The 208119-nt window shown below is 43.2% G+C and overlaps 1 protein-coding gene across 3 annotated transcripts; it reads right to left on the reverse strand.

The window, feature by feature from the left end:
- Positions 1–7874: 7874 nt before the first annotated feature.
- Positions 7875–187976, reverse strand: LOXL3 (lysyl oxidase like 3). 3 transcript variants are annotated; one of them, XM_029595915.1, is made up of 16 exons: positions 187433–187976; positions 127078–127394; positions 125525–125688; positions 120585–120796; positions 88641–88697; positions 81022–81081; positions 67841–68060; positions 61247–61427; positions 51498–51652; positions 38997–39152; positions 34723–34885; positions 33150–33393; positions 13822–13937; positions 11828–11964; positions 11406–11517; positions 7875–9916 (listed from the first exon to the last, which is right to left on the reverse strand). In XM_029595915.1, the coding sequence occupies exons 2-16, from the start codon at positions 127376–127378 to the stop codon at positions 9843–9845; spliced, it is 2352 nt and encodes a 783-aa protein (XP_029451775.1). In that variant the 5' UTR covers positions 127379–127394; positions 187433–187976; the 3' UTR covers positions 7875–9842. The 3 variants fall into 3 exon arrangements, with proteins under 3 accessions (XP_029451775.1, XP_029451766.1, XP_029451784.1); XM_029595906.1 differs by lacking the exon at positions 38997–39152 and adding an exon at positions 40212–40385; XM_029595924.1 differs by lacking the exons at positions 38997–39152; positions 81022–81081; positions 88641–88697 and adding an exon at positions 40212–40385.
- Between the last annotated feature and the right edge of the window lie 20143 nt (positions 187977–208119).

The following is a 208119-nucleotide window of genomic DNA, read 5'->3' on the forward strand; positions in this document are numbered from 1 at the left end:
GCCCCCGGAACGCCCATTTTTTTCAAACCCCGGGACTTACGCGCGTTCCGGGGCTTGCGCGCGCCACTGAGCCTATACAAGATAGGCTTGGCATGCGCAGGGGGAGGTTTTCGGGGGTTGTGCACGTATCCTACCTGCGCAACCCTTTGAAAATCTACCCCTAAGTGTACTGAGTAAGAAAGCTGGCCTTTGGTATGTTCAGGCAATATGAAAAGTCTTATCCTCTAAGCTCATTCAATAGCATCATGTGCATTAAAGGGTCTAATATTAATGCGTGCTCTTCATGGAAGATTTGCACCCTTAAGTGAGTGGTGCACTGAAGCAGTGCAATAGTACACATTAATCGCACGTGATAATGTATGCTTTTAGTGAAAAAAAAAAATACATTTCTAGAGGTATAGTTAAAGTTTTGTGTTAATGGCTACATTAATGCAGATGTGTGTGTTAACACAAGCCTTATTTTTAAAGGAGTTGCTTTTCATGATTTTAGAAACATGTAAAATGTTTAGTTAATGCACATCCATGGGAATTTGTTAATGCCTCTTTAATTTGCATTAAACAGGCATACATACATTAATCCATGTTAAATGCCTACATTACTTTGCATGCACTTTAGTAAATAGGCCTTCTGGGAGTCAATACTCATTTATCATTTCCCATGGGTCATGCACTGCAGCCCTATAGTGCAACATCTTAAAGCCCTTAAAAGTGCATCTCCTGTAGTGACACACTGAATAGACCATGGGGTGTCTTCTGTGGTGCAACATCTCACATGTGAAACACTGCACTTCCTGCAGGTCAAGCACAGGATTAACCCGTAGAAAAAGGTGATCATGCTTCTGTACAGTCACTGATGAGGTCTCCCCTAGAGTGTTGTGTCCAATGAAATAATATAGACGAGCTGGAGGTGGACCAGAGCAAGGCTATCAATGCCCTATGAGATGAGGCACAGGGACCTAAAGATGGATAATCCAGAGGAGAGATGAAAGGGGGGTGGGATATGACAGCAACATTAAATATATAGAAATGACAGCAGAAAAGGATTGATGGTCCTTCTAGTCTGCCCAGTAAGCTTCCCATGGTTGTAACTGCCGTGCCGTGCAGGTTACCCCCATGTATCGGTCAGTTTTGCTTGAAGTGCTTTGCTTATGGACTTGGCCGTAGAATGGTCCTCTGTTTTTTTTCTTAATGTTGGAGAATCAGTACCCCCAGATTGTAAAAGTTATGGCTCGTGTTGCTTGTCCTTGAATCCAAATTTCTTTCCTTTCAACCCCCCTCCTTCGAAGCAAAGAGCATATTGCAGTTGCACCAAAAGCATCAAGGCTTATGGGTTAAGCGTAGTAATCCCACACTTCTATTAAGGGTAGTAACCACTGCTATGTGCTGGTTACCCCCATGCTCATCAGTTCCGCAGACCGTAAAAGTCGGGGCCCTTAACGGTTGCTGTCTAAATCCAATTCCTCTTTTCCCCTGAAGCAGAGAGCAATGTTGGAGTTGCATCAAAAGTATTGAGGTTTATTTGGTTAATGGTAGTAGCTGCTGCACCAACAAGTTACCCCATGCACATTTTCTTCATTTCCTTTAGGTTTTGGTCATAGAAGCAGTCCTGGAAGCCAAATTTATTCTCTTAGGTAGAAAGCTGAAATCCAGAACCTCCATGCTAGCATTCTCTGAAATGCTCCCTGTTCCATGCGCAGGTCACCAGAGGCAGGCAGAGCTCCGGAGTCTCAATGCGTGGATGAGACGATGGTGCAAGGAAGAGGGAGTCAGTTTTGTAAGGAACTGGGGAACCTTTTGGGGAAGGGGGAGACTTTTCCGAAAGTCTGAGTGGAACCAGGCTGCTGGCACTAATTTTCAAAAAGGAGATAGAGCAGCTTTTAAACTAGAACAAGGGGGAAAGGGGAAAAGGGGAAAGGAGGAATTGCAGCTTTCACTGTGTTCAGCTTTACTTGCTTGTACAGGAATAATTACACAAGAAAATGGTTAAAAATGCAACTTGATATTCTATTTTTTGTCAGGAAACTCTGCTATTAAAACGTTGGTGTATTCTTGTCTCTCTGTGCCTGGTAGTGTGTCTTCCCCAGTGGCTTACAACCTGGTTACTTGGTTAACCCTAAAGCTCCTGAATGGCAGAGGTCTGCCTAGCAGCAGAGATGCAAGTATTGGTAACTGCAGGATGACACTGTTTTACTTTTAAAAATCATGCAGCTGTAGAAATAACTCAACTTTTAAAAATTCTCATTATTTTGCCTTTCCAAAATATAAAAATATTTCCTTACATTGATATAGGGAATTTTGTGTATTCTTGAAAGTTTGACGTTACTTGTTATCACCAAGACATACTGCAGTTAACATACAGCACATCTTGTAGAGTCTGATAATCATAATTTTATTGTCCTCAGGTGGTGTGTTGGCCCTCTTAGTACATTTGAATAGACACAGAGGGGTAGATTTTATAAAACTACGCCCGCGTGTAATTTTGTTCGCACACCAGGCGCAAACAAAAGTACGCCGGATTTTATAAGATACGCATGTAGCCGCGCGTATCTTATAAAATCCGGGGTCGGTGCGCAAGGGGGTGCACATTTGTGCACCCCCTTGCGCGCGCCGCCCATTCCCTCCGAGGCCACTCTGAAATCGGAGCGGCCTCAGAGGGAACTTTCCTTCGGCCTCCCCCCACCTTCTGCTCCCTAACCCACCCCCCCAGCCCTATCTACACCCCCCCTACCTTTATCGCAAAAGTTATGCCTGCCCTGGCCGGCCACCACCGCACGATTCCCCGGCCTGCGAGCAATTTCGGAAGCCTCGGCTACGCCCCCGGGCCGGAACCGCGGCCACGCCCCAGAACGCCCCTGAATGATGCGCCGCCGCAACACGCCCTCCCCCAGGAAAGCCCCGGGACTTATGTGTGTCCTGGGGCTTGCATGCGCCGCCGAGCCTATGCAAAATAGGCTCGGCGCGCGCAGCGGGGTTTTGAAAGGGTTACGCACATAACTTAGGCGCATAACCCTTTTAAAATCTATCCCAGAGGGTGCTGAGCTGGTGTTGGGTTGAGCATGAAAATTTATAGGCACATCTACCCACAGTGGAAGAACTGCCACTGAGTAGACTGGATAGCCCAATTTGGTCTTTTTCTGGTGTCATTTACTATGTTATGGTGAAAGCATTGCAATAAAGTTCAATAAACTAATATCAGGTGGCAACCTTTCATTAGGCTAACTGAATACATTTCTATGAAAGCTCGTCAAGAAATATATAAAGTCAGCCCAATAAAAGGGTGTCAACTTGTATACTTTGTTTCTGTTTATTTGTTTCTGCACTGTTTTCAGGGAAACTTTCCAGACTTCCGCTGTTGCAGTTCAAGCTATTTAAATTTCGTAAAGTATAATGTACCCTATTTTGCTCTTTAAGGCTCTTGTAGTAGAATTCTCTGTTTTCTTAAAAATAATAATAATAAAAAAAAATACATCTGCCTGTAACCCTGAGACATTTAAACCCATAAATGCAGGGTATCCAGTCTGAAAGCATCTGATTATAAACATGTACAACACTTCATTTTACATTTTCAGGCATCCACATCTGCACGTACTGTGGCTAAGGAAAACAAAATAATAACAAAACCCAGTTTTCCAAGAAAATTTTTTAAACAAGTGAATGGATTCCACCTTTTTATTTTTGCAGGGTTTAGAAAGTGAAACAAAAATCCAGCTGGAGTTTAACTGAAAGTTTGAGAATGTGAAAGAATGAGCTCACAATCTTTTTTATTTTATATAATTAAGGACGCATCCGAACTTAATTTTTCTTACTGTTTCCTACATTTTTTGTTTCTCTTTTTTGATCATTTCCTAAAACGTGCTCACCTTCTCGTCAGGAAGATCTTCTGATTTCTTTAAGGATATAGAAAAGCATGGAGAGGGGTCTCGAGTACAAATTAAAAATATTCATTCCAAGTCCCGACAGCAGTATAGGGAACAATTACCTTCAATAATCACAACATTTTTGAAACATTGCTATTTGCTTTTTTGGCAGTCATTTGCAGTTAATTTCCAGCACTCCACATTTTACAATGTCAGTTGTTGAACCAAACCCTTTGAACCAATTTACAGGTTGCAAAAAAAGTCTCAGAAAACTTTTTGTGCACATTTCAGCACCTGCAATTACTTGTCAAAATGTTTTTTTTTCCTTGTGCCAAATTTATGCTCTGGGCCACCAGTAGTTCCATTTCTTAATGCAGAGGTATTTTAAGGCACAGATATGTGATCTGGTGCAATTTTTCTGCATAGCTTAAAAGATCCCCAGGTGGACAGCCTGTTAAAGATATTACGGAGTTGGCTAGTACAGGGGAAAATGGGACATTGTTCCGAACAATTTTTAAGTGCCTGTCAATAATGTGTAAAGAAAAGAAAAGAAAACAAAAAACCCTAAATTAAAAAATTTAGTCAAACAAAGCCACAATGTGCAAAATAGCTGGAAGAATTAGTATTGCAGTTTTTTGCAGAGAAAACAAATGAGATAAATGCAACGTTAACAGATATGCGACTGCCCCGTCACTGACAATTCTGTGAGTGCGTGGAAACCTGTTTTCTTTTCAAATACTTTTGATTTATTTATTTGACTAGAGTGTTTGAATGTATTTTTTTTTCTCATCATATTCTTTCTTTTTATATTATTGATGTAGTATTTTTCAGAGCTATGATTTAAATTTCTTGATTCTTCTCCAGCTAAAGTAGGACCGTGTAGACAATTAAGGGATATTGTTCTGAAAGATTCCCAGTTTTTACCTTTACTAGCCACCTCTAGTATCTGTTACTGTTTAGCACAGACTGCCTAACTTGGACTCATTTTAAATACTGGAATTTTTATTTTCCCAGTGGTTGATTTTGCTCTGTTTGGAGTTTGTTTTGAACATTTTTTTCTGGAGCAAACAGTTAGATGAAATTTTAGCTTTCGACAGATAACTGGTGAACTTGAATTTTGCCCCCTTTTTGCACTTTTTAAAAGATGGTTCTACTTGACACCATTGAGAATTCAATGAATTGTTCAATTGTTACATATATTTTCCCTATGAAAACATCTAAGTAGAATAATTTCAAAATTTCAGGGTTCATTGAAAGGAGCCACACACGTGATATTGGGGAGGTTCAGAGGGAGCGCATGATGGTGGTGAATGACGGGAGGGCCCTTCCCCCACAGAGGATGGGCTGGAGATGGTATAAAAGTGGTTTCCACGAGGCACTGGGAGGAGCTTTGAGAGAGGGCTTATGGTTCTGGAGCCTGGAGCCAGACTGGTTCTATGCTGGTTTGCGTATGTGGTGCCCCAGAAGGAAAAGCTGGGAGCTGTGGCTTAGGCTGGCATTTTCCAGTTTGGTTTTTTTGACTGGTGGAAGAGGAAGAACTTCTCTGCAGTGTGGTAAAGGTTTTCCTGGGAACTTCTGGCCACCCAGAGCAAATGGGAAGATCTGTCTTGGGCCAGCCTATGAGTACGTTGAGGAATTTCAAGAAGGCCTCTATATTTTTTCTAAACCAGAGGTGAGCAAACTGGAGGGCAGCTTGAACAATTGTGAAGGGTTGGGGGGGGGGGGGGGGACGGGGACGGGGGACACACTGGTTGCCCAATCAGGGAAGAAAAGTAATGGCTAAGCTGTCAAGTCTTGATGGCGTGGAGGCAATGCAAGCTTAGAAGGGAGGGTGATGCCAGAAGACAGTGACATCTTTGTAAACATGCCACGGCTTAGCCACGAGTCTCTCTCGGTGGACCAGGGAGAGCAGCTGCTTCTGCTGTGGTGGGCCCAACATGGGGGAGCTGCTTACTCTGCATGGACATGGGAACAGGCAGCTACTGCGGTATTCAGCAACCCAGGAAGACTTGCTATCATCACATTTCAGCCCTGGAGGAGTTCCTGCAGCTGCTGAGACCCCTAACCCAGGGAGAGAGATCACAGCTTTTGCTAGCTGGGGGGGGAAACATAAGTGGTGAGACTGGAGAGGGGGAATGGGCAAAGAGGACAGAGAGAGAACGAAGAAGTGGAGGCATTGGGGAAGGGAGAATAAAGATGAAAAGTGTAAAAAGAAATATTAAATAAGCAAACCAAAACATGAGAAAATAAAAAAGATGATTAAGAAAAATATAAAAATACAGAGAAAAATAGGAAAAAATTAGTGAAAATATTTATAAAGCAAAAAAAAATAAAGGTGGACAGAGTGGGATGCTCATAAAATATTTTGGCTGGTACCTAAGTTTTTAAAAAAAAAAACATTTCCAGCCCTTACCATTGTGGTGTGTGGCCTATGTGTCTGGGTATGCAGTGTGTGTGTGGTCTATGTTCCCGAGTGTGATGTGGTCTGTCTGCTGGTGCCCCTCTGTGTGTCTGGGTGTGGTATGTCTCTGCCTCTGCTTGCCTGTCTGTGTGTGTTGTGTCTATGCTTCTCTCTGTGTTTGTCTGTAGTGTGCTTCTCTTCTGCAAGTAGTGTGTCTTTCTCTGTTTTTCTGTCTTTGACTGTCTGCGTATGGGGGTCTTTGTGTTTGCTGGGTATTTGCTTTGCTTTCTGGTCGGTCTAGGTGAGATGTGTCTGTCTGGGAATGGGATATCTGCTTTTTTATGTCTGCACGCAAGGTGTCTTCCTCTCTGTTCCCATGTATGGGTGTATGTGCGAGATTACTCCTTTTAGCAACTTGAAGAGAAACAAAAAAGGGACTTTGAGCCATTGGTTGGCAGTGTGGCTGCCTGGTGAATACCCTTCATGAATGCATGTGTGTGAGTGTATCTATCTATACACACGCATGCACACACACACACATATATATATTAGGGATGTGAATCGTTTTAGGACGATTAAAATTATCGTCCGATAATTTTAATATCGTCTTAAACCGTTATGGAACACAATACAATAGAGATTCTAACGATTTATCGTTATAAATCGTTAGAATCGTGAGCCGGCACACTAAAACCCCCTAAAACCCACCCCCGACCCTTTAAATTAAATCCCCCACCCTCCCGAACCCCCCCCCCCAATGACTTAAATAACCTGCGGGTCCAGCGGCGGTCCGGAACGGCAGCGGTCCGGAACGGGCTCCTGCTACTGAATCTTGTTGTCTTCAGCCGGCGCCATTTTCCAAAATGGCGCCGAAAAATGGCGGCGGCCATAGACGAACACGATTGGACGGCAGGAGGTCCTTCCGGACCCCCACTGGACTTTTGGCAAGTCTTGTGGGGGTCAGGAGGCCCCCCCCAAGCTGGCCAAAAGTTCCTGGAGGTCCAGCGGGGGTCAGGGAGCGATTTCCCGCCGCGAATCGTTTTCGTACGGAAAATGGCGCCGGCAGGAGATCGACTGCAGGAGGTCGTTCAGCGAGGGTTCCGGCGCCTCGCTGAACGACCTCCTGCAGTCGATCTCCTGCCGGCGCCATTTTCCGTACGAAAACGATTCGCGGCGGGAAATCGCTCCCTGACCCCCGCTGGACCTCCAGGAACTTTTGGCCAGCTTGGGGGGGGCCTCCTGACCCCCACAAGACTTGCCAAAAGTCCAGCGGGGGTCCGGAAGGTCCTCCTGCCGTCCAATCGTGTTCGTCTATGGCCGCCGCCATTTTTCGGCGCCATTTTGGAAAATGGCGCCGGCTGAAGACAACAAGATTCAGTAGCAGGAGCCCGTTCCGGACCGCTGCCGTTCCGGACCGCCGCTGGACCCGCAGGTTATTTAAGTCATTTGGGGGGGGGTTCGGGAGGGTGGGGGATTTAATTTAAAGGGTCGGGGGTGGGTTTTAGGGGGTTTTAATGTGCCGGTTTTGCGATTTTACGTTTTTTTGATTTTTCACGATTTTTCACGATTTTTCACGATATTTTACCCCCCCAAACGGCAACAATACGATTCCCTCCCCCTCCCAGCCGAAATCGATCGTTAAGACGATCGAGGACACGATTCACATCCCTAATATATATATATATATATATATATATTTACGTACATATATACATGTATAGTAATTCATTCTGGCATGAATGGAAGATGGGCTGCAGCTCAAAACGTTTGCTCACCCCTGGCTAAACAACAGCAATCCTATAGGAGAAAGTGTATTGCTTTCAGTGACTTAAGCAGAATAAGAACTATATTTGCACAATTTGAAATTCTTTGAAAGAACTGTAAACTATGGTTTTCTCTGATTGTTGTATTTTTGGGACTTTTTGTATCTTGAAATTTTGCCTTTTTTTTCAGTAAACTTTTCTTGGGTTTGGAATGCATTGCTTAGAGAGAAGTGTTTTATTTTCTTTTGCTTTTATGCACTGTGAAACCTCTCAGGGGCCCTGCAGCAGTTTTCCTACCCCTGTCTCACAGGAGCTGAGTCTTTTCCTGGCCTTGTGTGACTAGTTTAGCGCTCTCCAGGGTTGGAAAGATGGTCTCCTCCCCCGAAGAGGGTGGTTACACAATTTAGCAAATTTTTAGAACTTTCTATTTTTAAATAAAAAGCGTGGAACATCCTACTGATGGGCCTAGCAATTTAGGAGGAACACTGAAATGTGAGATATTTCTATAATCTTTCAGCATGTCCATGTGATCTCATGTCAGAAAGCTGGAGGATTTATTCCAGGAGTTGGGACCTGATGTACTCATAAGTGCTTCCATAATTTCGATGGGACTTCTGCTGGTAAAATAGTGTTTTACACACAGAGATGGGCAAACTTATGTGTGGCTGGCATGTGCATGTGTGAGTTTACCTAGGTTGACTGGACTGGAGGTATTCCTGTGGGGACAGGGTTGGGCAGGGGTTTGGACTTACGTGCCTACTTTTGGATTTTAAAAAATATGCATATACATTTTCCTGAAACATTTGTGCAGATGATTTAGCAGGTGTAACCGCTGCAGGTATATTTGGCAGGATAAAGCAGACTTTTAGTACAAAAGCCCACTTTGAAAACTGGTGTATCATATGCATACATTTGTGATGCTACAAAATTACTCCCTTTGGGCCTATGGAAGCAATAATTGGTACACTTGGCTCCTGAAATATGGATAAACTCGGTAGGACTTTCAACTCACAAATGAAGGTCACAGCGAAATCTTGGCCTGAAATGTCTGTACCTTCCTGGAATTACTCTGAGATGGTCAATGTCTTCCTGTGCAGTTTCATTGCAAATTCTCTGGGCCCATTCGTGTTCCCTCTTAGGCTGTGCTCTGCACTTTAGGAGTTGCAGTCTCTGGATAGTTCTTTGCCAGTCTTTTTTGGATGGCTCTGTATTGAGCTCAGATGCCTAAATAATATTTATAAACATCAGTCCTTGGGGTATCAGAATATGTGAGAAGATGAGGAGATGCTCTGTGTGGTGACATTATAGGAAGAAATTCATAACACACATTAAGCAGTCTGCAGCCAGTCCACCACCAGATTGGACAGGACAGAATGTACTTGTGCCTGGAAAACACTAACAAAAGCCACTGCTTTTAAAATTTCAGCTGCTGTCCCATGGTGTGTGTAATACTAAATGGAATGAGCCTTGGTGCTTCCTCAAGTGAACGGAGGGCTCAGTCACTGGGTATTAGAAAGCTTGAGCTCGGCATAGCCTGGAGCTGGAGCTCAAATTCTCATTTCTTTTAATCACTTCTCTTGTTCATCCTTCTGGCATAATTATGCTATGGGGAGGGATTACATTTGCCTCAAGAGAAAAAGACACAACGTTTTCCATTCTAAGTGATAGTGGCGTGTGGGCGGGGCCCTTGGTTGAGGGGAGCTGCAGCGAGATATATTAGCCACCAGGGTCTGGTGGAGAGATGTTTGGAGGGGTTGAAAAGAGGAAATTAATTGGTAATTGGTTAGAATAGGGAAGGGATGATTCTACCGTTATTATATATTATACTATTTGGTTGTTGAGCTGTCCTGGGTATTGTTCAAATCGCTTATTTTCTTCTTCACTGAAGGCATCACCTGAGTAAAGAGAATAGGAAAATAAGGTTTGAGACTCATACTTTCACTTCATTAGTGTATATCTATATTACAATTGCTGTTTGTTTAAATTAAATGAATATAAATACTTCCATATTATGTAGTTTATAATACTGAGAGAAACTGAGTTGGTTCTAGGAAGCCTTTTCTTACTCCCAACTACAGGTCTGCCAATTCACTTCTGTCTTGACCTGAGCATCCATTTTGATTCCTGCACTGGAACCCCAGCTCTGTCAGTTCATCTCAGTGCTGATCTACAGCGCCCTTCTCCCCTATACCAGTACTTTCTTCTTCCTTGGGGGAGATAGGCATATTGTGTCAAACTATATATATTTTGTGATGTAGACAATTGTGAAGGGGTGTATAGACTAGAACCCTAGAGCAACTTAAAGGACCAGGGCTAGCTATCTGGTTCAGTCAAATATACAGAGTGGGAATTAAGGTCACAGGGCATTTTCCTGTGGAGGGGAATGAAAACCTAGACTCGGGAAGGAGCAGATGGGCTTAGAAGGTGAGAAGGAAGCTCCAGAAATTATAGCAGAACTTTGCATTTTTGAATACTTGGCTTCTGCTGTAACACTGCTGAGGTAAGCAGACCTTTTGCTGTCTTTCTGTTTATGTGAAGAATAAAAGTGCTTTTCTGGTGAAGGCCAGAATGCAGCTGGTTTTCTGTTCTCTGGCATGCTTCCCTAAAGGCAAAGACCATTCCATACTGTCACATATGGTAGTAACAGTGGGATTTACTGGTCCAAGCCCAGCACAGACCAGGGTCTCACACTATCAATTTGTTTTTGTTGTCTTTCTATTTATGTGAAGAATAAAAGTGCTTTTCTGGTGAAATCTGGAGTCTAGCTGGTTTTCTGTCCTCCAGCACACCTCCCTAAAGCCAAAGACCACTCTACAGTGTCACTATCACAACAAGTAGCTCCTGAAACCTCAAGAGAAACCATAAAACTTATTTAGCACAGGGAGTCAGGGCTCTGTTGTTTATGATACAGAATACAGGAAAGAATATGTGACGTACATCCATGTGTATAAATCTCATCTGACAATGAAATAGACTGAGGTTTGCAACATATGGCCTCCCTTTTTTATACAAGAACCATCGCCTGCAATGGAAATCTGGCATTTCAATAGTCAAATCTGTCTGAAGTGGAGGAGTCTCTACGGCATTTCAATAAGCAATTACACTGCTGAGACTGAGGCAGTGATGTGAATTCCGTCCAAATAGCCCCTGCAGTACAGGAGTCCCAGGGAAGTCAGGGGCCCACTGATAGCTCATCTCAGATCTTCTGAAGTAGACCCCTCTTTCTCTCACTCTGGGAACCCTAAATTTGAATTTTTGCTACTGCTGAGAGACCTTCCTGCCTCATTCCCACGATTCTGTCCCCTTCCTGCAACCCTTACCTTTTTCCTCTGCCACTCCACCCCCAGCCTTCAGCCCCATGGTACACCTTGAAGAAAAAGATACCTATATGGCAATTGTGCACCCAGATGCGATGGCCATCATATTTACAGTTACACTTCATGGCGTTGTTGGTGAAATCACTCTCTGCCACTTCGTAATTTGGGTTGATTACAACCTATAGATGAGAGAGAAAGAACAAGCGAGTTCCGAATAAGGAGGCAGTTTTTAAAGGGAGTCATCTGCATTTATCACAGTGCAATAGATAAGAACTGTCAGAAAAAATGGAAGCTGAGTACATCTGGAATTGCCCAGAGTCTACTCCTACGCTGGTGTGCTAAAGGTTCACAGATTCAGAAGGAGAGTGGATTTTGTGATGAAACATGGGCTCTGGGATTTCTAGCATTGCTAGTTTTCCTTCTCACCTGCAGGATTTCAATTTCTGGGACTGCTGTTTTGGGCATTGGTAATGCTTTGCCTTTCCTTACCTGCAGGATGTAGTTGCCTGGTTTTACGTCAGTGATGTCTATCCACTGGCAGTCAATGTCATGTCGGTAGAGATCCCAACAGTCAACGGTGATGCCCTGTTCTCCAAAGTTGGCACACTCGTACCGCTTTTGAACTCCTGGAAAATGCAGGGGAGGCAGGAAAATTCAGTGGTGTCACGCTCATCCTTCTCTGTTCCACTGTTCTAATTAGTCGTACAATGGGAGTGTTATATTAAGGAGCCGTTCTAACAAGGGACATTGTAAGCACAATAAAATATTTACTGCAATGTTGAGAATCCTTTCAGATTTTCTTCTGACATTTTCATATTTTCTTGACTAGCTTTACTTTTTGCAGCTGGGCCAGCTGTGCTAAGCATTTTTGAGGCGATTTTCATACTATCCACAAAGCTGTAAAATCACGAGTACTTTTTATCTACTGCCTTTGCATCACTTTTCAATGAACTTTACTTTGAAAACTGGCCAAGGAAAAAGGACCTGTGGAGACTTGCACCTGCTTTTTCTGTGGATACGTTTTCTGATCAAAACTATGCATGTAGTTTTCAGCATGCAAAACTATCGGCGTAGACTTCTCCCATGGCTTAACCCACTCCGGGAACACCCCCCCCATTATAATGGCGATCAGAGTATGTGCGTTGTGGCATGACTACATGCCTTCTTTCCCTGTACACACACAATGGAGAAAAACCCTTTAGTATATCTGGTCCTTTGTTATTTTATGGGTGTAAACTTTGAACAGTTGTGTTGGTGCAGAAGAAAGTTGGAATCCTTGTAGGTTGTGGTACCTTCTAAAACTTGCCCAGTGAAGACCCCAGTCAAGGATTTTTGCTGGGATGATATGGCTTAGTGAGTTGGGAAGGAATATAACCTCAGAGGGCTGAGGAATACCCAGGTAGTTGTGAATGAAGACTTATGGCACCATAGTCCAATGGAAGCCTGTTCCAATGTAGCTGGAAGCCCAAAGGAGCAGGATGAAACTGCCAGACACCTCCCCCCAAAAAAAGTTAAATTATATTCATGATATTGCACAGACTGTCTCACTAGACAGAATACTTTAGAACCTGATCACCAGATTTATTTTAGGGTTCAATACATTTAATTGGAGCAGCATAAGCACTATCCAAAAATGCTGTACATAAGCTTGCAAGACCATATTAAGAAACACAGAATATGATGCCAGATAAGGACCACAGGGATATCTAGTCTGCTAATTTTCCTTTCCCGTGGCAGTACTGTAGATCCTACTTTATCTCTGTCTTTACCCCTACTTCCTTGCAAGCAGGGATCCTCTGCATTTATTGCAAGCTTTCTTGAAAGTCTGAAGTTGGAACCTCTGTCATCCTGAAAGTACATGTACAACGATTTTAGATAATTCTTATGTTTGACCTGCAAAGATTCCAGTTTTCTCCAGGGCCAATACAGCTACTGATACTCTGCACTCTAGAACCTGTTTACCTGACATCAAAATAGCTGTAACCTCAAATTCACATTTTGCAATTTTTTAAAGCTACTTCTTATCTTTTCCTTAAATACTGCCTGTAAACACTGCCTAAATAGCTCAGATATTTACTTTTTGAATATTTATGAAAAGTAACCAAATCGCTTCTTAGTCTTCCTCACTCCAAAGTAAATGTTTCCAGCTGCTTCAATCTTTCTTCAAATGGTAAATATTTAATTTCCTAATTCACTCAGTTTCTTTTTGTTGGCCTTTGTCCAGGAAGAAGACTAAACTGTGCCTGATATTCCAGTTGTGGTCTTGCTCTAACAGCAGCAAAGAACAATTCCCAACTAAGGGCCCGATTCATCTAGGTCTTTTCCCATAGATGAAGATAGGAGACAAGCCTTAGTGAATGACACTGTAAATGCACATTTTTATTACTGAGTTTTGATGCTGCTACAGAATGCTATAGAATCCCTCAGCATTGAGTCAACCATTATTCTCCTTATAAGGGCATGTGACGCATATTATCACTTACCTTCATGGCATTCAGTGTCTTCCAGACAGAAGCTGGCTTTGTGGCCCTCGGCTACTTTAGTACCATTTGGAGTCAAGATGTCATACAGGGTGAAGATGTCCATGCTGTGATAATGCCTGAGGCGATACATGAACACACATACAAACATACAAAGCAAACTGAAATCCTGCTGGCACACTGTGCAATATTGAGCATTTTAGGTCTTGCCATCTTCACCTTTGATTCTTTCAAGACCACTATCTAGGTTGTCTTCTATATCTTACTACAAAAATAGGATACACCTTTTTTATATCATATCAAATTGTTTAAAGAACTTTAAGTAGTTGGGCAGGCTAACCAAAGTTTTAAGGTGAAAACCTTTTGCATCACCAAAACACTTTAGGCCTGAAAATTCTGAAAGCTTGTATCCCAAAATGCTTAAAGACCTTATCAAGATACTATCTCTTCCCCACTGTTAATGGCTCTCTTTTATCAAATGTTGTATTTGGTGGGCTTACACAATACTCCCTTTCTACTTTTAATAGTATGTAGTGAATTTATAACTCTTTTCTGTGGATGTTTTTGATACGCTGTAAAAAAACAAAAGGGTGGAGGGAAGGCGGACTTGATGTTGTGACAGGTCAATTGCTATGTTTGTTTCGGGATGTATTTTTTTCTGGATAAAACTAGCATGCCAAGGTAAATTAAGACATTTTAATTTGTTATGGTCATATTTTCCCACCCTATTTTATTTTATAACTTGTCTTACATATTTATTGTATTTTTATGATTTGTTTCTTACATGATTTTATGTTAATTGTTATGCTCCGTTGTGAGGATTTCATTGGAGATGATGGCATATAATATAAATTAATAAATAATAAACAAAAGACAAAATTAATAAATAATAAACAAAATCCTTCCAGATTTACACGTGCAGGGCCCTCGCGCGCCTATTTTGCATAGGCCGCCGGTGCGCGTAAAGCCCCGGGACGCGCGTAAGTCCCGGGGCTTTCGAAAAGGGGCGAGAGGGGGCATGTCCGGGGCGTTCCCGAAATGATGTGGCGTTTCGGGGGCGTGCTGCGGCGTTTTGGGGGTGGGCCTGGGGGCGTGGCGCCGGCCCGGGGGCGTGGTCGAGGCCTCTGGACCAGCCCCCAGGACCGGAGGTCGGAGCGGGGCTGCTGGCCGGCACGCACAAAGTTACGCCTGCTAAAAGCAGGCGTAAGTTTGCCGACAAAGGTAGGGGGGGTTTAGATAGGGCCAGGGGGGTGGGTTAGGTAGGGGAAGGGAGGGGAAGGAGGGGGGAGGGCGAAGGAAAGTTCCCTCCGAGGCCGCTCCGAAATTGGAGCGGCCTCGGAGGGAACAGGCAGCGCGTGCTGGGCTCGGCGCGCGCAGGTTGCACAAATGTGCACCCCCTTACGTGCGCCAACCCCGGATTTTATAAGATACGCGCGTATCTTATAAAATCCAGCGTACTTTTGTTCGCGCCTTGTGCGCGAACAAAAGTACGCGATCGCGTATTTTTTAAAGATCTACCCCTAAGTCTTTAACTATTTAACCATTTAAAAAAACCAAAAAACAAAGTTAATCTAAAATGAGAAATACTAAAGTAACTTTTCTGCAAGCCAACAGAATTATTGCTTCTACATTGTGAACTGAATGTTCACAATGTAGAAGCAATGTTTTGGCCCAGCAGTTTCCTTCTGTTCATTTTTTTGGGCTTTCAGCTCAATCATAATTGGGGCTGTGATCTGGCACTCCTCCTATTTCATATCGTCTCCCAACTCATTTAGCCCAGTCATTACAGCAACAGTTGTAATCACGGGGGCCTTGCACCAATGTTCCCTCAGCCCTGCAGTCATTGCCCTAAATCCAGCCACTAGATGCCATTGTTGCACGCATCCCCAAATCCCAGCTAATCCAGGGAACAGAAGATCTAAGCCAGGAAGCAAACCCAGGTTCCTCTTCATGAACCACCAGGCTGGTTCCCAAAGAAGCAAGATACCTGGCCATCATATACAGGTCATATGTCAATTTCTCTCATAAAATTATATGATTTAACATTCTTGGAGACCTATTTATTTGGTGCCTGATCTGTCTTCTAGGAGAACATCTTCTGAAATAATTAACTTAGTGACTGAGATTATAAAGAGAATGTGCACAGAATGTTGTATTTTGCAAGGTGTGGGTATAACCCATGGAATAAATAAAGGACATGTCATGGCTTGTGGTGAGAAAAACCTGAACATCCCAAAAGCAAAGAAGCAAGCGATCTGAAGTGTACAAGCTGGAAGACATTTTAGCAACAAATAGATCCCAAGCAACGACATAGCAATCTGGAGATTCCAAGCAAAAAAGACATAGTGCAGTAACCTGGTCATTCCAGGCAAGTAGACAGTACAAAAACTGGTAGATCTCAACCAACGAGATACAACACATACAGTTGGTGTTCCTAAACCAGGAGATATTACACAGAAATATGCAGCTTCCAAACTCCACAGAGGTTATTATTGTTAAATCACATTATAGATATGTTACGGATGATTGTTTACCTTTAGATGTAAATTCTATTATAGTTGCACTTGGATCCTGTCAAAATTAGGATTAGGTGTTATCATAGTTAGACCTTCATAGATTTTAAACCTATCAAGGTCAAGGCGTATGCCTTCTCATTGCTAGATTCAGACCCCCATCATTTCATGATCTACCATGGTTAGTTTCAGAATGAACCCTGGACAGGTTTAGGCCCACCTCATCATTAGGTTTAGACTCTGCTATAGATGAATTTAAGTTGTAGCATCAAAAAAGTTTAAAACTGTTTACAAACAGAGAAGAATGTAACAAAAGTAAACAAAAATAACTCTCAAAAAGATTGTCTACAAAGTGTTAATGCATTCATGTTGATATTGGAAAGGGCTTGTCCAGGTAACTTTTAAGTTTCCTGGACAAACCCAGAGATTTAAATTCCCCCCACCCCCCCAGATACATTTTAGTCAGATAAAAAAGAGGCAGGGTAGGAGCATATCAGGGGTGTGCCCTAAATGTAATTGGGTGGTGCCAAAATTCAGCACTATCCAGATATATTTAGGGAATAAGTCTGGTCAGGGAAATCACAGTCCTCGAGTTACCCAGGTAACTTTAGGTGGGTATATTCAGTTGTAGATATACCTGGTTAGAGTTACCCAAATAAAGTTTCCTGCACCACTCAGTATGGATCTCATTGATTGTACAGGGATAGAAAAACAGATATCATAATCCTGTAAAACAATTAAAATGGGTCGAAGAACAAACTTTTTTTTTAATCATTCAAAGCTTATTGTATCAACACGTTAGGTACAAAACTAGAGCTCCAAAGCCTATGGATATGGATTTATACACAAATCCATAAAATTCCCAACCCCCACCCCCATACACACACCCATATTGGTACATCTACATGCTGCAATACACAATAAAACAAAACAAAACTACAATAAAGCAATAAACAAAGGTCTGGATAAATACTTGCATAGATATCATGAAACAACATATAGTCTAGTTATAATATCCTCCCGAAGAATAAAGCTGGAAAACACCAATCAGGCTCCATTAATTCACCAGGTTCTCCTGTAATGCTTTCCATGTCAAACATAAGAACAGAAGAATTGCCATACTGGGTCAGAACAAGGTTTCATTAAGCCCAGTATCCTGTTTCCAACAGTGGCCAATCCAAGCCACAAGTACCTGGCAAGTACCCAAACATTAAATAAATCTCAAGCTACTATTGCTTATTAATAGCAGTTTATGGATTTTTCCTCTAGGAACTTACCCAAACCTTTTTTAAACCCAGTTACACTAACTGCTATAACCACATCCTCTGACAATGAATTCCAGAGCTTAACTATGCGCTGAGTAAAAAATACCATCTTAGAAGAACAGTCCATATTTATTCCTTGCATTACGAAAGGTGAAAGGAAGGTCAAACGATTGCCAGCATGGCTAAAAAGTGAGGTGAAAGAGGCTATTTTAGCCAAAAGATCTTCATTCAATAATTGGAAGACGGATCCATCAGAAGAAAATAGGATTAAGCATAAGCATTGGCAAGTTAAATGTAAGACATTGATAAGACAAGCTAAGAGAGAATTTGAAAAGAAATTGGCCATAGAGACAAAAACGCACAATAAAAGCTTTAAAAAATATATCCAAGGCACAAAATTTGCAAGGGAGTAGGTTGGACCGTTAGATGATTAAGAGGTTAAAGGAGCACTTAGGGAAGATAAGGCCATCGCAGAAAGATTAAACGATTTCTTTGCTTTGGTGTTTACTGAAGAGGATGTTGGGGAAATACCCGTTCTGGAGACGGTTTTCAAGGGTGATGATTCAGATTAACTGAACCAAATCACGGTGAACCTGGAAGATGTGGTAGGTAGATTGACAAACTGAAGAGTAGTACATCATCTGGGCTGGATGGCATACATGCCAGGGATCTGAAAGAACTAAAAAATTAAATTTCAGATCTATTTCAGTTAATTTGTAACCTATCATTAAAATCATCCGTTGTAACTGAAGATTGGAAGATGGCAATGTAATCCAAATATTTAAAAAGGGCTCCAGGGATGATCTGGGAAACTATAGACCAATGAGTCTGACTTCAGTGCTGGGAAAAATCATGGAAACAGTTATAAAGAACAAAATCACAAAACATTTAGATAGACATGGTTTAATGGGACACAGCCAGCATGGATTTACCCAAAGGAAATCTTTCCTCACAAATCTCCTACATTTTTTGAAAGGGTGAATAAACATGTGGACAAAGGTGAACCGGTAGATGTGATGTATTTGGATTTTCAGAAGGCGTTTGATTGGTTATTTACTTTCTCAGATAATAGAAGGACTAAGGGGCACTTTATGAAGTTAACAAGTAGCTCATTTAAATCAAATTGAAGAAATTATTTTTCACTCAGTGCATAGTTAACAAAGTCCCACACGAGAGGCTTCTAAGAAAACTAAAAAGTCATGGGATAGGAGGCGATGTCCTTTTGTGGATTACAAGCTGGTTAAATGTCAGGAAACAGAGAGTAGGATTAAATGGTCTGTTTTCACGGTGGAAAAAGGTAAACAGTGGAGTGCCTCAGGGATCTGTACTTGGACTGGTGCTTTTTAATATAGTTATAAATGATCTGGAAAGGGGTATGATGAGTGAAGTGATCAAATTTGCAGATGACACAAAATTATGCAGATTAGCACAATCTAAAGCGGATTGTGATAAATTGCAGGAGCACCTTGCAAGACTGGAAGATTGGGCTTCCAAATGGCAGATTAAATTTAATGTGGACAAGTGCAAAGTTATGTATATAGGGAAAAATAACCCTTGCTGTAGTTACACGATGTTAGATTCCATCTTAGGAGTTACCACCCTGGAAATAGATCTAGGCATCATAATGGATAATACATTGAAATCATTGGCTCAGTGTGCTGTGACGATCAAAAAGCAAACAATGTTAGGAATTATTAAGAAGGGAATGGCAAATAAAATGATGGATATCATAATGCCTCTGTATCGCTCCATGGTGAGACCACATCTTGAAAAAACATAGGGACCAAACCCCATAACAATTTATATTATGATATATCTCCCATGTAGATCTCCATAACATGTCTTAATGTCAAAAATAAAATCTATCTCTTAGAGAATGGAGTGAAGATAGGATGCATAGTGGATCTCATCATATATTCATATCTGCCTTTTAAATGTGTCTCTTGAATCAACACTATGGTTGCCCTTGATGAATCTAATTCTCTATAAAATAATTGACGTTTATGATAAGAATTCAAGCCATTCACATTTAAAGAAAAAAATCTTAGACATGATTAAGATAAAAAAAAAACAAACATAGTCCCAGCAAAAGCACTACTCTCCCACCTTATCCCTCCTCATGATTCACTCCACGAATGCTTCATGCCATTGTTCTTCACAATCCCATAACTCCCATCCAGGTCATCCACGCATGCACCACTTTCCTCCAACCAACCCTGCTTCCCCCATCTCATAACAAAATTCTGACTCACCCCCTTCCCCTTCCCATAGTGATCTGCAGCTCCCACAATGCAGATCCTCTCCAACAATGGGAGGTGTGAACATCATCAATACAGTGAGCCCTGTCTCTGCACGAACTGCTATTTGTTAGTGGATTAAAAGCAAACAAAGTTAAGAGGCCATTAGAAGATTCCAAAAGTCATACAAAATTAGTGATCTCGGGGAAGACCCAAGAACCGATTGCCAAAAACATATTTAACAATCAAAACGCTAATAATTCTAATCCCTTTGCTGAGCGAATATATATGCTCCCTGGTGACAATCATACACATTCCCACATGACCCACACTCCTTCAATTAGGGTCCTTAGATGAAGCAGAGCCTCCTGAGTGCCTTCTCAACTGCTTGCCTCCTTTGCCCACATGCTGCCATCATGGGAAATCCTCTTTAGATGAGATGTCTGCGGCCTCAGCCTGTTACTGATTGTCAAGCCTGACTGCTGAAGCACAGTACCCGCCTTGCCCACAGACTTCACTCTGACTGTCACACCACTCAGTGTAAATTGAAGACCGAAAGGATGTAGCCAGTGAGTCTTTAACATTTTCCTTCCAAAAGAGGGAGGTCACATCTCTCAATGCTTGACGCTTTCACAGCGTAGTCTAGGAAATGCCTGCAAATATAGCGATCTCATGACCTTCCCAAAGCCCTGTTTGCACGCTGCACCAAAAATCTGCTCCTTCAAAGAGTAGCTGTGAAAACAGGCTATTATATCTCTAAGCTTATTATTTATACGCTGATCCGTAGCCTGATGCGCTTGCTCAAGAATAATAGTGGGTTCTGACTCATTTTCAGCGCCTCCATGAGTCTTTAAAATGGCTTTACAAATTCCCACCACTGTTGATTCTCTGTCCCCCTGAAGTGTAGGTTGCAGTGATGCAAGCAATTCTTGAGGTAGACAATTTTTTCCTGCAGTGACAATTATGCTTCCCACAGCTCTTTACATTGTTCCGGCAGCTGCTCAATAGTTTCAGCTTGAGCATCTCTAGGCCATTATAATTTTTTTCCACCCTCTATCCTAGGTCTGACATCTCCTGAATTTCTGCCATCATGTCCAGTATTTCAGTTTAGTTATTTTTTATCTCACAAAAACATTCTCGGAATTTGGCGCGAGAGGATGTATTGTTCTCTACTGCGGGATCTGCGTCACTAAGGCCTACTTCCTGCCTTTCCCGGCCTGCCACCTTGGACCCACTGACATTATATAACTAGTCTCTCTCCCTGTTTTGGTGTATGAAAACTGCTGGAAATCCACTGCTTTCTTTTTCGTGGCCATCACACACACTTGGCATACCTCAAACTGATCTCTGAAAGATATATGTAGATTGCAGATCGTAGCAACATGCAAAATATTTGCCCAGTGAGGATCAGAGCTCTAAGTGAAGCTGCCATCTACACTGATGATATCATTTCCTCCTGAAGAAAGAACTTTAATCATATGTACTTTATTTTGTGTTGATTTTGTATATTTTTCACTCTAAAATAAAATTGTGCCCAAGTGCTACAAAATCGTATACATTCTATTAACATTTTCTTACCCTTGTGATGGACATAGTTCCATCTTTTGAGTAAATAATTTTGAATCTGAATCCTATACATAAGTAAAAAGGTATTTCACTATCTTTAAATCCTCAAAGAATGTGCTTTGTTTAAAAATGGTTCCAAGCTTTTACAGCAGTTCCAAGCCAACAATAGCCTTTGTTTTGACATAGGTCTGCCTTGAGGGCCTAGAACTTCACTGCTATAAAGCAATAATAACCCAACACAGAAGAGTTATCAAAAGCACACTTTTCTCAAAACACTCTCATCTCCATTTTCCACATAAATCACCTGTCTCACAACAGTCGCCTGGATAGCAATGAGTTTTGATGCATCTGACGACGTGGACTCTTATCCTGGAAAGCTCATGTCTTAATAAATTGGTCAGTCTATAAGGTGCAGCCCGCCTCTTGCCATTTTTACCAGTGAGGGAAATGTTCTTTGATGTCTCCATTGTCTTTTTAATTGACATCATGGAATCAGCCATTCAGTGTGTACATTGCATAAAAGGCTTACCCTAGTTCAGAGCTCACAGCTCTCCAGGCATTTAATAAAGATGTTACTGTGAAGTAGTCAGATGGCGTTGCCAATTCAGTGGATTTGTCACTTCATTCATTTGCTGACTTTCTGAACCCAATGAAGATTTTATAAATGTGACTGTGAGAGAATGTTAATTTAGCTAATTTTAGAAAATATATTGCAAATCTAGCAATTTTGTCACATTTATAAAAACTGAATTGGGTTCCTCAACTGCACCACATCTGGGCCCAAACCCACCAGTAATGACAATCAATCTGCTAACCTTTATTTGACACTGGAAAACTGGGCTCAGCTCTTCCAGATGTCATTAATGCCTTCCTGTTTGCTGGGGGCTTACTTCTTCTCACCCTATAATCTCCTATTACTGCTAGAACTCAGGGGATTCCTCCTGGCCTCTTTCTGCCACTGCAGACAAGCAAATAAAAGGGTATAATAATAAAATTGTTTCTACAAGCATTTTAGTTTAGTTATTTTACAAAATCAATACCCATTTTTAATCATATACAATCAATGTCTTTAAAACATTCTATATGCAATCTTTTTGAGAGATTTTTCTGTTCACTTGTGTTCAAGTTGTAACACCGTAACATACTGATCTAAAAATCAGTAATTAGCTATCAATTTCTCATCAAGGGCATCTTGTTAGCTATGTACTACATGCCTTGTTTTGGATAAGATAATTTAATAAGAGACTTCAGGAAACACCCAGGACTCCAGAAGCCTTCTCCAGCACATCACTGGGAGAGAGAGAAAGATCTTACGATTCATAATAAATGTTTACTATCCAGACATACCTTTAGATAGAAATAAGTGGAGATAACTGGAAATATTATAGAGTGTTGAAATATAGTAACTTAGTACACGAGAGAAGAAAAAGGACCTACTGGTTCATCCAGTTTGCCTACTTATTCCTGTTCATACTGCCAAGGATCTATCTCTCTCTCAGCTGCTAGCCACAAAAGTGTGTGACTGCTTGTAGGATTTCGCTTCTTATCCAAGACAGTTTTTGTCATCTTCCTCCATTGTACTCCACACTCTCCTGAGTAGCTAAGCATGCAAGATCCCATTTTAAGTTTATACTCTGCTCCCCTCCCATCTCCAACCACAAATTCCCAGGTAACTGCCACCAACAAGGGTGCAGGTGTTACCCAACCGTCCATCCTCCTAGATCCCCATGACCTTTCTGGATGGATCCCCGCCATCATCAAACCACATTGCCTGTCAGATAGCCCCAGCTAGGTGAGAACCTGCATGTCCGCTAGGACTTCTAGAGGTCCATATTCAGAATGGTTTGCCTGGCTAAGTTGGGACTTAGCCAGACGAACCGGTGGGATTTGAATCTTCTGCTGTGCTGTCCACCGCTGATTTATCTGGGTAAGATCTTAGCCAGATAAAACTTACCCAGATAAATCAGAGGCATTTGGGGGTGGGGCTAACTTACTCAGTTAATTCTGATATTCAGTGTTATCCAGCTAAGTCATCCAGGTAAGTCTGCTCATGCCAGAGAGCAGTCCTAAAGTTATTGGGATAACTTGAACTTCAACCGTGTATATTCAGCGGAACACATAACCAGCTACATTCTGCTGAATATACGAGTAAAGTTATCCAGGTAACTTTACTTGTAGAGCCAGCTGCTAATTAATTCTTCCACTATCTTCCATTTCTCGTGATTAAGGATCCTTTGTGTTTATCTCATGCCTCCTGCTAGTGGTCGGCCGCCAGCATCCACTTTAGAAGGTCCTTCCGGGAATCTATTAGCCTTTCCATTGAAAAAAATAACATTACTCTTGAGTCTACTTCTTCAGGGCCCCATGCCATGACTCACTGTTCTAGAATTTCCTTCCACTGAAAAAGGTTTGCTTTTTCTGCACTATTAGCATATTGTAGGTATTTGAATGTCTCTTTCATAACTCCTCTAAATGATTTCCAATTGCTTGAGCCTATGGCAATATACTGCATAGAACAATCTTGGTGATTAAATAGATATGTCTGTCTCGTCTGAAAGTCAAGCATATACCAGATTTACACACAAAGTAGATATAGATAGATATATAGGCACATGGATAGGCAAATTCCTATGCATATAAATACATATGACCCTCATATGCAGATAGAGGAGTATATACATAGTACATAAAGACATAGGTAGATGGGTTCAAAAGTGTACCAGACATATACACACTAGCAGTAGAAAGACATGCAAGTACATGCAAACAACAGAAATATAAATTCCCATGCACGTAGACTAGAGATGCACAACCCTGATTCTCGAGGGCTGCAAAGAGACTTGGTTTTCAGGATGTATATGATGAAAAAATTAACCAGGCATATTTGCATATGTTTATTCTAAGCAGGTTAATTTGCATAGCATGAGTGCTCAGAAAACCAGGCTAGCTTACAGCCCTGGTGGACCGGGGTCATGTGCCTCTGATATAGACAAACTAAAACATACAGCAATAAGCAAACACTTAGATATAAGTGCTGCAGGCAGAAGAATACTGGAGATACGGTTAAACTGGATCCTCCAACTTCTTTAGTTTCATTTCGTTAAGATCTACATTTTGTAGGCTCGTACAAGGGTGTCCTTACACTGTATACTTCCTGTGGGCATGTTTCTTATTTGGTTACGTATAAGCTTATTTTCATGTAAGCTTTTTTTCCTCGTATACTAGCTCAGCCTTTATAGGGATGTTAGCCTACAGCATTTTCTGATGAAAGACTTTTAATCACTCTTTATGACTTAAACGTATGAGAGTGTGACTGGATTAGAAATGGTTGCTTCCATCCCATAGAAGCCTGTCTTTAAAAGGTTTTAAAATATAGCCTTGAAGGTTACTGAGGGCAGCTTAGGAGTCTGAGCCTCGTTGCCCTCTAGTTTCTCTAGGGAAGGGATGTGGTGATTTACTGTTGATACTCAGGATAACCCATGACAGGTATTTCTGAAATAATAGGAATGGAGCTCTGCAGTTTTGATTCCCAGAGCTGCTTCCTACCCGAGAGAGATGGAATGAGTCCCCTCATAGTCCATGGAGTCTCTAGAGATTCTCTTCAGTAGCACGTTTGGAGCCAGTGCTCTCTGAACTGTAGTGACCCAAAGGAGGACTGACAAAAATGGGAGTCTACCCCCTAAATACATTTGGAAGATCCAGCCAAGGCCACGTGTAGAATGAAGAAGGCACATTCAAGGACTGGGCCCCTTTGCTGGATTAATGCTATCGATTCACATTGATGAAAAAGAATCTGTTAAGCGTGTAAAAGTGTGCTAAAATCCTTGTATGTCAATTTTTGGGCAGAAGACTAAAGGAAAATGTTGGACTGGACTACTTAATTTATTGCTTTCACCTGCATGCTGACCACCAGGGAGTGAATTAGTTCAGAGACTTAAGGAAGTCAATTTTACCTGCTCTGAAGCAGGCTTGTTTTAGAAGTGTATCCTGTCTGGCCTGCCATCCTAGTCACATAAGCATGTTTCCTGATGTAACAGGGTGCCAAATTCTACCCCCTGTAGCTGTGTTTGCCCTTTGGTAGAATGGCAATTGTGGCCTCAAAGGTCATTCTGCCAGCAGTGTGAGGTAGAGGTCTCTATCTAGAAACCTATGTATGTTATTTTTTGAACCACCCAGAACAGGTGTCTAGTACCGGGTGAGTTAAAAATTACTATAATATATAAATTAATACATAAATAAATAGACCCTTCCCCTATGTGTGAGGTCAGTGTACTTGGAGGTTTGTTAATGTCATGTTCCGCGCCCCACAGGGAAGTGAGAGAGATCTAACACAACTCCTGTGCCCATGTGACATGGGGGAGTTGAGAATCAGCCATAGGTCAGGGCTGAGGGAGCAGGGGTCTCTCCTTGCGGAGGGCCCTTGAGGGGCCTTCTCCCTCCGCAGGGAAGGTCTGGAGCTGAGTTAGGAGAGGATTCTAAGCACTGGCGTCCTGTTGGCGTGGAGAAGGATTTGAGGAGAGGAGTTTCTGCAACTCCTGAAGTTGATAAAGTGGGGTCTGGAAACTGGGGACAAGTTTTCTAGGTGTGAAGAGGAAGGACAGCCTGCCTGGGAAATTCACAAGAGTGAAGCAAGAGCCCTAAGGAGAAGAGGAGCTCCCTGGAGAGTGTGTGGAGCAGTGTACTGGGAGGTGCCAAAGGGCGGGCAGTCTGCCTGGGAAAGCTCACCAGAGTTTAAGACTGTTTCAGCTACAATAATACTGAGAAACTAGAGAGAGGGGTACAAAAAGAGAAAAGGACCTCGGAGGAAACGCTTACAGCTACTAAACCGGTACCGGGAAGGCACAGGATGGAAGAGCTGACCTGTTTGGAACTGTGTGTAAAGAAGAAGTGGAAGAGATCGAGATTTGTGTGTTTGTATTTTTGGACTTTGTGTATAGAGTGGTGTACCCTCTAGTGTACTACTGGACCTTGTTTAATCTGCAGTAAAGACTTTTTATTTTGAACTACAGCCTGGGAGTGCAGAGTAGGTTTTGGTGTGCAGCACAGAGCACAAAACCCTAAGGGCCTTGAAGAGATTGCACTTTCCCCCCTGGTGCAGGAACCCTGGAAGGTCATGGGACCTTGTATGGTCTGTGGTCCTCTCCATGTGCCCCTGTTCCCAAGAGCTGACCAGGATGGAGGTTGTACTTGTAAGCAAGGATTTTGTAGGCATAATTTTCTTTGGTGCTCTTCTTCCTAAGAATAGCTTTCATTAGCCTCTTTCTCCAGGTTGTCTGTTTCTTTCTATAAATACCGGTATTTCCCTCTGTGTTTCTTATCAGTGGGTTTTCTAATTTATTTAGTCCAATAAAAAGGTCTCACCTACAACTTGTTTGTGGACCCTTAAATCCGCATATTCAAGTGGACTAACAACGCAACCAACTATTCTTTTCTGATAAAGAAATTGGTGCAAAAATATTCTTATACTGTAGCTATTATTTTTGTTTGTGATATGAACAAAATGTGAGTTTCTGGTAAGTTAGAAACTGTCACGAAACGACACTGCTGGTCATTTTGAGGGCAATTTTCAAAAAGCTAATGGGGGCCATATTCAAACTGCCACCCTAATCCTGCAAAGTGACCTGAGAGACAGCTGAAGATGACTGTTGGGAGTTGAGAGATGTTGATCGAAGAGCCTGGGGACTGGAAGGGTAACCTTACAAAAGATGGCAACCAGGGGGACTCCAGGGGACTGGGATGGGAGCTGAGGATAGCTGGGAAGGTGTAAGGATGGCAGGGAATAGAGGTGCTATGAAAATGGGATGAGAACTAAGAATATCTGGTGGAGGTGATGGAAGCTGGGGAGAGGAATGAGAGGGGTTGAGCTGCGGTGAGGAACTAAGAGTTGGATGAAGTAGGGAAGAGAAGAGAGCTAGAGGTGGAAGTAAACTGAGAAGGGGGAGAGTTTTTGCTGAGTGTGTGTGAATGTTTGTACAGGGCCGGTGCGAGGGTATTAGGTGCACTAGGCGATCCTTCTGCTTGCACCGGCCCCCCCTGTTGCACCGCCTCCCCCCCTTCCCCGGTCGCGCCCGACTCCTACCTCATTCGTGCCACTGACTGTGTGCTTCTCAGGGCTGCGAGCAGGTTGGGCGCTACTCGCAGCCCGATGAATCTCTATTGCTCTTTGTTGTGGGCGGGATAGGCTCCGTTCGTGGCACCACATGGCTGCTAACTTTGGAGGCATATTCAACAGTACAGACACACTATTGAATACAGTCAGCTATCTTAATTAGTTACCTGGCTAACTACAGCAGGCTAATTTTTGAACAACTGTTTTACTCAACCAGACTTAGCTGGTTAAGTCATCTGGCTAACTAAGTTCCTCCCAGTTATGCCCCGGACCGCCCCTAACTTATCTGGTTAAATTCTAGATGGATAATTATTATGTTATCCATCTAAATGGCTTTTGAATATGGACCTCACAATTTTCAAGGTGCTGGTGGGTACCTGGGGACAGGAAATGATGTCATCCAAGTTGGCTGTTGTTGTATTGGGGCCAGGGAATGACATCCTGGCTGCACAAGTGCAGTAAAACCAAAACAAACCCAAGTTTTACCTGTGATGCTATTGACCCATGTGGAGGCAGCCATCTTGAATGATGTCATAGGCCATGACATAATCCCGAGCAAGCTCAGTCAGCAACTATGTTTATTTACGGAGATGGCACATGGGAGGCAGCCATCTTTTAAGGACTGACATCACTCCTACTCATTAATCACTGTGGTTTAAAATATGCCCAAAGCTTTATTAAAAAAAAAAAAAAAAAAAAGGGAATTTTTTAGAAAAGCTATTCTTAGACTGTAAAAAATTCCTTCATTTCCTAAGCATCTGTGTGTTGTTTTCTTCAATCCAACCCTTCCCTGTACTCTGTGTGTTATGCCTGTCGGTCGCAGATGGCTGCTACCAGGAGTACTCACTGCTTGCACCGCACTCCTGCCCTCCCCGGGTCTGCTCGCTGTGCGGGCCTGCCTTCACCTCTGCGCTCCTCAGATTCCTAACAGCAGCGCTCAATTAAGGGGGCAAATTCAGGAGTAATCTTAGGAAATATTTCTTTATAGAGAGGATGGTTAGATACATGGAACAGTCTCCCAATGGAGGTGGTAGAGGCAAAAACATTATCTGAATTCAAGAAAGCATGGGATAAATACAGGGGATCTCTAAGGAAGTGATAAGAATTATAAAGTTAAATTAATAGGACATATGGACAGAATGGTTGGGCCATATGGTCTTTTTCTGCTGTCCTGTTTCTAAAATAACAAAACACATTTAGGGAATAGATTAAGAGATACGCGGGTGCACACATGGACACGTGATTTTGTAACATGCGCGTGCATGTTATAAAATCGGGGGTCGGCGCGCACAAGGGGGTGCACAGTTGTGCACCTTGCATGCGCCGAGCCCGCTGCCTTCCCCCGTTCCCTCCCAGGCCGCTCCAAAATCAGAGCGGCCTCAGAGGGAACTTCCCTACCCTCCACCTCAGGTTCCCTTCCCTTACCTCCCCGCCTTTTCCCCCCTACCTTTTTCTTATTTTTTTATCTTGCACAGCAGCCGTGCGGAGGCCTCTGGCCATGCCCCCGCCCCAACCCTTTAGTAAAGCCCTGGGACTTACACGCGTCCTGGTGCTTTACGCGCATCGCTGGGCCTTTCTAAACTAGGCCCGGTGCGTGTAGGCCTTTGAAAATCTGGCCTAGCGTGCGTAGGCCTTTGAAAATCCGGCCCTTATTGTTTTTCAGATAAGTTACACATATTTTATAAAGAAATTCACAGCATATAGGGAAGGGGCAGGCTGCAAAAACAACATGGAGATGCTAAGGAAATGAAGGAATGTTTTACAGTCTAAGAACAGATATTTAACAAAATCACCTGTTCTTTTATTTTATTTTTTTAAATACAGCTCTGGGTGGTTACAGAGCATGCTCAGGAATGTTGTCAGCCCTTAAAACATGGCTGCTTCCCATGCTCTATCTCCATAAACAAATATAATTGCTGACTGAGCACGCTTGGGGCGATGTCATGAATTTATTTATTTAAAATCTTTTATAGCCCACTTATGACCATCCAGTCAACCTAAGCAGATTACAATACAATATCAATCAACATACAATGGCCTGTGATTCAGTTGGCTGCCTTCACATAGGTCAGTAGCAACACAGGTAAAACATGGTTTGTTTTGGTTTTATTGCACATATGTGGCTGAGATGTCATTTCCTAGCCCCCAATAAAACAGCTGCCATCAGGATTACATCATTTCCTGTTCCCAGGTACTTGACACCATCTTGAAAATCAGATTTCCGGTTCTGCTCTACATCATCAAAAAGGGACAAAAAGGGGAGCGTCTGGGGAAGGGCTATGATGGATTCAACAAAGGGGTAGGGCAAAGGTGGGGATTGGGGCAGGGATTAGACCAGAAGTGAATGCTGATTGGCTGACAGGAGGGTCAGTGGGTTGGGCTTAACCTGGAAGTGAAATTGATTAGCTAAGCCTCCTCTCAATCACCTGCCAAAACAAGTTTGACAAGAGCTGTAACCTAACTACTCCCCATCATAAGGACTGGCCCCCTCTTCCCTAGATTGTTTTCTCCTATCCCCAGGCTCACTCTTCTCCCCCCCCCCCCTCAGAGAAATAAAGGTGCCAATTTTTGTGGGTACTTTTTCTGAGGCAATTTTCAAAGGAAAAGTACATGCTAGGAATGTGCATTAGTATTGCTGATGTTACTTTGTACCTTGACAAGAGTGTCTTGGTACAAATAGACACATGACAAATATGATTAAATTTTAAATAAATTTGTTAAGGAAATCGGAAATTTTAATAAAATTTTAATGAAATTTCCTATTTCGTTTCATTTTGTTTTGAAAACAAGACAAAAGTAAAACCAATGAACTTGATTTGTTTTTGTTTGCTTCATTTAAAAAAGAAGAGGCCACCACTGCCAGAAAAAAAAGTCACTCCTGGCTCTCCCCCCAGGCCGCCTCCAATTTCCCCCCTGGACCTTCTTTTCCTTTTTGTAATTGACATTTTTTCACGAGGCCGGAGCGATTCCTGGTTTGCTTCTGCCTCACTGGTTAGTCAATTGAAAATGGTGCCAGAAGACTGAGGCCAGCACCATGGTTTATTTCTTCCATACAAGGAAGTGACGCTGACCTCTCAAGCACGACTTGAACAAATTCCTTTTGAAAATCCAGATCCACTCTTATCTAATGATTTGCCCGTATCGCTGTGCTTATTGATACTTTCAGCTATCATGAGAACTGGCTCCAGTTTCACGCGCTGCATTCCCAACCAGCCTCGCACTACCACACAGTGATATTCATTGTTCTTGTGACAAGGAGGTTCAGAGAGGGGACAAGGAGGCAAAGCCATGTCACACAGAGCCCTCCTTTCTCCCTCTATGACCAGTTTCGTACTAGAGCCAAACTAATGTTGCTCTCAAGCCAGCTAGCAGGCATTCCTATCTGTATGCAAGTTTCCGATCCCACTGCAAGGGGCAGCATAGGCATTTCTGAATGCATCATGGTCATGTTGTATTATAACCTTCTTTACTGTGCAAATGAACCCACGAGTAAAATAAAAATTTATATCAGTGTTCGACTAAAGAAGGAACATATACAATATGTTTGGGTAATACTATATGACCGTCAGAAGTACGGCACTAGACTGCATTAATCTCTTGACTGACTCATGTCCAGCGTGAGAGAAATGAGTATAATCATTGGTCATACTTGGAAAGAGTGTCCTTGTCATAGAACATATGTTATTGCTGTCTTTCAACTTGAACTAAGAAAAGAAATTTAAAAAATATTGTTCATATGCAAGTAAAAATCGCAAGGATGAATTTTAAAAGTCAGGCACGCACCAAAACCGGGAGATATGTGAGTACGCCTGTCTGGCTAGCGCATGCTGAGCGGATTTTAAAAGCCGCCCACTTTCATGTGTATCTCCTGGAATGAGCAAAAATAAAAGGTTGCAAAAAAACAGGGGTGTGATCTGGGTGGAACATGGGCATTGCGGGACTTTAACATAAAATATGCGCGTAAGTATTTTCTGCCACATAACTTTACTACCGCTATAGATGGCATGGAAGTAATTAAATAAAAAAAATCTAGGCTAGTCAGCAGGGCTTTAAAGGCTGGTGCTAACAGGGTAAAAGGGAAGCTATTTAACTAGGGGGGTTAGGAAGTCCTATCCCTTATTTGGGCGAACTGGGAACGAACTGGGGAAACTGGTAATTGCATTGGTGCACGTGTTGACTAAAATCGTCCACTTACGCGGTAGAGGCAGCATTACACATGCGTTCACACATCCATATGAAATTGTGCGCACATGTGCACGCATACAGCCTATTTTATACCATGTGCGCATGATATAAAATGGCCACGTTCTTTGGTGCGAGCTGGCATGTGTGTGTACATGTGTGCACCAGTATCAAAGTTACCGTCCCTGTGTTGACTTTAGTGCCAGACAAAAACTTAAGCACCTCTCTGAAAAGGCTCCTGGCCTAGGAAGATGAAATTCATAGAGGACTTATTGGTACGATGGAAAATGCTGTGTACAAACCGTGCAGGTTAGCTGCAGGTTAGCAATGATATAATGCTGCAACATTTCGAGAGCATTCTCTCTGTCTCTCTGCTTCAGGGATCAGAAAATATTCAAAGATTATCCTTCATCGTACATACTCCATAACTGGGCAGTGTTTCAGATCGAGCACTGATACATATCAACTTATCTGAAAGGCCGAGCGAGCGAAACCGCTCTGACACTCAGCTGGCTTGTATATATAATGAAGGACAATCTTTGATTATTTTCTGATCCCTGAAGCAGAGACGCAGAGAGAACGTTCTTGAAACGTTGCAGCGTCGGATCATCGCTAACCTGCAACCAACATCAACCTGCACGGTTTAGACACAGCATGTTCCTTCGTACCAATAAGTCCTCTATGAATTTCATCTTCCTTCACAAAGATTTTTTTTTTTTTAGAAAAGGGCTTAAGTTTATTTTCCAGCACTAAAGTCAACGCTAAGATTTTTACTTGCATATTAACAATTTTTAAAAAATTCCTTTTCTTGTCACAAGTTGAAAGACAGCAACGGCATATGTTCTATGACAAGGACACTCTTCAATTATGACAGATGATTATACTCATTTTGCTTACACTGGACATGAGTCATTCAAGAGATTCATTCAATCTAGTGCCGTACTTATGGCAGTCATGTAATCTTACCCAAATATATTGTATTTGTTCCTTCTTCAGTCGAACGCCCTGTGTGCAGCATTCTGAGTAAAGGTTTTCTTTGCTGGTTTTATAACCTTCAGCAGATGCTGTCATGCACTTACATCCATTACGGTTACTGAGTCCCACTTCACATGCTAGTGTGTTTTTTTTTCTTTAATCCAGCTATTTTTCCAATCAGAGCTAGCCAGATAATTAGCGCTGAATTTCAGGCCATGCCCCCAGAATGACTTCTCTCCCCCTGTCCTGGCTTCTTTTTTATCTGGTTAATTTCTAGCCAATGTAATGACTTACCCATTTAAAATATACCCATTCAGTGGGGGCAGGTTATTTAAAATTCAGGGATTCTCCAGCTAAGTCCCAAACCTAACTGGATAAAGCCTTTTGAACATTGAGCTCTATGCCTATAATTGCTACCAGTCTCCCTTAGTCTTGAGATGTAAAAGCTGTCCCCACCACAATCCATGACAAGTCCTCCATTTACCTATGGCATTCATGCCACACCCAGGAATGGCGGCCAGCTTTGGGTCGGAAGTCAGCTCTGCCATTGTTGTGGATCTGGGAGGAGAAACGGAGGAGGCGACGGTGCCCGTAAGGCCAGTTGGCATGGCGGGCTGAACTGGAAAGACAGTTTTCCTCAGCGGCACAGTACAGCATGTGCAGGGGCCTATCTTCTATGTATGCTGACTCCTGAACCAGTGAGGCATGCAAGAGCAGGTCAGAAGCAGCTGGGAAAAGAGAGAGAGAGAGAAAAAAAAAACACTAAATAAAGGATTCTGACAGGAGTTGATATTCAGATCACATTTTGATCATCAACAGGAGATAAGGGTAGGAGTATTACATAGGCTTGGTGGCATCACTGCACTCAAGGATCTACAGGGAGAAAATCTCTCTGTCTGAGTTGGCTCATGGATCTATTGTTTTCCTCTTATTGGCTGATATATACATTCATGACCATTAATGAGTTCAGCCTCAGAAGAATATTAGACTAACACTCTCAGCATCAATTCATTTGCACCAAACATCTTTTGGAAAGTAACTGCTTCTAGCAACTACTTATTTGGGCTGGATTAGACTTAGATGCCTTGAAGTGTGAAAAGCTCTATAAGGCTGAACCTGTACTCTGTCGGCATTAGTGGTCAAAGGGTTTTTTGTTGTGTCTTGTTTGTTTTTTTTTACTCTGAGGTCCATATTCAGCTGCTGAGAAGCTGGTAAAGTTAGCCAGTTAAACTTATCCAGCTAAGTTAGGGGGTCATTTTCTATCACTTATTGCATGCGATAGCTTGCCGGGGGAGGAGTTGGGGTGGTGAGGAGGCGGACCCTGCAATGTCTTCACTGGCGGCGATAAGGTAAACACAGTTATCATCGCCAGTAGCGCGCCCAATAGCACCACCTTTCACGGTGGTGCTATTGGATGCGAAAGCCGGTAGCGATAACACCGCGGTGGTGCAATGGCTGCTGGATTTCGAAGGCCCGCCCCCCGTTTTCACTGGATTCACCATTCTGCATTAGAATGGTGAATCCAGGCCTTAGCTGGAATATTCAGCGGTGCAGGCGAACTGCTGAATATATTCGGCTACCTTAAAGTTATAAGTTTATCCAGCTCACTCTAGTAGTGCTCTTCAGCTATCTTAAAGTTAGCCAACTACATTAGCAGATAACACTTAAAATCCGGTGTTATCCAGCTAATTTAGGACTAGGTTGATTAAGGCTTTTCTCCTATTTTGTGTCTATGAGAGAAACTGTTAGTGAATCAAACAGGATAATGCTGTTCCATCTAGGAGCACCTCTGACATAGCTAGATAGGTCTTTAGCTGGCCCAAAAAAGTATCCAGCGGTACATAGTAGCACATGTATGTACCATCACACATGGTTCACAGGTAGGCATGTAATTTCTTAACATCAGAGTGCAAGGCACTGGCAGAGATTACATTCCTAATCTCAGAACAAGATGATCCCCAGCAAAGAAGCAGATGAGTTCTTATTCTGAGAGAGGATAACTCTCAGGCAAGCAACTCTCAGAGCTGACAATGGGAGGAAAGCATGACGACTCTTACTCTCTGAGCAGATGACGCCGGCCGAAAAGCGGGAGCCCGTTTTCTTGCAGTTCACATTGTTGCCGTGGTGCTGACAATGCTGGATGGACATCTCACTTCCTGTGCACTTCACCCCACTCATGATCATTCCCGTCACATTGCTGACATCCCAGTACCACGTTTCCTTGGAAACACAAGCAGGAGGTGATAGCTTACAAGGTCAAATCACAAAAAACATCCAAATGATGCAATATATTTTAGCATTAACCTTAGTTATCTGACCTGTTTTTTTTTCATGGCTAGTGCCTGGGGTGCACTGTAGTTTAGTATTTTCCCTGCTAGACCTAGGAGCGTTTTAGTAGATTTTCTTGATGTTTTGTCCTTGTGGTGTTTATATTGAGGTCAATATTCTGATTCATCCGGTTAAGTAAGTTTGCCGAATAAGAGTTATCAGGATAACTTAGCTGGGATATTCAGAAGCTGTGTTGCTGAATATACCCAGATGGGGGTCCATATTCACAACTAAACATTTAAATGGAAAACTTGGAGTAAGATGTATAACCTGGAGTTAGATGGATAACTTGCCATTTAGATGGATAACAAGTGAATTATCCATCTAAATAGCTCTGAATAATGACCTCTTTGTGTTTATTCCATGCTGTCTTTGATTAACATACTGTCCTTGTTTCCACTAGCTCCACGGGGAGACTGCACCATATATCCACTACCCTCTCTGTAAAGAAATATTTCCTTAGATTATTCCTGCGCCTGCTCCCTTTTACCCTCATCTCATGACCCTCTAGTTCTAGAGCCTCCTTTCCTTCTAAAGAAATATCTCTATCATTACTCCCCTTTCCCTCCTTTCACTCTAGGGTATGCATGTTTAAATCTTTAAGTCTAACCTCCATAACTTTAGAATGAAGACCGCTGATCATTTTAATAGCCACCCTATGGACCAACTAGTTTATAACCTTTTGAAATGCTATCGCCATAATTGTACTAAGTATTTTAAATATAGTCTCACCAGGCAAGGACATATACAGGGGCAATATCACCTCCTTATTTCTGCTGACCATTCCCCTTCCTATGCAGTCAAGCATCTTTCTGGCTTTGACCATCACTTTATCTACCCGTTCGTTTGGCTGCCTTAAGATCATCAAACATGATCACCCCAGATCCCATTCTTCTTTCATGCTTAGAATAATTTCACCCTCTATACTGTACCTCTCCCTTGGGTTTTTGCAGCCTAAATGCATTACTCTACAATTTTTAACATTAAACCTTAGCTGCCAAATCCTAGACCATTCCTCAAGCTTTGCTAGATTTCCCCTTATGTTATCCATAGCTTCCTGGCTGTCTACCCTGTTTCAGACTTTGGAGTCATTCACATAAAGACAAACCTTTCCTAATAATCCTTCTACAATGTCACTCACAAAAATGTTGAAAAAAATTGCTCTCAGGACTGATCCCTGAGGCACACCACTAGTACTGCCCCCCTCCTCAGAGTAAATTCCATTTACCTTTGTCTCTTCCCAATCAATCAGTTCTTGAGCCAGTCAGTCACTTTAGGGTCTTTACCAAGGGCGATCAATTTATTTATGCCACCTATGCAGAACCTTGTCAAAAGCCTTACTGAAAGCCAAGAACACTACATTTATCACTCTCCCTGATCCAAATCTCTGGGCACTCGGTGAATCACCTTCTGGAATTCCCTGATCAGTCCTTACTTCCTCACAATGCCACAACAAAGCTCTCACCACCTTAAATAACAGTCTATTAGCATTATCAGTGGATAAAACTTTTTAGAAAAAACTTATATTTTTCCCCAATCATTTGCTATCTTCCTCCAACTAATACAATCACAGGGAAGCCAAGTTTTTTTCTAGAGGTGTTCCAAGAACCATATCTCTTGTCTCATAATCCAAAGTTTATCAATAAGCCATATAACGGATTATTTATATTTTGGAAATCACTTCAGTGGGGCCATCTCATCTAAAACTAATCCATTGTAAACATTGCATTGTTCCACTAATACATCCAGCCCAGCTTCATCACCCAACTAAACATTCATTTAAAAGATCAGAATCTATCTTACCTCTACCCCAAAAACCCGGTTTCCACAAATTATCTGCCAATTTTCTTAATCTCTCACTAAACCTAAATTTAACAACTATGAGGTCCATATTCAAAAGTATTTAGCTGGGTAATTCAGAGATTATTCGTCTAAATGAAGATTTGCATGCTTATCTGGCTAAATTCTAGTTAGCTAATAAGTTAGCCACCCAAGAAGGTAATTTCTCAAATCACATTATAGCCTTATTGCAAGCGATAAATAATGCATTGTGAGATACATATGCAAATTTTAAAAATGTAGTCAAATGGGAGGAGTTTATTAAAACGAGGGGCGCTTGCACAACATGGGATTTAATGCCGGAAATAACTACACCTTTTTTCCTGATGCCTGAAACGGGATTTGTGATAAATATGGCAAATCATGTTTCGAGCACAGAGAGAGAGAGGTACACCTATTAGGCAACTTTTTATGCCACTTTAAGAGGGGCCATTCTGAACTCAGAGTGAGGTTTTAGTGGTGGCCTAGGTTTTGGGGGGCAGTTTTACATGCACAGTAGACATCAGTGAAGATTTTATGTGATTTGGAGTAATGAAAGGCATAAAAAGAAGAGATTTGTACAATGAACTCTTGACCTCATGTCGCTGACGTTAATATGTGCACATTTAGTAAAATATGCAAAATTCTACCATGCAACATACGCATGTATATAACCGCACAATGCATTGAAGCCCCGTATATCAGTGGATTGAATGTGTACACTTTACCCAACTATTTTAAATATATATGTACGTATATTTCATGTGTGGAAGAAAACCAGGATTTACTTGCGTAACTGCTAATCTACATGCATGAGTTGGCCAATTTTAAAACAGTTGTGCATTGGAGAAATTAAGCAGTTTTACCAATTAGTCCACCAATTCACTCAGTCTTCTCCAGGTCATGAAGACCCTCCTGGTTCTTTAGCCTGAACTCCCTTCAGTTCACCCAGACTTCTCACCCAGTCAGTACCACAAAATAAACATGTTTAATATCACTTAAGCCAGATAATTAGCAAGTATAAAATGACGTAAGCTGGAAAATGTGCATAACTGTCTTTTAAAATAGCAACTTATGCATGGAACTGTTGACTCCGCCTGGGAAAGCCCCTTTATTACAATAATGTCTGTGACATCAAAATTGTCAGGGGATAAACAAAAAAGACAGTCTTCTGTAAATTCAAACAGGTTTTGCTGGGTTTTTACCCCTTTACTCTTAGAATAATATTTTGTTAATTTTAGAGGATAATTTTCAAAGTCATTTTCATATTGATAGACTTTTACAAAATTGCCCCTCCGATATGTGTGTAGGACCTGTATTAGAGTATTTTTGTCTGCGTGTGAAGAGGCTTTCTTGTAGGTGGGTTTGGGGAGGGGTTTCCACTTATATGCTTACTTTTGAATTTTCGAAAGTACAGGCATAATTTTCCCCTGAAAAGATCTATGCACAAATTAACAGGGGTAAATGCATGCGGCTGGTTTTGGAGGGATAATTTTCAAAGGGAAAGTATGTTCATGCTTTTCCTTTGAATACTGGTGGAAATTCAGTAGGTAAAAAGTACCTTCAGATTTTACATCGATGAGGACAGTAACAAATTAACCCCTTAGCAAATAAGTAAATTTGCTTAGCAAATAAGTAGCAAATAAGTAAATAAACTTATTTGCTACTTATTTGCTTACCTTAGCAAATAAGTAAATAAACCCCTTAGCAAATAAATAAATTTTTTAAGAGAATGTTTACAAATTTATCATGAGGTATTCTACCTGCACCTTCGCATACCCCAATGTATATCTTAATCTCTCGTCCCCCTCTTATTTTTCCTCCTCCAAGTTATACATCCTTGTTATAATGTAACTTTACTCTCCTTCAAATTGTATTTACTGTTTGGTTGGTTATAGTTCCTAATTGTTTGATGTAAACCGAGCTGATTTGATTTGTATCAAGAAATTCGGTATAGAAAAGCCTTTAATAAATAAATAAAATAAATAAGACATACAATACAGAATATGTTGTTCAGTTCTAACAGAAAGTTTATGAAACCAAAGAATTCAAATAACGAGACTACCACCCTATTCAATAACAAGACTATACTTAGGCCTTTTGACATAAATCCCCTCTCCCCCTTCCCCTGGCATTTTGCTTGTTCTGCCTTTTCTCTACTAGCTTGGTCCGTCTCGTCACCTACCGTCACAGCATGCAGAGAGTAGCCCAGGCCTAGCTGGCGGCACACAACCATCGCCTCTTTGGTCGTCCAACCATCACTGCAGACTGTTCCCCATTTATTGCCTCGCTTAACCTCCACACGACCCTCATATGTAGTTCGTCCTCCTACTATCCGGATCTGTGAAAAAGGCCTGGGTGATGTCAGCATGCATGTTCCTACCTTGTCTCGGTTAATTCCGCTTGCTCAAACCTTTTCATTTATTTTTACCCAATGAAGTTAGGCTATTGCTTTCATCTCAGATACTGACCACGGCTGAGAGTGGCCAGATTATGATTTCACCCAGCTCACCAGCAGTAATGAATAAATCAGTTTATCAGGAAACTGTAGCATGGTGCCTATCACTAACCTATGCCAACCAATGCATTAAACAGATTTTATTTAAAACGGTTTTTATTATTTTGTCAAAAAAGGCAATTTCCAAACACGAGAGAGAAACGTGACACTTCGTCTCCCTCCCCGCTAATGTTACAATTGGGGACCTATCTGGCTTCCATGCATGTTGCGTGGGAGCTTGGACTGCTCTAATTTCTAGACTCCAAGGGGCATTTGGGGGGGGGGGAAGGGGAGGATGGGGGGTTGGGTGTCTATGGGTCTTGCAGATAGTTGGGGCATTAAACAGATTTTTAACTAGTCATGTACCATTGTAATAAGGACCCCCAGGGCCCATGTATTGTCCTGTAATGACATGCCTCAGCTGTGTGGAACCAAGAATTGAATGTCTTCAGCTACTCAAGAATTATAAATATAGAACAACGGTGCACATCCTAAAGTTTTTCATTGCTACTATATAATGGATTTGTGCTCATTTATTTATTAAGAATGCTTTTTTTATTTCATTTTCAAAAGCCTGAGTCCAATGTGCAACTATTAAGCTTTTGTGATGCCATCCCCGTGTAAATGCGGTAAGTGTTTGGTTGCCCAATTATAAAATCACATTTGTATAATTAGAATTTCAGTATGTGATTCAGAGCTGGTCAGTTCTCCGATTTAAACAGCTTATACTGAGGTGACCCAGAAGGTTCCCAGGCGCTCATGGATTCAGTCGTGCCAAAGTTTATATGGACCTGCAGGCACTGTCTTACAGCAATAAAAAAAAAAGGTTTGATGAGTAAAACCAATTGCTCGTTTGTTAGGGTCTCTGGAGGGTCCTGTTCCCTCTCCAGCAGGAATACCTACTTGCAGGCCGTGACTGGCGAATCCCAGGCCCAGCTGGCGACACACTACCATGGCCTCCTTGGTGCCCCAACCTTCTCCACAGATCAGCCCCCATGTCTGGGTGCCATTGCTTTTACTTCCCACCTGTACTTCCACCCGGCCCTCAGAGCGGGTTCTCCCTCCACTCAGGCGAATCTGCGTGTTAGTGAAGAGAAGGTTAAAGGCTGCTATTAGCTTCTCAGCTAAAGGGGGGTTTGCTAATCATGCATTCATGAGCATCAGATATGGATGTTGAACAGGGCTTGACATGAAGAGGTGAAGGACTAGAATGATTAGAATCAATATGGATGGCTAACACCATGCAAGCAGTAAGACTTTATTTCAGATTTAGTCAGAATAAGGTGTTTGTTTGAATGAAGCAAATCATAATTAATTTTGGCATTATCTTAGTCAGTCATATTTGGTATAAATATCTCTCTAGGCAATTCTGTTGCTGTCAGTTAATAATCTGTTGTCTTGGGCTTTGAATCACTCTGGATATATAATTATAATGCAGATGGTGGGGGTAGCCCAGGACCCAGATGGGATTTCCTTATTGGTCAACAGAGAAAGTTTTATCTTTTGTTTATCTGTAGTAAGAATACCAATGCTTGCCCTCTTATTGAGGGGGTCCATTTTCTTCAATAATAAGGGACTTTTTATTTTTATTTTTTTTAAAAGAGTACTGTTGCTTTTTTTTTTCAGGCTACTGAAGGAACTCAGGGGCCTATTTACTAAAGCATGCTTTTTATACCATGGGCTTTACCAAACTGAGTACCGCAGTTCAGTGAATCCCATAGTAGTTTTTCACACGTTTCCACGACTAGGTAGTTTGCATATTTCCAGCTGTGGCAACATGCTATGGTAGTGCCCTCATCCCAGGCCCACCCACGTTATAAAGGGGCCACATGGAATGTTTAAGAAATCCCTGAGGGTCTAGTGGTACCCCACTCTCTCAACCCACTTCCTGCACCTCAGACTGTAGAAAGAATAAAAAGAAGTCTGAAGCCCCCTTAGATCCCAACCCCCATTTAAGAAGTTCTGCTCCTACATAAAATGCCCCCTGGATCCTCCCAAAGTTTGCTTGAAATCCTGGTGGTCTAGTAGGGACAGGAACGACCCACACTTGTTCTTGCCCTGCAGGTGCCATTTTTCAAAAGAGTTGGTGGAGAGAGGAGTTAGGAGAGAGGAGCATATATAGATTGTCGTTTTGTTCTTTCCTCTATGTTTACCTTCCCCATTGTCTGGTATATTTTCCTGTGTTTGCAAAAAGTGTGCAAGTGTTTGTTGTGTCAGTCTTGTTTGCCTATCTGTCCTTTCTAATTTAGAGGATGGAAGGGTAGGGTGTGTGTGTGTGTGATTGGAGTGAGGATGGCAAATGACAGGGACGTGAGAGGCAGGCAGGTGAGGATAGGGAACAAAGAAGTAAGGAGGGTTAGGTGAGGAGGGAGGAATGAAGAGGAGGACCAGAGCACTATGAGGGACAGAGGTGGTGGTAGTGAGGAGCAGCAGAGGAGCAGAGTAAGGGAGGTAGGAAGAGGTAGTGGGAGGAGGGAGGTGGAAGGGAGAAGGCAGGAGAGAGATGGGAGGAGAAAGGCAGGTGGGATCTAGTCAGCCAAAACAGAGGGAGGGCCAGCAGACAGAGGAGGTGCAGGTGGATGCGGAGGAAGGGCTGGGAGCTGGGAGTGGGAATGAAAGTCGGGAGGGACCTGATCCCTCAGGAGTGACAACTGAGACTGGAGGCAGCCAATCAAAGGGCAGGCAGTGGCTGCATGCCCGCAAGTTCTCGCAGGAGGAGAATGACCTTCTGATTGAAGGCATGCTGGAAAATTTCTCTGTTCTCTTCGGGAGGCTGGCAACCAAGACCTCCAAAGCTACAAAGATCTTGATCTGGCAGAGGATAAGTGAGAGGATCAGCAGCCAAGTGTGGCCGAGCCACAGCAGTGACCAAGTGATGCAACACTATCAAGATCTGAAGGTGTGTCTGAAGGAGAAGGTGATGAGCAGGCCACTGACGAAGGAGCACTGGGCTCTATTCTCCCTGGCCACCATGTAGGAGAGTTTAATCCAGGAGGTATTTGAAGGCCTGCCACACACTCTTGATATTGCAACAGAGATGGCAGGTATACATTGGACAATGCTATTGGGTGATGACAGGGATCTGTATTGTCACGTATTTCATAAACTTTTGCCTCTGTATCGCTCCATGGAGTGACCTCATCTTGAGTATTGTGCATAGTTCTGTTCACCACATCTCAAAAAAGTTATAGCAGAATTAGAAAAGGTACAGAGAAGGGTGACCAAAATGATAAAGGGAATGGAAAAATTCCCTTATGAAGAAAGACTAAACAGGTCAGAGAAGAGACAGCTGAGGGGAGATATGATTGAGGTCTATAAAATAGAGTGGAATGGTAAACATTAATCAGTCGTTTACTCTTTCGAAAAGTTAAAAGACCAGGGGACACACAATGAAGTTACTAGCTAATAATTTAAAACTAATAAGAGAAAATATTTTTTTTTACTCAACACATAATTAAGCTCTGGAATTCATTGCTAGAGGATGTGGTGAAAGCAATTACTGTAGCTGTGTTTAAAAGAGATTTGGACAAGTTTCTGGGGGAAAAGACCATTAACCATTATTAAGACAGAGTTGCAGAAATCAACTGCTTATTCTTGGGATAAGCAACTTGGAATCTCTCTACCCCTTAGGATCCTGCCAGGTACTTGTGACCTGGCTTGGCCACTTGGAAACAGGATAGTGGGCTTGATGAACCTTTGGTCTAATCCAGTATGTCAATTTCTTATGTTCTTAAGACATAAGTAATTTAGAGGGTATAAAGCTTATGAAATATGTATACCTCTCAAGGGTTAATGCTGTAAATGACATGCTCAACTGTTTATTTTCACTGGCCCTAGTACCAAGGACCCAGCAACCAGGGGACAGCCATCATTAGCGAAGAATCAAGAGCCAGCTATCACCACCCAAGAGACAGAAACACAGGCTGGCCCAGGAGAAGAACATGAGCTAGAGCAGGAGGAGGAGGAAATAGAAACAATGGACATAGCCAATGTGTCCTTCACTCAAATGCTGCTCCTGAGTTCCCCACTGTGGCATATGGATAGTTCCCCCCCACCCTGTGGTAGGACTCATCCCTCTGACAGGGTAGGATAAGGCCTACATGGATGCAGTCAATGACCCTCAGAACATGAGGAAACTGAGCCATGGCAAAGAAATCCCTGTTTATGGCCTGCGGTTCCTGCTTCTGAGTGGAGAAGCTGATGTATGCACAAACTCTGCTGCTGCATGCAGCTCACAGCACGTGATGCAATCTCCTGGAAAACGTGTGGGGTGGAAGAAGCTAATGCTATGAAACAGAGGGAGCTCAGCCGTTTCACAAGGCCTGGTATGGCACGGGATCCCTCTGTGACCAGGTCGAGGTATATGTTCAACTCCCCCACAGAAAGCCATAATGGCCTCGGTGCTCAAGCTGTATCTCATGGTCAGCTCTTCCTCTGGAAGATCCAGTAATGTAGTGTTGGGATGAAAGATATGCTTCTGGCGGGTCCTGCATTGCCCCCTAGTCTCTGCTGCCACAGCTGCGTCTGTTGCTGGTCTGCCTCCAATGCTGGGTCTGGCGTAGGTGGCAGCTGTTTTACTTCCCTCTTGGTGCCGCAGTTAGCAACAGAAACCATCCAGAGTGCCAAAACCACTGTATACTGGCCTAGCAAAACTGTGGCTCTAAGAGAAGCCTGGCTTGGTTGGAAAGATTTATTAATATTGGTTCAGAGATAGATGTGTCTGGAGGAGAAAAAAAATGAAATTGGCCAACTTCACAGAATATTTTGTTCAAAAAACAAATAGCTACAACTTAAAAGGTGTAGATATTTTTTCCTTGTTTTTGCAATATTAGCTGAAAAACATGCGTTATTTTAATGTGAGAAACTGAAGGGCCCTAATTTGCATGAAATTTGCCTATTTGCATGCATATTTGTGATAAATACAAAATAATGCACAATATTTACTGCCATTGTGTAGTAACATCAGTTACTGTGCAGCATAAGCCTAATACCACGCGCTGACATCCTAACGCACTGTTGTAAACGATCCCCTAAGTTTGTTCCTGGGGCAATGGAGGGAGAAGCGACTTGCCCGAGGTCACAAGGATCAGTAGTGGGATTTGAAGCCTGGCTTCAGCTTGCTGCTCTAACATGAGACCCCCAGGAATTTTTTGAACACTCCAGCAGTGGGATTTTCTGGGACCACGTGGCCCCTTTAAATTCTGACCCCTGGTGCATCAGAATGCAAGCCCTCAGGGGAAATTTACGTACGCCTCTTGCAATATAGCTTCGTTTTTGGGAATAGCGCAGCGCAGAAAGAGTTTTTGCACACCACATGACTAATGTGCAGACCCACATTGCTCCGGGTTTGAGGGCCAGGAAGCAATGAGCAGAGCTTGCAAGTTCCACATGTTTCAGGTCAAGTTCACATCTTTCAGGTCAAAGCACCGTTTAAGCTGTTAACTCGTACGTTCTATGGTAACACTACTTATTTATTACCGGCCTTTCTTCCTTCCAGCTTGTTGTAAGCTTCCAAGTTCTCTCTCCCTGTTGATTGTAACTTTGACTTATTCCTTCCATTGTTATCTGTCATTTTACTTGAATTGCTACTCCAGTTATTCCCTTGTTATATTGTAAACCGATCCGATATGGTTATTTACTATGAAGGTCGGTATAAAAAACTGTTAAATAAATAAATAAATAAATGTTATTTCCATTTTCGCTGCGCTTATACTAGTGTTTAAGGTGCATTAATGCATTAGCCAAGCTTAGTAGATAAGCCCCTCAGTCTTTTGCCGCACATTACACACCTCATAACATTTCTGAGATGTGTAATAATTCCTATTGCTGACTGCTGAAATTCTGAAATAGTCACTTGCCAAGACGAAGGTAGCTATACCGGTACGGGTGTCCACCATGATGCTCAGTGACCCTTTTAGGTGGAGGGAAGGAGGAGGCAAGCATTGATAAGACTGAGCCTTAAGAAGCAGTGTCCTCATGGTTTAGGGAATTTAAATGAGGTCCACAAACTGTGTCCACATCACCTGCTCAGTCTGAGAGAAGTCCTGGTGAAAACCCAACCTGAGAGCCATCAGAACTCTGGTGACATGAATTCTCTCACTACATCTCTAGCGCCCAGAGAAGTGACCACAAGCATTTCTTCCACCCTAAGCTGATTCTCTGGGCTAAGCGTCTCAGCGACTGGTTTTTCTCTCAGGGTTTCCACCGAGTCAAAGAAAGCAGAAGGAAAGAAAAGGAAGATGTTAAGGGGCAAAGGTAAAAAAAGAGGAGAACGAAGTTAGCAGAGGGGAGGAGAGGGGAGTGAGGAGTTGTAAGGGTAGCAGCTGCTGGAAAAGGAGAGGAGAGGGTGAGGGGCAGGGATAGTAGGAATGATGAGACAGAAAGAGAAGAAACATAGATACATAGAAGTGAAGGCAGAAGAAGACCAAACGGCCCATCCAGTCTGCCCAGCAAGCTTTCACACCTATTTGTTTTCATAATCTGTTACTCTGACCGCTGAGGTCAGGGCCCTTATTGGTAACTTTTTGGTTCCAATTCCTTTCCACCCCCACCATCGATGCAGACAGCAGTGCTGGAGTTGCATCTAAGTGAAGTATCTAGCTAATTGGTTTGGGGTAGTAACCACCGTAATAAGTAAGCTACTCCCGTTTGTTTATCCTGCATGTGCAATTCAGCCATTGTTGGTTGTCTGAATAAAAATCCTCTTTACTTAATTCCCTCTGTTGCTGAAGCAGTGAGCTGCGCTGGATACTTATTCCAAGTCAAGTATCATGCTTAATTGATTCGGGGTAGTAGCCACCATAACAAGCAAGCTACACCCATGCTTATTTGTTTACCCAGACTATGTAATTCATTCCTTGTTGGTTGATGCTGATATAAATCATCTTTTCTTCATTCTCTCTGCCATTAAAGCAGAGAGCTATGTTGGATGTGCATTGCAAGTGAAGTATCAGGCTTAATTGATTCGGGGGTAGTAAGTGCCGTAACAAGCCAGCTACTCCTATGCTTATCTGTTTACCCAGACTATGTAATTCATTCCTTGTTGGTTGATGCTGAATATAAATCATCTTTTCTTAATTTTCCCTGCCGTTGAAGGAGAGAGCTATGCTGGATGTGTATTGAAAGTGAAGTATCAGGCTTATTTGATTTGGGGTAGAAGGCATGAGATGATGAGAAAAGGACAAAGAAGAGATTTAAGAAGAGAAGGAGCAAAGAAAGGGGAAACAGGAGAAATGAGTAGAAGCAGACAAGGATGGCTTAGAAGGGGAAACTGTAGAGGAAACAGGAGAGGGAACAGGAAGGTATGAAAGGAGATGGAGAGTTGATAAAGGAAAGCAAGGACCTGCGAAGGGAGAGGAAACAAAGAAAGGAGAAGACAGGACAAAGTATGAGTGAGTGTGTGTGTGAATGTTTAGAGGGGGAGAAGATGATGGAGTAAAAGAGGATATTATAGAAGTGATAGGGAGAATAACCGCTGAGCATTTAGATAAAGAAGTAGGAGGTGGTCAGATTTTTAAATTGCAGACAGTAGCTGTTTTGCATAGATCAGCTCTGCTCAGGTCCTGTTTTATTTATTTATCCGACTCCTTCTTTCTGGGTTCTTAACCCCCAAGTGCCTTGCTCTCTCTTTTTTCTCTGTGGTACTTCATTGTGGGCTACAGATGAATGATTTAGAATTATCCATAGCAAAAAGAACACATCTCTGTTAAATATTTTTCTGCTTATCTTTACATAAGCGAGGCAGCTCTCCCTGCTCCTATGGAAGCGATCCAGGTTTGATGCCCGAGCCCCATCTTCTGCTCGTTGGACTGGCCGGTGCTGGGGATGCCATGAAGACAGTGCTCATAGCCCCTGGGAGTGGGTGGAGGGAGGAAGGGGGAGCAGGGGATAGAGACTAGAGGGGGAAATGGGTCCCAACCTTTGCTCGACAGCATCGACCTCTATTGAGCAGACACTTGACAGACGAGTATCATGTTCCACAGGGAGCCGCCGCCTGCGTCCCCTTGATGGAGATTGCCACACAATGGCCGTGCGAGGCAGAAATGAATTGAACTCCCCCCCCCCCCCAGTATTTATGAAAAAAGGTTCATGGCGGTAAAACCCCCAGCAAAGGACAGTTCCAATGGTATTGGAGGGCCAACCAAAAGAGGAGAAGACGACTGGCTGCCTAACAAAAAAAAAGCTAAGCCAGGCAGGAACGCTGCTCAATAGTCAACACCCAGCACCCGGTGAACGAAAGCAGAACATTCACTCTGTTTGTTCTCCAGTCGTGGACTGTGTTTGAGCAGCACAGGATGCGTCCTGATGATGATTACGGCCTGTTGCGGTACTTGCTCTAGTGCTGGACAAGTGGTCAGGGTGTAGATTATTCCGAGGGTTTCTGCTTTTCATTTTTAACTGAAAAAACTCTGATTAGAAAAAAAATATGAAATCAGTCCATATGATCTAGAGGGCAATTTTCAAAAGCCATTTGCCTATATACGAAGCTATTTGTATATAAGTAAAAGGGCAAAAGGACGATTTAAACAATGCCTCCCGCTCACCCGGTATGTAAGAGTAGGCACATTGTGGATGATACAACCTACTTTTACCTGTATTTTCAAGGAGGCATTCCCAGGGCCGGCTTAAGCCATGAGAGGCAGTGAGATGCATAGTTTTGCATTCTCAAAACCACACATGTCGCTTTGGCCAGAAAGGTACCTATGGTACAGCAGGGGCAAATCTCTGCGGATCTTTTTCTTTTTCCCTTTCCCTAGGGCAGTTTTCAAGGAAGAGGCATGCTCTGAGAACTGCTGCTAAATCTGTGGGTGAAGGTGGCCAGGGACTTTGCACCTGCCCGCACATTTTTTTTTTTTTTAAATTGCCCAGCTAAACAATCATTGCTAGCAGGATTGTATCTCTTCATACAATGCCCTACGCATATCTAGCATACAACTACAGCAGCACTTTAAATGCATGTGCACGGGTTAGCGTTAAGAGATGGCCCATTGGGTCTGCAACACTAGTGCAAAGCTGTTCCAACTGAGTCTCAGGGTTCTGGGCTGTTCCTGGTGAAAAGACAGGTGAAGTACAGGTTCTTTACAAGGGACATAATCGCCACCCACAACAGACAGGCAGCACACAAATAATTCTTAGGTGTGAGGTTACCACTTCACTGTGCTGATGGTCATTTCAAACAATTCTGAATTGTGTCAGAAACAACACAGAGATATCTGTGCATGCAAAGCACATGGACCTACCTAAATATACAAATAAGACACATGCACAGGAACGTCCATGTATACAAAGACTCCTAGATGTAAATACTTGTACATGCACAGAAACTTCCATGTATACAAAGACTCCTAGATATAAATACTTGTACATGCACAGAAATTTCAGAAACCCCCCTATTAATACTGTAATAACTCCTTAAAATGTTCCCCTAAGTCTTGCCCTCGTGCATTTCTTTATAAATTGATGCCTTGTCCTTACTCCCTGCTCTCCTTCGTCTCCCGTTGCTATTCTTTTCCTGTGTGGTTGCCAAACCAACCTCCTGCCCCTGAGATGTGACGACGGTAACTCCCTGTCTAGCGTCACGCGCCGCTGTAAGCGCCAGTGCTCGCACCAAAGTCAGGGAGGAGCCTGATGGAGAAAGCTTGGCGGTCCTCTGTGCAAACAGAATAAGCAGCTCACAGATGGACAAGAGCATGAAAGTATTCCCCCGTGACAGGGAAGCTCATGTGTGTTGATGGTGTTTGGAGGCAAAAAAGAAAAAAGTGTCCCCTTTCAAATTCCTTTGTAAAGAATGAGAAAAATATACGAAGGTCCTGATTTACTAAAACTTTTTTCCCCATTAAAGACAGGATGGTAAAAAGCTTTAGTAAATCAGGTCATTAAGTAGGTTTCCAAACATAGACAAATGCCACAGGAAACCACATCAGATAATTTTTTGCATTACTGTATACCAGCTCCCTTCTGAAGTTTATTCCTTAAAGCCCACCACTTCCTGCTTTGCAAGCCTGCTTGCTCTTCTTCCTGTTGCTGAAAAGTTAGCAACCGAATTCCACAGTGTTTTGTAAATGTAAATGCAGGAGTCATATTTTTTGTTTTAAGGGAATTAAGTTGCTGGCAAGGAAAGGAAAGCATTTGGGTTATTTGAATTCCAATCCTCTCCACCTCTCACCTACACATCCTGCTTTCTGCTTTTTTTTAATGTAGATTTTTTTTTAGCAAGGAAGAGACCTGATTTCTTGTAGCTTTTCCCTATTATAATGGTTTGTGCCCTCAGTTACCCTTGTTCACATGAGTTTGCTTGAAATCTTAAATACTACTTCTCTTGAAACACTCATTTGTTTTGTCTTATCTTGTCTGTCTTGACTAGATTGCAAGCTCCATACAGCACTGCATATGTCTATACAAACAACATAGAGTAGGAGTGTTTGTATAAACATATGTAGTGCTGTATGGAGCAGTGACCATTCTGTGCAGTGACCATTCAAGTCAACCAAATTCCATAACAGGGATTTTGTAACTGGGACTTTTGTCCAGTGGGAAATAAACAGAGATGTGTAGATTTGAACTCATCTCTCTGGAGTAGATTTGAACCTAATTCAGAAGTGAAAACTGGTAATTTGTCTTTTGAACCCTCCAGCCTTCAGATGATCGTCTTGTTCGAGGGCTCCAGCTGACACTACTGATGTGCCTTGGTGCTTGGGTGTCCACCTTCTATTGATTTCCTCTTTCAGCCTCAGCCGACACTGGCTGTGTTGCAGTGTTCTACCGGGTCCCTCACATTTTTACTCTGTGTGTGCCTTCCTATGCCCATGACCGCCACCAGCGCTGCTCTGAATGCTGCTGGCCCTGGCCTCGTCTTCATAGACCCAGCCGATGAGTTTCACAAAAGTGCCAAGTGATACATTCTGGTACCTGCAGTGCTGATTTCAAATGGTAGAAGCTGGAACTACGCATTTTTTATTTTTTGCAGAAGGTTTAATCTTCCTACTTTGGCAATAATTACATCATTGTATCCCCAATGGGGGTGGCAGGATGTTAATTCTCCCCCCCACCCCCCCCCCCAATATTGTACAGGTTCTTAATCTTAACCCAGCAGCCAATAAGTAGCCAATCTCAGATCCTGTGCATGTATCTTAACCATATAAAAGGCCAAAAAGTGACTACAATTGCCAGTGGAACTGCATATACCACAATGTATTGGGCTGAAAGTTCAAAAACTAGAACTGGCCAAAAGTCTCTCTCCTTGAACTGGGTCCCTTGGCAGCTCTTGTTTCTCCTTACATTGTGTGTGTGTGTATGCTGAAGCTTGAATTGGTGTTAGCTGTGCTTTCATCTCTCACTGCCCATGTGCAGCCATGATCTCGTTGTCTATGCCATGCCCGGTATAAGAGCAGAGTAATATGGGCAAGAGACAAAGGAGAAGAAAAAACAGGACTTCAGAATCTTGGGCGCACTCCAGGAGTGAAATGCACCAATCTAGCTAATTTAGCCCTTTCCTCATATCTGTTGATTTAACAAATTTACATAGACATAGTAATACTGCGGAATTAATAGGGACTGCACTGGTGATCCTAGAGAAGCAACCTGCTGAAAATATGATATGCAGGTGCTATACATTGCAGCATAACCTGATAACATGAGAGTGCTGCAAGGATCTGCATCTTCTCCCCACCCCATTGGGGTTTTTTTTGTTTTTTTTTACTATAACTAGGCATGCCCACAAACAATTTTTGTAAGTAAGGTATAGCACACAGTGACTGGCCAACGGATCACCATCTCTGCGGCGGTATACCTCAATGATCTTAGCCTGTGTTTAAAACAAATCCATTCCCTATGCAATGTGGGATGTACATATACTCCTGCTTTTAAATTAAAGAATACTTTAAAGTGCAAGTTCATTGATCATCAGGGCTGCCTCAAGATGGCATCAGTCATGCAACGACAGGTGAAGACATATGCCTAGAAGTAGGGCTACCAGATCATGCAAGCTTATTAAGGAAAAGCCAACTTGGTCCTGATTTTTTATGTATGTGCAACCCGGCTAGTCTTAGGAAAACCAGAACTACATGTCCATGCATGCAGTGGGACAAAACCAGGACTGTCTCAGCCTATCTTTGATGCTGTAAAGCTATCTGACGACCCTGTTAGAAGTGCCAAGGAGTTCAGACAGAGAAAGAATGAAAGGTCTCTGACCGTAGTCTCAAAGCCCATATAGGGGACGTTACATCGCACAGAGGCATCCTCTGAGTGCTTGCAGTCCTCCTCCGTGATGTTCTTATATCGGCAGTCCCAAAGTGACTTCTCCGTACCTGTACACTGCACCTCATTCAGGTGAATAGGACCCATTCCTGCCAAGAACAAAAAAAAAAAAAGAGCAATGTGAAAAGGCAAAGTAGCAAGGCAACAGATGGAGAAGACAATTAAAGGTCACACTAACCGAGAGAAAGACTACTTCCATGAAACCCGTTTCTCTATGGTTCAGTATTAAAATATAACAAAGAGTTTTCTTTACAGAAAGGATGGTGAATGCATGGAACAGCCATCCAGTGAGATGGTGGAGGTAAAAACAGAGACCAGGTTCAAGGAATTATGATATTAGCTAAGAGGATCCTCAGTGGTCAAGACTTGAAGGGAAATCCAAAAGTCAACAGTAGTTTTCCTATGGAGTCAATATTCAAAACCATTTAGTTGGATAACTCACAAAGTAGCCAGCTAAATGACAACTTTGTGAATATTGAGCCACTTATACGGCTAGATTTTCACCGGATAAGTCATTATCCAGCTAAAATCTAGCCGGATAAAAAAAAAAAAGAGGTGATCTGAGGGCATTCTGGGACAGTTTTAAATTATCCAGCTAACTTAGGCAATTTTAATTTCTATCCAGCTAAATTAACTGAATAACTTTAGGCCTGTTTCCAAGCCAGACAATAGGGATGTGCATTCATTTGAAAACAAATAGTTTTTCAGAACCAAAAAGACTACTTTTGGTTTGTTCCAAATGGAATGAACCAAAAATAAACTTGCTTGAAAATACCCAAAACATTTCAGTTTGTTTTCAAGGAACATTATTTATTTATTTATTTATTTATTTATAAAATGCACATCCCATGCTATCTCATATTCTAGGCAGCATACATAAAAAAAAATCTGCAATCAAAAAACGAACTAAGATAGGAATATACGATGTTACAATACCCAGCATAGTCTGACCATTATCATACATGTATAGAAAGTTGAACCTTCACAAGAGGAAGTGATGTAATGGACCTAGAAGGCCACTTAAAAATGTAAGTGCTGTTTGGATGATGCTTAATTAACAAAAATAAGTGGTTACATTAAATAGCAAATAGGTTCCCAGACTGATATTAGCCTGTACAGGGGGTGAACATGGCTGAAATTAAACGCGTTATTTCAACTCAAGTGAAGCAGGGGCTAAATGCACACTTAAAAGTCAGGCCATGGGGGGAAAAGGATATGTCAAAGTCGGAGGAAGAAAGCAAAGGAGGCGTGTGCTCAGGAGCTGGACCGCAGAGGTATTCTGAGCTGAAAGTTTGGTTTGGACAATTAAAGAGTGATCTCTCCTATCAAAGGAGAGGTGTTAACTATGATTTTGGATTTGAAGATAGAGGGGGTGGAGATTGGCGGTAGGCTTGATGAAATGGAGCAATGAATAGAGGATCATGAGGACCAGGTTAAAGAGCTTGCATGGTCAGTCAAATCATGGGTGTCTGACAATGTGGAGGTTGCTGACAAACTAGAAGATCTAGATATTTAATAGATCCAGAAAGAACAATATTAGAGTGTGGGGGTTGCCTGAAACCACTGAATATGAGGATAGTGTGGTGATGATACAAAAAATATGCAAAGCCCCACTAGTTAGTGGGGAGTCAGAGGCATCTGAATCTTCATTGATAAGCATACTGACCACTGAGCTCTCATCGCAGTAATCTACCTTGGGACATTGTGGTCTGCTTCCAAGATTTTCCTCTAAAAGAACAGATGATGGGAAAGGCATGAATGCAAGGAATCTTCATCTAGGAGGGGAACAAGCTGGACATTTTTAACGACTTATCTCCTATCACCCTGTGAAAGCAGAGGGCGTTGAAAATGATGAAAGAGCTATTTGCTGAAGTCAGAAAATAATGGATATCAATGGAGGTTTCTCTTTGTTTGCTTTGTCCTTTTCGATAAGTAGGAATACTTCAGAGTAAAAACAGTGGGTGGCTCTTTGCTGACACTCTGAAAGCAGAGAACTGGAGTGGAACTCCTACAGGATTAAGGCAGAAACTGATAAAATGGTGCTGGCACCGCTTCCAAAGAGAGACTTCTCCAAAAGGGAACAAGTGGTGGCGGGAAATAAAACGTGGCAACAAATAATGACTTATTGGGACGGATGTAAGGAATGTCTGCTTTGGCTTGCTTTGATCTTTAATGCAAAAAAGAAATGGCAGAAATACAGTGGCAAGATGAAGGACTCCTAGTTGGAATCCAGGTACACAGTAATGTGTATGTTTTGTTTATTTTTTCCTTTTCCCAATTAATGTGATTTTGCTTAGGTAACTATTTATTTCATAATGTGAATCTGATAGAGAGTTGATGTTGTGATTCATTTTGGAGTGGAGGGGGCATCTGGTCGGGGCGTTGTTCCTCTGTAGGGTACTCCTGACAAAATATGGATGGCAGGGATGAATGGAGTTGATAGGGAATTTGGGGTGAGGGGAGGGGACAATTGGAAAAAAGGGTGAGATGAGGGGGGAGGGCAATTTGAATGTGAGGGATGGGGTGAGGGGATGAAGGGTTATAAAGTGTAGGGTAGGGCCAGTAGATGTTCCGAACCCAAAAGTACAGTTTCAGTGTAGTCGGTAAAACTATTTTGTTAAATGTTCAAGGGCTGGATATCTCTATGAAGCAACAACTGGCATTTAAGGAAGCTCATAGGATATGGGCAGACTTAGTTCTAATACAGGAAACCCACTTGAGGAAAATGGATGAGAGACTATCCTATAGAATATAACTGGAGCACAGTTCCTAACAGTGTATTGTGTGGGATGGGCGTTTTGTTTAAAAAAACATTGTCAGTGCAAGTGTTGGCTGTCTAAAGGGGCAAAGAAGAAGGTTTATCTTTTTGAATATTAAAGTTGATAGGTTGTTAATTACTGCACTGAATAGCGACAAAGGGTCCTTTTTTGAACAGGTGCTGGGATTATATACTCTATTTGCAAGGGGCCCAGTAATAATAGGGGGAGACTTTATTTTCACAATGAAACCTGAACTTGACAATTCTGCCAGAGTTGTGTTTTCACAGAAGCTGGCAAAGGGAACAGTTACATGCTATGGTTGGAACACTGGGTTTAATAGATATTTGGAGAGTGTTGAACCCTATTAGTAAGAACTATACTTATTTAATTTATTTATTTATAAAACGTAATCGCTTTCCAGTTTTTACAATAAAATCTTTCAAAGCGATGTACATAATCACAAAATGAAATTACAAACAACAATAAAATACAAATAACACATAAAATACAAATAAGACATACAATACAAATTACACTTACTACTAAAGTCCACATTTCATGTACAGCATTCCAGGATTGGTATGATTCTGCTGGACTCAGTGTTGATGGGAAGGGTGGTAAGAATAGAGACAGAGTGTGGTCTAGACAGATTTGAACTGCAAGGACTACAATTTAGGGTGAAAGAGGTGCTCTGGAGACTAAATGATTTACCTCTGTGGGATGAAGGGATATGTGCTAAAACAGAGATAACAATTAAAGACTACCTCAATTTTAATAATACAGAGGAAGTAAAGCCACAATACTCTGGGATTGTTTGAAAGCTGTTTTGAGGGGCCACCTTATAGCCTGGGCCTCACATAGGAAGAAAAAGAGAGAGCGAGAGATCATCTCCCTGCGAGATTTGATTAAAGGGTTGGAAGAGAAACAAACATATGGGTTCATGGGACAATTAGCGTATGAAAGAGGGAAAATGAGATCTTCTCCAAGCTGAACAGCCCTAACCTCTTCAGCCTTTCCTCATAGGGGAGCTGTTCCATCCCCTTTATCATTTTGCTCTCCCTTCTCTGTACCTTCTCTATCGCAACTATATCTTTTTTGAGATGCGGCGACCAGAATTGTACACAGTATTCAAGATGCGGTCTCACCATGGAGCGATACAGAGGCATTATGACATTTTCCATTTTATTCACCATTCCCTTCCTAATAATTTCTAACATTCTGTTTGCTTTTTTGACTGCTGCAGCACACTGAGCTGACAATTTCAATGACAGAGACATTCAAGCCTACTCCTACCTTTGTTTACTTACTGCTAGGTATTCTCCCTATACTACTGCTCTCTACATCAATGGCGGGGGTGGAAGGTAACTAGAACCAAAAAGTTACTAATAAGGGCCAAGAGTAACAGATAAGTATGAGAAAAAAAAAGTATATGAAAGCTTGCTGGGCAGACTGGATGGGCTGTTTGGTCTTTTTCTGCCGTCATTTCTATGTTTCTATGTTACTGTAGCCTCTGTCCTAATGCAGCTCTGGCACTGGGTCGCACAGGGAAGCTCATAGCAAAGGGCAAGCTGCATGACCTTCCAGTGTTCCCGCACGGGGAGGGGAGGAAGTTGTCTCTCTTTTAAGGCCCTTGGGGTTTCTCCTTAATGGGGCTGTTCTGCTCATCAGCCCAGTCACTGTCAGCAAACACCATACGGACACCATTGTTCTAAAAATAATAATTCTGTATTGGTACAAATGGCGGGAAAAACAAAGTCTGAAATTAATGTTGCACCAGTGCCTAGCACACCGAACAGTACAACAAAGTCCAAAAAGCACAAAAAAGAAAGAAAAAGAAATCTCAGTCACTTTTAGAAGCAATAAACTACCCTTCCAAAACAAGTTAGCTCTTTGGACAGGAACCCTCTCTCCTTGGGTCTTCCCAGGTACTTGCTCTGAAGGCAGGTCTCCTCCTTTATCTCAGCAGCTTCTGCCACTCTGGTGAGCTTCTGGCTGACTCCTCTTCCAGGAACTCCTTAGGACTCCTTCCTCAGCTGGGCAATTTTCCTTTTTCAAACTCCCACCAAAGACAAAATCTCTTCTCAGTGAATCTTCTCCAAGAATTCTCACAAGTCAGGTGAAGACTTTCAATCACTTCTACTTCCTGATAACTACTTCCTCACTCCAGATCTCTCAAGGTTCTCCCTGTTCAACCCCAAACATTTTTCCTTCTTGGAAGTACTAGGCAACTCCAAATCCCTATTCTGGACTGGGATTCCTCTCTTTCAACACTCCTCGGTTGTGAGAAGGTCTCACTTCTGTTGTGGTTGGGGGGAAACCCAATGGCATCACTCTGTGAGAGGTGGCATCCTTAAGCTGTGATTGGCATACCACCTTCTCCTCACTCCTGACATGGGTGCAGGAGTTTTATCAACAGTAAGACACCTCCCAGTGGGGAGGGTCACACTTCTTACCTACACTGACCTCACTAGCAGGGGCAGGGTCTCTTGAGACATCTGACTGTACACTACAGGGGTTCCTACATTAGTAAAGGGCAAATATGTGGTTCTCCTTACACTATGAAATCAATGTACATCGTGTATTGCTACCTATACAGTTTTGCACTGTTCAGTTCCTAGTTTTATCTTCTTCTGTTCCCCCCCCCCCCGCCATCCCCAAACACATGTATCCCAACTCATATCTTTCTTTGTAATCCGCCTTGCGTCTCTTCTAGGCATATCAAATAAATATGTCTGTAGGCAGAAACCTGCATTTTTTTTTAACACAGCACCTAGTTTGTGGAATGCCTTGACAAAAGAGATGAAAATCAGAAGTGATTACTTACATTAACGTAGATTTACAAGGCTTGGTTTTATCATGTGACAATTTTGTTGATAAGAATTTTATTCTTCATCCCTGAAGGCTTGGTTTGGATACTGTTCCATGTATGTATGATGGAATTGCTAATTGGTTGTATTATAATGTTCATTTATAACTGAACCGGATACTGTATTATATTTTAATATTTTATATTTATTTACCACCCAGAGTTCTTTAGAAATGGGAGACTAACACATGTACATAAATAAATGTCTCTTTAACCTTTGAGGCACTATTAGACTGTGTGGTGCAGCCACTCCAGTGCCTATACTACAAGGCAGTCACAGGGGGGGAATAGTCAGATGCCGGTGCCCTTCAGTATCATGGTAGCCAGATCTCTCTCTTGGGTGTCCCCTTCCATGCTCCCTTTTTCCCCCCATCCATGTCCGCTCACATCACTCTTTGAAGACCCTTTACTGGCACAGAAAACAGCTAGTTCTAGATATACAAGCATGCCGGTTTTCTGCTCCTTTCACCTCCACTCCTCAAGTCCAATAGTTCTTCCACTTCTTCCCTCAGTGGACACCCCATGAACCAGGCTTACCTGCATAACGTTTGAAAGCAAGCAGGAGGAGCCAAGAAGAAAACAGCACTGAGCATGCTTAGTTCAGCCTGATAAGATTACAAGTAACTTGGTCGTGTTGTTTAGAAATGTATTTGGGTTTCCAGGCATGATAATGGCATGACCAAGCTATCAGGGACAATTTTCTACTATGCACATTTTATGTAAAACTGTTTATTAAAGAAAATATCACAAATATTTGACATACATGATTCTGAAGCACGTCAAATCATCAACTGTGTACAGTCATGTGTTCAAAGGCAAACTTTTGTACATGAACCCCTCCCAAAGGGAACCCACCCCATCCCCCCTCTCATCCTTGTAAATGACTACAACAGAAAAATATAGGGTGCATTATAAGAGATCATGCAACAAAAACATAAGCACTCAGGGATAGTTGATTAGTGCACTTCTTGCCCCAGGGGATAATCTTTGCAAGTAAGGATGCCAAACATTGATAAATGTACATTTACGTTTAAACGATCATGCAGTAGTTTGACTTTCCATTTGCATTAAAGCATGTAATTTATTCCTTCAAAGCCAAAAACTCGGAGGGTTCTGTTCACGCCACTGCAAGAGAATGGCCCTCTTTGCAACTAGACATGCCTTCCAAAGCAAAAGACACGTTTCCCTCTCCCGAATCTGAAAAGAGGAAGCTACATAAAAAAGAACACCCTAGGGAGTAAAAACCACAGATTGGCCCACCAAAAAAGGCTGAATCCTGGCCGCGGTCGCCATCTTCCAGCGCAGAGACTCACCGTTCTACTTCTCAAAGCCGCTGGAGCACCAACTCAGAAGCGCCAGTCAAAGCATCTAATTTCGCAGAGAGTGCTTCAAATTTCCCAACCAGCATAAGATCGATGGCTGTGTCAACTGCCCCTGTAACCACAGCAACCAGTACCTCAGTGGATGCTGGCTCCATCAGCCATCTTGGAGGGAGTCAGCCGGGTTTTTTCTTTATCATTTTCAGGACCCGGCTCAACATAACCACGCGCAAGTCCCAATAAAAGCGATAGAACTCTCAGCACTGCTGCGGGGCATCCAAATTGGCCCTAAAAAGAGCAAGTAGCCACAGGTCGGTGGCGGATGGCGGGTAGGCCCGAAGCGAGCTGGTCAGAAACACGTCCTGCTCCCTTCACAGCATCACGTGATCTCTTCTCCTATACACATTTTAAATCTTTTTGTATCACTCATTACGTAGTATTTTAGCATGCACATTACATTTTTTTCTGGTACATTAATCTCTTTTAGCACCAGCTTTATTGAATAGGCCACAAAGTGCCAGGAGATAGCAAAAAGCTTCAATCTAGTGGTCATCTATCAAAAAAGATATCCAAGAAGGTGTGAAATGCTGCCAGTTCTGCAATGAAAACAAGCCACACCAGCAGAAGGAACCTTTTATAACAACCAGCCTCCTGGACCTTCCATGGCAAACACTTGTAAATGTTCTGAAAAATGTTTCTTATCTGTAGTTGACTACTGTTGTTGCCAGATTGAAATCTTACAGCTCCCTTCAGCAACTAGTATTCCTGTTAGAGTCAAACTACAGAGTATCCTTACTAGGTTTGGCCTGCCTCAGACCTTGATAACTCGATAGCTTACTTCCACTCTGTTCAAAGAATTTTTGCATGTAAGCAATGCTGAGCAGATAACCACAAGTCCATATTTCCTACAGCAAATGGAATGCCTGAGTGGTCGGTCCAAAATGCTAAAATGATACTAAAGCAAAACTGACTTAGCTACTGAATGACCCAACCATTGGCAAAAGCCCAGCAAGGCCATTAATAGGTTGTCAGTTTCTTCCATGCTATCTTCTTTTCCAGGCCGTATTGACACCTGGATGGACTTATCTTCACGCTGCCAAGAAGTGTGACGTATAAGCTAAAGAGGCATGTGAAAAATTCTAGAACCACCACTATTCTTGCTCTCTTTTACCCCAGCACGCGTGTAAATGGGTGAGAGGAAAACCGAACACAGAAATAGCTGTGGTATAAACAGCAGAGCTACACCGCATTCATGCATAGTGCAAACAGAGCACATAGATTGTCCCAAAAAGAAACCAGAGACATCTACAATCAGTTCCACAGGGACTGTAACAACTTCACGCTCATAGTCACAAGTGGGTTTAGATATAGCATCCAAATGGAGGCACACAACTCTAGTGTACCCAGATGGCATCTGCCTACTTGAAACTGCCACATCCTTAACTGAAAGTAGTCCTGGAAGTTGCATTATTATGCAATCAGAATGCAAAGTGAAACCTTCTGTAAGGATGAATGTATAGGTAAAATGTCATTCAAGGTTTCTGAGGCAGACTAACGCCTGTCCTATCTAAGTACTTATGGCATTGTACCAGGATATCAAGGTTTATACACAAATGTTTCAGAAGAGGATATGGAATTGATATTTATGTCTTTTTTTACATTTAGCTCATGCCATTTCATTGATAGCTCAAGGTAAGTTTGTCCCCAGAAGATTTACAATCTAAGGAGATCATTTACTAAGGCATAGACATCTGTGTCTTTGAGGAAAATGCTTAGTAAATCAGGCTGTAAGTTTGTGTCTGAGGCAGTGGAGGGTGACGTGACTTGTTCAAGGTCACAAGGAATATCAGCTGGATTTGAAGCCTTGTCTCCATGATTTTATATTTGTTCTGAAGAATTTAGAGAATCTAATAAAATGTGGTGTTTGAATGTTCATGCTGAGGTGTTCCAAATAAAGTTGTTGGTAAGGTTTTCTGTTAACCTTCCTTGGGATCATGTAGTCCATTAAATAGTGAGTTGCATTTCTGTGAGTTCTTGATTAGGCCTGAGCAAGAGATGGCCTAATTCTGACAGGGATTGGAAGGAACGGAGCTGCTAAATTAACCACTTCCAGCACAGAAATTTGTGACCAATTCTGAATTTCTAACAACCCTTTCCTATTGCATTCTGGTACCTGCAGTGCCAATTTCAAATACCATCATGCATTGGATGGAAGTTTAAAATCAATATTGATCAGAAAGTCTTCCTCCTGGAACTGGGTAACTAGACAGCTTTATCTTAACTAGAAAGTGGAGAGGAGAATTTGGGCAATAGTAAAACAAGAGAAGCTGGCACTGAAATCTGCTAAAACTGAAGTAGGATTATGGGGAAAAATCCTTTAATCCTATAGTGAGACTGGCTGCATCTGCAACTATTGTTGTGACTGCTGAGAGTTAGATGCATCTGAAGCCACTGGTCTCATCTCTTCATCATTAGGAAGATAACAACTTAGCTCAGCATTACAGGAAAGGAACAACAGCACTCAAAAATGCCAACATGCTTCTTGCTATTTTCAGGAAGCCTCCCTACGTTCATTTCCCTCCTCTTGTACTTTTTCTGTTTCTTTTCTTTGGGATCTGCCTCCTACTCTTGTCATCCCTCTTACAGAGAGCATGAGAGATGCCGGGATAAACGCTGACCCGCTAGAGCCTTGTTTTTTCTTAACCAAGAACCTTGAGCCTCCAGCGCTTCCAAACTCACCTTGACCCATACGGGCTCCAGTGAGCGACTCCTTAGCACTGCCAAAGCCCAGCTCTCTGCACACCACACTGGCAGCCTGCAGGTTCCAGCGATCATCGCAGACAGTTCCCCAGTTGTCCTTCTTTAGCACTTCCACACGGCCCTCGCCAATTTTCGCACCACCTTTCAGACGGACGAGTCGCTATGCAAAACGAGAGAGAGATAATAAGAGAAAAAGGGACAGTCAGAGATGCAGAGATAAAACTGAAGGTATTCTGTGAAAATGTCATGCATATGGTTAAAAAAAAGTCTCATTTGGTCTGGCCCTGCGGTGCTGTGTATTACCATACAGAGACCTGGGCTTGATTCCCAGGTCAGATCTTCTGTTCTCCATAGGGTCTGGGGATGTTGCAGGGGCCTAAATTTAGGAACCAAGCCGTAGTAAATTTTCAAAAAGGACAATTTAGGAGCCTAACTCCCAAAGGGAGAGATTCATTACGCTGCATTAGGGCTATAAAGCATGTTAAACAGTGTATATTGTGCGATAAATGCTGTATATATCATGCAATATAGCCTTATTGTAGAAATATTGCACACTATTTTACATAAATTAGCCAAGATTCCCTCCCCGATTACAATGAACTGTATTGTATGGCATTTGCATGCATGAATTTTGCAAAGTAGCTCATTCATAGGTAATCTTATGTAAATAAAATAATGCGGCCGAGTTAGAAGTTTGTCAGCCACATTATTTTATCTACACCTTTCAGAAAACTGCTGATGTACCGCAGGAGCATCGAGACCCTAACAGGGGCCTCTAATGCTCCTGCTGTAGATTTAAAGGGCCCAATGCCTGAAAAACAAATAGGTGCAAAAACTGAAAAAAAGTGACTGGGGGTCTAACTCGAACCTCCTCCCCACCCCAGGGGCACCAATTGAGGCAGCCCCATGAAAACACAAATATAGACATAGGTTTGCATGAGATGATGACAGTCCCTCTGCCTCCCCTCCTCGGGCTCAACCCCTTCTACATAGAATAAATCATGGCCAAAGGGTAGCCCCCACCCCCTTTTGCATAAAAAAAACTTTTAAAAAGTTGGGACCCACATATCTCTTTCCCACCAATCTCCAAGTTTTCAAAACCCCGTTAGTGTTATAGTAGGCCCCTCCCCCTGACCCCCAAATCCAAAAAACAATCTTTGGTTCTATAGAGGGCACCCCCCAGACTGTCTTCCATACCCCAGTATCTCAAATCAAGGCTAGCTGCTGTTCAGAAGGGCGGCCCAAGCCATTTTCCAGAAAAGAAACAGGCCATGAGCTATCTAGCTGCAACTGCCTCAGTATTTATCCCATGCCTTCTTGAATTCCGATACTGTCCCTGCCTCTGTGAAGAAATATTTATTTAGATTACTCTAAAGTCTACCCCCTTTCATCCTCATCCTTAGCTGCTCACATGAAAGCATATAAAATACATTCCATAAACAAACACAATCAACTACCCAATCACAACAATCCATAGATAAGCATGGTTATTTGCTCAGTCTGTGGACTGAGCTATGCTGGATATACTTTACTATATATTCACACCCGGAAATATAACCGCTCTGATGATTGACCCGAGCAGTGAATGCAGTAACAATTACTAAGGGCACACCAAATATTGCCTATAACAGTCCAAAGGTTTCTTTAAAAAGGTAGCGCTTAAGGTGCTTCTTGAACATCTTCATACAAGATTCTTTCCTAAGAAGCTCAGGTAAAGTTTCATAATGCAAGGCTGGCAATGGCAAATATTCCGTCACGGCACTCAGTCAGCCAGACAGCACGAACAGAAGGCACAACAAATAAACATGTCCCAGGTTTCTCTCAGGTTTGATTATTCTAGGAAGAGCACTGATGCACACAGTTGTATTATTCTTTACAGCCTAATTAATTAATATTAATATTTTGAATTCTACCCTGTAATATATTGGAATCCAATGGAAGGCTTTTTAACCTGAGAAATATGGTTGGACTGAGAAGTACCAGTGAGGATTCATGCTGCAAACTTTGAATCTTTTGTAGTGATTTAACTGGTAAGGCAGGTAGCCCAAGAAAAAATGGAGTTGCAATAATTCAAACCAGAAGTGATTAACACTTGTATAGGGGTACAAAACTCTGAAAAATTCAGATATGGTTTTAGTTTCTGTAAAACACAAAGTTTATAATATAAACTTTAGATACTGATTTTATCTGTAAACAGAAAGGAAGATCAGAATCCACCATTATTCGCACATTCTTTACTGGTTGGCAACGTGGATTGGAAATCAGGCCAAAATTATTTCTGTTTTTTGAGACACGGAGGGCAAGTTTGTTAGTTTTCAGCTGAGAGAGAGATTGCAGCCAATGATAAAGCAGAGAGGTTCCTCGGGGCGCGTTAGGCACACTCAGTGCCCGCTTTCAGCGCTTTTTTTTTTTTTTGCATTGGCCCCTCTGAATGGTAGCTGTAATTGGAAAGAATAATTAAATATCACTAGCAAACAATCTATATTGTATTGATTGCCAATTGTAAGAAGGATTCATTTCAAAATCTCATCAGTTCTGTTCAAGGTTCTGCAAGGTCTTGAACCACAGAACTTGATCAATATATTGTAAACCTAACCCTGATAATAATCTACATATTGGGTTAATTATAGATGTTAAAGAAGGCAGCTGAGAGAGCTGAACCTTGGGGTAACCATGTTGTCAAACACTACCAGGCTGAAACAAGGGAGCCACATCTCATCTGTTGAGGTAGTTTGGACAGAAATCAGTGAAACCAACTGAGCATAGTTCCTGAGATATCTATTGCAAAGAGTCATGTGATTCAAGGTACCTCTCTGTTGGGTTTTTTCAGTCTACATGCATAACCCTGCATTTATTAGCATTTCATTTTAACTGCCATACCTAGACCATTCCTCAGGGTTCATCAGATCTACCCTCATGTTTTCCACAACTTTCCCGTTAATCCTTCCGCAGTATTGCTACCAAAAATGTTGAAAAGAACTGGTCCAAGGAAGGGAAGGAAGGGAGTGAGTGGGAGGGAGGTGAGGACTGACTGAGGGAGGGAAGGGAAGGAGAGAGAGTGGGGGATGAGTGGGAGTTAGTGACAGAGGAAAAGGAAGGGAGTGAAAATGGAGGAAGGAAAGAGGGTGAATGGGATTGTGAGGGTGAGTGGATGAGAGGAAAGGGAAGGGGATTGAGCAGCAGGGTGAGTGACAAGAGGAGAGAGAAGGGAGGTTAGAGTGAGGGAAGGAGGTGAGTGACTGAGAGGGAAGGGAAGGGAGTGTGTGAGGGCAGGGAAAGGGAAAGGGAGATGGCATTGGCCCCACGGGAACTATACATAGTCACCAACTTGATCAAGTTCTGTGGTTCAAGACCTTGCAGAACCTTGAACAGACCTGATGAGATTTTGAAATGAATCCCTTCTTTCAATTGGCAATCAATGCAGTTCTCAAAGAGCTGATTAAATATGCTCAACATGACATTTATTGAAGATCAGGGGAGCAACATTGATCTGAAGCAACTGACATGCTAAATAACAATAGACAATGAGATCAAAGCTTGAGGCCTGACATGAGGCACCGTTATCACACAGGCCACCGATCAGATCCAGCGGGATACCCTCATGCAAACCTTACATACCATTTGAGGCACGAAGAGATTGTGACAAATGAATGAGAGCCTTAATTGCCCACAAAGAATCCTTCTGTAAAAGAACATTAGTGGGACAAACATTTCTAGATGGGGCTTCTTTACTATAAAGGTCTTACCTGCAGTGGTGTACTTAAAGTATTTGGCACCCGGGGCAGATACTTCCTTTGGCGCACACACCCCCAACATGAAGCAGCAATTTATACTCCCCATACGACTCCCTTCTGGAGTTCCTTAGCCCCTCTGAATTGCCTGTAAATCTTCCCTACAGTTCCTAATGCTCATGTTATCCTATGTTCGATTTTATTCATAATGCTTTAACTACTTAACAGTGACATTTGTTTACTAGTTGTTACTTTAGGACTGTTATTTCAATGCATGGCCATGCTATATGATGTTTGGTTTTACTCATATTGTTGATTCACTTAACAATTACTTTTATTAGCTAGTTGCTATATTATGTGTGTTCTTAATGTACCCCTTTCTGAATGCAAGAAGGTCGGGTAATAAATGCTTTTAAATAAACAAATAAATAAAATATATAATTAAAAAAATGTCCTAAACATTGATAAAATATTTCAAAAGAGCAGCCACATCAAATAAGGATTTTAAAAATGTGCCATTCTCCATATCTGTCATCCTAAGATTGTTATAGACTGGGGGTAGGCACGCGTGCACACATACACACACACACACAAATATGCTCCCTCTGACTCACATACACACACATACACATTTGATGAGAGACAGAGAGAGCGCGCGCGCGTGTGTGTGTGTGTGTGTGAGAGAGAGAGAATTTCTCTGTACCTCTCTCTCTCACATATACACACACACACGACACGCATCCTCCATCTCTCATACACACACACACACACACTTCTTCAGGCTCTTTTTTTCTCACACACATGCTTCCTGTGTGTCTCTCTCACACACTAACACACATATAAACACATGCTTCCTTTGTCTCTCTATCTCTCTCACACACACACGCAAAGAAAAACTGAACTGGAAACCACAACAAGCCAGATTCTGTATGCAGTGCAACAATGGAAAAGCAGAAAATCACTATCCTCAAAATAATACAATCAAGAAATACAAATTAATCAGAATAGTAAAATCATACTAAAAATATACATTTCAAAACAGCTGCGGGCGGATTTTAAAAGCCTTGCGCGCCGGTGCGCCTATTTTCCATAGGCCGCCGGCGCGCGCAGAACCCCGGGACGCACGTAGGTCCTGGGGTTTTCGGAAGGGGGCGTGTCGGGGGCGTGTCGGGGGTGGGGCCGAACGACGCGGCATGTCGGGGGCGGGACGCGGCATTTCGGGGCGGGCCCGGGGGCGTGGTTTCGGGCTGGGGCATTCCGGGGGCGTGGCCGCGCCCTCCGGAACCGCCCCCGGGTCGAGTCTCGGCGCGCCAGCAGCCCGCTGGCGCGCGTGGATTTACGTCTCCCTCCGGGAGGCGTAAATCCGTGGATAAAGGTAGGGGGGAGGTTTAGATAGGGCCGGGGGGGTGGGTTAGGTAGGGGAAGGGAGGGGAAGGTGAGGGGAGGGCGAAAGAAAGTTCCCTCCGAGGCTGTTCCGATTTTGGAGTGGCCTCGGAGGGAACGGTGACAGGCTGCGCGGCTCGGCGCGCACCGGCTGCCCAAAATCGGCAGTTCGCGTACTTTTGTTTGCGCCTGGTGCGCAAACAAAAGTACGCGAACGCGCTTTTTTAAAAAATCTACCCCCTGATGAATAGATAACATTCAATAATTAGAAGCTCCTGTACAAATTTTTAAAAATTTCCTAAACATCAATAAAATATTTCAAAATAGCAGACATCAAATAACACCCAGTAATTAAAACTAATAAGGATTTTAAAGATCCCTCGCTCTCCATACCTGTCGCCCTGAGATTGTCTTGGACTGGGGATACACACACACACACAGACACAAACAAAATATGCTCCCTCTGTCTCACACACACATACATGCTTGGTGAGAGGCAGAGGGAGCTTGAGTGTGTGTGTGTGTGTGTGTGTGTGTGTGAGAGAGAGAGACAGACACATACGTTTCCTCTCTCTCTCTCACACACACACACACACAAAAGCTTCCTTTGTTTCTCTCACACACGATTCCTCTGTCTCACTCAAGCACACACACACATGCTTCCTCTGTGTCTCACTCCAACCCCTGCAGGCACACATGCACCCTCTTATACATATGCACCCATAGGCACCCTCTCATATATATATACACAGGCACACACACTCAATCTCATACACACAGGCACTCTCTTTCACACATACACATACACACACAGACACACACCACACCCTCTCATACCCTGACACTCTCACAAGGCCAGCCTTTCACTCTCTCACACACATTTTGGAGCTCTTCTTCTGCTGCTGGCTCTGGGAAAAGCAAGTGGCATCGCAGAGTCTCTTCTGCTGCCAGTGCTGTACAAATGCCAAGGGCCCGCCTGGCCTCTTCTTCATCTGCTGCTGGCCTCTTCTTCTGCAGGACCTCACTTTTGCTGACGGGGAGTGGGAACCCCACCAGCACATTACTTCTCCACGCCGCTGCATGACCGTCCTTGCTGGCTGCAATGGCACCCCTCCCCCTGTTGTCACCTGGAGCGGACTGCCCCTCTCTCCCCCCCTTAGTATGCCACTGCTTACACGTAGCAGCTTGAAAAACGATGAGCAGCTAAGCAGTTCAGAAGACATTAAGAATACTACATTGTCAGCTGATTCTCAACCCAGTCCTCGGGGCATACCAGGCCTTTGGGTTTTCATGAATATGCATGAGATAGATTTCTATGCACTGCCTCCATTGTATGCAAATCTGTCTCATACATATTCATTTCAGGTATCCTGAAAACCTGTCTGGCTGGGTATGTCCTGAAGACTGGGGTGAAAACCCCTGCAATAACTTATTGCTGCCATATCCAAAGTTAACTTACCTCTCCCTGCTGCTGCTGCTGCTGTTTCTTCTTCTGTGTGATACCGCTGGCAAACATGGGGCCTGCCAGACAGCTGACCACTACTGGCATCCCCCCTTTGCAGACTCCGGTTGTATTCCCTTTGTAGAACTCGAACGGGCACACGGAGATGTGGACCTCAGTGCCAGTGCACCCCACTGAATGCACGCGGTAATTTAACTGTTGGCGCTCTGTGTACAACCTGTGCAGGGACAGAAAGGATATTGTCACAAAGAAGGCAGCAGCCTACAGTTTTCCTGACTGTGCAAGAGAGAGAACAGATCCCATCAAGAGAGAGCTTTGATCAGAAGATACCACTGAAAGGAGAGAGAAAAGAAATTAGAATTACTGAAGAGAGTGGAGATTTTTCTCAACAGAACAAAGATGCTAATTTATTCTCCCTTCTGCATCACTCCCAACAAAGTGACTTGGAAGAATTTACTTCAGCAATCAAAAATATGGCAAGGACCTGGCCCCTGCCTGGTGCACCAAATAAATTTGCACCGGGGGGACCTCCCGTCTCATGCGCTGTCTCCTCCACCCCATACATTGGGGTCTGTGCTTACGGGTGACGACTTGGATGGCTTGAGGGATGGGAATCGGTTCCTCCATCGCTGCTCCCTCCGTTCTCCTCCGACACGGGTTGAATGGCATTAATCCCACGTATGCGCAGCGCCGGCGAGCTTTGCGACAGGCACGCATGCGCGAGATGCAGAGTAGGACCTGAGGCCGGTGCATATCGATGACGCACACAAAGGACATTTAAATCCCAGATCACTAATCTGGGGTGTCATATTTGCAGCGGCGGCTTTGTTCGGAGCTCGTGGCAATCAGTAAACCTCACAGTGGTCAGTGACGTGGCGGTGATCATTCCCTTTCCTGGTGGCAGGCATCGCTACAGCGATAGTGGAGTGTCTTGGTGAGCATGACATGAACGGATCTCATCTTGCCGGTAAGAGCACTGAAGGACAATGTGGGCTGGCGTGCACAGAGGGTGTTACCGATCCAAGTGATCAGGAAGAGGTAAGCTTTGTGGGCTGCAGCCGAGACGAGGAGGAAGGAAAACGACAGCATTACCTTGCGCTCCGGTGCAGCACACAGGGCAATCCGGCAGATACAAAGGAAATGGGAAGCCGTGGCCACTGCGAGATCTGAGTCAGCCAGAGATGGATTTGTCTCACGAAGCCTTAAAGGTGGGGTGGTTGAAGTGCCTCTAGGAGCAGCAATGGGCGCTGATGAAGCTGCAGTGGCACAGGTCGATAATCTGTGGACTGGCGTTCAGCAGTCCCATCCACTGCCAATGGAGGAGGCGCAAGCCCAAGGAAGCGCAGAGGCTACAGCAGTGCTGGGCGGGCTGTAGGCAGGTACTTGGGCTGGCCAGGGTCTTGCAGCTCAACCAATTGGGTGTACTTGGGCAGGCCATTTACCAAGTGGGGTATCTCCCACTGCATTCAGTGCAAGATTTGGAGAAGCAGCGGGCATGCAATGGCTGAGTCCGCAGCAGATGCAGGTTTGGGCACATGGGGGTAGGTCCACAGTGCAACAAAGTACTTCTGATTACCGGTTCTATGGCCACACAATGGGGTGCCGGATACCTGAGATATCCAGGGGCTTATGCATGCGTCCCACTGTTTTAGGCACCATGTATCCCCCCCGCCCATGACTGATCGGAAGAGGTGGGCAGGCAGCAGCTTCAAGAACAGCTGGCATGGAGACTAGTGATGTGATTCACAGATCTCCAATTGGCATCAGTGATGCACAGTCAGGAACACAGTAATGTGTCGATTTCACAGCAGCATCGTCTGGGCCTCCACTGTCCATGGGCTCAGTGGTACAGACTGTGGCTGGGTCTGAGCAGCCCAGGACAGTGGACACATTTATTTATTTATTTATTTATTTAAGTTCTTTTAATATACCGATGCTCAAAACCAGGTCTTATCTTACCGATTTACAATAAACTAGGGGGTAAACCAGTTAACACAGAAAGCGAAAGTTACATTACAACAGGGAATGTAGAACAAGGCCATTAGAAGAAAAAAGGGATAGATTAAACAATTTATAACTGGAGAGCAGTGCATGTAAGCAGAGAGCAATTGCTTACATGGTAAAATTATGTACAGTTTACATAGTGGAGTCTATTTGACAAGTTATTTGAGTGAGCAGTTCTAGCCTAACAGATCCTTTGTGAAGCGGAAAGAAGGACGCAACCGAGGGTTGGTGGTCTGTGCGGGTTACCATAAGGCTTCTTCATGGATATGCTTGGGCGAACAGCCATGTTTTCAGTTTTTTTCTGAAGGTGAGATGACAATGTTCTTGGCGTAAATCTGGCGGGAGAGAATTCCAGTGATGCGGTCCAGCGGTTGATAGCGCTCGTTTTTCAATGGAGTTGTGTATAGCGGATTTGCTAGGGGGAACCTGGAGGGAGCCTCTGTATGCAGATCTGGTTGGCCTTGATGAGGAGTGGAGTTCGAGGGGTATGGTAATTTGGAGAGAGGATTGCTGATATATGGTTTTGTGAATGATGGTCAGTGTCTTGAAGAGTATTCTGTAGTGGATGGGTAGCCAGTGTAGTATTTTTAGAATCGGTGTGATGTGGTCCATACAGCGAGAGTTTGTGAGGATCCTGGCTGCAGTGTTTTGCAGCATCTGAAGAGGTTTGGTAGAAGAGGTGGGGAGACCAAGCAGAAGAGCATTGCAATAATCGATCTTTGAGAATAGTATGGCTTGCAGGACAGAGTGGTAGTCATGGAAGTGTAGGAGGGGTCTTAACTGTTTTAGGACCTGTAGTTTATAAAAGCCTTCTTTAGTGGTGGAGTTAATGAATTTTTTAAGGTTCATTCTGTAGTCTAGGGTGGCTCCAAGGTCTCTCACTTGATTTACTAATGGTATATTTGTGGTGTTGGCTAGTAGGTTATTATCATTGGGGGAGATGATCAGCAGTTCGGTTTTGGACATATTGAGAACCAGGCTGAGGCTTGTGAGAAGGAGGTTAATAGTGTGAAGGCAGCTGTTCCAATAGTTTAGAGTGTCGGAGATGGAATCCTTGATGGGGATTAGGATCTGCATGTCGTTCGCATAAATAAAGTGGGTGAGGTTGAGGTTGTTGAGTAGTTGGCATAGGGGGAGAAGATAAATGTTGAATAGGGTCGAGGAGAGCAAGGAACCCTGTGGAACTCCTTGCTTGGACGCTACGGGGGGTGACTCTTTGTTGATTATTTTTACTTTGTAATACCTGTCGCTTAGAAAGGATTTTAACCAGAGGAGAGCAGAGCCTGAGATGCCTATTTCCATCAGACGGTTGATGAGGATTGTGTGGTTAACTGTGTCGAACGCTGCAGAGATGTCTAGCAGAGCTAGCAGGTAGGATTGACCTTTGTCGAGGCCCATCAGGATGTTATCAATTAGTGAGAGTAGGAGAGATTCTGGGTTTCTGCATTTCCTGAATCCGAATTGTGATGGGTATAGAATGTTGTGGTAGTCGAGGTAGTCTGTGAGTCGAGTGTTGACCAGTTTTTCCATTAGCTTGGCTATGAAAGGTAGGTTGGCAATGGGGCGGAAATTTATGGGGTTGGATGGGTCCAAGTTAGGTTTTTTTTAGTAAAGGTTTCAGAGAGGCTGTTTTTAAAGCGTCCGGGACTGTTCCGTGAGTGAGGGAACAGTTTATGATGTTGGCCAGTTTATGATGTCTATGATCCACCATCGGCGACACTGTAGCTCCAGCAGAGGTTGTGCCAGGTACTTCATCATCCAGTGTGGGAGCTGACACTCACGGGGTGGGCGATGCCGAGTTAAATGAGGATCAGAGTAGCACTGTTAGTAGGGGTCAAAATTGTATGTCTGTAGCTCAGAAGCATAAGAGGAAGCGGGTTGTGAAGGAGGGCTCCAGCTCCAGAGGTTCATCTGACTCATCGAATTCAAACTCATCTGGTGATGAGAGCACTCCCAAACCTCTGGCCGATGTGGCTGAGGCAGGTAGGGAGCCACCCACACTAACCATGCTGTCACAACTGTGGGAGAGTGTCCCCAGAGCTGTGCACAAGAAAATCAACAAGTGCATTTATGTTGATATTTTTAGCATAATGGAAGGGAGGAGAAAGAAAATTGATAGGAAAAAGAACAAAGGTGGAGAAGAAGACAGTGGCCCATATACAAAGGTAGCAAGGAACATAGTTAACTGGACTAGGGCTTTCCTCAGAATGATTAGCATTGTGGGGCAGAATGATCATGTGCAGTACAGGCCTCTGTTGAGTTATGCTGACACGATCCTTGAGGTATAGAAGGAGTATGGAGGATGAGCATGGCTGAATTACGATGAACGCTTCCGAGGTAAAATGGAAGAAGATTGGTTCATGTCATGGGGTACTCAGGACGTGGGGCTGTGACTCAGGCAGTTGAAGAAGAAAGTGGCCAATGTGGGTGCATGGGGGCAGGCAGTGCAAAGATCTAACAACTCAGCTGGCCCTTCCTCTGCTCCTGCAAATAGTAAAGTATGCTGGTGCTTAAACAAGTCCGCTTGCAATTTCCAGGATTGCAAGTTTAAGCATGCTTGTTCCATTCCACAGTTAGGTGCAGTAAGAGGCTTAATACAGGGAGTTCTGCAAAAGCCAATGAGTGTAGAGCGTATTCGAGAGCCCCAACTCCGATCAAACTGGCCAGTATGATGGCTTGGCTTGACTGTTATCCCAAGTGCAGTGCTGCTTTCAAAATAATAGAAGGGTTCCGGGTAGAGTTTGAGATTCTTTTTCGGGGTGAAATTCCCAAGAGCTCGGCACACAACGTGGGTTCAGTAGTATGCCACATCAGCATAGTGCAGCAGAAGATTGACACTGAGTTATGCCTGAGTAGGATAGCCGGTCCCTTCACTGACCTACATTTGCGGAGATGATATTCTTACCTTTGGAGGTCATGACAAAAAAAGAGCCTGGGAAATTTAAGCTCATTCAAAATTTGTCTCATCTACCCGGAAGTTCAGTGAATGATCAGTTGCCACAGAATGAATGCTCTGTACAATACGCCTCCTTTGACAGTGCCATTGCATTGCTGAGGAGTTGTGGAAAGGGTGCCTTGATGTTGAAGACCCACATCGAATTGGCTTTTACGTTGCTCCCCATCCATCCGCATAGCTTTCCCCTGTTAGGCTTCCATTTCAGGGGGCAATTATATTTTGACAAATGCATGCCAATACACTGTGCTGTTTCTTGCGCTTGCTTTGAGCTGTTCAGTTCTTTCCTCCACTGGGTGGTTGAGCAGCGAACTGGCATTCAGAATGTCATACAGTACCTGTATGATTTTCTCTTCATGGGACCCCGTGGGTCTGACACTTGTGTCAAACTGTTATCTGAATTCCAAGACATGGCTTCTGAGTTTACTGTGCCATTGCCAGGGGAGAAAACTGATGGTCCATGCAAGGTCATGTTCTTCTTGGGCATCGAGCTCAATTCAGATAAGATGGTATCTAGGCTATCTATTGACAAGCTGCGCAAGTTGTGCGAAATGCTCCAGCATGCATTAGTAGTGAGGAAGCTGACTTTGGTCAGCATTCAGTTCCTTGTGGGGAGCCTGAATTTTGCATGTTGAGTCATCCTGATGGGAGGGTATTCCTTAGGAGGCTGACCCAAGCTATGGCAGGCATCAGTCGGCTGCATCATTTTATCTGCATATCTGTGGCCATGAAGAAGGATTTGGCCATCTAGGTCAACTTCCTTAGCGAATCTATGTGGCAGGAAACTGCGATCTCCAACCGCGTCTTGAATATATATATTCTGATGTATCAGGCAGTTGGGGATTTGATGTATATTGCCCAGACTTGTGGTATGTTGAGCCATGGCCCTCAGCATGGAGGGAGGGGGGACTGACCAAGAACATAACATTTCTTGAATTATTTCCCATATTGGTCACTCTAGTGGTGTAGGGTGTAAGGCTTGCCAATAAGAAAATAATCTTCTGGTGTGACAATCAGGCAGTAGTTGAGGTCATCAATATGCACTCCGTGAAATGCCCAAAAATGGATTTATGTAGGGAAACAGTTCTGCAGTGTTTGTGTTTTAACATGACCATCAGGACATGGCATGGTGTAAGTAATAGGGTGGCTGATGTACTCTCGCATGCTAAATGGGATTAATTTTGCATATTGGTACTGGATGCGGACATGGAGGCTACAATGGTCCCAGAGTGCCTATGGAGCGACCACCTGGGACCTGTTACATGAAGCGCTAGGCCCAACAACATGGGCAGCCTATCGGGGATACGATCTGGTGCATGCATTTTTGGTTCTATTGGGATGGATGCAGGGTCCTGTACCAGCTAACTTTATTGTCCAATATATCAAAGGATGAGGGGGTTGTCTAGGGGAGCGGTAACAAATCATCTTGCAGGATTCTCCTTTTTCATGAAGGCGCAAGGGTGGGGGGACCCAACCAGGGCCTTCATAGTAAAGAAGATGCTAGCAGGATGGGGATGGAAAGTTGGGCCAAGGAAGGATTTAAGAAAGCCCATCATGCATGAGCTACTTATACGCCTGTGGAAGGCACTTCCATCAGTGTGCAAATCTAATTTTGAGGTTTGCCTTTTTTGGGCAGCTTTCTCCTTGGGCTTTTTCGGAACAATGAGGGTGAGAGAGTTAGTGGCTGGATCCAAAACCAATACCTGTCACAAAGGCACACTTATGCGGAATGTTCATACCAGAGGTGGGGCAGGGTTTATCTTAATACACCGTTCAAAAACTAACCAGGAGGGGAGGGGCGCCCCACTATGATTGAGGCAAATAGAATCTCAAGTCATGAACCATTGAGGAATCTGGATTTATTCTTAGCAAGCAAACTTACCAGGGGACTTCACCTGCTAGTGCATGCTAATGGGGTCCCACTCACTAGGTACTAGTTTACAGCAGTGCTTAAGGAGATGTTAGGTTACCTCAGCCTGAACCCAGGGGAGTTTGAGCTCACTCATTCAGAATTGGCGCAGCGACCAGCGCTATGAAGGAAATCATACAGGGAATAGGTAGATGGAAGTCGTCCTTTATGTTAGACCTGGCCCAGGTAGCAACTAATAATGCCAATAAATGTGTTACTGGTATGCACAATGGGCGAAGGACAGTCTGGAATGTGGGCCACTCCTTTGTTAATTGGGTAGCCAGGAACACACGTGAGTGACCATACAGGATGCATTTGGATTGGCACCATGTGGGGTCTACATTGAATGGATTAATCACCGCAGTATGCTATGGGAGCACCTGTTACCCCTGTTGCGGCGCTGTCAGCAGTGTGGGTCCACCTGGAGGCTATTATTATTCACCTGGGTGGGAATGATTTAGGAAGATTGTTCTGCAAGCAGCTACTGCAAATTAAAAGGGAGGACTTTGCGGAGTCATCTTCTCTATTTAACATAGTTGCTTGGTATGATCCGATATCATACCGTGCATGAGATGGGGCAAGTCAAAGTTGTGGAATAGAGAGCGCAGAAAGTTGAGCAGGCAGGTGGGACCATATGTTCAAAGATTAAGGGGACTCCAGATTCAACATGGGTGGGCCGATATTCAATGTGGGTGTCTTTACAGATGTAACCTGATACATTTGTCCGACATAGGGTAGGACTTATTTAATAACTCACTGCAGGAGGTCTTAGAAGAAATCTTTGGTGCGAGGGTATCCTCAGGCTGCAGCTAGGTTATGGGGGCATGAGGCAAATGAATAACTGCCTCATGATGGTAGTGGGGTACCCAAGCCAGGGGTGGGGGCAACGAGCAGAGCTCAAAAGTGGGTTCCTCTTGTTTGAATGCAGTGTGTATGTGTCTGTGTGTGTGTGTGGGGGGGGGGGGGGCAAATCCATCGTTGCTGTCTTGCTTGTGTGAGGCGAACGGCAGTTGGGGCAACACAGTGATACCACACATGAACTCACTGGTTCGGGTAGTACAGCTAGTATTCTATGTTTGTTCAATAAAGCTGCAGCCATTTTACACCCACAATTAATTGTGTATGTCATTATTTGAGACTTTACTTGTTATTGTTTGTTGGGCTTGTCAGGGGGGGGTGCAGTCGTGGGTCGGGGGAGTGGGGAGGAACATCTCGGCTGCCAATGTTAATAATTCAGCTATAATTTACAAACGTATTTAAAGGAATGGAAATGTGTGGTTGGGACTAGCTTGCCAGACCTTACTAGAATAAAGTGTCACTTGATTTTGTGATATTTTTCAGGTGGAAGATCAAAATTAGACCTTCACAGAGGTTCATGCAATCATTTGCAGACTTTGAAAGGTGTTGGGTCTCAAGGTTTCGAGCTAAACACAGACTAGAACCAGACTAGGCTCAATTTTGCTAATTAGAACCAGAGAGGCCTGATTTATCCATTCTCAAAGATTAAGTCTCTTCCCAATTTGCGCAGGTATTCGAAGCAGATTGTAGCACCATGCCTAGGGCATCATTAAATCTGTTTTTGTTAACTTTCTAGTGCCTAAAACTAGACAGACAATTAGAAGAGAGGTTGGAAATAACTAACTTCAATAAATATCTATGGAACTGATATTCAAAAACAATATCCATGCAACTGAATTGTAAGGGATGTGGGGTAAAGAAGAAACTTTATGGATCATTCTAAAAAGAGAAGATGGTGCTTCCATTTTTACTGGTGTGATCTCAGGCCTCCAATCTAAATGGATGAACTGGACAGAGACCTGATCAAGGACATCCAAAAGTTGGGAAAGAGGGGAGAAGTGTTGCTCACTGGAGATTTTTAATCTTCCAGATGTGGATTGGAGCATCCCTTCTGTGGAATCTATAAAAAGTAGAGAGAGAGTGGATACCCTTCAAGGTGCTCTGCTCAAACAAATGGTAATGGAATCCATGAGGGAGGTTGTGATCCTCGATCTAGTGCTCACTAATGGGGATAATGTCTCTGATGTTCAGGTAGGGGTTCACCTGAGCAGTAGTAATCATCAGACGGTATGGTTCACTATCGCAAACCGGATACGGAAAAATCACACCTGAGTTTTGATTTCACAAATTCCTGGAGTACTGTGTTCAGTTCTGGAGACCATATCTCAAAAGAGACAGAGACCAGGATGGAGGTGGTCCAGAGAAGGGCAATCAAAATGGTGGGGGGTCTCCATCAAATGATTTATGAGGAGAGATTGAAGGACCTACATATGTATACCCTGAGGAGAGGAAGTGCAGGGGAGATATGATATAGACCTTCAGATATCTGAAAGGTTTTAATGATGCACAATTGACAAACCTTTTCTGTAGGAAATAAATCAGTAGAACTAGAGGTCATGTCATGAAACTCCATGGAGGACGACTCAGAACAGTCAGGAAATATTTCTTCATGGAAAGGGTGGTGGATGCCTGGAATGCCCTTTCAGAGGAGGTGAAGACAAAAACAGTGAAAGATTTCAAAGGGGCATGGGATAAACATTGTGGATCCCTAAGGGCCAGAGGATGGAAATGAAGAAAAGAGTGCCTGGGTTAACTTGCTGGTGTGGCAGTTACTACCCTTAACCAATAAGCCTTCATACTGTTGATACAACTCCATTATTGCTCTGTTTCAATGGTAGGGGGAAAAGAGGAAAAGGGGAATTAGATTCAGACAGCAACCAATAAGGACATTGAATATTACGGTCTGGGAAAACAAATAAGCATGGGGGATAACTTACTGAAGCAGCTGTTACTATCCTTAACTGGGCATCCAAATAAGCATCCAAATGGCAGATTAAATTTAATGTGGACAACTGCAAGGTATTACATATAGGGAAAAATAACCCATGCTGTAGTTACATGATGTTAAGGAATTACCACCCAGGAAAAAGGTCTAGGCATCATAGTGGATAATACATTTAAAACATCGGCTCAGGTTGCTGCGGCAGTCAAAAAAGCAAATAGAATGTTATGAATTATTAGGAAGGGAATGGTGAATAAAATAGAAATGTCATCATGCCTCTGTATTGCTCCATGGTGAAACAATTCTGATCACCTCATCTCAAAAAAGATATAGTTGCACTGGAGAAGGTACAGAGATGGGTGACCAAAATGATAAAGAGAATGGAACAGCTCCCCTATGAGGAAAGGCTGAAGAGGTTAGGGCTGTTCAGCTTGGAGAAGAGATGACTGAGGGGGGATATGATAGAGGGCTTTAAAATCATGAGAAGTCTAGATCAGGTAGATGTGAATCGGTTATTTACTCTTTCAGATAGTAGAAGGACTAGGGGGACCTCCATGAAGTTAGAAAGTAGCACATTTAAAACTAATCGGAGAAAATTATTTTTCACTCAATGCACAATTAAGCTCTGGAATTTGATGCCAGAGGACGTAGTTAGTGCAGTTAGTGTAGCTGGGTTTTAAAAAAGGTTTGGATAGGTTCTTGGAGGAGATGTCCATTGACTGCTATTGATTGGGTTAACTTGAGGAATAGCCACTGCTATTGCTGACAGCGGTAGCATGGGATCAACTTAGTGTTTGGTACTTGCCAGGTACTTGTAGCCTGGATTGGCCTCTGTTGGAAACAGGACACTGGGCTTGATGGACCCTTGGTCTGATCCAGTGTGGCAATTTATTATGTTCTTAATAAGCCTGATACTTTTGATGCAACTCCAACATTGCTTTCTGCTTCAACGGCAAGAGGTAACGGGGAACTGGACTCAGACAGCCACCAACAAGGGCCCTGTCTTTGACAGTCTGGGAAACTGATAAGTATGGGATGACCTGAATGGTGCGGCAGATGCTACCATAAGCTTGCTGGGCAGACTGGATGGACCATTTGGACCTTTTCTGGCGTAATTTCTATGTTTATATAAAAAACTGTGCTCCTAAATTATGTACCTATTTTCATCCAAACTTAGGTGCTTAAATTTTCAGCTTTAAATTCACATAAATTGTTATTCATTTGCCTAGATTTAGGTCCCTAAATTAGATGTCTAATTTTGAAAATCTGTGCTAAGCTCATAACCTTGTTTCCCCATCCTAACTCCGCCCCTGTAACCACCAACTTTTTAGGATCCTAAATTTAAGGACCTAATGAAATTAGAAGCTTACATGTAGGCACTCAGCCCTAGTAAATCTTCAAAAGGGCCAATTTAGGAGCCTAACTCCAAGAGTTAGGAGCCTAAAACCTTTGAAAATTGACCCCATAGAGTCTGTTGTCTTTCAAAACGTGAACCCTTGGCCATGTCTCATCCAACAGTCAGAGTGTGGGATGACACATCTCCCTGTGTCTATAAACAGGATACATACAGGGCTCAATTTTCAAAGACTTCATCACTTTTTCAGAGGATCTAGGGAACATAGAAACATAGAAATGACAGCAGAAGAAGACCAATCGGCCCATCCAGTCTGCCCAGCAAGCTTCACACTTCTTTTTTCTCATACTTATCTGTTTCTCTTGGCTCTTAGTAACCTTTGGTTCTATTTCCCTTTCACCCCCACCATTAATGTAGAGAGCAGTGATGGAGCTGCATCCAAGTGAAATATCAAGCTTGATTAGTTAGGGGTAGTAACTGCCGCAATAAGCAAGCCTCACCCATACTTATTTGTTTACCCAGACTATGTTATTCAGCCCTTATTGGTTGTTTTTCTTCTCCCCTGCCGTTGAAGCAGAGAGCTATGCTGGATATGCGTGAAGTTAATGGGCATAAGTCAGACATATGCTCGTCAGTGGATTTTCAGCCTCGTCAAAATTTATGTGCACCTTTGTAGTACGCATGGACTTAGCTGCATAAAAAACAGAGTTCCAGGGAGGATAGGAATGCTAAGGGGCATATGTTAGAATTATATGCAGACCTTACATTTTCAAAAGCTACGCACACACAGATGGCTTCCTAATGATCCTAACTTTCAGGCCCATGCAATATAGGTGAACGTTAAACAGGCGCTCATGATTGAGCACCTGCTCCCTTAACGTGCGCTGTCTGCCTCTCCCAGGAGCCTGATTTAATATTTAAATCAGGTGCCGGGGTAAAATGGAGGCACTAGGGGAAATTACGCTCCCCTAGCATCTCCTCGGCAGAGGGAGCCCAGGAGAGGTAGCTGTCAGCCGATTAGGAAAATGAATGCTCAATTTTATGAGCGTCCCTTTTCCTAACCTGACTGTCGGCATACTTTTTTTTTTTAATTCTCCTATTAAGTTCAGAGGAAATGAAAAAAGGAACAGAAAAGCAGTATTTTCTCTTTTCCGTAATTTTTTTGGGCTCCTCAAGAATTAATGCTGGTCGTTTTACATCGGGGGATATGGACGAGCATCCAAAATGCCATTCCAATCGTGTGTTGAACTGTGCCCAGCGCATGACATTGCATCGGCATGTTTATGACTCGGTTTTGTTTCTCCTAAATGTCCATACATACGATTATCTGCATAACAGCCCACTTTTCAAATTTGGCTTCAACAAGTACCTTGTGTTTGAGAATTTTCTTGCTCTGTGCTGGCTTAAAAGAGTACACATACAGCTTTTCAGTTTAAAACCCCAGTGAAAATGTAGCCCATATTGTTCAAAATTTGAAAAAAAAAGCTCAGGCACATAAGTGCTTTTAATGAATTATCAAGTATTACTTTTTTATTATCGCTTGGTAGAAAGCTGTTAATCTCTTTCTTCCTTCTCTTCCTTCCAGTTCTCATAGACCCATCAAAGCATTTCTTCTTTCTGTATTCATTCTCATCCAGGTCTCATCAGAGAGTTGTTATGTGCGGCCTCGCTCCGAACAGATAGGTGTGAAGAACTCAGAATCATATTTGACCTTCAGCTGGTTTTCAAGTTCAATGGAATTTTTGGATTTTCCCCAGATCCATTTTGGAAATCATATTTTTACCAGTGGATTTGGGAAAAATCCTAAAGAAATTTAAAATATTTGAAGATTTAAAAAAGTTGCAGCATGGTTTTTGTTTTTGTTTTTTAAATCTGCAGCAAATTTTTCAAATCCACTTTGAATTTTTAAAAGGAGCTTTTTTAAACCAATTTGACAAATTTTGCTAAATTTCCAGACTTGTTGAATTGTTCGATGAATCTTTTTTGAAGAAATCTACATATTCCTGTTCTCTTCTTATCCTTTCTTTTTTTTTTTATCTAGGAAGCTGCTAAAAGCAGCTTTGGCATTGTTAGTTGGTGCTTGAGTCCCTGTATGTCTGATATTTGCACAAGTACTTCTATAAAAGCATTGAGTTTCGCCTTAATGTACCCTGTTTACCTCTTTGTGGGCCTCAAGTCCTTTTTGTGCTTAATTTTGGGATTGGATTTGAATGAACGCCTGTGAAATAGAGAGAAATGATCATGGAGTTTAGACATCCTCAAATATGAACTAAATGCTCCCATCCATCATCTGCTGGTATTCATTTTCATCAGACAGGACACGAGAGATACTCACAAAATGCCATCAGCAGCAAAATGTAGGGGAATGAGGCAAGTCTAGACGTCTCAAGGTCTGCATTCCAACAGCCTGGCATCTACCCTCCTGTACTTCAAGTTAGGAAGACCAAGTATGGACTTGGAGCATAGAACTTGAGAGACCTTCCTGCCCGCCATGCCATCTTGCTGATGCCATGCTGTCCATTCCACCATGCCTCAGTGCATGTCACATGACAGGAAATCTGTCACTAGCTGTGACATTATTTCCTGCCTCATTATTCCATGATGAGACACTGCATACAAAAAGCCAGTTGGGAAATGCAGCCATTGTGTGCTTGGTCAATTGTTTATGATTTTTGATGTTGAGTTACTTGTCTGTTTTCTCTGCCTCTCCTAAACTGTCAGAGTGGAGTACTGACAGCAACATCTCTAGAAAATCTCACATTGTTCAACAAAAATAACCAGGTAAAGTCGAGATCTTAGATTATTTAAAATTCCACACTGTTTTAAAAAGCTTTATAAGATAATTCTCTGTTATTTTTTCTGTTTTTTAAATTTAATTTTGGACCACGAAAGGCCAAATGTACATAAAATGTATTCATTTTTATATGATGAATTAGGTCATATCGTAGGTGTAAGTCAGATGCTTTCATCACTTTCCACATGAGACTATCTTACTAGGAAGGAGGGAGATTCATTTGCTATCTGTTGATATCAAAATTGATGATTGGAGTGGAAAATAACCGTCTACTATAATTCTGGTTGGTTGTGCAGGTTTTTAAAGATCTTTTATACTCTACACATTATTGATGATATTTCCAGAAACCCTTTATTCATGTAATAGCAATCTCATACTTACCATGTTTCAATGTGAGGAACATCTGTCTTTATTTTCTAGTTCTCTCATCAGAAGAGTGTATATCATATACTTTTGTATAAACAGAATCAGTATTTATTAATTGGCTTCCACAATGCTTAAGAAGTTAATCTTGTTTATGAAGCACTGGTCATGATGTGATCTGGTGATCCAGAAGATTTATTCAATGGACTGTTTTACTGTAGTTATATATGTGGGGTGGTTTTATTCTAAATTTGCATTTGAAGGTGGTTATTATAAACCTTAGCCTGTTATTGATAAGACTCCTGCCATCTCATTTAGGATGCCTCTAGTGTTGTATTGAGAAATTTTTAAAGGTCTGATGTTACATTCCAGGAGTAGGCAACTGGTTTTCAAGTGCTTCAAACTAGTCATATTTTTAAGTCATTCACACTGAATATTCATGAGGTGCATTTTCAAACCTTTTTCCTATCTGACCTGTAAATAAATCAGGCTTAAATGGAGGGTCCACAGTAGTTCTAAGTGTGAATTCTGTACACTGCATGGCCTCTGCACTGTAAGGAAGTTGCTGTAGAGGTCACAGATTTTCGAGGGGTTTTGAAAGTTTACAAGACAGAAAACAGTATGCCTTCCACTGAGGGGTCTACTCAACCTTTGCACAGTGGAGTTTGACCCCCAGGTCCACTCAACCATCTGACTGACCACTGACCCCTAAGAACCCTATAACCAGGATGGTACCTTCTGAGCATCTACTTAGTTTTAGATAAGGAAAGAATGGCATTTTGTAATTTTTGCATCTGTCTTTGCAGCTAAGAGTACATTAAGTTCTTCCATATTTGCAATCTGCACAATCAGCACCTTTGGAATTGGGTATCTCTGTTCTTGGTTGGAGGCCATTAATCTTTATTTGACTTAGAAGTCAAACTGTAAAGTATGGCTACTCAATGAGTTCTAAAGTTATAGAACCCCGTGGAAGTGAAGAAGGGAAGCATTTTACAATCTCATCTTTATTAATTTTCTTTACTGTTACTGCTAGGAAAAAAAAAGGCAAATTTATAGCTCTTATTTTTGGTTTAATATATCCTTCATATACGATGTAAACCACTCTTGGAGGCTACAAACAGGTTGGGTTTTTCAGGATATCCCTAATAAATATGCATGAGAAAGATTTGCATGCAAGCTGCCTCCACTGTATGCAAATCTATCACATGCATATTCATTAGGGATATCATAAAAACTCAAACTGTGCTGCCAAGGCTGGGAGTGAATTGCCACTGAAAACACAGAACAAACAGTGACTTTCTATTAGATCAGTGGGTTCTAACCCCCCCCCGCCTGTCTTTGGGACCCACCTTTCAGTAGGGTTTTCAGGATATCTACATGGAATAAGTATGAGATAAATTTGCATACAATGAAAACAGTGCATGCAAATCTATCTCTTGAATATTTGTTGTGATTATCTTGAAAACCAGAGTGGCTGGTGAGTCCTAAAGATTGTGGCTGAGAACTGCTGCATTAGATGAAAGCTTTCCTCTCACAGTTCACTTGTGATAGGGTCGGGGAAACCTTTCTACATTTTGGCTTTTGCACTCAGGAGGAAGTCTTGCCTAGACATAGGTACATACCTTATGCTGCTAGATTGCTGCATGGCGAATAAGTGCTGCTGCCACCTCCTCCTCCTCCTTCCCTTTCTCTTTTGGGTTTTCTTTAGGAGCAGAGCAGAGCTGAACTCTGCATTTAAGGACTTCTTGTAGGAAGAGGTTCCTGAGTTGACAGTCCTAGTCTAATTAGATGTATGTTAGAGATAGGCTTTAATTTCTCCTCTGCTCATTTGGTATGCCTCTTGGACACTCTGGTAAGTCCTTGTAAATATTTTTTCAAAAGGGATGCTAACTCCTGCACCTAATTTCTACTTCTGGGTTAATGCTTGGTCATCTGTCTCTCTCTCTCACTATATACACACCCACACCGTAATGGGGACAAATCTGAGTAGTTCTCAGTGTTGCAAGGTACCCAGATAAATTTTCCTTTCAAAATGCATTCAAGGTGAGTGTGAACTAAGTACCCACATATTTGTGCATCTGCAGTTTCTGCGGGTGGTCAATCGAGGCTAAAGCCTACATACATGGTTGAAAATACAAATGTATGCCTGCTGTTTACACCACTGATGCAGTCACACCCTAAGTACTTTTAGCTGCTTGGGGGGGGGGCGGGTGTTAAGACAGTTTTCTAACAGAGTCTAACTAGTCAAATACCTATTTACCCAGATAAATTACTCTGAACATTGTCCTCAATATATGCATAGGTACACATATTGGGAGAGAGAGAAGGAATGTCAGCATACACGACATTGTATGAGATGCAATGTACTGTACCTTACAGACAGTGCACATCTCTGAGACATTGTAGATTCCCATCAACAACAACAGCTCAAACCCCCAGGAAATTCCAGAGTTTTATAAAACTGCCATCTGAGGACTGCCTACAGTTGCCTCAGGCTTGCCCAGTAGAAATCTGTAACAGTCTAGTGGCCTCATTGTAGTTATAAGGTTCTTGCTCCCAAAAGCTTAAGTCTAGTTTGTATTTAAAATATAAAACAAAATTGTACTGGATTAGATTATGCAGCTACTATCTATTTATTTTTCAGTATGAATGATAAGAGTTATTGCTCATGACATACATGTTGAGCATCCACGATGGAGAACAGAGGGCATCAACAGTCAGTGAGAATAACCAGCAGCTACATAGTTAACCTGACAGCTTACAGAATGAGGAGACCACATGACCTTGGTGAACCTATGAGAGCTGGCCAGCAACCAAGAAGGAAACAGAGAACTGTTGCGCCTATTGGGAGTGAAAATAAAGGAAAAAAAGGTCCATTTTATTTCTGAATGCCTGGGATTTTTGGGAGGAGTAGCTCAGAGTTGTGCAGCAGAGGAAGGGAAACAAGCTCTTCTCCTGATCTGGAAATGGAGGGAGTTGGAGTTATAGCCTATAAACAGACCCAGGATTCCAGATCTGGAAGCTGTAGCTGCAGCACAGGACTTCCCCCTTTGTGTATTGAGAGATAAGTGAAAAAAAAAAAAGAAAGCTAGAGGGGACTTTATCTTGAGAAGCTATTCAGACCTGTTGGTGCTACAGCCTAACAGCACAGCTGAAAGTGTGGTGTGGTGTGTTAGAGGCTAGGTCCTCAAGCAGGGTTCTGCAAGGAGAAACAGTCAATTCCAGTCTTTGTCCTGAAAGGGACAAATCTTAGGACAAATTAAAAAAAAAAAAAAAGGGGGGGAGGGGAAGTGAAGGTAATTTTTGTTTCAAGGAAATTCTGTTAACCTGTAGTGGTCCTTGGGTTTTCTGCTTTCTGCATTCTCATAGGACAATCAGGGCCCCATCCGTTTTTGTATTTATTTTTTTTTTGTGCACAAGGACAGTGACTGGAACAATAAAAAAAACATTAATTTCCTGGGTATCCAGTAGCTAAGCATCAGCTGAGGTTTATCAACCGTTCGCCACTTTAGTCAGTGGCGTGAACTAACTGGCTTACAATACTGTTTTTTCAGTGACATTTAAACATTGTACTTCAGTGATTTTTTTTTCTATTTTTGTTCATAATCTGCTCTATTACACCCTCCTCTTTTGTTTATACCCGAATTCAGTTCTATGTTACCAGTAAAAAAAAAAAAAAAAGCAAAATAGAAAGCTCTCCCGGTGTGTGGTGATTGTCTATGGTGCCTGGATACAAGGAGCAAGTTGGGAAGAAGGGGCTCCCGGTAAGGAAGTGAGAGAGGTAGAACAGGCGGGCACAGGGCTGAATTATCCCGGTGGCTATAAGGTAACCCGCAACCCCCACTCTGCCTGCCTTTCTCCCCAGGTGCAGGTGAGCTGCTTTCTTTGGTTGCAGCATACCCCCTCCCTTGGCAGCGGTACACCTGCATTACCCGAGGGGAGGGCACCACAAATCTATAATTTTTCAAGGTGTGAATTCCAACATAGAGCACAAATGTGTCTTATCTGCATGCAGCACAAGCACATTCTGTTACATAAGCAGACCCTTTCATCTCATCTGGATTGTTTCCACATATGCAAGAAGTTTAGTTAACTCTACATGGGCATGACGGTATGACCCGCAAATAGCCGTGGAATGAGATACATGTTCCCCACCCTATTCGCATGAATAAACCTCAGAAGTAACCACATCGGCAAACATTTCCACAAACTCAGGCTTCGGGCTCAGGCAGAAGTTCAGCGGTATGAGGAATGGGGGAGCTGGCTTTTAGAGCAGGCAAGTCAAACTCCGTTGGGTAACATTTCCTACTGAAAATGTTTCTTGCATGTCCTCCATGACCGCTTCAAAAAAAAAAAAAAACCTCTTCCATGAGAAACAACATTTTTCCAGTAAAGAGTGACCCCCCACTCCCACCCTTAGAGCAATACCAGCTGATTAACTGCATACAAGAGACAAGAGACTGGGGACTTGATCTATAAAAGCAGTTTCTCCCATTTTGTGTTTCTGGGGAAAATCTGTTATAAATCGGGGCTTCTCTCTCTTTGTTCCCTTATCTGGTGATTCTCTGTAGAAGCTCTGATAGAACGGAAGTGCTCTGGGGATGAGCAGGGGAGACAAATTCCTGGTTCAGGTCTTCAGAAGGATAGCTGTGTTAGTCTGGAATAGCAAAAATGACAAAAGGCAGGGCGGCACCAGAGTGACTAACCACTTCCGCCTCAATAAATTGGTTAAGTCTCTAAGTTGCCCCCCACCTCTTGTCAGATTTCTGGTTAACTCTCTGTCCGCCCACTTGGAAGACTTCAATTTGAGAGCAACGTCTTCACTTTTTGTGCTTTACGTTTAAGCAAGGCTTACCTTTTCCTTCTGCCTGCCTACAATCTTCATTAAGCCCAAGGGAACGGACCTCTGTCCAGCTAATGTCCTACAGCTCACCATCTCTGCAAGACCTAACTAGGAAGGCAGTTATTGAGCTCTTACTGGTTATTTTGGAGGAGTGATGAAAACAAGAACGAAGGCTAAAGTGGAGACTTTTGTGCACAATCTCAGGATCTGTTCTCTTCCCTGACGATGCAATATCATCCAGCAAAAGGACAGAATTTGTCACTTTTATATTCCATCCTTAGGTTACCAGACAGCAGCATCAAGAGGGATGTCTTTTTTTTTTTTTTTTAACATCCACACAATACAGTTTAAGTTAAGAAATTAAAGTAAATTGTCTGCATGACAGCATAGAATGCTATCCAATGCACCATTAAGACGATTCCTGACTTAGGAACAGAAATGTGTTGTTTCTAATGGAGAAGTTAGCAGGCAAGCAGCCGACCCTTCGTCAACAAATACAGGCAACCAACCCATCATTAACTTGCTGACAAGCAACAAAGCCTTCACTTCCCCATGAACAAGCAAGCAAGCAACCCTTCATTATTCCAGTAACAGGCAGACTACAATATTCTGTTTATCCAAGCATTACCATTGGCCATGTAAGGACAGTCACTACATATTCAGGCAATATTTTACAGTACGTCATCTCCCTTTGCACAATGAACCTCACCCCTAGGAGCTTAAAGAGTTTTGTGATCTCACTATGTCCCCATTATAGGACCACATTCAGATCTGGGCTTCAGTTTTATGTATACAGGAGCTGAGCCATCATGAATTCAATATCATAGATGCATCATGCTCCCCTCAGTTTTGCTTATCATATAGGGCAGTGGTTCCCAACCTAGTTCTTGAAGTCCACCCAAACAGATAAGTATAAAGGGCATCCACAAGGAATATCACAACATTTATTTGTATATATGCAAGAGACCCAGTATATGCAAATATATCTCATGCATATTCATTGTTGATATTCTGAAAACTAGACTGGCTGGGAGGGCCTTGAGGACAGGATTGGGAACTAGGGGGCTCTAATGTTGCTAACCTTTCCCTGTAATAATAAGACAGTCTGTTTTTCCAGGTGAATATTTCTCTACATACTCATCCCTGTCTCTTGCTTATGCTGAATTATTTTCAGCTTTTATTGGGGTTCATATTGTCCAGTTACTTTAGAAATTTCCATTAACTTATCCTCTTCAAAGCATGTGCTATCCCTGGTATTTCGCATGAACATGCCCAATACCCTGCCCAACCTTTGAGCCCTAAGGATGGGGTTCATATCCCAGTTGTCCGAGCCTGACATTTCACAGGGTGGCTCAGTATGCATATACCCTCAAAGCTCAAAGCCTGCCACCATGCTGCTGGCAGTGCTGCTTTTCAGTCTTATGGACTTGCTGGAATGACGCCACAGCCCACAGGACTCAGAGCAGCAGACTGAGACAGAGAGGGATTTTTCTGCTGTCTGATTCTTCAATACTGCAGATTTTCACAAAAGCTTCAGCACAAAGACTTCAGGAGCATTCTTAAGAAAACTCCATTTTATCACTGGAAATGAGTACTGTAGGACTGAGGCCACTTTTCTCAGAAAAGGAGGGAAAACTGGGTCAGCAGCTGTGCAAAGGGGCATGGATAAGGAAGATAGGACCCTTTGCTTCTTGATCTATATTTTAAAAGAAAAAAAAAACTTTGAATACAAGCAGATCTTATGGTCCATGCTCATATTAACCCCATCACCAGTTACCTGTCTGTGGACCCAAAGGTCTTGCTTTTTCCCTTGGCTGCACGCTTTTTTAATCGCCTGTAAATACGAAATAAACACAACAAGGGGTAAGCAGACGCTTCCTTATCTTGCTCAGCTCTGTCCTGGAGTGTGGCCAGCATGGTGGGAAGAAAACAGTCTTAATATGAATACTCCATTCAAGGCGTAACGTAGGCCAGACCTTAAAATGTCATGATGTATAGAAAATATTGCTTTTAATTTGCTTTACCATGATAGGCCTTGGCTAAAATATGCATGCATGTCTTTTTTTTATCTACATTTCTTAGCTAAAAGAAACCGATGCATGAACAACTATTTAAACAGATAGTCCAGTAGAGATCTTTTCCAAAAAGAAAAAAGAAAAAGGTGAGCCTGAAAAAAAATAATTGTAAACTATTGCATAAAAATTATAAATAATATTGTTATGAAAGTGCTGAAGTCACTCTGGGAAGCTTCTTTAAATGAGAGATTATTTTCACTACATTTCTCAGTGGATCAGTTCTTTGTTCAGAGATCTGTTGAAATTAAGGAATGACAAGTGGCAACACCAGCTTTAAGGGAGAAGATCTCCAGGTCTAGATAACACTGTCTCTGTCTCTCCTCCTGGACTAGGAAGGAGAACCTCAGGACAGTGGCCATTCTTCCCTGGGGCCAACAGTGATTTATGTCTCCTGCATTCTCCTCCAGGCCTGGGGGAGAGTATTCCTGACCCACAAAGACTGATCTTTGTTCCTCTCTCCTTTCGGTCTGAGGCAGGACATCACTGACATTTGCTTATGATGCAACTGACTGCTGAGTGATGGCCACTGGAAAGACATTTTTAATGTTCTTTTCTAATGTAAATGCCATAGTTTTGCTAAAAAATGGGGGGGGGGGGAAACTACAGTATTTCCTCTTTCAAAAGACACCTGAACCATCTCCCTAGGAAAATGAGAAATGCCCAAAGATTGCACCCACAAAGAATGACTTTAGTTATATAGATGGTTCATCTTTGGATAGGATGTAAGCAATTACAGTAAATTCCACTGCAAGCAGGGAGCTTCCCATTGGGTTCAGACTTACTGCCTCAAGACAAAGCAATTCCTTATAGATTCCTTACTCAGTATTTCCAAACAGGGCAGTCCTTACAGCTTTGATCTCTTAAAAATGAATTTAACTTGTAGTGCTCAAGCCCTGAAACCGAAAACTCTACCAATGAACTATAAGAGCAGCTAAGCTAGCTGAGATAGTGTGTAAGGATAAATTTTAGGCAAGCTAGATAGATCTCCGGAAGATTACTTTGTAACGTGAATAGACAGCTGTGGATCAGAACAGACTCCAATGATTGATAAGTATGAATCAATATATTGTATATAATTTAAGTACAAAGATTGTACAAAGGCATGACACTATCACCATTTGTTCCCTTATTCCTGAGACTTCCTGGCACCAATGTGCTGACAAACAGCAAGGATGGCCCCAAGGAACATTGGGTGTCCCTGGGAACATCAAAGGCCATGACATTTGGTATTTCTTAACACCTGGGAAGATCAAATGCTAAAGACTAGAACCCCTACCAATGAGCTTATAATAAGTGGGAGATCAAAGGACTGGTACTGAAATACCTTCCTGGGTAAAAGTGCAAATTGAAGCACCTAATTTGCAGAGAAGGATATATAAAGCATAGCATTTGCTTATTTTAGTTGGATGAGCTGAACAGACCAGAGGTTTCTTCTTCAGAGTCCCCGGATCAGAGTTCTCCAGATTTCTTATGAACACTGGCTTATACGAGGAGGGCGTATAAGGGAGGTGTTCAGGTCTTTATTATTCTTTATTAATATCCTTAGTTTGTTTCTGTCTGTCTCCTAATTACCTGTATTGCTTTATGTACAGCTTACTGTGATACTGTATTCAATGTTGATATTACTTTGCTGATTTATTATCCATATATTTACATTTAGTAAACTGTTTTGTTTTTGCAATATTTGTTTCTGCGTGTTCTATGACATAACATACCTCTCATGCCCACTGTGCACAGATAGTAGGAAATCATCATCAGTTTTAATGTACCCTCCCCTAATACCACACCATATGATGGATGTTCTCCTGTATACCCACCATGCCATTCCATATAGTCACTTTGGGAAAGCAGTACAGATACCCATTATACGGGCTCTGCAGAGAGTTCTTTAGTTCATAGGACATCAACAGTATATTTACTCAACTGTGAGCTATTTGGCTTTATACTTAGAAAATAATAGCATATGCAGCACTGGAAGAAGAATCTTATAATCTTGTGGTTAAGATGTCATTGTATTACATCTCCAGATGGAAACCAGTGACCACTAAGGCAGCTCCAATGGTATATACTCGGGAGACCAGGTCATAACATACACACTGGAACTAGGGCCGAAAGCCTGCAGGTCCAACAGCTGCCAAAGCACACAGGAGAGGCAGGAGTAAACCACAACTGGAAAAAATACATAGCAAGAAAATGAGATGCATTTAAAATAAATACACGTTTTATAGGCTCAGGCTCAACAAGCATCTAGCATCGGTGTAACACAGTTCCATATGCACCCTATGATGGAAACTGAATTAATTAATGTTGCTTCCTTTATATTATATTTATGCTATGCCAAGAATCTAATGTCAAGTGAGCCATGGCCAAATTTAGGAAATATGTATACATAAGAAAGGGGGAGAAAGAAGGACACAACATAGATACTGTACAGTTACATAGAAACATATCATGAAACAGAAAGTCAGATATTACATACATGTACAGTACAGGATTCATCCAGTTTTCCAGAAAATGAGTTGGAAATGCTTCTCATTTGAGCTTCAAACACATTTGAGTAATTGTGTATAGAGACCCCCAGGTCACCACTAGATGGGCCTAGATCCTTGCCCTAGGTATTTTCCAGTTGAGAGGGAGAAACCATTCCGTTACAGCACTTCCCCCTGAGGCTGACTGTGAATGGGATCTCCTTAGTTCACTTGAGGGGAAGTGCTTAGTAAGAGGCCTAAGTAAAACAGTGCACTCAGCCAAGCGCACTGTTTAACCTGGGGTTGGACGCGCGTCCACAACCCCTTATGCTATAAGGGGATTAGTGTGTCCTAAACACTCGTCCCACAACCCGCGAAACTAATAGCGCTCATCACATGCAAATGCATTTTGATGAGACTATTAGTCATTCTCCCCAGATCTAAAACAAAATGTGTGTGCGACCCGCACATTTTTACACTCAGAAATTAACGCCTGCCCACAGCAGGCGTTAAATTATGAGCAGCCCAAAAATGTATACAGAAAAGCAGAAAATACTGCTTTTCTGTACATCCTCCGACTTAATATCGTGGCATTATTAAGTCAGAGGAAACAAAAGGTTTAAAAAAAAAAAAAAAAGCGCTAGTGGTCAGGTTAGGAAAATGGACGCTCAATTAATGAGCGTCCATTTTCCTAACCTGCTGACAGCCACCTCTTCTGGGTGCCCGCTGCCAAGGAGGTGCTAGGGGCGCACATTTGTCCCTAGTGCCTCCTCGGCAGCTCGGCCCCTCATTTAAATATTAAATCATGCACCCAGGAGAGGCGGCTGGGTGTGGGTTAGGAAAGCGGGTGCTCAACAACTTATTGCATCAACCCCTACGTGTGGTCAGTTTGAGTTAACCTTTGAGGACCAAGGATCTATCTTACATTGCTCTGCTGAGTTAGAGCCTTCCTCCCTGACTTGGTGTGTTTGGTTATAAACAGTGCACTGCCTACCTGTGAGGATCTGCCTCCCTTTCTGGAAGAGAGACTTTAGTAAGACTTTGCCTAATTTTGGATTTGGACTGAAGGAGAAACCTGGGTCCCTCCTGGTGATGGCCATCCCCCGAATCCGGAGACCAGGGAACTGAAGACCTGCAAGCCCTTGTCCATGCCAGGGAAGGAGCTGCAATGACAGTGTTCACTCCCGGGGCGGATTCGGGCATGCCCTGGTGGGCTGGTCACCCCAATCAAGTGATAGGTGTTGGTCGCCGCGGCCACATGCCTACAGAGTTGCGGCGACCAACAGCAGCATGCGACATTTCTCAGCAGAAGCCTTCCTTGAGGCCCTCTGATTAGTGTTTCCTTTGTATTTTCCCCATGGCAACAGTGGCGGTTCCATGAGCTTACTCGCCGCACTTGTCCTGAGCATCATCACCATGACGGCGTGAAAGACTCCCGCCTCCATTCGCGCCTACCCCGCTTCTGTTTTTGCCAGCGGGAAGCAGCTAGCACACTTCCTCACCGCTGCCTCATCGCCAGCTGAATTCCTGCCTCCCAGCTCCCCCAGCTTTCCTCTGCAGCAGGCACCTTTCATCCTCATGCCGCAGCAAAAAAAAAATATATATATAACTCCTTCAGAGCTTAACAGGCCTCTGGCCTTCCAACACCAGATGGCCACACCCTCCCTCAAAAGCCCATCCAGACTCTCCTTTCCTGGGCTCTGCCTGGATTTTCTCTGACCACTAATGTAAGTTAAAATGTTTGTTTTACTTATTCACAGAGGGGGAGAAAAGCAAACATTAACGGGCCGATTCAGTAAAGTCCACGGGAGAGCAGGCGAACGCCCGCTCTCCCGGCTTTGCTGGCTCCATCTGGAGTCTCCCCAGTTTCAGTCAGGGCTTAACTTTTTTTTCTTTTTAAGTCCAGGGAACGGCATGGATTGCTTCTAATTCCTCCCCTCCCCTGGAGGGGGGGGTAGGGGGAGGGAGCTGGCTGTTGAACCTGTGGGTCTCCTGAAGAGTGGGGGTGTTGAGAAAGGTTGCAATGAGAAAGGGAGTGGCTGCTGCAGGCTGGGGAAGGGCTGGCAGAAAGCAAGAGCTTTACACAGTGGCGTAGCCAGAATTGATTTTTTGGGTGGGCACAAGGTTAACATGGATGGGCTGTAGGCTTGCAGGTCTACTAGTTGTTTTTTTACTGATAAATAATGCCAAATTATGCAGCATAGCATTCACATCTACGCCTAAGTATGAGGTTTACTTAATGATACAAACATAATTCACGGTGATTTGTGGTACTTTAGCCTTCTTATTATTACGATTTTATACACGGCTCCTACCTGTCCATAAATTTTGAGAGAGCGGTTGTGTTGCTTATATTTAAATTGCTAACATCTCAAAATATAGATATATATTTTTACCTTTGTTGTCTGATCTTTGTATTTTTCTAATCAGTTGGTCCTGGTCTCTTTTTCCCATTTTTTCCCTTATAGTTCATTTCCTAATTCCTTTTCAGTCTCTTTCTTCTATTACTGTCTTCTTCCCTTCCACACACACACACACACACACACACACACACATACACGCTTTCTCTCACAGACTCCCTCTCACACACTCAAGCTCTCACTCTCATATGCTCTCCCCCCCCCCCACAAGCTCACATTCAAGTTCTCACTTTCTCACCCCTCCCCAGGCTTATATTCTTATGCACACACAGACGCACATGCAGGCACCCATTCTCACCCACACACATAAATTCAGACTCCCATTCTCACCCACAAACCCATGCTCCCAGTCTCACCCACACATATTCAAGCTCCCATTCTCATCCATACATATACACATTTAAGGTACTATTCTCACCCACACATACACACATTCAAGCACCCATTCTTATCCACATATTCAAGCTTCCATTCTCACCCACCCACACAAACCCAGGCTCTCATTCTCACCCATATATACACACATTCAAGCTCCCATTCTCACCCACCCACAAACCCAGGCTCCCATTCTCAACCACACATACACACATTCGAGCTCCCATTCACCCACATATTCAAGCTTCCATTCTCACCCACATACACACCCAGGCTCCAGTTTTCACCCACACACACTCCCATTCTCATCCACACATACACATTCAAGCACGTGCACAGCTTCCGCTTTCTCCCCCAGAGCAGGAAGATCAGCTGCCTCTCCTGCTGCCACCGGACTCCTGCTATCTTCGGGCGTCGGGCCGTACTGCCCGCCGAACTTCCTGTCGGAGGGGGGGGGAGCAGAAGCGCAGCGCACAACGTCCGCTTCCTCCCTCCCCCCCCCCAAGCAGGAAGATCGGCGGGCAGTACGGCCCGACGCCCGAAGATAGCAGGAGGCCGGTGGCAGCAGGAGAGGCAGCTGATCTTCCTGCTTTGGGGGAGAAAGCGGAAGCTGTGCGCGGCGCTTCCGCTCCCCCAAACAGGAATTCGGCGGGCCGTTTGGTCCGAAGATAGCAGGAGAACGGGTGGCAGCAGGAGAGGCAGTTGATCTTCCTGCATTGGGGGGAGGAAGCGGAAGCTGCGCGTGGCGCTTCCACTTCCCCCCCCCCCCCGTACAGGAAGACCGGTTGGCCATACGGCCGCAGCAGCAGCAGCGCTTCCCCATGTGTGCCGTGATGGCGCGCGAGGCGTGGGTTCTCTTGTTCGCTGTCGCGGGGATGGGATCCCTCGACAGCCTTGCAGTTCCGGTGCCAGTTGGGTGGGCCTGGGTCTAAGTTGGGTGGGCACCTGCCCACCCAGGCCCACCCGTGGCTACGCCACGGGCTTTACATAGTGATGTGGCAATTCTAGGGCAGGGGGTAGAGAGGCACTTGAGGAGCAGTACCACAACAGCAGAGTGTATATATGTCTGAGAGAGAGACTGTGTGTATGTGTGTGTTTCTCTGACACAAAGATGCACACTCTCTTTCTTGCTGTCAGTGTGTGGCTGTGTCTTTGTGTCTGAGAGCAAGACAGTGTATGTGTCTTTGTGAGAGACACCCACACACTGAAGGAATTTATTTATTTATTTTTATATACTGGTGTTCGATTTTACATATCACATCGGTTTACATTTAAACAAAATTTGCAGGAACTCATGCGTGTATAAATGTGTAGGAATGTGTGTATCAGTGTGTATGTGCCAATAAAGTTTCCTCAATCTGAAAATATGTCTGAGTAACTAAGAGAGAGAGAGAGTGTGTGTGTGTGTGTGTGTGTGCCTGATACTGGCTGGCTGTGTGGTTCATTACTTGGCAACTGGTTCAAGAGCTGACTGATTGACACAATACCAGGATATCTATCTATATATATAAAAAGAGATGTAACCAAACTTGTGGGGGGGGGACTCAAATCAATTGAATGTATGGAAGGGGGATTACAGCTCTGTTTGCTCATCCCTACTCAAGGGTGTCCTCTCATCTTATTTAGGAAAAATGCAGCATTTTATTTTGGAGAGTTTTTTGGCTCAGTTCTGCCAGGCTCTAGGTCACACGATGTCTTTCTAATAGGGATGTGAATCGTTTTCCATATCGTCTTAACGATAGAAATCGTGTGGCAGGGCAAGAAAATCGTCTTAGGCACGATTTTTTAGTTAAAAAATCGTTAAAAATCGTTTTTTCCGATTAGTGCGCACTAACTCGAGTTAGTGCGCACTAACGGGAGTTAGTGCGCACTAACTAGGAGTTAGTGCGCACTAACTGAAAATGATACAATTTGACACTTTTCAGGTCAGTTAAGGTCAGTTTAGGAATGAATATGTATTCCTATTGGCTGCCCTCTTATTTATTCATGTTACCAAGTTTCCTACTGACAGTATATGGGGGATGGGAAATGGAAACAGTTGGTAGCTTGACAAAACAAGTAATGTGATCAGTCAATGTGACTAGAACTTGTGCCCTAACCCTGATACCAGGGGTATTGTGATCTTCCTGCACACAGTGCCCTATCCCTATTAATACCAGGAGTGTTGTGATCTTCCTGCACACAGTGCCCTATCCCTAATACCAGGGGTGTTGTGATCTTCCTGCACACAGTGCCCTATTCCTGATACTGGGGGTGTTGTGATCTTCCTGCACACAGTGCCCTATTCCTGATACCGGGGGTGTTGTGATCTTCTTGCACACATCCCGGTATCAGGGATAAGGCACTGCATGCAGGAAGATCACAACACTCCTGGTATTAATAGGGATAGGGCACTGCATGCAGGAAGATCACAACACTCCTGGTATTAATAGGGATAGGGCACTGCATGCAGGAAGATCACAACACCCCTGGTATCAGGGATAGGGCACTGTGTGCAGGAAGATCACAATACCCCGGAGGAGTGAGGGTCAGGCAGCTCCCCCCTGTCTGTGAAGCCAGCCTCTCACTAGTAATGCAGGGAGGGGGCTGTCTCAGACTTCACCATCCACCCCCCCCCCCCCTCACCCACACACCATTCACTAGCTGGGACATGGGGGAAGTCAGGAGTGAGGGTCAGGCAGCTCCCCCCTGTCTGTGAAGCCAGCCTCTCACTAGTAATGCAGGGAGGGAGCTGTCTCAGACTTCACCATCCACCCCCCCCCCCCTCACCCACACACCATTCACTAGCTGGGACATGGGGGAAGTCAGGAGTGAGGGTCAGGCAGCTCCCCCCTGTCTGTGAAGCCAGCCTCTCACTAGTAATGCAGGGAGGGAGCTGTCTCAGACTTCACCATCCTCCCCCCCCCTCACCCACACACCATTCACTAGCTGGGACATGGGGGAAGTCAGGAGTGAGGGTCAGGCAGCTCCCCCCTGTCTGTGAAGCCAGCCTCTCACTAGTAATGCAGGGAGGGAGCTGTCTCAGACTTCACCATCCTCCCCCCCCCCCCCTCACCCACACACCATTCACTAGCTGGGACATGGGGGAAGTCAGGAGTGAGGGTCAGGCAGCTCCCCCCTGTCTGTGAAGCCAGCCTCTCACTAGTAATGCAGGGAGGGAGCTGTCTCAGACTTCACCATCCACCCCCCCCCTCACCCACACACCATTCACTAGCTGGGACATGGGGGAAGTCAGGAGTGAGGGTCAGGCAGCTCCCCCCTGTCTGTGAAGCCAGCCTCTCACTAGTAATGCAGGGAGGGAGCTGTCTCAGACTTCACCATCCACCACCCCCCCCCTCACCCACAAACCATTCACTAGCTGGGACATGGGGGAAGTCAGGAGTGAGGGTCAGGCAGCTCCCCCCTGTCTGTGAAGCCAGCCTCTCACTAGTAATGCAGGGAGGGAGCTGTCTCAGACTTCACCATCCTCCCCCCCCCCCTCACCCACACACCATTCACTAGCTGGGACATGGGGGAAGTCAGGAGTGAGGGTCAGGCAGCTCCCCCCTGTCTGTGAAGCCAGCCTCTCACTAGTAATGCAGGGAGGGAGCTGTCTCAGACTTCACCATCCTCCCCCCCCCCCCCCTCACCCACATACCATTCACTAGCTGGGACATGGGGGAAGTCAGGAGTGAGGGTCAGGCAGCTCCCCCCTGTCTGTGAAGCCAGCCTCTCACTAGTAATGCAGGGAGGGAGCTGTCTCAGACTTCACCATCCTCCCCCCCCCCTCACCCACACACCATTCACTAGCTGGGACATGGGGGAAGTCAGGAGTGAGGGTCAGGCAGCTCCCCCCTGTCTGTGAAGCCAGCCTCTCACTAGTAATGCAGGGAGGGAGCTGTCTCAGACTTCACCATCCTCCCCCCCCCCTCACCCACACACCATTCACTAGCTGGGACATGGGGGAAGTCAGGAGTGAGGGTCAGGCAGCTCCCCCCTGTCTGTGAAGCCAGCCTCTCACTAGTAATGCAGGGAGGGAGCTGTCTCAGACTTCACCATCCACCCCCCCCCCCCTCACCCACACACCATTCACTAGCTGGGACATGGGGGAAGTCAGGAGTGAGGGTCAGGCAGCTCCCCCCTGTCTGTGAAGCCAGCCTCTCACTAGTAATGCAGGGAGGGAGCTGTCTCAGACTTCACCATCCTCCCCCCCCCCCCCTCACCCACACACCATTCACTAGCTGGGACATGGGGGAAGTCAGGAGTGAGGGTCAGGCAGCTCCCCCCTGTCTGTGAAGCCAGCCTCTCACTAGTAATGCAGGGAGGGAGCTGTCTCAGACTTCACCATCCTCCCCCCCCCCCCTCACCCACACACCATTCACTAGCTGGGACATGGGGGAAGTCAGGAGTGAGGGTCAGGCAGCTCCCCCCCTGTCTGTGAAGCCAGCCTCTCACTAGTAATGCAGGGAGGGAGCTGTCTCAGACTTCACCATCCTCCCCCCCCCCCCTCCCCCACACACCATTCACTAGCTGGGACATGGGGGAAGTCAGGAGTGAGGGTCAGGCAGCTCCCCCCTGTCTGTGAAGCCAGCCTCTCACTAGTAGTGCAGGGAGGGAGCTGTCTCAGACTTCCCCCTCCCCCCCCCCCCCCCTCACCCACATACCATTCACTAGCTGGGACATGGGGGAAGTCAGGAGTGAGGGTCAGGCAGCTCCCCCCTGTCTGTGAAGCCAGCCTCTCACTAGTAATGCAGGGAGGGAGCTGTCTCAGACTTCACCATCCTCCCCCCCCCCCTCACCCACACACCATTCACTAGCTGGGACATGGGGGAAGTCAGGAGTGAGGGTCAGGCAGCTCCCCCCTGTCTGTGAAGCCAGCCTCTCACTAGTAATGCAGGGAGGGAGCTGTCTCAGACTGGTATCAGGGTTAGGGCACTGTGTGCAGGAAGATCACAACACTCCTGGTATTAATAGGGATAGGGCACTGTAAGAGATGACTGTAGTAGATTGAATAAAGATCTGATGTTTCTGCTCTCCTCACACCAAACAAAAACAACACACAAGCAGAGAAGCCCTTCTTACAAAGCTGAGCTAGTGAGTTAAGTAGGAGGAAAAGTAAACATACTGGTGCCAGTGTGGCTACTTAAAAAATACACTTACCAACAATCAATTACATATATTTGAACTGTGTACAGTTCCAGCCAGGACCACCTTTCTAAAATGCACAGTGATTGGCAAATTCAACATGCACTAGCATTTCAGGTGCCTGCTAACAAAAATAATAAACAAACAAGTTCTAGTCAGGTGAGTGCTGATCATTACATTACTTTTTTTGTCAAGCTTCCAACTGTTTCCATTTCACATCCCCCCAACCATATTGGTAACATCAATAGATAAGAGCACAGCCAGCCAATAGGAATACATACATACATATTCATTCCTAAGTGACCTTTACTGACCTGGGAAGTGTGAACACTTTGTTTCATTTTCTGTTGGTGTTCGTTAGTTTCCAGTTCCATTTCCCATCCCCCCAACCATCACCTCAGTGGTAACCTTGGTAACATCAATAGATAAGAGGGCAGCCAGCCAATAGGAACACATATTCATTCCTAACTGACCTTCAGTGACCTGGAAAGTGTTTATTTGTATCATTTTCAGTTAGTGCGCACTAAATCGAGTTAGTGCGCACTAACGGGGAGTTAGTGCGCACTAACTCGAGTTAGTGCGCACTAACACGATTTAACGATTTTTAACGATAAATCGTTAGAATTTCTATTGTATCGTGTTCTATAACGATTTAAGACGATATAAACATTATCGGACGATAATTTTAATCGTTGAAAAACGATTCACATCCCTACTTTCTAAAGGGTCAGCTGTTAAAGTATGAGCTGCAAGGAAAGTCTATAAGGGATTCGGGTACCCCGTGGGCCCTTGGGCTGATATTTTCCTGCGATCCGCCCCTGTTCACTCCGGAGAAGATTTTTGGGACCAGAGAGTTCCCCCCACTTTTGCATGGCGAGGTGATTTTGTGCCACCTCTCCTCACCTTGCAGCCGGGGCTGTAAGAGACGGTTCCAAATTTCTCCCATCATATCTTTCCTGCAGAGAGGTCACATTCATCAGGGCTCAGAGAGAAGGATAAAGATCCTTCGGACCCGCCCCTGGACCTCCACCCCACGGGACACAGGACACAGACTGGGAAGAGAAGACTGAACTTTGTGGGCCCAGGATTTCTCAGGATTTAGGGGAAACCCCTCACTCTTAGGAATTCCCTGGATTTCCACAGCTGTAATTGGTCACAGTTATTTCTACTTGACTGGCCATTTATTTTTTTTTTCTTGAAGAATCACAGTAAAGTTTATTTGAACACCCAAACTGCGTCCTGTCTGGTCCCTGATGCGCAGCATCACGGAAAGGGAGAGACACCGCAACACGGAGAGAGAAGGGAGATTCTCCCCACCGCCTGGGTCAAGAAGATCAGCCTTCCCCTCACCCCCACAGAAAGGACCCACACCTTGGGATATGCAGTCAGGGGGAAAGTATGCCTTTGGAGACAGCCCCAGAAATAAATTCTTTCGTGTCGCAGGAGACTGTAAAATCCTCCAGAAAAGGGTTACGTGTGTTTGAAAGAAAAATAGGAAGTATTTCAGATTTATTGGCAGGGAACTGAAGTAAGAACCGTATAGTGTCATATTTATCCTCCACAATTCATGCATGTGACTGTCGGTAAACATTCTGCACTTTAAATTCCACGTATGCCATCAGCCTTGGGACTAGCAGATATTCTGCACTGCAAATTATTTGGATTCAGAGCTGGCAGCAAATGGCTACACTGATGAGTCTGACCCACTAAACCCAACATTATGGAACATGAATGCTGAGGCATCAGTTTTCAAGGGAGGGGCTTAACTTTGCAAATTAAGGGGGTCATTTATCAAAGTAAATCAGAAAAAGGGGAGGAGTTTGGGACCTTCACAGTTTTGAAATGGCTTTATAGTAACATAGTAACGACAGCAGAAAAGGACCAAATGGTCTATCCAGTCTGCCCAGCAAGCTTCTTAAAGTAGTAGCTGCCAATTTGTACAGCTTACTCCCATGTTTCTTTTAACTTCGTGCAGTTATCTCCAAGCCTTATGATAATTGCAGCTAGCAACATATTTTACTGGGCGATTAGCTTTCTTGAAAATTCAGACAGCTTGTCATGCTTTGCTTATGGACTTGACCATAGAAGCAGCCCTGTGCTTTTTTCCTTATGTTTGCGTATCAATATCTCAGACCATAAAACTTAGAGCCCTCTTGGCTGTTGTCTGAATCCAATTCCCCTTTTCCTCCTGCTGTTGAAATGGGGAATAATGTTGCAGTTGCATTAAAAGCATCAAGGCTTATTGGATAAGGGTAGTAATCTCCATGCCTCCTGCTAAGGGTAGTAACTGCCTCACCAGCAAGTTACCCCCATGCACGCTTTTCTTCATTTCCGTCCTCTGGCCTTTAGAAGTGCACAGTGTTTATCCCATGCCCCTTGAAATCTTTGACTGATTTTGTCTTCACCACCTCCTCCGGAAGGGCATTACAGGCATCCACCTCCCTCTCCATGAAGAAATATTTCCTGATGTTGGTTCTGAGTCGTCCCCCCTGGAGTTTCATTTCATGACCCCCTTGTTCTATTGTTTTAAATGCAGTTACACTAACATCTTTCACCACATTCAGTGGCAACAAATTACAGAGCTTAATTATGTATTGAGTACAAAAATATCTTCTCTTATTAGTTTTAAATATATCACCTAGTAAATTCATTGTGTGTCCTCTAGTCTTCGTATTCTTTGAAAGAGTGTACAACTGATTAATGTTTACTCGCTTCACACCACTAATTATTTTATAGATCTCTATCATATGTCGCCTCAGCCATCTCTCCTCCAAGCTGAAGAGTCCTAATCTCTAGCCTTTCCTCTTATGGGAATCCTTCCATCCCCTTTATTATTTTGGTTGCCTTTCTCTGTACCTTTTCTATTTCTGCTATATCTTTTTTTGAGATGTGGTCACCAGAACTGTACACAATAATCAAGATGCGGTCGCACCATGGAGCGATACAGAGGCAATATGATATTCTGTGTTATATTCTCCATTCCTTTACTAATAATTCCTCGCATTCTATTTGCTTTCTTGTCTGCTGCTGCACACTGAGCAGAAGATTTCAAAGTATTATCAATAATGACACCTAGATTCTTTTCATGAATGGTGACTCCTAATGTGGAACCTTGCATTGTGTATTTATAAGATGTGTTACTCTTCCCTAAGTGCATCACTTTGCACATGTCCACATTAAATTTCATTTGCCATTTGCATGCCCAATCTCCAAGTTTTGCATGATACTCTTGCAATTTCTCATAATCCTCTTGTGATTGTATGTGATGGGAGTGAAAGTCTAATGTGCATGGATTGGGAGAGAGACCTTAGAGTGACAGTGTCTGGCAAGCTGAAGGTGGTGAAGCAATGTGACAAAATGTGATAAATACAGCTAGAAGATTGCTTGACTCTGCACTTCTTGGCATTGAATCTCAGCTGCCATATCTTCGACCACTCTTCCAGCTTCCTTAAATCCCGTCTCATTCTCTCTGCTCCTTCCGGCGTGTCCACTCTGTTGCAGATCTTAGTGTCATCCGCAAAAAGACAAACCTTACCTTCTATCCCATCCGCAATGTCGCTCACAAAGATATTGAACAGGACCGGTCCCAACACTGATCCTTGTGGCACTCCACTCTCTCTTCAGAGTTATGATGTTTTTGCAAATGGAGAGCTAGCCTAGCTATCAGGGCCCTCATGAGAGAGAGAGAGAGAGATACTAGCCAAAATGCCCTCATACTAGGTAGGTATTTATCTCTCTATCAGACGCCCACCTAGTAACTCGAGGTGAGGTTTAGGTATTAGTGTAGGGGTTAGGGGCCACTTTCAAAAATTCTGATGAATAAAACATCCAATAATAAAAAAGTTCTATTTCCCCAAAAGACAATAAAATATTTCAGAAGAATAGAAGCATTAAATTACACCCTATAATTAAAACTAATAAAGATTTTAAATAAATAAATTACAAAAACTCCTACTCTTCATACCTAGGATTTTTTGATTTCCAGTCAACTTGAGATGATCATGGGACTAGGGGAGATAGGGCTGGACAAACTATCTTCTCTCTCTCTCACTCACTCACATACACATACTAACTCATTCATTCTCACACACACTCCCTCTCATACATGCCAATGCTTTCACACACACTCCCTCTCCCTCACACACACATTATGTGTGTGCGTTCCTGTGAGAGCCTATGAGTGACACATAGGCTCTTACAGGCACATGCTTAAATAGACACATGCTCACAGGCTCTCACAGACACAAAATACAGGTTCTAAACACACACACACACACACACACACACACACACATTCTCTCACACACAGTCAATATTGGGGTAATTGAAATCTCCCATTATTACTGCACTGCCAGTTTGGTTAGCTTCCCTAATTTCTCTTAGTATTTCACTATCTGTCATCATTTTGGCCAGATGGATGGTAGTATACTCCTATCGATATATTCTTCCTCAATACACAAGGGATTTCTATCCATAAAAATGTGTGCATTTAGTCTCTTGCAGGATCTTTATCCTATTGGACTCTATGCCATCCCGGACATAAAGTGCCACCCTGCCACCAAGTTGTTCCTCTATCATTGTGATATAATTTGTACCACGGTATAGCACTGTCCCATTGGTTATCCCTTTTCCACCATGTTTCTGAGATGCTAATTAAGTCTATGTCATCATTCACTGCTACACACTCTAACTCTCCCATCTTACTTCTTAGACTTCTGGCATTAACATACAAACATTTCAAAGTGTGTTTTTTGTTTGTATTAACATTCTGCTTTTCAGTTGACAGGGATAAATTGGAATCTTTTAGCTCAGGTGAGTCTTTAACTTTAGGGACTACTTTTCTTATTATTGGAACTTCACTGTTGGGATGCCCTAACTCTGTTTAGTTAGTATCCTTCAAAGATACCTTCTTCCGAACCATGTGCTGCTGAGTGACTGTCGGCTTTCCCTTTTGATTTAGTTTAAAAGTTGCTCTATTTCCTTTTTAAAAGTTAGCGCCAGCAGCCTGGTTCCACCCTGGTTAAGGTGGAGCCCATCCCTTCAGAAACGACTCCCCCTTCCCTAAAATGTTACCCAGTTCCTTACAAAACTGAATCCTTCTTCCTTGCACCATCGTCTCATCCATGCATTGAGACGCCAGAGTTCTGCTTGCCTCTGGGAGCCTGCGCATGGAATAGGATGCATTTCAGAGAATGCTACCCTGGAGGTTCTGGATTTCAGCTTTCTACCTAAGAGTCTAAATTTGGCTTCCAGAACCTAAGTTGTTGGTGCTCACATGTACCACAACAGCCTGCAACCTTTTGACTAGCTATTTAATACAAAACACACAAACTCTTGATTTTTGCCTGCCCTCTGACTATCTATTTAATACAGAGAAACACACTAAAGAATATACCTCAATAGTTTACTTCTCCCCTAAACTTAAGTTCTAAAATTTCCCCAAGCAGAACTTATCGATTCTCTTCAGCCACCAGCAAGGTGATCCTCTCCTCTCAGTGCTCCCATTGTGTATGTCCATAGGAAAAGTTGTGCACAGCTTAGAGGTAACAGCAGTGGTGGGTATTGTTCTGGGGGTGGGCTAGGGGGAGAGCCAGAGAAGACACGGTAGCTTCCCAAGTTGGGAGTGCACGGCATACCCTGTTTTAAAGTTGGTGGTGCCTGTGAACCACTGTGCACTATGGACACTATGCCAATGTTCAAAATATTTTTTTTTCATCTATGAAAAGCTAAACTGGGAAGATTAAAGCCTGAATGGAAGAAGATGGAGGAAAAAAATGGTATATAGAATCAACAAGTGTATTTAACAGGCATGTTTAATCTTTAACACCGAAGAAATGTGTTCAATTCTGCTTTCCTAGTACATTTTGCATTTTAAATAGCATGTTAAGCAACCTTCAACCCAACCAAAACATGGATAGTATTTAAAGAACATCAAAGGAGCACCAATAATTACACTGCCTATAAATAGTTCAGTAACTCTAAAACATGTTGGTTTTCAATCATGTGATAGTAAAGGGTTTTTTCCATTTTGTGTCAATAGGAAAAATGCTCAGTACATCAGACTTTAGTTAACAGAAGAAACATTTTCCTTCCAAATGTAATGGGCATATTCTGCATGGCAGGCCTGTTGAAGATTTGCTGCAGGCATTAACAACTTCTGGATGCAGAATCTATATTTATGCAGCCATAGAAAACTGTGGGTCCTTCTCTCTGTGTCTTCTCCAGTTTCTCCCTGCCCTCTCAATTATTCATCAGTCGCTATCTCTCACACCTCATCTTCTCCACCTGCTGGGATTAGGTGCCCAAGGGGCTTGGAATCATTGCTTTTGTTACTACCATTTGCTCTTGCTGCATCACAAGAAGAAGTCAAAGTTTCTTTTCCCCTTGCTATGGGAAACTTCTAGAGCTTTGCTGATTTTGATGATGACTTGAGCCAGGATTGAATGAATATACATTGACTTGGCCAACTCCATTCTCGCTTTCACCTCTCAATCATCTCATCTTCTACTTCTCCACTGATTATGCCTCTATTGCTTCCTCTCTCATGCCTCTATCCCTCTCTGCTTGAAAGCAGGATATTCTCCCCTATCCCGGTAATTTCTGTTCTGCCATTAATATGTAAAAGACACTTTAGAAACTTCTACCAGGAGGGTCAAGGACTGGAGAAAAATGCCTGTGTTATCCTGGAACAGCAAGACAGATAGAGCACATCATTCTCCCCACAGCTGCCCCATCGTCTCCTTTCCTGTGTGCCCTCTCTCTCACTTAAACAGAAGCATATGGGTGAGAAGGAGGGGTAGCTGTGGAGAAAATGAAGCACATTCTGGCCTCCCTATGTTCTATGAGCCGCTTCTATATGGCTCATAGAACACATAAGGCTGTATAAACAGTGGCAGAACCTCAGCCTTAGTTGTACAATATTGTTTAGATTTTCACCATGATTTCATCAATGCACGATGGACTGTTTTGGAACAAGTGATGGCCCTACATTGAGGCGGCAACAAGGAATCCCCTATAGAATATCTGTAAATAATACTGGATTTTCAAGTTAAAAACTGTAGCACCTCATGGGCTTAATGAGGACTTAGATTGGTATTCTCTTATTGAACTCACATATTGTATTTATGAGTCAAGTCCATAGTATTATCCATCATAGTAGATAATACTTTAAAATTGTCAGCTCAGTGTGCTGCAGCAGTCAAAAAAGCAAACAGAATGTTAGGAATTATTAGGAAGGGAATGGTTAATAAAACGGAAAATGTCATAATGCTTCTATATTGCTCCATGATGAGACCGCACCTGGAATACTGTGCACAATTCTGGTCGCTGCATCTCAAATAAGATATAGTTGCAATGGAGAAGGTACAGAGAAGGGCAACCAAAATGATAAAGGGGATGGAACAGCTCCCCTATGAGGAAAGGCTGAAGAGGTTAGGGCTATTCAGCTTGGAGAAGAGACGGCTGAGGGGGGATATGATAGAGGTCTTTAAGATCATGAGAGGTCTTGAACGAGTAGATGTGAATCGGCTATTTACATTTTCGAATAATAGAAGGACTAGGGGGCATTCCATGAAGTTAGCAAGTAGCACATTTAAGACTAATTGGAGAAAATTATTTTTCACTCAACACACAAAGCTCTGGAATTTGATGGCCCTTTGCCCTTACCATGTGACAGGGTATCCGTGCCATTGGCCAGATCCTGTCACATGGTAGGAGCACTGGATGGCCGGCACCATCTTGTGCTCCTACCATGTGACAGGGGCTGACCAATGGCACCGGTAGCCCCTGTGACATAGTAAGGGCAAAGGCTATCGGTGCCATTTTGAATACTGGCAGCCGACGGTCCGAGTGCAGGAGGTCGCTCCCGGACCCCCACTGGACTTTTGGCAAGTCTTGTGGGGGTCAGGAGGGTCCCCCAAGACTTGCCAAAAACCCCTGGTGATCCAGCAGGGCTCTGGGAGCGACCTCCAGCACTCGGACCGTCGGCTGCCAGTATTCAAAATGGCGCCGATAGCCTTTGCCCTTACTTTGTCACAGGGGCTACCGGTGCCATTGGTCAGCCCCTGTCACATGGTAGGAGCACAAGATGGTGCCGGCCATCCAGTGCTCCTACCATGTGACAGGATCCGGCCAATGGCACGGATACCCTGTCACATGGTAAGGGCAAAGGGCCATTGGTGCCATTTTAATTAGTGGCAGCCGACGGCCCGAGAGCGGGAGATCGCTCCCCACACCCCCACTGGACCACCAGGTAATTTTAAAATGGTTTTGGGGGGGTTCAGGAGGGTGGGGGAAGCAAAGGGGTCATTTTTAAAGGGTCAGTGGGGTTTTTTTTATTGGGCCATTGGCGCCATTTTTATTAGTGGCAGCCAAAATGGCGCCGATGGCCCGAGAGCAGGAGATCGGTCTCGGGGCTTCCAATGGACCACCAGGTACTCGTAAAAAGTTTTGGGGGGTTCGGGAGGGTGGGGGAAGGTAAGGGTTTCATTTTAAAGGGTTGGGGTGGGTTTTGGGCTTCTTTTGGTATGCCAGTTTTCCCGCCCTCCCCCCAAATAACTCCCGTTAGTGGACACTAACCCATTAACGATTTTTCACAATAAATCGGGGGAATTTCTATTGTATTGCGCACTCTAACAATTTTTGACGATTTAAAAAATATCGGACGATTTTTTTAAATCGTCAAAAAACGATTCACATCCCTAATAGCCACTGCTATTAATTGCATCAGTGGCATGGAATCTTCTTAGTGTTTGGGTAATTGCCAGGTTCTTGTGGCCTGGTTTGGCATCTATTGAAAACAGGATGCTGGGTTTGATGGAACCTTGGACTGACCCAGCATGGCAATTTCGTATGTTCTTACTTTACAGATGTTTATTGGTTCATTTTGAATAGTGATTGGCTCTTTGTCAGCAACTAATGCTCTTATTGGTTCATTCTGCAGTACCTTTGGAGGTTTTAAATGGATGTTAATGTTCATATCAGTTTACAAGATGGCGCTTTTCTGAGAAGTGATGGTTTGCAGCATCCCCTGATGAAGAATGTCATTCCAAATGTGGGCAATGCTGAGCCACAAGAAAGGGCTACAAAACTGATCCTTTGGATATAGATTTTGACTTCATACAGAACAAGTAAGTTTTATTTGCATTCAAATATTTAAAAATAATGTAGTGCATCATTGGGGGTGGAACACAGTGATTATAATAGAAATGTTATGTCTGAAGATTTCAATCACATGTGAGCCATTAATGAGAGACTCCACCCTATATATTATAAATTATACTTTATTTGTATTCTATAGTTGGGGACATGTACAGTACCTCACATAGGGATGGATTTTAAAAAGGTTATGTGCGTAAATCCGGTCCTGCGCGCTCCGGACCTATTTAAAAAGGCCAGGCGATGCGTGTAAAGCTCCGGGACGTGTGTAAGTCCCGGGGCTTTACAAAAGGGGCAGGGCGGAGGCGGGGCAGAGGCAGGACCAGAGGCCAATACGAAACTAGTTGGGTACTGAGCCAGATTTCTGGCTCAGTACCCAACTAGTTTTGTGGGGATCATCTCAGGGGCTGAATTATTTTGGAGTCTATTTTTGGCAGAGTCTTCGTTTTCTTGTGTGGCTCTTGGTCCTGCCTCGGCAAGGTTTTCCCCCCTGCTTGGAGGAGGTCAGGTAAAAGAGCTGCGGTTCCCTGCCAGCACTAGAAGGAGGGACAGCAGTGCCTTGCCGTCAGAGAGGTGAGTTGCATTTTTTAGAAGATTTGTTTCCTGTTTTGTTGGGAGGAATGCTTGTCATTTCTGCCTGTGAGAAAGAGTAAGGACTTTAGTTTTTGCGGTTTTTATGAGACTTTTATCACCCAGAGATCCAGTTTAACATCAAAGAAAAAGACAGGAGATCCGAATCCTCACTAGGAGCCCACTTTCTATCACTGGGGTGGTTGCGTCATTTTCCTAGTGCCTGAAGGGCACCCACTCAGAGGAGCAGGACTCAGACAAGGAGTACATTTGGATTTCTGAGAAGATCAATTGGAGATTTGTTGGTGATCAGTTTGAACATATTTTTTGTTGCATTAAAATTTTGTTTCCTCCCATGTGCCTTGGGCCTTGAAGGTTTCTCATCCCCCCCCCCCTCCCCTCCCACTGAGAATGACCCTGACAACCAGGACCTGTGGACAGGGAGAGGAAGAGGTAGAGTAATTGGCCCTGGGGACACCATATATCCCTGTGTTCAGGGCACCCCCAGAAAAGGGGGATATGGAAAATTATGTGTTGGTCACTTAGGTATTTAACTAGGCCCCATCCCGAAGAGACTTAATCCCACAGTCTGAACAGGAACTGTGAAATTTTTTATGATTTCCCAGGGTCTCCTTTGGTGCCTCATGACTTTTCTAACAACTTTATCAACACAGACTGAACATTATACTCCACATCCCAGTTATCTGCATACAGATGCAGCTAAAAAGGTTAGGACTTTTTTGTGGACTGCATAACACATGTAGATAGGTCAGCCCAGGTGCAGCTATGACATCCAATACAAATTGCAGCCTGTGGCTAGAAAGCCCACGTAAATGAATTGGATGAGGACTGAGACAAACATCTAAGCATGCAGGACTGTACCGCTGGAATGTCTCTGTGGATTCTGTTCACAGGCAGCAGCACGTGCCATAATCCTTACAGCACTGTGGCAACATCGCGTTATCTCTTAATATCAATAAGAAATGATCAATTAATACATGCTTCAAAGAATGAATACAAAAACATGTATTCTTGATCTGGGTTTCCCAATTACAGAGAATCTCTTACATGGATAACAAGAGATGTTCTACGTAGTAACTCAGAACTATAACGAGTCACAAGAAATACAAAGAAGTTCAGAAAAATTGAAATTAAGGCAACGGGGTTTTGTTTTGTTTTTTTTTTTTCATTTTGCTTTCTTTTACCATTAATTCTAACTTGGGACAGACTTGGAAGGACTCGGTGTTCATCAGTTCCTGCCATCCTGTGTGCCTGGCAAGACTTCTTTGAAAGCAGAAGCTAGTTCCTCGGCTGTTTGTAATGTAAGGAGAACGTTCCCTTCCTTCAGAAGTCAGAGGTATAAGATGTTACTGTTTTGTGATGGGCTGATGTCTGGAAGTGATTATCTACAAATCTCTCTGTGGTTGCAATTCACGTTCCAAAAAGCTGTTGTGTTCAGGGGGAACCTCAGGCGGCTCTTTTAGCTTTTCTCTCTGCTTTCAACACCTGCACCTCTCTCTTTGATTTCTTCCATGATCCCTACCCTGCCAAATCTATTATAGATCAAGTGCAGCCCTCTCTTAGGGGAGATGATATTGAAGAAGCCTTAAATAAGTAGGAGCAGAACTGGATTAACACACTTGACAGGGTGTCTCCTTTGGGCTTAAACAAAAGTATAGACTGGCATACTTTGATTTAAAGTTTTGGAATATTTTAGACTACACGTCCAGCAAGAGCCTCCTTTTTTTTTTTTTTTTTTTTAATAGTATTTACATTTTTGCTTTCATTTTGTTTTTGATAAAATATATTTTAATTTTCCCATGAGATATGTGGCCTGCACTGACTGGTGCATTTTTCACTCTGTCCCTATTTCTTTTCCGTGCAGACATGCTGAGTTGAGCAGCTGTCCCTTTGTACTGCTGACGCAGAGTATTGCATCTTGAAATGCTAGACCAGTGTTGGGTTTTTGGACTTACTGAGCCGGGAGCTTTGGACTAGGCATTGTCCTTTTACTGGATACTGGATCTGTGCAATGAGATAAGCACATTGGACATATTTGATAGGATATTTGGTTTGAGAGCTTTTATTTGCAGTTATAAAAAGAACTAATAGATATTTTTGAGCAATGATTATATTAATAGACACAAGTATCACCAGAGTGGTAAGATTTGGCATCCTACAGTATACAATGGTCACTTTTCTCCAATAAATATTGGTGGCTTCATTTTCTATTTGTTTGGGTGGAATTCTATTTTTTTATTTGCATTGATTTTTTTCTACTTCGGTGGTTCCTTTTCACTAGCATAGTACTTTAGTGAACATTCCCAGTCCTGACCAATCTGTGGAGCTGGAGCCAAAGACTAGGCTCAAATTATAGTTTGCTACTTGGCAGTACAAAAGCATTATGCACTATAGCCTCACCTTTTCTCCAAAATGCAATGCTTCTGCTTTCTGCCCCTAATTAAATGTAAAATACCAGGTTTTGGTTTCTGCATAGCATTGGTCTGCCTGATGCCATACAAGTAAAAAGAGATTGCTACACCCCAGGTATGCATATCTGTCCATCTTAGAAGCGGCTCTATGTATATTTTTCAGTGATTCACCCTTCAATAGCAGTGTCTCTTGGTTTCTCTGTCAATATATTTTTATTTATTTAGATTTATATTCCGCCTTTTGGTACTTCAAAGCGGATTACATTTAGGTACTATGGGGTAGATTTTAAAAGAAGCGCGTGTGGCCTACATGTGCGCGCACTACCCGGCGCGGGCAAGAGGGTGCACAATTATGCACCTTGCGCGCGCCGAGTTGCACTGCCTTCCCCGTTCCCTCCCAGGCCGCTCCAAAATCGGAGCGGCCTGGGAGGGAACTTCCCTTCCCCCTAACCTGACCTTCCCACCCTTCCCCTAACCTTTCCTCGCCCTAGCCCTACTCTAACCCCTCCAAAATTTGTAATTTACCTTTTGCGCCTGCCTCTAGGCAAGCTGCGCGTGCCGGCCAACTGCCGGAGCGCGATCCCAAGCACAGCGGCAAATGGCTGCTGTGCCTGGATCCTCTGACCCCACCCCCGCCCCTGGACCGCTCCGCCCCCTTCCCGCCCCTTTAGTAAAGCCCCGGGACTTACACGCGTCCCGGGGCCTTTTGAAAATAGACCCTGCGCACGTAACCTTTTTAAAATATGGCCCTATATGTATAGATAGCTAAAATGATTTTAAAACTAGTGATCTGCCCTTCTTCAGGTCTAACTTTCTAATAACCCTGTAACCTAAAACAAAAACCGATGAGAAGGAAACTCATAACATAAATCAAATAAAAGGAAGAAAAGCAGTAACCTCAAGGTACCATGATACAAATTGTGCCAGCACATGTCCCGGGTCCCTATAGTTATTCATATGGGGTAGGCATTCAGCATAAAAGGTTCATGTTCATACTTCTCTTCTAAACTGGTATATATCATCCAATGCAGAAAATTTAAAAAAAAAAAAAAAAAGGTCAGAAACTGAAAACAATAAAACCCCTCAGATTTTAAACACATGACACAGATTAACAGCACCCTGAGATTAACAGCACCAGAAATGCAACAGTACTGAAAATCCCCAGAAATAACACTAAGAGCACCCTGGAAATAATAGAACATGGAGCATCACAGAAATAACTGCATAAGGAGCACCCTAAGAATAGTAGGACATAGAGCACTTTGTAACTAACAGCATAGGGGGTATACTGCCCTGGGAATAAACTATACAAGGAGCATGCTGAGAGTAATGAGGCAATGATGTTTTAGAAATAAATATGGTGAATAGTTGTGGACTTATAGGTGGCTAATTATCCTATACATATAACAATGTGAGGACCAGCAGAAATGCACTTGATGCTGAGTAGTCATGTGGCTACCTACTCAGAAAAACTATTGACCACATTAGTTCTTTGCTCATCATTGGTTTTGCATTTCTCTCAGATTGGCCTCTTTTTGCTTCCAGCTTCAGTCAGTAGCTTTATTATAAATTGTAGAACAAGGTAAATAAAGTGTGTGCTATGGAAATACCAGTGCTGCTCACAACAGTACAATACAAAAGTGTCTGCATTCGATATGGTCACCTTTCTGCAAATATGACTGGGGTTAATATTCAGAACTAAACATTTAAATGGATAACTTGGAGTTGGATGGCTAACTTGTCTTTCTAATTTCTGCTAGCATTTCATAGGCAATGTCTTCAACTTGGCCAATTGAACAATAGTATACACCCACTGCTATACTCTTATCTGTCACAATGAAGAATATGTCTGATTAAGATAACCAAGAATACCCAGACTCCTCTGCTGTACTGGCCTGTCAGAGGTGAATGAACTTTGAGAGACTTTCTGACTATCACAGATTCGAAGGATGCAGAAGATTTGGGAAACTTGTAAGCTCTGCAAAGCCTATAATTACAGGCCAGGAAGGCATCAATGACAACATTTGCTTTACAATGCAGAGAAACTGAGTCTTGGATGCAAGCTTTTATCTTGCAGATGCTGGTTTCAATGACCTGAAACCAATTTGAAAAGGAGATCTTGTGAGGTGATAGTTTTGAATGAATCCTGGTGCCAAGAAGTGGAATCCAAGTCTAGCTCTATTCAAAACCCAGACTGCAATTTATTTACATAAACAAAGAAGAAAAGAAGACAAGAAGAATACAGTGCATCAAAGCCAGTATGATACAGGAACTTGGATGATGGGAGGATGGGATCAGGAAAGATTAGTAAATGAATGATTTTTACAATTGAATGGAGTATGACCTCACAAGCATTTCCTATACAGGATAGATTGTCATGACAACAGTATCATGTGTTTGTGGGCGGTTACACCTTTCTGGAAGTTTCGGCAATACTGTATGTTTTAATTATAAAAGAAGGCTCTCTTCCTGTGTTGGAGGAGATGCAAGTTATTACAGATAGAGGGCAGTTATATTGCATCTCACAGGAACATTTGACTTTTCAAGAAGCCAAATAAATTAAATTTGAAAACCTCTTGTGGATTTGAAATGTTCTTGTTGCCCTAGCTGTGAGTCCAGAGAAATTATACATTTGGCACCCCAGATAGGACTCTAATAGCTGTTGTTATTATAATTATTAATTATTAAAAAGCTGTAGTGTTATGGTTGGTGGACAACCTAGCACTAGGTTCTTGAAGGGTAAATTTGGCTTGCCGTTCAAAGATTGAGTTGCCCCCATGCGGGGAGGTTATCCCGGAGAATTATGAGTTCAGAGCAGATGTGGAATGAAGTTGGATCCATTTTGTGAGTATGTAACAAGAAAAAAAAAAAAAGGAAAAATCTGTAAGTATCAATGTTTTTATTTTATTTTATTTTATTTGTTGTATAGTGTATATAGATTGGGTGTTACATCGGGTTTAGAATACTTTTTGCAAAATGTTCTTTAATATATGTTAGGGAGACAGGACATGAGTTGATGATTTGATTAAAATCAGATTGAACAGTTTGAAAAAACAGAGGGGTACCCAGCACTAGTCAGTCTGGGGTCTTTTGTCCTCAGACCGCATGGCTTGGGCTCAAGCAGTTTCACTTTCACTTTACACCTGGTGAACGGCTGAGTAGAGCAGTTGTAGATTCAGAAGGAGAAAGAGGGAATAAGTTACAATTGGTAAGTTGAAAGTTATAATTAGTATAAGAAGGAGTTTTTGTTTCGTGGAATATTCCCCAAAGTTTGGTGGTTGTAGGTTACATGTGGTTACTTTCTTTCTTTTCCTTCTTTGATTAGCTTTAACAAGGAAGCCTATTTTTGTCTGTGTGCATCTATTTATATAAGTTAAGATTTTGTGTAAAATGGTTCCTTATAAGACAAGTTTGGTGATTGTAGTTGAACTTAAATCTGGACATTAGTGAACTGCTGGCAGTGTGGTATATAGGGACATTTGAATTAATTGCTGCAGTTCATTAAACAGAGAAAGGAATCTTTCCGTGCTATGTTGTTTTTCATCAGCCTTGGCTGGCTTCAAGGATTTAGCAATGCTGGCAGAAGGAGCACAAGTCGTCCATCCAGTTTGCCCAGGTAGTTTTACATATTTTACTTATCTGTTCCTCTTAGTTTTTGGTTTTAATTCCCACCATTAATGCAGAGATGCTCATATTTTGCATCTAAGTTTTTAGAATTGTGTGCTTAACGAGAGTTTATTGTGAAGGGTGTGTTATTTCATTTGGTAAGAATGAAAGCATGAACCTGTGTTTATTTAAAGCCATTCATAATTAGATTTGATGTATCATTGGAGAGGGATGTATTGTTTTTTCTTTGGTCAGGGGTATAGGCAGAGAGATAGAACAGGAAAACAATCTATAGATATACTACAAGAGAGCGACTCCATTTTAATGAAATGATCTGTTTAAGTGTTTTATCACTTAACAAACCTATTCATTGAGTGTAACAGTTGTTTGGCGGGAGAGGAGGTGAACCCCCCCCTTAGGAATGTGTTTGAGAAGAAAGAAAAAAAAAATCCTGGGAGTGAGTCACTTTTAAAATGGATTTTAGAGTTCTGCTGAGAGGTTTGAGGTTTAAGTATGTTATAGGACTGAGTGCACAGGTGATAGAAGAGGGACTAATGGATTGATCTGTTTAATGTGAAAACAGAAATTTGTGTTGAAAGTATGGGGAAAGTGAATATTAGGGATGAGAGATGACGTAATGTTAAGGAGGGAAGAGATTTAGGAATATGTAGAAGGCTGTGTGCTGAGCAATATAGACTGTTTTGGGTAAAAGTAGAGAAAAGATGTAAGTCAGTTGCATTTAATTGTGTGCAGATAGGATTTATTTTAACTTAAACACAGGTCAGAAATAAACGGACGGCATGCAGCAGTAAGGATGATAAATATTTCTCAGTTTTGATTATACCTCAGTAGCTGCTAACTTTTAGAAGTAAGGAAATTAGGTTGCTTGTTTTGATGGGAGTTCAGGTATTGGACGTTTGTATTGTGGACGGTTTCGACGGTATGTAAAGGAGTAAGATTGTGAGACGGTGAACAGCAGAGAGTTAAGCAGCAATGCCTATTATCTATTTATGTGCCAGTAAAAAAAAACAAAAAAAAAAAAACTTTTGGTTAATGCATATTAGTCTGTGCCATCCTTTTATTTTGCAGACTTCCAGACTTCTAGCAGATATGTCTGTGCTGTTGGAAATGATTTGTATTTTTATTTAGGGTATTTACAGGATTTGGTAGTAAGAACTTTGTGGAACATATGCATATTGGATGGAAATAGAATGACTTCTAATTAAGTGCAAAGTTGTTTGTTTTAAGTTTTTCTTTTAGAAGGCGAGTTAGGAGTTTACAAGCATAGAAAAAAAAAAGAAAAGATTTAGATTTGTAAAAGGAAGTAGCTCTTATCACAGGGGACAGCGCCTCCTAGGGGTGGACCATCATAGAAAGGAAAGTAGCTTTATGACTGCTTTTTGCTGAATTAAGGTATAATAGCAGTTTGACTTTTAAGGAACCTGTAATGTCATTTTTAAATTTAATTTTAATCATTATATTAACTGTCTTATATTAGATTTCTTTCCAGGGTACCAAAGCACAAAGCACATCTGTCTCTGTTCTATGGGAGATGAAGATCAGTTTATTCCAGTTTGATTCCTTTTTTCATTTTTAATAGATCTATTCTATTTTTTCATCTTGAGTTTTTGTTTTCTTTTGTGGATCGATCCAATTCTTTTATATTTTAAAATACGTTTTTCTTTTTGAGCTCAAAAGTTTGTCATGTTGTCTGTTCTATGTTACATGTGTACAAGGAGGAATGAATGAATGCAGGTACTATGTGGTCAGTGTTGTGACATATATGTTTTAATGTACAGTCTGAGTATGTATGGTTGTGGTCTGGACCATTGCATGATGTTTTGAAATAATGTGGGGATTATTTGGCAAATTAAATATAGGGAGTACGTGACATAAAAGTATTTTCTTACTACTTAATCGGATTTGTTGCACTTTTATTTAGGTTTGACTTCATGCACATGCATCTAATCTAAGGAGCTAAGAGATTCTGCCTTGACATCATCACTGAATCCTACTAAAAGAACTATATACGCACTGAATGCAGAAATTAGTCTTGGTCACAGACGTTCTTACCTATTATATGGACTGCAAGGCTTACAATTTATACCTGATATTTGTGTTTTTCTTTGTTCTGTGGGAATGACTTTATGTAGAATTTAGGTTCTTTCATTCTCTGTCAGCACTTAGGTGTTCAAGTTAATAATATTATTTGAGGTGATGCTGGTTTTATTAGTTTGTATGTTCCAAGTTAAGTAATATTTTCCAGTTTTAGATTTTATAATACTTATATGCTGAATCAGTTAAATGTATATGTACTAGGTTTTTCTATCCTTATCTATGGAAGCTGCTTTGATCACATAGAGGGTGATGTGTTTCATTGTGATTTAAATATGATAATTCAGGGTTCAAGAGGGAGATCTCTTTATATTGCTCTTCCACACCAGCCTAAGTTATAAGCTATTTCTATTCTTTTGCTTTGCAGCTTGCACTTAGGATAATCACTTTGCTGATCTTTAATATCTCAATATTCTATCTCTTATTCTAATGTTTTCACTGAACCCTTCTTTGAATATCTTTTCTTATGACACTATTTACTAGATTTTACTTAATGACTGTTTCACTCTCTTTCACAAAGATTTCTTACTAGTGTAGCCTGTGATGCTTATTATGAGACTGTTCTCCTTGAAACAAATACAGACCTTACACATGAGGAGCTCTGCTATAGGGATCTGCAACATTCTATTACTATATCTTTCGGCATATTAATTGCTCATTGTTCTTTTCTTCTTATCTTGGCCCTTTCACTATAAACTCTATCTGTGACTTATAAGCTAGTGGGTTTCTATTTAGGATTCCAAAGGGGAAGATATAATTTTCCTTATTTCTGTCTTTTATTTATATGACATTCCTTCCTTCCCTGTGTAAAGTCTTACACTGATGGTTTATCAATTCTGCAAAGTACATTAGTTTGTTTTAGATTACATAATAGGTTAAAGACTTTTCACAGAGTCAGTTTTCACTTGTTTTTATGATGATCCCCAAATATACTTAGGCTTACCATCATTTAAGAAGGGTATTAGCCCCATTTCCCCTAGAAGTATCTGAAGACGAAGCAGTATTATTAGCCATCATCTACCTTAATAATTAATACCCCTTGACTGAAATTGGTTTATAACCCTTGCCATCCACAGCTGTATTATCTCTTGGACATATGACTGCCACAAGTGAATTAGGACAGTCCATACAGTGAGTGCTTTCACTGCTACAGTTTGTCATAATACTGGACAGCACTATACATACCCTACAGAATTAGTATGATGTTTCAGACTTTTGCTATGCCTTTGCCTATCATGCATATGCTTTTGTATTTGATCTTCCATCACTACAGCATATGACTAGAATATGTCTTATGCTTTGCAACACTTTTACATCATGTATGCACAACACAGTATGAGTTTTTCTATAGATTCTTGGTTTTCTTCTATGTTATTGGTTTCTTTACTTTTCTGGTAAGGTGCATTGATTATATCCCTGGTTGCCATTTTAATGAATATTATCCTGGGTAGTTGTTCACAACAACAGTATTCATTGAAAAGATTTGCCCAGTATACCTAGTATTATATGAGAAACACAGTACTTTCATACTAGTCTCTCTGTGTACTTATCTTTACATGTTATACCACTATTATGTACTTACTTGATTCTGAAAGATAACATATGTGATCATGTTATTATGAAGTAGGTCCTTTTTATAATGCAGGTATCTGTATAGCTCCATTATAGAGCTAATAGCTACCTAGTGAAAATTAGTTTTGATGGTATTTTTTGATTAACTAGTGAATGCTTGTGGGAGCATCCTTCATATTAATTGGGAATCTAGAGGGACATACACCTATGCACTACACCTGATAAATGCCAAGGTTAGTGGTTAGTCTACACTTTTAAGTTCCTCTGTCATGGCTTAGCATCGAAGACTGATTGATGGGACACCTGTCCATTAAAGGTGTCCCATAGAGGGAAATGAAGAATATGTCTGATTAAGATAACCAAGAATACCCAGACTCCTCTGCTGTACTGGCCTGTCAGAGGTGAATGAACTTTGAGAGACTTTCTGACTATCACAGATTCGAAGGATGCAGAAGATTTGGGAAACTTGTAAGCTCTGCAAAGCCTATAATTACAGGCCAGGAAGGCATCAATGACAACATTTGCTTTACAATGCAGAGAAACTGAGTCTTGGATGCAAGCTTTTATCTTGCAGATGCTGGTTTCAATGACCTGAAACCAATTTGAAAAGGAGATCTTGTGAGGTGATAGTTTTGAATGAATCCTGGTGCCAAGAAGTGGAATCCAAGTCTAGCTCTATTCAAAACCCAGACTGCAATTTATTTACATAAACAAAGAAGAAAAGAAGACAAGAAGAATACAGTGCATCAAAGCCAGTATGATACAGGAACTTGGATGATGGGAGGATGGGATCAGGAAAGATTAGTAAATGAATGATTTTTACAATTGAATGGAGTATGACCTCACAAGCATTTCCTATACAGGATAGATTGTCATGACAACAGTATCATGTGTTTGTGGGCGGTTACACCTTTCTGGAAGTTTCGGCAATACTGTATGTTTTAATTATAAAAGAAGGCTCTCTTCCTGTGTTGGAGGAGATGCAAGTTATTACAGATAGAGGGCAGTTATATTGCATCTCACAGGATCATTTGACTTTTCAAGAAGCCAAATAAATTAAATTTGAAAACCTCTTGTGGATTTGAAATGTTCTTGTTGCCCTAGCTGTGAGTCCAGAGAAATTATACAACAAAAGCCCACTTAACTCAAGCAAGTGGGCTTTTGAAAATTGCTACAATATATGCCATTGAATTGTCCATAGGATTTACTCTCAAAGTGCACTTTACTTAGTCTTTTGAAAATTGCTACAATAGTAGTTACATTTACACATGAACTTCCTTTGAAAAGTCACGTATTTTTATTCATAAATATTGCACAGTACTGAGTGCATTTTATTTCTTGTAGGACTTTTACCCTGCTTGACTCTATGCCATCCTTTCCATATAACGCTACCGATTACCCTCCTTCTACCTCATGCATATTCATTGTGGATGTCGTGAAAAATAGACCTGGTTGTGGCACTCCAGGACTGATGTTGCCTACCCCTTCTCTATGCCATGAAGGAGCATTTCATCCTAGCCGACAGTTGGATTCATTTACGCTGATGTGCTTCTTTATGTTAAATGGAGGTCCTGTGTACAGTATTTATTCACCCCTTCTGGGCACATACACACATATGAGTCCACTAATGTATAATATGTAACCCATTCCTCTAAACCTCTCGGCTCTCTATCCATGCTCCCCTTTTCAGTTCTGAGGATATCATAAAGTTTTCTCAGTCATTCTCATGCCTCATCCCACAGTGCGAACCTCAAGTCATTTCCCAACATCCTCCTATCCTTCCCTCTTTCCCCCACCCTGTCTCTTACTTGTAAAAATTCTTGTTGACTTTCTTCTCCATTGGAAATCCCAGCATGCCGCACACCACATGACTGTTTTTGTGATTCCACCCCTCGTCACAGATCTGTGCCCAGCTGTCTTTGTAGCGGACTTCCAAAATGCCCTCAGTAATGGGCAAACGCTTCTTGGCACTGGCCACCACAGGTCTCAGTCTCACCTCCTCCAACTGGCTCTGTTCTGTCTGTAAGGAGCAAAACTGTAGTTTATAACTAGCATAATAGTAATAATAATAATAATAATACATTTTGTATTTCTAGGCTGCTGTTCCTCTTTTAGCTCAAAATGATTTACAACATTTGTCCCCAAAATCTTAAAATCTAAGGGGCAGATTTTCAAAGGGGTATGCGCGTATTTTTTTTTTTTTTTTAAATCTTCCCCTAAGTGAATACCTGAGGCAATGAGAGCAGAATCAGTTTGCCTAAGGTCACAAGATTTCCCATTGAAACCCCACTTCTCCCACTGGGACCAGTGGGAAGTCCCAGCTGGTGTTCAGCCCATTGTTCTAACCACAAGGCCACTCCTTTCTACCGAAAAAAAGGTGAAATAATATAGCTAGTCTCGAATCTGCAAATTCATTGAGGGGCAACAATCCTGCTATCTCTCTGCATCTCTCTCCACTGATGCCCTTTGTAAAAGAAACAAAAAAATCCCTTAAAATCTATGGCCTTGTATCAATGCTCTGAGCAGCTGGAAAGAATATCTAGGCCAATTCATTTCGAAGGATCTCTTTCCACAGAAATTGTCAGCCATGAGCGGTTTTAAATGTTGGAAAGTTTGTTTTTATGCTATCACCCTCCAGTTTTCAGTCTTCCTTCTTTCCTCTTTATCCCTCTCTGTTGTGCCTTCTCCCTTACACCACTCCATTCAGTTCCCGTCAGGAAGTCACAAGGCATAGTCTCTAGTGTTTCTTCCTATGTCCTCCCATATCAAGCACTGCACGTAGGGCAACCTCTGCTCCTACGAGAGCGAGTTCCAGTGCTTTAATTTAATTTCAATGCATTTATTACCCACATTATCTTACATTCTAAGCAGGGATCTTCATTAGGTATGACTGTAGGAGTCTTACTCTCCTCCATAAGTTCTGAGAAGTACTTAAGCAACTCCCCAACCAGTCAGTCTGAAGGGAGATTACACTGAGCTGGGAAGCAAATCTCCATCATAAAACTCCAAAGCCATTTGATTGGTTCTTTTTTGGGGGGGGATGATCCTACAGTTCTTTCCTGCTGTTTTGAGCTTCCTCCTCAATTGGAACAAGCCACTGCTGGGCTTCAGCAAAAGAACATAAGAAATTGCCATACTGGGTCAGACGAAGGGTCCATCAAGCCCAGCATCCTGTTTCCAACAGAGGCCAATCCAAGTCACAAGTACCCAAACATTAGATAGATCACAAGCTACTATTGCTTATTAATTACCATAATAGCACTTTATGGATTTTTCCTTTAGGAATTTATCCAAACCTTTTATAAACCCAGTTACACTAACTGCTGTAACCACATCCTCTGGCAATGAATTCCAGAGCTTAACTGTGTACTGAGTAAAAAAAGAATTTTCTTCGATTTGTTTTAAATGAGCTACTTGCTAACTTCAAGGAGTGCCCCCTGGTCCTATTATCTGAGAAAGTAAATAACTGAATTACATTAACTTGTTCAAGTCCTTTCATGATTTTGTAGACTTCTATCATATCCCCCCTCAGTCGTCTCTTCTCCAAACTGAACAGCCCTAACCTCTTTAGCCTTTCCTCATAGGGCAGCCGTTCCATGCCCCTTATCATTTTGGTTGCCCTTCTCTGTACTTTCTCCAGTGCAGTTATATCCTTTCTGAGATGTGGTGACCAGAATTGTACATAGTATTCAAGATGCGGTCTCACCATGGAACGATACAGAGGCATTATGACATCCTCCGTTTTATTTGCCATTCCCTTCCTAAGAATTCCTAACATTCTTTTTCTGATTGCCACAGCACACTGGGCTGACGATTCAATGTGTTATCCACTATGAAGCTTAGATCTCTTTCCTGTGTGGTAACTCCTAAGATAGAAACTAACATTGTTAACTACAGCAAGTGTTATTTTTCCCTATATGCACCCCCATATATTTATTTTTCCCTATATGCACCCCCATATATTTATTTTTCCCTATATGCATCCCCATGTTAAATTTCTTCTGCCATTTGGAAACCCAATCTTCCAGTCTCACAAGGTCCTCCTGCAATACATCACATTCCGCTTGAGATTTAACTACTCATCAATGTTCCCTCACAGTTACCTAAGACGGTAACTTTCAAACTGACGCACGTGCGCAAATGTGTGTGTGTTTGCTGGCACGCGCACATGGACGTGCTAATTTTATAAGGTATGCGCATTTATGTGTGCACGTTACAAAATCGGTTATCCATGTGCACATGCACGCACGATTTTATATCGACCCCCATATGTCCGCACAAATCCCATCTCGAGTGTATAATGGGGGGATTTTAGTAGGTATGCACGGCGACGCAATAGACTTATTTCCCAGTTCCCTACCAGTTTGCCCCAGTAAAGGAGCAGACTTCCTAAATCCCCTACCTAACTTGCCTCCCTTTTATCCTACTAGCTCCAACCACTAAAACCCCGCTGACAATCCTTTTTTTTTAAATTTAACTACTTCCACGCTGTCCATAGCAGAAGCAAGTTATGCGGTCGTGGGATCCCAGTGCGTGCTAGTGCGCGTAACTGACTTCATGGGTGCAGGCCCGGCCCACCCACACCCCTCCCAGATCCCGCCCCTTTTTCGCCAAACCTTTTTTTATCCGTGTACCAGGAGATATGCACGTGGCCACGGGCTTCTTAAAATCTGCATGGCCCGCATGCGTCCTAGTCACGTGCATTTCTCCCAGATTTGCCGCGCATAGGGTTTTTAAAATTTGCCTTTAAGGCAATATCCCCCTCTCCCAACTCAAATAGCACCCCCAGTCACTGTACTGACAATTCATAGCCAGGGGCCAAACTCCAGGTCTAACGCCAGCATCCTTCAATCATAGGTCCAAAATCCAGCCACTAGTTGTCACCACTGCATCATGAACTCAAACTCCCTCTGCTCTCCTCTTCTTCTAGTGACTGTGACCACTGCTGCCTCCCCAGTATCTTCCCAGGAGCAGAAGCCAGCCTGGGAATCAAACCCAGGTCCTCTGAATGGCAGTGCGCGAGGCTTGCAACTATCCTTTCTTTATTTTAGTTTCCTAATCCTTCCTCTGTCTTTGTTTTCTTCCCTCTCTCTCATCTATTAAAGTATATTCTTATATGCAAGCACCGCCCTAGAATGATCACAGTTCCACATCAAAAGGTGCAAACTGAGCCGTTCCTGCTTTTACCCCATTGCATGCAGGGAGATGTAGTTCTCTTTTCATTTTGCCTAGATGCTATATGGTCAACTCATCTTAAACAAATAACTTAGATGGCTTTTTTTCTGCTGTTATAAATAATTTTGCTGTTTTTTATTGAAGGTCCAATTTTCAGCAAAAAAATAAAAATGTGCTTGTAAGAAGTGGATTTAATTACAGTTTGAATCCAGACAGCAAAATATTTATCTGCTGCTTCTTAACTGATGTGCCCGGTCCACTGAGATTTAGAGGTCCATATTCAAAAGATTTATTCTGCTAACTTTGGGAATTAGCCAGGCATATTTTTGGGATTTAAATTACTTCCCCTCCCCCTGCTGAATGGGTAAATTTTGTGCAGACATATAAAGATGTGATCCCGAGGCATGGTAAAGCATTAGCTGGCCATTGCTGTCTGACTAAAGTGATGCAAGTTAGTCTGGTTGGAAAAAAGGCTGGCCAACAGTTAAGTCCCGCTGAATAGCTGGATACTGTTTTCCAGATAACCACTCACCAGCTCTTCAAATACGATCCTCCACAGGGTCCATTTTCAGCCACTGTCTGGCCAGCAAAGTTAGATGGATAAATTTAGCCGGCTAATTTTGGGTGAGATACTCAGTGGTTGCAGCTGCACCATTGAATATACCCGATTATCTTCAAGTTAGCTGGCTTTAGGGCTGCTCTATGGAACAATTGGGTAAGTTATCTGGAAAAGTCTGAATATCAGAGATCGCCAGATAACTTATCTGCCCATCCGAAGTCTGCCCCTGAATGCCTCAAAACTCCTTTGAGTTATCTGGCTATGGTTTATCCAACTAACTACTTAGCTAGATAACTGAGATGAGGGTCAGCCAGTGGAAATTTTCAAATCCCATCCTTTCTCTGGCTAAGTCCAGGTTTACTCACTGTGAAAAACATTTGTGTGTATGCTATTGCAGAGTTTTTGTTGTTTTTAAATATTTTTTTTTAATTTTTATGCACCTACACAAACTGTGGAATTCTCTTTATTGAATATAATAAGAACAACATTTTTTGTAGAGGGGTTGGAAGAGTCTCATATAATCGTGTAGGCAACCCTGCCTCATTTGGCATGTTATAATCATAGATTAGCAGTTCTATGATTATAACATGCCAAATGAGGCAGGGTTGCCTACACGATTATATGAGACCCTTCCAACCCCTCTACAAAAAATGTTGTTCTTATTATATTCAATAAAGAGAATTCCACAGTTTGTGTAGGTGCATAAAAATTAAAAAAATATTTAAAAACAACAAAAACTCTGCAATAGTATACACACAAACGTTTTTCACAGTGAGTGAACCTTTTTGGTTCCTTTTTGATTTTTTTGATTATTTAACACTGTGCATGTGGCATTGATATATTTAGATAAATCCAGGTTTAGCCAGACAAATGGCTTTGAATATGGTTCTCTTAGGGTTTAATACAATATTTTTTTAGTTTTATAGAGTCTGAAAGAGAATAATATGTCTCTGGTTAGGTCAGCCAGGTTTTCAGTCTGTTTCTATCCCATGTGCTTATATTACTTTTATTTACCTCAATGGTGTTTGAGTCCACGAAGCCTTTGATCCTCTCGTCCTTGCAGATGACACCGGCGTCCTCCTCGTGCGTGCAGTCGCTGTTCCCCCAGCCACGTGACTTGCAGTCCTCGATGCTCTTTTCATTGCCACCACAATTAACGTTATCTAACCAGACCTTTCCTGCAGACAGAAAGAGTGCGGTGTTTTAAAACGGAGCCATGCCCCGAATCTACCCTGCAGCTCTGAAGAGTATGCCTGGTGAGCTGGGCCCAGTGACTTGGCATCAGCGCTGTGCACTGTCACGTGGAGAGTTCTGGCTTTCCTATTCTCAGATGTGGTTTCTGCTGCCTGGGTCACCTGCAGCTGGAGATGCTGAGAGGCAGTGTTCACAGCCTCTGGGATACGGGAGGGAAGTCCCAGCTGTTGCTCGATGGTGACACCTAATGACCGGATTTAGGGTCTGGAAGGAAGTGCGGTCTGTTTCCCCTGGTCAAGGACGGTCACTGCAATGGTCTGGGCAGCGTGAGATGAGATTGCAGATAAAAGAAAAGAACTCTTCCCCACCAGGTAGCTGTAAATGAAGGCTAAAATTTGAATCTTTCAGTCAGAAACATCATCAAACTAAGGGGTACATTTTAAAAAATAGCGTGATCGCGTACTTTTGTTGGTGCACCAGGCGCGAACAAAAGTACGCTGGATTTTATAAGATACGCGCGTAGCCGTGCGTATCTTATAAAATCCGGGATCAGCGCGCACAAAGCTGCCGATTTTGGGCAGCCTGCGCGCGCCGAGCCGCACAGCCTGCCTCTGTTCCCTCCGAGGCCTCTCCGAAATCGGAGCGGCCTCGGAGGGAACTTTCTTTCGCCCTCCCCTCACCTTCCCCTCCCTTCCCCTACCTAATCCACCCCCCTGGCCCTATCTAAACCCCCCCTACCTTTATCCATGGATTTACGCCTGCCGGAGACAGACGTAAATCCGCGCACACCAGCGGGCTGCTGGCGCGCCAAGACCCGACCGGGGGCTGTTCCGGAGGGCGTGGTCATGCCCCCGGAACGCCCCCGGGCCGAAACCACGCCCCCGGGCCCGCCCCCAAACGCCGCGTCACGCCCCCGAAACGCCGCGTCATTTGGCCACGCCCCCGACATGCCCCCGACACGCCCCCTTTAAAAAGCCCCGGGACTTACGCGCATCCCAGGGCTCTGCACGCGCCGGCGGCCTATGCAAAATAGGCGCGCCGGCGCACGAGGGCCCTGCTTGCATAAATCCGGCTGGATTTACGCGAGCAGGGCATTTAAAATCCGCCCATAAATGAATAGGGGTAGGGGTGGGGAGCGGAGGCAGAATGTAAAGTATTGAAGTTTAAGAGTTAATCAGAGCCTCAACCGAAGAAAACCTGATTCTCCCCAGGCAATGGAACAAGACCGTGTGGGGCTGAACGCGTCAATGGTGAATCTCAGCTACCATGTCAAAATGGTTCATGAATTAAGATTCTGAACGGCTAATGTTAGCACTAAATTGCAGTGTACACAATTCAGAATTTTACTGTAGTATATCACAGTTAGGTCTTACCCACTCCTTTGCCGTACTTGGCACTGTGCGTCCAGCCGGTGGCGGACACAAAGCCGAGGTGGCGGCAGAGCACATTAGCATTCTCCAGGGTGAAATCATCATCGCAGACGGTACCCCACTCCTCATTGTAGAATACCTCGATCCGCCCCTCATTGTGTTTTCGGGGGTATCCCGCCAGTCGGAACTTCAGCTTGCTGCCCTGCGTTTGCCCTGTTGGGGATGGAGTGGTCTGCTGAGCAGAACCTACCGAGACCCAAACACTGCACAGGGCTGCGAGGAGTTTGGTCCAAAGGATTTTCATGGCTGCTGCGAGTGCCCTGTTCAGAGAGAAGGTGAAAACGAAGGGTTTTCAGGCTGCTAGAAGACAGATTTTAGTTAACCCGCCTTGCTTCATTAAGCTTGTGATTATTCAAACTATCTGGTTCTTCTATCAAAATCAACTTTTGCAGTAGTTAGGCCAGAAAAAAGTCATTGATGTAAGATCCAGGTACCCATGATAGAATTCTCATCGTACCTTTGTGCTCGGAGCATTGAAAAGTAAAACCTGGAGCTCGGGTTCAAATCCATCACCGCCACTCCAAGTATTAACATCAATACACCAGTGAATGACAGTGTAACTCATTGATTTGTTTTTTAAAATATTTTTATTGGCTTTTACATATTCATTATAGCAACAAGCATTTGCAGACATTATTCAATGACCCCTCCCCCCTCCTCTGGCTTCTGGGTGTGGCATTTCACAATTACAATCTTACCTATAAACATACCAAAGGATGTAGCCGTGTATCATTGGTATCCTCAATCTAACACATATTATTTAACAATAACAAACAGGGTGCTCTCTCTCAACCAAGTTATACCTGAATTAGCACCATAATACAGCTTTTATTACCCCCATCTATCTACCCTTAAGACATAATCCACTTAAGAATAATCACTCCTTCTATGGCATTAACCAATTTTTCCTCTTGTATCCTAGGGCACTGTGACCAAGAAATCTTTCCAGACAAGGTGAAAGAAACTTTGCGCTTTAGAAGAATCTGAATCAATTGTTTTACGCTCCAGCAAATAAAGATCCACATAGCAGCTCTCCAGTATGATATTTCTGGACCCTTCATAGCCAGCCAGTTCATCAAAATTCATTTCAAAGTTTGCAGACATCATTTCTCTAATAAAAGTTTTATATCTTTTTTTTTTTACTGATCCTAAATTCCCAGTATGGCCCACAATACAGAAAACTTCAGTCCTTGGAAAAGTATCTGAAATTATAGCTATAAAAATGATAAAATACTTTGTCAAAATAATTGAATCTGGATACATTCCCACAAGCAATACATAAGGGTGGCGCCAGCTTATAGACATTTTACGCATAAGTCTGAGGCCTTACTTGGCCAAAATATTATCCTGTTAAGTATTGTGAAATTAATTTCCCTTAGTGCCATACTAACAGCAGCTTTCTGTATTAAGGTGCAGCAAGCACAGCACATATGTCCTCTTCAACCAATTCACATTGCAAGTCTCTTGACCTTACCTCGGCTAACACGAAGTACATTATATTGAGAATTGTCATGCAAGAATGTATACATTGTGGCCACAGATGTACTATTCTTTGCCAGCAACTCTAATAAATCGCTGGAATAGACCATTAATATAAGTCCCTTTACCTGGGGCACACATACTTAAAATATAGCTTCATGACTGCATATATGCAAATCTATCCTTGTCTGGAAAGTGCACATGCATAATACAGTATTCCATTGGATGTATTTCTTCTGTACATTTATCAATAAAAGATTGTATACTATTAAACCCTCGTGTCTTTAGCAGTTGGAACGTTCTACACATATTCCCTGGTGCAAATTGGGGATTCCCTACAAGAGAATTGTTTTAATTCCCTACAAGTTGTTTAATTCCCTACAAGTTGTTGTTTTAATGTTATTTGTTATTAGTATTTATTCAATTGTCTCCAAGTTCATTTTCCTGTTCCATGTAAGACTCGCATGTTAAGTCACTCCAATGTTATATGTAAACCGAAATGATTAGCAACATTGTTGCTAGAATTTCGGTATATAAAAAATGTTAAATAAATAAATAAATAAGAGGAAGACAATAAGGGCCAGATTTTAGTAGATACGCGCGGGCGTAGATTTGTGCGCGCAACCCGGCGTGCACAAATCTGCACCTGATTTTATAACATGCGCGCGCAGCTGTGTGCATGTTATAAAATCCAGTGTCGGCGTGCACAAGGGTGTGCACACTTGTGCACCTTGCGCACACCAAGCCCTAGGGGAGCCCCGATGGAGTTCCCCATTCCCTCCAAGGCCGCTCCAAAATCGGAACGCCCCATCAGTCACTCCTTCAAGCGGCCTCGGAGGGAACTTTCCTTCCGCTCCCCCTCACCTTCCCCCTCCCTTCCCCTATCTAACCCGCCCCCAGCCCTACCTAAATCCCCCCCCTTTATTTTGCTATTTAAGCCTGCCTATGGCAGGCGTAACTTGCGCGCACCCGCCAGCTGCTGGCGCGCAATCCCCCGCCACAGCTGCTGTGCCGGAGGCCTTGGTCCCACCCCCGGACCACCCCTGACCACGCCCCTGCCCCTTTTTCAAAACCCGGGGACATACGCATGTCCTGCGGCTTGCGCGCATTGCCGGGTCTATGCAAAATAGGCTCGGCACGCGTAACCCCCCTGTGCGCGTAAATCCAACCAGATTTACACGCACAGGGCTTTGAAAATCTGCCCCTAAGGCTTTTGCCATGGCAATTTCCAAAACGTTCGTATGTATCTCCATCCTTTCCTAATTGTTTGGAAAATCGTGGACTTTAATAGAAACACTGAGAGATTATCAGAACTAGCCTGTAAAATATATTGCAAACTTAAGGGCACTAGAAACCTCTCCTCTGCTCCATATGTGAAACTATTGGAATGCCCCATCAGTCACTCCTTCAAGCTTCTCAATACACAGGCTATATTATATATTCTAAGAACTGAAAATCCCAATCCTCCCTCTGTCTGTGCAATCATTAATCTCAAAATGGGCAGCCACACTCTACCAGTTCTCCAAAAGAAATAAGAGCATATTTTATCCATTACTTTGATATCTTTATTAAGAAACATGAAAGGAACCATCTTTAATATATATAACATTTTTGGAATAAGTATCATTTTCACTAAAGCTATGAAGCCAGATAAAGATACAGGAAACTGCATCCAATTATTCAATTTCTTCCTGAATTCCATTATTAAAGGAGGGATATCATAGTAATACCATTCTCCAGGATTACTATGAACCCTTATTCCCAAATATTTGAGAGTTCCATCTGCCCATTGTAATGAAAAAATCTTCTCAATTTCTTTGTAACTGCCCCCCCCAGACACACACACATCTAATGCTTCCAATTTACTAATGAAAGCGAGTTAATGGCTGCTTGATGCAACAGATCATTTAATAATTTTTATGCAGCCCAGAATTTTATTTTCCATTCCTTTGTATGAGAATTGTTTAACTGTCTTTAATAGAAATCTAGTTTCTGGCAGTGCTTTTCTAAATCTAATATATTTTTTTCAATTTCCTTTCCTTGGCCACTATATAACTAATAATTTTTCCTCCTATAACTGCCTTGGAGGTTTCCCCTATACAAAATTGGGTCATCTGTATACTGAGCATTGGCAGCTCAGATTGCTTCCATTTGCTTTCTAAAAACAACTTAAACAACTTACAAACAACTTAACCACTTTGGCATCTGTCAACTGTTAAGGTACCTCTGTCCCACTTTCTTTTCAAAGGCACATAATACTGGGCAATGGTCTGGGATTATGAGTGAATGAATAGAAGAGCTCTGAACGTGCTGAAAAACTTCTTCAGAAATTAGAATGTAGTCTATTCTAGATTTTGAGTGGTGTACTCTTCCATAATGAGTATATCTCGCTCTGTCAGATGAAGCACTCTCCAAATATTTATTAACCTCAAAGTGTTGCATAAAAAGGACACCCCTTTATCTTGCCATAATACTTGTAACTTAGTTTCCATATTTTTGTCCAAATTTGGATCTGCTACACAGTTTAAGTCACCCCCTACCACAAGAGGTGCTGATCCTAACTCTGATATTTGAGTTAACAAAAAAAGAATGATCATATTGGTTTGGGGCATACACTGACACTAGAATGATGGTCCTACCACATAGTTGGCCTTTTACCAAAATAAATCCCCACTCTATATCCTCTGCCATTTTTTTCCATTGTAAAAGCAATATTTTATGCAGACTCCAGAAGCTGGTGCAGCAGCTCTTCTCCCCTCTGGCAGCTGAGCTCTTCAGAGTGTTGCGCTGGAGGTGGACCCTTGGCCTGGTGCAGGATTGGTACGGCCCTCTGAGGGATCCCAGAGGGCGCCTGCCACCAGGAGGCGGAGCACACAAGGAGATAGAGGCTGACAGGAACTTCAATAACAATCCAGGAGTTCCGCAGGTTGAGTCCTTGATTTCCCAGACCGCCTGGTCTTAGGTGGGCCTCTGGGAGTCTCCCGGAGAGATGACGGAGAGGTGTGCCCACCAAGAGGAGAGGTACGCGGCTGTCAGCGAACAGGCGAGCTAGACCGGAACTGAGGGTACCAGAGACCACTGGAACAAGACAGGAACTGAAGGTCCTCCGGGTAGGATAGGCAGCACCTAGTGGTCCAGCTCAAAGGAGGCCGCAAGTGGTGTTGAGGCAGGCGGACCTGGTGATCACAGGAGGAGCAAAGAGAGTGTCCGAATGGAGCGCAAAGGTCAGAGCCAGGGTATCTGTCCGAGAATGGTCAGCCAAAGCAAGGGTCAGTTCCAGGTGTCAATCCGAGCATAGTCAAAGGTGAGCAGAGGTCAGTTCCAAGAATCAGTCCGAGCGTGGTCAAGACAAGCCGAGGTCAGTACCGTGTATCAATCCGAGAAGGTACTACCTGGGTAGTAAGACAAGGAACAGGACTCAGGAACGCAGGAACAGACACTGGAACACAGGAGCAAGGCAGGAACACAGGAACAAGGAACGCAGGAACACTGGAGCAAGCCCAGGAACAAGGAACACTGGAACAAGCACAGGAACGAGGACGGCAAACTAGCTCACACAGAGGTGATGACCCGATTGCCAAGGCAAGGGACTGAGAAGCAGGACCTCGCTTAAATATTGAGATTAGGTAACATCATCGGGACGCGCCGTTGAGGAGTTTCCTGCCCTTGGCCTTTAAAGGGCCAGGCAATCCATTGGCACGTGCACCTAGGGGCAGAGGCGAGGCAGCGGAGGAGGCCAAGCCCCTGCGTGGGGCGAGGAGCGAGGCCTGGGACGCTGAAGCGCTGGACATAGCTGGGGACACCGCTGCCCTGAGCCGGGGGTGCAGCCGGGAACAAGGTGAGCAGGCCTGGGCACGGCCTTAGCGCGACTGGGACACGCAACACAGAGTCCAAGCCTCTATTGGTAGAAGGGAGGCCAGCAGATTGTCTATCAAATTTTGAAAGTGATGGTGCTTTTCATGGTTGGTGCCAATGGCCGAGGCCATATCAGCCATAGGCTAGCCACGGCTCTGATAACCCAGGAAATGATCTAGGTGTCATTGGGGATAGTGGGCCGGATTTTCAAAAGGCCCGGTGACGCATGTAAGTCCAGAGGCTTTACAAAAGGGGCAGTGGCGTGGCCAGAAGCCGCTGCACGGCCGCTGGGCCGGGGAGTGTGCGCCGGCAGTTAGCTGAAGTAAGTTTTGAAATAAAAAAATAATAATAATCAAAGGTTGGGGGGGGGGAGGGCGAAGGGAAGGGAAGGTGGGGTGGGAGGGAACAGGGGAAGGCAGTGCGGCTCGGAGCGGGCTCGGCGTGTGCAAGGTGCACAATTGTGCACCCCCTTGTGCGCGCCAACCCTGGATTTTATAACATGCGTGCGCATGTTATAAAATCAAGCGTACATGTGCGCACGCCAGCTAGCGTGCGCAATTGTAGGCCACACGTGCATGTTATAAAATCTACCCCAATATGTTTTAATCCTCTGCCCTGTGTGTGGCAGTGGTTAAGAAAGCAAATAGAAGGATAGGAATTATTAGGAAAGGATTTGGTGAAAGCTGTTAGTGTAGCTGGGTTTTAAAAAGGTTTGGACAAGTTCCTGGAAGAAAAGTCCATAAACCATTATTAAAGATGGACTTGGGGAAATTCACTGCTTGCCCCTGGGATAAGCAGCAAGGAATCTGTGAACTTAGGAATCCTGCCAGGTACTTGTGACTAGAATGGCCACTGTTGAAAACAGGATGCTGAGCTTGATGGACCTTTGGTCTAACTCTGCCTGGAAAAATTATGTTCTTATGTTTTTAAGTGTATCTCTTCCTTTTAAGAACATGCCATACTGGGTCAGTCCAAGGGTACATCAAGCCCAGCATCTTGTTTCCAACAGTGGCCAATCCAGGCCATAAGAACCTGGCAAGTATCCAAAAACTAAGTCTATTCCATGTTACCATTGCTAGTAACAGCGGTGGTTATTATATAAGTCAACTTAATTAATAGCAGGTAATGGACTTCTCCTCCAAGAACTTATCCAATCCTTTTTTAAACACAGCTATACTAACTGCACTAATCACATCTTCTGGCAACAAATTCCAGAGTTTAATTGTGCGTTGAGTGAAAAAGAACTTTCTCTGATTAGTTTTAAATGTGCCACATGCTAATTTCATGGAGTGCCCCCTAGTCTTTCAATTATCCGAAAGAGTAAATAACTGATTCACATTAACCCGTTCTAGACCTCTCATGATTTTAAACACCTCTATCATATCCCCCCTCAGCCGTCTCTTCTCCAAGCTGAAAAGTCCTAACCTCTTTAGTCTTTCCTCATAGGGGAGCTGTTCCATTCCCTTTATCATTTTGGTCGCCTTTCTCTGTACCTTCTCCATCGCAACTATATCTTTTTTGAGATGCAGCTACCAGAATTGTACACAGTACTCAAGGTGTGGTCTCACCATGGAGCGATACAGAGGCATTATGACATTTTCCGTTTTATTCACCATTCCCTTCCTAATAATTCCCAACATTCTGTCGGGACAGGGTGAGGGGTCAGGGACAACTGGGGGCCGTGCAGGATGAAGTACCAGAGGGGTCTGGAAGACCTCGAAATTAACTGGGCAAACTGGTGGACTAATTGGAAAAACGGAGTTGTCCCTTGCGCGAGCATTTTTAAAATCTGCCTACATACGCATGGAAAAGCCGACAAAGTCCCATGGAAGTCACGTGCACTAACTGTGCTTGAGTATTCTCTTCAAACTAGGAGCATACTTACATGAAACCTGCTGGGCAGACTGGATGGGCCGTTTGGTCTTCTTCTGCAGTCATTTCTATGTTTCTATGTTTCTATATGCAGTTGGTATATTTTAAAACATACACACGCAAGTGCAAACATTTTTGCGTATATGGGCGCACGCACATTCATTTTAAAATTAGCCTGAGAGAGAAATGTAATTAATTCATATTTTCTCTCACTTCAGACCTCTTAGTGCCTTGGGTGTTCATGTCACTGTTGTTGCTAACCTTTGCTCTTCTTTTAATGGTCTTGGCGTGTTCTTGCCATTTTTTATGGTGTCCTTTGCCCCTCTCATGATGCCTTGGGGTATTCATGTAACTGTTAATGGTGCCCTATGCTTCTCTCTTAATGCTCTGGCGTGTTCTTCCCACTGATGGAGCTGCTTTGCTTCTTTCATGATGTCTTCAGGTGGTCTTGCCATTATTGGTGCTGCTTTGCCTCTCATATGGTGCCTGATTACTTGGAGAATTCACTGCTATTTCCAAATCAATTTGGCTTCAGAAGGATCTGCAGCACTGAAAGACTGCTGTTATCAATGTTTGATACAGTTTGGCACTGGTTTAATGGTGGTCAGAAATGCATGTTAGTACTTCTAGATCTCTTAGCTGTCTTTGATACTATAGACCATGTAATATTAAGGAATCGAAAAACTGGGTATTACTGGTGTAGTCTTCAAGTGGTACAGTGCCTGTCTGAGCAACAGATTGCAACATATTCATATTGGGAATAATGCATCTAACTGGTTTGAGATCAAGACTGGGTTAACACAAGGGTTGACAATCTCTGCAATGTTATTTAATATCTATTTGATACCTCTGCAGACTCTTAGCAGGTCTGGGTTTGAATTTTCGTATTTATGCAGACATACAATTTTTCATCCCAATAAATAATTCACTGTCCTCCACATTCAAAATATCTGAAAATATATCTTGATGCTAAACAGAATTGGATGTATTCTAATAGGTTATCACTGAATATTTCTAAGACAGAAATCATTATTCTATCCAGAAATCCATAAAAGGGAGAGATTCCAGAGTTTGAATTTTGGAGACAACAGATTTCCATTTCATCTTGGGTATGTGAGCTTGCAATGCTACTGGACCCTCAATTGTCCGTGAAGGAACACATATGGAAACTAATTAAATCAGGCTGTTTCAAGTTTGTAGAGTATGGAGGCAAAGAAGACACTTGAGGCAGCTTTCATCGCAGGCAGCAAAAAAGGACTGGAGCACACTTCGGCGCTCTCTTTTATTGTACATTCATACAAAGGCAGATGATGTATCATTACATGATTGGCTACTTTCCCATAGCAACAGACGAGTCCTTACACTATTGGCTTTGGCTCAGGGGGTGTGCACGGATCATTTCATTGGCTGCTGAAATCTATACCTCCTGACTTTTGTCCTGCCTCTGACTAGGGAACACCCAGCCCTACTTTCAGGCTATCAGGAATAATTATAAGCCAGAGAAATACATGAAGTCAGGTATCCTCTCCTTGGCAGAGACTTAAGCACAAGTGATGCTTTTATTCAGGCAAAGGTCAGGGAGAAGGGAAGTTAGTGTTTAAACCTGATGAAATGGCTTGCTGGCAAGCGCATATTTCCCACACAAGTTATGAAGGTTAAGATGCCTGAAACCTTTATTAGAACCAGAAGAGTTCCATATGGCTTTACAGACATTAATATTCTCAGGGTTTAATTACTGTAACTCCATGCTATGGGCATTCTAAGAACTCCTCAGTTGCTGCAGAATTCTGCGGCTCGTGTATTAACTGGGCATAGCACATATGATCATAACACACCTGTTTTGGTTTTGTGTGTACAGCACTGTTGCTATCTCTCCATATTTATTCCCTTTAGTTAAATATTTTATTGCTATTTATCATTAATTAGTTGTATTATCTTTATTGTATTTTTCAGTTTTCATTTTGTCATCTCAGTTTCAATTGTAAAGCACTGTTGCTATCCTTCATGTTAATTATGAACCGATGTGATGTCACTAAACGAATGTCGGTATAGAAAATCATGCAAATAAAAAAAATAAAAATAAATCTCTTCATTGGCTTCCAATTCAGGCAAGGATAAAATACAAAGTTTAACTATTGATCCGTACGTTAATAAACAACACACTAGCATCCCATGGCTAGGATCAACATTACATGTTTATACTTCCTCTCGAACACTGCGCATTGCAAACAAAGGCTTTCTGGAGATTCCCACAGTGCATGAAGCTCATCTGGGTGAAACCAGGGGCCATGCATTCTATCTATGTAGCTGGCTCCATAATTTGGAACAGAATGCCAGAAGAGCTAAGAACTAGGACAGAGAGCAAAGAATTTAAAAAGGTCTCAAAAAACTTGGTTACTCCAGCAAACATTTGGCGCTAAAGTAACGACTAATTCGCATCTAATCTTAGAGTTCTGTACTTAGATACTTAGGAATTGCTTATGTTGGCACCAGTGATGGAGCAAAGCTTTGAAATTTTTTGTGCTTTTTGTTTAGTATTGGTGAGGTTTGCATTTGTGTTATGAATTTTATGTATGTGCTGGATCGTAAACCACCACGATCACTGGAGTGGGTGGTCAAAAAAAACAACATTTAAATAAATAAATAAAATAAATGCTGCTGTTGGTGCTGCTTTTTAGCAGTCACCACCCAGGAAAAGGATCTTGGAATCACTGTGGACATTCTGGACAATACATTGAAATCCTCAGCTCAGAGTGCGGCAGAGAGCAAAAAAAAAAAGCAAATAAAATGTTAGGAATGATTTGGAAAGTAATGGAAAATAAAATAGGGAATATCATAATACCTCATGAGCATTATGTGCAATTCTGGCCACCCCATTTCAAAAACAATAAAGTGGAGCTAGAAAAGGTACAAAGAGCAACAAAAATGATAAAGTGGAACAGCTCCCTTATGAAGAGAGGTTAAACTTTTTAGCGCTCTTTATCTTGGAGATGAAGCAACTGAGAGGGGATGTGATGGAGGTTTATAAAATCATAAGTGGGGTGCAACACATAAATAACGAACAGTTATTTACCCTTTCAGTTTGTACTAAGACTAGGAGACGCTCCATGACACGGAAAGGTAGCAGATTTAAAACAAATCAGAGAAGGTATGTTTTCACTTATTGAAAAATCAATTTATGAAATTAGTTGCCAGAGGATGCAGTCAAGGTAACTAGCATAGGAGGGTTAAAAAGGGGTATAGACACATTCCTGAAGGAAAAGCTCATAAACCATTATTAGCCAGACAGATTTGGAAAAGCTATCGCTTATCCCCAGGAGTCAGCAATAAGGAATGGATCTACTCTTTGAGTTCTGCCAGGTACTTGTGACCCAGCTTGGCCACTGTCAGAGACAGGATGCTAGGCTCGATGGTCTGACTCAGCATGGCATCTCTTATGTTCGTTCCTCTGTGTGGGCTGCTTTGCCCCTGTCAGAGTTCCTTTGGCTATTCATGTCACTCTTGGTGCCACTTTGCCCAGCTTCTAGTGTCTTCTAGTGCTCTTTCCTCTGCTGCTGATGCCTGCCTGCAAGTTTCACCAAACGTGGATAGAAAAAACCCAATTCTAAAGCCAAAATAGGATGTATTGCTTACCTATTTACTTTAATGGAAAAGAAATGACCGAATAACATGAATAAAGAAATAGAGTTTTTGGCCATGAAGCAAACAAAACAAATCACCAAGCCAAGCAAACTGAATGAACGAACCAAACCAAAAATGTTTCTGTCTACAACCCTTGCACGAAAGACTAAGAGGGAATGGTCCATTATACTTTAAAGATCCTCTACTATCCAGTTCATGGACTAAGTCAAATAGGCAGGCTTTTCTATACATCCCCACCTAACAAATATTAGTCCAGAAAGAACTAGAAATAGGGCATTTTTGTACATAGCTCGCAAAATATGGAATAGAATTCCTATTGAGCCCGTATATTTTAGACACTGCATAAAAACTGTTGGTTTTTTTTAATGTAGCCCTTGGGAATGGCCAGGTTTTTATTATACAAGTTATTTTTGATTTCTAGGTTTAGTTGTTGTCTCTAGGTCTGTTTTTAAGATTTTTCAGAAATGTATTTATAAGGGGCTCTGTTTTAATTTATGGATCTTGTATTGTGCTCTGTGTTTATGGGTATGAGCTTCGGATGACATTGTTTTAATCTGGGGAATTTCATGAAATGTTTGTTTGCTGAACTTTATATCACAATGACAATTTTCTTGCTTTATTAGGGGGTTTTTTTTTGTAAGTTTTTTCCTGTATTTAATATTGTCTGTTATAGTTTGTGGTACTTTATTCAATATGGCTGTGTTTGTTTTTGTGGTAGTTTCATGCTAATATGCTGTGTTTTAACACTTCCAAGCTATTTTTTTTTTTTTTAATAAAGGCAGTAAATAAAAATAGAATATTATTATTACTACGTTCTCCATTTGTAAGTACCAGAGCCAATATTGTCCCCTGCCTTGTGGGTTCTGTTACCAATAACTTGAGGAGCACCCCTCGAAGGGAGTCCAGAATATCCCTGCTTGTAACTTTCCGCGGCAGAGTGTGCTCCAATCAGTCTCTGGCAGACAAAAATCTCTCACCTTTCCCTTCACTGCAGCCCTGTAGATGTTGTGCACTAAATCTCTAGCCAATTCCTCATCCGGATGGAATGGCAGATATTAAACTGCTTGTGTGCCAGCCTTCTGCCTCATGGTTTGCAATTTTCATTCACTGCTAGTGACTTTGTTTTCCTTATAGTTTTACCAAATAAAATAACGAATTTTCCAGTAGAAATTTCATGCGCTTAGTCAGACGTAGGTCTTTGATCAAACCCACCAAGTTGGAAAGTGGCCTTACTGATGATATCATAAGCTGCTGGGATATTAACACATTTTCATTATAGAAACTAGAGGGGGTGAGACATTAAACACATTTTCTGTTACCAAGAATGTCATTGTATAAGAAGAGTTAATTTAATAATTTTGCTCACATTAATAACCAACTGAAATGTATTTTTGAATATGATCTTGCTGGTGCTTTTACTTTAAAGAGGCACTTGGTGGAATCACCAGTTTTGCTGCCAGAAAGTGTCCAGATACAAATAGCTCTTCAGGCTGACTGGCAAACAAACATTTTAGAAATTCAGCCGCTGAAGGTGGTTTTCCAGTTGGCTGAATAGTGACGAACTGCAAGAAAATGAGACTCTAATGAATGAAATCAAACCCAACCTGCTCAGAGCCATAGAATACAGTAACAATCTCATGTCTGTACATATGTACCTCTTTATCTCTTATCAGTAGGCAGAGTCGCTTGCGTGACATTGGTCCCTTATAGAAAAATGTGAGGAATGCTCTCTAAGCATGAGTGAGCCATGATCTAAGGGCAAGAAGCCAAAAAATGCCTGCTCAAACTTCAAGCCCCACAGACCCTCATTTGCGTTCTCTGAGATACTCATTTGCCCCAGCTCCACAGGAGCTCGATAACAAAGTGCTGTCAGAACTGGCACTGTGTGTGTGTGTATCACCACATTTGGAGGCACTGAAACCTTACAGACAGAAAGAAAAGACAAACATAGGTACTGAAAAATATTTTTTAAAAAAACACCATAATAGTTGTGCATTTTGTCACCCAACAGATTGGAAATTAAACTGGAAGTCACTGCAGAAATTTCAGTGCCAGTTTAATATGTTCCCAAGGCATAAGCCCTGACACTAACATCTACCTTATTAAAGAAAAAACAAACAGAGAAACACAAAAAAATGATACCTCAAACGACATACAGCCCATTTAATATCTCCATTCACACGTCCTGCTCAGCGTTATAGTCCCCGACTCTTCTTTAGAGATCCTCTGTGGTTTGTCCCATTGTGCATGAAAGTTGTTGTTTGTGTTAGTCCACTTAAATACTTACAAATACAGATTAATTAAAACAAAACAAAACAAAAAAACCCAAAATACATAAGGTGATACCTTTTTATTAGACTAACCTAAAGTAACACCTCTAGGGTTACTTAGTAAAATCTTCTCTTAATACTGGGAAAGCAGGAATACATTTGTCTATTTAAGAAATGGTTCAGTCCAGTTGAGTATTCGCCTCCTTAACATTGTTGTGTCCTACTTGTGTGAGTAAAAAGAGACCCCCTTGTGATGGAGGTGCAGAATGAGAGAGAGTGAGAGAAGTTGGAGGTTGGGTGAGCTTGTGTTGGGAGTAGCCTGTTTATTGAGCCTGCAACACTGCAAAGAAAAGTTGAAGGTTCTTTGATGGTGCATTAAAATCTTCCTGAGTTGTCAGAAGAATCAGGAGGTCATTTGCAACAATCATGTGCGGCAGCTTTTTTGCTCTTTGTAGTGGCAGCGCTTACAGGAATTATCCTGATTCTAGGGTGATTGAAAGGAACTGTTCGTAATCTTGTAAAGAAAATAGATGAAGTTGAATCATTGGAAATTATTCTGTGTCTACCCTTATGTGTACTGCTAAATAAATACAAGAGGAGTGGAGCAATTCTGACAGCATGGAAGTATGTTTTGCGTGTGAAAAGAGCAAATACAGTGACTTCAATCCCAGAGACTCAACAATAAAAATAAATACCTTCTATTAACCTTGGCTTTGAACCCACACCTAACCGAGCCATCAAGGAGCAGGGTTACATTAATTCATTTCTTGACTAACTTTTGGGAACTAATATTTTCTTCCCTGGGTCAGAATAGAACGAGCAAAAGACGATGTTACCAGAAAATATAAGTGAATCATAAAAAGCATTCCAATAATATTGTGAAGGGGTTTTGGAGGGTAGGTTTGATGAGTGATCAGAAAGTAATAGGCAGTACAATTATTTAGCTCAGAGTGGGTTAAGAAACCCAGAGCTTTCTTGAGTCCTTTCTTGTCAATTCTGAAGAATCTGATCATTTTAACTTTAAAAGTCTTGAAGACTTTGAGCTGCCCTCTTGGCCAGCTGTTATGTATGTAGCAGGGGGTGCATAGATTGTTCAGGTTCTGGGCAAGACACTCTCTTGATTCTTGTTCTGTCATTTATCTTTTTTGGCTGTGCAGCTCCCATCTAGGTGGATGCTGGTGTACATAATAAAAGCTAATATCTGCTAGCTCCATCTAATATTCTATACCAACTCCATCTGGTTAATGTCATTTGGAAGATTTTCATATTGTATGATTTTTATATTAATGTGAACTTTTATAATATGTTCAGAGGGATAGCTGTGTTAGTCTGGTGTAGCAAAAATGGCAAGAGGCGGATGGCACCTTGTAGACTAACCAGTTCATTGAGGCATATGCTTTCAAGGACAGAAGGCCAGACTAATGCCTGGGCTCTTAGGGCAGCGAGACTGACAACATGGACTCTGTCTTCGAAAGCTCATGTCTTAATAAATTGGTTAGTCCATGAGGTGCCATCCGCCTCTTGCCATTTGTATAATATATTATTATTGTGTTTTTAAGGTAATTATTTGTGGTAAGCTTAGTGTGCCCACTGTTAGTTATATTCAGGAATTTGATGAGGGCCGGATCAATACCTGGGTTCTTATGCAGAGAGACTGTAATTCTATTTGGAACTCCCGATAGACTCTCTGCTTATTCTCTGTGATGAACAGAAGCCTCTCGTGTCACCTGTGATGCCTCATCATATGGTGCTGGGGCTGTGCTGAGGCATGTTTTGTTAGATGGCATCGATGGAGGCATCGATTGCCTACTATTCTCGAACCTTTTCATCATCTGAACAGAATTATACTCAGATTGATAAAGAAGTATTCACTTTGGTAACTGGGGTTAAAAAATTCCACAGCTATGTGTACAGCTGAGCTTTTGAAATCCATACTGACCACAAGCCTTTTTGGGCATATTTTTTAAAAGACAAGCCTAAACTTCTTGTCTTGTTGCCACACATGCAGCATTAAGAACATAAGAACATAAGAAAATGCCATACTGGGTCAGACCAAGGGTCCATCAAGCCCAGCATCCTGTTTCCAACAGTGGCCAATCCAGGCCATAAGAACCTGGCAAGTACCCAAAAACTAAGTCTATTCCATGTAACCATTGCTAATGGCAGTGGCTATTCTCTAAGTGAACTTAATAGCAGGTAATGGACTTCTCCTCCAAGAACTTATCCAATCCTTTTTTAAACACAGCTATACTAACTGCACGAACCACATTCTCTGGCAACAAATTCCAGAGTTTAATTGTGCGTTGAGTAAAAAAGAACTTTCTCCGATTAGTTTTAAATGTGCCCCATGCTAACTTCATGGAGTGTCCCCTAGTCTTTCTACTATCCGAAAGAGTAAATAACCGATTCACATCTACCCGTTCTAGACCTCTCATGATTTTAAACACCTCTATCATATCCCCCCTCAGTCGTCTCTTCTCCAAGCTGAAAAGTCCTAACCTCTTTAGTCTTTCCTCATAGGGGAGTTGTTCCATTCCCCTTATCATTTTGGTAGCCCTTCTCTGTACCTTCTCCATCGCAATTATATCTTTTTTGAGATGCGGCGACCAGAATTGTACACAGTATTCAAGGTGCGGTCTCACCATGGAGCGATACAGAGGCATTATGACATTTTCCGTTTTATTCATCATTCCTTTTCTAATAATTCCCAACATTCTGTTGCTTTTTTGACTGCCGCAGCACACTGAACCGACGATTTCAATGTGTTATCCACTATGACACCTAGATCTCTTTCTTGGGTTGTAGCACCTAATATGGAACCCAACATCGTGTAATTATAGCATGGGTTATTTTTCCCTATATGCATCACCTTGCACTTATCCACATTAAATTTCATCTGCCATTTGGATGCCCAATTTTCCAGTCTCACAAGGTCTTCCTGCAATTTATCACAATCTGCTTGTGATTTAACTACTCTGAACAATTTTGTGTCATCTGCAAATTTGATTATCTCACTCGTTGTATTTCTTTCCAGATCATTTATAAATATATTGAACAGTAAGGGTCCCAATACAGATCCCTGAGGCACTCCACTGTCCACTCCCTTCCACTGAGAAAATTGCCCATTTAATCCTACTCTCTGTTTCCTGTCTTTTAGCCAGTTTGCAATCCACGAAAGGACATCGCCACCTATCCCATGACTTTTTACTTTTCCTAGAAGCCTCTCATGAGGAACTTTGTCAAACGCCTTCTGAAAATCCAAGTATACTATATCTACCGGTTCACCTTTATCCACATGTTTATTAACTCCTTCAAAAAAGTGAAGCAGATTTGTGAGGCAAGACTTGCCCTGGGTAAAGCCATGCTGACTTTGTTCCATTAAACCATGTCTTTCTATATGTTCTGTGATTTTGATGTTTAGAACACTTTCCACTATTTTTCCTGGCACTGAAGTCAGGCTAACCGGTCTGTAGTTTCCCGGATCGCCCCTGGAGCCCTTTTTAAATATTGGGGGTTACATTTGCTATCCTCCAGTCTTCAGGTACAATGGATGATTTTAATGATAAGTTACAAATTTTTACTAATAGGTCTGAAATTTCATTTTTTAGTTCCTTCAGAACTCTGGGGTGTATACCATCCGGTCCAGGTGATTTACTACTCTTCAGTTTGTCAATCAGGCCTACCACATCTTCTAGGTTCACCGTGATTTGATTCAGTCCATCTGAATCATTACCCATGAAAACCTTCTCCATTACGGGTACCTCCCCAACATCCTCTTCAGTAAACACCGAAGCAAAGAAATCATTTAATCTTTCCGCGATGGCCTTATCTTCTCTAAGTGCCCCTTTAACCCCTCGATCATCTAACGGTCCAACTGACTCCCTCACAGGCTTTCTGCTTCGGATATATTTTAAAAAGTTTTTACTGTGAGTTTTTGCCTCTACAGCCAACTTCTTTTCAAATTCTCTCTTAGCCTGTTATCATGCTGACTGCGTATGCACTAGCCTGGCAAAGAAACTGCCCGCCAGGTACCAGACTGTTGTTCCGGCTCCGGCTGAAGTTTTGATGCTGGAAATTCTTTCTGATACTCTCTTCCAGGCTGCCCAGACAGCTAGGCTAACTGCAAAAGACCCCCACTGAACTCAATGTGGAGGGAATGGTCAAGTGGTAAACTGCCCGAGGAGTTCAGACCATTTTCAAACAGGTAGCATGAATGATAAGGCCATAAGGGAAACCGTGTTGTTATTGCAAGGAAAGGTCATCAGGTTGACATGCTGTACAACCTGGAGTTGTATGAACAAAGACACTGGCATGGGATAAGTACTGACATAGAGGGCTGAATTTTCAAAGTGACTTACATTGCATAAAAAGCTGTTTGTGCCCATATGTGGCACTTTGGAAATGAATTAGAGGGCTATGTATATAAAGTATGCGCAAAAAATCATATGTCATGCGTACTTTTACCCACACTAACAAGAGGTGTTCCCGGGGGCAGATTCAGAGATGGGGAAAACATTAACCTAAATATTTTATTTTTTTTAAAAGTATACCCATAAATGTACATGCAGAAAGTTACACCTATTGCACATATTTGGTCAACCTGCAAATTTTCAAAGTTCGCTTTAAAAATATGGGCTGTTATAAAATTACCATCTCAGGGTTGTCAACGAATGTGATATATGCCAGATATCTGGACACAACCTGTCAAAAGCTGCAATTTGCCTAGGGATTCTTATTCCTGGTGGCTCGAGGTGATTGCAGTGTCTTCACAAACTTCTACTGCAACAATTACAGCACAAACAGGCCGATACTGTAAGGTGTGCTCGGCTGAGTGCACTGTTTAATATGTGCTTGGCCGCACGTTCGACGTGCGTTCACTACCCCTTATACTGTAAGCGGTTTAGCATGTCAAAAACACGTGGCCAATCCCCTGATGCATGTTGATGAGGCTATTAGTTATTCACCCGGGATACTGAAAGTAAAAAATGCGGCCAATCTGCACATTTTACGCTCAGAAAAAGTGTACAGAAAAGCAGAAAAAAACTGCTTTTCTGTACACCCTCCAACTTAAATATCCTAGCGATATTTAGTCACAGGAACAAAAAATGTTAAAAATAAATACATTTTAAAAAAAATTGTTCCAGCCGGTCAGGTTAGGGGAATGGATGTTCAATTTTACTGGTGTCCGTTTACCTAACTGATGACTGACAGTGGTTTTAGAAAACCAATACTCATAAAATTGAGCGTCAGTTTCCTGAACCCGCTGGCAGCCACTTCTCCTGGGTTGCCACTAATAAGGTGGTGCTAGGGATGCGCTATCAGCCCTAGCACCTCCATTTTAGTGTGACCCACAGAGCGCCTGTTCTCCTGCACTTCTTATTAAATTGGCCTTTTTGATAGCTGTTTGCAATTCATAATGAGTCTGCTTTCACATCTAATGACTCTGTACAAAGACATTTTATTAGGGCTGTCACCATTGGTCCTCGCTGACCCCAGGCAAATGGCCTGGCAGAGCAGATGGTGCAGTCAACGAAAGATGCATTAACGAGAATCATTGAAGGAGATAAGTCCACTAGGCTTGTCTGATTCCTCATTTCACAATATGTTACGTCTTGTCCAACTATAGGGGCAAGTTTGACAGAACTGCTTATGGAATGCAACCTGAAGACATTCTTAGACTGTCTCAATTCTGACCTCTCTATGGAATTACAACTCATGCAGGAACAGGAGCTAGACTTTTCCCTGGGCTCATCTACCCTGTACTCATTTATACTACAAGACTCTGTATTTGCTAGAGGTTATGGGGCTGGACGGAAGTGGATCTCTGCTTCCATCACTGAGATCACTGGGCATCTGTATTATTATGTTTTCGAAGTAATTGTTGTACACGGTCTTAAGCTAAAATTGGAAAGGCAGTCTAGAAATATAAAATAAATAAAAAATTGGGAGACATGATATGCAGTTGGAAGGCTGACAAGGATTCACTATATTTTTATTATGCAGGAAATTCCAGTAGTGGCGGGTTCCATGGGTGTATATTCAATTTGCAAATGATAGGGAACATCTGCTACAGGATGGGTCTCTGTACAATGGTTATAAAGCTAACTTCACAAGCCACAAATGAAATACGTCAACCAGAGGAGCTAGGGAGGAATCTGCTGCTATCTTGACATTTTCATAGCACGCCCCATTGATATCACCTTGGGATTTGGGTGAAATTGAGGGGATTGAACTTCTTGTAATCTGGAGATGGTCTCCTGTCAGTTGCCCCACATGATTGTTGTTTCGGACAATGGTCTTCTGTTTGCTTATAAAGACTGGGTAGAGTTTCTGCATCCACATGGGATTTGTTATTTTATGTCACCTCCCATGCCATTGGGCCTCCAACAGGGGAACAGAGCATCTGGTACAGTCATTTAAGACTGTATGGAGACAGCCTGGGTGCTCCATCCTCAACTGCATTGAAATTTTGCTGTGATTCCTTTTCTTCTGTAGGACAATGTCTGTCTCAGAGACTGGACAAACACCTGGGGAACTCTTCTTGGGGAGACAGATGTGCTGTCCTTAACTTTACATGCATCCCAACACCTCTGCCTCCCATCACAGCTCCCCTTTACAATTTGCCCCAAAATTGGACTCTGGGGCACAAGTGTGGGCCTGCCTTTTTCCTGTAGGTGTCATGCCCATGGTACTATCACCTAGTTGTTAGGACCAGTAACATGTGTGGTTTCCCTGGATGCTGAGGGACATTGCAAAGTTTGTGTGGGCTTTGAAGGGGGAAATTAAGGTAGTGAAAAGTGCTCATACAGTTATCCTTTCCACTGGTTCAAGAAGCCTATGGGGTAACTACACAGTATGCACTCCGCTGAATCTAGCCAGATATACTTATGTGGCTAATTTTAGGACTGCTCTCCAGCATGACCAGACAGAGCTAGATAAGATTTCTGGCTAACTCTGAATATTGGAGATAGCTGAATAAAGTTTCCAGCTAACTGAACTCCGCCCCAAAACGCCTCTAACTTATCTGGCTAATTTTATCCAGCTACACAATTAGCTGGATAAGCGAGAGATATTCAGCAAGACAGGAAATTTAAAATCCACGGTTTGTCCGGCTGAGTCCTGGATTTAGCCAGAAAAAACATCTAAATATTGACTCCTAAATATATAAAAGGAACCTCCACACATACGACTTGTTTTTCTGATGAGCTATGAAAAAGAAAGACATGCTGCAATCCCAGAACCCACTTCTAGGGAGAAAGAGCACGCTGTGGGACCGTCAACCTCTCAAGAGGCCTGTTGATTTCAGGCTCAAGGGATCAGAAGGATGCAGAGACTTCAAAAAACTACCAGCAATTAACCTGCCAAGTACAGAAAGGACAGGAAGACCCACAAGCCCAACTTTCATGCCAGGAAAGTCTTAGTGAAAGAGCTGTTCTCATATTTCCCATGACACTATGAGGAGTTTTCTTGGACCACCAGCATTGCTAGCAACCACACATATATGGAGTAATATATTATTGCAGTCAATAGCATTGGTGAGAGGTGGCAGAACAGAAACATAAGTGGACAGATGTGAGAGCACTGGTAATCTGTAAGGATTCCCAGATCGGAAAGCATGCCAGAGGCAATGGAGGAGAATCACCTATTTCTCTCCAACTCATTCCTCTGCGGGATCTCATAGCTCAAAAAACACCATCTGTAAAGTAAGTATCCAGAGACTGGAAGATAGAATGGAATTGCAGCACGGTAAGTACAAAACTAGACAGCTACATTCTTCAGCTATACAATTTTCCTCCATTACATAACAATGGGCAATTGTATGAGATCACCATCCTTTGAAGCAAGCACTGAACTCATACCTGTCTCCACGACCTCCCCCATAAGATCTCCCACTCTCTCATGGGAGACTTGCACTACCAGAAATGAAAAAGTCATGGGATAGGAGGCAATGTTCAGCTGTGGATTGAAAACTGGTTAAAAGACAGAAAAAGTTTAGGGCTAAATAGTCAATTTCTTCAATGGAGAAAGGTGAATAGTAGACTGCCCCAGGGATTTGTACTGACTACTGAGTCCACTGCTTTTTAACATATTTATTAGGGATGTGAATCGTTTTTGAACGATTAAAATTATCGTCAGATAATTTTAAGATCGTCCAAAATCGTTAGAGTGCACGATACAATACAAATGCCCCCGATTTATCATCAGGGGCATTTGTATTGTATCGTTAAATAGGGCGCGGGGAAACCTGCACACCAAAAAAACCCTAAAACCCACCCCGAACCTTTAAAACAAATCCCCCACCCTCCCGAACCCCCCCAAAATGTTTTAAATTACCTGGGGTCCAGTGGGGGGGTCCCAGTGCGATCTCCCTCTCTCTCTGGCCATGGCTGCATTGATAAATGGCGCCAGTGGCCCTTTGCCCTTATCATGTGACAGGGCAAAGGTAGCGCCGGCGCCATTTTGGTTCCTGGCTCCCAATGTCACGCGTGCAGGAGATCGCCCCCGGACCCCCGCTGGACCCCTAGGGACTTTTGGCCAGCTTGGGGGGGCCTCCTGACCCCCACAAGACTTGCCAAAAGTCCAGCGGGGGTCCGGGAGCGACCTCCTGCACGTGGGCCGGATTGCCAATCTTCAAAATGGCGCCGGCGCTACCCTTGCCCTCACTATGTCATACGGGCGACCGTATGTGAGAAATTGCAAGAGAACCTTGCAAGACTAGGAGACAGGGCATCCAAATGGTAGATAACATTTAATGTGGAGAAGTGCAAAGTGATGCATGTAGGGAAGAGCAATCCGAATTATGGCTATACAATGCAAGGTTCCACATTGAGAGTCACCATCCAGGAAAAGGATCTAACCAGATAATATGTTGAAATCCTTTGCTCAGTGTGTGGCGGCAGCCAAGAAAGCAAATAGAACATTAGTTATTATTAGGAAAGGATTGGAGAATAAAACAGAGAATATCATAATGTCTCTGAATCACTCCATTGTGTGACTACACATTGAGTATTGTGTACAGTTCTGGTTACTGCATCTCAAAAAAGATATAGCAGAATTAGAAAAGGTAAAGAGAAGAGCAACTAAAATGAGAAAGGGGTTGGAATGATTCGCTTATGAGGAAAATCTAAAGAGGTTAGAGCTCTTCAGTTTGCAGAAGAAATGGCTGAAAGGTGATATGAATCAAGTGTATAAAATAATGAGTGGATTTGAACAGGTAAGCACAAATCAGGGGACATTCAGTGAAGTTGCTAGGTGATCCATTTAAGATAAATAAGAGAAAAAATATTTTTACTCAATTATAATTATACTCTGGAATTCATTGCTGGAGGATGTTGTGAAAGCTATTAATGTATCTGGGTTTAAAAAAAAGGTTTGGACAAGTTCCCGGAAGAAAAGTCCATAAACCATTATTAAGGTGGACTTGGGGACATTCACTGCTTGTCACTGGAATAAACAGCAAGGAATTTATCAAACTTTTGGGATCCCATCAGGTACTTGTGATGTGGATTGGCCACTGTTGGAAACAGGATACTGTTGTGGTTCACTGAAATAAGAATGCTTAAAGGCAATAGCTATAGAAAAACCAAACTTCTTTTATTAAAATGATACAAAATAATATAAGGTTTACCTTGGAGAGAGAGGCAGTGTGCTATGCAAAGCACCGATATAACACTCTCAAGTGATTTTACTGATAGCAAGACTCTTCGTAGAATTTCTACACTTGTTTCATCCACCCCTAAATTAGATTACATAATTGTCAAAATTTTTATGATTAGTTTTCTATTATAAACAAATAATCTGAATGGACATATGGTAATTTGCTCTTGGCTTCCATGCTAATTATCTTTGTCTCATATGTAAATGAGATTATCTATGGCTCGCAATTAGATGGAATGTAAACTGCCTTATTTTTGTTAAAAAATGTTCTAATCTTAGATGGAATGTCTACTGTCCTCGTATCTGTTTAAAAACATTCTATAATTTTGTAGTTCAGCATCTTTTATCTAACTTATAGTGTCTTTTTGTCTAGGAAAATAAGTACAAGGTTGAGCTATAATGTTGTTAGTACTTACAAAACTCCTTATGATCAAAAACTTAGGAGAACAAGAATAATGACTTCATATGTGACGTGTCAAAAACTGTTTCACCGTTTCTTCACCACTTTCATGTCTGTGATGGGGACTTGTAAGCACCACAACAATACTATGCTTGATGAAACCTTTGGTCTGACCCAGTATGGCAAATCTTATATTTTTATGAAAAGAGTTCTGAGATAAACACTTCTTTACGTGCATCTGTTTGCTTCTGCTCCTTGGAAGATCCGTTAGACATAGCACCATGGAAGCAACTGTGCCCCGATAATAGGCACTACCAGTAAAGGATTGATACATTGGTTTGTAACAAGATTAAGATCTGAATTAAAGGTATCTTGATTTGCAAATCACCCTGATGATGGAGTCGCTAACGGTGCTCTTGACGTGAAGGAGAGTACAGAAGACATCACCATGGTTGATGAAGTGATTCCTCAAATGTTCTGATCATTTCCCTCACTCCCTAGCTGCCTCTTATTTTCTGCAGAAGACCTGTCCATAGCATAGCCATCACTTGTCTTTACTTCCCAGATTATGGATGAAGGGGGTTAGAGATACAGTGGGCAATTTACAAAATTCTGGCTAGGTTAAAGGTCTAAGCACACTTTTGTACATGTGAACCTTCAAGTTAATTTTCAAAAGGATCCTACCTGTATGATTTCTCTTTGAAAATTTGTTTCGGCAACACTCACAAGTACAAAAGTACTCTTGGATTTTGCCCTTGCTTTCTTTGAAGGCCAGATTCCGCATGGGAAAGTATGCATGGGGATTTGAAAATCAAACCCTTCCCTTCCCTTAAAACTAAATCTAGCCAACTTTTAAAATGCAGCTGCTAAATTTAGCAGCTGGGAGGGCAAGGGTGAAGGTGGGGCAATTTTTTCAGCTCCATGCATTTTTGACACCTCAGTACTACTGCAACAGTGTTAAACACTGAAGGCATTCAGGGTTTGCAAGGATAGCTTCTCTTCAAAAAAGGTCTCTAGAGACTGTTTTGCTCAGCGTATTGGTGCAGCTCTTAATAAAGGCCAACGTCCAGATCGGTTGAATTCTTTCCAACTTGCTGAATGTATTTGGCAATATGGCAAAGTGTTATTACGCTGACAAAAATCATTGACACTGAAACAGATGTTAATCCTCTGTTCGATTCAGATGGTATAACGTTTTTGAATCCCAGCCATGATCACAACTTCACAATGTATCTGCACACAGAGGCATACCTAGAGTATTTGGCACCTGGGGCGGAGACTTCTTTGGCACCCACCCCCCCCCCCCCCCCAAATGTATAATTTTACAATTTCCTAAACACCGAAAAAAATATTTCAAAAGAGTAGACACATCAAATAACACTCAATAATTAAAACCAATAAGGATTTAAAAAATCTCCCACTCTCCATATCTGTCATCTTAAGATTGTTATAGACTGGGAGCACACACACACACACAATATGCTCCCTCTCTCTCATTCACACATACATGCTTGGTGAGAGATAGAGGAAGCATGTGTGTGTGTGTGTGTGTGTGTGTGTGTGTGTGAGAGAGAGAGAGAGAGACACACACACACACACTTCCTCTGTGTCTCTCTCACACATGCAGACAAAAACTGAACTGGAAACCACAAGTCAGATTCTGTATGCAGTGCAATGGAAAAGCAGAAAATCACTATTCTTCAAAACAATACAATCAAGAAATATAAATCAATCAGAATAGAAAAACCATACTAAAAATATACATTTCAAAACAGTTGATGAATAGAATAATATTCAATAATTAGAAACTCCAGTACAAATTTTTTAAAATTTCCTAAACAAACCGATAAAATATTTCAAAACAGCAGACATCAAATAACACCCAGAAATTTAAACTAATAAGGATTTTAAAAATCCCCACCCTCCATACCTGCCACCCTGAGACTGTCGTGAACTGGGGGTACACACACTCACACAGAGACACGAACAAAATATGCTCCCTCTGTCTCTCACATACATACACGCTTGGTGAGAGACTGAGGGAGCTTGAGAGTATGTGTGTGTGTGTATGTGTGTGTGTGTGTGTGTGTGTGTGTGTGTGTGTGTGTGTGAGTGAGTGAAAGAGACAGACACACTCATTTCCTCCATCTCTCTCTCACACATACATGCTTCCTCTTTAACTCTTACATACAATTCCTGCCTCACCCCTATACACACACAGACACTCACACATAAGCACCTACAGGCACACACACTGTCTCATACACACCCCCACACCCCCTGATACACACACACACCAACACACCCTCATACACTGGCATTTACTCTCACAGGGCCAGTCTCTCCCTTCTTCAGCCACCGGTGGCAACGCTGGGCCTGTTCTTCTGCCGCCAGCTCTGGGAGCACCGCCATGCTGACTGCAGGAAATGCCAGCGGCGTCACTGGCCTCTGCCACTGCAGCTCTTTGCTTTTGCTGGTGGCGTTTCCCCGCTACGTTGCTGTTCCACGCCACTGCAAGACCATCCTGCCGGCGGCAATGGCACCCCTCCCCCTGTTGCCACCCGGGGCGGACCGTCCCCCCTCGCTCCCCCCTTAGCACGCCTCCGTCTGCATAGCATTCCAACTTTATCAAAACTGTCAATGTTTCTTCTTGGTACCTACATAAATGTACTTTTCAGCAGAAATCCCTCCACCTGGAAGCTGAGCCTGATCTTCTCTGAGAGCAATTGGAAGCTCCATTAAAGAACTGGGTGAATAAATGCAGAGGCCATTTCCCTGATAACATCAGCAGCAGCTTCCTTCCTCTGCAGCTCCTTCTCAAAGTCTGACTCACTTTCTCTGCAGGAGCATGCCCAATTCCTTCAGACTGGACCAAATTTGCTTTCGCCCAGGGATGACTGTAGTATATCAGAGGGGTTCAGTAACAGTGGGTTACTCCTTAGTTATTTGGGTAAATCCCTTAGAAAATTGATTTCAGGAGTCCTAGGGAAGATACAAATCAAAAGGAGCCATGAGCAGAAGAAGCTGGATTGGCGCTCCCACTTCCTTCTGGTGAGACACAGGATGCCTATTTGCCTGGATCTTCACCCTGGTCAGTTCAAGGAGATAGCCAGCACCATAAGAGCTTCTAGGGAGTTCTAGGCATTTAGACCGAGTGCACTCTGAACCAGTATTGGGATCTATAAAGGAGATGCAATACATATTTGCAGGCTCGTATAGAGTAATACAGTACATTGAAGGTTTATATCCCAGGTACAATGCACATGGCAAACACATTAACAAAAAGGTACCATGGGTACATATACTATGTATATTTTTAAAATTTTTGTGGATAATATTTGAATAAATATTTTTTCATCTACAGTAACAACATGAATTGCTGCGCTCTCTAATGTCTACTCATGAAAATAAAAAAGCTCAACATGTAGTTATGTGCCATATGTGAGCGCCAGGGGGCTAATACTGCAACCATGTGGGAGATGTCTGATCAACATTTGACTAATGCCCACCAGATGTGGGAGAAGCATCTGATGTGCAGGCAACAGCATGATGCAGCCTTCCTGCAGAGCCAGTGATGAGAATTTGCACTCAATCAGTGTCCAAGGAGTTGACTGATGGGCCACCACTTTCTGTCTTCTAGGAAGCAGAATAGCTCTGGGGTAAGAGGTTAGATGTGGGTGATGTTGCTGTAGCATTCTAAATCCTCTCTCCAATTTTGTGGCAAGAGATACCAAAAAGTATTCAGAGCTCCTTTGGCCTCCTCTCTTCCTCGGGGTCTATATCTACCCTCTGGGTCATATATTTGTGGTCAACCAGCTCTGACAGCCAGACTATTCTGGCAGACTGCCACAAGATGCACCCATAGGAAGAGATAGACTCCATTATCTATGTCAATCACTTTCCCCAGTGCCCTCTGTGTACTTCACAATCCTGAGTTCTTCCTTTTTCTGCTTAGAGACTATAACCGAGTAGCCTGGACACCGGGGCTCTATCCCTCCCCCGCCCATCTGAGCAGGACACCCACATTACACAGATACAATAAAAACCTGAGTCATAACTGGGATGCAAATGGCCGCAGCCGTTTATTACAGTACCCTAACGGGGAGTCTAATTTAGGTGCAGAGTCCTGAATGCCAACTGCAGGGCAGGTGCCGCTATATATGTTTCTTCCACTCGGGTGGAACCGGAAAAGAGGGGGGGGGGGAGTGTCACACAACCCTGCAAACCCCCCCTCCCCTCAACAGTGGCAGAGCATCATACTGGAATGGTCCCGGCAGGTCGCCATGCAGCAGGTCCCACCGATGCCCCTCACAAACATGCCCGGCTGTCGATTCATCAAGGCCCACTTACCCAGGCCTGAGATTCATCATCAATCACAAATCGCTGAGTAGTGGCCCCAAGGCCCCTCTCTTCCGAACCGGCACCTCCCTGGTTCATATACAGCCTCCAGCATTATTGTAATCACTCAGGACTCAGTCGCCACCGCCACGACAGAATAACAGAACAAACATCATTAGATGTTAGATTGCTAACAAACCCCACTAACTAATAGAAAGGGGTGGGTTGGGTGGGGAATCGTGCCAAGCCGCGCTGGAGCCAAGGAGGAAGAGGCCGGACAAAGGGGAGCTGGGGGGGGGGGGGGGGGGGGGAAGGGGGGGTTAAAATTTCTCGCCGGTCCCTCCCCTGGCCAATTGTGTGGCCTGGAGTCGGAGCGCATTCTAATGATGTCACCGCGCCCGACGCCGGACCAACCAAGGGGAGCAACGTAATTATCAGCGCCTCAGCATGCAAGGAGGACGACACACATGGTGCCGGCAAATGCGGCCGGCGCCATCATCCAGCTGTCACTAGACGGGGGGCGGGGAAGAAGGGGCCCCCCCTGAACCCGTGGGTAAAGCCAGCTCTATGCGCAGTGGTGGCGGCGACCCCCACGGATGCAGCAGGCACCCAGTTATTCGTGTGCCTGCACATCGTGCTGAGGCACCTTCCATAAATTGTTAGTCTCCTTACAGTGATCTCTCCTTACTTAGCTGTATTTTGCATCTTTGGTAGTCACTGTTTATCCAGAAACTGAAGTCAAAGGTGTCAGCAGAAGCTAATGCTATGGGGAAGCTGAAGTGGTTTCCCTATTGTCTACATGCTCAAGTCATCTCTGTGCTGAGGACAAGTCATCTCTGATTGCCAAAGATATATGGAGTAGCCTGTTCTATCATCCATAACTGGAAGGGAGCGCAGAAACAAAATCTACTGCGACCGCATTTAACTTTCAAAAAGGTGTCTATGATAAAATGAGGAAAATAGGAAAAAACTGAAAGGAGCTACAGCAAAGGTTAAGAGTTTAGCTCAGGCATGGACGTTGTTTAAAAATACCGTATTGGAAGCTCAGACCAGATGTATTCCATACATTAGAAAAGGTGGAAGGAAGGTTAAATGACTACCGGCATGGTTACAAGGTGAGGTGAGAGAGGCTATAATATCTAAAAGAAGATCTTTGAAGAAATGGAAAAGGGATCCGAATGAAGAAAACAGGAAAGAACATAAGCACTGGCAAGTCAGAGGCAAAGCATTGATAAGGAAGGCAAAGAGAGAATTTGAAAAGAAGCCTGCCGTGGAAGCAAAAACTCATAATAAAAACTTTTTCAGGTACATTCAGGATAAAAGCCCTACAAGAGAGACAGTTGGATCATTAGATGATCAAGAGGTAAAAGGAGAACTTAGGGATGACAAAGCCATAATAGATAGACTAAATGAATTCTTTGCTTCAGTATTCACTGAGGAAGAGCTAAGAGATATTCCCATGCCAGAAGTTATATTCAAAGGTGATGATTCAGAGGAGCTGAAACAAATGTCAGTGAACCTGGAAGATGTACTAGGGCAAATTGACAAACTAAAGAATAGCAAGTCACTTGGACCAGATGGTATATATCCCAGAGTGCTGAAAGAACTGAGAAATGAAATAGTTTACAAATTTCCAATAGCAGGTATGCAATCAGTATCATCATCTATGGTACCTGAAGACTGAAGGATTGCCAATACAATACCAATTTTTAAAAAGGGATCAAGGGGTGATCCAGGAAACTACAGAGTCTGATGTCTGTACAAGGCAAAATGGTAGAAACTATCATAAAGAACTAAATTGCTGAACATAGATAAGCATAGTTTAATGGGACAAAGCCAACATGGTTTTAGCCAAGGGAACTCTTGCCTCACAAATTTTATTACATTTATTGAGGGCGTAAATAAACATGTGGATAAAGGTGAGCCAATTGATGTAGTGTATCTGATTTTCTAGAAAGTATTTGACAAAGTCCCTTAAGAGAGACTTCTTAGGAAATTAGAAAGTCATGGGATAGGGTTAAGTGTCCTATTATGGATTGCCAACTAGTTAAACGATAGAAAACAGAGTATATGGCTAAATGCTAAATTTTCCCAATGGAAAATGGTGAATAATGGAGTGACCCATGGATCTGTTCTGGGACCACTGCTTTTTAATATATTTATAAATGACCTGGAAATTGGAAAAACAAGTGAGGTGATCAAATTTGCCGATGACACAAAATTACTCAAAGCTGTTAAATCGCATGAGGATTGTGAGAAATTGCTAGAGGGCATTTCAAAACTGGGAGACTGGGCATGCAAATGAAATTTAATATGAACAAATGCAAAGTGATGCACGTAGGGAAGAGTAACCCAAATTTTAGCTACATAATACACCACTCAGGAAAAGGTCTAGTCATCATTGAAATCTTCTGCTCTGTGTGCAGCAGCAGCCAAGAAAACAAATAAAATACTAGGGATTATTAGGAAAAAAGTGGAGAATAAAGCAAAGAATATCATAATGCCTCTGTTTTGCTCCATGGGGTGACTTCATCTTGACTATTGTGTGCAATTCTGGTCACTACATCTCAAAAAAGATATAACACAATTAGAAAAGGTACTGAGAAGGGCAACCAAAATGATAAAGTGGATGGAACAATTCTCCTATGAAGAAAGGCTAAAGAGGTTAAGATTCTTCAGCTTGGAGGGGAGATATGATAGAGATCTATAAAATACTGAGTGGAATGGAAGGAGTAAATGTTAATAGGTTGTTTACTCTTTCAAAATTATATATTTAAAAAAAAAAGTGTAACCAAGACCAATGATTATAAAAGTCAAGCAACTACATATGAAGTTATTCATGTAGTAAATAGGTATTGATTACCAATGAGAGTATATGCATACAATTGAAAGCTCTCATATAATATATGAGGTCTGGTTTCACAACTTAAAAAAAAGGTTTCCAAGTTATTGATGATGTTCGTTTTGATTATATGTTAAGTGTTACATCGTATGCGCAGTTTTGAGTTATAAGTGTATATAACCCCCAGCACATCCAAGTATATGTAAAAACAGCCAAAGGAAGTTAAACTGTGTTCCTATGAGGCACACTTCTGACGTTTGCAACATGAGAGCTACCTCTCAACAAACATCTAGCACAGTTTTTCTGAGAAGCACAATTATTGCAGCTACAACTGGCCAAGTTAAATCAAGTTTCTTACCTGCAAAAGCAAATTCTGGTTCCATATAATCCGTTAAGAAGGAGCCAAGCCCAGAGCCTTTAAAATCCACAGTACACACTGGTTCTTTGAAAATCACAGCTTGCCAAATTGATTTAAACAGCATAATCAAAGCAATCTGCCAAGTTCTTCACCTGTACAATAAATTCTGTTTCTGTCTGTAACACTACTTTGGCTTTCCTAGCCCAGTCTCTGACAGCAGAAGTTTTGAAACAGAAAAAAATGGGTGATTCAGTCCCAAGAACCCAGCAGTCATCATGTGCAAGTAATAAACTGCTAATGAGATCAACTCTGACTCTTATTAAGGCAGCATGTACATTCTCCAAACCAGCCTTTTCTTGACCTCTCCTGAGTATACAAGGCTCAGCAAGTGACTCCAGTCCTCTTACACAGAAGCCACTCCAGACTGCTGTTCCCACCACAGCTGCCGTTCTGCCTTTAGAGAAGTCTTGTGCTTCCGTTCAGTCCTCATGCCAGGCTGAACCTCTTTCAATGCCTTCAGCACATTTTCCATTATCTTTCCAGCCAGAGGGATAGTAATGTCACCTGAAGTTCTGCCAGTTGCAACCCTGCCTCAGCTTCTGGAGTTCGCTCCATCCATTCCACGCCAGGAGAAGACTACTTCAGCAATTCCTCTTATGAGAGGCTCCACTCCTGCTGACCCGCTCCAGAAGGGGCAGTCTATCTCAGCCAGTCTGCGCCATAGGGACACTGTCCCTATGGTCCAGCTCCAGGGAGGGAGCTGTTCCAGTCACCCAGCATCCAGGATGAGGCACTGTGGGTCCTGTCTCCCAGCCGCAAGGAAACCCTGTGCCGATGGACCTACCTACTCACCTGGTGCTGGTGGTCCACTCTTCCCAGGATACTGAGCATTGCCTTACTCTCCATTTATCCTGTGCCAATGGTCCTGCTTGTTGAGCACCCCGAGTCAGCAGCAGTCCTCTCACCCACACTCTTGGACTGCTCAGAAGAGGGTGACACTCCAGACAAAGTCAGCCCCACAGAGGGCTCCAGGTCTGATCCAGTCAGCCCAGCAGAGGGCTCTCAGCCAGATGCAGCCAGCCCAGCAGAGGGTTCCAGTTCTGACAGGTCCACCCTGCAGGGGTGCCTACCCAAAAGCCAGACCACCCAGCAGGGGGGCATCTGTCCTTTCAAACAGTTTCCCAGCCAAGCCCTTGTCTTGCTTACCCAGCTGTAACCCCCATGGAAAATGGGACCCATGAGGAGGAGGTATTAAAGGGGGGGGGGGTTACTGTTACGAATTCACCTGTTACACAGCTTCCTCATACTCTGACTATGATGCTCCCCTCAGAGCTCCATTCTGTGCTATTCCCATCAACTCCTCAGAACTCATCAAACTCAGCTTGCAGTGCAGCCTCCTAGCCACCAGGTGTCATCATCGAACTATGTCTCCAACCTTGCCAAGCTCCTTCTCCTTGCCTGCACCACACCCAAGCCTCAGCCCTACATAATCCAGCCTTTCCAAATCCTTCTCACTTTTGCATTGAGTCACCCTTGGCTCCTTGCCCTAGCCACTGTTACCTTGTGGCCTACCCAGACCTATACTTGTCTTGCCTTGTGGCCTCCAGGCCTTTTTGCTCCTTGTTTTGCCTTGTGGCCTAAGGGCCTTCCTGCTACTTGCCTTGCCTTGCAACCTAAAAGCCTTCTTACTCCTTGCCTTGCAGCCCATCTAGGCCTTGTCTTGCTCTGTGGCCTATCTAGGCCTTTCCATTCTCTTGCCCTTGAGGCCTTCCCTGCCTAACGCTGCCTTCAGGCCTTTATGTTCCATGTTGTACTTGTCTCACCCTGTCCAATCCCATCTTAGTCTAGCTCCTGTTTCAGTCCTTGCCTGCACTCAAACCTCAGTTACAGTCCTTGCCTGCATGCAAGATCCAGTGCCAGTTCTCGCCTTCACTCGAGCCTCAATTCCAGCCCTTATCTGCACTCTGTTTCTATCCAAGCCTTTCTCCAGCCTGTCCAACCTTGCTCCACAGATCTGCTGACTCCCAGAACCCAAGGGCTCAATCTGCAAGAAAGGGGGCTGGTTAGGTGGAAGACCAGCTCTAGTCTTGCCCTGCAGTCCTGCACCAATCCAAGGGTGGTGTTTCCTACATCCAGGAAGGACCCAAACCATAACACATTGTAAATATCAGAATAGAAATAGAATAGAATAGAAATATTTTAAGTAATTAATAAAATGTTCACTGTTTTTCTTCTCTGGGGAATGCAAACTCTCCATTCTACCCTCATGCAGCTCTCTCTTTCTTCTCCTCCTCCTCTCCCTCCCCACCCCAGTGCAGTCCTTTCTCCTCCCCCCTATCCATGTTCGCCTCCCACTCCTCTTTTCTCCCTCTACCCACGCATTTTTAGTGGCTGTCTTATTTGGTGACCTGATGGGATGGGATGGGATCTGTTAGACCATGGTCAGACCACGGTCCCTGTCCACAATTGCAGCTGCTCTCAGATTCAACTTGGCACCGCCAATGGTGCCATTCAGACTCTTGCTGCCCAGAACACACCCCGTCTGCTTTCATACAATTTAGGAATAAGTGTACAATGGAAAGTCTCATGTCCCTATGCAGCCCAGATGGACACATGATTAGGTACATAATGCATACTATAGTAAGCTTAAGAACACCTGAAAACTGTGCGCGTTGCTGGCTTCCAGGGCTTTTTATGGTAGGAAAAATAAGAAAATGTTCATTTTTCCTGTCAAGAACAAGGAAAAATATTTGGGCAAAATGAAGGCTGCTGGATTTCCTCCTGCACTGAACAGGAGTATATTTATTTAGGATAGAGGGTTCAGGAAGGCAAATAAAAGGCAAATATTTTGGGTGGCAAATCACCATTTGTAGCATCAATTGGGGAAAAGCCAAGCCCTACAGAGATGAATATGAGCCAGCTCTGTCTTCCACTTGGGACAAATATCTTTTTGGAAGTCTGAAAACATGCTGAATATCCCCTTATGTCAATAGAGGTACTCAGCATAGTCTGCTATTTAATTTAGCCACCATTCACCTCCAGGAGCACAACACCAGAAGGAGTGAATTGGCCCCAACCTTTAATCTTTCAATGGAAAATTGAAATGTATCTTTTTGATCAAAACTCGACTGTTACTACTTAGAAAGACATCTGCTGGAAAATATATTTTAGTAAAGCATCTGCTGGAAGATATATTTTCCTGGCAATTTTTCCTTAGTAAAATCAAAATCTTAATAAGCACACAAAACATATTTTTTAAATTTGCTGTTAAACTGAAAATGGCAGTCTCCTTTTAAAAAGACAGTATCTCAATATCAGTTTTATTTCTAATTGTCAGTTTATATTTCATAACTTCCTAAACCTTTCCCGGGGACTCCACTGTTAGTCAAGTTTTCAGGATATTCACAATGACTATTGCAGGAGACATATTTGCATTCATTGGAAACCCAGTATATGTAAATTTGCCTCATGCATATTAATTGTAAATATCCTGAAAACCCAATTGGTTATGGGCTCCCCAGGACAAGTCTGGGAAGCCTTGATGTATTTGATTCTGGTTCATCTCTGTTTATACTTTCTCACTCCAGGTGAGTGTAGACCTTTCATTAAGAAAGTGTTGACTATGTCTATATTTTGCATCAGCAAATAATGCAGACCTGTCTCTGATAGACTCAGAAGAGATCAGGCTTCCTACAAGAGCTCTCATCCCTCCCCCCCCCCCCCCCATCAGATCTGACTATCAGTGCAAGTCTCACCTTTTATACTCACAAAGCATCATTAATGACATCACCAGTTCATATGGGCACATGATTCTTATTCAATCCCTGCAGGTTTCGTATAGGGACCTAAAGGTCTCAATTTGAGATCAGGGTCATCTATAAATATTTGAGTAACCAGTTTACCAGCCTGGCTACCTTGAGGGTAGTGAGGGTAGGCTGCATTGAGTTATGCCTTTACACCGGTAATGTAATTTTGTATGTTATTGATTGCTTGTATTTTTATTTGCTATTAGATTATTGTGATATATTTATTGTATTACTGTATTATGTGCCTGTTGTATTATTTATGCTGTAAATTGCTTTAGGTTGAACTTTGTTCAAGGAAAGCACTCTATAAATATAACATAATATAGTATTTTATTGTGATGTTAATGAAACTCTTATCTTGTTCTGTTTGAGAGAAATGCTGAAAAAATGGAATCGTGGTTCCTAGTTTCCTTCCCAGTCAGCATGGGCATTCATGTGATAAGTGGAGGGCACCCAGGATGTACCCTTTCTGTAGCTGCTGTTACTTCCCTTAGTGCTAGGCTCTGTTTTTTAAGATCTTCAATGGCTTTTAGCTCTGATCTCCTCAGCCCAGCATTTGGGCACACATGCAAGCTACAGAACTGACTGGAGAAACCACAGCTGACATTTTCAAGTATTCTTTTATAAAAGAACAGGGTAAAAAATGTTATTAACATGAGAAGAATTCTACATTAAAAAAATAGGGGGATATAAATAGGTACGAATGAACATTAAATAAATCTATACTGTCACAAAAATCATAGTAACTGTCAAAAAAGAATAATAATGTAACCCTTTTCTGGGGTGGTTCCCCTAGGGCCATAAAAGTATTTATAAGTCAGGGCAGGGCTGCTCTTGCCATCCTTCCCCTCCTTCCTGAACTTCCCAGGAGTGAGCTCTTTCTGTGCGGGGAGAGGAAAACCTCTGTGGCCCAGGTGATGAAGTGTCCCTCCTGATATGGGTGTATCTTTCTGGTGTGGCTGGACTCAGACTGGGTGTTTAAATCTATAGGGTCTCTGCCAGGATGCTGGTGTCCATCTCTCCAGCTCCTGGAGGGAGCTTGCTTGCCACTGCTTACTAATCTGTGCAAAGCTCAGTGGAGGGAGAATCCTAGTGGGGGATCCCCACACCATGAAAAGATCCTACCTGAGTCCAAAGTTCAGTCTGAAGCCCACAGCCTGTGTCCCGATCCCTTTGGGGTGGAGATCTGCTTGGGAGTTTCCCAAGACTTGTTGGTGTAACCTTGAAGGACCTCTCATGGAGAGAGGCCAAATGTTCCAGTTCAGCTTACAGCTCTCTGTCTCTTCACCAGGTTGTGCAGAGGGGTGGGACAAAAACCTCTATACGAACAAAATGGGAGAAATCCAAAAGGTCTCTATCCAAAATATCTCATGCTGGGTAGTACTGTCACTGGTCTTGCTTCCTCTAGGGAGTAGAGGGGGTTGCTCATAGCTCTTCAGCCCTGCTCACAGGATTGGAGGGGGTTGCTCCTTTCCCAAAGCACAGGGTGTTCCCCAGAATAAGAAAAACATCGAAAACTACCAAAGCCTTCACTCTCTACAAAAGATAGGCAGACCCTCTCAGACAAGGAGTGCACAGAGAAGGGATCTCTAAACGCAAGAAAATATCAAGCTAGGTTAGTAAGCCCAGCTCAGCAGGGAGAAAACAAAAACAGCTCCTTAATCCTCAACCTCTAACTCAAAATGACCACACTCTACTTCTCTAGCTCCGCCTTATGTCCTGGGATAGCCAATCCAGTCATCTCAGTGGAGAGACTGAAAGAGAATGGAAAGGCTTGGTCACAGTAATATGAAGGTTGTCAAACACTGTGATAAGGCGCTAGTCCAATGGCCCAGCCTGGTTTCAATTTCCAGATCTGGTTTCTGCTGCTTGGACTGACCATGGTTGAGGATGCAACACACATGCATTAGAACATAAGATTTGCCATACTGGGTCAAACCAAAGGTCCATCAAGCACAGTAACCTATTTCTAAAAGTGGCCAATCCAGTATCTGGCAGGATCCCAGAAACTATCTGCTTATCCCATTAACAAGTAGTGGATTTTCCCAAGTCCCTCTTAATAATGGTTTATGCTCGGGGATAATATCTTGTTATCTTGACTTGAAGAAGCCAGACTACGCGGTAAGGTCCTTACCTGGTTCAAGACCTTTTGAGCAGAGAACAAACTGAACATTTCAGCAACCATACATCAGCACTATGGCCATTAGACTGTGAGGTTCCCCAAGGTTCCATACTATCACCAATAGAATTCAACAATTATCTCAAGCCACTAGCCTAGCTGATCCATAACTTTGACATAAAAGCCTACATCTATTTGGATGATGTCCAGCTTGTGCTAACAATGGACCCAGACCTGCAATCAGCCATAAAGAAACTTAGCATATGCCTTGCAGCCATACAAGAGTGGGCAAAAGTTAACAAGGTACATGTATATCCAAATAAAACTGAGATCCTATGGTTCCAAAACAAATATAGAGGAACCCCAGACCTGAAAATTCCATTTGGAACCTACAAGCTCCCCTAAAAACAAGTCAAAAGTCTTGGAGACATACTGGACTCAAAACTCACCGTGCTTCTGCAGATCCAGGCAATATTAAAGGGCTGCCATCTTCAATTAAGAAATTTATGAAGACTGTGCCCATTCAGCGAGAACACAATCCTGCTCATGCATATGAGTAATCACATGACTAGAGTGCTGCAACACACTGTACAAAGGTCTAACAGATGAATCCCTCCACAAACTTCAGTTAATTCAAAATCTACTGCATGACTGGATAGAAGGATGCTAAAAGCATGAGTACATCCTTCAAAAGGTACACTGGTTACCAATAATGTACAGAACGAAATTAACATTGTCTTTGTGTTCAAATCACTAAGAGAAGATGGGCCTCTCTACTTAAATGGAAGGATATCTTCCTACTTGCCTTCTAGACTACTAAGATCCTCATTCGGATTCTTGATACCAATTCCTTCTCAAAATCAATTAAAAGAACAGACAAATGAAACAGATCCTTCTCGGAAGCAGCTCCAGCCCTTTGGAGTTCCTTGGGAACTTTACGGTCACCTTGGGAAGCAACTAAAAACCTGGCTTTTCTGTCAGGTCTTTAATGCCAAACCTGAAGCTCAAAGATTCTGATGGACTATGGGACACAACCTGGCTTCATCTTTAATGCCTTAGGTAGGGATGGTAACTTTAAAACAAGCTAGAATTTCAAATTATGCATGCAGTTGAGCGCGTATGTTTAAAATACGCCTATCACGCGTAGGTGTGCTCCTAATTTTAAGCAGTTACTTGAGCAAACGTAAATCACGTATCTTACAGAGGACTTTAATGCGTGCAGGTAAGAGGATTCTAAAGCTTGCTCGCGGGAAGGACTTTCCCAGTTTCATCGATTAGTCCACCAGTTTGCCCAGTCTGTCTCAAGGTCATCCAGACCTCCCTAATTCTTCAGCCTGTACTCCGCCCAGTTAATCCAGACCCTTCACTCAGTCGGTTTAGGCCTAAACTGAGATTTATGCAGACTTGCACCTCATCAAGACCAGAAGTAAACATGCGCGGCTAACAGCCTGCTAGGTGCTGCGGCTGCCGGATTTAAAATACAGATTTATGTGCATAAATTTTGGCTCTGCCCTGAGTCGCCTCGACACCCCCAACTCCACCCCCCCCCCCCCCCCCCCTTTTTAGTCATGTACGTGCATATAAGCACATCATTTGTGGCTTTTAAATTATGCGGTGCTCATGTGCAGCCCATATACTTGTGTATATGGGCCTTTTAATGCGAGCAATGCTTTTAAAATTCACCCCATACTATTTAGGCATGCTACTACAAATATTTGGCACATGTTCTCTAATTCCAGAATTTAATCACTAGTATTTCCCACTATATTTATAAACTTAGTCAGTAGAACTTAGTATTTGTTAGGCACCTTCTGAATGCCAAATTGAAGTGTCTGAATGGCTACAAACGATGGTAAAGAGGGACGGATTGCAGGCCGATGTCAGCCTGGGGTGTTTTTTTCAAAACCAGTCCACTGGGGTATTTGTGACTCATTCACATGATTTCTGTGCAGTATTTGCTTCAATACCTCCCAAAAGCACCCCGAGTTAATCATTGAGAGGTACATCATGTAATTTAGAGTCTCACCGAATTGAGACAAAAATAATTTCAACATCATTTTTTATGAAAAAGGTGAAATTTAATTAAAGCACATCCTAGACCAGGAGTGAGCAAACTGAGCTGCAATCCCTCTTCATCCATGCAATCGGTTAACACCCCAACAAATTTGGTTACATCCCTCATATATCCTCACGTCCTGGTCTGGTATTAAAAGTCTTTTCCAACCAATCAGCTTTTGAACCAGTTGCCAAGTAATGAAAAAAATCACACTGCCAGCCAGTGGCTCAGATACACCCACGCAAAGACATTTGCTGTTGTGCTAGCTCTCTGTGCCCCTCAGCTGCCCCTCTAAGAGCTCAGCCCAGCCACCTCGGACAGAAGCCTCACTAATGCCACACAGGCATCTTCTTCCGCTTCAGCCCCTCCCTTTCTATGAGAGTAGCTTGCCTCCACTTCTCAGGGCCTTCCCCAGTCCAGCATATTCTCATTGACTGTGTGCTACAGGCTGCTGTTTTTATGATTCCCTAGGTTCTGCTCTGCCTGGAAAGGGGGTTACTAGAAGTGATCCATACTACCTGCTTCCTACAGAGCTAAAGTAAAAGAAAATTAAGCCCTGGACATGGCTCTATGCATCAGTGCTGCAGCAGAGACTGGGGAGAGCCTGACCCACAGCAACACAGCTCAAGATGGAATTCTGCTTTCTAGAGATGTGAATCGTGTCCTCGATCGTCTTAACGATCGATTTCGGCTGGGAGGGGGAGGGAATCGTATTGTTGCCGTTTGGGTGTTTAAAATATCGTGAAAATCGTTAAAATCGTGAGCCGGCACACTAAACCCCCTAAAACCCACCCCCGACCCATTAAATTAAATCCCCCACCCCAAATGCCTTAATACTTCATCAACTTTGGGAGGGAAGTACTTACTTGCCCTAAACCAATGGCAGGAAAACCGGCACACTAAAACCCCCTAAAACCCACCCCCGACCCTTTAAATTAAATCCCCCACCCTCCCGAACCTCCCCCAAATGCCTTAAATTACCTGGGGGTCCAGCGGCGGTCCGGAACGACCTCCTGCAGTCGATCTCATGCCGGCGCCATTTTCCGTACGAAAAACGATTTGCGGCAGGAGATCATTTTCCGGACCCCCGCTGGACCCCCAGGGACTTTTGGCCAGCTTGGGGGGGGCCTCCTGACCCCCACAAGACTTGCCAAAAGTCCAGCGGGGGTCCGGAACGACCTTCTGCAGTCGAATCGTGTTGGTCTATGGCCGCCGCCATTTTGCGGCCGCCATTTTGCAAAATGGCGCCGGCTGAAGACAACACAATTCAATTGCAGGAGCCCGTTCCGGACCGCCGCTGGACCACCAGGTAATTTAAGGCATTTGGGGAGGGTTCGAGAGGGTGGGGGATTTAATTTAAAGGGTCGGGGGTGGGTTTTAGGGGGGTTTTAGTGTGCCGGTTTTCCTGCCATTGGTTTAGGGCAAGTAAGTAAGTTCCTGCCCTCCCCCTTCCCCCGATTTACGATTTTTTAACGATAAATCGGGGGAATTGGTATTGTATCGTGGCCCTAACGATTTTTGACGATTTAAAATATATCGGACGATATTTTAAATCGTCAAAAAATGATTCACATCCCTACTGCTTTCCCAAGAGGAGCCAGTGCGGCCAGGGCTGGTGAAAGGGTATTAGGCACCCTAAGCAAACCTTACAGCCTTGCATCCCCAGCCCTACCCTCCACACACACGCAATTAAAAATTATGCATTTGTAATAAGATTTTACTTGAAAAAGGACATTCAAAGAACAGCTGTTCTGAAATAAAAATATAACAACATGCACACTATATTTACAAGCACTGCTGTGGTGCCAATCATAAAACCCTGCAAAAAGTAAGACACTTGGAACTCATGTGGTACTAGGCCTATTGTAACATGTGTTGGGTGTGGGCTTGGCCTTAAGAAAACCACGAGTAAACTAAATTGCAATTACAATATATAGTAAATCCCCAAAACAAAACAGCATTAACCGCCAGCCCTCAAACAGCAACAACCCGACCTATGAAAAAGCAACACAGCAAATATTACATCAGGCCCTATAACATCAATACGCCTTCTATTAGGAAAACAGAACAAGCCAAGCAGATATAGATCCCTACACAGAAACTAAAACCTAATGATAATACTTCACTTTGGTCTGGCACAGGAAGAATGCAGACAGACCCTCAACAAAAACAGAATAAAGAGACCATAAAGTATGAAAAAAAAATCTGAAATGGAAACTGCAACAAGCCAGACACTGTATATGAAAAATAGAAACATTACTATTCCTTATAAACATCAAACAATAAAACCAAGAAATATAAAACATAATAGTAAAACCATACTAAAAAAAGAACAAATATTTCAAAACAGCTGATAAATACATTATCCAATAATTGAAAACATACATTTTTTTTAAAAATGTGCTCTTTTCAAATATTATTATTGGTGTTTTGGAGACACATGAACTAACACCAAATAAGTAAAACTAACAAGGATAAAAAAAAAATCCCCTGCTCTCCATATCTGGGAATTCCACTCATCCTAATATTGTCATCGATTATTAGTAGGAGCGAGGGGGGTGCACAACCTTTCTCCTTCCCCCCTCACACACACGCAAGCAGGCTCCCAATCTGTCTTTCTCACAGGTACACACATAAGCAGGCTCTCAATCTCTCTCTCTCTCTTTCACAGGCACAAACACACACACAAGCAGCCTGTTTTTTGGGGGTATTTTTTTTTTACCATCAATCTGTGTATCTATGGTCACAATTAACCACAAGACACAACAGGAAAAATTGCCAGATACAATTCATCATCTTTTCCTTCAAATTCTTTCTGTAGCGGGGATTAGAACCCGCACTAATATGTTCACAATGGTGATGGTGTGATTTTATCAGAAAGGCTTTTTGCATATCCTGCATCTCCCCAGCTTTTGAGCCATTCTCTTTTCGGGATGGTCTCAGTGGTTTAAAGAGCCACTGAGCATGTACAGAGAGAAGGCTAGACTGCAGAGAGAGGTGTGTTAGGAGAAATTGAAGAGGGAAGGATATATAGATTGAGTAAGGTAATCATCCCTGGATGTCACAGGGTAGAGAGGAGTGCTTTTGTAGAAGTCTTGGGTAGGTCTTTAAAGCCAAATCATGTGAAGAAACTTTTGAGTTTAAGAGTTTTTGAGAGAAGTTTTGGATAATTGGATCAGCTCCTGACTGAGAGGGAGGACCCTCCCCCAGTTAACAGCAAGGTGGAAGATAGATTGGAGTTTTTGAGAGTTTTGAGAAGTTCTTTGGAGATTCAGTCTATTTCACAAGTTGGAGAAAGTTTTTTTTTAATCATCCCTGGTACATATTGGAATAAGGGAAGGCATTTTGGACAGTTAAGAGCTGGAGGGTCATCAAAAGAAGCTCTTGAATTGATTTTTCCCTCATTTTATTCATGATTTTTGGAATCATTGCAGGGATCCTAATTTTCAAGCTCAAGTAAACCGCTTTATTATTTGAACACCAACCTTGCACTCTAAGCCTTTTATTGAAGTGTGGATCATTTGACCCTCTCACCGCGAGTACTGAGCTACGTGTGAGACTGACTGTGTAGCCTGGTTATCCCACCACAGGATGCTCAGGCCTCCTCCCCACTGGAGAACCCCAGGCCCCCAGGGCTGATGTTTGGTGTGAGAGTATTTTGGATATCTGGGAAAATAAAGACAGCCCTGGGACTCTGCCGTAGCCCCTGCATCAGGTGCCCTCTGACAGAGAAGGGGATACATTTCCAATCCCCTTTCTCCTGTTCAGTTTTCCTAGCATTTGTATAACCTATTTCTTCTGCTCATTCTACCTACACACGTCAGCATACTAAAAATGAAACGGCTATTGAGATATTTTTCCAGCATCACTAAGATGTTTAGTCACATTCCTACAGAAAAAGAAAGAGAGAGTTTGTGGGAAGGTCTAAGGCTGTGCCAGAGTAAACCACTCTCAATGCTATGACTAGCAGAATAAGCACCTCTGTCTGCCCGATCATGGAAGCAGAGGATGGGGGGAAAAGCAGGTCATCAGATGGAAACTTTCATTCAGATTGAACACACACTGAATGAACTACAGACAGAATAGGTCCTCACTCTGTCTAACCAGTCTCTATTCCCAGACTTCTTGGACACTTCCAATCAGCCCAGAAATTATTTCAGGGGGCCCTAAATAGGAACACTGAGATACTGTAGCCCAAATGTGATACTGGCATCGGATCAGTCTATTTTTCAGATGATCCTTGACCTTATCTTGTCAATACTCTTTCATCCCTATAAATGAGCAGATTTGACGCAATTTAAATTTATTTGCCAAATTTACTAGATTTGTTTGCTTCCTCCAAAAAACAACTGGCATACAGAATGCCTCAAAAGCTAGTAAGCCCCCAGATGGTTCACTGCTCTGCAGCCAATTCAAAGATACCCTCCCAGAAGCATACAATTCCAGGAATAATGTACTTGGCAACAATCATATTTTTCTTACATTGAAGAAAATACATAATCAGGTCATATTCACCAGTAATGTTGCTATAGAGAAGTGATGGTGAATCTATAGCATGAGTATCATGTCACACATTCCACTGGCTCTCCCACTTGAAACTAATGAAGTTCCATAGACTAGAAACTATCAATCTGGTAATTCCAGATATTTGGTATTTAACAGCACCAGAGTTCCAAACCTTTCATGGAGGTGCTTCCAAACCTACTCATTCGTGATGAATGTTACGTGTGCCGACCGCAGCAGACCCACAGCACAGCCCCCTCACCTTTCTACAGTGACTCCAGCTTCTGGTTCCTCCTTGCTAGCAGCGGTGGGTCGTCAGCTTCATCCTCGGGCATCGACCGGTGCCTCCAGATCTGCCACAGTTCCCGGCGTTTCCGGTCCTGCTACCACTTCTCGTCAGGCCTTTCTGCATGGCCCGCGGAGAGACGCTGCTACTCGCGCCGCGCCTCTCCCTAGGCGCACGCGACCCGTTGATCCTTAAGTAGGGATCACGGCGGGAACCTGGCCATGGCCCCAAATGATGACGTCAACTTAACTACAGTATTTAAGCTCAGGCTCTGCTCCCTAGCTTTGCCTTTGCAACAGGTCTCCTCACTGGTCGAGTACTCGTTGCCTCCTAGAGATTCATCTCATCTCTGCATTCCTATTCCTCATTATTCCTGGTTTCTGTCTCCTCATTCCAACCTTGCTTCATACCTTGGATTGACTACAAGGACTTTGACTTTGCTTTGCCTGACTTTACCATTGATTCTCTCCAAGCCCGGACCTTCGCTTTGCCTGACTACGCTATTGCCTAGCTCCAGACCCAGACCTCTCCTTCGCCTGACTACGCTACTGCCTATCTTCAGACCCAGACCTCCACTTTGCCTGACTACGCTTTTGACCATTTCCGTGTTCAGACCCCTGCCTTGCTTGACTACACTCTTGACCATCTCCGTGTTCAGACCCCTGCCTTGCCTGACTACACTCTTGACTATCTCTGTGATCAGACCTCAGTCTTGCTTGCCACTGCCTCCGGATTGCCGCCAGCCCTGACTCAAGCCTGCCCTTAGACACCTCTCCAGCTTACTCCCTGGACATGGTTTCTTCAGGCTTCGGCCTGCTTTTGCTCGAGCACCCTCCGTCTGCCTCCGTTCCATTGGCGCCCGAGTTTCCAGGACATTACCCAGTCCACATTAAGACTGTACCATCTCTCACCTGCTGTCTCTGGGCTGAACCAACTCTTACTTTGACTACACACAGAGGTCCACCTAAGTCCTGCCAGACCCAGCACCCAAAGGCTCAACTCGTGGGGAACGAGGGCTGGTATAGGTGAAGCTCCAGCAGCCTCTGTCTATCAGCCCACTGCGCCTGCCGATGGTGAGGACCCGTAGGTCCTTACCTACGGGTTGCGTCAACCCCACCTCGGCCCAAGGGTCCACCTCCGACGCAACAATGAACATGCCACCAGAACTGATCCACATATCTAGCCAGGTACCATGGTGAGTCCCTAACATAGCTATTTCAATGAAAAGACAATCAAACTCCTCTAGATGCTGCAGAAACACCATCAAACCCACCTAGATGCTTTGGGAACCCTTTTAACTAACAAATCCATTCAACTACAAGAGAAACATCCCCATATAGGTAAAAATGACAAAGAGGCTGGTGATACAATATAGACTAATTTATTGAGGCATGAATCTTGTCACTCACATGCATGGGTGTTAATGTTTGGAAAAAATAGGCCTCTTTCCCGCTGCCCATTGGAAAATAAGTCATGCTCACCTTTTGCTTATAGGTACTACGGGAAAGTGTTGGAGAGAGATTAAACATTTGAGTGGTGTATTATTTTATTATTTTTGAGTAATGGAGAACATACCTTTGTCTAACTTTTGCCCTTTGATGCAATAGAACAGCATGGCAAACTCTGCTCATTGATAAAGTGAGAACTGATGCTTCAATTGCTCTCTGCTCATTGGTTTTAGACAATATAACCAAGGCACATAGTGGTTTTTTGTTTTTTTGTGACAGCTTAAGCAAGATTGTGCAGAAAGACTTTCTGCAGCCAGATTTTAAAATGTTGTGGCATATCTGAAGCACGGCTGCAGTGTAAAATATATTTGTATATTGTCATCTAAACTGATATTATATATATATAAATATATATTTCACATAGAAGGAAAATGCTTCCCCTACAAACTAGATTTTTTAAATCATACTATCAAATTATTAACTGTTTATTTTCAGTGATGTCAAATCTCCTTTTAAATATTATCTGTGAGTAACCCCCTTCTCGAGGGAGGGGCCCTCATTTCCCAGCCCTGGAGAGCAATAGGGAAACATGGATTCTATGAAATGGGAGCAGGAATAATCCTGCAGAGCCATCAAGAGGGTCCACACCAAAGAATGTGTTCCAACTAGGAAGTGTTTACTAGAGGCAACAATTAAGTATACAAGATACAGAAAGGTAGTTCATCCTAATCCAGTAAGTAGCACAATAAATCAGGCATAGTTTTTATGCACCTTCATAGTTCAAAGGTCAGTTTCTCATATTCCTTGAAGAAATCACCAAGGAAAACTTGGACTTCCCTGAGCTCCTGAAAGGTCCTTCTTCTCCAGATAACTGCCAGAGCTAAGGAATCCTCCCAATACAGAAATGCTTCTCAAATATCTTGATGGTGAAAACTGCCAAGTCCTGGGGATAGCAACCCTCCTGGTTCAGCTCCAACACTCAAACAGAGGGGAGACACGCACAATCTCTCAAACAAAAAGGAATGACTTCTGTCCTTTCCCCTTGCTGGAGCACTGCAAGAGCACGGCCCCTCTGCAGCCTCTCCTAAGCTCCCTCAACGACTTCTCGCAGGTGACGCAAGGATTCACCCTTATAGACTCCCGCATACTGACATACCCTTTGGAATGGACCCCCTTGTCACTCAGCTAGACCCCAAATACCTCCTGAACCTCCCATTTGCTGGAAAGTTCCTAATGCTGAACTATGTTAAGGCCTAAGCAGCCTTAATATGATACAGCTGTAATGAGGGGAGATTGCTTAACACCTTATTTCGATGCAAACTGAAACTTGACCAGTTCGCTTTCATTTTAAGTGTTAGTTTGGTGAAGTATTATCCTTCCATCTAATTTCTTTGAGGTTCTTAGGTGTATCAGGGTTCTCACACTCTATTTATTTAGAAAAGACAAAATGATTTTTGCATCCTATTAAGATGATCATGATTGATCTGCCTGCTTACTGTATACAGCAATACTAAATTTGCCTGAGGCAGGCTCGGAGACTGCTGAGTGGGGATATACCATACTGGTTGATTCTTAAGGAATCAGTGATATGCTACCAGAATCCGGTTTCTTATCCAGGGGCTCTCATCAGTTCTGTCTGCCTGCTCTGTCTGTCCCAATTTCACCCTCTCCTTTTCTGTTCCCTACACAGGGAAATGACGATGCCCATATTCAGCCGCTGTGTGGCTCAGCATGTTAACCAGATACACTTATCTGGCTAACTTAGCTGGGATATTCAACGGCCCCACTGAATATACCTGTGTATCTTAGCCAAATAAGTTTATCCAACTAACTCGACTTCTCCCTGATCACCCCTTCCCCATCCCGACTTATCCATCTAAGTATTTTAATATCAGAGTGCTAGGGGGTGGGCAATCGACCCTAGCACCTCCTTGGCAGCGTGACTCCCTAATTTAAATATTGCATGGCAGCCCCAGGAGATGTGCTTTGGGTGCGCGTTAGGAAAGCGGGCACTGAATACTCAGTGCCCGCTTTTGGCGCATTGTTGTTTGTTTTTTTTTTTTTTTTTGCATCGGCCCCAACGTGTGAGACCAGTGAGTTCTTTTTTTCTCATTGGCAATACTGGGGTCAGAGAGGTTTGGGTACATCAGAGAAGTGATTGATATGTGTGTCTTGTATTGGTGTATTACTGTTAAAAGCTGTGCTCATGTTAATCACATAAACTTACCCAGCCATGGCTGCCGAGGCATTCAGTATCATTTGAATCATGTGATGAAGCCTCTGATTTTGTGTTGTTTTACCTTATTGTATTTTGGTTTCTTCTTTCATAGCTGGGATGAGAGGGTGGGGGGAGTGTATGACATTTTCGAGTCTCCCCCTTGAATCACAGTTTTCCCATCCTGCTTTATGACCTTCATCCAAGGGAAAGCTTTTCTCATGTTCTTGAATACCTGTAGAGCCTTGGAGGATTTGTCCTGAGCTCAGGAGGTAAAAATCTTTATTATTTTTCCTTTTCTGAACCACAGTAGCAGGAATGGTAGCGCAAGAATGTTAATGGTGAGAAATTTTGTCCCGATGCTCCTGCATGCTGGGATACAATTTAATGTTTGAGTGTAAAGGTCTCTCAGTGAACTCTGAATCTAATGAGGCATTCCAGCAGCCTTCTTTAGACTATTTCATGTGCGACCTTTGTGCTAGCATCTGCTGTGTATCTTCTGTTGTCAACCTGATGACTGTGAAGAATCCCACACTTGTATGCTCATCACACCTCTTAGATAAGTCTTGTGGGGAGCTGTGTTCTAGTGATCAGATCATTCAGCTCCTGTGGGATGGACATAAGTGTGCCTCAGGGAAGGGCCTCCACCCCCAGAGTGGGCTGCAGGAGTGTTTTATGTACAAAAACCTTGTCATGTGCATTCAGATCCCATTCGGTATAGAATGATTAAATTAATCCAAATGGTTGCTTTAATCATACCTTTTTTTGTGTGACTCTCTCTATTCGCTTAAGGCTCAGTAGTGACAGATATTCATGTTTTTGCTGAATATCAACTGTTGAAAATGCATATGCTTCAGGCCAAAAAAAAAAAAAAATTTGCCATGACTTGAAAAAGGAAAGTTGTGCCATGTAGGAAGATACTGTCATAGATACTGTCATAGATACTCCACCAATGCTCTCACCTCCACACACAGACCTGCCCCCAGGACTGATTTACCCCAGTGTACACACACCATTTCCTCACCCCATGTATCAGACTTACTCTAATATCTATTCATACCTCAGGCAGAAATAAATTATGAATTGGACAGCTATTGCCAGGACGCAGCCTCATTCATTTCAATGAGTGCTTCTTTAATATTTCAAAATAATTTTTCCCATTTTCGATAATTGCATTCTCTTGCTGCATGTGTTGCTCTGTTAGAAACTGCAATGTGAAATGTTTTCAAACGCCTTCCTTCCTTGCACATCCTAGGGCCACAGATCTTTGAAACATGAGATATTTTCCAGAGCCTGAATAAAGATGTTCCGGTTGCAGTGAAGTGGGCCGTCGTGGAAGCGCCATTGAGATCCTGCATGCTGTCCTCAGGCCTGCCCACAAGCACTGATTTATCCAAATTTCTGCTTTTTGATTTTTTTATTTCCCCAGAGCCTTCGGACCCAAACACATTTACTTTTATCTCAGGCAGGTGCATCTCTGGGCTACTGTGTTCCTGTTGCTGCGGTATCAATTAAATGGGTGCGATTGTGGCACTGTAAAACACTTTTCCAGCATGGGGAAAAATAGGAAATCTTTCTCTATCAAACCCTAATCTTCATCCAGAAATAAAAAATTCTTTGCTTTGCATCCTGGTTAGGGGCGACTCTATGATAAGGTAGGAACTCTTCATGTTACGTTTTCAGACATGCAGTAGTGGGGAAGAGTATCTACCATATATGAAAATCAGCATGATTCAGAGTCATTGAAGGTGTTTCATCTACACATGAATATTTTCCTTGAACTTTGTGTGGCCGTCATCATAGGCTGGACTACATAACCAATTACAGTAGTATATTTTTGAGTCTTTTGAGCTTTATTTTGAATTTTTCAAGCTCTAGGAAAGCACAACATGTCTATGGATTTTGCCTGCAATTTCTAGTATTGTTGATTCATTTATTTAAGCTTGCTTTTAACAAGTTCTGTTGGGTATTTTTTTTTTTGCCAGTGGTGATTGTAAAGAAATACACCTGCAATTTTGCAGGATATTGAGTGAACGTCATCATTGAACTTCATCTATGAACTGTCTTTTTCACCCCTTTTTTGGACATATGATTATTGTATATTTTGACCATGTATTTATGAGATATTTTTCATGAGTTAATAGTGGGTGGTGTATTTTGAATTTCAAGTTTGAATGTGCTCCTGGATAATTTTAACCTTAACTGGTGATATTCAAATAATATAGCTGGTTCAGTGGTGACTGAAAAGATGGGAAGAAAACCCTAGCAGGCCACCCTCCCTACCTCAGTGAAACAAATGGTGGGCACTACGTCTGATTCCCCCAAACCAAAAATAGCCTGAAAAGCCTTCCCTTCACACCACCCCCACCATATTCATACAAGAAATTTTGATTTCAGGCCTTGTTCCCTAAAGCCCCCTCTTCCCCCTCCCCCACAGAAGCCTAACCTGAACCCTCCTACACCACCTAACACCCCCGAAATCCCTTACCACCACTGGGAGCTCAATACAAGTGTCCATCTCCCACCGCATCCAACATTATTCAGACAAACTTTGCATATTGGCCTCTTTGTTCTTTTTTCCATTGCAGCTCTCTTTTGTTTCATTAAATTAAATTTTCTTTCTTTTTCCTTATCTATTCTTTTCTTTCTCATCCCTCTACAACTCTCACCTCCCAAATGTACCTCTTTTCTCTTTTCATCTCCCTCACACATTCTCTCATAATCTTGCTGTAGTCTCTTCTACATCCATCGACGGCCTTCCTTCCTATCCACCCTTTTCCCTCCCATCCACTCTCTATCCTCCTCGCTTGCTCCTTTCTTCCCTTGTATCCGGTATCCTTGGTCAGCCCAGGGTCTTCTCTCCCCCGCTCTTCCTCCCCCACTATTGTGCTGGCACCACATGGCATAGCGTTGGCAGTAACTAAGAGTTCTGACTGTTACTGTGAGAGCTCTGCACAGAGCTTGAACTGCATGACTCACACAGCAAAGGGCCATGCGACTGACTGTGCATCACGAAGAGAGGAGAAGTGGGACAGGTGGATGAGTCATTTTGGCAGCAGTGGCAACAGGCAGGTGGGCAGCAGAAGAAGAATATGTGACCCTGCAACGGTGAGCGTGCGTGTTTGGTCTGTTCCCTTCAATTGCATGGCAAGGCCCAGGGTGTTAAAGCTGTTACAACAGCTGCAAAATTGCAGCAAACTGAGGGTTCTGGCAGGACCACTGATTGGCTAATTGGTGCCTGGAGCAGTCGGGGGTAGGGGGTAATTTCCCTTGCTTATTGTTGCAGATGGGGATTGGGTTCCCGCACCAATGATGTGGCCAGTCCGGGGGGGGGGGGGGGGGAGGAGGGGGAGGAGGGATTCCCTCTGAGGACAAGAGGAAGGGAATGCGGCCACTATGCAGGTCCTCTTTTGGTGATGCAGCCACTGTAGTGACAGCGGCAGAAGTGGCAGTGTGGCATCCACCCCTTCCCCAGGGGCAATCACAGAAGGCATAATATTCAACCATCAAAGGATAAGCAACAAAACGTGTGGAAGGATTAAATCATTAATGTCCATAAAGTTCATAAAACATTCATAACCGCTTTATTTAAAAAACGGGCATACACTGCTAATAAGGAAATAAACTTACTTCAGGCAACTAATGTGCCATTCTATCATTCAAACCGGGCAAACACTGCTAAGCTGACATGGGCATTGTATGCCCAGTTTGTATGATTTGAAATGATGCTTACTTAGTCTTTAAGTGTCTGTCTGGACCATTTCCAAAGTTTGGGCTCCCGCCTGACGCAGTTCCTACGAAACAAGGCCCTTGTCAGGGGACCTTCTACCCTTGACAAATTTTGGGCTTTATGCTGACACCTCTTCAGTCTTTTTGAATAAAGTGGTTATGAATGCTTTGTGAACTTTATGGAAATTAATGATTTAATTCACCCCTTGGTGCCGTCTTGACCACCCATTCCAACGACTCCAGCCTCTGGTTATTAGTGTAACCCCTGGTCCACTAGTTAGTTTGATGCAGAGGTTCACATAGGAGTGCGGATGCCAAGCTGTGACCCCATGCTCCCAGGGCTCTTTCCTACAGAGGAGGAAGCAAAAGTCTTTCAAGGCCCTAAGAGTTTTGAGGAGATCAGAGAGTTGGCGTCAGGGGCTATCAGATACTCTCCAATAGGAGGTGTCTTGTCAGGGAGTGTGTTTCATCAAACTCATAAGCTCCTATTTGGTTATATTCTTTCATCCTGGGAAGGTGGGCTGAGGCACACTGTGTTATTCCACTAAGATTAGAATAATGCACTGCCGCACAGTCTGGTTTTGTTCAAAATAAGTCCTTTACTTGATTTAGCCCCTGTCCTGGTCAGCTCTTGGGCCTGGGGGCACACGGGGAGGGCCATGGCACAGGCAAGGCCCAGTATCCTCGCAGGATTCCTGTGCACCGTGAGCCTCAGCCACCTTCCCCGGATGGTAGTCTGGAAGAAAGAAGATAACCTACAGTCTTAACATGTTTCTGTGTCACTTCCATATAAGGGTTCTGATAAAAATCAGTAGCACCCTAGTTTATTCAGATGGATAATGGTAGGAAGAGCTTTGGTCAAAAACTTTAAGCACTAACATCTCCATAGGAGATACTGTGAGCTTCCTCACAGCAAACCTTCCTACACCATTCCCCACTGATGACTAGAGAGACTGCAAGTAGATTTACTAAAAGCTCTCCTGCCGCTTGTGCTCACAGACCCATTTGCTACAAGACTTGGTAGGAGGCAAACTGGCTGACAGGGAGTATATGTAGAAAAAATAAATAATATATATATATATTCAGCAGCATTCATTCTGTGACTAAAAGGCAATAGGATACAAAATGCTCCCTGTTGCCTCTTTGGGCTGGAGCCAAAATGAAAAGAAATGGTTTTTGAAAGCATGATTGGTCTTATGCAAACAGCAGGCAAACAGACTGCTAAAAGAGTTACAAGAAAGAAGCTGAGTACAGAGGGACCTCTAAGGAAACCTCAGGAATTCACAAACTATCCAGTGGAATTTCCAGGCTCCAGTTCAGAAATCGAGTCTGCTAGTTCTCTCATGCTACTTGAATTCCCATGCCTCGAACACGCTTCTAATACAGCCGTGAGACACAAGGGGAAAAAGAAATGAGCTCAAAGTGCTCACATGGGTGAGGCAACCCTAATGTTAGACTTCCAAGAACACTGGGGTGCACTGCACTGAGCAGCACAGTTATAACCCCAGTGTCAATGAGAATGTGACGGATGGATGTTCAGACAACAGCCTCAGTGCTTTTGGTGGCTGTTTGGATTATCACAAAGCCTGGTTGTTGGATTAAGTATGGGACTTGTAAGAGCCAAGGAGGAAGACAACAATGCCTGGAAAGGCCCTATTGGTAGAGAGGGTAAAGGCCAACACTGTAACATTACATTGCCACAACCTCAAAAAAATGAGAGAAATCATTTGGAACTTCCCCTAGGGCAAAATTCCAATGATTGTCTTAGGGCCCCCATCACACTATGGTCTGTTGTATTAAAGCATATTTATCATTTATGTTATATATAAAAAAAAATAAATATATATATATATATATATATTACATATCAAGCATTCAGAGCTGTAAATATTACTTTGGAGAAGTAATCCATTATGGATTACCATCTGTTTTTCCTATAATGTAATCAATGACTATTTACTGATTATTTTTAGATTCTGAAATGCCAAAATCCTTTTTGAGGTGGAATTTGAAAAGCATCATTACATTAAATTCCCAGAGTTTTAAAAACATATTTTTGCAGTATTGCATGCAGTGGGGATAGAAAATAGACAAATCACTTAGATTTGGTGGTATTTATTTGCCAGTCATTTAAACAGTGAGAGATAGACACTTAAATGGCCAAGAGGTCCTAAAATTATTTATCCTTAGCAAGAAAAAAAGTCTTGAAGCATAAGCAATCTATCTTATAAACTGCCAATCATTGTAGGGCTAACCCATTTTGATGACACATATATTGGTAATCATAAATAAATGATAACATAAAAAGGTTTAAAGAAAGATCACCACAAATTAAATTTCACGTGAATAGGATGGGCTATCAATCAATACAAATTTCTTTTTAGAAAATATTTAAACAGTGTATTATATATATATGAAAAGTGCCTGTCTGACATCATACAACATCAGAGCATGGTACTGAGTTGAACTGAGTTGAAATATATAAAGTTTCGGAAGTTGGCTTAAGTCATGGCTTTTTGCCTCCTCTGTAATATATATATATATATAATTTTTTATTTTTAAATTATTAAAAATTTAACACTTCACTATTCATCTCCATCCGCTTATAATTCAGTTACTTACAGAGGAGTCAAAAAGCCATGACTTAGCCAACTTCCGAAACTTTATATAGTTCAGCTCAGTTCTCATCTCCAGAGACAGCCCAGCCCATTCCATAGCAATGGCCCATAATAACTACAGGCTGTGTAACAAGTAATCGTCAACTTTAAATTTGCCAAGCCTGAACGATCCAACAATGTCTGTTGAGAAGACCGTAATAGCCAGCTGCCCAGGTTCATATTTTACCAAAACCTCAGCAAGATATTTAGGCTGCCCAAGTGTATACACCTAGAAACTCAAATAAAAATCTCAAACCTAACTCTGGCATCGATAGGTAACCAATGAAGTTCTCGCAAAATAATCATAAATCAGTCATGAAATTCTAGTATATAAATATGTAAAATGCCCCACATTTTGGTTTTCTGTTGTTCATATTGTTTCATTTTCCCCATCTCTAGTATCTGTTTCATTTGATCCATTTTAGTAGGCGCTATGAGGTGAATTTTCAGAGGGGTTTCACATGTAAAATTAGCATATATCCATGTAGGTAGCTTGTATTTGCATAAATGCTAGTTTATAAACATTAAAACTAAGGGCATATTTACACTTTTGAGTGCACATTTACCTGTGTAAAATAGGGGTAATGTAGGAACTTTCCAGAACAAGGCTAAGAGGTACCTGCATAAGTTGCTATTCTATAATAGACTTACCTGAGTATGCATGGTAACTTATATGTGCAATTTTGCGCCTGCTAATTATCTCATGCTATTGACATCAGACTGGTCTGTTGTCAAGTATTGGTTGGCTGGGAGGTCTGGGTGAACACTGAACTGGGGGAGTTTAGGCTGAAGAACTAGGAGGGTCTCGATGACCAGGAGAAGTACTGGGCAAACTAGCAGAGAAATTGGTAAACTGATGATTTCAATTACACACGCAAGTTTTACAATATATCGAATTATGCACATAAATCAGGGTTTTTCACGAGCAAGCTGTTTGCATTTTACGTGTGTATGTCTATAAAATTGCCTCTACTGTTCATTTTGGTACGAGCAGGTATGGTTTTTCTCATTCATTGCTGTACTGCACTGTCTGCTTTACATGATTTTTGAGTTGTTGTATGCCATAAAATTCTAAAATAAAGAGTTAAAAAAAAATAGGTAGGAAAAGTATGCACTTTCAATGCATTGGAGATATTTGCACCTAACCAGGCATAAACGCATATATTGGGGGGTTGGAAATATGCATATTTTTTAATCTGCATGTACCTGAAACGCACAGGTCATTCAGTAGCATGGGATCTTCTTAGTCTTTGGATAATTGCCAGTGTCTTGTGGCCTGGTTTGGCCTCTGTTGGAAACAGGATGTTGGGCTTGATGGACCCTTGGTCTGACCCAGCATGTCAATTTCTTATGTTTTTATGTTCTTACTGTAGTAGATCTCCACATGGCCATACACACGCGTAAATGGGACCATGTGGAGTCATTTGAAAGTTATCATTTATATTTTTACAATGCATATATATTTTGTATAATACATGTATATTTTTCACAACTCATGTACTTCAGAGGAGTTTGCAAATGAAATGCGTGCTGAACTGCTTTAGCGTGTGCTAAAATGACAAACGATATTTCATTATTTTTTGTGTCATTACAGATGGGAAATGATACAAAACGATAAAATAAATATAAGGCTACCATTTTAAAGTAACAGCACACCCCTTCTAGAGGGTTGCAGTGTCAGGCAGCATTATGGACAAGTAGCAGGATTTCTGCGGGTTTCTTTCATCTTTGGGAATTAATACCTTTACATACTTTTGTAAAAACTGTATTGTCCTCTTTTAGCAAGCAGCATAAATATACTCTGCTTTTCATGTGTTTATACCTCGGAGCTTTATGTACACAGCATTTTCCATGACTTGGGGTACAGAATCCACTTGTCTCTCCCTTTTGTATAAACCTGCATGTTGAATTGTTTTCTGTTTAAGCAAACATGTTGTGCAAGTTTAATATTTCTAACAGCAAGAGGTGTTGCTAGTGCTAGGGCTGTGACTGAAACGTAGCAGCAGAGCTGTATGGGAATCCAATACTGGGACAGCATCAGGAAGGAATACTGCAAACCAGGATTAATGGTTAGAAAGCACTGGCAATCTGTAGTAATGTTATATGGCTCTACTTTCTTACATAGCACTACTTTTGGTATAATTGCGAATCGACATAGATTGCCACAGCGTTTTATAGGGATCAGCAGTATATTTAGGGGCAGAGTAGAGTAATAGCAAGGGGAGTTTCAGGAGGTTTATTGGTGGAGCTCAGCGTTTGTTTTAGCCCTAAACCAGCAGAAGACAGGGGGTACTACAGGTCAAGACTTAGGAGCACCATGAATGCCGTGTGGGCATCAGAACTGCAACAGTGCTTGATTCTTCAGCTAAGGACAAAGTGCAATACAGGACGGCGTATGTTTCCCACTGCTAGAACAGGAGTGGAGGAGTAGCCTGGGCGCCAGGGCAGCCACGGTTCAAATCCTGCCGACAAACTTCATGACCTTGAGCAAGTCACTTCACCCTCTGTTACCTCAGGTACAAACTCGGGGAGGGGGGTCAATTTACTTAGTAGCATTAGGAAATTACCATGTGGAAAATGCTTTTAACCATACAAGTGCTATTCCCCGACAATGCAAGCATAGTAACAAGTTACGGTGCTTGCAAAGCAGTTCAATACCAGGTAATACAATAATGCGACTTGCCTGGAAAATTATAAGCTGCATTAGATTCTTGAAAGTTAGCTATAAAACAGGAGCTATAACTATCTTTCCCCAGGAGCATCGAGACACAAATTTGTATCCCGATGCCTCCAGGACCATGCCTTAAAGGGTCCTAGTATCCCGAATAATACCCTCTTGGTACAGGTGAATCCCTTGAGGGCAGCTGCTTAGTCTGTCCTAACTCCCACTGCCCCATGAGGCAACCGATGGAAAAAGCAAGGTAAAGTGTAAAAGTTAGACGTTTGGATCCAAGCCCTGCCATTTAGAACAACCCTCCATCCCACCAGAGCCCCCCCCCCCTCACTCTAGCTCACCCCGACCCCCCCTTCAGACCTTACTGGAGCATCCTTGGTGGCCCAAAGGGGACCCAGAGTGCCCCCTATGACTCTGGGCCCGGTGCTGCCATTTTCAAATGGCAACTGCCAACCGAGGTCCCACCATTGCCTCTATCATGTGACAGGCAAGCTGCGGGCAGGAGTTTGTTAAAAATGAGAGGGTTTGGGAAGCGGGCGAGGCCTAGCTTCAGACCTCTAACTTTTACAATTTACAGTTTTTTTACTCCACCTCACGGAGTGGGGTAAGATGGGATAGGGGTTCTCGAAATGCCCCTGGAGGTTTAGCCCCTGCTGAAGGGGAGTTATTTGGTCCTCTAGGATCCTTTAAGAAGATGGCGGCCCTGGGCTGCAGGACTGCCATTGCATGAGATTTTTAGGGGGATACTAACTTGCAGTATTTTTCCTGGGTTATTTTTATTCAGGAGAAAATGCCATGGGATTTACTAAACTGAGGTACTCGGTACTGCAGTTTAGTAATTCCTGTGTATCTTCCCCCTTCAGGGAAATTACCATAACTTTATAAGCCCTCTGGGGATAGGAAAATACCTACAGTACCACGTTGAAGTGTCACGAAAGGCGGAATATACATTTTTTTAAAAAATAGCTGGGCTACTACAGGACAGCACTGAGCCTTTCATTATCACAGCTAGATGTGGGTTCACAGTGCTGGAACAGCAGTAGTCTCTGGATTTCAGGACTCAGGTGAATTAACAGAGCTGCAGAAGATTCGGTGCTGGAGCAGGCAGCAGCAGTAGGTCAGGGATCTAATCTGAAGAGAAAACAATGAGTCACTCACCCTTAGCAGAAACCCCTTACTGAATGAGGCTCTGTCTGCTACATCAACAAACTTTCTGGGTCTTTCTCTCTCTCTTTTTATGTTTTTACTAACATGATTTTCTGGCCACCAACTTGATGTCAAATCTGATGCTCAGTATGCATTTTCCTTTAGCATGACTTCAGTGAAGCCAGCAATCCCACTGACTGAAATAGACTTATTACAGGTACTGCCCAAAACCACCAACGGTGTCTCCAAGTCTCAAGCCCCTCAAATCCACAACAGCATCAATAATAAGTAAAGAAAAAGCCAGTTAGGAATATTGATTATTCTCTCTTTACTCCATGACAGATAGGTATTTCTCTAATTTCCTTCTTTAAACCACAAGTTTCTTCAACAAAGCTCCATGGTTTTCTTTTTCTTTACCCGCGTATGAAAGCTACTTGTTGCAATGATTAAAACAGCAGCAGTTCTCTCTTCTAAATTTTCTGACACCCAAAGAATGTGAAAAGCCTACAAGTCATTCTCCTGTCCAGTAGACTGAGTAGTGGGTGTGTTGGACCTCCCAAATTTTACAGGCTTTTGTTCTCATTGAAAAAGTGTTCATTCCCCATTGAAGAAAGAGTTTATTCCCCATCTGGGCTAGATTAATGGCTGCCTGAAATGGAAAATATGTCTTTTCAAACTAAAAATTGTGTGGCTGGGATTTATAGAAAAGGGGAGTGAAGAGCTCTGGGAATGGGGACTTGGATGTTGCCACTTGTGGTTTTTGCAAACTCCAAAATAGTAATCCCAGCATTCATTACTCAGCCAAGCCACTGAGATTAGCAATTGCCCTTGCTAGTTTATTTTCTCCTTTTGGTGAAAGAGGAGAAAATCCAATCCAATTTCCTCCCCCATCAATCTCCTTTCCAGCCCAGTTTCCTCTCGTTGAACAAATGCAGAAGAGTGGTTTAGTGTCTAAAGAAGGAAAGCCCTTTTTGTTTTCTCTAAACATCCACAATGGGCCCTGAGATAGCTGGAGAATATGTAATCCAGGCAAAAAATTATCCAGCTAGCTTGGGGTTGGGAGTATTCTGAGGCACAGGTGGTTATCTGGTTTAGGGCCTGATTCATCAAGGTATTTTCCCATTGACACAGAATGGGAGAAAAGCCTTAGTGAATCAGGCAGTAAGTTAGCTAGATAAATGCTGATTTTCAGTGATATCCAGCTAATATAACCAGATAACTTTATGGCATCTGAAAAGCAACATTAAAGTTAGCTGCATAAATATATCTGGCTAATTTTAAAATAGCCGGGTATATTCAGTGGTGCGCCCGCCTGCACTGCTTAATATCCTGGCTAAGTTAGCTGGACAATTTCATATATCTAACTTTCTTAGCTAGCCAGCAGCCAAATAAGGACCCCCTTGTGCTGAAAATATTTTCTTTTTTGTTTGATTCAGTGATAATTATCTAACTTTTTTTTCTCCTTCCCTAACTCCACGCTTTTAGCCACCCACTTTTTCGGATCCTGAATTTAGGAACATAGTTAAACTAGGAGTCCATATTCATCTCATTTGGCACTTAGCCAGTCAAAATTTCAAGAGTGCTGAATGCCTCCTTTTTATCCGGCCAAGTGGATAGCCCAAAGGCATTCTGGGCTGGAGTTGAGTTATCAAGGCAATTGAGCTATAATGGAGTTGAGTTATGAGAGTAGTCCTATAATTAGCTGGATACACTTATTTGGCTAACTTGCCATCAGGTGAGTATATTCATCGGAACGCCTGCATCCCTGAATATTCCACATAAGTTAGCTAGATAAGTTTATCCAGCTAACTTGTCTGGATGCGCTGCACTGAATATTGCCACTTAGGAGCCTACATTTAGAAAATCAGCCCTCGATACCTTTCAGAAGAGCCAATGTAGGAGCCTAACTCCCTTAGGCACCTAAACCCTTTGAAAATTGACTTCACTGAAGCAAAGGTAATACACAGACTTCTACAAACCCTCTAAACATGGACACAGAAGGGAAAACGCACAGGATGGCTTCTATGGCCAAGTCTCATAACAAGAAACATTAAGCAGCATTGTCTGAATTATCAAGAAGGCTCCTCACCCAGTAAAAATGCTGCTAGCAATAACTTATGGGGTTGGCAGTTGCTTGCAAATATTACTACCCTTATTTATTTAGATTTTTATATTCAGCTTTTTGTACTTCAAAGTGGATTACATTCGGGTACAGAGGGCTTACAATCTAAATTTGTACCTGAGGCAATGGAGGGTAAAGTGACTTGCTCAAGGTCACAAGGAACGACAGTGAAACTTGAACACTGTCTCCTCGTTTATAGCCCACTGCTCTAACCACGAGGCTACTCCTCCAGCATGCAGATACTACCATACGATGCTTGCTGGGTAGACTGGATGGGCCATCTGGTCCTTTTCTGCCATCATTACTATGTTACTATGAGTCTACATGACACTCATAGATACAGGCTGTTATACTAGAGGATGCTGCACTGACTCTCTTTATAGCACGTATTCTAAACATCATGGGATCCTGGATTTCTGCTCAGTTAAAAGCTGGATCTAAAACTATATCTGCACGGAAACATTTCTAAAGATTGGATGCTTATTTATTTTTATTTTTTTTAAATCAGATTTTGTGATATGTCATGTTATGATCCACACAGTCATGAAAAGCCATACACATGCATTCACACTTTTCTGATTCTTTACATAGGATAAATAATGTACTGACAAAGCATCAGGTTATTCTGTAAATCAAATACTAAATCCTGCACAGGCTACTTCCAGAATTCAGAAGTTCCCTGCAGCAGAGGTTAAATCCATTACACATCTGATTCACATTATTCTGACAAGTTACTGATTTAAGCAGGGAGGCTGAACAGTGTAACAAATGTAAAACAACAGCTCTTTACTCATGTTTTAAATAATTAAAACTTTTTCTTTTACCTTTTTTCTTCTTTAATCCTCTGAAATCCTGTTATCCAGACATAAAAATTGTTCTTGCTTTTCAGTTATATATTCTCTGTCTCTCTCTGTCTCTCTCTCTCTCTCTCACTTGTTTTTACTTTCCAAAAAGAGCCAGTGGAGGGAGGTTAAAAAAAAAAAAGATTAATTTTATAAAGAAGTGCCAGGGAAAAAAATAGGTTTTCTAACAACAACAAGAAAAAAAAATCCCAAACGGTTGCCTGAGTTTAGCACTCAGCTGTGTGCTGGCTAATCCCCAGTGGGTCAGAGAGAGAAAGTTTCCTGAATCTGTATCTGAGGGTGAGAGAGAGAGAGAGAGCGCAAGTGAGTAGTTGTCCTGGATACTAGCAGCTGTCTAGGATAGGGTCTGGGTGCCCTGTTCTGTCCGTCCTTCCTTCTCCTGCTGCCTCTCTGGGAGCAACCCAGCTGCTTTGCTTCAAAGTTGGCTTGATCCGTGAAGAACAGCAACGATCAGAGCAGGCCTTCAAGGAATCGACATCAGCAGCTCCTCACCCCTTCCCTAGCCTCTCTTCTCCTCCTCCCACCTTCTCTTGCTTCTCTCCTCCCCCCCTTTCCAAATATTTGTGACTGTGCAGAGGTTCCCAGATTGCTCAGCCAGATGGTCCAGCTGCACAGCTCCAAGATATGACATCATGGAGAAGAAAGCAAGGAAGAGGCACATTCCTAGGGGAGAGAGAGAGATAGAGAGAGAGAGAGAGAGAGAGAGAGAGAGAGAGCACATCTAGCAGCAGAGGACTTCTTTCTAACATCCTTGGCTATAGGTTGGCTGCATGTCTGACTGCCTAATTAACACAGAGCTGTAATCAGATGTTGTAATTATTACATTTACAGCAGTACATGAGCAATACCAGCAAGTGGTGGACGGAGACGGTGTTATCCCCATTCCTTCCTACTAACAGAAATTCTGCAGCTAGGCAGCATTTACCAAGGAGCTTCATCAACACCCTGTGTTTTCCTTTTTTTTTTTAATATCTTTTATTGCCACACTTTGTGCAGTGGATGCAGGTGATGGATTAATCGACAGCCAGAAACTGTTTGTGACCCTTTTTATCGGGATAAATACCGAGCCCTTGCAGCAGAGGTAGCACAAGGAAGCATGTTTCTGACAACCACAAACAGTGGGGAGAGGGGGCAGAGAGGGGGGGTTTGTCCTCAAGAAACTTAACCAGTGTGTCACAGTAGCAGGTTAAATAGCGCTAAAACTTGTTTGAATTTTAATAACTTTCGGAATCAACCGCTGTAATGGTAAAAACCATTGTATATATTTACAATCCAGCACTATATTTGGTGAGCCTTATTTATCCTCCTTTCAGCAGGAAAGGGAGGTGTATGTGATCACCCTGTGTGTGTGTGTGTGTGATGTCCCTAACCAGTAACTCTCCTATTCAGTGTCCTATCGACATCAGATTATTAGAGCAGGTCCGTGTGGCCAAGAGGAGTTGTACACAGGTATTTGTTTTTCCAGATCCATGTATTTCATGAATATTTTCATGCAATTGTCCTTCCCTAGTAACTTTTTGGTTTGGCATCCATTCTGCCATCTGATCCATGCCAAAGGTTTTCCACATGCCTTGTTCCCAAACATGTCCACTCGCACTATATATATTGACACAGAACGTATAGTTTTAATTAACATACGATTATGTCAGTTTTCTGTTCTGCTGGAACTCTGCTCTGTAATGGTCATGTAATTGCTGGCAAATCGTGTGGGGAAGGAGATAACACAAATACATGGGATCAGTAGAAAACTTTCATGAGGGTATGATAAACTTTTATAAGTGTGAATTTTATTGCATAGGCCCCTTATTTGAATAGATTGCCACAATTGAAGATTGTCCCTTTCAGAGCATCTAAAAGTACCCAGAGGCTTTAACAGCATGTTTATTTTTAGCCAAATTAAAGAGAGGCATTCCCAGGGGTGTGTTTAGGTCAGAGTTAAAAAATAGTGTACGTACATTTGATTTTCAAATGTGCGTTTGCTGTCTTACCCTCTATTTGGCAGAAATAGCAGGAGCAAAGTACATGGACACTTTGGGACCTATGCATTTTGCTGTGCAAGTTAGGAAAAAAATAGTGATCTATGCAGGAAAGCCTTTCCATGCACATTAATGGATGCCTAGCAGACATTAGCTTGAGCACTTAAAATTACAGAGTCAATGCTTGCAAGAGAAGGAACATCATATGCAAATGAGGGATCAGAGAGCTCACACTAAATAGCATGTTGCACTCACACTCAATGCTACTTAGCAAGAGCTCGTTCACTGAATGCTATTTTAATACCTGCTAGGATCTATTGTTAATGTGAGCTTCTTGTTTTCTGAGAGGTAAGTACATAGCTTGATAATGCCTAGATGAGCATGCTCAGTTCTCTTTTTATTCTTGACTTCTGTGACTTCTACAGGATATATAAGGAAGCCTGGTACATGGGGATTGCCTGCCAGAACAGATGGAGGAAGTGGGAGAAATATTATACATGAGGAAAGTAGGTCAAAAGAAAGCAGAGAGTACCTGAAAAGGAAAAAAACAGACGAAAAATGTACATGTCTCAGAGGTCTCCGAGGAAGATAGAAAATGTAGAGGAAGGTGGAAGAGTAAAGTGCAGCTTGTCAAACAGACCCAGCTGCCAATTCTTCTGTTGTTTCTTCACATTTTGTGCAACTAAGGATTCTCTGTGTTCACCTCATGCCTTCTTCAACACTTGGGATATGCATACATAATCCCTAGTTGCAGAAAAAGTGAAAAGACAAGAGAAGAATTAGCAGATGGGATTATCCAGCAAGCTGAACTCTATTCCTTTTCTTCTGCTGTCCATAACAGCTATTTTTGTGTAAGGCCCAGTCTCAGGCCTCAGGTAGTCTCAACATGGGGTATCCTTCCAGGAGGGTTCAACCCAGGGGCAAGTGACTAGCCAGTCTGTCCCTTATTCCTTCCTCTTCCTCCCAACATGAAGAGAGTTTTCACACTGTTCCAGGAAGATAGGAAAGACACGGAGGAGAGGAAGAGAGGTGACAGGTGAAACATGTGAGCACTTCAAAACTATTGACCTCTATGTATAACACCCCAGTGTACGGTCAGCTCTTTGGTCATGAGTCTGGTATAAATTTGGCAGGACTCCCCTTTGTCACATTCTGTCAGTATTTTTCTCTAGGGTGCTTTGGTACCTTCACCAGGAGGAAAGTGGGTTATAGAAAGGATGTTCCTCCCATCCCTCTAGGATATAGTAATTCTCCCCCCCCAAAAAAAATCACACATGGGACTGGGTGGAGATTTCACACTGACTGAACTTTTATTCAAACACCTGAAGTAGACAGTTGCCAGTTTCAGAAAGTTGACTTAGTCCATTTCCAGTTAGACAGCTACATACAATTTTAGCCTCTGAGTCAGTTCCCTTCTTTTGTTAAAGTGACAGGGTAACCATCTCTGGCCCTTAGTAGCAGAGGTTGCCCCTCAGAAGAATGGCAGTAATGCTCTCAATAGGGCTGCTTGCCAGCAATATGTGTCATAGGTCTCCATCTAGGCCCTGCCCCTCAGTGTGAGGTCAGTGTAATGAGGTTGTATTGTGTATCACTCCCCATTGGGAGGGGTTTGAGTGTTTACAAAAGTCATGTGCTCATGTGACACAGGGGGAGTCAAGAATCAGGCTTACAACAGGGCTGAAAGGATCAGGTGTCTCCCCCCTCCCTCCAGAGAATGCTTGGAGGTCTTATCCTTCCACAGGTAAAGTACTAGGAGAAATAGAAGGTGGCTGGGACCTAGGGAGTGGTTGGAAGGCTTTATTGGGAGGAAAGATCCTAGGAGAGTTGAAGTCCTGAGAGTCCAGGGTGTGATGAAAGAAAAGTTTCTGTGACAAGAAGAGCATCTGAGGAGAACCAAGAGAGAAGGGAATTCCTCAGAGAACAGGATGAGTGCATCAGGGAAGTGTCAGAGGAGAGAAGCCTGCCTAGGAAAATCCAGACAGTCAAAGACTAATCAAGGAATTCAGTCAAAAGGCTCTAGAGAGAAACAGAAGTGATAGATTAAGGAACAGAGAAGAAAATTCTACCATCTAAAAGATACTTGGAGGGTCCAGGGAGGATGAGTACCTTATTTTAAGAGCTTACCTATTTGGGAAGAGTGTGCAAGGAGGAAAAAGAGATTGTGCTGAATGTTGTGCTATATTTTGGACTTTATTTGCTGGAGTGCACTACCAACTGGTGTACTGTGTTTTAGAGATGTGATTCGGCCGAACCTTTTGGTTCGACCTTCGTTATCAGCCCACCGTGAGAAATTTCATTTTCCCACAGTTCGGGCCGATTGCTTTCGGCTGCTCCAAACCCCGCCCAAACCCACCCCAACCCTTCAAATTTAATTATAACCCCCACCATCCCGACCCCCCCAAAACTTGACGAAAATCCCTGGTGTTCCAGCGGGGGTCCTGGGAGCGATCTCCCCCTCTCGGGCCATCTTAAAAAATGGCGCAGTCCATCCAATGCTCCTACCATGTGACAGGGGCCTACCAATGGCACCAATAGCCCCTTTCACATGGTAAGGGCAAAGAACCACCGGCGCCATTTTGATTACTGGCAGCCGACGGCCAGAGAGAGACAAAACCATAAGGGTTTTGAAAAGACTTTCTTTTCTCACTATGATACTTTGGGAGTGGCTTTTGGTTTAGGGAGGGTGCTGGAGGAGAGAGCAGTCTGGACTCCAGCCTTTTCTTCACAAAAATGCAAAACCAAAAATCAAAACAAAATTTGTTTACTTCAGCAGCTTTAAATCTAAAGAATGATAGTCAAACATAGTCAATCTTAGAGTACTGTTTATCTCCTCTTACTCTCCAGGGCCTCCCTGTTCCTTATTGGGCTTGCTCTTTTATTCCCCTGCTTAGGGAAATGCCTGTGGCCAGGATTCCCTTCTGGACTGCATCTTAAATTGGACTGGGCCAGATACCTGGAGCCAGTCTCGTAAGATGTTCTGCAGCTCTTTTCTGTATATGCCTTCACTCCCCCTCCCCCTCCCCCTCAGCTCAACCTTCCCAGGTTGAGCACTTGCCTGTATCAGGGATATCTCTTTAGATAGGAAGTCAGTATTGATGTTTTCTTTCCCAGATCTGTGTCATACCTTATAGTTGAAGGGCTGGAGAGCCAAGAACCATTTCATGATCCTACCATTGGATTCCTTATTTCATGTGATCCACATTAGGGGTTGATGGTCTGTCACAAGTCTGACTTGGGGGTCCTGCAGGCAATACAGGAAGGCCTCTTAGGTACACTTCACTGGAAAAACTTATTTTTCAATTGCTGAATATATTTTTTCTTGGCATTAGCTTTCAGCTAATGAAGGCTATTGGGTGATCGTAGCCTTCTTTTTCTTGGGACAATACTTTTATACTCAACCACATATAAAGTGAAAATAAACCCACTTGAAAAACACAGAAATCACTTTGATTATGTACAATTGAATCAAATGAAGATGAAAATGTAAGTGGAGAAAATCATACATGGCTACTGCACTACTGTTTTCTAATGCCAGTGCCTCCATTTAATCAACTCTCAACAAAAGTCTATTTTTTTAATTGGATTCAGTTGTACATAATCAAAGTGATTTCTCTGTTTGTCAAGCTTCTTTTTCTTCTGCCATCTGTATGGACCATAATGGGCCTGGTGAAGTCTGGGATCATCAGAAATGGTTCTGAGCATAGGCTTTCTTTAGACTCTAGAAGGCTTCTTCTGTCTCCTTGGACCTTCCTTCTGTTGCAGACATGTGAGGAGTTTGGTCTTTTCTGTGAAATTCTGTATGAACCTCCTATAGTATCCAATGAGGCCTAAAAAGGCTCGCACCTTGCTCATCATCTGTGGAACCAGTACATGGGTGATCATTTCTATTTTCTGTGCTTGTGGTACCTATTCCCAAGGCAGTATCCCAAGTATTGTACCTCTTGGACCTCTAGTAGGTATTACATGGAATTACCCATCAGCCTGGCTTTTCATAGGTTTGCAAGCACTGTCTATATTTGGATTGTGTTTTCCAATCATCACTGAAGATGTCAATGTTATCAAGGTAGGCTGCAGTGTAGCCATGGTATAGGTGTAGTACGTGGTCAACCAATCTCTGAAATGTAGCTGGAGTTACATGAAGTCCAAAGGGAAAGACTATAAACTGGATGTGTCCTCCAGGTCCATAGCAATTCTTTCAAAGGGAGTTTCTATGATGGGCATTGGCCAAGGTCGCTGCTTGAAATGAGACAATATGAAGGTTCCCTTATTGAGAATAAATGAAGCTTTAAAATGGTGGGAAAGATGTATAGCTCTGCAGTAATTTGGGAAATTATTGTCTGTAGTAACTGGGGAAAGCTCTAAGTGCCATAGTGGAAACATATCAAGTTCTGTAATGGTGGAAAGTGCATGTAGCTCTGTAGTAATTTGTGAAATTATTATTTTGCAGTAACTTGGGAAAAATATAAATGTTACAACAATTCAATATATAAAGAATTGGAGAAGATATTCAGCCCTGTAGTATTTTGGGTCAAGTATTAAGTATTTGACAAGTTTTAATAATGAAGGTTTTAATAATGAAGGAAATTGTGCTAATTTTATGTTTGATTTTATTGTAAATAAGATTTTATTGATATTAAAGACCCGCTCATGGGAGGGTCCGCGAGTGGCCTCACTCCCCTAGCACTACCTGAGCCTTGCTGCCACGTCCTGCGGTGGGAGAGTTGCCGGCGACGCAGCCTCTGCTTTCCTGCTCTTACCCAGATACAACCAACACCTAATGTGGGAGAGAGACGCCGCTGCTGCCTTCCTTGTGGCCTGGAGTGCCATCAACTCCGGTCATGCCATCGCTCCTACTCGGCAATCCGGCTGGGCATGGATTGGACAAGGATAGGACTGAACTAGAAAGAACACGACTGGGCTAGACAGGTAATAGAGAACAAGAAAGCCCAACAGGGCATGAGTCTGGGACTGGAGACTGCAAGGCAAGGCAGAAGGCCTGGATAAATCACAAGGCAAGGAAGGAGGCCTGAAGGCCACAAGGCTAGGCAAGGTAGAATAGTGCAGAAAGTGTGGCCAGGTCAGAGAGACGAGGTGACTCAATGAAGAGGCACTAAGAAATTGAGAAGGCTGTGTTAAGTAGGGCAGAGGCTTGGGTGTAGAGTAGGATCAGTGAGGATGTAACTGGCAAGATAGTGAGAAAGGTTCGCTGAGGACTCCTGGTAGAGGGATGACTGTGCAACTAGCTGAACTTTGGCACGGGATAACTGCACAGTTTTGGTTATTGGATCAATATGACTTTCAAGGTCCTTTTGTTTAATGGTTACAGCTTTTATATACTTTCCCACAAGCAAGAGTGGTTATAAATGGTCAGGTTTCTTCTTATTTTGAGCTTTAGAGGGATTATAGACAAGGAAACCTGCTTTCTCTCCTTTTATATATCTTAACTACTGAATCCTTAGCAATTAAAATCTTGTCTCTTTTGAAATTAAAGGGGTATATAAAGCCTTGGGGTATTCTTGACATGCCTGATGCTCTGCTCCTCTGATGGTGCCTCGGAAAAATCCTGTCATTGCTAGTACCCTTTTTTCTCTTTATGGTACCTTAGACTATATATGCCACTCTGCTACTTCTGATGTTATCCACCCACAATTTTTTTTTAGAATTGATTAGAAAACTCCAATTCTGAAACTCAAAATATGCTGCATTTCTTCCCCTATTAACTTTGGGGGGAAACAAAAAAAAAAAAAAAGAAACAATTTTTTTTGTTTGAAACTAATGAAATGACGTACAAAATGAATAAATGAACCAAAACTAAAACTTTACCTAGGTACATTCCTGTTATTTAACTGTTATACCCTCTTTTGTTTTTAAATTGTTTTTGATGTATTGATCCTATGTATTGTATTGCATTATTATAAATAACATTTTTTAAAAATAATCTATTTGTTTCAATTATCACAAAAGCCTGATTCTTTGAAAAAGCAGGAATCAGATAGTGTAGTATTAATCTGGTCTGTTTTTTATGACTTCTGAATATAGTGGTTAGGGATGTGCATTCATTTTGATATGAATGGAAACATCTGTCAAATGAGTACATTTTTTGTTTGATTTGGGGCAATCAAAATGAATGGGTGCTGTCCCCCCAAAAATTAAATCCTTTTTTGCTCATTCTGTTGAGTTCCATTAAAGTGTATGGGGTAAGCAAGCATGCATTAGTGAACTCACAGCCAAACAGAGTGAAGCCAGTTAGGGATGGAACAAGGAAAGACAGGACTAATCATGTTTCAACACTTTTTCAACCAACCTATCATAGCTAGTATCTGCATATCATGACTTCATACATTTTTTGTAAGTGAAAATGAAACTATGAGCACTTTGAGCAGTGACCATTTTGTTCAGTAATTTGTTCAGTAATTCCTCTGAGAGGGAAAGCAGAGTTTCTGAAGCTCCTTGCTTCAAAGCCTAGAGTGAAAGAAATGATTAAAAAAAGACTTAGATTAATTTACAGGAGAAAGTAAAGTATGCTGTTAGAGTCACTGACACTATGCTTATCTGTACTACGTTTTCTATGAGGGTTATAGTATGTATTATCAGGATAAGACTACCATTACAGCTAACATTGTACCAGTGGCTACAGGAAAGATACAAAGAGATTGTCTGTCTGTTTCTTGCAGCATGTGAAGTATTTGTAAATTTGTACATTGCAGTACCTTAGAGGAAGCCTCCTGCTTTCTCTGTGTAAAAGGCAGTATGATAGTGTTCTAATTCTTGTGTATGTGACTCTTGCACTATGTATGTATTTTTCTTAGTGTACATAGTCACTCAGCAAGTATCAGCAGTTCACTGTGCTCTATGACAAAAGTGACTAATTTGCTGTGTGAGTCCACACTAGGTACACAAACATTGTAACACCAAAAGCCCGTAGTCACTAATGATCAGACGTGGCAATAGGAAAAGAAAAAAAGTTTGCTGTTCCAGACAGATATAGGATGAACCCCAGCAGTAGTGGAGATGATGAGAAGCATACAATGAGGATCAGAAAACCTCCTATCAAACTCATAAGGGACTTTTAAGAGAGGGAAACCAGCTAGAGGTACAGTGTTGACTGAGAAGCTGGAACAATAGCTGCTTGCTCCCATCTCAACTGTTAATATGGTACGGGGCAGAAAAAGACTCAGTGGAGTGTGTCAGAAGTAGTTGAGTTGCACTAGGTAGGGTATCAGCAAAATCCAGAAGAGTGCTCCATGTTCCATTCTGACCAGTATCTGCAGCAGATCTTTGCAGAGCCTACTGATTCAGATGAACCATGTGAAGAAATTAAAGAATAAGAGGAAGGTGATATTGAGGAGGAGAGTTAGGATCACCTAGTTACCAGCATGATATCCAGTAAAGAGCAGCAGGTGGACAGTATACCTGCAGAGGCAGTAAAAAATTCTGTAGCAGTTGAGAGAGTGGGAGATGTCCTCGGCCATTTATCTCCTGGTCCACCCTCAACCTCAGCCCCAGCAACTGCAGCACCTAAGGATCTAGAGAGGGAATCCCACAAGACATCAGAGGCGCAGAGGCACTTTAGAGTTATGGGTCAGATCAAGGATCCATCAAGCCCAGTATCCTATTTCCAATAGTGGCCAATCCAGGCTACATGTACCTGGCAAGTACTGGTACTAGTTTGGGGACCTCATCCTCTACTCGAAGCAGCAGCAGCAGAAACAGGAAAGCAACAGCAAAGGGGAAGTCCACATCCCAAACTGACTTCCCAGCCCCCTTCATCAAGTGAGGCAGCAGGCCATCAACCTTTATCTCTATGTCAGCAGTAAGCCACTATGGTGTTATGGCCTCTGGCCGCGGCAGTCCGCAACCGGGGCCGGCCACTCACCCTTGCGGATGGGCCGTCTCTGAAGTGCCTGCAGGAGCAGACAGCAGTCCCTGAAGCTATCTTCATGGCCGTTCTAGCCGCTGCTGAACTTGGCCGCTTCTTTGGCATGTCTTCCTCCTGCTTGCTGGCTCCTCCACCGCCGGGCCTGCCTAGAGCCATGCACGCGGATGATCATTGAATTTAAAGGGGCCACAATAGGAAATAGTTGCGGCCCCTCCCTGGGGACTCCTCTTTCCTGTATACTATTTAAGGCAAGGTCTGCTCCTCAGACCTTGCCTTGGTTTCTTGGCTCCTGGTTCCCGTAACATCAGGATTGGTTGCACATGATGCAGATGGTACAAGTCTTGAAGCTCTTTAAGAATGCCACAAAGGATTTGAGTTCATCCCCATAATCAATAGAAGTTACATGATTTCCAGCAGTAATAGGGAAAGGTATTGGTGCTCATGGATTTCTTGGAGCTGCAACTGCAAAACTGGCCAAAACCCTTCACTCAGTTGGATTCTTACATGCTGATCACTGTCATGGTTCCACCTGCTACACAACCTCCTCACCAGCAGAGGTTATTGGCGAACCTCACTAACAGCTACTCTAGCAACCTCCCTGCTGATCACATTATGCAGCAGTCCCATCTCTACTTAATCCACTTTGTCCATTCCCTCCTTGCCTCTTCATTGAGTCAATTCAACTCCTTGACCTGGCAATCCTTGTTTCCTTGCCTTGCCTAGAAGCCTACCTTGCCCCTAGGCGCACGCGCGCGTAGACCGCCCAGCACCTTAAAGGGCCAGGGGCGGATTCCAGCTCCACGGCGCACCCTGATTGACCGTCCTATAACAAGAAGCTCCTGCCCTGACGTCATTGCCTTGGCAATCGGGTCGATCCTAGTGATTTCTAGTTTGCCTCTGCGTTCCAGTCTGTGTTCCAGCCTTTGTTCCAGTCCTGTTCCAGCATCCTTCTGTTCCAGCGTCCTTCTGTCTCCTCGTCTCCACAGGTAGTACCTTTCGGACTGTCTTCTCGGTACTGACCTCGGCTTCCCTTTGACTACGTTGATCGCTGCCTGCCTCTAACCTTCTGCCTGTTCTACGACCATGTCTGACCGCTGTCTGGAACTGACATCTGCCTGATTACCAACCATGTCTGCTCGATGCCCGGAACTGACCTCTGCCTGATTACCAACCACATCTGCACGCTGCCTGGAACTGACCTCTGCCTGCACTCGACCACGTCTGATTGTCTCCTGGAACTTGACCTCTGCTTTGGCTGACTACCCACGGACTGACTACTGGTAACTGACCCCTGCTTTGCCTGACTATCCACGGACTGATTATTGGCTCTGACCCTTGCATTGGTTGACCACGCTTCCTTGAATCTGGCCTTGATCCTTGCCATACATTCAGAGACTCTCTTCTGGCCTTCTCAGGCACCCAGGACTTCTGGCCTGAGTATCGACCGTGCACCCTTGATCATGGTGGGCACACCCCTGAACTTCCTGTCAAGGAGATCCTGTGAGGCCCACCTAAGACCAGGTGGCCTTGGTACCCAAGGGCTCAACCCGGGGGTACCTAGGGTTGCTAGTGGCGAAGCTCCAGCTAGCCTCTGTCTCCTCTTGTGCTCTGTATCATGGTGGTAGATGCTCTCTGGGTCTGACCAGGGAGCCTACCAATCCTGCACTAGGCCAAGGGTCCACCTCCTGGCGCAACAGGTTGCCAAGGCCATGGATTCGGCAGAGTCTCCCGCCATACGGACCATCCAGGGTCTGGCCGCAACTATTCAAGAACAACAAAGAGCCATTGAGACTCTAGCCTCCTTAGAGGAACTCCGCTCTCAAATGCAGGAAGCAGAAAAGGCCAATCCAGTAGGCCTAACCTCTACCTTGCTACCGAGAGAATCACTGGCACTGCCAGCCCCTCCTCGCTTCAATGGGGATCCACGCCTCTGCCAAGGCTTCCTCAATCAGTGCTTCATGCAATTTCTCTCCAACCTTCCTTGTTCCTGAAGGAATCAACAAAGATAACCTTCATTCTCTCTCATCTTGAGGGAAAGGCCCTGGCATGGGCTTCTACACTTTGGGAGCGTTCCGACCCTATCCTCACGCAACTGTCCCAGTTCATCACCACCTCAAATGGACCTTTGAAGATCCTGGTCATCAGGTGGTTGCAGGCCATCACCTACTCCACCTTCGTCAAGGCTCCAGATCCCTTTCGGCGTTCACGGTGGAGTTCCGGACTTTGGCAACTGAACTGGGATGGCAAGAGGATTGCCTTCGGGCACTCTACCTCGAGGGTCTATCACCTGCTCTCAAAGACGAACGTGTTGCTGTCCGTGAGATTCCCATATCTCTAGAGAACCTGATGTCCTTCACTGGGAAAATTGACCATCGTCTCAGACAACGGCACCATGAAGTGAAAGCACCTTGGCCTCCTTCTCAACGCCCAGCACATGCCCTTAGCCCTCAGCTGAAAGCTCTACCAGCACCACCTTCCTCCAATGAAGAACCAATGCAAGTCAATCGTGGGTGGTTGTCTCCCGAGGAGCATCTTCGGCATAAGAAGCAGGGCCTATGCCTCTACTGTGGTGCCTCCGGACATCTGAGGCAATCCTGTCCGGTCCATCTGGAAAACTTCAAGGCCTAAGCCCGGCGGGGGTCCCGAGCTTGGGTGCTACTGTCATTGGCCCTCAACTTCTACTACCTGTTACTCTATCCATGGAGTCCCATTCCTTTGCCACCACTGTCCTAATCAATACAGGAGCCAGTGGCAGCTTCACAATGGATGACATAGTGAGCCTTCTGAAAATTCCAGTACAACTCCTAGAGGTTCCTCTTCGCATATCCTCTATTCAAGGGGAACATCTCCCCGGATGTATCACACACCGCACGGTGGCCTTCCGTCTCACAGTGGGAACTCTACTCGAAGAAGAGATAACCCTATATGTTCTAAATCATTCCACACACCCAGTTTTTCTGGGCCTCCCCTGGCTTCAGACTCATGGACCCCAATTTGACTGACAATCCCTCCAACTAGTTCAGTGGGGTCCACAATGTCAGAAAAACTGCTTCAAGCAAGTATTCCCCAGCAGTGACCGTCCTGAAGACTACCACCCTCGCTGGCCTACCAGCTCAGTACTCTGACTTTGAGGACATTTTCTTGAAACAGAAAGCAGACACATTACCTCCACTCCAAAAATATAATTGTCTTATTGAACTTCTACCCGGTACTACACCTCCCAAGGGTAGGACCTATCCACTCTCACACCCCGAGACCCAGGCAATGTCCAAATATATAAAGGAGAACCTCGAGAAGGGATTCATTAGACCTTCTGACTCTCCAGCAGGAGCAGGTTTCTTCTTTGTTAAAAAGAAGGATGGAGGAGTTCGTCCTTGTATTGATTACCAAGGGTTAAATGCCATCACCCATAAATATCGCTAACCATTACCTCTCATGAGCGAATTATTCGATCGTCTACAAGGGGCCCAGATCTTCAAGAAGCTCGATCTGCGAGAAGCATACAATCTCATGCGCATCCAGCCCGAGAACATATGGAAAACTGCGTTTAACATCAGGGATGGCCACTACGAGTACATAGTGATGCCTTTCGGCCTTTGCAATGCCCCTGCGGTGTTCCAACACCTGATGAATGAAATCCTTAGAGATCTCTTTTACTCATTCGTGGTGGTGTACTTAGATGACATCCTGATATTCTCAAAAGACTTGAAGTCCCATCGCCTCCGAGAAAATCACCTTTATGCAAAACTTGAGAAATGCATCTTCGAGCAGAATCGTCTACCATTCTTAGGGTACATTATTTCTAATCAAGGATTTACTATGGATCCCGAAAAACTTCAAGGAAGTCGTGACTGGCCCCAACCAGTCGGCCTCCGGGCCTTGCAAAGATTTCTTGGATTCACGAATTATTATAGAAGCTTTATAGCCAACTACTCAACATTAGCCGCTCCACTCACTGCAATGACCAAGAAAGGGACCAATCTCCGGGTTTGGAGTCCTCAAGCTCAATCAGCATTCCATGCGCTAAAGGAAGCATTCTGCTCTGGACCCTGTTTATGACATCCTGATCCCAGGCGTCCATTTGTCATCGAAGTAGACACGTCCGCTATTGGAGCCGGTGCGCTACTAAGCCAGTACTCCTCCAAGGGTATATAGGTACCATGCTCTTTTTATTCTCATAAATTTTCGCCTGCAGAGCAGAACTACACTATTGGTGATTGGGAACTCCTAGCTGTTAAACTTGCACTCCAGGAGTGGTGCCCCTGGCTGGAGGGCGCTCAACAACAATTCACTATATTCACAAACCACAAGAATCTGGAGCACCTCAAGGAAGTGCAATTATTAAACCCGAGACAAGCCCGTTGGGCATTATTCTTCAAACGATTCAACTTTGAGTTGCGTTATCGACCAGCCTCCAAAAACCTTCATGCTGATGGACTCTTGCGCTCTCTCGAGCCTGAAGATACCCCAGACATCCCAAGGCACATCATTGACCTGGCCTGTGTGTCCCTTGCAGTAACTGCAACAGTACCGGTTGGTAAAACAGTCATCCCACATCGGCTACGTGAACGCGTACTCCACTGGGCCCATGATTCGAATCTAGTTGGACATCCTGGTCGAGCACGAACCCTAGAAATGCTGAGGGGTTATTACTGGTGGCCCAGCATGGTGACAGACTCTCATAACTATGTGGACTCATGCCCAATATGTGCACAACAGAAGCCATTCACCAGCCGGCCATGGGAACTCTTGCAGCCACTACCAGTGCCCACTGAACCATGGGCCAGCATATCTACAGATTTCATCACTGATCTTCCACCCTCTTCAAACAACACTGTCATCTGGGTCATCATCGACCGTTTTTCCAAGATGGAACATTTCATCCCACTCTGGAGCCTCCCATCGGCTCCTGAACTTGCCAAGCTGTTCTTGACACACATCTTCTGACTTCATGGGCTACCTAAGGAAATTGTATCAGACAGAGGCCCACAATTCGCTGCAAAGTATTGGTGGTCCTTGTGTCAAAAGTTTAATATTCAGCTAAGCTTCACCTCAGCATACCATTCTCAGGTGAACCGCCAAGCCGAAAGAACTAACCGGACCCTGAAAGCCTTTCTCAGACCTTACGTAAATGACCAGCAAAATAATTGGGCCGACTTGCTCCCTTGGGCCGAATTGTCTCATAATACGCATCTTGCTGCCGCCACAGACATCTCCCCATTTTCTTTGGAATTTGAATGCCAACCATGACTACCATTGCCGGTACCACTCTCTGTTCCTTCACCAGCAGCGCAGTTCACGGCGCAAAGTATCTGTAATGTATGGAACCAAGTAAATGAACGACTCACCCAAACCGCAGAACGTTCCAAGGACTTCATTGACGCCCATAGAAGGGCAGCCCCACCCTTCAGACCCGGTCAAAAGGTATGGCTAAATACCAAGCACATTAGGCTGCGACTCCCCTCAGATCGCCTGGCTCCCAAGTACATTGGACCTTTTCCCATCTTCCGGAGAGTAGGAGCAGTCACCTACCAGTTACAGTTGCCGCGATCAATTGGTATCCACAATACCTTCCATGTTTCTCTACTGAAACCACTTGTGCTATCTTGGCCTTCCCGCAAAGATCCACCTCCGCCTCAAATGTCCACTGAGTCAGATCATACCCCAGGTAAGAGAGGTCCTCGACATCCGTCGACATCAAGGATGCTGGCAGTATCTACTCTCTTGGGAGGGGTACAGGGCCGAGGAGAACTCTTGGGAGCCATCACAGAACATCTTGGACAAGGATCTCCTCTGGGCCTTCCATAGGGTGCACCCAGACAAGCCTCGCCCGAGGAGGGGGAGGCCTAGAAGGGGGGGATACTGTTGTGCGTCCCGTCAACGCTCAGCCCACGCCTGGGCCTGCTCACCTCTCCAGCTCTCTCAAGGGCCCTGGGTCGTCCTCCCCTGCAGCGGTGGCAAGCACAGCTAAGCCTCGGCAGCAGCAGTCGCCGGGCCTTCGTCTTCCAGCCAGGCCTCGCAGCGTCGGCCCTGCCAGCCAGGCCTCCGTGGCATCGGCCCTGCCCCTAGGCGCATGCCCGGCATCTTAAAGGGTCAGTGGCGGATCCCAGCTCCTCGACACGCCCTGATTGACTGTCCTAGAACAGGAAGCTCCTGCCCTGACTTCCTTGCCTTGGCAATCGGTCGATCTTAGTGATTTCTAGTTTGCCTCTGCATGCCAGTCTGTGTTCCAGTCTCATTCCAGCCTTTGTTCCAGTCTCGTTCCAGTCCTGTTCAGGTCTCGTTCCAGTCCTGTTCCAGCATCCTTCTGTCTCCTCATCCTTCTGTTCCAGCGTCCTTCTGTCTCCTCATCTCCCCAGGTAGTACCTTTTGGACTGTCTTCTCGGTACTGACCACGGCTTCCCTTTGACTACGTTGATCGCTGCCTGCCTCTGACCTTCTGCCTGTTCTACATGCTGCCTGGAACTGACGACTGCCTGATTACTGACCACGTCTGCATGCTGCCTGGAACTGACCTCTGCCTGATTACTGACCACGTCTGCACACTGCCTGGAACTGACCTCTGCCTGAACTCGACCACGTCTGACTGTCTCCTGGAACTTGACCTCTGCTTTGGCTGGTTACCCACGGACTGATTACTGGCTCTGACCCTTGCATTGGCTGACCACGCTTCCTTGAATCTGGCCTTGATCCTTGCCATACATTCAGAGACTCTCTTCTGGCCTTCTTAGGCACCCAGGACTTCTGGCCTGAGTATCGACCGTGAACCCTTGATCATGGTGGGCACACCCCTGAACTTCCTGTCTTCCTGTCAAGGAGATCCTGCGAGGCCCACCTAAGACCAGGCAGCCCGGGTACTCAAAGGCTCAACCTGGGGGTACCTAGGGTTGCTAGTGGCGAAGCTCCAGCTAGCCTCTGTCTCCTCTTGTGCTCTGCCTCCTGGTGGCAGGCGCTCTCTAGTTCCGACCAGGGAGCCTACCAATCCTGCACTAGGCCAAGGGTCCACCTCCTGGCGCAACAAATGGATCTCCTGCCACAAGCCATATCTTCAGCATTTGGTAACTAAGACCGGCATTTCCTGCTCTTCAGCATAGGAAATCCCTGCACAAATTTCAGTTAGGAGGTACTGTGAAGAGTCCATCAAGGTCATGGACACAGATCTATTGGCATACTGGGCATACAGACTGCAGTCTGGCCAGACCTCACAAAGCTTACCCAGCATTTCCTTTTTGTCCACCAACCAGCTATTCTAGTGATTATGTATTTTGAATGGCAGGGGACAGCTTGCACTAGCACTAATGGAAAAATTGGTCTTCATTAAGATAAACTTCCCTCTGCTGGGATTCCCCTGCATTTCCATGTGATCAAGAGAACTGTTACGCGCCCCACCCGCAGTCGTCCCACGCACGGGAATGCTCACCTTCGGGGTTCCACAGCGGGTCCTGGTCCTGTCTCCCTCGCGGCCCTTGCAAGTCCAGCTAGGCCCTGGCATCCCGCGGTGGCGGTCACCGGGCCATCGGCTGCACGCTGGGCCTCGGTGTCGCAGCAGCTAGCCACAACCCTACGCGCGCGTGCTGACCAGCTGCCCTGATGTAGGTTCCAGGGCGGGGCCTAGTTCTGCGGTGCACCCTGATTGAACGCATGTTAAAAGGATGTTCCTGGCCTCACTTCCTTGCCTTGGCAATCGGGTCGGTTTGTTCCTGAGATTGCCCTTGCTTGTGTTCCTGCATGCTTGTTCCTAGTCTCATTCCAGGATCCTTCTGTTCCAGTTCCATTCCTGCTTGTTCCTGCTTCCTTGCCCTGCTTGTTCCATTGTTCGTTGTTCGTCTCCCCGGTCTTACCTCGGACTGTCCTTCTGGTAAAGACCTCAGCTTGTTCCTGATCTGCCTGCCGCCTGCCCAAGACCTCAGCTTGTTCCTGACCTGCCTGCCTGCCACCTGCCCAAGACCTCAGCTTGTTCCTGACCTGCCTGCCGCCTGCCCAAGACCTCAGCTTGTTCCTGACCTGCCTACCTGCCTGCCGCCTGCCCAAGACCTCAGCTTGTTCTTCAACCTTGCCTGACCTCTGGATCTTGACCCTTGCTTCGTTGACCATTCCTCGGACTGACTTCTGGACTCTGACCTTGCTTGATTCTGGCACTGTCCCTAGCCTTGTCCTCACCATCTCTATTCTGGTTCGCTCTCCTCCAACCTGTTTCCAGCCTCGAACCCGATAGCGCTCCTCTAGCATCTGTGGGCACGCCGGACTTACACTCTCCCAGGAGACCCTGCGAGGCCCACCTAAGTCCAAGCAGCCCGGGTCCCTACGGGCTCCTCCTGGGGGGACCTCGGGCTTCCAGTGGTGAAGCTCTACACCGCCTTTGTCTCCTTCCATGCTCCGCCCCCTGTGGACAGTCCCTGTACTACCACAGGCAAAGGGTCCACCCCCGAGCGCAACAAGAACTGCACGCAAAGTTACACTGAACCAGTACCCATACTTTTTTAACTCAGCACCTTGCTGTTTTGTGCCACTGTTGCTGCCCAGCCTGTTCCTCCTGTTTTCTTGGTTCTGCTGGGGTAATTTGCTCAAAAACAAAAGAAAATAAACCCTTCCACTCTTTGGATTCCCATGGATCTTGCTGCCAGTCTTACTGTTGCTGTTCAGCCTGACTCATTTTATGCCTTGGGGTGTTGATGCCACTGTTTGTGCCGTTTTCCCCCTCTTTGGGTGTCTTTGGGTATTCATGCCACTATTGGTGCTGTTTTGCCCGGTATGGTGCTTTGGGGTGTTCATACTCCTGTTATTGGTTCCCTTTGCCCCTCTTTTGGTGCACTGGGGTGTTCCTGCCACTGTTGGTGCTGCTTTGCCCCCTCATGATATCTTGGGTGTTCATGCCACTTTTATAGGTGCATTTGCTCTTCTTATGATGCCTTGGGGTGTTCCTGGTGTTGCTTTGCCCGTCTCATGGATCTTTGGGGTGTTCATGCCACTGCTGTAGGTGCTCTTTGCTCCTCTCATGATGCCTTGGACTGTTCTTGTTACTGATGGTGCTCTTTGCCCTTCTTTTAGTGCTTAGGGGTGTTCGCCCCATTGTTTGTGCTGTTTTGCACCCTTGCATTAGCTTGGGCTGTTCATGCCACTTTTAATGCCCTTTACCTCTCTTTGGTGCCATGGGGTGTTCACACTGTTTTGGATGCCTTGGGGTGCTATTACTGAGCCATAAGATTCGGATGGAAAACTCTAATGTTAGAGTGAAAAATAGGATGCATTACTTCCCTGATTGATTTTAATGGAAACAAATAAAATGAATGTGCTTCTCTTCCATAGCAAACAAACTGAATGAAACAGAACTGAAAAATGAACTGAATCAAAAAATGTTTCTGTGGTTTAATGGTGATATTACCTTTCTTTTGAAAGCACTAGATTGGAGTCATATGATATACCTGGCAACTTTTCCTTATCCCTGTTTCATTTTTCTCTGTGCAATATACAGACCACTAGCTTTAAGTTATTACTCCCTTTTGGACCTGTAAATCTTACCAGCAACACTAGTAGTTTTTACTGTCCCTTAGTATCTGGGACCAATGTCCCTCACTTTCTATATGCACAAGGGACTCAGGAATTTATAGTTCTTGAGAGAGCATGTCAAATAGAGAAGCATAAATACTGTCTCTCAAACTACAATTCCTAGAATTAATTGCAAACACATATTCTCTATTCTACAGAAGGGTCCTGAAATAGCCAGCAACTCACTGTTAGGAATGCTGCTTGTTCTGCTTTTGAAACCTTACAACTTGGGCCCTCCATAGGTAGTGCAGGACTTTCCATAAATATCCTCAAACATGATGCATAATTTAGTTTTTTCTTCATAATAGGGTTACAGCCTGGACCGGGCACCCCCATACCCTACCACCCCCGTGCTTGGGTCCTGCCTATCCTCACCAATTGTATTTCTATAACCCCTGTTCCAGTTTTGAAGCCAGGAGGGCAGGGACACACAGAGTCCTGGGGCCACTTCTTCAAATTTTCTCTCAGTCCCACAGGCCCCGGAGTAGTATTCTGTCCATTGGGGGGGGGGGGGGGGAATCTATCGTCTAAGGACCAAAGTGATAGGGGGGCTCTCAATTTTGCTGTCCTGGGGCAATAACAGTTCACTTTCACCACTAGGGGATGTAAGCGCAAACAAAATATTCTGGAGGATCAAGTTGAATGTCCAAAATAAATCTTTCCTGTAGTTCTTAGATGACGAAAATGCACTTTACACATCAAATCTTGGCATAAATGGTTTAAAATTATAGTTATTCATTTTCTATTCATACAAGTATCTCTCAGTAGCTGGGCCAAGGAAAACACTTACCTTCCAGGGTTTGGAAAAGCAAGGTTTCCCAGGTGGACAGGGGTATCCTTGTTGAGTGGATAAAATCCCCTTCCAAAAATAATGCTGGATAAAAAAATGAAGTCTCTGAACAATCTCCCAAGATACACCTCTTCTCCCCAGGGTGAAGACTCCAGATGGGGGTCCTTCAAGTGTAATAAAATATATTACTCACAGTTTCTTTCTCCAGATGATTCACAGGCAAAAAAACTCTTCATAAAAATGTCAAAAACACTGGAACTTTTCATCCCAAAACATCCACGCTATGCGAGATGGAGAGCAGCAGAATATTTCCTACCTCCTGATCTAATTTAGCCAGGGACTCCCCAAAAATCCTCTGTGACAGGGATACCAGGGCTTTCATAGAAAAAAATCCCACAAAAGATAAGTCCAAAAATCCCGGAAATAACCCCTGAGGCTAGTACCAGTAAAGCACTGC

The sequence above is a fragment of the Rhinatrema bivittatum genome, chromosome 1 (genome assembly GCF_901001135.1).
Source record: "Rhinatrema bivittatum chromosome 1, aRhiBiv1.1, whole genome shotgun sequence".
In the NCBI taxonomy this organism is placed as follows: domain Eukaryota; kingdom Metazoa; phylum Chordata; class Amphibia; order Gymnophiona; family Rhinatrematidae; genus Rhinatrema; species Rhinatrema bivittatum.

Bases quoted from the DNA above. Each gene is read 5' to 3' on its own strand.
- LOXL3 (XM_029595906.1), bottom strand. From the start codon at position 127,378: ATGAAAATCCTTTGGACCAAACTCCTCGCAGCCCTGTGCAGTGTTTGG. The intron at 88,698-120,584 runs GTAAGAGACAGG...TCGTATTTACAG, and splicing joins GTCAACAAGAATTTTTACAA to GCGATTAAAAAAGCGTGCAG. The intron at 61,428-67,840 runs GTAAGTTAACTT...CGTTTTGCATAG, and splicing joins AGCAGCAGCAGCAGGGAGAG to CGACTCGTCCGTCTGAAAGG.